Source organism: Acanthochromis polyacanthus, chromosome 9 (assembly GCF_021347895.1).
Source record: "Acanthochromis polyacanthus isolate Apoly-LR-REF ecotype Palm Island chromosome 9, KAUST_Apoly_ChrSc, whole genome shotgun sequence".
Lineage (NCBI taxonomy): Eukaryota > Metazoa > Chordata > Actinopteri > Pomacentridae > Acanthochromis > Acanthochromis polyacanthus.
In genome coordinates, this window is record NC_067121.1 from 29451142 (window position 1) to 29667911 (window position 216770).

At 40.7% G+C, this 216770-nt stretch overlaps 9 protein-coding genes and 1 non-coding gene across 24 annotated transcripts; 7 read left to right on the forward strand and 3 right to left on the reverse strand.

Moving 5' to 3' along the window:
- Positions 1-6940: 6940 nt before the first annotated feature.
- Positions 6941-65611, forward strand: kcnn1a (potassium intermediate/small conductance calcium-activated channel, subfamily N, member 1a). 2 transcript variants are annotated; one of them, XM_022200706.2, is made up of 10 exons: positions 6941-8614; positions 34504-34977; positions 38716-38811; positions 39600-40018; positions 50397-50538; positions 51727-51837; positions 52967-53094; positions 53598-53606; positions 55752-55821; positions 60032-65611. In XM_022200706.2, exons 1-10 carry the CDS (start codon positions 7379-7381, stop codon positions 60335-60337), a joined length of 2991 nt encoding a protein of 996 aa, XP_022056398.1. In that variant the 5' UTR covers positions 6941-7378; the 3' UTR covers positions 60338-65611. The 2 variants fall into 2 exon arrangements, with proteins under 2 accessions (XP_022056398.1, XP_022056400.1); XM_022200708.2 differs by lacking the exon at positions 53598-53606.
- A 6201-nt stretch (positions 65612-71812) lies between these two features.
- Positions 71813-95469, forward strand: LOC110955632 (occludin-like). Of its 2 annotated transcripts, XM_051953271.1 has the most exons (14): positions 71813-73416; positions 75271-76474; positions 79205-79413; positions 79517-79688; positions 79785-79835; positions 80094-80206; positions 83483-84032; positions 86090-86293; positions 86379-86540; positions 91013-91167; positions 92190-92450; positions 93141-93312; positions 93979-94020; positions 94938-95469. In XM_051953271.1, the coding sequence occupies exons 2-14, from the start codon at positions 75344-75346 to the stop codon at positions 95037-95039; spliced, it is 3324 nt and encodes a 1107-aa protein (XP_051809231.1). In that variant the 5' UTR covers positions 71813-73416; positions 75271-75343; the 3' UTR covers positions 95040-95469. The 2 variants fall into 2 exon arrangements, with proteins under 2 accessions (XP_051809231.1, XP_022056393.1); XM_022200701.2 differs by lacking the exons at positions 71813-73416; positions 75271-76474; positions 79205-79413; ... (1 more) ...; positions 79785-79835; positions 80094-80206 and adding an exon at positions 81434-81658 and having other exon boundaries at positions 83462-84032.
- A 4-nt stretch (positions 95470-95473) lies between these two features.
- nr2f6a (nuclear receptor subfamily 2, group F, member 6a) lies at positions 95474-105361 on the reverse strand. 3 transcript variants are annotated; one of them, XM_022200704.2, is made up of 6 exons: positions 104627-105361; positions 103600-104384; positions 101712-101806; positions 99996-100324; positions 99559-99805; positions 95474-97866 (listed from the first exon to the last, which is right to left on the reverse strand). In XM_022200704.2, exons 2-6 carry the CDS (start codon positions 103866-103868, stop codon positions 97592-97594), a joined length of 1215 nt encoding a protein of 404 aa, XP_022056396.1. In that variant the 5' UTR covers positions 103869-104384; positions 104627-105361; the 3' UTR covers positions 95474-97591. The 3 variants fall into 3 exon arrangements, with proteins under 3 accessions (XP_022056396.1, XP_022056395.1, XP_022056394.1); XM_022200703.2 differs by having other exon boundaries at positions 99996-100327; positions 103600-104369; positions 104627-105360; XM_022200702.2 differs by having other exon boundaries at positions 99996-100327; positions 104627-105360.
- Positions 105362-110095: 4734 nt separating this feature from the next.
- plvapa (plasmalemma vesicle associated protein a) lies at positions 110096-130644 on the forward strand. 3 transcript variants are annotated; one of them, XM_051953589.1, is made up of 8 exons: positions 110096-113451; positions 113658-113713; positions 124917-125167; positions 126716-126782; positions 127203-127921; positions 128669-129512; positions 129845-129902; positions 130351-130644. In XM_051953589.1, exons 2-8 carry the CDS (start codon positions 113692-113694, stop codon positions 130382-130384), a joined length of 1995 nt encoding a protein of 664 aa, XP_051809549.1. In that variant the 5' UTR covers positions 110096-113451; positions 113658-113691; the 3' UTR covers positions 130385-130644. The 3 variants fall into 3 exon arrangements, with proteins under 3 accessions (XP_051809549.1, XP_051809550.1, XP_022056390.1); XM_051953590.1 differs by lacking the exon at positions 110096-113451 and having other exon boundaries at positions 124949-125167; XM_022200698.2 differs by lacking the exons at positions 110096-113451; positions 113658-113713 and having other exon boundaries at positions 122153-125167.
- Positions 130645-143447: 12803 nt separating this feature from the next.
- On the forward strand, positions 143448-164235 carry ano8a (anoctamin 8a). Of its 4 annotated transcripts, none has more exons than XM_022200693.2 (18): positions 143449-143831; positions 147741-147851; positions 149843-149975; positions 151151-151289; positions 151451-151547; positions 152629-152745; positions 152956-153083; positions 154006-154167; positions 157127-157279; positions 157654-157780; positions 158045-158100; positions 158201-158275; positions 160481-160978; positions 161237-161416; positions 161528-161719; positions 161821-161952; positions 162253-162363; positions 162869-164235. In XM_022200693.2, the coding sequence occupies exons 1-18, from the start codon at positions 143564-143566 to the stop codon at positions 163517-163519; spliced, it is 3330 nt and encodes a 1109-aa protein (XP_022056385.1). In that variant the 5' UTR covers positions 143449-143563; the 3' UTR covers positions 163520-164235. The 4 variants fall into 4 exon arrangements, with proteins under 4 accessions (XP_022056388.1, XP_022056385.1, XP_022056386.1 ...); XM_022200694.2 differs by having other exon boundaries at positions 161240-161416; XM_022200695.2 differs by having other exon boundaries at positions 161276-161416.
- On the forward strand, positions 156057-156129 carry trnak-cuu (transfer RNA lysine (anticodon CUU)). The gene has a single exon. It is a non-coding gene; the product is annotated as a tRNA-Lys (tRNA).
- A 189-nt stretch (positions 164236-164424) lies between the features above and the next one.
- Positions 164425-167450, reverse strand: LOC110955629 (DET1- and DDB1-associated protein 1-like). Its single transcript, XM_022200697.2, has 5 exons — positions 167106-167450; positions 166845-166925; positions 166659-166710; positions 166452-166513; positions 164425-166329 (listed from the first exon to the last, which is right to left on the reverse strand). The coding sequence occupies exons 1-5, from the start codon at positions 167112-167114 to the stop codon at positions 166225-166227; spliced, it is 309 nt and encodes a 102-aa protein (XP_022056389.1). The 5' UTR covers positions 167115-167450; the 3' UTR covers positions 164425-166224.
- A 1531-nt stretch (positions 167451-168981) lies between these two features.
- On the reverse strand, positions 168982-170699 carry mrpl34 (mitochondrial ribosomal protein L34). 2 transcript variants are annotated; one of them, XM_051953223.1, is made up of 2 exons: positions 170547-170699; positions 168982-169559 (listed from the first exon to the last, which is right to left on the reverse strand). In XM_051953223.1, exons 1-2 carry the CDS (start codon positions 170600-170602, stop codon positions 169283-169285), a joined length of 333 nt encoding a protein of 110 aa, XP_051809183.1. In that variant the 5' UTR covers positions 170603-170699; the 3' UTR covers positions 168982-169282. The 2 variants fall into 2 exon arrangements, with proteins under 2 accessions (XP_051809183.1, XP_022056367.1); XM_022200675.2 differs by having other exon boundaries at positions 168982-169604; positions 170547-170695.
- A 3224-nt stretch (positions 170700-173923) lies between these two features.
- On the forward strand, positions 173924-182567 carry abhd8a (abhydrolase domain containing 8a). The gene is made up of 5 exons (XM_022200692.2): positions 173924-174313; positions 178583-179409; positions 179534-179704; positions 179904-180120; positions 180249-182567. The coding sequence occupies exons 2-5, from the start codon at positions 178592-178594 to the stop codon at positions 180459-180461; spliced, it is 1419 nt and encodes a 472-aa protein (XP_022056384.1). The 5' UTR covers positions 173924-174313; positions 178583-178591; the 3' UTR covers positions 180462-182567.
- Positions 182568-183386: 819 nt separating this feature from the next.
- On the forward strand, positions 183387-203627 carry kdm4ab (lysine (K)-specific demethylase 4A, genome duplicate b). Of its 5 annotated transcripts, none has more exons than XM_051953441.1 (23): positions 183387-183472; positions 185325-185486; positions 185802-185977; positions 186111-186225; positions 186405-186598; positions 187017-187066; positions 187182-187285; positions 187406-187543; positions 187705-187931; positions 189567-189733; positions 189864-190543; positions 191165-191272; positions 191471-191588; positions 191856-192031; positions 192517-192730; positions 193205-193284; positions 195765-195820; positions 198053-198161; positions 199125-199316; positions 200512-200682; positions 200827-200946; positions 201264-201356; positions 202025-203627. In XM_051953441.1, exons 2-23 carry the CDS (start codon positions 185346-185348, stop codon positions 202160-202162), a joined length of 3567 nt encoding a protein of 1188 aa, XP_051809401.1. In that variant the 5' UTR covers positions 183387-183472; positions 185325-185345; the 3' UTR covers positions 202163-203627. The 5 variants fall into 5 exon arrangements, with proteins under 5 accessions (XP_051809401.1, XP_022056380.1, XP_022056381.1 ...); XM_022200688.2 differs by having other exon boundaries at positions 183407-183581; XM_022200689.2 differs by having other exon boundaries at positions 183407-183581; positions 191474-191588.
- The last annotated feature ends 13143 nt before the right edge of the window (positions 203628-216770 follow it).

The following is a 216770-nucleotide window of genomic DNA, read 5'->3' on the forward strand; positions in this document are numbered from 1 at the left end:
CAAACTCTCTCTAAACTAAATTTCCAAAAGTCCTGAAGTTCCAACTTAAAAGTTTTAACTCTAAAATGCACACTGTAGATCATTAGTGATCCCAGACTATATAACTGTTTTGTCAGTTAAGCACTCATCTAACTGGTATTTTTCAAACAATACACTACTGTTCAACAGTGTGGGGTCATTTAGAAATGTCACATTAGAAATGTTTCAATAAAGATGACTTCAAATTAATGAAAAATCCAGTCTAGACATTGTTAATGTGGTAAATGACTACTCTAGCTGAGGAACATTTCCAGCAACATCACTACTGTGTTCTAATGCTACATTGTGTTAGCTAATGCTGTTGAAAGGCTAATTCATAATTGGAAAACACTTGTGTAATTATGTTAGCACATGAATTAAAGTGTGAGTTTCCATGAAAACATGAAATTGTCTGGGTGACCCCAAACTTTTCCATGGTAGTGTATATTTTTTTAACAATGCTATGTTGTAAAAATGTCTGAAATGCAAAAAACCCTCCTAAAAATAGTCTTTTGTTGAACTACCTAAACCCAAACACAGTGATTCAGAAATGTTTCTACCTGTGTCTCAGTAACATGACAGAGCTGCAGCTAATTACAGGTTTAACTTGGAGCTGGATTTTCTTTGATTTTTGGAGGGTTTTGATGACTGCACATCTACAAATGAAGATATACCTGAAACTACTGATGAGTTTGTTTTTAAATCAAGGCTGCAGCATGAAAATGACAAAGCTTTGCGCAATAACACTGAGCATGTGACTAATGTGACTAATGTGGGATTGGTAGAGATCACTCTGACGGTATACAGTGGGCTGTGTGCAGCAGAAGACGGTATGAACATGACTCTAGTCAGACTTCACTGAGAAGTATTGATGTCCATTTTGACCATCTGTCGACAATGGAGTAAATTTTCATTCTCTAATGTTTAAATAATAGCTTATTATCACTTTGGAGCCTTCCTAAAAGCAACAACACAATATCTAGCAAGGAAAAATGATGCAACAAGTGGGATTATACTGGCAAATTTGTAAAAGTGAACTTGGACTCTAAGCTACTGAGCTAACTGGCTAATGCAGTGAAAAATGCCCGATCACTGGAGCATAATTCTTGTACTAGAAGGGCAAACGGCACGTTCAGCCTGCAGAGTAGTGGCAGTTGTCCTACAAACTTTTTGCTAGAACCACAAAGCCTGTATATCTAAATTTGAGATATTTTGAATGAAAACTTAAACATGTTGAAATTAAATCTTTGGTTTGAAGAGATTTTCAGTCCAGTGTAAAATGGCTCTGGGGAAATACCTTCACAATAATCCATATCATCTCTCTTCAACAATCTAGGACTGAACAAATGATCAAAATAAACAAATAAATGATTGTTCTGTGACACATTTTTCTGGTTAAAAAGCGGGAGAATAGATGCCCAGTTTCAACCAGAAATCCATCCATCGTCCATACACCGCTTAATCCTCATTAGGGTCGCGGGGCGGCTGGAGTCTTTCCCAGCAGATTGGGGACGAAGGCAGGGAACACCCTGGACAGGTCACCAGTCTATCACAGGGCTACATGTACAGAAAAACATTCATACTTGCATTCGCACCTACAGACAATTTTAGAATAATCAGTTAACCTCAGCATGTTTTTACTGTGGGAGGAAGCCGGAGTGCCCAGAGAAAACCCACGCATGCACAGGGAGAACATGCAAACTCCATGCAGAAAGATCCCAGGAAATCCGATGATCTTCTAGCTGCAAGGCAAAAATGCTAACCACCAATCCACTGTGCAGCCCTTCAACCACAAATCAACATTGAAATCCTTGTTGGTGCGTAACCCTTTCATACTTAAGGTATTTTTCGTCCTCAGTACAAACTTAAACATACGCCAGCTTTCTAAATGATATCATAATTGTAAAATACATCAATCGGGCATAACATTATGACCACCTGCCTAATGTTGTTTCGGTCCCATTATGTGGTCAAAAATGCTCTGAACCACTGGATCTGCACCAGAGGACCTCTCAGGGTGTCCAATGGGGTCTGGATCGGGACGTTAGCAGTGGATCCTTTGGATTCTCTGGGTTGTGCAGTGGGGAATCTGGGAATCAAACTTGTTCCACTGCATCCTGTTGATGCTTGATCAGAATGCTGTCTAGGAAGTTTGGAGGTCAAATCAACATGTTGGGTGACTGTCATGTTCCCCAAGATGTTCCCGATTGTTTGATGTTTTTGTGATGGGGTGGGCCTGTGACATTTGGGATTGTTATTTGCATGAGGGAGTGTGCTTGTCCTGGGGTGTTTATTTAGGTGTCCAAGTCTCATCAACACTGATGTCAAAATTCAAGGTTTTCCAGCAGAACACCCCATAGTGCAAATATGATCAGTGTCACTCACTTTGTCTGACAATGCTGTGGCTGGTTGGTGTATATACATATATAAATATAAATGTGCCTTTGTCACAATGAATTAATGGCACTTGGGTATCCCTATCTGGATAATTTCAGCAGGGCATGGGCTTAATTATACAGCTGTGAGCGTTCTAATCATATGAAGCTGAGCTCGAGCAAAAATACACTACAGTTCATCAGACGGCAGCAAACTTAAACCTTAACGACATCATGAGGTCTGGTGGTAGAGAGACGGTCTAACTAGGAGATGGACTCCACTTCAAAACCCACATCCAGCCGCCTGTGTGAGTCACAGTGAGTGTAAGTCACACCAGTCAGTTTAAACCTGTAAATGTAAAACTGTTCACATTAATATTCATTTAAACCCAGCGGATACTTTACACAACACACAGCGAAATGTCAAGAACAATAAAACGGCACAGCTATCTGCAGCATCGGAGATTATGAGACATGTATGACTTATCTTTCAGTGTAGATGATTGTGTGTGGAGATAATAGGCTAATCTCTACCTGTGTGTAATTATTTTTTGGTTTACTTCACAGCACAACACATTTTCTGCCTTTCTCTTCTCTTCAATTGAACTCGTTTGATCTATTCTGTGATGGCGCACCTGCTCTTTTTAGATATCTCTCTCTCTACTGTTTCCCTCATACACATCCACACACATTATCAGTTTCTGCCTCTGTCTTTCTCTCTCACACACACACAAATTCTTACACATCTCTCTGCTTCGCCCTGGTCGGTTTTCTCTTTCTCTGTAATTACAGGCTTCTTATCTACTTCCTATGTTACGTGCTGCAGCCATTGGCCTCCTCCGTGTTTCCTCCTCTACCATTTTAGTGTCACAGATCTTCCGCTGCTTCTCCCTGCAGCGTCCAACAGAGATGCACAATATGCTTTTTAACATGGCTGGATTGAAGGGGGGGGGACAGCAAGGCAGAGAGAAAATGTGAGCTTTGACAAACTTGGCCGGTCGGTTGTTGAATGAGTGTTTGTGTGTCTCCAGGAGTTGTAAAGTTTGATTTAATTATTCATGTGGAAGCAGTAACATTGCTTCCCAAACTAGCAAATGAAACTCCATCTTGCCAAGCAACTCGCACAGGTCACAGCGACCAATTACTTAATGAAAATGATCAGGTTTCTAATGCAGCCTTGGCCGCGGCTCTACTCCAAATTCCTGCAGTACTTTACGTAGCTATAAAACAGAATGTACACCACAGCTTTCTTCCAGTGGTTAGGTAAAGTGTGCCACCGCTGCAGTCTTTAGACCCATCAAAAAGTCCAAAGGGCTGAGCCAGCTTTAAGGAGAGGATTATTACTTATTAAGAATAGCTAATGTATGATGTAAAAGTTGGCTCCGGCTCCATCTCTATCCCTTCCTGTCTCTCTAGCTCAAACTCAACTTCTCTCTCTTGCGCTAAAATCCAGCGTTTTCCTTATTTATGCCTTTTATTTTCCACATATCAGCCCATTCTTAGAGAGTAAAACTGATGAAAAACTTATCTTGAATGCAGCATGTCCAAACAGAGTCATTGGTTATTCAATACTGACTGTAAAGGGAACAAACTCCTTAGACCTTGATCAATGGAAAAAATGCAGTTTGAAGATTTATGTCTAAATACATGTACAACAAACATATACAGAGAAATAGAAAATACATCTAACTGCTCAGGTAGTATTTCATATTTACCCCACAGACACTAATGTAAATTAACCAGCCATAAACCCAAGAAAGCAGACTTGAAGGATATTTAAGTTTTCAATACAACAAAATTAGAATATTGTAAAGTATCCTCACCAGACGTCAGACTCCAGGAACAGTCAGGAAAAGGTTACATATTTCTGATTACATCCTTATTCTGCAATCAGACTCCTAAAGTCTGGTAAAGTAATGTCATGAAGAGTTGCACAATCTCCACTCTAAAAAATTATATGTTGGCTCAACAAAGAAAATTAACACAACCTTTTCGAGTTGTGATAACTTCTGATGATTTTGTATTCACCAGCAAACTACATGAGTTCCGGGAATTAGCTTTTCCTCCACACAGGTGGGATTATTTATCATTTATGTGAAACGCACATTTTTAAGTCAATTACTTATAAAAACAAAGTTGTTCCTAGTAGTATTTCCTTATTAGTATTATGTACTTTATTATCATTATCATGAAGCTAGTAAGTGTTTTTATGAATTGTCGAGCATTTTTTTTTAAAAATGAGGTTGCTTCAAATTAGATTTTCTTTTGTCATTTTTCATGTTTTTGTTTCTGTAGTAGCTTGTTAAAAAATAATTTATTCAGTTGTAAAGCAGGCAACTGACTTTTATTTTCAACTTCAGTTGTGGTTATGAATGCATTCTATTTAATTCCTGACTAAAACAAACTAACCTAATTTGAGCTTAAATTAGACACAATATGTAGTTGATGCATAGCCCTGTGATAGACTGGTGAGCTGTCCAGGTTGTCCCCTACTTTCACCCTAAATCATCTGGGAAATACTCCAGCCTCTCTAATGAGAATTAAGCGGTGTTTAGACAATGGATGGATTTAGTTGATGCAATTTCAGCAATTATTATATCATACATGCCGCTGGTCCTTCAACATGGATCTGACTCTGGTAAACTTCAGGCCTGTCTCTCAGCTGGCAGTTGGTTATCAACAAATTTCCTGCTTCTGAAGTCTGCTAAGACAAAAATGATAGTTACTCGACCTGCGAGGCTTAATCCTCTGTTTGACAATTTTGCTCTTTCTTTGGGTGACTGTGTTATTCACTGTCAAGACAGAATCAGGAATCTTGGTGTGCTCTTTGATCAAACTCTTTCACTGGAGTTCCATATTAAAGAGATGACCAGAGTGGCCTTTTTCACCACAGAAACATTGGAAAGATTAGACTGATTCTGTCGTTTCAGGATGCCAAGGTCCTAATTCCTGCTTTTGTTTTGTCACCGTTAGATTACTGTAATGTCCTTTTATCAGGTCTGCCAAAGAAGAGCCTTCGTGGTCTGCAGATGGTCCAGAACGCAGCAGCTCATGTTCTGACCAGAGCCAGTAGATTTGAGCAAATCACTCCAGTGCTGGCCTCTCTGCCCTGGTTACCTGCTCAAGGTAAGAGCAAACTTCAAGGAGCTGCTAACAACATACAACATTGTAAATGGAACAGCCCCATTGTACCTATCAAATCTGGTGAACTCATATGTCCCCACTCGTGTTTTGCGTTCCCAGAAGACTGGGCTTCTAAATGTCACAAAGGTTTCAGAAAGACAGTTGGGAACGGGCTTTTTCTTTCCGTGCACCAGTATTGTGAAACAGTCCACTTGTTGAAATCAGGCGGACATCTTCCATTGATGCGTTTAAAACAAAGCTGAAGACCCACTTGTTTACCGCTACGTATGAATCTTAGTTTGTTTTACTGATGTTCTTTTGATTGTTTCAGTATGTTTGTATATGATGCCTTTAAGTGGTGGGAACATCTCCTGTGAGTTACTCTTTAGAGTTCAGGCTCAAGATGAAGACCAATCAGGCTTCTATTGTTTTAGCTGCATGCAACACTGCAGAACAAATATAGCTACGTCTTTTTTTTTTTAAGCCATGTATGCCTCGGTTGTATTTCATGCTATTCTATTTTATGTGTCCCTGTGAAGCGTGTGACTTTGAAAGATGCTCTAGAAAGAAAGTTGCCTCACTTAGCCTACTTTGAAAGCGATTAGGTCTGTTTTAAAGTTCAGCCAAAGCAACAAGAAGGTAAAACTTAGAAGTTAAAATCCCCCTTTTTGTCACTTTTTTCCATGAGACATCATTGCAGTACAGAGGGATGATTTTATATTTTGTGCACACCTTTTCAGTCTTTATCCACGTTGCAAATATGAGTAATACTTTTTCACTGTGCATTTGTGAGGATTTCTGTGTAGGTTCTGAGTCATCCAGGTCATAGTAATCTTAGAGAAGTTTTTACTGAATCTCCTAGAATGTGTTTAAATGTGACTTTATCGAGGAAACCTCTGAATTTATCATTTTTGATCCAAGTTCTGGTGTGCAGTTGTCCATCCTCTGGCTACTTGACACCACAGTAGATTCTGTTTTAGTGATGTGTATTCTAACTCCTTCAACAGCAGTGCCTTCTGCGACCAGCCTCCCTCTTTCTCTCCCTCTCTGTCTCCATCTAGCCGCTTCCCTGCCTGCTGTGACAGTATAAAGCCTTTACCATGTTGTACCAGGAGCATGCAACAGCGGCGGATCACATGCAGAAGCACTGCGAGCTGACTGCAGCCCTGCATGCAGCACCCATTCTAAATATTACAGCCTGGTAATACAAAACCCGGCAAATCAATTATTAAATACCATACTGCGAGGCTCATGCTGTACTATGAAGTGCTGCTTCCACTCGATTCCTGGTGGTTTTACGTCTCCCCTTGGTTAAAAAGTGGGAATGAAATAGATGTCAGAGAGAATGAATTTGTTGCAGCTGGCACTTTATGGGCACCCAGCATGCAGGGGAGGCATAAATCTGGAGTTGGTGAACTGCAGAGGATGTACTCGGGTAAAGCATCATGTTTGACAGGCCCAGGGATGTGTTTGGGTGACGTAGCAGTAAAAGTGATTTCTGATTATGCAGGGTGGTTATGGCAACATTGACAAACTGGATGTATTAGGTCCGCAGTGGGTTAGGATGATCGACCATGTGAGCGGGGTTTAAACACCCTGCTGCGTCTCCACGGTGCCATTCTGGTAACATCCTAACAGCCTTAAGTGATCGATCCGCTGCAACCTGTGCGCATGGCAGGCAACGCACCGATATCGAGTCGAAGGCGGTGTTTTGGCTGTACGGTGACGTTTTAAGGCAGGTCCTGGTCAAACCTACCAATGATACAAGTCGGTCCTATTCTGCTGGGACTGATCGCAATGAACGGGTGTCGGAGCTCTGCACGGCAAAGGAGCAACCACAGCGAGACGAGGCGATCAAGGGGATGCGGCATCGGTACGCGGGAGCTGTCCATCAGCACCAGATCCCCGACGACAAGCACGGAAACAGCAAGCAGAACCGAGACCAAGTCGCTCCTGTTTTCAGCCTGCCGCCCCCGCCCTCTTCTCACCACCGAGACCGCACTTCGACCACCGCCGCGCACCGCCAGAGCCTCCAGGAGCTGCCGTGTCTGAGCCAGCCCTCTCGGAGACCCGTTCACAGCGGAGACCCTCTACCTCTGGCGAGCTACGACACCAGCCAGCGACCTTCACACCGAGCCGGTGAACCCAGCACCGGGAAGCCGGCGCACCTGCAGCAGGATCCCTGGGCCCCGGCCGGCTCCCAGCAGCAGCCGCCGCCGCAGTCGGAGAAGCAGCCTGTTTTTCCGAGCTGCCACTGCAGTTTTTCAGAGCAGGAGGCGAGCTTTTCTCCAAACCAGCCCCATCCTGTCGCTCCTCTCCCACCGCAGCCCTCCCCACCTTTTCCGCCGCCTATACCGCCACCACCAACGTCGTCCTCCTCCTCTCTGCTCTTTTCCCGGGAATCTAAAAGAGGGGATCGTCTCCGAAGGAGTGCCAATAATTACCAACAGGCAAGCATCGTGGAACGCTGCAGGGGAGGAGGAGGAGCAGGAGGGCACCGAGACCACAGGCAGTTGTTGCAGCAACAGCAGCAGCAGCAACAGCAGCACTGTCATTTAAGACTCCAACAGAGGGACCCCTCCCCTGAAGGAATCCGGGTAAACTCACAGAAAGGGCGCTCTTTAAATGTATGTGAGTCAACCGAGGCTAGGAGAGCATTCGAGTCTCAGACTCAGGAGCTGCAGCAGCAACAGATCCCACAATTACGAGCGCAGCAACAGCTACTGGTGGGGAGCAGCTTGCCTATCAACTACTGCGCCAGCGGCTCAGGAGAGCTATGTAGGACTCACCAGGCTCCACTGCTGCAACAGCAAGAGCAGCAGCAGCAGCAGCAGCGGCAGCAAGGCGCACTGGGGCTCTGTCCCCAGCGTCCGCAGCACTGTGAACAAGACCGCAATAAGTCTGGGAGGATCACCGCGCAAGGCGACCACCGCGACTCCCGCGTAACCCCCCCGGTAACACAACAGGCATACACGGGGAACTCGTCTGCGACTGGCAGCAACAGCAGCAAAGACAGCCCCAACTACGGCTCCAGCTATCACCTGTGGCCAGAGAGCCCGCATAAAGGAGAGGAGAGGATACGCATCGACCTAAATAAGGTACATTTCTCACCTCTTCCTCACGCGACTGCGGCTCTAATTAACCTCTAGTGACAGAAAAACAAAGTGGCTCTAACGTTTTCACTCAATGACCACGCCTGTCATATGATTTTTGATTGAGCACATTCGCCTCTGTGTGCGTGTGTGTGTGTGCGGTGCGTGCGCGCTCAGTGTGTGTGTGTGTGTGTGTGTACGCAAACGGATTTGAAGCGTCATTCAGTTTTCAGGCAGCTGTGCCAGGATGCGCCGATGTAACTACCGTGCATGTAACACAACGTGTGGTGTTTTCTTATCTAACCTGCTTCATTTTGGTCACAAGAGCGCGCAGGCACGATGGGCGAACGCACACACACACACACACACACACACACACACACACACACACACACACACACACACACACACACACACACACACACACACGGTCGCGCGCACACACACCTGTTCCATGTTGCGGTGTTGTTTTAGGTAACCTGCTGGAAATGTGTTCAAATGACGCTCCCCGGCAGCTGAATTAGAAACAAAGCGTTTGTTGTCTCCACAGAGCAGAGGGGGATAGATGTCTGAGCGGGGGAATTTTAATACTGTGCGCTTCCAGACACAAGATGGTTTTGCTTTATTTCATTAGGCCTGTACCTGGCAGTGAGAGCTCCTAACTCACTATACAGCAGTGTGCTGCATGTTCCCTGCACAAGGCACAACAGGCACCACATGCAGGGCAGTAAAAGAGTATTTTGTGGCAATAAAACCCTCGAAGATTCACATGAAAAAAAAGGAAGCAAACACGTTGATTCGATAAGAGAGATTCCGACTGAATGAAAGCATGTTATGGAGCCTATGGGAGGAAGAAACAAGTGCACAAAAAAGAAATTGTAAGTGTGATAACAAGAGGAAAGGTGTGTGCAAGTGTGTCAGCATGTATGTGTCAAAACAGAGGACGGAGAAACAAAGCAGGAAAAGCTGCAGCGGAAGGGAAATTGAATGTTTCAGGACTGACAGTAAGTGATGTAGGGAAGTGTTCTTGAGCATGTCATGTGCATGTGTTCAGCGTTTTGTTGATAAATTAGTGAGCTGGCTGCGGTTTAGGATGGGCAAAGTTGGAGAATGAATAGTTCTGAGGTAATGCAGAAAAGGAGAAGCTGGAAAACTCATATCAAAGTGCTACAATAGATTGTTGTTGTAAAATAAGTACTTTTCCCACCAGTTTTCTCCTGGGTGGCAATGAGGCATAACATTTAAGTGAGAATGTTATCATTAGCTAGTTTAGTTGCCACCTTTATTAGTATCTTCCCTTCCTCGGTTTTTGCTCCTGCTGCAGTCAAGGTGAAGTTCTTTATATTGCAGGACAGGACAAAAAAAATTGGGAGACATCGATAAGGGTGCAGCAGCATCTAAATAAGACCACCTTTTTAAAATGCTGCGGCTGTGTTCAGGGGCTGAGCTGGCATCGGCAGTAAAGAAAAGGTGGCACATCGAACAACCTTGACCCGACTGTTCTGAACTTGGCTCAGTTTTGGAGCATCAGCACAACACCGAAATGACCAAATGGCTTTAGGGAAGCAAAACTTTTTTTGCTTGAAGGTCTTGTTGGTAAAATCACAAGGGGTTGGATGTAGCGAAAGTGTATGCCAAGAACAATGTGGCCGATTCTTTAGGCTACCTGTTGTTCAGATGTCTAATAACAAAAGGCCTAATCATATAAGAAGTAAAATGGAAGATTCTAGTCTTATTTTCTTCTGATCTACTCCCTTTCTGCATCCTATAGAAGTTAAAGGTGAGATTTTGTGCAGATTTTGCAGTTAACTTTCATCAGTTTAAATGTAAATCACAAACAAGTCACTAAGAAAAACATGACATCTGTATAGAATATGAGGATGCTGTGATGCTATTATCTTTGTATACTAATGAATGACGGCTCATGTTGTGCTAATTATCATGTAAAAACTCATTATAAAGAGATAAACAGTCCAAGTGAATTCTCATTACCATTTACAGCAGCTGGGATTTTTACTAACTGTAGGAATGTTATGTCTTTCTGAAATTGATATTGTATATATTTGGGGGGGTTTTCCAATCTCATCTGATGGCTGTAGTGAAATTAAAAGCTGAAAAACAGTCTGAAATGTCAGCACACGGTGAGCTTTATACACACTTCAAAACAACCAAAATGGCTTTATGAGTTTTGCATAATTATCCTCTTTATTTTGCAGCTTTCCAGCATGTAATTGGCAAAGTGGGGGGAAAAAAAGATGTTTTTTTTTTTTAATCACATAACTCTTACATAATCCTGCTTCAGTCATGAAACTGGAAATCTGAAAGCGAAAAAAAGAAAAAATCTTAGAAATGTTCCCGTGACACACCGTCTAAGTATCAAACCTTTTCCACTCGCTCAGATCTGACCGTGCCAGGTATTTTGATACGGCGAGACATGCTTATCTATTCACGGAAATTTGTGGGATCGTGGTTACATCGACCATAATGAGACGGCTCCTACGGGCGCTCCCATTTGAAATCCCTTAAACAAAACACTTGTGGCAGAGCGGGCTGATAAAGTGTATACGATTACAGTATCCCACAGCACACACTGAAACTCAATAGCTAGCCCACTGGACTGATGGAAGGTAGTCTGATATTGTGTCCTGCCTCAATAACATTGTGCTTTGAAAGGCGTATTGCTGCTTCCTTTGTGATAGGCTGTGTAAGTACTCTAATGCCTGCCACTTACTGCTATGGTGATATCCCCTGCAGGGACACTGTAGCACATAAACACTGGTGGATTTGCTCTCGTTTAACAAGGCTGATTTTGGAGGAGACGCAGACGTCGTGTTCGCCTGAAACCTGTGATTAATCACGTTAGAGTTTGTCAGATTTGGTGCCACCCCGGGACAGAAATGAGCAGGGTTTGTTTCAGAACTCTCATACTAAACAGAGTGCATGTAAAGATTAGCATGAAGAGGCCACACATGGAGGCTTCTTTGCGTCGTTTTAACAAGATGTTGATTTGTGGAAAACCAGGCTTGAGGATTCATCCCTTGTGCGTTCATTGAGCATTTCAGCTGCAGCTATAACTGTTTTATTTACTGGTAACTTGTACATTTAGTTAAAAATAGAGTCAGTGATACTAATCCAATGCAGTTTTTTGGTTAAATTCAGTGAATATCTCAGTTTTGCTGTCTGTTCTGTTTCCGCATTGGAAAAAAAAAAAATTGTAGACAGCTCTGCCTCTGTAAACAGGAAACAAAGAAAATATCTTTGAATGATCCACACAACCAATCCTGGGTGTCCTGTGCATGAGCTTAAACGTGCACAGGACACCCAGGAATAGAAAAATCGGCTTTTAAAACTGGCGGTAAATCTAGCAAAGATAACTAGCTAAATATCAGCAACCTGTCCTTAAAACCACAAAGCCCACCCTTGCTTCCTTTTAGCAATTATATTAATTGTAAATTAAACAGTAGAAAATGGTGTGAAATTGGGGTGACCTTAGGTGACACCCTCAGATTGTTCAGTTTGATGTTCAAATATTCAAATTTCAGCGACACGGATTAGTAGTACAAAGTGGTAAATCTAAACTGTAGATTATCAGTTACTTGGTGACTCAAACACTTGTTTAGGTATTCAGTTAAAAAGCTTAGAGGATGTCTCTATTATTATGATTTTGCTTAATATTTTCTCACTTGATTGAATAATTGTTTTAAAATATCCGAAATCGGTTGAAAACCTACCGTTTCCAAGCTTGCTTGGTTCGATCGACAGTGAAACCCAAATATATTAGTCACATAAGGCAAATAAAAGGTCCTCAAAACAGAAATGGCAACATGAAAAATATAAATGACATAATTCTGATTGGAAAATGACCGATGACAAGCTGATTGGGAGAGTAGCTGCTTCTAAATGTTTTGATAATTCACTGATCGTTTCAGCTCTCCTGCGCTCACCTGATGTCGTTTTAGAGGCTTTGCCGCATATTAACCGTTTGCTTGTTATTACATAATGCTAAACCATTCAACAGAAATGTATCCTAAAGAAAGAGCAAGTATATAAAGCAGACTAAGGGCTGGGAGAAGAAGAAATAAGCACATTTATAGCCTTGTGTCATCTTTCTCTCCGACCTGCCACTTCACCAGGTTTGTTTGTGGGGTGCAACAGGCCTGTAAGCTGCTTCTGCTGTAGTGTGTGTTTGTGTGTCAAACGAGTGCCAGCCCACCTTTCAGGAGAACATAAGGTTGTATGTGTCACTGCAGAATGGATGGCTTGAGAGAGGAGGAAAGCTATTACAGTAAAGCTCCTGCCAAACTGCAGTCCAACATGCATATAATCACCCTGTATGATCTGGGAAAGGTCAACACAGCATCTATCAAAGTGGCACTTGCAACCAACTTAGTGTCTCTCCACCGCTGTCTGGAGGATTTAGCGTGGTTGTTTAGTGGCGGCCGGTGTGTAAAAAGCTCAGAATAGTAGGAAGTGAATGATTTTGTGTCCCAGAAACAAAACCGACTCTTAAATATTTGGCAGTGTCGTTTGCTTTTTTTTTCCCATGTAAAACTACCTTTCCCCCCCCTTCTCCTCTCTGTGTTTCTTATAACCGAGATCATTTATTTTAATGGAACCCCACCAAAGCACTTGCGGTTTGTAGTTGTCTAAATTAAAGGGAAAATGCTGAGGTAATTGTGCTGCTGGCTCTCCTTAAAAAAGCAGTTTGTCTTATCAGTTGCGTGTTTGTGTTGGCTCTTGTAATATTGCTGAGGTAACGCTGTAGCTCGGAACAATCGATGTGGACAGATCTGCTTACAGCATTATGATTTACAAGCGCGGCTCATGCCAGGAGAAACATTATGTTGATTTAAACTTTCTCTATCGGTCATCTTTCCGCCGTTGTTGCGGCGCCTCCGTTTGTTTTTCTCTCATTAGGCGTCCATGTTTCCAATGCCTTCTCTGCTCGTGTGTGTGTGAGGGCAGCCAACACCTTCAAAGTAAACACACCCGGCGAAACAATTAAATGTCAGAGAAGGGGCAGATCCCAGCTCACGTCCTCAGAATATGACGAAGGAGTGGCTCTGCTGCTGTAGATCTCTGATAGCAGGTGCATGAAGAGTGGTAGGTGTGAGCTGCCGGAGCCTCTTAGTTTTGGCCGCAGCTGGCAACACACACACAGGCAGTAAGTATGAACATGAAGCTCTTTTAATAATTGATTGCTGTTTTCCCTGTTTGTTTTTTTTGTCTTTTTTTTTTTTGCGTGTGCCGTGTTTAAGTGCTACGCTGCTGCTCCTGCTCTGAAATAGATTTGTGTTACCATGTGTGTTGCTATGGAGAGATCAGCCTGGCATTGTGTAGCCGTCTCTCTCTGAGGTATTGAGTTTGGTCAAGGAATCATGTGCAGAACAAGATGATCTCTTGGATTTACAAGTCATTTTAACACATGCAGTTTGCACACATGTACACGTCGCACACACACACACTGATATTACTGTAAGTGGTGTTCAAATAGAGCTCCACTTGATATAGTTCATTCACTTTGCGTTTCATTTGAGTGAGCCTGCACAAGGAGAGGTGTATTGAATTACTTGCGGTCCAGTTGAATACAAAGAGTGGATAAGAAAGCGTGTTGGGGGGGTTTCCTCAGCCGCCGTGAGCCTCGCTGCTTACCCCGAGTGGAGTCACAGCGTGTTTTCACTCCGTCAGCAGTCCGTGCAGTTTGTAACTTGACTGTTCGACCTCTCATGATGTTTCCCTTCTCTAATGTGTGTAGTAACTTAAAGCTTCATTTAAAAAAAAACAACAACTCTGCAGCATTCCAAGTCCCAACCACGGCTCTCTGCTTAATAAATGACCGCAGTTAATTTATATTGTAATTCCTGTGAGATGCTCGCCAAGTGATGCCAGGCATATAATGTATCGCCACAATGCATATGCTTTATGGCTAATTAGGTTATTGATCCGAGGTTGCTCCTGCGTTAGGGCATGATCACAACACAAAAGAGTATGTGAGTATGAGTAATGCGGCTGTAAGCAGGTATTTGTCATTCATTACAAAGCTGGAGAGGCTCGGACACACAATGACGGCTTCGTACTCAGGTGTGTTTGGGCACGTGCATCCTGCCACATATCTAAGAATACTGTCAGCTCACTGAGTCATTTCAATATTGCCTGCTGGCTGCTTTCAAACACTTGTTAAGCACAGTGTTTGGTCGGAGTGCAGGGTGCAGTAATGAGATGTGAGAGATGTGTGATTTCGTCACACTTTGCTCACACAATCGACTAACGCTTCGCTTGCAGCCTGCCCTTGAAAATTCAAGTTTGGAAAGCTTTCTCTTGCTCTTCCATATGGAGAGCATATGAATATACGTGTGTGTTCATTAGGCGTTCACTGTCCTGCTGCTCACATTAGTGTGTGTGTGTTTTTTGTTTTTTTTTGTTTTTTTTAAAAACATCCTGATCAGGTCTTTCTACCCTCAGGTCAGAGTTTGACTGCTGACTACTTAATTTGCAGCACATGATACACAACTGCGTCCCTGTAAAGCTCAATCGCCAGCCTCCTCTGGCCAATGATAAATATTCAGCGAAGAACAAAAAGCCTCAGCTGATCTGCATGTAAGTCAGATGTACCCTGCCTTTAGCTGTTTGTGTGAGTATTATTTGTTACCTTTAAACAAACAAAATGCTTCTGTGGGAATAAGAAAAAAATCATCCCAGCATCTAATTGGGAGGTCTCTGTGTATGTGTGTGTCTAATATATGCAAATCACTGAGTGCATGCGTGTGTGCTTTGCCATCTTCAGCTACAGTGGCTCTTCTCCAACACGCAAGCTTTACAAATTGAAACGGAAGACGAGTTGAATGAAGCAGCTTTTCTTCATTCTTTTCAGTCCTCCTTTGTTACCTCAAATAACCTAGCTAGAGAATATAAGGTGGGTGGATCGTTGATACTCCAGCAGAAGTGTGAGGGTCCGTTGAGGTGGACGGTGCCACAGCCGTACAGAAACATCTGTTCTACAGGATATATCGCTGGTATTTGTATGCATGCATGTATATATGTTCAGCTGCATGTGTTCTGTGTGTATGTGTGCATTCATTTGTACCTGTGTTTCAAGGGTTAGGCAAAGAGAGTGAGTGAATGAGTGGGAGGACAGCTTTAGTATATCATTATCATGTGGTTGCTGCAGTCATGTCTTCAGATGGTAAAGGTCACATTTATTCTGCTGCAGCTCCTATTCATGTGGAAGATCGTCTTGTTCAGGGCTCCTCCGCTGTTCTAGTCACGGCTCCATGCTTGGTTTTACATCTGCAGTGAGGATATCTCATGTGTTAATGGGATTCTTTTCAGAATTTTGGATGCGAATGGCATTTGTACAGTACATACGGCTAAAGGTGAATGCTGATTTTATTCATCAGGATTCATTTTCCATCTGTCACACGATGTTGACATGGGGAAAACGTAGCGCCTGTTTTCCTCTCCCTGTGCCGCTCCCTGGTTTATGATAGTGGTTTCTATGGTGTTTGGCTCTCCGCAGTTCCTATACAGCTGCCTCCATTATCGGCCTCCCTCTGACTGTTAACCCCTTAATGGTCCAGCGGTCTGAGCGGTTCCCCTTTTGTCACTGCCATTTCCTCTTTAACCCTTTTATTAACAAAGCTGCTTCACCGTCACCAGCTCTCAGGCCTTTCTCTTTCTTTATTTGAGAGTCCATTTTCAATCACTTGTTTCTGCTCCCCAGCCACCTCTTCTTCTCTGTCAGACAAGGGGGAGGGGGGGGGGGGGGGGGGGGAAGTTTTTTTTTAAAAATAGAATCAATTTACACTAAAGGGCCCAGGGGGTATTAGAAACTGCAGCACTTAATTTCATAACCAAAAAAAAGGGGAAAAAAATCACAGAAGGAAACTGCTCTAGCTGGAGGCTGTTAGCACAATTCCCAGAACTTTTATCTTGACTGTAGTACAGTACAGTGTGGGGTCTGGTTATGGTTCACCCACCTGAAACAAGATTATGGACAGTGCAATAAAGTACAGTAGTGTGTGTGTGTTACATTTTCTCTGGAAGTGTCTCTTAGTGAATACAAATGTGCTGCTCTTCCAACTGGCCCCTGTTTCCCTCCACCAGAAAAAAGGGGTAGTTCATTGCCAGATAAGGATATTCAATTAGTCTGAGTCTATGGACGACCACTGCAGCAGTCAGAGCATGCAGGAGCCGGCTGACATATGGTAAGGGCTCTCTGTTAGAGTGGAGGAGCAATGAAACCCGATATCTTCTTATTTCATCTTGTCATTGTTTCTGTAATTTTCCCACTGGAATGTCAGGCATATACTGTCTGCCTCAGTAGGTATAATTTTTCCCCCTGTTCTCAATGGGAAAGTCTCATCTCTGGAAGGAAAACTGAAGATAACTAGAAAACAGAGAGGGGGGAAAAAAACCTGAATGGTTTTCACATTAAGATGGTCAGGTTTAGTTTTTTCCTTGGTGTTTGTTCCCCACAAAAAACACATGCAGTTGGTATTCATTGGTGTTTGGAATTGCTATATGTTCTGCAAAAGACTTTCATTGAGGTTTGCTTTGACCCTAAAATGGTAAAAAATGAGACTTCCTCTGATTCCCCATCACTCTATCTTTCTCTCACTCTCATGTCCTCCAGCCTCTCCCGTTGGCCCGTGTCCTCCTCCCATCATAAATCTCAAGCAGGATGTTTCCAGGCAACTCTCCAGTCAATCTTTACAGAGTTTGTTGCGCTATCGATCTGTCCGGTGCTATAGGTTGTCCAGGCTCCTCTCTCCGCTATTGATGTTTTTTGCCTCAGGGAAAGAAAGAAACTGCCTCAACCTGAATTTACCGAGGGCTCGTTTTAAAATGACTTACAATCACCTACAGTGAAAATAGAAATTGTCAGGTGGTGGCATTTATGCACTCACACCGTTGTTGGATCTCACTGTAGGGAATGTGGTTTTGGTTGGAGGTGAAGACGGGGGAATTTACTGTGGGTTATGGGGCACTTAAAGGAGGCGAGTGTAAGTATTTTAGTTTAACACCAGTTTGTGCCTCAAGAGGTGATAGTGAGTCACAGTAGCTTCCAGTCTGCCCTCTGTCCAACACTTGTTTCTCCTCAGCATCTTGGCTGCATTAAATCCGTACTACCATACTACGTAGTGCACCAGAAAAAGAGAGTATTTCAGAATATATAGTAAGTCAAATGGAGTATTCCTAAATTACCAGCATGTCCTATTACAGAATGCTTTTCTGGTCATTCTGATCCACAATCCTCTCTACACGTATGTTGTATGCGAGTATAAACAAGTAGAATAGAGCTCATTTTACCCTACCGACTGTGATGGTCAAAATTAAAGGTGCATTATTATGACAAAGTACTTGTATGCATACTGCATTAAACAGTATGTACTTTGTAAGGACAGCTGTGAACTTGAAGAAAAAAGAAAAAATATGCAATTTGGAAAGCAGCCCTCGTGTCACTGAGGCTCTAAAAAAGCCTACATATATACTTTTTGTCAATATTATCAGTCAAGATTTTATGAAATGTGAAAAGCTACTATCTGGTCAATCGTCAATGATCCTCTGCAACTTTAGACTCACTTGTCAGTATCGCTTGATTCAATGCTGAAACTCATTGACCAAGACCTGAGTAACAAGAAAACACCCACAGCAAAAGAACATTTTAGGAATGTTTTATCTGATGCCGATTTTTCAACGTGCCTTTTCTACGAGCCTTCTTTATCTGAAGACTTTCCTGAGGAACTTTCCCAAAGTTTATAGTGAAGTTGTGAATATATAAGTGCGATTATCCTGCGACTTTAGAACATGTAAATGGACAGTGCAGGGAAGAGTTTGGTGAACGACTATGGCTACTTGTTTTTGTGGTAATTTATTGATCATTTGTCGAGTTGTGTGTGGTTTCAGCCAAACATCCACATAAGATTCACAGATGTTCATGGCTTTCCTGAGTCTTGGTAATTTGCTAAAGTGTACAAACACTGTAATATCACAAATGTGTGGCGATGAACTGGGCAGGTCTTCAAACTGCAAATTTAACACGATTCCAAATGGAGTCTCTTTTCTAATGGTGATGCGTTCTTTCTAAATTTGTGTTGTTGTGATGCTGTGTCCAGTTCCTCCTTTTCTTACAACTTCAAGCTGTCACAAACTCTCAAGCAATACAGCAGTGATGTTATTTGAGTCTGATGGTTTAATGCTAATGCCTTACAGTTTAGATTGGGATTGAACTGCAGACTTAGTGAAGACATTAACTCTGTGAGTGATGTGATGCAGTTAGCTACCTTCATAAGCTAATGCTACATAGCCAACATGAGCACTAACAGCTTTTCTTAAAAAAACAAGAAAAAAAAAGGATTTTCAGTTTCAGACATAATTTCTTTCCTCGCAGAGAGCTGTCTAAAAAGATAGCAGTGTTAATTTAGCGCTAGCATGAGCTAGCAATTCTCATGCTAGCTCATGCAAACTACATACTAGCTTGAAAAAAATTATTTCTTCATGTTGTTTTTTTCAATTCAATTTTATTTATATAGCACTAATTACAGGTCAAATTGTCTCAAGATGCTTTATAGAACCCATATGCCTAATAAATGGAGTTACATTTTCAATATGTTAAACTAAAACACTTAAATTTAGCTCCTTAAAGCTCGATAATGTCTGAGGAACATACTTTATGGCCTCTGTGGCCCTGCTGGGCTGTCTTAATAGCCACCAGGGGAAACTAATCAGGTTGGTTGGTCCTCTGGGTGCACACAGACTGTGTCACTGCAAGCTTTAGTGATTTGGTGTATTCGTGAAAGTGAATGTTTGTGTGTCTTCCGTCCCTGACCGCATGCATTACTGGTCATTTTGATAAATGGGGAAAAGGACATTGGTTTGAGAGACCATTCAGGTCATAAATCATACAAAACAGTATGTTGCGTAATGTTGCACTCCTACACGCACTACTGTACCCTCTCACATGTCCTGTTACACACTACCTCTAGGACACAGCTAAAGTTAGTGAACACACAGCAATACATAATTGTGCATGTGAATCATGACGGTGCGCTCGTGTGTGACATTAATGCACACTGAAGTGGCTGCAATCACACTCTCCTACACTCTTTGTGAGATTTTGTCCTCAAATGCATATATTTGCACTGTTTTTCATCATTTTCTTTTACAAGCATCACGGTTTCTCACACGTACAATGATATTGTTTTTCATAGCTTCCCATGCTCACACTGTTTTGGTTACTCATCCGTTCACAGCTATCTTTTTACATATGCTGTAAATTATTATTTTGTTTTAGCAGCATATGCTATCGTTTCATTTCGTTCACACAATACAGTGTTTCTGTCGTATAAATAATATTCTCTTTATGCTTCCAAGCCACTCATTTATGAATTACAAATTTGTAAGACTGATTTGCTTTTCCTGGAAGCAGTGACTTTCAAATGTGGTTTCAAGTTTTGGACTTCTCAGTTACCCACCAACTTGCATAAGTTATTTTAACCATAAATAAAGCAAAGCTGGTTTCATCAACCCAATTTGAGTCTACTGCTGCACCCAGCTGAAATAAACCTCTCACTGCAACACACCTTTTTAATCATGGCGGTGTACTTATGCCGTCAGTGTTCTGCTCTGCTCATCTTTTGCCATATGTCTGTGCTCACCACTCATCCGAAAGCCATGCAGCTGTTTGCTGCCGCTGCTGGCAGCATTTCAAAAACAACTCACTGCCATGTAAACCCGATCATCGCATTTTAAAAGCAACTCACTGCCAGGTCGCTTCAGGTGGTTTCAGCTGGGAATTTGCATGTTTGCTTCATGTTCTCCTCTTGTTGTTGCTGCCTGCGTCCTGGTTCTCTGAGACTATGGCTAGTGGACGTTCATCCTTTCAGTGGCAGGAAGAAAACTCACACATCCAGGCTGAGATTGGAGCTTTTAGATCTGCACTATCCTAGTTCAGGATTGGCTCATTGTCTTTTAGCTGAGATGATACAAGCCAGTCAGCTACTTCAAAGACTGCAGGATATTACACTCACACTGGTTGGAGCAATAGGAATGTGTAATTAGATGTATTATTTGTGCGTGATTATGAGTTCTAATACAGTAGTTGGTTTACTAAATTGATACCCCATCTGTTGTCTATGGTCCAAACACATTCATGCACCAGGGTCTTCATTTTGAGCCACACTGACTGATGGTTTTGCTGGTAAATAGAGACAAACCAGCATAACAAAGGTAATTTGTAAAAGACATTTTAGTCTGCAACACTGTTCTTCTATCCCATTAGGTTGTTTCCAGCTAAGTTAGGACTCTTCTGGTTAAGCAGTTTATTGCTTGTTCAAGAAAACTTAGCAGTTCAGCCCTCATTTATACATCTGCAACTTATGCTTCTAAATCTATATGTGATCAAATAAATTTTGATTGTGGCTCATATTAAAGTTCACATTTCATGTAATATGTCGCATGTATTTTCCACTGTATGGTGAATATCAGAAGAAACAAACTAAAATCATTTGGATAAGTGAAGGTCTGTATTTCCAGTTGTAGCTGCAGGAATAAATAAAGTGACTAAAAGAATAAATTCATCTGCACTTAAAAGTAGTTTTGCTGCCAAGAGTAACTTTAGCTTCAGATAAAAGTGGATTTGATAGTGGCTAAAATGCAACTGAACTTCAACCGTAATATTCAAGCCTCAAACTAACTTAAATCCATATTTAAAAGTGAAGCATTTATAAAGCAGTGTGCTTTCCTGTCCTTCCTGAGGTCCCAAGCACATAAAAACATCTCTGGCCTTAAGCATCTGCCCTGGAGGATGCTGTTGCTGCTGTCACGTAGATCTGCTCCTGGGTACTTCTTTTGTTGTCTGGTTTCTTTTGTTGGCCGAGCTTATTCACTGGGGATGTCGGAACTCATGTTCTGAATGCTGCAGTGTTACAGGCTGAAGTATTTTTTCCTTTGGATGAAGCTTAATTTTGGAGAACTGTTCTTTGTATCAATCAGTCTGAACTGTTCAGCTCTTGCTCAGTGGTTCATGCTGCTGCTGCACTCAGGGTTAAGTTTCTGGTGACATTTTATTGGGTCCCATACTGAGTTGGTGTGTTGTGGTTTGTGTTAGGGTTGTGTAGTAGGGTTAGTGGTTATGGTCAGCATTATAGGAAGGGGAATGAACCTGCCCCCCTCTGAGATCAGGAGGTGCAGTGTCCTTCCTGGGTTTGGTTTAGTTGGGTTATTAGGGTTTATGGTTAACCCTCATGCTGCTGTCACACTTATTTCTAATCTAAACTGGAACTGTAGCAAATGACTTCTGTTGATTTTTCTACCCACTTCTTTGCCGATTAGCTGATTAATCAAAACTACTAATTCTCCTCCAAAAATGCAAAATGACCATTTAGTTCCTAAGTCATTTTATTTTGACAAACTGTAAGTCATGCAGCAAACTCTGCAATGTATAAAGTTGACATAATAATAATAAACAAGAGCAAAACTTTACAGTTAAACTACAAAACTCCAACATGATAAAAAAAATTTGAAAAAGGCTTATTATTTAAGTCAGCGCGACTCCAAAAGTAACTAAAATTTCTTTAAAAACTCGAAACAAAGTATAAAAATAAAGGTTTCCTTTTCAACTAGTTTGCAAGTACTCGTCTCCTTTTTGTGTAATTGTTCTCTGACTGTGGTTGCAGCTTCCAATGCTGTGATTATATAACTAACTTTGCCATTTTTTTGCATTGAGTTTGTTAGACAATGTCGATCTATTGAGAGTTTGGCTGTTACAAAGTGCAGAGAATGTGAGCACAGAGAGCAGGAGTGAAGCAAACGCATGTAAAGTGGTTCTGCCATGAGTAACACTGGTGCATTTTCTCTTCGTTTTTTTGCATTGTGCTCATGCCGATGTGGTATTTCATTGATAATCTGCACAGTTTACAAACCACCTTTTTGTTCCGTCATCCTCTGAAATGCTTCCATACTTTTGCAGCCTCGAGTCTACACATTTCCACTGAACTGAGTCACATGCTGCAGCCGCTGCCATTGTCTAAAACTGTAGCACGAACTGCAGCTGACCAATGACTGAAGCCAAAAATGACGGATGTCATGGCTCATCAATTAAACAACCCTTAATTATTAGCTTGATGATAAAAGAAACATGACCTAAAGTTGGAAAAAAAAAATCCATTTGTTTGGGCATTTTCAGCATCGATGTCACTAATTATGCTGATTCAAACTACTGCAGCTGAGAAGAAGGTGTCTTCCTCAAGCTAATAATTAAGGGTTGTTTTCAGGATTTACTGCATAACTTAGTGTGTTAGCCCTTTGTTGTATTTCAGATGGATTGCTGAGTTTAATTTGGTTAGCGTTTACACAACAAATCACTTTCCTTACTTTGTCAAGGTGCTTTTAGGGGAGTGGTAAAGCAGGTGTTCATTAGATATTATATCGCTCGGGGAATCGGCCATGTTTCCGGTGGGCTTGCCGTCCCTCACACTGACGATTCCTGTTGGCGACCCGCTCATGTGCTTCGGCTGTCAGTGTTCTGCTCATTCTTTTCCTTCATGTCTGCGCTCACCGCTCATCTGAAAGCTATACCTCCACCTGTTACCACTGCTGACAGCATTTCAAAATCTCCACCCAAACATCCTCTAGTAGGCCCTGAGTGCTGCTTCCCCTTTGGGGAATTTAATACCATCACTCTCCTCTTCCTACCGAGTCGAGCTTCATGTTTGCTTCAGGGGAGTGACAAGGTCAAAGCCTCAACACTAAACATTAATACTCACTGAACTTTCAGCTGTACAATTTTACTTACAGTTATTGTGGTTTACAAATAGTATGAGTTGCAGAAATACAGCATTTAAAACTTGAATAGATTTACTATGTCAGAAGGGGAAAAGAATATTCATATTTTTCATTTATTTTGCATTTATTTTATGGTGATATGTTGTTGAAAAATATGTAACTCCACCGTAACTACCTAGCAAATAGAAATACAAGAAAATATGTCCACCTTTCATAAACAATTATAGACAGTAAAACAGAATGTGTGAGCTCAGAGAGGGTCAAAGTTTACATTAATTTTCTTCCAATTAACCTACATAAGAAATACAAAGTGTTTAAAAGTAAATTAATGTAGCGAAAGAAAAAAATAGCGAGTCTGGTACGGGAGGTAAAGTATGATTTGTGGCCAAACCTCCTCTCATACACCTCAGTTTGTGTGGGAATGTGTCAAAGACTGGATCTGCCTCTTTATGAGGGGTTATCAGCACAAATCCTGCATCAATCAAGCAGCTGGGCGTAATGAGAGTCTATAGAGGCGAATGAGGCAATACTGGTGATTAGGTGAAATGGAGGATGCTTTAGAGAGCTGATTAGTGCAGGACTGGATGCTCTTATAGTCCCGTTTTCAGGTACAAGCTCAAGGACCATGTTTAATGGAGGGAGTCTCACATAAACATCAACATGAACGACATTAGAAGGGAGATTTTCACCTTCAGCTATATACCGTGCCGTTGCCCGTCTAGCCTGGAACAAGTGCTTTACAATTCCAATGCAGTTCTTTCATTCTATTGACTGATTAGATATTTATTTGCTGGACTTAAAGAATGTTAATTTCCTCACATTCCCCATATTCCTTAAAGCAATTTTTGGTCATGGAAATTAAACTGGAACCAAACATGATATAATAGCACCCAATGCAACCATGCTTATTTGGGCTTAAAAAATACAATTTAATTCATTTTTTGCGATTTCTTTCGAAATATTTAGTCTGCTCACAATCACATATCGCATGCTTCCATCTAAAATGCTCTCTTTACATCTACAGCACTTCACTTCATCCACTGCTGTGTCGTTTTTGAGTGGTTTTGACCAGTCATACCAAGCTTTGCGTGGTCCTAAAGACAGTTTTCGTCTCCAGAACGTTCCTCAGCAGTGAGTGATGCAGATGTCCTCACGTCACTCGTTTAATGACCACATTTTTAATATTACAGTTGCTTCATTAGACAGCACCACCATAATTCAAAAAATCATGTAGAGAGATTGATGCATGTTCATTTTTGTCAAAAGTTTGCTTGCGGTGATGGAGTGACGGATTGGCTTTAATGGATGTGTCGTGCATTAAGGAGTCTTTCCTTCAGATTCCTATAAATCACTCTGACACTGGGGTCGCCTCCCTCAGACAAAACCGATCTGACTGCACCTCCAGCACCCTTCATCCTCTCAGGAGGGTGGGTGCCTGTGGGCTACAACTTCAGCCATGTCTATTTTAAGCCTATGTTTGTTTCCATTTTTGGGAAATTGCCCCGAACAAAAGTGTGCTTTTAGCAAGTCATGCAGTCGGTGTACCAATGGCTGCATGGACGACTGTCACCAGATTACTGTGATGCTGAAGAAAACTTAAAATTGTGACAGATGCTGGAGTTACAAGGAAGGTCATTGTCTGAGTTCTAAGCAGGTTTATAGATCTGTTTTGGCAATGAGCATATTAGTTAATGATATCTTCAGGACCTGTTGGTCACATCACACACGTTTCTGTATATGTTCCAGCAAAGTTTTGAAATGTTGCAAGAATTAGAAAAAGAAAATTTGTATTAGGTCTGTTTCCATGTGAATAAACTAGGCTGTGTTGTGTCATCAAAAAGGTGGCATTCTTGGCTTTGTTACCCAAGGCAGCAATAAATAGAATAGAAGAAGACATTGTGGGCAGTCTGAGGCACACCTGTGCACTAATCATGGTGTCTAATCAGCATCTTGATATGGCACACCTGTGAGGTGGGATGGATTATCTCAGCAAAGGAGAAGTGCTCACTATCACAGATTTAGACAGATTTGTGAACAATATTTGAGAGAAATGGTGATATTGTGTGTGTGGAAAAAGTTTTAGATCTTTGAATTCATCTCATAAAAAATGGGAGCAGAAACAAAAGTGTTGCGTTTATATTATTGTTGTGTATTTAGAGTCATCATTTTAGCATCTGTGGTCACTTGGAAAATGTTGATTGCAGGTTATTCTTTAGAAATTCAACTTGAATTGTCTCTACTTTTAGCCATATTTGTGCTGTTTCCATAGTGGTTCAGGACTTAATGCTACAGTGAGAAAAACTGTGTAAGGAGCAAAAAAACACCCCAAAATGATTTGGTTTTAAGAAGGTGAAACCATTATTTTCATTAAAGCCATCTGAGAAGTTGAGAGGAAATCAGACATTCTGAAATGTGTATTATAATTTCTGTTTTTATTTAAAGTTAGAAGCTGAAAACCAACTAGTGAATGCAGCCGGTAAATAAATTTAATGGAGTAGATGAATAAATAGGCACTAAAATGGCCCAACGGAAATGCTCAAAGTATATTCCTAAAAACTGCACTTCCAGCATTTGATTAGAAGCAGTTAGTTACTTTGCAACACTGCAGCATTTAGGGGTCATTCTAACACTAATAACCAACTTCCAGGTTCAGTTTGTTAATCATTTTATCAGGATCAGTCCATCCTGTATGGCCCCGATCTAGAAATCAGGTTTTAACAACTTCCTCCTTTAATTTGCTGGAAATTAGAATTGTTCCTAATGAGGCAGTGGATGTCCCACAGGGGAAAGTAACCCCCCATCAGTTCTAACCCCAATCTCCCCAGGACCTAGTTTATAAGACACACACTTGTGCAGGCACACATGGAGTAACCTTGTTGGGTCCTAATTATAATAGCGTTGTGTCTCGACTGAACACAGCGCGTTATTAGTCCTAGCAATAACACATTCCCACAGGCACGTACCTGTGTCCTTTTACTCCATGGAGGATTTGTCTTGTTTTTGGCTACTTTTTCCTCTTTTATCTCTAATTGAAGAGTAAGAGAACGCGAGAGACTGAGAAAGGCTGAGGTGTGTAGAAGCCAAAAAATCATCTGTGTTATCAAAACTAGCACATTATAACTGCAGATCGAGACAGAATTCTTTTTGGAATTTCTTCCTTCGATACTGTATATAGTAACTGTTGCCACAAACCTGCATTCATCACATAGTTTTTACTCACATATAATGGTTATTACTTCTTGCAATAATGTTCAAAAAACAACTAATCGTGAGTGCCTTGTCTTAGATGATTCACAGCTTGAGTGAATGTGATCTTTAAATGAGGCCATCCCATTTTCTGCTGTGGGTTCATGCTTTTATTCCATATTTTACGTCTAGTTCTTTGCCTCAGCAAAGGTTATGGCATCCCTGAGGCAACAGCAGTGCTAAAGTTGATGGGGTCACAATTTATTGTACATAGGTTTTACGAAGACCATCGATAATGACTGAATTTTCAACCGTCTTCACTGAATGATGGTGAGCTTTAAAGCTGGTTTTAGCGGGCATGGCGGTTGTGCTTATAGAGCATGTATTTGACATTGCTGCTGTTGGTTTGGTTTTGAAGCATTTAGGGATCAATTCACAACCATCCTTAACCCTGATAACTCAGATTTACACCTAAATGTGTAATACCTACCACAAAATGTGCTAGTTTCACAATAAAAGCTGTAAAATTGTGAAGTAGCTATTTGTTTTGGCTTGTTCTTTTCTACTGAATTGCAAATTTAACATCACATGACTTCTGAGTTTTATTAGCTTTGCACATCAAAAGAGCTAATATGTTAGCATTGGGATGCTACATGGTCACGAAACACAGAACTTTCGCTAGGAAACGGGAGTTAAAAAGGACAGATAATTATCAATACCGACTGAAGTAAAGCATTTTAGGTGGTTTCAGCTGTACTTTTTAGCCCATGCTACAAGGTACTGGTTAAGCTTTGGCACCAGAATTGAACTTGGGTCAGTTTAGGAAAAGATCACACAAACCTCCAGTTGTCTTCTTGGTTGCTAAGGTGACCCGCCATTAGAATGACTCCTACAAAGCATAAGTATCTTACAGTTTAGCAGTCTTTTTTTTGTGCGAAGATATGTTTTCAACTGTGGACCAACATAGTTATTGCTTATTTTGGTGTGAGATAGTGCTGAAATACTGCAACAAAACATTAGCCTGTCTTTGGATTCAAATCTTCAGATTTTAATTATTTGTCATTTGTAGATACTGCGCAGAAAGTGACATGAGGTCAGAAATGTTTTGCAGAAATTGTAAATATGATCCTTTTGAGCTGGGAGTGAACAGTTTGCAGTCATGTTTAATATGAACTTTCCCTCACTATGTTGGTAAAATATCGTAATCAGGCCACCATTACCTTTTGTAAAAATATATTTGCTATTTCATAACATTTGTTTCTGAGCATTATTATTGAGACAACTTTGCTAACTGATGGGGCAACAGAGCAGGCTGATGGAAAGATGTATATATACTGTGAAATTTGAATTCAGTGCGAGTATAAAATATAAAAAATTACATTTTTACCCACATTTAACCAATTGTGTCACAACATCATGACAGCTAATATTCAATCACATGTATTGATATTAAATCAATACACAGCAGCATGTATGAGGTGAGATGTTGGGGACACTGTAGATATAATAGCAGTTTGGGATGTGAATCCTTACTTCAGCCTGGAACAGCTTCAGTGATGCTGCACACTAAAGAACAGGCAAAACCAGACAAGAGAAGATGAGAGACTGGAAATGTTTGAGGTGAAGCTACACCTGGCGATGGGCTTTTCATGTGTTCCTGCACTGACTATCTGGTGTCGTCCCAGACACGTATGAGCTACTCACTCACTCACTGCACATCAAGCGGTCGTCCATACGCTCACTCAGACATGTGAAGTCAGCGTGAGCGTCGACATCCTTTCCAATCCCCGTTGTGTCTTCTTGAGACACTTGCAGGAGCTTATCCCAGACAGGAGCGGCAGCAGCCGTTATTTACCAGCAGACATCCTTACAGAGATGTAACAGCATGAAGCGTAGGGCGATAAGACTCGGCACAAAGAAGAGACTCACCTTTTCTACAACTGCAAGATGACAGTTTTTAAATTATTATTCCTCAGATATATGTGGACCTGTGCTGTTCATTTTGGATGCTCTAACAAGATCCTGCAGTAGATATGTTGTTTATGTCCACCACCTCAGCACACAGACAGCTGTAATGGAGTATATTCCTTGATGCATGTTTGTCTGCAGCCACTGGTTTTCCCCCTGTCTTTACCAGTACTGAGTAATGATCCACATGCTGGTCAGGGATGGACGGAGGAGCCCTGATGCCTGCTGGCCTGTCAGAGAAATGTGACAGCGTCTAGTGTGCAGGGACAAACTGGAGAGTGTAGCCTGCAGCTCTCAATCACTCCAGGGGCTGGCAGAGACACCCACAGGGAGCTGTCTTCCCTCTCTTTCATTTATCTCTTTCTCTTTTCACCCTTTCATGTTTCCTCAATTTCTAGATGTCTACCTTATTTTTGTCGCTTTTTCCCCTCCTCTTTCTCCTTTGTGATCCTCCTTTCATGTCAGCCTTGTCAGCGTCTGTCTGCCGTTCACAGATTTTACACACACACACACACACGCGCGGATCTTCTCATACAATTTCTGCTTGTTTCGTCGCTGTCTACATCCATATCCGACCTAATCCGGGGCCTGGCTCCGGCTCAGCTTGTTCGGTTAGCGCACATATGCACACATCCACCCACCCACCCACATACACGCGTAATTAAACAGACTGGCACCAACTTGCTCAAACTCACATACAAAGAATTGTTGTTATTATGCGCAATTCCATTTTTAGAGTATGTAAGCCTTCAAAACTAGTGCACAGTGGCCCCCATACGGCACTGAAGGATGCGGATTTTCTATTAGATTGCCTGGAGAGTGAGACAGACAGAGAGAGAGAGAGAGAGAAAGAGAGAGAGAAAGCAAGGCCTTCATTTAAACTGTTCTGCACTGAGGCTTTTCAATTTGATTATGAGTCTCCATTTCATAGAGCCTGGATGCTGCGTGCTATTCAGAATGAAATTGAGCCGTCGGTTGGTTGGCTGGACGGGCAGCCTCGTCGCGTCTCCTCTGTGGGGGCATCAGGGGACGACAAGGGCACGCCGGCCCACCGTGCCCTTCCGCCGCACTGTTTGGTCTGGCTGCAGGGGAAATGCTCAGAAGCTTGGGTAGCTGGCTAAGTGGGTGAGAGTATGGAATTGATTGAGTGCTTTGAGGTTTTGAAAACTGCTGCTGTAAAGTCTGTGAAGGACTCTTTAGTTATACGGCAGAAAAAGTCAGGCATGGGCTTTTAGTGTTTTCGGTCTTTTCCGCGTATATTCCTGCTTTTAGCTTCTCTCTGGTAAAAATTTCTCTCTGCTGTGTGGAAATGCAGAGATGTACGGTATGTGATCACGCAACCTGACTGATGCTACCCATATTTGGGTCAGTCCCGACCTGGTTCAGTGACGAATGACCACCAGAAACGGGTAACTAAAGCTGAGCGTGTAACAGCAGCCATGCACTCCCCGCGTCCGTCAGCAATCCTGTTCATTTATGTTACTGGAGCAACACTTCCTGGGATGTTCTCCTTTTACATGCCAGGCTCCTGTTTTGTCCCAGGACTGTCACAACATGGCTATACTACTCTGATCCATCGCCATGTAATCGGTCATTGGAAACCACATTAGGGGGACATTTGTGTATCTTTTTATGCGTTTGCCCCAATATATGAGCCTTTTCTAATAGTATAAGGAATGGTTATATATAAGAAAAGACTTCCTGTTATTTGTAATTGTTGACATTCTTAATTGGAAGACTGCATGAACCCATAGTTTCCACTGGCAGTTTGAGATTTGACGTTGTAGGAATTTACAGCACTTTTATGACATCAGTTTAGGTGCAGGGATTGGTGTGTTTGTCGAAGGCGAAGCAGGAACATCTCTGTCCGGGAGAGAAAAATCCCCTGTTCTGCAGTCACACTTAGTGCACTCTGATCTATAAATCCACGCCTTCAACCAATATGAACATCTTCTCTGTGCTATGCTCTTTAATTTTCTTGCTTCTGTGTGTTATGTTCTTCAACTTGACAATTTTTTTTATTTTTATTAAACAGGTGACGCCACCAAATGAGTCATCAGCTAGAGTTAGTCTGTTGTGGAATACACACACAGTTGTACAGCTGAACTAAAAAAAAAAAAACTGAGGTAAAGGTGCGTCAGAGAAGCCACCATGATCCACAGAAAGGCGAGAAATGATCCTATGCTTTCCAAGGACAGCATTACAGAGCATTTATCAACAAACAGAAATTCATTAATTTGACAATGATCTTCCTAAAGGTCTATATTTATCAGATATCTTAGAAAGACGGCGTGATTTGACAAGAATTCTAAAGGAATTAGTAATTGGTCTCATAGTTAAGCAGAGTATTTCGACAAGGTGGAGCCTTTAAAGAGGGCGGCTCCAGAATTCAGACACAAATACAGTTTGTTTCACTTGATAGTGAGAAAATCAAGTTTGCAGGTGGTGGATGTGGTTGACTTTTACCGTAGTGTTTAGTACTGGGGTACGATAAAGCTGCACAAAACAACTGACTCCTATATGACTTTCTTTCCTCAGCTAAGGGAGTTACCTAAGGATGTTTTGAAGAATCGCTTATTTAAGGAAAACGTGAAGCCATTTTCTTAATTGAAAGAAAAAAAAAAACTGTAAAACTCCAGTTTCCATGGAGACCACTTGTTTGCTTGCAGTCACACTTGTGATACCTTTTATCGCCTCACCTGTTGCTCAGTGTGTGTAGATAGCAAAAAAATAAAAGCAGACTAGCAAAAAACACAAATGTGAGAGGAAACTGCATTTCCTTCATTCATAGTGAGAAGCTCCACCATGCTGTGATAAAAACTGAGTTAGAGGTACATTGTTTTTCCTTACAGTGGTTCCTAAGGTGTTTTGTGCAGTGGTTTAACTAGCTTTAAGGTTTTCCTAAAGAATAAGACCAAGATAAAGAGAAAATCTAGAATACTGAGGTGAACATTTTAAGGAAACTTTGTGGAACCACTAAAAGATGTTTTGTGCAACAGATTTTATTTTACTCAGACTTTAAGGAACATCTTAACTTATCCCTCGTGTTGTCCTGCAGGTCAAAACTGACCCGTTTTAAAGTTTGACAGTGTGGGAGGAAAAAAAAAATCAGTGAAACTACTGATGTCCACATTTTCAACATTTTTGGGAAATCTTTGAACATCTTTTGGTGGAAAAAAGAAATGTTAAATGTTTCTTTAAGAACATTCACATAAAAATCAACCAAAATCCAGCGAAATTCGAGATTTTTACGTGAATGTTGTTAAAGAAAATATTAGAAGTTTTAGTGATGTATAAATACTCACTTTAGATATTTTTGTTTTTTGGGGGAAATTTTTACTCCTTTTTCTTTCCAAATTTGAGGGATTTCTTTTTAAATAAAACTTTTAAGGGAAATTAAAGAGTTATTGAAATTTTCTCCATCAAGGTTTTGCAAATTTTGAGAAATTTGGGGAATATTTTGCTGAATTTTGGATTTTTTTTCAGACAAGGAAACAATATTTTTTTGGTGCCTGTAAATGAAGACAACAGGAGGGTTAAGGTGTTTTGTGCCACAAAAACCAAAGAACCCCAATTGCTCCTGCTGCTCGAATGTATGAGGGAAAAGTGTTTGTTTTTTTAGGATCAAAGCTTTTGCCAAGGTAATATTAAGAATCTGCAGTCAGAAGTAGTTTAATACTCCCATTCTGGACTCTTTTTTTAAAACTATATTAACACAAACATCCACAAGCTTTGTTTTACATGGCAGTGGTTCGTGAGTCTGTTTGTTTCTCTGATTTTTTTTTTTTTTTTTTTTTTTTTAAATAGTCGACGATCCGTATTTACATATCAAGCATCTTCAGAAGTTTGAGTGAGCCTAAAAATAGTCCAGGCTCAGAGCAGGACTTCAGAGTTATTTCACTCCTACACAAAGGAAGGAAATTCTCTTTTGAGAGTGAGTGACATCATGTTGTGACACCAAAAGCAGTGATGATGTTTGCTAGTGGCTCAGTACCGGTTATGGTGAGGATCCTAAACAAAAGACTGACAGGCTGAGAGTTACTGTGGCTGAAGGAAGAGATTTACACACGGGAGAAGACTTTAAAAATATTTAGCAAAACAGCCTCATACGGTTCAGTCGCTGATGCTGGTTAAGATCAATCCTGCAGGTCTTCTGCCAGTCTGTGTACATCTCTGTTGATCTTTTTGATATTGATTCTGAGGTGCTTTATTTACAAGAGATTCCTGAAGCAAAGAAAATCCATATTTTTCATCCATTCTTTTCTAACTTTGTATGGCAGAGCATTAATTAAATATGTTGAGATTCTAATCCTTGTTGCCAATAAGTTGTAAATTGCCAGAATTAATTGGAAAATCAGTAACAAGTGACTTTAATCCAGGCAGCATCTGTGGGGAACTCGCTGTTATTTTAATTTGTTGAACTGAAATCAAATTACTAAAATGTGTCTGTCTAATTTTATCCTATTACAAAGAACTGTATCTCGACCACTACTGCCATATCAGCATCTGTTTTCAGTCTTTTCCTGTCATTCAAACCTAAAGTTCACTCACTGCACAGTCTTCAAAAGTATAGAGGGGTCCTAATGGCACAGATTAAAAAGCAATTTAATACAGAAAAGGGGATTAGAAACACTATGGGCTGCACTAATCCTTAACCTTTAGTCCTGTTCTCATGGAGCCACAATATGCACAAGACGATAGCATCACAGGACCAGAGTTAGTAAATTTCCATTAGGGCTGCCCTTCTGTATTCCCACCAGCACATTTAAAGGCATTAGGCATGCTTTGTCAAGGCTAATAAAAAGGGCCAGCAGTGCTATCACACACCCCCGACTTGTTTCGGAAAAAGCACTGTTCCATGTGAAGTTTTCATAACCCATTATGATAATCTGCCCAAGTCTCTGAAGGGCAGGGGATAGACAGGCAGATAGATGCTTTTGGGGTGACTGCTCTACAGCCTCTGTATGGATGGAATATTTTCTTTCTGTGTTGCCGGGGCAGAAACTTTGCTACCGACCAAGAAACAGCAGAAACGATACACAACTCCATGAAAGAAGCAACACCTCTGTGATGTGTAGGTGACTTGAAAGGAAAAGATGCAAAAGAAGATGATCGTATGTCCTCTGTCTCATTGCAATTTGAAATATAGAGTTGTTGGACATTGTGTTTTTATGCTAGCTTACATTATGCATGTGCACTATCCTTTGAGTCCTTCCCATTAAAATCGTAGGAAGCTCCTAGATATGCTTGATTTGAGAAGGTTTCCTTCTTCTGTCCTCTCTTTTCGGCAGCCCACCGCTCATCTCTGCAGAGGAAGAGTGTTTGTCTGACAGGAAACAGGGTCACGCCGAGCATTAATCATTCATATCTAAATTTGTGCAGCGCAAAGATTCAATTTTCTGCACTTTGTAGGGTCCACTATTGGTTATATGGTTTTATTTATACATCAAGCTCCATCCATTATTCATTTGTTTTTGAGTGATCAGGTTTGATGCCATTTTCCCTGAAGGAAAAGCTGGTACATATGTATTATACTGTTAAAAAAGACGATGCAAAAGTTGGTCTTGACAGTTTTTTAGCGCTTTAATAATGTTTTTCACTTTACAAACAGAAGCTTAAACCATCCTTAATTAAAACCACTACGGTTCTGTTACTCAGGAGCTTCAGTATTTGGGTCTTTCATACAAGAACTATTGCTATTTTGATTCATACTGTATGTTTGGACACATGTCCTGCTGAGCACTAAATCTGTCTGCTTTTATAACCAAAAATTGTTTTGCAAGATCCTTCCCTCTCTTTGCCCTCTCCAGAGCCACAGAGATGTAACTCCCACATCAATGCTCTATTTAAAGTCTGCAACTGTGTGTGTGTGTGTGTGTTTCTTCAACCTACTGTCAGCTTTTACACCCTTTCTGTTGTGATAGTATTGTATTCATCCCTTTGCTTCCTCTTCACAGGCCACTACTGAGCAGAAGAAGCTGAGCCATGCTGGATCCAAGCCCTCCCTCTCCGAGAGCAGCGGCCGACTCCCTCAGATAGCCATGAACACCTGCAAGTTCAATGGCGGAGTGGTGAGACCACTAGTGGGCAGCCTGGCGTCCTCGTCGCGCCGCAACCTCGCGGAGCTCGACTCGGAGACGCAACCCTTGCAGACGCTGCACAGCTCTGGCCTGGAGGTGGTGGTGTCCAAGGGCAACGGCGGTGAAGACCCCAGCAAGGCGTCCAATGAGAGTCTGGTCAGGGAGGGCAGCGGGCGCGGTGGAGGCAGGGCTCCCCAGAAGAAGAACAGGGACATTGGCTACAAGCTCGGCCACCGGAGGGCGCTGTTCGAGAAGCGGAAGCGGCTCAGCGATTACGCACTCATCTTCGGGATGTTTGGGATTGTCGTCATGGTGACAGAGACGGAACTGTCATGGGGGGTTTACACGAAGGTGGGTTGTGCATGTGTGTGATGCATGAGTGGGAGCGCTGTGTGTTGTCATTGCTATTGTTGTTTTTTGAGTTGTGTGGGGTTTGCAGCTGTCACTTTCATGAAGAGTGATTATTAGCACAGACACTGACGTACATTATCTAACAAAGCTATTGGGAATATTCCTCAAATACGAATAAAAAGGAGTGTCATGTGATCTGCACAGTGACTAACGGTCTATTTATTCTATTAAAACTCTGATTAGCCTTTTTAAATGTTCCATTTAGTCCATTAGTTTTATTTAGTCATTTCTTGTTGGCCTACTTTTGTTGCAAGTTTTTCATCAGATTGGCACTTAGCCAAAGGATTGATTCCACTACTGGTGCCACTGTGGCAGATGGAGAGTGGGATAGTGGAGGAAAGGGGATGAAGGAAGATTTAGACAGAACCATAGCAATTATGAGAGCGCAAGTGACGCAGCAGGCTGTAGAAACAAAGGGGACTCTAGAGGAAGGACAGGAGCAAAACACTTTGGTTTCAGGGTCACTGTGACCAAAACGCCCCCACTTCACCTGACATTGTCCTTCTAGATCAACTAAACAGTTCAGTGGTGTCATACTTACGGTTCGAACATCATTCATTCACTGAACTCAGAGCAGCTTACGCCACAGTATTTCCTGGGCTGTTTAGTAGGGAGCTGACACTGCAGTGCATTGCAGTATATGACATGCCACAGGACAGGTAAGTTTCACATGTGGACTGAGTAAAAACTTTGAAGGATTATAGATCTTACAGGTGACTTGTGTGTTTTAGCCCATCGACAACAAGTATCAGTGATTGCTTGGGGTCAAAACCCTCCAATACGAACACAACACTGCACATATGACATAATCAAGTTTATATTTCGCAAACAAGTTAACAGATTATTTATTCAGCATTAACATTAATGTGGAGCTATGCTTCCAGCAACCAGACAAATGTAAGTACAATGTTTAATTGTTTTGGTTTTCACCAAGTTGTGGCAGGTACAACTGTATTTTTTTTAGCTTGCTATATGCCACACTGTGTAAACTATTCAGTAGGTTTTGCTGCTGGCTTTGTCATTGGCTAATTAGTTGGCATTAGTTTCTAATTTTGTGTGTGTGTGTGTGTGTGGGGGGGTAGCTAATGGCAAACTGCATTTTTACTAGCTAGTTTCTAATTTTGTGTTTTTATTGGCTAATTGTGTTTTTACTGGTTATTGGCTAGCTTTGTGTTTTTACTCACTATTATCTAACTTTGTGTTTTTACTGGGTAGTGGCTAACTTTGTTTTTACTGGCTATTGGCTACCTTCGTGCTTTTACTCACTATTACCTCACTTTGGTTTTACTGGCTAGTGGCTAACTTTGTGTTTTTATTCACTGTTGGCTAACTGTGTTTTTACCAGCTATGACTAGCTTTGTTTGTTCACTAACTAGTGACTAACTTTGCCTTTTTTACAACAAACTTTGTCTTATCACCAGGTAGCTTCCAGCTGTGTCTTTTCACAAGTTGACAAGTTTTGTCTTTTCAAGTGGCTAACTTTTTCTGTTCACCAGCTAGTTGCTATCTTTGTCTCTTCCACAACTGGTGACTAACTGTTTTTACGACTAGCTTTATCTTATCACCAGGAAGCGTCTAACTTTTTCTACCTGGCACCTGTTTTTTTCCTACATTATGTAACAACCTTAAACATAAATATTTTGTCACCTTGATTTTGATTTAAATATTACGCTGTCACAGGGTGCTACAGCTATGAGAAATTGAACTAGAATTTTAAACACTGTTGCCAACTCCTCAGTAAGCAAAGTCCCTGTTGGCGCTAGAAGTCGCTAAATGACGTCATCGCCTAATTTGCATATTTCCCAGTTTGCATGTAATTGTAATCAGCGTTGTAGAAGATTGATTTTTTTTTTTTTTTTTTTTTCCCTTGGTCTGTCTGTTAGATTTTTAAAATATGTTTTTGATTGCTATGGCTGGACCCGAATATCCAAATACTCGTTCACTACTGCGGTATCCAGATATTAATTTTGGTATCCGAATATCCCCCACCCCCACCCCACCCCGTAACGGGGCGGAACGAATATTCGGATATTCGTAGTGCCCGAATATCCGGAGACCAGAAACCACTATTCGGGCCAGCCCTATTGATTACATCTGTGTACCTCTGTACGTGTGCGTGTTTGTGTAAGATATAGTAAGTCAGTGGGGAAATCTATAGGATGACTTATGGGGTTTTAAGAAAGCCAATAGATTTGTTTGTGACTGTTACTGAGTGGAGTTCAGTCCATTCATCAAGCTGACCTCAGCTGAAATGGAAATGACCCAGTGCCTCAGAGTAGATCAGCATCCTTCTCTTACACCAGACAGGTAGCATGTGCTGTGGATGGTTCATTTTCCATCTCATGTCGCATCACAGAGCAGACAGCCAAGGTTTTCTGAGCCCTGAAGGAGGCAAATACGTTAAGAGGCAGTGAGCTCTGGGACAGAAAAATCCTTGAACCTCTGGCAGGTGGATTAATTGGTTTACTCAATGTTATTTCAGCAGGGACTTCTCAAAACAATTTCAGACATTAGAATGTCTTGAGAACATGTCGCCGACCTAAGGGGCAAAGCAATCTAGTTGATAGCTAAAAATACATTCTGTAATATGGACCACCGAAGGACAGAGTAATACCGAGTAGCTCTGACTGACTGGCGATTAGCAACGATATTTCCACTTGTTGTTTTTATCATTTGTCGTTGGTGTCGTTATTATAATGACAACTCTATGATCATTACTTTGCTGCACAGCGGCATTTTTACACCATGGCTCTTAAACTGATTTATCTTTTGGCATTTTACCAACATAGAGGGGGGGATTTGAGTAGCACAGGTTCTCATTTCCTGGATCTATGGCACACACACACACACACACACACACACACACACACACACACACACACACACACACACACACACACACACACACACACACACACACACACAGAGCACTGCAGTGCCAGCATCCAGCTGGCATATTTATCACCAGCAATGCTCACTGTGGTGGCCCCCTGCTAATGCTAGCTTTGCCTTTTCTGCACCTACTATTAAGTGGAAAGTCCCCCTGTTAGTGCTGGGCTTTGATTAATTGGTAGTTTAGATGGTGGGGAATAGCGTCCATAGATAATATCAGGCTGCACCTACACCTGCAGCTGCATTGTTTAACAACATCCTGACTGCGCTGTTTGTGTGAAATAGCCCATTATCTGGTCTGGTTAGACTTAAGCTGATAAGTATGTGTGTACATGTTCTGTGTATCTGTGTGTGAATGTGAACATGTATGTAGATTTCTGGTACTCATTTTCTCTGTTTAAACCTTGAAAATATGGAATATAGAGTTATAGTGAGTAGAGTTACAGTTTTCACTTGAATTCTATCTATTTTGTTCAGCTATCTCATTAGATTTAGTTGCTAAGCAGCAACATACGACTCAGAAACCATTGGTGTTATAGTGATAAGTCATAAATACAATACTATCTATTGCGGCTAAATATAGACACTGAAAATACAGAAAGTCAACATGAATTTAAGTAATAGTTGTTCTCTTTATTCCTTTGTATAATACTATAATAGAAGTATAAAATGATAATTCAGAATTACTATGTGACAATAGTCAGTGTTTGTGCAAATGTGTTAACTGTGTTAATTTAACATTGTCTTTTCTCATATCTTCTTTCATGTCTTTTTCTCTCACTGTAGGAATCTTCATACTCATTTGCACTGAAATGCCTTATCAGCCTTTCCACTGTTATATTGCTTGGTCTTATAATAATGTACCATGCCCGGGAAATCCAGGTGAGTTTACAGAAGAAAATCGAACTTTATTTTATTCATTTTACAAGCAGCTTTTGGAATTTTTGGGGATTTTGAATTTGCAGTTTGAGCCCAAATGAAAAAGGTTAAATAGGAGAAGATATTATTTTAAAAAATCTGTATAATTCAAAGTGCATAATCCTCATGCAGCTTAAAATTTAAGAGAATACATGAGACGACATATACAGCAAGCAAGCAAAATAAAGAACCAGCCCCATGTACTGTATAACGTGTGTGTGTGTGTGTATATATATATATATATATATATATATATATATACATGTATATATTTTATACAGTTTGATATACAGAAAAGGAATGTGCGCGTGTAAATACATTTGTTTTGTTGAATGTGGCCATCAGGATGTTCTGTTCAACAGGACAACTACCAGTCTGTTCTTACCTTGGTCTTGGTTATTGTGCTACTGTTTATTAAGTAGTGATTATCAATCATTAGAGTCGGAAAACACTGCAAATAATCTACAAGCCAGATTCTGATCGGTTCCTTTGATTGTGTGTATGCTTTTGTTCTGTTTGAGTTTGGTTGCTCTGTGCTGCATCTCAATTAAATTAAGTGACATGGACTATCTCAGATGAATAACTTGGATGTCTCATGTATCATTTTATTCACACAACATGAATTTACAATGAAGGCCCTACTTAGGAGGGCATGTTGTTGAATTTTAAAGATGTATGGAAGAAAAAAGTGACACTTGGAAGAAAGTAAAATACTACATATGACCCCAATGTCCTTGTTTGTTCCTCTACAGCTGTTTATGGTCGACAATGGTGCGGACGATTGGAGGATAGCCATGACGTATGAGCGAATCTTCTTCATCGTGCTGGAGCTGCTGGTGTGTGCCATCCATCCCATCCCGGGCCAGTATGTCTTCACTTGGACGGCGCGGCTGGCCTTCACCTACACGCCGTCGGTGGCCGACGCTGACGTGGACATCATTCTCTCTATCCCCATGTTCCTGAGACTCTACCTGATTGGCAGGGTCATGTTACTCCACAGCAAGCTGTTCACGGACGCTTCGTCTCGCAGCATCGGCGCCCTCAACAAGATCAACTTCAACACACGCTTTGTCATGAAGACCCTCATGACTATATGTCCAGGAACTGTTCTGCTGGTGTTCAGTATATCCTCCTGGATCATTGCTGCATGGACTGTGCGTGTCTGTGAGAGGTAAACACGGGGTTGTGAATAATGGATGTTGCTGGGCACAAATTGGAAAAACAAAATGGCTGATGCATAATTGTGCATTGTGGATTACTAGACACCTTTTCTTCTATCACTTTCGTCTCTGTTTTGTCCCACGCTTCACAGTGTTACCTTGTTTTCCGTCGCTCACCCTGCAATTGTCCACGGAAATGTGTGGAACCATCAGAATAGGTTATATGTAAATGCTGTACACGTGTGCAGGGAGGCATACGCTGATGCGCCCACATACTATACCGCTGCCTGAGTGTTTAAAAACACCCTGATATACGTTTCATTAGCTCAGCACTCGCTCCACGACTTCCCACTCCTTGTTTTATTGCTATTTTAGATGGCTTGTCCATAATTCATGAGTGTCTAATTGTTTGTTTGCTGAATGGTTTGTTTTGGTAATGCAGAGCAGCCCCCAGGATCCCCTATCCCGTTTTCTCTCCAAAACTGCGCATCGGGCTTCGTCTCAAGGGGGCAGCAATGATTCTCACTGAAACTGAAAGAGGCAGGGAGAAACGAAAAGCTTTCTCTTTCTTTCTCGCTTTGCATTTGCATAGGGAAATGAGACGTTAATGCCAGCTTTGATGTCTTAAAGTCATCTTTGCGTAGTTGGTGTGGAGGGGGAACTTGAACAGGGTGGGTGGAGAGTGGAAGATCTATGGCAACAGCTTTTATTAGAACCAATATGCTCGTCTGCATGTACTGCAGCGTAAAACTTAGGCATCAGACCAGAGGAGGTCTTTTCTTTCAATCTTTCGGCCAGGCCCTGGCTAAAGATGCTTCGTGTCCTCCTGCAGCTCACCTTGCCTGCTTTTACTAAGAACCCGCCTCCCTTCCTCTACCCCTCCTCTTAACTACTCCCATGTTAACCTGTCACTAACCATCCCCTTCTGCACACCTGACCTTGGATCCTCTTAGACCCTCAGCACCTCCAACTGCTGGCTGGTGGATTTAAACCCATAGAGGGGACCAGATCAGCTGACCTTTGTCCGCCGCTTCTCTGGAACACAGAGGCAGGACAGTGCGGTGTAACAGTGATGAGAGTTCACCCTTAACATCAAGACAGTGCGACGGCGAGTTCGAATACCAGTAATGATGTGTCCATAGAGTCGAGCTTAGGGCTATTGCTGCACACTGTTTCACTGTCTGTCTTTTTTTTTTTTTTTTTAATCCTAACCTTCGATTTGACTGTGACAGGGTTTAAATTGGCAATAAGGTGAGATTGTTGCCATCATTTGGTCTCTAGTACCTCATTATGCAAGGCAGGAATATGAAGTTTTTTTTATAGTTAGAAAACAGTGAATATCTGACACTGCACATGCCTAACTATGTGGGGTCAGTTTGGAAGCTTAAATAGATGATTAGGTGAGAAGCACAGGATCTCTAAAAGAGTCTTGGTAGATTGGATTTGGTCACACATACATTCTGTGACACACACTTTCCATGAGCAGTGCATGCCTTCAGTCGTTTGGTTTCAGTTTCAGAATAACATGTCCAGATTGGCAGATTTGTGTACGTATGTCTCCGTGTGTTACTATGGTTGGGTGCAAGCATGCACGTGTAGGTTGTGTGTATGCGTGCATGTGTGTGTGTGTTTGTATAATGTTTTGTTGTACTTTCTATTTCCCCACTATGCTGCTCCATAGGGATACCATGTGAGTCCTCGTTCTCTAGCCGTGGAAAAAAACCAACTTGCCATTTTTTCACCGAGCTGGCGCCACTGCTGCCCTGAGTGGGGTTGGAGGGTGGGGGTGGTAGTGGGGAGAAGGGGCAACCCCTCTGAAACTAAATCAACCGATGATCCTTTTCAAACTCAGTAGGCCGAAGGAGAATTAGGCAGGCCCTTAAGTTGGCATGAAAGTGGCACCATTCTGCTAAGAAAATGGAGTTTAGTGTCTATAGGAGGCCAGCAGAGACCGACGGTGTGAGCAGCACTTTGAAGCAAGCGTCTCTTTGCTAACTGTTGTGTGTTAGGCCGGTAGGAGCTGGAGCAGGAGGAGGTGAAGGGAGGGGAGGAGGAAATTTGTACTAAACTGGAGCAACTCCTTCAAGTCACCTTCACGCGTCTGCCAGAGGGCAATTTGTCTTTTACCATTTTTTTCCTCTCCCTGTCCTTATGCAATTGTTATAGATCCATACTGCACAAGAAGTCTTTTTAGCAGCAACTCCAAAGATTTTTGAGGAGCAAAAGCCTTTCTGTTCTTTGTGTTCACACATTACCATCTCATTATGTGTCTCCCTTCACAAAATTAATTGAACAGTGTTGTACCAGTTTTCCACAGACTTTTGTTGCTTCTACCCTAAAGATTTTTGTCTAGAGAGGAGAACAGTTTGTCTTCTGTCGCCAAAAGAAGGTCTGAGTATCCAAGGAGGGAACAAATGACGAGTCATTTTGTGTACTACTTAAGGTCACTTTGGTGTGGGGTGTGTCTTACTGTTTAGCACGGAATGACTTTGATTGCGAGTTACATATAAGTAGTGGTACACAGTTTACATGCAGGGAGGCATAGGGGCATTGTTTTCCATTGCAGCACAGTTAAATGGAGACACCTTATGAACAGGAGTTTGTTCTTTGCCGACTGCAGTGTCTCCAGTTTCTGTTTGCATACATGAACTGAATGTCATCCCCCTTCCTCCCGTCCTTCAGTAAACATCGAAACAGCATGCACGTTTTCATGTTTACTTATCAATCCCATCATTTCTAGTTAAACAAAAGTGGACAAAAGAGGCGCTTGTTTCCCAAAGTGCTGTGTGTGACTTGTATCCTCTGTTAAATGCGCCGCTACACTGTCACATTGACCACGCTCCTCAGTAAATCGAAGGGCAGTACGGTGTGAGATTGGACGAACACGGAGTCTTACCTGGAAAACGCCTAGATGGGGGGAATGAAAGACACACAACCAGGGGACTGAGACGGATGGAGGGGTGGAGGGAGGGGGGAGATGGGAGAAATGCTAATGTTACAGTATGTGGATTTAACTCTGGTCACTGGCCCCCTTTCCCTTCTTTCCTGATGCAGCCCATCTTCAGAGCTAACCTACCTCAACTAAGCTCCTTAACTAAGCTCTTTTGGCTTCTCCCTCACTACCAAGAAGCTCCCTCCCTCTCTCTCTTACTCCTGACTGATCCTTTGCAGATCTCCTACTGTACCCATCTGACGTGGCATGCTTTGCGGTTTCTCCTCATCTCTCCCCACTACTGATTTCCCGTCCCTTTGCCTTCCCTTATCCATGACAAGCAGGCCTAATCCAGCCCGAACTCAGTTACACACTTGCATGCATGCCTTGCCTTGCCTCCCTGGTTTCTCGCTCCTTTTTCTCCTTAACTGTTATCTAATTCTCTTCCTCTCCTGTTCTAACTCTGTTATCTGAAACAAAATGCTCTATTTCGAGGCGATGTGAGACTGCTGTTTCTCACCTTGCTTTCTCCAGCGAGGACCCGTAGGCTACGTTGAAGACAAGCTCTCAGAAGGTTTAGCTGACTTTCCCTCAGAGCGCAGCACCAGATTATCGGGCTTGAGTTACTAGTCAGATACACCTACACCCAAGGTCTGACATCCAGACTGTGTCATCACTTAGCCACGAGATACAAACCGCCAAGCCAAGAACAGGCTGTCCGAGTGTCTAACCAGAGAAACGCACACCGGTGCAACTTGAACTTTCTCACATCAACCACAGGTTTACATAAAATATTCAGGTAGATTTTACAAGTTTACAGCCTCCAGGTCGTGAGTGTAACCGCACTGAACTGTCATTGAGGAGGCACAAATCTAACAATGCTGATGTTCTTTTTAGGTTGTTGTTGCAGTAGATTTATATTTAAAGTAAAATGCAGCAACATAGGCGGTGACAGAAAATGTTTCTGTTGTTTGAAAGTGCTGAAGATGACTTCATTTCAAGAATTTCAGTCTCTCAAAGCATTTTTGTCCACATATGTTAAGAAATTTGATGGACATTACAGAACAAACTGCAACTCCTAATTAACAACCAACTCAAAGCAAATGTGACACTAAAACTGAACCCAGAGCTCACAAGCAAACTGTTTACTTTCAAGCTAAGACAAGAGTGTGATTCACCAAGCTCAGGTAGATTCTCTGTGGTTTGATGACTTGATCTGGAAATATGTCTTTGTGACAATGCTAACTATATAGGCATCGCATTGTTTGCAGCTGAAGGTCATTTACAGAGCATGTTTGCATAACAAGGAAGATGAAGAGGATCACCATCCCCAGATATGATCTACACTGATGAGCCGATCTGGTGTTGTTCTTTGCTCAAGGGCAGGTAGCAGCCTCTAGTAGAAATCAGTAACTCTTGTTGTTTTCCTTTAGCATAGAAATGCACTTCAGTCGCAGCCACCGTAGGAACATTTTCAGTAGACCGTTAGAAGAAAAAAGTGTTCTGAAGGAGAAATTCAAACACATGTAGCTGCTGTCTTCGGTCAATATTCTATGAAGTCTTAGTCACTGGTTAGATGCTTATGGCCGGCTACTCTTAGAAAGATTATTCTGTTGTGAATTAGTCTGATTTTAGGGGAATTGGTTCGTTGTTTTGATTCCTCTTATTGACGTCTCATACAGATATACATTTAATCCCTGTGCTCTCTGGTTTTGTTGTGAGAAAACCTGGTTTAATAAGCAAAATTAATAACAGATGTAATGCTTTATTGAGGTTTAGTATGAATGTGTCACAGCTATGCAACAAGAAACAACAAACAGCTACAAGTTCAGTAACCACGCGAGGACTTTAAACTTGAAAAACCTTGAAATGTTTTGGGTAGACACTTGCTGGGGCACTTGAAAGTAGGCAGCATCTAGAGAGGCGGTTGATTCTAATGATCAAGTGCTACCTTATAGCCAGACTTGGTGTTGTGGGCAGAAATACAGCACATTTTGTACAGTGCTGAGCGCATTGGGAAGACTGGGAACATGAAAGAAAATGCCTAGGTGTACTGAGTTGGCAGTGGAGGTGGAGAAGTCGTGTTTAAACGCTTCTATATGTGTGTCCTCTGAAGGTCGAATACCCAGAGCGTGAAGCAAATTGAGCGTGTAATTTCTAGGAGAAGAATTAAAGGAGGAATGTTTTTAACTTGTTTTTAAGATTGAGCACGACAACTTTGCTTTGCAGCTCAGGATGGCCAGAGTGCGATGCTGCGGCTGGAAACTTGCTGCCGAGTTTTTTTGGAGGAGTCTCCAGCCTAATTCAATGAAACATCTGTAATAGGATACTCTCTATCTGATAACCCCAGAGACACAAGCACACGCTCCAGCACTGGAACATTAAGATTAAGGGCCTCATGAAAAGAGCTTCCTGTCTGGTGGCCTTGGAGATTAAGAAGGACAGTCGTGGCAGGTCACAGAGAGGCTTGACTTTATGGAAGAAAAAAAACTGACTGAAGTTCTCAGTTTAAATATGAAAGTTTGCAAGGGTAGAGAGCTTGATAAGGGCTTGTGCTAGCTGACATCTTTAGCTTTATTATTTGTAATTGAATGACTTGCAGAAAGTCTCAGTAGTTAAACTACTGCAGCGTGCTGTGGGGAAGTTTTCTTGTAGCTCCTGTCAAAGTGTTGATTAGATTCACAAACACGCACATTTGATTTACAAGTCAGACAATCCAAGCAGGTCTTTACTTTGACATTAATTGTTTGACCGTACATTAAATTTACTTCATTATTAATGTGCAGTCATTTTGGTGCAACGTAATAGTTTTGTTCCTGGCAACAATATACAGGAGACGTAAGAGGCACTCAGTCTAAAGCTAATATCCAGCCGCTGTGAGACCGCAAGCCTCCATGTGGTTTATGTTTTATGTTAATTGGCTACAGCACAATTACAGCACACCTTGTGAGACCGCCACTCCTCCATGTTTGATTTTCTGATGAAGGGTCACTGTGACATTGAGCCCCTTGACTGCTCAAGTGTGTTTAAGAATTCAGTGAACAGAGTTGAACTTGGGCACAAAGCCAAGAGATGAAGACAGCCACGAATTTTACGTTCTGTACTCTGCATGTTTTATTTTCTATGCTTTTCCGTTCTTATAGTATATGTGAGCTTTCTCTATGTGCACTTTACAGGAAAAGAATGAAATGTGTTTTATACATGATGCCTAAAGTCAGTGTTAGCATTCAGACATACGGACATTTTCACTTTTCAAGTAGAAATGTCTTTTGCTAAGCTGGGAGCAGCTGTGTGTAATGTTCTAAATGGTTACTTTTGCTGATACATTTGCATGTTTCCAGCGCAGTGGAACTTTTGACCCAATGATGGCACTAGATTAAAAAAAAAAATGGAGGCATTACCAGAGCTACAAGTCATCCTGAGGGGGGACATGAATATATGTTGCATATTGAATGGAAATCAATTCGTTAGTTATAAAATCATTTCTGTCAAAACCACAAAAAATAATCTAATAGTGGTGATGCAGGAAAAGACAGAGGATCACTAAAGTCAGTAGGATTCATCCTCTGTGGATCACAATTGTCAGGCAGACTGCTGGTATTGTTTGTGTATCCCTTTGTATCCCTTTAGCACAGTCAAAGAATTAACTTAAAGAACTGACTGCCCTATTTTAGATAATTCTATTGGGATGCAGAATAACAGAATTTAATCTAAAGACCCCACAATTAAAACATCTAAAATATTATGATTTAAAAATAACTGTTGAGTATTGTTTTTACTTGGAAACATGTTCTCAGATGTGCAGGATACAAGTGTGTGCTGCTGCTGCTGCTGCTTCCTTGCCTGCCTGCTTTGCATATTGGCTGTGCTGTAGAAACACCGTTAGGTTTGCAGCTTCTCAATTAGGTCATCATTACTTTGACTCTAATCTGCTCATGTTTACTGCAACTAACACACTCCCAGAGGAGCATCGCAACATATTTGTCCCCAAGTTATCTCAGCCCGTGCTCAAATTCCTTTCTATCAATAAGGCTAGTTGACTTTTTTTTTTTTTTAAACTCTGCTTGTTTGCTGTGAAGCAAAAAATGCAGACAGAGGAGGTAGCTGCAGAATGTTAAACAGACGCTTTTCATTGTGAGGGAAGTCCTTTTACTTTGCTGTAGTAGCTGACCGGTGGAAGAAAGTAAAGATAATGCAGGTTTCTCAGAGGAGGTTTGTGAATATTGGTATAGATTTAGGTTGTGCACATATGTTATTTTATGTTTTACCTGACTTGTGTGTGTTGAGGGACACAAAGCACATTTATATGTGTTGTTCAAACAGCTCTTTTCTTCTCATATTGAAGCGGTTTCACGGGCTTCATGTATGTGAAGCAGTTCAATCAGCAGACAGCAACATTTAAAAAGAACGCTTGAACAACGTGAATATAATTGCTGAAAAGGAGGAGCCATTTTTCATTGAAGAGAGACAGAAGCTAGTTATGTTGCATTCACGGGACTTTTATGTGCAAAGGCTTTTTCTGTGTCCTTAAACCTGAAATATTTTACACTGTAGAATTTTTGATCGAATATTTAGAATATTCCTGATAGTTTAAGTGTGTATGTGTGCATGTTGGCAAAGGGAAGTGTGTGGCTCATTCACATTTGATCCATAACACTTCTATTTATCCAGAGGACATGTCGTCATCTCGTCTCCAAAGCTCATCTACAAATAGCAACAGTTAAAAAATTAAATAACAGTGAATTGTTCATTGGTACATGAACAGAACACATCCCTGTGCTGGTGACAGGACTGACTAGACTATTTGAAACTATTTTGGATGATAGTTTGATGAAGCTGTTAATTTTGTCGTTGCTGCTGTCGACATGCTTAGCTAAGATACCGAACCGTAGAGATGTTACCTCGTCTGTGTTGATCATGCTGTACTCTGTCCTCTAGCCCACCATAGAAGAAAAGGTTCAGAGCTCATACAGATGTATTTTAGAGTATTACTTTGGATAAATCTCTGAAATATCTATTAATTGATGGCAGGATAATGTGTCGCCGTGACTGTCTGTCAGGGAGGATTTAACAATGGGGGATAAAACTATCAGCTTGACATTACAGACCTCTTGTCCTGGAATAGGTTGAAAGTGGTGCCAGCTCTTCTCCATGCTATTCCAAAACTTGACACAGTATATTGAGAGCCTTAAAACGCTATCGATTAGCTCCCCATTCAGCCTCTGTCTCTGTTCCCGAATTGCTGTCGTCTGCTTCTTTTTCAGAGTAACACCTGAAATACGTGCGACAAAAACATACATCCACCATTAGAAAAACACGATAAAAGAAGAAGCAAGCATATTTATGGGTTATAATGACAAAAGACAGAGAAGTCCCCCTGCATTACACTGTAATATACTGTTTACTATGCGGAAAGGTGCAGCACATTTCTGCCCTCCTTGAAGACATGACTCACTCTCTGCATGCCTTGATGACAAGATGAATGAAATTAACATACTATTCACTTGTAATTACAATATTTAGCCAGCTGATCAAGTTTAGCCCCCTGGCAGCTATCAAAGGGCAGCTGGTGAAGTGATGGGATGCAGGTAAAAGAGACAGGGGTGTCAAATTCAATGAGCTTCTTCCTTTGTTGCTCATCCAATCCTTCCCCCACTGTTTACAAATGAAAGCCTGTCCGAGAAGACGTGCAATCCCTCTCCACCTGGTGATACTGCAGCATTTGTCAGAGATGGTTTGAATCTCTAAGCGGACCCTCGGTTTTCCCATCGCTCCCCTGCTCTCAATATACTGGCTTTGAAGCATGCAGGATGCAGACATCTTTTTTTATTCCTGCATGGTATTGTACAGACTGCTTATCTGCATGTCATTTGAAAAGCTTGATTCCCACAGACCACACACTTTTTTCGACACTCTGTGGGACAAAAAATGCTCATAGTTATTTTTCCCCCTGACTTTGAGCATGAATAGAAACTCGAGAGTGGGAGTTTTCAGAACTGCAGACGGCATGATTACTTCATTTATGATATTTGATAACAATGAACTGTCTTGGAGGAGAAAGAGGAGCAGGCATTTCTATAAACTAGCTCAGGAGTTTTTCCCGACAGAGAGGAAAACTCGAGATAAAATTCACAGACTGGCCCTCAGAGCTCCAATCTGTACTTGTGCGCTAATTAGAGGTGATTGTTCTGGTCATTTTGAGTCCGCACGCTGGGTCCCTGCTGGATAGTTCAAACTCATTGGAAATTCATGATTGGAACAATCAGAATCCCTTCAGAGAAGCCTTAACAAAATCCCAAGAAATTAGACTCAATTTACGTTGTCTTGTCATAAGGATGTTAGTGAGATGTTGTCTCGAAGTACTTAATGAATATTTGATTTTAACTCCAGAGTTAAATCTTATCTGATCTCCTCCTAGACAGCCCATTGGGAATAATCAGGCGACTTGAATGGCGGTGGGTGGATGAGGCAGATTTGCCTCTGTGATAGACTTTTGTCTTGCTGCAAAAAGGTATGGGAATGTCATCCACAATCCAGCTTTGTACTTTGTGTGGGTTTTTTCCTCTAGAAGTATCTTTGCAATTGCACTGTGGGCCTTTGGACTGACAATTCAAGCATGGCTGTCAGCTATTTTCAGCAGACAACATGTTTGAAGTGATGATTTGCATTGCCAAACCTTTTCTCGGGGCAGCGGAAACTCTATGAAGAAAGATTTGCAGCAAACCACGATCAATAAGCCAACTGTTAGTTCGATTTAAAGCAACTGTCTTTGCATTTTTGGATGCACTGCCACATTTGTTGGGTTGCATTATTCAATCTAAGTTTGACCCGCGGTTCTCTATCCACTTCCAGCAACATGGCCTCTCTTTTTTCATTTGAAACATTTTTTTTAAAATTGTAATTTCTTTGCTATTGTATGACAATGATTTGGCCTCATTTTTTTAAAACCTCCCTTCCCATCATTCATACCAGCAGACTTTTTATTCTGGCTGACGCTGAACATGCAACACATGTTCAGTGGTTTCAGTTTGAAATCACCAAATTTAGTAAAGAAAAAAAAGCTTTTTCTGCCTTCATGTCAGTTTTAAGTTTCCTGCCCATTAGCTCATGTTTTTCCATTAAAACTGCCACAGTTAGAAATGACGTAAAGCCAAAGAACAATCAAAAAGACTTCTAGTTTCTCTTTCAAACGCACTGAGTATACCTTCATTTTTGCTTCTCAGAATAGAATTGGATGCATTTTTTGGACTCTGTGCCAAACTGGCTTTTTTAAACAGGTGTCTCACCTTGCATCATGATTTCTTCCTACTCCTCAGTCCTCACCACCTCCACCTCCTCCACCCACCACCCCTCTTTGGTTCGCACAGTCTTTCTTCAGCATGCTCACATTCAAGAACGAAAGCGTCCAGTTTTCCTGACTGTCTGTCTCCCACTTCTGCTTATGTTCGTTGCTTCAGGTATCATGACAAACAGGAAGTGACCAGTAACTTCCTGGGAGCTATGTGGCTCATCTCGATCACCTTCCTCTCTATTGGCTACGGTGACATGGTACCACACACGTACTGTGGGAAAGGCGTGTGTCTGCTTACAGGGATCATGGTAGGTTCCTGTTGTCTTCTTTCAGATAAAATTCTTACCAGACAACTTTGACAAGAGCAGAACTAAACCTTGACTCCGCTACACTCACTGCCACCTTTATTCAATGACAGAACTTCCTGCAAAAAGAACTTTGAATATGTAGTTTTGTCTGCAATCAACTAGGGCTGGCCCGAATAGTGGTTTCTGGCCTCCGGATATTCGGGCCCTATTAAAGACGAATATCCGAATATTTCTTTCCGCCCCGTAACATCCGACGGGGGGGTGGGGCCTGTGGCGGAGACGCCCGAATATTCGAATCCGTTCGTCTGGTGTCCCGGGTCCAAATTTTGCCGTCGTTTTGTCTTCAGTTAAACTGAAGAATTTCCAAACAGCAGCGGTCTTCAGCATCTTGTCTTGTGTTTCTGCAACGAAGTGAAGCGTGACGTCAGAGTCGGCAGCCACCTGGCCATTCGGGTGGTGTTTACAAACACGAATGGATGAGCCGAGAGGAGCCGATGTGGGCTGAAAGCGGAGGGAAGAGACGCGCTCCGAATGTTTTCGTCTGGGGGGAGGAGGGGGTGATCACATAGACATATGTGTGTATGTCATAGACATATGTGCATATATTTATGGGATCACACGACGGAATGAGCCGATATGAGCCGATGTGGGCCAAAGGCGGAGGGAAGACAGTAATGCCGAATATTCGTTACGCCCGGTAACGTCCGACCAGGGGGATACCACCGTAGCGAACGAATATTCGGGATATTCGGGTCCAGCCCTACAATCAACAAAGGTGTTCAAACTAAAATAATTTACTATAAAATCGTAACAGTTTACAGTGTTTAAGCTCACCTGCATCTCTCTGCCAGATGTTTAAAACTGCTACAGGCTCAAAAGGAATTATCACACAGATTAACATCAAGTACAGTATGTACTTCTACACATTTGTGCCTCTTTTTCTCTGTTGAAATGTTTTGTTCTGCACTGGTACACATATTTAATGGTCGAAAATCTGTTGTTTTTTGCTCTCATGTTAAAACGAAGCCAAAACTTCCTCATAGATTTGTTTTCTTTGCTGCTTTGTTTTCTCTTCTCTGCTTCTCATATGGCATTGTTATCACTGACATAGTAAAGTCAACATATTGCACCTTAAAAGATCACAAACCAGTGTTCTGTGTTTTGTTGGACCATGCTTTCGTTCAACAGGGAGCTGGTTGCACTGCGCTGGTGGTTGCAGTAGTAGCCAGGAAGCTGGAGCTGACCAAGGCTGAGAAGCATGTCCACAACTTTATGATGGACACACAACTCTGCAAACGAGTGAGTCACAGCATAGGACTGCATTTTGAGAAACTATCATAATATATGGTTGTTTTTACAACAAGGGTGGCCAAAATTTTGCTTTGTGACAGTTCGAACTTCTACGTATAGATGTGTGTTGTAAACAGCTCAACCAGCGTAGACTGGAAGTGGGCAGGTCTGCATGTGGTCCAGGCTCAAAAATCTTTGAATATCTCTGAACCCCAAAGCCTGATGATGGCTTTGAAAGGTATGTCATTTAAAAAAAAATAGCCCAAATTATTTCATTTATTACAGTCATAAACTATAAAAACTGAGAGAATGGTCAGATTTTCAACTTTCTAATCATTCTTGAACTATTCATCTGTATAAATTTAACAAATCTAAGCTGATATTCCATCAAAGTCACTTTATTTCACATCTCACTTAAAAATAAACCGTTTGCACAACCAAATTCTATTAAAAATAAACAAACGGCAAACATCTGCTCTCTCACTCTGCACAGTCATGAAGTCATTAGTAGTTTAGCTGTGACAGTTACGTGAAAAAGAAATTAGGGACTTTTCCCATATCTGGATTGAACTGGCAGCTGTATTTACACAAAATAGATAGGAATCAAGTGTGGGAAAAAAAAAGTCGTAAAATGTCATAGCATGTAAAACCGCCTTTTGTTTTCCAGTACTTGACTGTTTCCACAGAGGTGCAGGACTTTATATTGCAGTAAAAAAAAAAAAAAAAACAAGTCCTAAGAAAGTTGAAAATGTGAGATGAGCAAATGGTTTGAGGGTTCGGGGCATTAAAACATTTTAAAAACCTTGCAGGCTGTTCTCATTACACTGTTGGTGTAAATGTCTTGTTTTATCAAAGTTCTTTCTCAGCGTCAGATCTGCTGAGTCTGTGGCACTTTTTAAAAAGCACTGAATACCAATCTGTGTAGACTGTCACTTTCATAACTTCTAACAAGCTTCATATTGTTTCTTTTAATTTGTTTTATCTCTCCTTTCCCTGAAAGCCTTGTTGCATTTCATCACACTCTATTGTTAGCTGCTACAATATCACCACTGTGGACAGCTGCCTTTTAGTTCCTAATGCATCCAACTGATACAGATTAGAGTTCAGCAAATATTTTTTTACTAATATTGTCTCACAGGTAAAGAACACAGCTGCCAATGTACTCAGGGAAACATGGCTCATTTACAAACACACCAAGTTGGTCAAGAAGATAGATCACGCCAAGGTGCGGAAACACCAGCGCAAGTTTCTCCAAGCCATTCACCAGTAAGTCCTGCGCTGCATTTGTTTTCTGTGATCTAATCTACTGTAAATATGACTTATTGTTCACAACCAACCACCAAGGGGAATCCGTCAGCATGCCCAAAAACCAAATCTGGGAAAATAACAACCTCAATCCATGGCACTGCCTTCATGTTATTTATGGAACAGAGTATTTCAGTTGTAATATTCACTTTATTGCTAATAATCTGATGACATGTAGCTGTGTATATTTGCTACTATGTGCTCTCCTAGCCTACAGTTTCCTTTGATTGTTATGCTCACACACATGTAACCTCTCACAATCACACACACATATACAAACACACACATACACACACTGCAATCTAGTGTAATGGCCCTTCCTCTTCCCTCCCCGTCCCTCTCCCTCCGACCCTCTTTTACCCTGTGCTTACAGTGAGAAGTGTAATGGTTTCACTCGTTTCGTGAATGTTGTGGGGTTAAAACTCTGTACTGTGTTCTGTCTTTGTTTTGCTCTATCACTGCAGAGCTCAGAAGTAAGTTGAGTCTTCTATGTATCCTCCTCCTACTGTTTCCTCAACATCCTCCTCCTCCTCCTCCTCTCTCGATGTCTGCGTTTGACATGCATGAAAAAAATGCATTTGTTTCCAAAAAAAAAAAAAAGAAAGAAAAAAGCTAAAAATGGATGCTGGATGCTATATTGTCTTTTGGTTTTTCTTTACTTCAGTGTTCCATCTACTTCCCTCTCCCTCCCATTCTCCCTTGAATGGAATGGAAAAAAAAAAAAGCATCAACATTTTTGCCACCAGTGATAGTGGAGGGTTGTCTGCAGAGAACGTGTGAAAGGAAAAGCATCTTGCACAGAATGAGCTTGGAGCTTTCTTGGCCTGGCCAGCAGTTCATAATCATCTACAATGTACTGTATGATGTTGCCCATGATTAATATAGCTGCTCTTGGGGCTATATTAACCCGCATCAGCTGAACTCATCCTACACTATGATGGTTTTGTGATGGCATAAGTACGCACAATGTGATGCGCTCTAGTTCAAATGAAGTTGAAATGTTTGCTGTTGATTTAATTTTTTTGTTTTTGCCTCTTTTATTTTACTAAGATGAGATCAAACAACAAAAAGCTTATACATGACATTGATGACATGACACAACATGCATGTCGGGTGTTGTGTCGAACAAAATTGAGCTCCTAATGTGTTACACTAATAAGTAGCGCTTTTGGCTTTTAGCCCCCATTCTTCGACGGTCATAAGGGATAACAAAGCCGAGCAAACAGACACATACAGGCTGAGGCAGTTTCCCACAGAGATGGAGCCGTAAGCGAGCAGTCTCACTCCGCTCTGATACACTGATTTGCACATGAATAAATGCCCTTGAATGTCATCCTGTCTCATAATTTGCCGAACAGGGAAATTCTTCCTCTCGCACATTCAGATGATGGCTGTGTGATGCCACCGCTAACAATGACGCATTATTCACATCAGCGTCAACAGTCCTTACAGTGTCATAATGCATTAGATTAGATATAAGGAGGAGCAGTGTTGAAGGCATCACAAAACATGTCCAACGTATCATTACGCCGGTCTTTTAAAATGTCTATGTTGCCGTATGTTCAGCAGTGTCATTAGACGGTTTTATTTCTGGCAAAGCTTCATCTTTTATCTGTGGCATCCACCCACACACACACACACGCATGCACGCACATACACACTTCACCTCATGTACACAAACACACACTCAAACTCCAGCACGGAAAATGCTTAGCTCACGTTTCATTGTGCACAAAGTCAGTCATAGTCACTGCACGCTTACTGAATGACCAGTGTGTCTATATGAAGTCCTACCACTGAGCTGTGTGTAGCACTGACGAGGGGCATGCCATCTTCTTCCTTTTTTTAAATGTCTTACATTGGCTGGAAAGAGATGGGAGTGTTTTGATTTCAAACAGGTTTTTGGGGTTTTCTCGTTTGGAAGCATATTGCATTCTCACTGGAAAAAATACAGTTTTGTCGTAGTAATACTGTTATGTTTGCAATTTATTGAGATCTTTTCACTCTTGGTCTAAAACAGATTCTTTTTTTTGGGTTGTAACAAGATTATTTCTCGCTATCAAGACTATTTCTTATGACAACAAAAACACTTGCTGCTCTCTGCTGCTTAAAGTAAGAAAAAAGATCTTGTTATAACAAAAAAAGACCCCGATAAAATGTAATAAATGCAGTCTCTATTTTTTCGAAATGAGTGTAGTATGCTTCTGTAATTTTGCATGTTTTGGTTGGCATTGTATTGACCAAGACCAGGAATGCTTTTATATATATATATACATATATATGTGTAATTCTATATATATGTGTACATATAGGTATGTAAACTACACATATTTACAATGCATGTCTCTCTCTCTCTCTCTTAAATACCATCAATGAGAAAACACTCCTGATAAAACATGTGTTGTTCCTCCTTTCTTCTCTGTTGGCCTCTTCTGTCCCCTCATGATCCCAAACAATCTGTCTCTCTCTGTGCTCGACTCCTGAAAACCGTCCTCCTTCCCTCTATTTCCTTATTCTCTTTTCCTCCAATCTCTCCTTCTTGCCTCCTTCTTTCTCTCTTACTTGCACCTCCTGCTTCCCTCTTTTTCCTGTTCACATCTCCCTGTGCCCCCACTCAGACTGCGCAGTGTGAAGATGGAGCAGAGAAAACTCAACGATCAGGCCAACACCTTGGTGGACCTGGCAAAGGTGAGTCTTCTAAGTTCAAGTCTAAAAATTCAACTATATCTTTTTACCCTAAACAATCAGTAACTTTCATTAGAGTTCATTTAAAGCTGACCCGGTCAGTGTTTCTGCATCAACAATAAAGCAGACGTGATTAGAAACGTGTCACTCATGGACTCTATGGACCATTTTAACATTTGTTTTGGTGAAGTGCCCAGAAACATGACTCCAAATGAAGACACTGCTTTTTTATTACACATATATGCTATTTGCGAACATATATAATATATATAACATATATAATTGTCCTGTATTGTGCCCATTTTCAGTAAACTAATGAAAGTCTCATGTGTCCCCAGAATGTCTTTCAATTTTCAGCTCAAAACACTGCAAACGTGGTTCATTTTACCATGACTATATAAATCCTGGTTTTAGTCCTGCTCTGAAAGGCCTGTTTCAGGAAGAAAACACTCTCTGCATCTGTGATTGATAGCATCAAGCAAAACACTGGACCACACAGCAGCTGACACAGATGTAAACGTGTGAAACCAGAATTTTCCCCCTGAGCTGTCATTTTTATGCAAATGTTGCAGAATTCTTAATGGGATGTGTTTCAGTCAGTAGTTCATATTTTTTTCATTGTGCGACAACAGAAACAGATGCAATAAGCTTTGCTGGAACTTTAGCTGTATAAAAATGCATTATATGTGAGCACAGAGAGTAGGAGAGAAACAAACAGATGTAAAAGTCTGACACCGGTTGCACTGGAACAATAACGGGCATTAGCTGTGCTTTTGAACTGAGTAATATTAGAGTAGAGCAGAAGCAGCTGCACAAAGTACACAAACCTGGTGGACCAGAGGCAGCTGCTTCACCTGAATGGTTCACCTGGAAGCAAGGAGGAGGCAACATATACAAAGTTTGAGCTGGATGACTGTTGGGTCCTTCGTCAGAACTTAGCAGCTCAGTAAAATTCTCATTACCTTGTAAAGCTGAGAGGCTGTTTAGTTGAAGGGTTTCGAGGAATCCATCCATCCATTCTCCATACACCGCTTTACCCTCATTAGGGTCGCGGGGGGTGCTGGAGCCTATCCCAGCTGACTTGGGCGAAGGCAGGGGACACCCTGGACAGGTCGCCAGTCTGTCGCAGGGCTACATATTCAGACAAACAATCACACTCACATTCACACCTACGGACAATTTAGAGTAATCAATTAACCTCAGCATATTTTTGGACTGTGGGAGGAAGCCGGAGTACCCGGAGAAAACCCACGCATGCACAGGGAGAACATGCAAACTCCATGCAGAAAGATCCCAGGCCCACCCCGGGATTTGAACCGGGGATCATCTTGCTGCAAGGCGAAAGTGCTAACCACTAGCCCACTGTGCAGTCTGGGCTCGAGGAATGGCATGAGTAAAAATTTTCATGTCTTAGGAGCTTTTAGCACAAAACACAATCCATTTTTAATCATTTAAATTTTCATTCTAATGATATGGAACTAATAAATACTATAAGTCACATTCTTTAATGAAACAACGTCAGTGACATGGTACCAATCTTAAAAGGTATATTCTTTCAAGCCATTGATATATTTTCTGGTATGAGCATAAATATCTTAGTCTGTCATTCATGGCTTTTTCCAGTGTTGATTCCAGTGTTCTTCCTTTATTTAAATTGATTAAATGGATGATTTATCATCAAGTGCCCCACAGATGGATGCTGGTGGGCTTTTCTGCTATCAGTATACACATGAGCTTAGGGGGTAAAGCCTTAACGCAACCTTTTCACTGTGTTCTCACTGTTTACGGTAAATTACACTAAAAGAGCTTCTTTCTCGTTCCTTGTCTTAGTGTGTTGATGGTTCAGAACTCTTGGGGTTACATTAAGTTAAAGATGCAGTACATACTTTTTGAAAAGTAGAGAAACAAATGCCTGACACAGGGTTTCACCATTTAAGGAACAAATAGTTTCCTTTAGCTCTCCTCTTATGTTGAAGGTAAAGTAACGTTTATATTCTTTGTTTCTCACCCAAATGAATTGTGTATATCCTGGAGGCCTAGCAAACACATTGAATGGATTTTCTTCTTTCTTCCTCATAAAAGATTTGCAGAGTTGAGTTTCGAACTGTTTGCTAGCAGTCTTCATCTTGTTTTGCCCTTGTGGACCGATAGCTGTATCTCTTGGCGCTAACTTCATCGATCAGCAGAACAGTGTAAAATCATTGACATGTGGATCATGGACTTTTTGTGTGCATGCACAAAATACTAGCTAAGCTTGGGACCACTCCGCACTGCTGCTGGTGAAAACTCTACTGGGTACCTTTAGGATATCATGAATTTGATAAATTAATGATATGAACTTGGTGTTTAACACGTTTTAGGAAAGTTCAGTGACAGGATTAGATATGCACCAGAATGACATCATCTCATCACTCAATGCAGATCATTGTTCTTAGTAGAGTCTTTATGAGCTCTAACACCATCTTAGACAATACTGGGCAGGTTAGTAGCTTCACTTTAATTTTTTTTTAATGAACCACTATTCTAATCTAATACCTTTGATTTAAATCTAGCCAAACTGCATATGGATTGCCTGAAACCCCATTTTTGGTACCATCTAAGTTAACTATACAGAATTACGCCCTACTGCAAGACTACCTGTTCACTTTGGAAAGCCAATTTAAGAACCTGAACCTGAGCACACACGGTAAACAGTACAGGTCTGGAAGAGGGTGAATACAGTCATGCCTCAGTAGCTTCTATCCTGCTGCACAGACGTCAGCTGACCCACCAGAGCAGAGAGGGGCTTCAAAGGGAGGTGCATGACTGCAGCTTCATTTGATGTGGATGGCATTTGCTCTCCAGTGTGTATTTTAAAGGGCCAACCCCTTTAATGTGTGTTTACTAGCCCTTACTGAGCTCAATGGTCAGATCTATCTGCATCCACCCTACAGCAGATCAACAGCTTGTTTCTAAGCCCAAAAGAGAAGTAGCCCTCTGATTTCTGGCTTATACATTACCCCTTGTGTCGTCCTGCGGTTCAAAATTGACCCGTTTTAAAGTTAAAAAATGTGGAAAAAATATATATTTTCACAGTAAAACTTCTGATGTCCACATTTTCAACATTTTTGGGAAATCTTTGAACATTTTTTTGGTGGAAAAAAGAAATGTTAAAAATGTTTCTTTAAGAACATTCACAAAAAAATCAACCAAAATCCAGCAAATTTCGCTGAATTTTGGTTGATTTTTTGTGTGAATGTACTTAAAGAAAAATATTAGAAGTTTAACTAATGTATATGTAATCACTTTAGATATTTTTACAATTTTTTTGGAAGATTTTTAATCATTTTTTGAAAATATTTACAAGAATTTTCTTGCCAAATTTGGGGATTTTTTTTAAATATAAATTTTAAGGAATAATTGGAATTTTCTTCCTGAAGGTTTTGCAAATTTTCAGAAACTTGGGAAATTTTTTGCTGAATTTTTGGATTTTTTTCATACAAGGAAGCAATATTTTTTGGTGCCCATAAATAAGGACAACAGGAGGGTTAAAACATTTGATTTCTGAGCTGAACATGTGTGGAGAAGACCTCAAATGGGTGATTTATGAAACCTGCTGGACAGTGAAATTACATGTCCCATATAACTCATCAAATTAAAGGACAACATCCTATACATTTTCAAATATAGAAAACGGACACTTCTAAATACAAGAATGATTTGCAGATAGCACATATTGTAACACTGGCAGCTACTGCATCCACCATGGGGCAATAAACATAATGGATACTCTTTTCATTATATGAATGACTTGTATCAGGCAAATACATAAAGTATTTAAGACCTTCTCCAGCTATAAATGGACTGGAGAGGCTCATTGTTAAATCTATGGAAAGATAAAATCAATGCTGACTTGCTGAAACTGTACAACTCTGCTTCATCCTGCTTCCTGTCTTTATTTCCTTTATACTGCGTAAGACGTAGGCTGTCTACACATGGAATTTATGATGAACCATTATACTAATACATTTCCCCGGCAATGCATGCATTCTGTATCTGCTGCTGATTTTAGTTGCTGCAGCTCACTTGGTGATATAAAGTTGTGAAACGGCTTTTTTTTTTTTTTTAAAGGTTTTAATCTTGTCTCTTCTTCCTTTGTTCCACCCTCCTCCTCCCTCTCCGTCCTTCTGTTCCTGCTTCTCCCAAAACACATTTACTTTCTCTCCTTCATTAGACCCAGAATGTGATGTATGACCTGGTGTCAGAGCTGCAGGAGCGCAGTGAGGAGCTGGACAAGCGTATCGGCACATTGGAGGACAAGCTGGACTCGGTGACGGGCAGCCTGCAGGCGCTGCCCTGCCTCATCTCCCAAGCCATAACCCAGCAGCAGCAGGACTTCCTGGACGGCTTTGTTCACCGCTTTCGTCCGGCTTCGCTAGCCTCCGAGCGCTCTGAACGCTCTGAGCGATCCTGGACTTCCACCGCCCGTAGGCGGCGCTCTCCCTCCACAGCCCCACACACCTCCTCCGATAGCGGATAACCTTGACAAACCCTCTGCAATCACCTTCGGGCCCCGCCTTTCCCCAAACCAATGCGTCACCTCATTCTGTCCCGTTCACAGCTGTCCCCGTGTCCGCTGGCGAGTCCATGTCTGGACTAGTAATGAACCCATGTCTTGACCCCTGACCTGATCCTTGCCTTTATTCTCTCCTCCCCACTCATCCCCTCTGCCCTTCCTCCCCACCCAACAAAAAATCCAAAAACCAATTCCTCTGTGACTGAGCCTCTCAGCACAGCTTGGATTAGAGCTACTGGGAAAGAACAAAGAAAGGCAAACAAGACTTAAATCAAGAAAAAACACAAATGCATCCAAAAAAGAAAAACTGAAAAAAAAATATTTAAAAAATGACTGAAAAACCGAGATAAAGTAGAGATATGGTTTATGTTTTAGCCATTGTATGGCTGTCCAAGTTAGCTTTTTGTAAAAGCCCTTGTATAGTTAAAAAATGACTGAGTTCAGGGTCGCTGGGGTGAGAGCTGGCTATCACACCGGAGAGTCCTTAACCACGAGGGGGAAGTTGGTCTGTGGAGCTGAGAGCCTCGGCTCACCTGCTGGCCCTCAGAGGCCATGGAGGACATCTGTCCACCCATCCGTCCGTCTATCTGTTGGTCCGGTGAGGAGAGCGAGACAAACCATTGGATTTCCCTTTCAAAAGACTAGTGTCATGGATTCTTTCCCATAGATTAGGGTGAAAGCTTTAGGAGAGGCTATGAAAGCTCTGACTTCCGGTCAGAGTTTGAAAATGCACTTAAAGGGGAGGGGAAACTGTCACACAAAAGAATAGCAAAGGGGATGCATATGGCATTACTACTGGGTAGGAAAAATTTACACAATTGCCAACTTCAAGGTATCGGCTTCCTTGTTCTTACCAAGGGAAAAATGAGAGCGACTATCTTTTTTAGTTACATATTGACATGTGATTTTTCAGTGCCTGAATGTATAAATAGTAGAGGGTTATTTAATTACTAATTTCAGAGCTTTTTTACGATGTTAACAGTCTGAATACAGCATTGCATTCCTTTTTCAGATACATTCCTCTCCAAAAATTTAAAGAAAATGTCTTAATGTAATGCATAACATTGCCTCCATTACACCGCAACTCTAAATGTTTTGAAAAGCCTTTTTTTTTTTTTCCCAATTTCTACTAACACAGTGAGAAATGAAACAGATCAGAGAGTAAGCGACAGTGAGACAGACTGAGAGAATATCTGTGAGTGTGTTTGTCAGAGAATGAGTTCACTTTTAGCTCAATGCTGCACACTCATACACACAACAATGGAATATGTAGTAGTCTACCTTTCTCACCAACACTAATTGGAGCTTCCCATGGTCTTCAGAAAATGGCATGGCTCGAGGTATGCTGTTTTACGGCCAAACAGGCACACATCACTGGTCAAAACTGAGACACTAACCCAGCTCTTTTGCATGGTTCTGTGCAGACAATGACAATGGATCACAAGCTTCCTTGAATGGCTTGATTATTTATCATGATTTTGATTTTACTATGTTTACCTTTGTTCGTTTGTTGCATTTTTCTTTATTTTTTCTTACAATTTTTTCTAATTTCCTTTTTTTTTACTAGGATACCTAGGGTTTTTTAGAGTCGGAGAAGCTAGAGAGTTGCAGTAATGTGATTCTGTAATGCATTCCCTGTTTAAAATACGAGGTGAGGTAAAATCACTACTACTAAAGAATCCTGAGAGGATACAAATAAAAAGTGCTGAAGAAACTTTGACGGTTACAGAACAGTGAATTGACCCCTCAGTAAATATAAAAGAACAGTTTGACATTTTGGAAAAAGCACTTTTTTGCTTTCTTGCTGGTGTTAGATTGTTACCATTATCGTGTCTGTATTGACATTAGCTTTAGATTAGCTTAGCTAGCTGGTTAGATTCAGCAAGTCATTTACTGTCTGCATCTGAGTAGTTTAACAGTTAGCAGTTAGCCAGGCTTAATTTAAATCTATCGAAGCCTGTCTGCTATCACTACTAGTGATTGGTTTGGTTTTATGAGTGACTGCAGTGACTCCTTAACCAACTGGCTAAGCTAACTGGCTTCCCGCCATAGATTCATGTTTACTCTACAGACCTGAAGGTAACTGTCAGCAGGAAAGCAGAATGTTGAGCTTTGAGCGTTGTCGGACCTCTATTTTGTCTTTCTAGATGACTCCATGATACATGAGAGATCGGATAATATAGAAAATATGAAAGGCATGGTGTATGATGCATCCTAGAGTTGTGATGACTTGCAAGGTTTTTGATTTGAAGATGAATATTTAGGATCTTCTTGAAGCACATGTGAAGAGCAGAAGAGAAAGTCAGCGGGTTAGCGGGCTAGCATGCTGTAGTTTGAATGGTAGATAATCCGAGTCCCACAAGGATGTTAGTGCTAAAAAAAATCATCTTTATGGCCCCTTAAGCTAACGGACAAATAGGATCATTATTATTTCCTGGGTCTTAATTATTTCCAAGCTGCTTTAGGCTTAACTGGGTCTAAGTCAAACCCTGTGAGACAGTGAACGAGTCCACTCTCCCACAGGCTCTGGACTGTCCAGAGAGCACTTCATTTAAGAACATACTCAGTTTGCTATGAGTGGAACTTAATCAAGCATGAATATTAGCTTTTTTCCTTTCAACTTGAGTTGATGAAGCATGACTCTTTACTGCCCCCACCTCTAGCCACTTCTTATACAGTGCTACACTCCGCCCTGTTAAGTATAAAGGGATCCATCGCGCCATTACAGTCTCTGTTTCAATCAGTGTCATCCAGTGAGTCACGACGGCTAATGGAAGACTATCTGCTTGATTATGACCTCACCTGCCCGTCCGTATCTAAGGTTTCCACCTGTTCATTACTTCTGAGGTTTAGCGCCACGTTTGTCATCTGTCATCATTAAGAACATCAATCCCCAATACACAAAGAGGCTTCTCAAATGGCCTGCAGCAAAGACCTTTAAGTGGTTCAAAAAAAAAGAAAGAAAAGGAAGTAGCGGAGGGAACCCCTGGTCATGTTCCATTTTGCACTTTGTGTGTAATATTCAGTTACACCAGGAAGGATAGCAGATGCTGCAGTGTTGTCCCCAGAGAGAGGTGACGGTGCTAGTGTTTAGGGCTTCATCCTTCATCAGGCAGCAGGAAAGGGAGAGCTGGCTGAAAAAAGATGAGAGGGACAGCTCATTTACTGAAAGGCATCAGTTTTGGCCCGGAGGGGGGGGTTGTGAACAGCAAGAGTGGGTGTCCTGTAAATATGACCTCATTGTAGATGTCGCCAATTAAGCAGGACAAATGGTGAACCGCAGGAGTAAAGGTAGCTGGGTACAACGCACAGCATGCAATAGGGATGTACTAGAAAAACAACATCCAGAAAGGATATATGCAGGGTTTGCAATTCTGGCAAGCTAAAAGATTTTATTAATTTCACACTTGCAGGTGGGAATATAATCCAGGTTCTGTGGGGTTCAATTTTATTTATTTTTTTTACACTGTTGTAATGGTTTGTTTTCATTGACAAAGACCTGCCAAAATACCATTCCAATATTTAATGACCCAATTTTCTACACTAGAAAATGAAAAAAAAAGAAAACAGACTTCACTAGCAAGGGCCACACCATCAATTTGAAGCTTGATTGTTTATTTCAAGAGATACAAGAGATTATGTTGGCGATGACTGAGTTGAGCTGAATTAGACCCCCTGAAGCCTCCCATAAGAAAGAAATGAAGAGTGGCTGTAATGTAGGTCTTGAGAGATGTAACGGATGAGACGTGAATATACTGCAGCCCCATGGCCTTGATTAGGTGGCCTGAAACTTCTCAGCTGATGGCTGCATCAATACGGAAGGAGCGGCCAGAGAACATGCTAGGACTGTGGGTGCCGTCAGGACTTGCTCAAAGTTGAAGAGGAATCGGGATAAGATTGCGACTTGACCAGTCTCTGTAGCGAACTAAGTGTTGGAATGCAAAGCATTGTGAAATTTTTTTCTGGTTTGTATATGGTGTACAACAGATTTGTAAGGGCTTAGGCATGAATCTAGTTTGAAGTACATGATGAGCATAAACTACCCACTTGATTGGTTTGGCTTTGTTTGAATGAATAGACCAGGTGGTCTTTGGAGATGGAGGAAGGTCGAGATAAGATGCGCAGTTAAAATGACGGTGTGAATTGAACTTGACTTGTCGGTTGAAATTGCAATGGACTCTGCGTTGCAGAATCAATAAAACGATGATGTGTACACAGTTAAGTATGCAAAAAGAGGCACACGGATGATGTTATGAGAGTTTGAACTAATGGCAAAAGGACAGATGGTCTTTGGCTGATTTTGCTGTGTGGAGCTGATGTCCTGGATTTCTGTTGAATTTGAGAGGGAGAGAAATTGCTAGTAATGGTGGATGAAGGAGAGGAACTAGAGGATTGTTGCAGTTTGTCATGTGATCTAGCTCCAGGAGTTGAAAGAAGTTGGAATACATTAACTTTGTTGTCAGCACAGTGGCAGGTACTTTCTGAAGACCCGCAATAGTCCGGTTGGAGATTTAATGTGGAGGAACATCGCCAGAAGATCTGTCGGAAGTGTAGGAGCACCCCAACTGTTTCCAGACATGACAGCTTCTCTGGACGCTTACCTGCTTCAGGAATCGCGCCAAGGAGATCTGTAGCCGGGCTGAATGTTTCTTCATGAAGCAGTCCGTGGTTTACTAGAACTTTCAGACTGGCAGCGTGGCTAAGTGACGAAGTGTGTTGCTCTGTGCACGAGAAGCTAGAATGAACAAGTGGAAAGGGCAGAGTGGTGTGTATAGATGTACGAAAGGAAGGGGAGTGATTGAGGTGTGGTCCTGCTCCTGAACCTCAGCTAAAGATTTTATCTCCATACAGTATTTTGTAGTGAAGTGAGGGACATTCATGATGTTATTCTGATGATGGTAGATGAGTCCGAGTGATAAATGCATCCCAGAGTCTTTTATTATCCTAAGAAGTAGGCTTTCCTCATAGAGCAGGCATCAGAACACACTTCTGCTGAACAATAAGAGTGAAAAACCCCCAAAACTGAAAAAATGTAACCCAATCATTGTTCTGTGTACACTGCCACATGATGCATAATGTACGTAGTAGCACTGGAATAAATCAACTTTTAATGGATGGCAAATGGGTTTAACATGTTCTCTGTATACTGTTCATTGTTCCTTCACTTTGCAGGTGAACTTTTGTCCTAACAAGGAGAGACATCAAGGTCAAACCATTAAAGACTATCTTCAGCTATGACCAGCACTCTTTTTTTTTTTTTTTTTTTCCAGTTAATTTAAACTAATATTTTGCACTGTTCTGCCCTGAGAGGAAGAAAAACGGCAGCGGCTTAGATCCAAATGTGGCACTTGAAAGGTGGGTTGGCAAATGTGTTGACAGATTCAGACATCACACCTTTTGTCCTGTAAAACCGTGAGGCGGGGGTGTCCTGGAGGGTGTCCTAAAACAAGATTGCAGGAGGATGTATTGATACCAACATAAACAGCGCTCCAGAGGACACACAGCTGCTGGGGCGCTGTTCCAAGGAGAACTATGGGCCGTACACAACTCGACACGCGCTCACACACGGAGCCATTAATGCTCAAATAACAAGCTACTATTCATGTCCACATGCACAAACAAGGCTCAGCCTCGTTAATTACAACCAAATCAGGAGGGACTTGGCAGCAGAGTGATATCCCGCAAGAGTGTTGGAGGCAGTCACCCTGCAGTTGTTGCTACACAACCCCACAGACGTACAGCAGTGGAAACACAGGGAGCAGCTCCTCAGCTGTCCAGTGGGTGCAGAGTAATTGAAATATTGCTTTTATTCTATACAGCTATAAAGATCATGATAGCCAGGTCATGTTCGCAAAGGATTCTCAAACATTTTTACTTGGTAAAATAAATATCAACTAAATAAATAATAGATTCAAAACGATGCCTCATAGTGCAGGTCAGAGAATCCAGAGTGTCCAGAGAATCTAAGCCTGCCTTTATTTCCTTCTCTAACAATGTCTCTTAATGAGCACAGCTACTCCTTTTTCTTGTGCTTAAGTGTGAAAGGCAAGAAAAGAGGCATCAAATTACCAGCTGCTTCCCCTAGAGGGTACTGAAGATCAGCCAGCAGACCAGAAAAGGACGCAGGTTGCAGAATTCTGAGGATGAGCCTCGGAGTCCGGAAAGAAAGGAGTGTTGAGGATCATCCGAGAGAGTGAAAAGGTCCTTTAGGGGCAGCATGCGGCAAGCAGGAGGAAGAATTTTATTAATTTATTGAATTTGTTACTTACAGGCCCCACTCTTCTCTCTGTCTGACCAAGGAGATGGTAGCTAGTAGCTGCATTATGCTTAATGCCCCGCTCATCGCTTTCACCTAATGTGGTCTGGCGTGCACTTTGGGAAGTTAGAGAGACCAGCAGTATTGATTTTGGTTTTTGGCCGTTTTAATGTACGGTGTGTAGTGGTGGAGAGTGGGTGTGAAGGGCCTCTTCATTCCACCAAATGTTTTTTTGAGCATCATTTGTTTCAGCATTCATCAAGTCTGTCTTTCTCTCCCTGTCTTTCTATCTCTGTCTGTCTATCTGCATCTTTTTGTTTGCAATGTCTCTTTAATGTCCAGTTGTCTCACAAACCGCTCCTCCGGGTAAATGTGTAGAAAAGTTCAGGGTTGCATATGTGTAATGGCTTGAGAGAGCTTAGGCAGAATGAACAGAGAAGCTTCCTGCTTCATTTAGCTGTGACGGAAGAAAAGAGCTCTTTGAAAGCCCTCGAGCTACGTGTCAGCTCTTCAACCGTGAAAGGGTACATGCATGGACCTACAGTGTGAATGTGCACAGTGGCACTCAGATACACTCATACAGTAGAATGTATACATGTAACATCTCATGAATCTTGACAGAATCATTAAACTCAAAGCTAAAAGCTCCAATCTATGATCACATCTCACGTACAGTGATGGGTTTTTTTTTTCACAAATTTTCCCTATACAGCCGCTAAATGCTTGACCTGAAGACTCAGCGCTCATCTCTGAAAGCTTGATCTTCCATTACAGCACAGTTTAATGGGACACAGTCAGGTTAACCAGTGATGTGAGGAAGTCCTCTGGAAAAAAAAAGGACCCACATTGATGAAATCATTGATAGGATGTTAATGACTCACATTTGATAATATACACACGTGGACAAAATTGTTGGTACCCCTCAGTTAAAGAAGGAAAAACCCACAATTCTCACTGAAATCACTTGAAACTCACAAAAGTAACAATAAATAAAAATTTATTGAAAATTAAATAATCAAAATCAGCCATCACTTTTGAATTGTTGATTAACATAATTATTTTAAAAAACAAACTAATGAAATAGGGCTGGACAAAAATGATGGTACCCATAACTTAATATTTTGTTGCACAACCTTTTGAGGCAATCACTGCAATTAAACGATTTCTGTATTTGTCAATGAGCGTTCTGCAGCTGTCAACAGGTATTTTGGCCCACTCCTCATGAGCAAACAGCTCCAGTTGTCTCAGGTTTGATGGGTGTCTTCTCCAAATGGCATGTTTCAGCTCCTTCCACATATGTTCAATGGGATTCAGATCTGGGCTCATAGAAGGCCACTTTAGAATAGTCCAACGCTTTTCTCTCAGCCATTCTTGGGTGTTTTTGGCTGTGTGTTTTGGATGGTTGTCCTGTTGGAAGACCCATGACCTGCGACTGAGACCAAGCTTTCTGACACTAGGCAGCACATTTCTCTCCAGAATGCCTTGATAGTCTTCAGATTTCATCGTACCTTGCACACTTTCAAGACACCCTGTGCCAGATGCAGCAAAGCAGCCCCGAAACATTACTGAGCCTCCTCCATGTTTCACCGTAGGGACAGTGTTCTTTTCTTCGTATGCTTGGTTTTTGAGTCTATGAACATAGAGTTGATGTGCCTTTCCAAAAAGCTCCAGTTTGGTCTCATCTGTCCAAAGGACATTCTCCCAGAAGCTTTGTGGCTTGTCAACATGCATTTTTGCAAATTCCAGTCTGGCTTTTTTATGAGTTTTTTTCAGCAGTGGTGTCCTCCTTGGTCGTCTCCCATGAAGTCCACTTTGGCTCAAACAACGACGAATGGTGCGATCTGACACTGATGTACCTTGGCCTTGGAGTTCACCTTTAATTTCTTTGGAGGTTGCTCTGGGCTCTTTGGATACAATTGGAACGATCCGTCTCTTCAATTTGTCATCAATTTTCCTCTTGCGGCCACGTCCAGGGAGGTTGGCTACTGTCCCGTGGGTCTTGAACTTCTGAATAATATGAGCCACTGTTGTCACAGGAACTTCAAGCTGTTTAGAGATGGTCTTATAGCCTTTACCTTTAAGATGTTTGTCTATAATTTTTTTCGGATGTCCTGGGACAATTCTCTCCTTCGCTTTCTGTTGTCCATGTTCAGTGTGGTACACACCTTTTCACCAAACAGCAGGGTGACTACTTGTCTCCCTTTAAATAGGCAGACTGACTGATTATGAGTTTGGAAACACCTGTGATGTCAATTAAATGACACACCTGAGTTAATCATGTCACTCTGGTCAAATAGTTTTCAATCTTTTATAGAGGTACCATCATTTTTGTCCAGGCCTGTTTCATTAGTTTGTTTTTTTAAATAATTATGTTAATCAACAATTCAAAAGTAATGGCTGTTTTTGATTATTTAATTTTCAATAAATTTTTATTTATTGTTACTTTTGTGAGTTTCAAGTGATTTCAGTGAGAATTGTGGGTTTTTCCTTCTTTAACTGAGGGGTACCAACATTTTTGTCCACGTGTGTAAATAATCCAGCACAGTAGCTCTCTGGTTGACACTCCAACAGAGAAACAACGTACAACACAGCTGTGGTTACAGAATCTCTCTCCACTTTCATCACTCCAGTATTTTGAATGTAATTAACTTCTCAAAACGACACAAAACATCGAACAAAGATACTAAGAATTTGACTGATTGTATTTTTCTTCTTCCGATTTTCTGTACATATCACAAATAATAATGTGAATAGGCTTGGATATCAAGAATTAACAGACAATTCAAAATTCTTTATGAAGAAAACAGAGATATAAAGCACAGAATGATTTTTTAAAAAATTAATTGCAAATATACACATGCATGCATATTCAACAAAGGAAATGAAAGTGCCTCAGAGAAGGTAGAACCACAGTTAGGATGATCTTAATGGCCTAAAAAGGAAAACAAACATGTTCTTGTCCGTTACCAAAACTTCCCACTTTCCTTGTTACTTGTTTGGCTAAAGATCAATACTTTCTCTTATTTGTCTGGTATGTAATACATTAAAAATGGGAGAAGGCTTAGCTGAGCTTAGCTTGGATTTTTCCTGTCACACTATCATCAGGACAGTTTTTTCTTTTAGCCAGTGCTTTGGTTTATGTAGGCCAGCAACAAACAAAACAAGTGACTTTCCCTTCAGCCTCAGCTGTAGTTTGTGTTTGGTGCTAATTAACAAATGTTAGAAAGCTAGAACACTACATGTGTGAGAATTTAGCTCAAAGCACCATTGTGTCTCAGTGCAGTCACCCAGAAATGACTGTAGACTGCAGTGGTGTGTTCAGGCTACCAGTGAAAAAAATAAATGGCTACAAGTCATTTTCAGAAGCTGGGGTCATTTGTATGTGTTTCGCCATTTCCACCTCCTTTCACTTGAACCACTATCTCCTGTTTTGCTCTTCCTAAAAAATGGGGAAAAAAAGACTATTTTTTGCTGCTAGCTAATCCCGATTGCAGTTTCATCAACAACTTGACTTGAGCAACGCTCAACGGCGACTCGGCAACAATGTAACTGGCTGTGAATGTCCTTCTTGTAACTTTGCCTCTAGTAGTGTAAAAAAAGCATCAGTCCTGTTTCACCTCCAGACAAAGCCCAGCTAGCTGTTTCTCGCTGTCTTTATGCTAAGTTAAGCTAACAGCAATGCTGTAGTTCATATTCACTGTACTGATATGAGAGCAGTATCAGTAACACTGAATGTAATTTCAATTATTTTGACATTTCCCTTATTCATACGGGCAGATTAAAGCTCCCCCATTGTGCCCCTTTCCAGAAAGTGAATGAGCCTCACATGTCCCTAGAATATGTCTTTATTTTGACCATGATATTATAACTCCTGATTTTAGTTCTGTTCTAAACATGCTGTTTCAGCTTTACATACACCTGAGCTGCTACTGGCCACGCCCCCTTCAGGAAGAAGACTCTCCCTGCATTTGGACTTGACAGAGTAAGGCTAAACAGTTGACAGTACTGAAGCTAGAACAGCCATGAGTGAGTGTGTGAGAATAGGATTTTCGATTACTTCTGTCTGAGCAGTCATTTAAGATGGAAACATGTTGAATTCGCAACAGGGTCATTGCTATGTAACTCATGTCTATGGCACATTGGACAGACAATGTTGAGATTATGAAATCAGAAGTTTAGCAGTAGAGAGCCGCAGCTTGGTAATGGCTCTGAAGTGACTACAGCTAAACTTGTTTTCTTACTGTGTCACTATTATTGTTCTGTTGTTAGAAAAATATGTACATAATTAAATAATTTGTTATATGCTAGAAAAGATTTATTGGGAATTCGACTCTATAAAATTTATTGTATGTGAGCACAGAGAGCAGGAGAGAAGCAAAAAATGTAAACATTAGCTCAGTTATTTTGCACTGATGCACAACAGGTGACATGAAAATAATAACACATCTAGTCCTTGTTTATTGGTTTCAAACTGGTCTTACTTTCCACTGATTCTAAATGTCCCTTAGTGTTACAGTTCCCAGACAGCGTTAACCTGTGGACATTAGCTGCACAGCATGTTAACACGAAGGAATTTCCTATTGTTGTAGGGACGTTGCCATCAAAAAAACTTTTAGCTTTAGCTTTCAGGGAGGGCTGGTGATGGTCACAGGCATGCACTAAATATTAAAATATTTGGCTGCAAGACTAAAATATGCATCAGTCTCATAAAATGTTGACTCCTCTTTTGTGGAGTTAAACAATGAGAATAAATGCAGACAAAAAAAACCCCAACTTTTATTTTTCCACTGGGTTTGAAGTTCCTCAGATGCTCGGGGTGCATGAAAACGCTTGGGTTCTCTCAAAGCAAAAATATTGAATGTGCTTTGCTTGTGGTTGAAACATGTTAAAATTATCAGAAGCAATTTAAGAAAGTAAACAATCCTTTCCTTTCCTGGTGGAGCAGAGACAGCTGCTCTTTCTGAACGATTCTTCTGAAAGTGACGGGGCAGGATTTATCAAAGATTGAGCTAGATAACTATGGATACTTCAGTAAAATTCTGGCTAGCTTGAGAAATGGCAGAAGTAAACATCTTCATATGTCAATAGACTTTACCTTAAACCTCCAAATTTAAAACAATAAACAACACAATAATACAGATTTTCCCCATATAGAATCTTGAACATACATCCAGTCTAATGATATATTCAAAATCAGATGTATATACAGTTTGATTTCATTTTTTTAGGGTTGGATTTTTTTCAGAAAGGAACGGGAAGCTTCACATTAATTCAATAAATATGTAATTCATAACTCAACCTACTAATATTCCACAGGGGAGAAAGATGTGCATGCCCTTTAGGCTTTTCCTTTATATACCATCTATACCCTCCCAATACATGATCTCCCATTGTTCTACATTTTATTTGCAGCTGAGCAGGCAGCTGTGCCAGCAGCAGAGGACATGCACGGCAGCAGCAGATGAGGTAGCCCCAGGCCAAGGCTACTGGTGGGACTCAATGGTCACTTGAGAGAGTGGGTTGCATTATGTGTTTATTGTACTGTATCGGCTCTGCATACTGCAGTGTGTGTTTTCCGTTGAGGGGGTGGGCTGGTGGACTACAGATGTCCTTGCCCCGAGCTTTCTCTACATGAAAATCTGCACTGTTTCGGAAGAACCACCGGCCCAGAGCGACGTCACTTTGTACAGCGGGACTAATTCCTGGAGTCAGATGTGTGGAGGGTTAAATCTGAGTGAAGAGAAAACAAGCAGCACAGTGTCACTGCTCGGGGGGAGTGATGTTGTACCGTAAGACTTACTGGATAGAGGTTTTATCACCAGCACAGACTGTAGTTTGCTCTTTGGAAATGTTACATTCAGTGTATGTCCCAGTGAAACAGATGCTTAAACAAAGATTTGGGGAATTTAGCAAAAGTGGAAAAGGAAAAGTGGGGAAAAGAACAACCATAAAAGTTGGTAACCAAAGTGAGAGATGTGTTGTTGACCTGTCAGGGAGAATAACAGGAGCTTGCTGCCCTCTAGTGCTGAACACTTCACTCCCTGTGTAACACAATACACCACAGTTGAGACGAGAATGCATAATTCATAAAGGACGGGGATGATAAAGCAGTATTTCACAGATGTTAGATATGAGATGTAGCTGATAATGCTGGGCTGGTATCAAACACTTGCTTGTCTCTAAAAATAATTTTGTGGACAAGCTGTTGTTGATAGTCTAAAGTGATATCCATAATACTTTAAGCACTGTGAGACATGCTGGGTTTTTATATGAACCCAGGACTCCCTGAAGCTGCGTTCATTAGTGGATTATCCACTTTTTCCTCTTATCAATAAAGCGGCAACAATATGAACTCCAAGCTGCTTAAAAATGGCATCCAGGCCTTTCACCCGTGGGTTACATGCATCATCAGGTTAACTCACCTCCTCCTCGCCTCTGTTTTTATGAGTGTCAACAGAGTCGGCCTCCCTGTCTCTCCCACAGATTAACCTAGTAGTGCCAGGCAGCAGCCGCAGCAGCACAGGGGCGGTTCAGGTTTAATGTTTAAGCTTTTACTCCCCCCGCAGTTCTTCACACACGTTGGCCAATCGCCCTGTGTGTGTGGAGCTGAGCGTCTAACCTCAGCAGTGAGTCACCTGAGAGACTGAACAGGCTGAGCTGAGTGGGCCGCTGGACAGGGCGGCCATTTTACTGCAGGTGTCAGAGCTACTGTTAACTTAAAAAACTGCCACATAAAGTCCTGTGAGGAGCTGAAGCCTGCCTGACCAGAAAGTTGGGGTCAAAAAAGGTAAGCTGTTGGGTCTCTGGATATCCATCATGGTTTGTGTTGTTACTGTGTTGTCGCTTTGACGTGCAGCGACAGCTTCATGGATGTAGATGTGTATAAAAGAACTCGTGCGAAAGCTTGTTATGAGTCACAGCTCGGCTTAAACTCCTCTGTAATTAGTCGAACCTGAGCAGAGCTGTAGTCACGTTCTGCGCTGTTGGACTACAGCAGAGCAGTCTGTGTGTTTGTGATGATGTTCCACAGACTGTAATTAGTGGCTTTAAAGAACATGTCCAGTGGTTTTCTGCTGTTTTGGTCCATGTGTCACAAATCACATACTGACAGATGAGTTTTAGAAATCTTATAAACAAATACTTTTTCTACCATTTGAGGCTTCATTATTACATATTTGAATGTTTTAGCAGACTCTTAAAACTTGTCTGCATTAGTTTTTTAATTCTATATTTTTGTTCTAAAAGTAATTGAGCCTTCACTTAAGCTGCTTCATCGTGTATTGTTAATGTAACACTGACAAAAATATTGCGGCCATTTTGTTTATTGTATTGAGTAGATCACATTTGAAGCGTCTTTCAGCTCATTGTTCTATGGTAAACAACCTTTGTGTTTTGGTTAGGTCTCACAATCTTCATCAGCATGGTTTTTGACCGCAGGCCTACAGTTGTATTCATTGAAAAACTGAAAGAAAGCCTCTGTACACTACCTGCTTGGCACCAGCCAGTAGACAGACACATTTGGCAACTACCATAGCAAACATAGAGGGACAATTAAATACAGATTACTCAGAAACAAAGCTAAGAGTAAAGTGAATATTGGTCTGATATTGATAAAGCAGGCACAAACACAGATCGAAGCAAATGCTAGTGTTGCTTCCTATCTAATAGGTTGTAAATAGAGAACAGTTTACGTACCAGTTTTCCAGAAAGAACACTTAGTGCAGGTTAAAAGTGTGCACAGATTGTTTTTCATGTCATTCAGTTTTGGTGTGGTCCTTTAAGACAGTTAAGAGTTTTCCATTCCACTTTCTTAGAGTGTAAAACAAAGGCTTTAGTATTTTATGTCAGGTCTTTTTGCGTCTCAGCACTGGAGACAGCCATGACTGGAGGCTTTTCGTCTTGTCTTTGGTTTGTCCGTCCATCTCCTGAACGTAATATTTCTCAAACACCTCTCGGGAGTCTCTTCACATTTGGCACATTCACTTGGACTTCAGGACTAATAAGGTTTAGGTGGTCAAAACTAAATGGATAAGGTCACTTTAACCTCACAAAACACACTACCGGTCACAACTCATTAACTCTCAAGAACGCTTTCAAGGATTTGAGATGTTTTTGAAAAAATTTGGCACAAATGTTCACTCAAGACTGAACTGATTAGATTTGGTGGTCAATGGTCGCTGCGACTTCACAAAACATCCTTCTGACCATACTTGAAGAATTCCTATGGTACTTATGACAAACTCCACACTAATGTCTAACAGGCTAAAATGATGACATTTTCTATCTGGTGTCTACTTCATAGTTGCATCAAAATGTTCTTAAAAAATGCTTCGGTGGCCATTTTGCAGCGTCATAACTTAGAAACAGAAAGAGAGATTGTGACCATATTTCACTTTTGGTCAGAGACTGAATTTTTGACAGTAATTTCTGGTGCCTACTTATTGAATTCCTTCAAAGTTTTCAGTACTCATTGACATGGATTTAAACTGCAGCTACACTGGTTTGTGGAAGCCTACAACCTCAAGGCAGTAATTCCACTCAGATGTTTATTGACTGTGATATAAAATTCAAAGCTTAGAAGAGTGACTTGCTTGCATGTTAATTTTCTCACGCCAACATTGTTTTTTTTCTCCCCACACAGTTCTTCCTCACCCGGCATCATAATGATTCTGTGATTGCTTTTTTTCGATGGATTGTCTAAATTACACCACAGCATGAAATCGTGGAGCAGGAAATTTAAGAAACAAGAAGATGGGAGTGACGCCGGGTCCTCCACTAGCAGCAAGACCCCCATTAGGGATCCTCCAGTGCCTGTGTGGGTCACTCACACACCCGTACCGGACAATATCACCGATGCTGGGGATGATGATAATGCTAACTCCACATCCAGCACTCCACCTTATGCCAAAGAGGAGAACAGTGACACAAAAGGGACCATGAAAGACAGACTGAAATCCCTTATCCCTCAGTCATGGGGCAGCTTCATCCACAAAAGGACAAAGGAAAGTGACTCTGAAGCCAGTACGACCGGGATTCAGATCCTCCCCAATGGGACCAGAGTGAGTCCTCCTGTCAGTCCGCTGCTGGAACGCAGGAACTGGGCTGAATCAATCGGAAGCTCCAGCCAGAACTCACAAAAGCCTCTACTAAGACAGAGCCCTACTGACGACCTGTTTTATCACGGCCCACGAGAGGAATCTCTTCTGACCAGCATCCACCCTGCCGAATATTACGCTGAAAAGGTGGAGGTCTATAAACAGAAGTACTCTTATCTGAAATCATGGCCAGGGCTGCTCAGGCTTCTGGCAGGAATTCAGCTCCTGTTTGGGGGAATGGTGATTGCATGTGTCATCGCCTACATCCAGAAAGACAGTGAGTGGTCCAGCTCCTACGGACTCTATAATGGCGCATATAACAATGGGTTTGGTTTATCGGGGTACAGCTACAGAGGCCCTATGACTCCTTTCATTCTGGCTGTAGCTGGAGTCTCCTGGGTCATCACTCTGTGCCTACTAGTGATGGGAATGACGATGTACTATCGCACCATCCTCCTCGACTCCCCCTGGTGGCCCCTGACGGAGGCCTTCATCAACGTGGCGCTGTTCCTCCTCTACATGGCAGCAGGGATCGTATACCTTAATGACTTGAACCGAGGAGGGCTGTGCTACACGACAATAGGCGTTAACCCCATCATGGCCAATCTGTGTCGCGTTGATGGGGGCCAGATGGCAGGAACAGCTTTCATCTTCATCAACATGACTCTGTATCTGGCAAGCTTCCTGGTGTGTCTGAAGATGTGGAGGCATGAAGCTGCACGTATGGAGCGGCAGTACTTTGAGAACCAGGTACAGTTCTTAAATCCTAAGGAGATGTGAGATGAAGGATAAGCTTCTTGTTTCTAAACTTCAAGTGTTGTTAAAGTGTGATGGAACTACATTTAAAAGGTGGATGTAAGATGTTTTCATAGATAGATAGATAGATAGATTAAACCTTTATTGATCCTGCAGTGCGGAAATTTTCGGTGTTGTGGCAGCAAATACAAGAAATAGTAGAAGAATACACTCTAGCAGTATGACTAAATTCACTGTAAAAGTCCTCTAGAAAGGGTGAAAAGTTCACGTTACAAGAACTGTACTTAAATTCCATAAATGTTTACTTCCTTTATCTTATGTGCCTCAGTTAACTTTGGCTTTGCTCCCTACCTTTAAATGTGAAATATGATGCTGTCTATGTAGATGCTGTTTTGGCATCATTCTTTTTGTCACCTTTTAGGTCATCAAATGCATCATATCAACCATGACATGCAGTGAAAGTTACAGTGGCCCTCTTTTTGGCCGCATTGGTAACTCATGCTGATCTGATGGGAACTTGCTGTTTGTGGCTATTGAGCTATCTTATTTTTCTGCCTGCTGGTGCCATGGCAGTCTTCCAAGATTCACCCCAAAGCTATGAACTGTGTTCTTCTAGACTATACTGACCATGTAGTTCTCTTTATATATAGGTGGCGGAGATAGATAAGTTATTTGAAGTGGAGTTTGTTCAGCTTCAGTGCTCGGTGCTCTAGGTTGTAAAATAACACTGACAGTTGGGCCAATTCCACCAACACACAATGCAATAAAAGGCCGTACAGTTACCAGATTATGAGGAGCACAGTTACACCTGTCAGTATTGTTAACACTGTTATCACCTGTATCTTCAACACAGGGACAGCATATGATAGTATACAATAGACACCTCTGTGCAGACAACAATAGCTGCTATTGCACTGCATCTATGGCCATGTCATTTCCACAATAAAGGGTTAACAAGACTGAGAGTATTTCTCTAATCAAAGGAAATCCTTCATCCGTCCATTTTCTTATGCTCATCCAGAGTTGGTTCATGATGGCAGCATGCAAACCAGCTGCTCTATGTGTCCCTCTGCCCAGCAGTGTTGTTCAGCTTCTACTGAAGAATCCAAAAATGTTCCCAGATCAGATGAAATATGCAGTCCTGAGTACAGGGTCAACCCTAGGGGCTCCTCCCAGTTGGGCGTTCTCTGAAAGGCAGTCAGGAGGCATCCTAATGAGACCGAACCGGTCAGCTACCTTTGTCAAGATGGAGCAGCAGCTCTGCTCTGAGGTCACTGTGGAAGTCCTAGTTAGCCTTATCTCTAAAGAAAATCATTTCAGCAGCTTGTATCATTGTTTCGGTCTCTACCCAGAGCTTCTGACCGTAGGTGGGGTTTGGAACATAAAGCCTTGTTAATGTTGACATTACTGCTGACACTGCACCAATCCTGGCTGCCTCACACTCGACTGCAAACTGGTCCAGTGCACGCTGAAGGTCAAAGTCTGATGAAGCCAACAGAAACACATCATCTGCAAAAAGAAGAGTCTCAATTTCAGTGTTCTCAAATTGAACACCCTCCTTTCTCCAGCGACATTTTGAGATCCCATACATGGATATCAGAAACATACCTGGAGATGAGGGGCAACTTTGGTGGTCTCCAACACCTACCAGAGAGAGAAGGAAACATCTGCATAGTTAAAAACAAATGATTCACAAATGTGGATTATATGGCAGTGGGAAGTGGCATCTAATCCAATTTAATAAGCACGAACTGTTTCACAAGCTGTTTCTCTAAAATGTTAGACAGAATCAGTCAAATCAATGCATTAATTGGCTGTGTAACTCCACATGTATATGTCACAGGCCAAATCAGAATCCAGGCAGATTTAGAATCCGCCTAGGCAGAAAATCAAAATCCTCCCATGGTTGTTGTACGGATTTCAATCTAGATATATCAATAGCCTGTATATTAGAAAGAATAACCCTACCCCTAACCCTCTAACAGGATTTTGGTATACAGTATATGAAAAAAACAACCCAGAAACTACTTTGACAACATAATTTTTTCCCAGTTTATATTGCCAAGTGTTGAGGACAAAAGTTGACATTACTTCTAAAGTAATTATTTACCTTGTATCTAAAACTAAATTTCAAGGTACATAATTTTAGGGAAAACAAATAATTACATTAACAGAGCATATCATATTTAAAACCCTTCAAATTTCAATCTGGCCTAGGTGAAATCAAAATTCTAATTCTGCCTAGGCGGATTTAAAATCTGCCTGGATTCTAATTTCGCCTGTAACATATATATGACTGAAATATGCAAACAGCACGTATGTAAATGCACATGTACAGTGCAATCTGGGGGGGAAAAAAAGCTGTCATGACCTGTTATTAAGCATCACAGCCACAACCTGCAAGTGAGAAACAACATGTTCAGCTAATGTATTTGATATCAAATAAGAAAAGGGAGACTCCAAGAGTGAATATAGTAATTCTGCCAGCTGAGTAAGTTCAGCTTCAGAGATTTCGTTCTTCAAAACCAAAGAATTTGTCGCTTTTGTCTCCATCTGGCTTCATTTCTTTCCCTCCGGACGCTTCACTTAATCCAAATTTTGTTTCAGCATCTCTTGAAAAGCTTCATGTAATGATGCTCACATACACAGTGATGCATAGTCGTCAGATATTTTCATCTGTTGGTTTATGTTTTCTGATTTAAGTTTTTTCTCTTAAACTTTCAGACTCAAGAGGAGCTCCACCAGTCCATCCCACTGAACCCCAAAAGGAAAAAACGCATATCATTCAGGGATGAAACGGATAAATCTTTCAACAAAAATCACAACGATCAGCATACACTGCTCCATGAAGTCCAGAAGAACCCAGACAGTCTGAATGCGGCCGCAGCGTCCACATACAGCCCCAAAGTGCACGTCATAGCAGACTACATCATGTAAGTGAACATTTAAACTGTGCATGATGTTCAAAAATCAAAGCCTGGAATTCCAACTTCTGTCAAAGGAGTTTTCTGTCACATATGTCACTTCTCTGTGCAGGAAATATCCAGAGATCAGCTCCGTGGAGGAAAGGGAAAAGTACAGAGCTGTTTTCAATGACCAGTATCAGGAATATAAAGACCTTCACAGAGACATCAGCACAACCCTGGATAAGTTTAGAGAGCTGGATGCCATGATGGAGCAACTCCCCAAGGAAGGAAAGAGCCACAAGGTGAGACAGACCAACCAACCCTGATTTAACCATTTAAGTGATAGCTCAGTCTCTTTTTTGTATGGGCATATTCATTTTTGTCAATTTTTCCAACAGGATCAACAAAGGATTCAAAGCATTTTGAAGAAGTATCGCCAGAAAAAGACTGTAAGTGAAGGAATCCAGACATGTAGTAGAACTTGGTTTGTGTACACACAAAGATAATGTTATTTTTTCTTCAGTAAAGCTGTCAGTTATTGCAAATAATATTGCTTCCATTGGGATTTGTGTGTGACTGAGATGGTTTGTTAAACACACTTAAATTACAGACTAAATCAAACAACATGTGAGTTAGCCGAGGAACAGGAAAACAGGAAATAAAAAACAGATTTAGGTAATATAAGTTTGTGTGTGTGTGTTTCACAGGATCCTGCTTTCCTGGAGAAAAAGGAACGCTACGACTACCTGAAAGCAAAATTAAGCCACATTAAAAACAGAATCCGCACTTTTGACCAGGAAAACCCAAATAATGATCGGATATGAAGAAGAGCAGAGGGAAATATCTGCAGCAGCTGAAGAACAGACAGAAAAAACAAACTTTTACTTCATTCTTCTTTTGCCTCTTTGTGTTTTGTATATGGAATGCCTTGAATACATTGTATTTTGACTAAAAACTTTATTTTTTCATTTGAGACTAAATACATTTTTGAGATCATTGTACATTCAACAACATGAGGGTCACAGAAAACCTGAACATTATAAGAGCAGACCCCTTTTGTATAGCTTTTAATACATATCAATACATTTTGCATTTTCTTATTCTATTTCTGTCAAGCAAGAGAAACAACATGCAAATTAAAGTCCAGTCAGTGATTGCTGCATATGTATTTGTATAATAAAGTTTGTTTTTACTCATTTTCATTGATGCGTCTAGTTACTTAGAATGCCATTTTATTTTATTTTTTTGCAACTCTTCTTACACCTGTGTTGACAGGTGCTTTAACTAATAAATTATATGGATTAGCCAGTTTACACCTTATTGTCAGATGGAAATCGTTTTTTTGACGTTGTCCGTTAGCTCTGCCTTCACTTCTGCAGGCCTCAGAGCAAAAGTACCTGTCATCGAATATGCGGTGGATTTAAATCATGGTGTCAAAATATATTTTTACTACTGAAAGCTGTAAATCTTCAATAAATCTTTGACTTATTAGCCTGGTATAGTGCTTACTGTAAGGAAGCAAACTGCAAGCCAACAACTTAAAAACTAGTTTGATTGTGCTTATTGTAACATGAAATAAGTACATTTGCATTTTTAAAAATGCCTTTTAAAAATGGCATGCAAAAGTTAGAACAACTTCATTTTCTGAGTATCCAACTTAAAAACTTGAAGTAAGTGATAAATAAATAAAAATACTTTTGACTCCGCTAACTCATTGCGGTTTGTTAATTGAACATAATTTCTTTAGAAGTTGTACTAATTAAAAAAAAAGTTATTATTAATATTATTATTATTATTATTTGTTGATCCAACATTTTTGTTTTTACAGTGTAACGGGATATTGTTATAATGTGGAATAAACTACCATTAGGCCATCATCTAAATAAAGTTTTTTATAACGTTTTCAAAACCTTAATGAGCTTACAGAAGTCCGGCGTCATTGCAGGACCTGAAGTGAATCTAATGTACAGGAGCTTAACATGCATATTTTAATATTTAATTGGGCTGTAGCCTGAGTGCTGTTAGCGATCAGAGGACACGTGGGAGCCGTGGGTCGGTTTGTTCAGTCTGTGGCTGAACTATGTCCCTGCTGAGACACGCAGAAGCTCCCACGGTGACTCAAGCTGCTCCGTGGGTTTCACTGACGCTCCGGTTTCCTCGGAGGAAAATGGCGAAGTTTACGACCGTTGTTGAGATATAAAAGCAGAAAAGAGACATGAGTGACTCTCAGCTGGACGAGTGCAAAGTTGAGGAACGTTTTCCATAGCGCCTGGTGAGTACGTGGTGTATATCTGAAGGTTTCTGTTGATAAATACTGAAAGTTTTGCTCAATTTTACACATTTAAAGGAATAATCCCTATAATTAAATGTGTAGTAGGCCTATTTCACATGCTGAATGTGTAAAAATGAAGTTTAAAACACCTACAAAGTACTTGAAATTCATTTTTACCTGTTCAGAATGAAGTGGGAAGAGCTGAGACCTGGAATGTGAAGTTGACAGAAGCTCAATAGTTTAGTCTGAGGTGGAATTATTTTCATGTGTCACAGTGTGTTAAAAAAACAACAACAAAGACTTGAGGACTTAGTTTAGTCGCTGCTCCTCACTTCCTGAGAGCAAGTTTTAAATATTAACTACCCTATTGATCCAAAAAAAAAAAAAAAAAGAAGAAGAAGCCCAAACTGTTCCTCCACGCCTGACCAGACTTAAATTTCAGCTTCCCCTCAGTGACACCCAGCAGGTGCACACAGGTACCTGAGTGTAGATGCAGCCCAGGGAGGGAAGGACTGGTTCTCCCCCCCTGCAGTAAACACCACGCATGGCTGCCCCGGTTCGCCTCTTATCTGCTGTCTGTCTGAATTATTGAAGTCCGCTGGGTTGAGTTCCTCTGGAGCGATGAAGTGTGGGGCGCCCGATACCGGAGAGGACGGTTCAGAGACGGGCTGAGGTGAAGAAAGGGCAGGTGCATGTGGCGCAGCAAGAAAAAGTCCAGAAAACTAAAATCTAGTCCTGTCAGATCAACAAAGGCACTGAAAGGACCAAGGAACAGGGATTTAAAGTGCTTTTTCTGCATACATCTTTTCATTTTAATAGTCATTTTACCTATGAAAGCATCCATCTAGAGTACTGATCCAACAAAAAGATAATATTTTACTATTTACCACCTTCAGGGCTGCCACTGAATGCCCACACTGGAAAAAATGCCCCTGTCAAAACAAGAAAAAAAAAACTTATTTCAAGGAACTGTTACCTTGAAATACGTGAGAAAAATCTGGCAATAGAACAAGTGAAAAATGACTTGTAAGATTTCTTGAAATAAAATGTGATATTTAAAATATTGAGATCTTAAAATTAGCTGGGAAAACTTATTTTAAGCTACATTTTACCAGGATTGTCAATCTCAGGTACTGACCCTCCTGTTGTCTTTATTTATGGGCTCCAAAAAGTATTGTTTCCTTGTCTGAAAACAAATCCAAACAATCAGCAAAAAGATCCCCAAATTTCTGAAAATTTGCAAAACCTTCAGGAAGAAAATTCCAGTAATTCCTTAAAAGTTTTATTTTTTTTAAATCTCCCAAATTTGGCAAGAAAATTCTTGTAAATATTTACAAAAAAATGATTACAAATCTCCCAAAAAATCCTAAAAATATCTAAAGTGATTCCATATATATCAGTAAAACTTCTAATATTTTCTTTTGATTTTGATTGTTTTTTATGTGAATGTTCTTAAAGAAACATTTTTTAACATTTCTTTTTTTCCACCAAAAAATGTTTAAAAAAATTTTTGGCAAAAAAGTTGAAAATGTGGACATCAGAAGTTTCACTGTGAAAATATTTTTTTTTCCACATTTTCAAATTTCTTGTAAAATTCAACTCAAAACAAGATCGTTTCAAGATTGTTTGACTTAACAAGATATTTAAGATGCATTGTCTTAAAACAAGTCCCTCCATCTTGCTACTTAATTCAAGTGAGATGAGACATTTTGACTAAAAATAAGATGAATAGACTTGGTAAGATGTTTAGTTTTTGCAGTGCAATTAACACAACCAGTGGACTGAGTTTACCCTCTCTTCCAGGTGAAATTGCATCCACTCAACCATGTATGAGCCTCGGTACTATGACAGCCCCCCTGTCTACAGTCCACCTTACAGCACCACCTCCCACAACTTCTATCCCCCGAGGAGCGTCCACTCCCCCCGGAGCCAGTATGTCCCCTACTCCTACAACGTCCCTCCAGACTCCTACTACGTCGAGGAGAAGCCCCAACACTTCTACCGCTGGTTCTCACCTCCTGGCTTCGTCAAAACCTTCCAGGGAGCCACGGTGCTCATGTGTTTCCTCATCTTCGCCCTCGTAGCCTCGACCCTGGTGTGGGACATGAATGGATTCGGGTACGGGGGCTACGGTGTTGTGGACGCTGGAGGTGTCAGTGGGATGGGGTCAGGATATTATGGAGGCAGCTACGGCTACGGAGGCTCCTACATGACCCCGCAGTCGGCCAAGGCGGCGATGATTTCCATGGCGGCCATTAACTTCCTGGTTTCACTGGGGTTCCTGGTGGGGAGTTTCTCACGGTCGCGGGTCATGCGGGGATGCAAGTTTTACCTCACTGTGTTCATCTGTGATATCATCTTAGCTGTCCTTCAGGTGAGTCCAGAACTAGTCAGTCATGTTTTTATAATGCTGATTATCTTACAGTAGAGTGTCATCCATCAGGTGAACAGAGTGGACAGTTTAGTTTCTTTGTAGTGGGGTTGCGTGAGCTTCTTGTCCATAGTAAGTGTATTTCTCACAGTAGAGGAGTTTTGGGTACTCCCTCAATTTGGAAAGGCACAGAGGAGTACCAGCATTGTGCTGAGTTCTCACCTCCCTGCAGAATCCAACTAGCCTAGCCGCGCTAGACAACCCACGGCAACGAATTTAATTCTCTGCCAGGGTCGACAACAAAAACGACAACAGTCGTTGAGCTCCATTAGCACCGACTCTGAATAATCTTTCTGTTAACATGTCTGTAATATACTTGAGCTTCACCCATTGACTGTATAAATAAGGCTTCACCGAACTACCGCATCCTCTGATTTCCGGCGCTCTAGGAGCCTATTCGTTGCGCTGATTGGTTGTATACCTACCCAATTGCTGCAGAGTGATTTGATAGACAACCTTTTAGTCCACCTCCCTCTCTGTCGAGCGTGCCTAGACCCTTGCGTCTTCAGAGCATGGGTCTAGCGCGGCTAGGCTAGAATCCAACCCCTTAATACTGACATTTAACCCTGACTCTATCACCTCCCTCAACCCCAGCTTTTACCCTCGAAAATCTGTTATTCACCGCAGGAACCTGTGGACTCTTTAAGGACAGCCTGAACCTAATTGGATGTTCTGAGCACAAGAACTGCAATTATAGAACCTCTTTTAAAGGCCGTTTTCGCAAGAAAATCCGGAGCAGGTACTTCTGAGGGGCCCTGAAAATCACTGCTGTCAAAGTCTTGATGCTGATTGGTTGAATAAGGAAAAAACAAACACTGACTGGTTAAACTCAGAGGGAATGACCTCCATCTTTTCTGTCTCGTTCGCCAATAGTTCGCCAACATGACAAATCCTCCACTGCTCAATTTCCAGTGTCCTCACAGAAATGGAGTTCCGTCCAGAAACTACTATCTAGTGTTGTTTTGACACACTCAGAGTTCATATTGAAGCTATTGGATCCTACACCACAATGGAACAGAACGGCTACAAGAGACGATTAGGAGGCCATTCTTGTACATGTTGGTGCCACCTTACGTCTACTCCAGGTTCCTGTGATGTGAAAAAGGGTCCGAATTCAGCTCCACAGCTAAGCCAGGAACTGCTGTGGAGGGGATCAGCAGTAAACATACATTTAAGCCACCTTTGAAAGGACCAACCTAAAAAATCAATGTCAGTTGAAGTCTATGCTAAATTTAGAATATTTTTTACTCGGCTTCAGAATGCCCTTTCCAGCGGTGAACTGAATCCATTACAGGACTCTCTTCAAAACCAGCGAACCACTGACAAAAATTGCAGTCATTTTATTCTTCCAGAGCATAAACGTTGCCGATCAAACACTGTGTGACTCCAGACCAAATTAATACAATGACACAATCAAACTAACCAATCAAGGCAGCGACAGACCAGCAACGTTTGCATTCTGTTGGGTAAAACTGATATTTAGCTGACTGAATCTGGTGGATCTGATAGGTTCTCCATCAGGAAGAGCTGTTTGATGCAAGGTAAAGTGGAGACAATAAAAATAGCAAAACCTACACGTACACTTAGAGAGACGTTCTTTAAGCGGGCCTTTTTTTGGTTGACTGAAATCCAATTTTGGTATTTTACATATGCATTAACGTATATTTTGGCATTATGAATACTACATTGACGTACATATATTGCAAAAATGTCAGCAAATCTGCTCACTGGTAGCATCTAGTAGGTTTACTGCTTGTTGCTTAACCGGTAGAGCTCGCAGGGATTTAGGCGATAACTGTCTGTGGCTTCATCAATGTAACAGACCACGTCCACATTACACGATCCATTGTTGTTGTAGAAGTATTGATCAGTGCCGCTTTGAGCTGGATCACTGTTGACCCCAACACGATGTTTCTTCAGGAATTACAACGGGGCTTTAAATGCGTAGAATGAATTAAAATCGCTACTGTGATTAAATCTGCCACTGCTTTGGCTTCTAGGGCATCATCGACATCATCTTTGTGATCGGGGTGAACCCCATGTCTCAGAGCTCACAGAGTATGTTGTACAACCCCATGCTGATGATGTGTCAGAACATCCAGGGCAGCCCCAGCTTCAGCGCCAGTGCGGGGGCCGGTTTTCCTGGGGGGTACCCCATGTTCAATCAATACCTGCACCACTACTGCTACATGGACCCCGAGGAGGTTAGAGGGGTAAATCCTGTTTAATTCCATTCACTTCTACTCCGTTTTACTGTATTTCAGTCTAGAATTCACTGTGTTTCCTCAGGCCGTGGCGTTTGTGTTGGGTCTCTTTGTGGTGTTGGTCTTGTCCCTCGCTGCTTACTATGCCTACAAGACCCGCAGCAAGATTTGGCGCCACGGAAAAGCGAACATCTACTGGGACGAGCCGCTGGTCAGGCCGTCAGAGGGGCAGGATGTGCAGGACTGGGTGAGTCATGTGTTAAATATTCATTTGTTGTTGATTTTTCAACAGAAGATGGATGTGGATTGTGTTTTCTTAATCGATTGTATGTAAACGAGTCCATCATTTTTATTCCTCTTTCTTCCAGTCAGATAACAAAGCAAAAGTCAGACTGACATTACTGCTTATAACTGAATGATTGGAGTTGATAAATGAACATAATAAAGGATTTTCATGTCTCTGTATTGACCATTGAGTTTCACAAACTCATATTACCTGCAGATGTTGACTCAGAGAATGTTGGTGTTTATCTTCGGCACACCCAGGTTTCACTCTGAGTGATGATTAACCAGACCAGTGATAACAGCTTCACAGAAACAGTGACCGTCAGGCGGCGTTATATGGAGCTTAGTGACAGGAAACAGCCAGCAGACTCCTATAAAGTGATTCACTTCAAGGTTCAGACCTAAGTTGCAGTTTGTTGAAACACATATAATCACACACACACACACACACACACACATATTTCCACACAGTCACACTGTTTGTTGAAGGACAAACTGAATAATGTGTATGTTGTAAAGCAGTCATTTACAGTATGCATTTAACATTTTTTAACTGTAAGAAATTTCAGTTATTCTTTCACATAATATGCACTATTTAAGAAATCTGGCGTAGAACTGTGGGATGTTTGAAAGTAACAAAGCACTTTCAGCAGCCAAAAATCTCATTTTTCTGCAGATTTGAGGCACTTAGTATTATATATTTCAATAAACAGAGTTATTAACAAACTTCCTATAGAAAATGTGATTGCACTTCAGTGTATGTTTTACTTTTACTGACACTAACTTCTATATAATTTGCCCCAAAGCAAGAGAAAAGCCCGGTATTCATCTACAAGAATCTTTGAAGAGTCTTTTACACACAGGATTTTGAATATAGTACATTTTTGCAGAAGTCTTTATACCTAAAATTGTCTGGTATATCAAAGGGCATTGCACAGTGCTGTTCTGTGACAGCATTTAGGTGGGTGGAATATGTTAAAGTAACATCCACGTAAGGTTTCCCAGCAGAACATTGCATTGTAAGGAGATAATCAATGCTGTGACCGATCGATGTACCTTATCATTCAGGTACTAAATCATTATAAAGCAATAACAAGGCACGAGTTAAAACTGCAGACTTAAAGAAGTCGGTGCCTCAGAATACAAAATAACTGACTTTATGGCTGTGTGTGTACCAGCGGTATAATAATAACACTAGATATCGGATACGTCAGCTCATTCAAGGGGTTTTTGTTGTTTTTACTACTTTCTATATTGTAGAACATAACTGAGGACACCAGAATTGTTGGATTAAAGGCAAAAAAGTTTAGCCAAAGCACAATATATTTTCATTTTAGATCTTCATAGTTGCCACCTTTTGCTTTTATAACAGCTTTGTACACTTTTGGCATTCTCTCATCCAGCTTCTTACAGTTGTCACCTGGAGATTTTCCAACAGTCTTATGAAATTCCCACGTATGTCGAGTTTTGTTGGCTGCTTTTCCTTCACTCCACAGTTCAACTGATCCCAAACCTGCTCAGTTTATGTCCAGTGACTGCGGAGGCCGCATCTTGTGAAGCATCATGGTCAAATAGCCCTTCACATGTAGGACGCATGTAGAAAACAAATGAGGTTCCCGCTCAGTGAAAGCCAGGTGTAGCTGCAGAGTGTTGGGGTGCTCATGCTGGTTAGGTTGTGCCTTGATCTTCACTATTCTTCTCCATGCATATCCTCCTGAGAACTGGCCCGTTCATTCATGTCCTCTGTAGTTGACGTTTGTTTTTGATCCATATCGTTTGACTCATTTGAGCTACCCAACTAAATCCGGATGAGCTCCATAGAGGACATTCCTGCCTTTCCAATGATGTCTCATGTGATTGGGTGGGATGAGGGGAACTTTGTTGGACCCTGTTGACAGTTTAATTTATGTTCAGTTTATTTTAGTATCTTTAAATTTCATTAGAAAATGGACTGATGTTCTTGTTTTCTTGTCAGCCTATTTTGATTTCAAAATATGGCTGTTTTTTTTGTTGGTGTTTGTTATATTTAACAGTAAAATCTTTCTGTCTGCTACAGTGGACACACTATAAAATTTTCAGAAAAATCGAAATTGTGAGTTGTTGTTTTAGCTCGAAAAAGGCGGGAAATCCCAAAAAAGGTAAATGAAAGATACTTCTATTACTCGGTTCTCAGAAGGATGTACCATCACCTCACCTTTTCTGCTTCTCACAAAGACAAGTTGTGTTCGCTTAGACTCAGGTTATGAGATTTGGCTTCTCTGTTTTTTTGGTTTTTGAGCTTCACAAAGAGATGAGCAGAACAGGGGGGGAAAAAACTTTTGAGAACAGTAACAAAAAAAAAACCCAAACATTTCATGCAGCAGATATTCCTGGCGACCTCTCAGAGTGAACATCCTGTGTGAGGCTCAGCGTCCTGCAGCATCAGTCCTGCAGCAGGTATCAGGTACTCATGCTGCCTCAGAGCCCGGTGCTGTTTGTTACTTCTCAGCGGGAGCCTCATGCGGTGTTTAGCAGTGATTAATCTATTAGAGTGGCAGCGTGCTATGAATGTACCATGTCCACCATGACTCATTTTGGAAAGGAGAAACATACTGAATTTTATCCAGCGAGGCCCTGGCCTACATTCTGCCTATTGCTGCAAAACGTGCAGCGGGTGGCTTCATCGAGATGCAGGACCCTATTCTGGGGCGCTCTGGTATCGCAGTGAAGATGCTTGCCTTGCAGGGAGGCATATATAATGTATGTGGCATGTATAATGTATAAAAAGGGTTGAGTTGCCTCTGTGTTGCCGTGTGAATCCCTACAGAGCGTGGTGGCACTAAATGATTCAGTCAGTGAAGGGGCTGCTACACACTGCTGCAGATTAGACTCCTGGCAAAGAAGTCATTTCCCTGTGTTTTGTGCTGCATTGTTGTTTAACACAACTGGAAAGAGGGATAATTGAGACCGGAATGTAGAAAAAGGAGAAAGCTGTATTGATTTTTCAGAACCGTTTGTTGCTTGTGTTGAAAAGGAGACACAATTAATATTAATCAACATCAGCAGGAGCAGAAGAGAAGTCAGATTGTCAGCGTGATGTGATGAAGTGTGCAGCTGAAGATGAGAGAGATATCTACGTTTATGCTGCAGACATTTTTTACTAGTTACAAAAATAACAAAATAATGGGTCAAATTGATGATTAAGAGAAAAATATCATTATGTTAACTGCAAAATATTTGCTCCTTAAAACTGTTTAAACTGTAAATGAAATAAATTAGATTTTTTTTTTAAGTTTTGAGACATCTTTTAACATTTTATTGTTCTGAGATGGAAGTTTTTGATCATTTTTTGACCTTTGGTAAACTACAAAATAGAAATATCTGTGCATTTAGGCAAAAAATGGAAATTATTAGTTGCAGAGCTAAATGCAATTTAGATTTCTGGATTTAATGTTTCACAGAAAGCATCAGTTTCACAAATACTGACTGAATAGCACGGAAAATTAATAACACTTGACCTCTCTGCAGCTTTCCGGGAGATTCTCCACGCAGATGATCGTCCTGCGACTCCACATTAATGAGATCTGTTTCACAGTCTGCCTTTTTCAGACATCAGCTCAGTGGATCCTGATCCTGTGTGACTCCGCTGTGATCCAGAAATAGGTCAAAGACTGGGAGTCATTAATGATGCATGATACCGTATGACAGCAGATTACACCGAGCATGATGCAGATTCACATTCGCATTCTTTTGTTTCATTTGAGGTGCTTTCGTGTTATGGCTGCAATGCTGTATTTCAATTTTTTTTTTTTTTGCACTTTCAGCACCTGCAACTTCACCGGGTTACACTGTAGGTGTTAAAATTTTCTGTTTGATCAGAACATGTAATGATTTCCCTCCTGCCTCAGTGTTTTCAGTGTGCTGGTAGAGATATGACTCACAGTTGAGCTTCATGTCAGATGCAGATGAGAAATTTATTTAGTGTGTTTATTGTAATTAATTGGCTCTGTTAGTTGTTGAAAGAGAGCATTCGAGGTGACGCACAGATTCGTCCCGGAGGAAAGGGCTTCTGCTCTCTGGGGCTAATGGATGTTCGAGCTTTCACACTGTGTCACGCTGAGGCCAAGGCTACTGTGTGTGTGTGTGTTCGTCCTTGTATTTGTCTGGCTACATGCATACATGTCTGGCAGTGACACAGCTTCTCTCAGCCAAGTGTTTTTGAGTGCAGCGCGCTGTTCAATATAGAGAACTCTGCAGCTCTGCACTTCACTGCTTCTCCTCCCAGCATGAAAAATACATTTGATTCCTAGTTATCTCATATATACCGTGATGCTAAATACAAAGTGACATGAAGATCCACAATTTCTGCATCCACGTGCACAGAATTTAGATGGCTAAACGCTAAAAAACAGCACCCAGTCGGTTTATAATTTGAGTCTCCTGATATCGTCTCAGGTGAATCACGTTGGAGAAGCTCGCAGCACCCAGCAGGCGCCAACTGTTGTTGTGTCGGAGAGAGCGGCACCTGACCCGAGGGCAGAGAACAGCGTGGTCTCCTACGGCAACGGAACAGTCAGCATCCACAGTGACGGAAATTATAAAAGCAACAGGTGAGTGACGGTGGCAGCTGATGGCTCGATGATGCAGGAACACCACAGGGACAAAAAACAGGACATGTGAGCAGAACATGTGTCAGTCCTGAGCCTGGTGAGGACACAGACTGATGCCACGTTTGGCAAATAATCACGCATTCTTCTCCGTTTAAACCATGTGAATTACAGTGATCTGTTCTCTGATGATGGACTTTATTAAAGGTCATGTGATGAAGAAATGAACATTTCGCACGCCCACTTTCAATCAGTCGTGCTTTTGAATATGCAGTGAGTTCAATAAAACGATCAATAAACAAGTTTTCAGGTGGAGCTGATTGCACAACTGTAAATATATCAAAAACCTTTTTATTGATATACTTTGGTACAGGCTGAAACATCTCAAAATCCACTTATCACTACTATGATTACAGTGAAAGAAGCATTTGTTATGCTTTGGTTGAGCTGTAATCTAGGAATTTTTAGAACAGGTTTCATTACTTCAGTATCACTGACTCCTTTTTATTAGCTCTTTAATCTGCATTTTTAATCAAATGCCAACGTTTGTTGAATTTTGTCAAACCTCACTTAGCCCTGAAATGTCATAGAGTGACTTATTCACAGAGTCAAAAGTTATTTACATTTTTAGAGCGATTACTGATGAAGTTTGGGAAGTTTTTTTCTTAGTTTTTGATGTTTTTTTTTTTTTTTTTTTAAATAGCCAGGGATTTAAGGGGTTTAATAGATTGCTTTTAAATTTGGTTCACGTCCCCTCAGGATGGTTTGTCATCACTTTACTTGCCCACAGACTAGATCCCTCATCAGATTAAACTTTGCATTTGCCCAATTTGTTGATGCGTCACCAAATACCTAAAGACATCCCCATCAGCCTCATATGTATTTTATACAAATTAGCAACATGCTAACATGCTAAATCAAGATGGTGAACTTGATAAATATTATACCAACTAAACATCAACATGTTAGCATTGTGATAATGTTAGCGTTTGCTTTTCTAACACTTGTGCGTTGCTTTTCCATAGTTTCCCTGCAAACAACAGTAACAGTCGAGGAGGTGAGCCTCTCTACCAGAACACCAGAGCAGCAGTTTGCTCCAGCAGCTCCTCAGATGAGACCAACGGTGTCAGGAAACCTCCTCCTCATTATGTGAAGAAGGAACAGAGGAAGAGCAAAGAACCATTACCTGCTGCTCAGGTGATGGTCGAGTCCCAGTATGAAACTGGTTACACCACAGGAGACACTGGAAATGAGCTGGACCGGGACCACACAGGTCACCTCTACAGGTAATGCTGCAAAATCAGTGAGGTTCACATCTGAGGGTGTGTTTAAGCAAAGGGAAGTGTATTTGTATTCATCTTGTACACAGGGGCAGTTACATAATGAATTAAAAATGGAAAATTCAACATACAGCCAAGTTTTAAACTACAAAGTAAGAGTGAATGCCAATACAGAATTATAAATTAGGAAAATGCATACTGTAGCTTGATTTAAATTGCTGGTGCAGTCAGTTTTTCTTGAGTTTTTTAATGTTAAAAAGACGTGCAGAAGTTCAAGACTTAATTTAATGAGTTTCACTGAAAAGTTGCGGAGTCTGCATGCTTGTTCTGAGACATTTCCTCCCCTTAAAATATGAGAATATCATTTCAGTTATACAAGAAGAAAAGTATGAAATTTTAAGATGTTGAGAATCAGTGTAGATGTTGACTAAGCAAGAAAAATAAGCAGCAGTGTCAGTCTTTAAAATCCACTTGGTTGCGCCTGTTTTAAAGATTTAAGACCAATATTAAAGTCAGAACTTTTTTCATATCAGTTAGTTTTTTTATCAGAGAAAATAAGACAGTGTCAGCATTATTTCAGACAACGCTTCCATCTGTCCTTTAACTGTTATATTGATTTTTATTCAATATTTGCTTAAATACTGATACAGAGATAATTTTATAATAATTACTTAATGTCTTGTTTTTTCCCCCCAGGCTTTACCCAGAGATCATTACAGATGAGCAGCGGCGCAAGTATAAGAAGGAGTTTGACTCAGATCTGTTGAGCTATAAGAGCCTCTGCAGTGAAATGGACAACATCAGTGACCAGATGCACAAGCTGAGCCGAGAGCTGGACACGTTGGACGAAGGCTCCATGAAGTACCAGGTAGAGGAAACCAGGAGGTGGGAGGTGGAAGATAAAGGGCAGACTGCCTGGAGAATATGTAGTCATAGTTAAACGGTTCATCTGTAGTCCACTGAACATTCAGACAGAGTTCAGTCACTTCCATGCATGCTTAATTTATATCAAGACTCACTTTTAACGCGTTTCCTTATCGAACCAGCTCAAATGATTGTTTTTACTGAACTGCGTCCAGTTTTACTCACTCTGCACCTGCAACCTGAAATAACAAGCAGAACAAAATAAAGCTTGACTCATTTTCATCCTTGGAGCAATTTAGGTTTTCAATTTGTTCTCATCTCACTTCCAGCTGTTCTTGTTTTAGTGGATTCAATTTGTGTTAAATCTTAGTTGCTCTATTTATTCCTGATGGCTCTATTCCTTCACTGATTTGCCTCTTTAGTAGTTTTCATCACCAATTTGCACTCATACAGAGTCTGTTTATTTGCATTTTTGCCCAGCCATGCTGCACGTGAGGCCTCCTTCTCAGTGTTTTTAAATGCAGGTTGAATTAAATGTACTTTTTTCCTGTTGTTCTATTATATGCATTTGGTATCGTATATTTTTGTACTACAATTTCACAATTTTCTGATATAATTTAATGCATTAGGTCATCAGAAGCAGTGAGAGCATTTCTGTTTCCGTTTTCAGGGTGTGGCAGATGAGTATAACCGACTGAAGGACCTCAAAAGGGTGAGTGCAGTTAAATCTATCACATCATAATAGGAATTTAGTGGTATAGTTGGATATTTTGTGAATTAGGCAATGAGATTTCAGCTGAAAAAAGAAGAGGAGATTGAGACTACTGTTATACCCATACTAAGCTACAATCACCTGCTTATTAGCTTAGCTTAGATTAGCTTAGCATAAAGACCAATAGCAGGGAAACTTTGGTGCAAAGGTAACATTGTTTGTTTGGGTGCAGTAACTACCTGGAATGGTTTTTATTTAGCAACCTCTCCAAATTTAAATTAACGCTAAACAACAAAATTTGGTGTAGTATTTTTCATATTTTAGTCCTAAATGTGGCAATAGATTTAAAAAAAAAAAAAAAGTGTATATACGGTTGTTTTGTTGTCATTATGCCTCTATTTGAACAGGCCTGTGTATTAGAAAATGGTGGAAGGTCACCAGAGGGGGCGCTGCACGGCGAGTAGAGTGCACATTTAAAGAGCCAATTATTAGTTCAGGTGTGGCATACGAGAGATCCATTGTTTTTGACTGTGGGCTGACGCAATCTGGCGTGTAAAGGCGGTGTGCTTTGAGTTGAAGTTTGGACATTTGATTGTTGTTTTTTGAGCCAAAATAAATGGATAGGCATATCCAACCAAAGGAAGTGACTTGCTGTACTGTTTGTGGATGCAAGGAGCCAAGAAGCGAGTACAAAACCGGGAAACTGCGTCACCAGCAGCGTTTGTACACTTAAACCACGTCCATGAATAATGGGAGCCGTGAGTCTCTGACACCCTTATTTTAGGGGCTGAATATTTTGGGAGTTCCTGCTTTAAATGAAATCAATAAGCACATTCCTTAAAATGTCAAGCTACTACTGCTGCTACTGATTCTGTACATTGTTTAATAGCTGCTTGTGTACATTCCTGTTTTCCTAGACGGCAGACTATCAAGCAAAGAAGAAGCAGTGCAAAGAACTTCGGCAGAAACTTTTCCACATCAAACGTCTGGTGAAAATCTACGACCAAGGTCTGTGTTAGTGTATGCTGAACTGACGAAGGGTGAAAAAAACAAGCATTCAACAACTAAAACCTCCTTTTTCCCTGGAAGCTTCCTGCAGGACGAACCAACATGACCCTCACTGTGACCTTATAGAACCTCAAGTCTGTTTTCAACATTAATATTAACATCAGAACAGAGCTATTAATACTTTACACCCTGTGTGGTTTCAGAACAAACTAAACTCTCAAGCAGTTATATTTCTATCATATCTAGTGTCAGACTTTTCCTTTCAGTTGCGATTTAAATTGAACACATGCTTGATTGTTACACAATATTGTTGTATTGTAGCAATGAATGTCTGTTTTTATATGCAAATAATGTATTTAATGATGGGATACACTGAAAGACAAGCAGATGTAATGTAAATAAAGCAACAGTGTCTATTTCCATTAACACACGTTTACATCAGCAGTACATGTTGCAGTGTTTATTTGGCATTCTTCATACAGATTACACTTTTTCCACGTAGTTTGAAAAAACAAACTAACATAACAAAAGACACATTGTCATCTTTTGATTCTTTTAATAACGTTGTCATACACATGAAGTTGTAAATCTTAAGAACTCAGTAACACAAACATAAGAAAACATTAAGAGTATATTTATCTATCCCCCCCCCCCCCCTCTACGACATGGTTGAGTTGTTGACTAAAAGAAGAAATACCCAAATAACATCCACCAGGCCCGATGGTAGATCAAGAAGCAGAGTTAAGACTTTTGACTGAGTTTCCCCATCTATAAATGCTGAAATATGTGTGATTTTTTTGTTGTGTCATTTAAAATATGTGTGATTTTGCAAACTCGCCTCTCGAACTACCAGCGTGAGGTAAATCCTGGTGGAATATCTTCTTTTAACTCGTCACATAGTGTGATGTTTTGGCATTGAATTTCCTCCCAGTGCGGTCTCTCCACCGATTCTCATCCGTTACAACATCGTCTCACATCATTCACAACAGCAGAGACTCACTCAGGATGCTCTGAGATGAGAGCGTGAACAGCTCTGCGTCGTATTAGCTGTAATGGCGTTAAGCTTCTTTCTTGACATCTGAAGAGATGACGGAGGTATTTTCATGTAGGTAGGAAAAAACCCCTTTAGGAGCTACCAGTGAAAGCAATACTTTAATGTTTAAATCAACCTTGAATTACATAATGTAAAAGAAGGAAACAACTTAGCAGAGATCCAAAACAACATTTGAACATGCAAAAAGATAAAGTTGGCCTCCATATATATGTACATTTTAATACATTTCCAAGAGATCGTTACCCCAGAAACTGTACTAATTAACTGGTGTTTAACTGGTAGTGTTGCTCATAAACTCTGATCACCAGCTGCATCTGTCGAGCTAATTCTTAGTATTCTTTGTTATTATTTCTCGTAGGTGTGCGGCTGCTTTTTCTCAATAAAAAGAAAGCTTGAACCAAATAAAGTTAAATGCGCCTTTTCTCAGTCAGTCAAAACTAATATTTTAAAGACAACTGAAAAAATCACTTTGGGGATCTTCTTTTCAAAAGACACAAGACAAATGCTTGTGATGCACGTAAGACTCGTATTTCATCGGCGTCCCAAATTCATACTGAATAACAAGGCAGTTGTCAAAAAGAAGGCGGTTTCTGGTGAACAAAATTTACAGAGGTTCGTGTTTAGGAAATATCAGACTAAAGCATTCTGATGTCTAGTGAGGTATTAGTCCGTTCTTATGCAAGTGTGGCTTTTTTTCTCTTTTAAATCATCTTCGACTACAGCGACAGCGAGCCCTGTGGATGAATCTAAATGCACTGTTCACTCCATGGTCAGGCAGTCACAAGAGTCCACTCATCTCTAATATTTCTATTTCAAAACCATCTCTGAGGATGACGTGATAGACTTTGGTGATTTCTCCTTGGATTTCTTTCACTTCCTTTCCAGTTCTTTTGCTTCTTCCTCAGCGTCGAGGTGAGAGAGCAGCAGATTCTGGAGTGTCCCTTCGACAACGAGGCCCGCAGCTTTCAGCCTGTTTAATTAGCTCCACTGTAATAATGATTCTGTATCATCATCATCGTGTTATGCGCTTGAAAAGGTCACTGTATCACAAATGGTGAGCCATGGAAAATGAGCCCAGTGTGGGGAAAAACTGCTCCCCTTACTGTCAGTGGCAGGACAGTTTTATCTGTAGCAGGGTGCTGCTGCCCTCTACATGGATCTGTGGTGTGTTTAGTCACTCGAGTATGTGGGTGGTAACATGACTGGCTGTGGCGGCCATATCGGAGCCCAGCGTGAGGAGCTGGTCTCTTGGCCTGAGATCTGGCACCAGAACGAACTGCGCTGGCAACCATTCAGCTCCAGCCTGGCACTCTCTTCTCTGGAGGCCCACGTGGAGACCGAGGGCTCGTTTTCATGGAGGGGAATTGAGCGGTTACAGTACAGTACATATGACGGCCAGCTGGCACTGCAGTTTGATAACCCACACAGATGGATAGTGATGAGTCAGGAGGTTTCCTGTGGGTCCTTGTCGTCACTAATCCCAGACGGAGACCTCGCCCTGTCAGGGAGCTACTGTCCTGGGACATACGGCCAGCTGATTGAGCTTCCGGAGAGCTGCATGTCACGGATCAGCGTCTCGATGGGGGTCTTTCCTACCAGGCGCATGAAGAAGAGCTGGGAGATGAGGTTGGCAGGGACGGCACGCAGGGCGGGCAGGCGCAAGAGCAGGCGGCCAAAGCGCTGAGGCTGACTCGGGTACTGCATCCTCTCGTACTCCGTCAGAGCCACCTGAGCCTTCTCCTGCAGAGACTCCACGTGGACTGGGTCTGTCAGACCGCAGGCGTCTGGGAGAGAGGAGGAGGCAGTTACTTAATAGTGTGGGCAGGTTACATAAAGAGTCGTGATGAGCCGAGAGGAAGGTTGAAATCCCAGCAAATAATGTGATAAAATGCCCCCGAGGGGAACGCGTACAAATATAGCTGCTCATCATACGCATGCTCTGGGACAAACACATCATTTACACCCTTTAAATCTCATTACACGCATTATCGAACAATTCTACGCTTCCAAAGGTGACACTCGCAATAAGGAATTTCTTTAGGGTAGCCAGTGAGCCAAGAATTAAGTCGTGAATGGCTTTGTGCTGCATACTGATCAATGGTGCCACTAATTGCACAGCACATGTAAGATTACTGCATTTTCATGAATAAGCCAGGAGAGGGTGCCATAGTCGGTAAAGTCCTACTTTCACTGCAGCTGCTGTCTGAACTGGAGACTTTCAGCAGTTCCTTTTTCTATTGTTCTCTAGTAATGTGCTTTTGGAGTCTTCATTTTTGTGATCAGTTCCAACAATTTTTTGTCCCACTGAGCCAAAACAGCTGTGAAGTTTTTTTTTTTTTGTAGCTCTGAGGCTTGAAATAGGAAGCAATGTCTTCTTTGTGCAAACCAGCTCAGCAAAACCTGAAGATTTTCTTCATCAGACTCTCTTTTGATCCTTCTTTCACACAAACTAGACCATCCCTGCCTACTTCAGTCAAGAGGAACAGGTTGTTATAATGGAGAGCTGTGAGGAGCATAAAAATATATTACAGTATAAAGCGCTGTTACAGCAAATGAGGCAAGACAGAAAAGCTGATAGAAAACTGATCATCATGTGAGTTAATATATTTATTTTGCCACTCGGTGCACTCTGAGTGCTGCTGCTTATTTCTAAGTGCACACTAGAGCGCTTAAACTTTAAACTTAATTTATTAAAAACATGCAATTATGTCTGACACTGTCCCATAATGAATACATAATTATAATTTATGAAGTTCAATTAATGTTCTTGATTGAATACTCTCTATGATAAATAGACTTATGAATTTTCTAATCTGTATTGTGTTAGTTGCAGTACCAACGGTGTAAAATGGACTCAAGAATAAAAATGTATTTAGGCAATTTTTGCATCATCAGCTGAATGCATGTGGGTTTCCATAGCAACACAGCTTCCTCCAGTAGGATTGTTAATGTACAGCACAACAGGTTTGCAGATTTTATGTATTCTCTCCAATAGAATCCACATCTCGCATTCATAATATAAATATCAGGAAAAGAATTAGTGAAGGGTTGGTGCGTCTTCATTCCACTTAAATCCCAAACGTTTAACATAACCTCCAGAGCAGGTTAGCTGTGCAGCATTAATTACCATGGTGATGTTAAAGAGAACCACCTTCATGAAACAGAAAGCTCTGACTTAATCTCACTATACCCGACTAACTCATTATTCTTGCTTCATCGTACGACTCCCAGGGGGGGAAATAAACCGCATTATGTGAATAGCGACACTTACCAGGAACTATCAAGTACGGAAACAGTAGGATCCAGTAAAAGTGCAGATAGCTCTGCCTCTGCTGCACAGATTTCTAACATTCTTTTCTTTATCTGTTTCCAGTCCGACGCTAAACCTCTCTGAAAAGCGGCAGCCTTGGGTATTTTTGCAGGACGCTATGTTTCAATAACAGCAGATAACACAGAAGAGCAGTAGCAGTAATCACCTGGTGAGAACAGTGCGATGGCCTTGAGACAGCTGTACTCAGCGGAGTCCACCTGCAGCCGGGTCAGCTTGTCCACCTGGTCCTGGAACACCCTCACCTGGTCCATGAAGGACACGACGCGCTCCGCTGACATGGGCGAGGAGTGGAAGCCGGCTGCAGCCAACAGGGGCGCCATGTGGAGTGGCAGCGCCGACTGAGCGGCGTTGAGGATGAAAAGCTCGCTCCAGCTCAGCCTCAGCAGGGCCACCTGTGGATTTGTTAGTGTGTTAATCAGACCCCCAACACTGCCACCGTGCAGTATTAACGCTCACTGCATTCATTCTATATTTATGCTTGATGTACACGTGATTGTTTGACACATCTGGTCTGGTATGATGGCTGGAATATCATCTGCAAAAACACATTTAAATCTTTTAAACAGGATTTAATCCACTAACCTGGTCTGACACAGGGAGCTCGGGGAAATAAGGGATGTTTCTGGCCCACTCCACTGTGCTGAAGAGTAACCGGGCAGCCAGTTCACAGATATTATCGATGCCCATAGCGTTGTCTGGACCGGCCTGCTGGTTGTACTGGTGTCCATATCGACTGCTGGGGTAGGGTTCGGCTCGCAGCAGCTGGGAGATCAGCTCCGACACCGGCTGACCCCCACCGCTCCCTCCGTTATTGTTGTTATAAAACTCGCCACCTCCAAGGCCGCTGGCGCCACCTATGGGCGTGATGGAGGGGCTGAGGCTCGGCTGAGGGGGGATGCGACCGCGTTGAACTGCTGTAGTTCGGATGGGGGACAATGGGGGAGGAGAGGAGAGGAGAGGAGAAAGGAGGAAAGAAAAGTGTGAAGGACGAGGGGAGGTGAGGGAGGGGATTTGGAGAAAAAAACCGAGAGGGAGAAAAGTTAAAACTGACTTCAGCCGGTTTGGTATATGTCAGATTAACATCAGACAGGCTTGACCCAATTAGGAACCTGTTCTTCAAGATTAAAAGGAGGCACGATCGAACACAGACTGATTCCTCAACGAGAGCGTGAAAATATTCTCAAGCCTAATGAAGGTCATCTACAGAAACAGAGACTTTGACGCAAGAATTTCCTTTAAAATCTTTGAAAATATTGATTCTGGAGGAAAACTGCAACATTGCATTGTTGTGCATTCAGTAGACTTGTATATTTAAACACATAAAGGATTGTTTCTGTGCTCTAAAGCCTTCAGTCAGACTTCACTTGGTGTGGAGAAAGTAGCACAGCTGAGACAGACAGCATTACTGCCAAAACAGAGACAGAAGGGCAGATTACTGAAAAGAAACTCATTCATTCGGGGATTTGAATCCATGTAGGAAGCAGCTGTCCTTCAGCAAGACACTGAATCAGACGCAGGAATGTTGCTCAGTAGCAAAGTCTGACCTCTGACCTCCCTTTGGAGCAAAGGGAATCTTTCTTCAGGGAGCCATAATGTGTCTCATTAGCATGTTTTATGATCTGTGAGGGAAAAACAACCCAGACAGGATGTTTACAATCTCCAAACCCCTATCAAAATAAGGTCAAATATATCTGTTCTAGCTTCAGTGCTGAAAGACATCACACATTTGGATTGATCTGGATGCAGGCGTCTGTTTGCTGTTTGTTTCGGTGTATCTGCCAGAGTGACATTCACCGTCTTGAGCTCCACCACTTAAGGAGAAATCCCCATATTGGATTCTTCCTGATCGAGCCAACAAGTCAGAAGGTTTCTGTAGCTTCAACAGGAGGCTTAAGGCTCTGAGACGCAGGTGTCTTAGCACCGTATCCCTCTCAGTCACTCTTACGCAGGCACTAGATTAAGCCACTTAGTACATGGCATTGAGCTGACATGCATGGTTAGCTTAGCCATGATAGGGTCTCGACAGCCATATGTGGCATTTTCTCTGCACTACAGAGTAGAAGAGGCAAGATAACCGCATATGCAAATTACTACTATAGCGTGATTGATATTTCTTTTTTCTGAAAGCGGCTGATGGGAGTAATGAGAAGACTCTCTCAGGCTCAAGTAGATACTTCCTGTTTTCAAATTAATATTTCAGTGTTGCACATTTACAATCGCAACAAGTCCCACAGTGTTTCTCATGCTTCCCCGCATGACTGAATTACCGCAAAAGGATTCATGAAACAGGTTAGATACCTTCTTTACGCATGCCGACACGGAAACACTTCTTCAGGCGACAGTACTGGCATTGGTTCCTGTGGTGCTGGTCAATCTGACACTCTCTGTTTGACCTGAGGACAACAACAAATGCAAACACAAGTCATTATTATCCCTGAAACAGACACAGCGGCGCCAGCTTTCTACTCTAAGTTGCACTAATGTAACAACAGGCACATTTACTCCAGCTGTCAGACAGTGTGAGTTGTTTTCAATACAAGTGGTTTTATGACTTTAATCTGGTTTTTGCACAGATTATAAAAAACAATTTAAACTTAATGACAAATGCAGAAGCAATCCTGCTACCCTGACAGCTGTTCAGTGATTTAAAGTCATCATCATCCATTCAAAAACAGTTTGATACACATTAAAAGCTGTTCACAGATTAGATGAGTGTCTACAGCCCGATGCCGGTGACACTGAGCATTAATATTGCATTATGAAACTAGTTTTTCCATGAGGCTGCAGGCAACAATATCACGCTCATGGAGCAGATGGTTTTGTCGGACAGCGTTTCAATCATATCTCAACTGCTCTTATGTGGACTTTACAACAAACTCATTCATTCTCATTTAACTCAAGCAGAGCTGAAGCGATGAGGCAATGAATCAACAAGTGCATCGACAGAAGAAATGCTTCCGTAGTTGGTTGTTTTAATCATGTTTTCAAGCCAAAATGTGAACAATCATATCGCTCTGACTTCATATATGTAATGTTAGAATTACTACAATATGTACTAGATAAAAAATGATGATATAAAAGTTGTTTAAGCAGACATTATTGCCAGCTTGAACTTTTGTGAAATCAGAAAACAATAATTTTAATAAAATACAAGAATTTAGAGACAAATTGTCATAATTATCGCCTAAAATGAGAAGTTTGACACATTTGCTGATTATTTTCTGTTGATCAACTGACAACAAAATATTGTGATATATATTTAATTTGTTGTCAGAGCTACATGTTGGAAAGACAGCAGGCATATATCTGATGTAAATATTTTCTGTTTACCTGATTTACCTTGTCATTTTAATATGAAAAAGACAAGGATAAATGGAAAATTATCACATTTGAGAATCTGGAATAAGAAAATGATTGACATTTTTAAGTTAAAAAAATTCTCAAACATTTGCTGAACATTTACTGTAGATTAAAAATAAGCAAATGTGCTTAATGTATATATAATTGATATATATTCGTTGAAAAAAATGTTGGAAAACTCCATTGTTTACAGAAGATTTCTTGTCAGAGCTACATGTCAAAGAGACAGCAGCCATATGTCTGATGTAAACATTTATTTATGTGTTTCATACTCCAAAAATGCACTGATATTGTGTAGAAAAATGGTCTCATACAGTTGTTGACTATTTTCTGTTGATCTATTTTGGTCTATGGGTCTAAAAATACACTGATATTTAATTCAATATCCAAACAGACAAAGAAAAGCAGAACATTGTCATATTTAGGATGGTGGAATTAGAAAATGACTGACATTACTAGTTTGAAAAATTGTCTCAAACATTTGCTGAACATGTTTTGTAGATGAAATAAAAGAAATTCGCTTAATATATATTCAATTTATGTGTATTTGTAAAGAAAAAAAAGTCACATTGACTGTAGAAGCCTTGTTGTCAGAGCAGCACGTTGGACAGACAGCAGCCATATGTCTGATGTAAACCAGACTACATTTTATGACTCATATCCTCTATTAGCATCTCGTGGCTACTATCACCCAGCAGCACACAACGTCACGTGACCCGGAGTCTGCGCGAGACGACGCAACAACACATTTAATAGTTTTTAATCCGCGGCCAATCAAACGAGGACAAACAAACAATGCTACCCATGATGCCTCTCGCTCTCTCACCTGCAGGTGTAGCTCAGGTTGCGTCTGACGCTGCGTTTGAAGAAGCTCTTGCAGCCCTCGCAGGTGAACACGCCGTAGTGTTTCCCGCTGGACTTGTCCCCGCACACCACGCAGTCCACCACGCAGGCCTTGTCGTCGTCCCCGGCTTCCATGTCGCTGCCTCCCGCCTGCGGAGAGCCGTCCTCCTCCTCCCCCCTCAGGTAGCCCTTGTCCCCCAGTCCGTTGGTGCCCCCGTTGGGATCTCCCCAGCCCCCACTCACCATGGCCATCGCTTGGTTACCGAACCACCGCAGAAGAAAATGGGACAAGCAGCCAAAAGGTCTCTGGTTGCTGTCAAGGTAACATAAATATTACAAAAAAAGAGAAAATAAAAGTCCAGACTGAGCGTTTCCCCTCCTCCTCCTCCTCACCGGGAGAGAATCAGGATTTCCTGCTTGTTTGCATGTGCTAATTAAGTCTCAAGAGTGTTATTTTTGCACCAAATCTTTAAAAAAAAAAAAAAAAAAAAAACACAAATAATCCTCAGGCTAAGTAGGCAGATGTCTGTGAGTGAAAGGGGGAAAACGGCTTTGAGGAGGAGGCAGAAAAAAAGAACAGTCTCCTCCCCCTCCACTATGACCTGGAAACAGTCTCTGTGAGGCAACTTTTAGTTTTGCTTGCCCGTGGATTTTCTTTTTTTCTTTTCTTGTCCCCTCGTCTGGCTTCTTCTGTGCGTTCTGTAGTCTTTTCTTACTTTCGAGCAGTTTCTGAGGCGGTCGAATGGCTTCAACCTTTCACAGGAAACACTGAGTGAAACAAACAAAAAAAAGCAAAATGACATGAGGTGAAATGAGCTCTCATATGCTGCTGTTCTCTGTTTCCCTCTCGCAGTAATGGCTGAAAAAGGACCTCGGTGTTGCTCGACTTAGCACATGCCTGGAGAGGATTTGACCACCCCTCTTAAAGTACCCCTCACACTGAATCTGTCTGCAGCTCTTCCTAGCATAAGGCGCCCTTGTGGCTGCATATGCAACGATGTGGAGCTTACCTTAACGATAATGTGCAGTGTGTAGAAATCTCTCTGCAGGTCTTCCTTCCATCCAGAGTGCAGCTTCCCTCATACTGCTGTAATCCTCGCAGCAGCAGTGTCGGTGTCATCGGCAGCTCTGTGACCCATGATGAAGATATTCCACATCAACAACATCACTTTCATGTGGTGCTTCTTTGGAGGCGACTGCAGCTGCAGCAGCCGACGAGGCGACGTGGACTTCCAAAATACACAGCACGAGTAGATCCTCCACACAAGGAAGTCCTCCCTCTCTCTCTCTCTCTTGTTTGTTGTAGCACGAGTGCTCGGCTCTGACTGGATCCTCTGTGCTGCTTCCTTCCACACACACACACACACCAAAAAAAAAACAGAAAAATCAAGCAGGCAGGAGAGCGTCCGTCCTGCTCAGCCCTCCGTAGTTCCTGTGATGGCTTCTCCCTCCAGTCTTTTGTCAGTGCTTGCCCACCAAGAACTAATGACTTGCGGCCTAGCCCTGCTTTTCGTCTCTTATGTGCAGCCTTTCCCTATGGCTAAGGCGAACAAGAGGAGGGGGGGAGGTAGAGATGGGAGCTCCTCTTCCCCCTCTCTCACTCTCTTTCTCTCACTCCCTCGCTGGCTTCCACAAAATCAGATTATGATTGAGGGGAAATAGCCGAGCTGGTTTTCTCGCTCTGCTTCCTCGCCCCTCTTCTTTCTCCAGCCTGTTTGTGTGTTTGAGAGAGAGAGGGAGAGATCAAGCAAAGCAAAGCAGAGAGAGGGAGGGAGGGAGGGAGGCAGGAGTGTATGCAGAGGGGGAGGGGGAGGCAGTCTATGTGTGTGTGCTCCCAGGGATTTGACACTGCTATTCAAGCCCTGTGGTTACCATGGCGCCGGCTGCCTTATATGGCCATTGGAGTCAAAGAGCAAAGAGAGTGGGTTGTGTGGGGCAGCGTGCACACAAACACACACACACAGAGGAAGAATGTGGAGGATGTGTCTCCTCGGAGATGCAGAGAGCGTGACCCCGAGGCCTCCGAAAAACCACCCCGACAATACCAGATTACCCTGAAGCCCCGCAACAAATGCGAGCGAGCTGATCTCCTTGCCTGCCCTTTTTGTCTTTTAGTAAGAAATCAAAATGTTGCATCTGAGCGCTTGAGAAGTGCTGAGGTGAACTTCGCCGAGATGCATCCCGAGCAGCTCGCTTTGATCCTGCCCGAGGAGCGCCTCATTGTGCTGCAAAATAAAGGTTTAGCAGGCCGTTGCTCATTTCTGCAGAATGCGTGTCCGTGAGTGATTTGTGTCGGAGGTTGCCCCTGAGAGGTCAAGCTGACTTTCACACCCCTGGCACGCTAAAAGCCCAGGGTCAAATGCAGATAAAGGAGGAGGAGGAGGAGAGCACGCACGACAACTCCTGGATAAGAGCTTTAAGAGATAAGTGATGAATCTGCTTGTAAATGTGCAGCTCCTTGGGCTTGCAGGGGGGTTCGCAGTCGCAGATATGGACAGATGAAAGTGCCCTGAGAGATTCACCCAGTGCAACTTGTTGTCTTATCTACACAGAGATTTTAAAGGCATTTTTTTTTTACCTCCCCCTTACCGACACTTTTATGGCATTCCTCAATCTAAAAAACCCTGCTTTACCCCCCAGAGAAGTGTGTGTGTGTGTGTGTGTGTGTGTGTGTGTGTGTGTGTGTGTGTGTGTGTGTGTGTGTGTGTGTGTGTGTGTGTGTGTGTGTGTGTGTGTGTGTGTGTGTGTGTGTGTGTGTGTGTGTGTGTGTGTGTGTGTGTGTGTGTGTTCTTGTACTTGCTACATTGTGAGAACCATTTTCTGCATTTAACTATCAAAGTGAGGACATTTTTACAAAGTGAGGACATTTTGGCCGGTCCTCACTTTGAAACAGCCATGTTTGAGGGTGAAGACTTGTTTTTAGAGAACAGGTATGAATTGAGGTTTGGTTAGGGTTAGGGTAAGGATTAGGGTTAGGCAATCAGTTGTGATGGTTAAGGTTAGGATAAGGCTCTAGGAAATGCATTACGCCTATGGATGTCCTCACTAAGATAGAAGTACAAACGTGTGTGTGTGTGTGTGTGTGTGTGTGTGTGTGTGTGTGTGTGTTCTTGTACTTGCTACATTGTGAGAACCATTTTCTGCATTTAACTATCAAAGTGAGGACATTTTTACAAAGTGAGGACATTTTGGCCGGTCCTCACTTTGAAACAGCCATGTTTGAGGGTGAAGACTTGTTTTTAGAGAACAGGTATGAATTGAGGTTTGGTTAGGGTTAGGGTAAGGATTAGGGTTAGGCAATCAGTTGTGATGGTTAAGGTTAGGATAAGGCTCTAGGAAATGCATTACGCCTATGGATGTCCTCACTAAGATAGAAGTACAAACGTGTGTGTGTGTGTGTGTGTGTGTGTGTGTGTGTGTGTGTGTGTGTGTGTGTGTGTGTGTGTGTGTGTGTGTGTGTGTGTGTGTGTGTGTGTGTGTGTGTGTGTGTGTGTCAGAGCAGCATTGTCCCGACTATTGTGCAGCTAATGGGTCAGAGGGAGTGTGTGTTAATTTGAATGAAGGTCCCTTTAATTAGGCCTCTGCGCCTGCTTATTGTCACTTCTTGTGTTGGGAAAGATTAGGCTTGTCAAATAAAGGGTGCTTGTAAAGGGAATGTGTGTGTCGGGAGGAAGATGAGAGATCCAATAGGGTGCTTAATCAATACTTTTTATCCGGAAAACAGTAAATTTCAGTAAATTACGTTCATTATTTGTGTTTTAGGAGATGTTTTGAACATTGATTTACAGTTTAAACATTTAGAATTAGTGCTTTTAAGTGTTGTTTTTGTGTTCTTATCGCAGAACTTACTTTGAAGAGCAACATGCATTGTCTTTTCTTACGCTAAAGTCTCTGCAAATTGATTGTGGCAGAACTAGGTTTGCATAATCTTGTTTTCAGAACTCCTGTGGATTTGAACCACTGGGTAGCAGACCTCTTCTGTGTCATCGTACGGGTAGGTTCCCAACAAACTGAAGGAATATTGAGTAATTTGGATGACTAACATAGCATCTGACAGACTGGCAGTACTTGTAATGCGAGGAAGGGAAATACGACACACTTTAGATAATTTTCTCCAAAAAAAAAAAAAGGGAGCTCTGCACGCCTGTCATTTCCACTTCAGAGTGTGTATCTGTTTCTGCGGTACCACTGGGGGCAGGAGTGACGTGGCCTTTGAACTAACAGTCAGGAATGTGGTTGCTCCCAGCGAGGAATCCAGAAATGCAAGACTGCAAAATAAAATGTCTGTCAAGCTGCCAGTCAGACATTAAACAGCATCACACACACACACAAGATATAGAGACAACAGTGGATCACAACAGAGTAATGGCAGGTAACAGGCCAAGACCCACAGAGCAAAACCAAAAGTGATGATCATTAACCTTGTGTGCGGTTTGTGGTTCATCAACAGTTTGAAGATTGTAGCGGTCGGTGATATGTGGGGAGGAACCATGCTGTACTCTGCTTTCTCTGTGTGTATTAGCAGAGAGAATGCAGTGAGCTTTTGGTCACAGTCCTTCCTTAATATTCTCTAAACCATATCCTACAAATACTCTATACTATATTGTAGTCTCTACAGTGCAGTTTATACACACGTGGACAAAATTGTTGGTACCCCTCAGTTAAAGAAGGAAAAACCCACAATTCTCACTGAAATCACTTGAAACTCACAAAAGTAACAATAAATAAAAATTTATTGAAAATTAAATAATCAAAATCAGCCATCACTTTTGAATTGTTGATTAACATAATGATTTAAAAAAAAAAAAACTAATGAAATAGGGCTGGACAAAAATGATGGTACCCATAACTTAATATTTTGTTGCACAACCTTTTGAGGCAATCACTGCAATTAAACGATTTCTGTATTTGTCAATGAGCGTTCTGCAGCTGTCAACAGGTATTTTGGCCCACTCCTCATGAGCAAACAGCTCCAGTTGTCTCAGGTTTGATGGGTGTCTTCTCCAAATGGCATGTTTCAGCTCCTTCCACATATGTTCAATGGGATTCAGATCTGGGCTCATAGAAGGCCACTTTGGAATAGTCCAACGCTTTTCTCTCAGCCATTCTTGGGTGTTTTTGGCTGTGTGTTTTGGATCGTTGTCCTGTTGGAAGACCCATGACCTGCGACTGAGACCAAGCTTTCTGACACTAGGCAGCACATTTCTCTCCAGAATGCCTTGATAGTCTTCAGATTTCATCGTACCTTGCACACTTTCAAGACACCCTGTGCCAGATGCAGCAAAGCAGCCCCAAAACATTACTGAGCCTCCTCCATGTTTCACCGTAGGGACAGTGTTCTTTTCTTCGTATGCTTGGTTTTTGAGTCTATGAACATAGAGTTGATGTGCCTTACCAAAAAGCTCCAGTTTGGTCTCATCTGTCCAAAGGACATTCTCCCAGAAGCTTTGTGGCTTGTCAACATGCATTTTTGCAAATTCCAGTCTGGCTTTTTTATGAGTTTTTTTCAGCAGTGGTGTCCTCCTTGGTCGTCTCCCATGAAGTCCACTTTGGCTCAAACAACGACGAATGGTGCGATCTGACACTGATGTACCTTGGCCTTGGAGTTCACCTTTAATTTCTTTGGAGGTTGCTCTGGGCTCTTTGGATACAATTCCAACGATCCGTCTCTTCAATTTGTCATCAATTTTCCTCTTGCGGCCACGTCCAGGGAGGTTGGCTACTGTCCCGTGGGTCTTGAGCTTCTGAATAATATGAGCCACTGTTGTCACAGGAACTTCAAGCTGTTTAGAGATGGTCTTATAGCCCTTACCTTTAAGATGTTTGTCTATAATTTTTTTTCGGATGTCCTGGGACAATTCTCTCCTTCGCTTTCTGTTGTCCATGTTCAGTGTGGTACACACCTTTTCACCAAACAGCAGGGTGACTACTTGTCTCCCTTTAAATAGGCAGACTGACTGATTATGAGTTTGGAAACACCTGTGATGTCAATTAAATGACACACCTGAGTTAATCATGTCACTCTGGTCAAATAGTTTTCAATCTTTTATAGAGGTACCATCATTTTTGTCCAGGCCTGTTTCATTAGTTTGTTTTTTTAAATAATTATGTTAATCAACAATTCAAAAGTGATGGCTGTTTTTGATTATTTAATTTTCAATAAATTTTTATTTATTGTTACTTTTGTGAGTTTCAAGTGATTTCAGTGAGAATTGTGGGTTTTTCCTTCTTTAACTGAGGGGTACCAACAATTTTGTCCACGTGTGTATTGTAGTGTCCAGTCGCAGCAAGCAGTCATGGAAGAGCAAAGGGATCACAGACATGCTGGTGCTCCAAATTTTCCCGTAATGTTACTTTAAAGGCCATTTCATCTCCAATCTCCACATTTTTAAAACAAATTCTGCTTGTCTATTTCTGATTTGTCTAAACATTTTCTAGGAATAAAATAGGGTATATATATTAAGGTATTTATGAAATAAATCTTCTTCAAACTCTGGTTTATGCCTAGAAAGTGGGGTCTGAAAATGAAGATCATGCCCATATCAGAAAAAGTAGATTTTGTTAGTTATATAGAGAGCTGCACAGTAGCCCAGTGGTGTTGCCTTGCAGCTACAAGATCCTGGTTCTCATTGCGGCCTCAGCCTGGGATCTTTCTGCATGGAGTTTGCATGTTCTCCCTGTGCATGTGTGGGTTTTCTCTGGGTACTCCGGCTTCCTCCCCCCGTCCAAAAACATGCTGAGGTTAACTGGTGATTCTAAATTGTCTGTAGGTGTGAATGTGAGAGTGATTGTTCGTCCGTATATGTAGCCCTGCGACAGACTGGTGACCTGTCCTGCCTTCACTTTTAGTCAGCTGGGATAGGCTCCAGCCCCCTGCGACCCTAGTGAGGATTGAGCGGTGTGTAGATAATGGATGGATATTATGTAGAGCTGTTTTCGTGCTCCAGAACTCTGTTCTACTTGGATTAGGATGTGTAGCAATATTTTAGCCTTGTGGTACAGCTGGTCCTACCAGCTCAAGTCATGAGTCAGATAAATGAATATAACCTTTAAATTTTAGTGAGCAAGTATTCTCTACATGCTTATTTTGTACTTTGTGACATGCAGCTGCATCAATGTGTCCTCAAAGATGAAACAACTTCTTTTTTTCATCAATAATCTCACCAATAACCAGAAAGTACTACTTGTGCAGCTGAAAACACACCTAAGACCAATCTACCTCTATGACACAATACTCTAGGGGCCATGTGACTACAGATACAGTTTTAATACAGGTGTTAGCTGTAACCTGGGAGTGTAGCAGGTAATGTGATGAAGTTAACCTACCCTGACAGCAGCTGTTTAGACCATCCTGTGAAAATTAAACCACAATGTGTTCTGAAAAATATTAAAATCCTTAATGTCTGCATCGAGTAAAGAATAGGCCTACACACAAGCTCTATTAAAGTAAAATGAACACAGGTATGTTTTACTTGTCCTGTAACACCGTCCTTTGGTAGAATTAAATGTGTGTGTTACAGGTTGGACTAGGGGGCACTCCCATTAGGCCAAATCACCCACTGGATGATAGAAAGTAAGGGAAATGTCGTCTGGACCACATTTGTTTCAGTTGCAGTGAACACCAGGAATAAAGGCTTTAGGGCTGAGAGACGCAACATTTCTGGCTTAGTCTGTTTAAGTGATGCATTTCTGTCATTCAGACTTGAGTCACTTTTAACATTCCTCATGGCTTCATTCAGACACACTTGACAGTGACGGAGTCTTTAACTCCATCACAGCTGTCAGGACTTTCTTATTTTGCTGTTTGCAAAAGTCTATTCTGTTCTATTTTCTGAAAGGCTGTTTTGAACCTCAGTGCAGTGACTCTGACTCCTCCTAACTTCTAAACCCTAAAATGAGCAAAGAGTTGGAGCAGAGGCAGCTCATGCTAATGTCTCTGTGCCGTGGTCTGTCCTTTGGAGGAACCCACTTATCACTCAAATCAGCCTTGCTCTAAACTATGCACAACTTTAAGTGTCAATGCAATTTAAAAGTGTGAGTTACATGAAAATGTACCCCATTGTGCAATTGTCATTCATAGGAAAGTTAGCTATAGAGACCAACACTGTTGTTTGTATGAGAATGTAAACTCTTTTCTTAAAGTTGAGGGGGTCTGTGGGGACTGCCTCACAGCTGGAGCTTACCACTGGCCATTTGAGGAGTGACCAAAGGTTACCGCTGTCTGCAGTAGTAGCTGAACTGTGCATGTCTGGAAGGGGATGTATCATTTTTACACCACCACATTCTCACATTTGGATTTCTGTAATTTAAAGAAAGATCTAAATCTGTGTACGGCCTTACTTGCTTTGTGTTTTTTTACAGCAGTGTTTCTTTGTTTTCTAGGGTTATCTGGGGTTACCAACAGCAGTGAGTGTAAATAATTGAACGATTGTACTCTACAGAAGGCGTACACACATTTGTATGCACCACCATGATGCTCTTTGTCTGTAGCAGCAGGTTAGACGTCATGCGCACCTCCGCTTTACCTCTTTTACTTGACGGCACTCTTTATTGTAACCGTGCTCTCTGAAAATGTGATGTATATCTGAAGCACTCAGAATGTTACAGTGTTGCTCATCACTGACCAAATGTTGTGTCTTTGTTCGTCTGGCTGTGTGTTGCTAAAAGATCTCTAAGTTTGTTGTAGTCGGTAGAGCGTAATTAACCAGTCAGGGCTGTAATTTGAAACCTTTCTTTGGGGTTGCGCATGCCTGTTTGGGATGGTAGTTGAAAGTATGAATTGTGTTTTGTTTCAAATCAGAAAACTAGAAACAAGCTGCAGGTTTACAGAATTCAGTAAAGAAAAAGAAGAAGCTGTGTGAAGATAACAATACGGGTCTCATATTGTACTTTTTTTCAGCTAATTAATTAAAGTCTCCAGAATATATCTTTCACTTTTTCCACTCAAAGTACTGCAAATGTGATTCATTTCCCCATGACTGTATTGACCTTGTAAACTTCTAGACATAATTGATGGCTGAAATTTGGCAGACAAGCGCACAGCAGCCATCTGACATCACAGGTAGCCTCACAGCCTCCTAGCTACTCTCTACAGACCACAGGAGCCTTCTAAAAATGCTAAAAATTAAGAAAAACACACTCGCGAGTAGGTTTTAGGGGTCTAAAATTACTAGAAATGTTATAAATGTTGACCCAAAGACCACTCTGTCCTATTCTAAACAAAATTGTATGATAACCTGCAAAGTTGGAGACTTCTGGCGGTATCATATAGATAGATATGAGCTGCTAAAGTATGGACCCCACAAAAAGTGACCAATTTTGGTGAGGCCAAAAGGCAATGTGGCACAGGTGGTAGAGATCTATAAATTTGTATAAAATATCTTCCATCATGCTCCTGCAAGCCTACAAAATCCCAGTGTGGCTTATTTCCTCCTTCATGGTCAACCATACACTTGAAGTGAACCCCTATAACCTGCTTGCGAACCTATGTTTTCCCTTATATGAACTGAATGATGGTGGAATGGTGTGGCACAGGTGGTAGAGATCTGTAACCCTGAATAAATTATCTTCTATCATGCTGCTAGAAGCCTGCAAAATTCCAGTTTGGTTTCTCTCCTGCTTCATGGTTAACCATACAATTAAGTGGACCCATATAAACAGCTTGTGAATCTATGTTTGCATTATATGAATTGAATTTTGTTGATATATCTTTTTTTTCTTTTGCAGAAAACTGAGCTGAAGATAGAGTAAAAGTCCTGTCCATATGATGGTGTTGGTGCCTGACATGTTGTATAACTGTGGTGTAGCGCTACACTACAGTTATACAGTTTAGGGGGTGGGTTTGGGTCCAAATTCCAGAAATTTGAAGAGTTCATAACTTTGGAACTAGTAGAGATGGAGACCTATAATTTTGCATGGAAAGTTCTATTGTAACTATCTTTCAGCACATAAAACCCTGAGAAAATTGTCAATGGTGCAGCAACCATTTTTCTGGAAGTTGTGTGTTTTCACATGAAATGACCCTTCTATGTTTTCTTTCAGGAAGAAGACTATCTCTGCATCTGTGATTGACAGCATGAAGCAAACGGCTCTTGTTGGTAAGTCTCGGCTTTTGAAATAACATAAATACTATATATGTGTAGATATAATAAAATATATAAATAAAAAACAGCAGATGGAAGCTGTTGTGAACCAAAGTGTTTGAGTTGGCCAGTCAGGCTGCTAGCGAATAGGAAAGGGGAAAGACTTTGGGAAGGAAACGGGACAAATCTGTTTTGCCAACGCCTTTATTTTATTGATTAGACTGTTGTTCTGGCATTGAACTCAGGAAATGTATTTCTTCCAGTTTAATATCAGGACTGATCAGTCTCCTGTACAAGTGTAGGTGGGTAGCATTTCTGACAAACTGAGTTACCAGTGAGTGTGAGACCAGACTATCACTTCTAATTTTCTCTCTGAACAAACACTTTACACAGAAATCTTCTTGTTTTAACTCGTATGTGAATATGGTGAATTGTCAGTCAGTGCTGAGACTGACAAAGGCCCAGACCAGTACAGAGCAGCAGCTTGAAAATGGCTCTAAAGTCACTGCTGGCTAACATGTAGTCACTATTTCAGAGTTGTTCTGTTGTCTGACAACAACAGAAAGAGAAAACTATGTAAATGAGAGCAGCTTTATTGGGAATTCAGCTGTATCCTCATTTTAAATTCCTAACCTCATACATCCCACATAAATTTTGCATATTTTTATACTGGCTCAATGATTTGATATTCGAAATAAGATTTGCAAAACTTATCCATGTTTCATGAGCCTGTTTTCCTAAATGTGTAATTTTTTACCCTTAATGTTTAGTTTGACAACACAAATCCATTTTGTTCTGGGTCAGAGGAGGTGCAAATTTCAGTCAATCAGCTGAAACTGATTTCAGTTTTCCTCACATGTAATCATACTTTTCACAACGAGGACCATCTCCACCCTTTTAGACGTGAAAACTAGTCAGAAATCGGTCATTCAGATCAGTTGCCCTATCAGTCAAATTTAAAATGAGCCTTGCTTTTTCGTTCGTTTAAGCTGTCAGTCTGCCTTTTAGGTTAACATTACAGGGTGGATCATTAAACCCCACCTATTGGCATTTCCAGGCCGGCCCAAACACGAATCACACAGCTATTGATTCAGTTAACATTTCAGCTATTTAAGTTAACCTTTAAATGTCTAATGTTAGGCCGGCCCACTCCCACAGGCATCCCAGGCAACCGCTGTAATTCAATCTCGGGGTGTTTGCTGTGCGCTCTCGACTGCATCAGCATATGGAAAGTAGGTCTTTGCTTAAAGTAGTCATGAGGCGCCTGCTGCCTTCTTGCCACGACGGCGTTTTTTATCACGGTCCGATGGCCGTCAAATGTTTAGACTTGCTCTGACAGCTTCACCCTGAGACCAAAGTGACCTGTGACCTCCGAGGAATGGACAAGCCTGGCAACAAAAACAGAGGCCTTTTGTGCAGGTCAAAGGGAAAACATCTGCTGTGCTGAAGACACAGAGAGAAGAGGGGGATTAACTCTCGGGTATTCATCATTCCAGCCACCTCAGATGAGAGTTCCCTGATGGGAACATGGAGAAAGCCACTGTACGTGACATCATTATGAGTGAAATCCTCCATATTCCAGCCAGTAATGCTCCAGCTGCTTCTCAGCTCGGCAGGAAAAAATGATTAAAAAAAACACACTGATAAATACAATATGAAGGGGGAACTTCTTTGATGTGAATGCTGCAGTTTTTCTTATCGTATCACTGCAGGAGGTAGTGGCCACAGCCAGTCTTTCATTTTTAAATTAAATTTGAGCCAGAATAAATGATCTGAGAGGATTGCACATCACAGTGCCTGTTGAGAAAATTCAATTGAGCAACTCGGTGTTTGATATCATTATGCATTGTCAGGATAAATGAGCGTCTGAATTTTTTAACCCCACCGAAGCAGCACTTAAAGCAGCATTTAAATGCGGCCGCTGGGATGTTGCTGCGGCTGGAGCGCAGACGACAAAAGAGAAGCATTTCTGCTCGCTTTCTTCACTCAACACGAGCTCTGGACACGCTGTTATTTAGCACCATGTTGTTTATTTGTCTTTGTTCAGGCTGGTGGTTCACTAAGGTATTTACCGCTTCACCTCTGCCTCCTCGGTATCTCAGTACAGAGACCTCTTTCTGCAGGACAGCCACCCGATACTGCACACAGCTGTGACATGAGTAACCAGATCCTTCAGAGCAAATTACCGATTAGCCAAACATCTCTTGAGGGAAACCTCATGGCGTGATGCTACGTGTTATCCGGGCATTGTCGTTTTTGTACGGGAAGATAAAATAATATGCCTGGTGGGTGGACTGAGAAGTACTGGAGCGAAAAAGAAAACACAGAAATTAGATTCTCTTACAAATATTTGTTAGTAAGGGGAGAGTTGTGGGAGATGTACTTTTTGAGCAGTTACCAGGCAACGAGCGAAGGCTCTAGGAAGTTAGTGCTGCTAACTGATGATATAGTCTCATCACAGACTGTAGAGAAAAGATGGATGTAGAGTCAGGTGTTAAAAGTGCCTGAAACCATTCTTTCTAATAACCAGCAGAGGGCGACTCCTCTGGTTGGTTGTCAGATTGTGTAAAAACCTGCTTCTCACTTGATTTTTTTTTTTACTTCAGTGAACACTTCTCTCATGAGTTTGTTGTTTCAATCATAAGTCCCAAGTCTCCTTCAGTACAGCATGATGTTCATTTTGTAAGTTATGGTAACAATCGGAGGAAAATACATGATAAAGTAGGGTATGTTTAGGGTGAGGCTACTTTGTATTGGACAGCTCACTATCTTATATGCGTGCACTATATTCCCCAGCCTCCTTTCAGCTTTAAAAAAGTAGTCTATTCCTCACTGTATTCTGGTGAAGTATATGTCGCTTCATAAGTCTCACAGCTTGTGCATATAATAACTGGCCCATAATAAGTGGCCGTCTTGTAACTGGAAGGTTGCCGGTTCGATCCTCGGCCCGTCGTGCTCATGTCGAGGTGTCCCCGAGCAAGACACTGAACCTAATTGCTCCTGGTGGGTCGTGGTTATTGCCTTGCATGGCAGCTTCCGCCATCAGTGTGTGAATGGGTGAATGTGATGTATCATGTGAAGCGCTTTGGATAAAAGCGCTATATAAATACAACCATTTACCATTTTACCATTTACCATGCATCGAATACATGAGGGAAAAAACTGTCAAGTTGAATTTTGAGGCGAGACAATGGCTGATAACTCTTTTGACTGGTCACTTTCAGGTGAGCCTGTCTGTACCCTCTTTGTTAAATAGACAATACTAGTGTAGAAGTGGTCATGCATTCAAGTTTTCAATTAGGTAAAAGTAGAAAAATATCAGCAACAATATACTAAAAAGTACCAAAAGTAAAAGTTATCTTCACACAGAGTGGCTCATTTCAGAATAGGAGTAGCTGTATGAAGCCACAGAAAATGGCAGTAGCCCAGATTTGGACTTAAGTAAATGTTTACATCCTTAAACAGGTTTGAGACTAATTAAAGGGAATCGGAATGTTTATACACTTTGGTCTTTTTATAACAAGTTACTTGCGACTGTTACGAGTTGCTGCAGCCACAAGATGTTTATAAAAACTGAAACGGGAAAACAGTCTTATTTAGTCTAAAGCAGGGGTATCAAACATACGGCCTTCGGGCCAAAACTGGACCACCAGAGGGTCCAATCCGGCCCGTGGGATGACTTTACAAAAGGTAAAAAAAATTAGAGATAACATTAACTTCAGTTTTTCAAGAAAGGTAAATGCTATTTTAAAATTGTCCACTGCACTGACACAACTTTTATATGTTTTTTAAGTAGAAATTTTGTACATTTACAATGAAGGGGGGTAAATGAACCTTCTTCCTTAATATAGACCCTCCAAAAAAACGCGGGCAAAAATCCTTGATTATGCGAATAAATATGTGGGGTTTTATGCCATTTTATGCGGGGAAATTGTGGAAAGTTGCAAAGTATGCGAATAGTTGTGAAATATGCAAAAATATGCACGATTCACCTGCCGTCTGGCCGCGGAGGGATGTGTCCTCTAATCATACACTGGGACTGCTGCGGGGTTACTGGACTGACAGCCTGTGCTCTGGGAGGGGGAGGAGCTCACAGCAGCACCTGCTGCTCGTTGAAAACGGTAACTGTAGAATGATCCGAGTTTTCCTGTCAGTCTCCAAAACGGCAGAAAAAGTCGCTAGGTTTGTGGCTAGTCGCTTTTGACAAAAAAAAGTCGCTAGGACGCTTTGGAAAGTCACTAGATTTAGCGAGAAAATCGCTAAGTTGGCAACACTGGCGCCGCGCTCCGCATCAGCTCGTGCTTCTAGTGTTTGAATGCGCGAACTGATGACATCAGGCCGGGTGTCACATAAAAACTCATAACTCCATTTATATTGATTATAGTTTTCTCATTTTATGTGGAAATTGTGAAATCAAGCGGGACCCACACATTTCGCTTTTTTTTTTTCGTGGAAATGTGAGATTCTTGCGGGAATTATGCGCTGTTTTGCGGGGATTACGCGGCCTTTTGGGAAATAATTGACCCCCGCATAATCAGCGACATTTTAGTGATTAATGCGGGAATTCATGCGATCGCATAATCGCGTTTTTCTGGAGGGTCTATTAATAGTTCTCATACTTTGTATGGTGTGTCAGCTCAGGTGGTCAGGATTACTGCGCAGATGTGGAAATGATTGTAAATTTGAAATAATTTCTAGATCTTGACAAGTTGCTTTGCTTTGATCATTAAGTAAAATACTAGATTGTTCACTTCCAGATACCTGTAGCTAAATGTTTTATGTCTTTGTAGATAAACTGTGATCTGTAAGTTATGATTTGTAAATGATAAACTGAAGCTTAATATTGTTGAAATTTCAGTTTGTTCATCACGTTTTTCAAAAAGATAGTTCATTAAATGCAAACATTTTCAGTTCAGAATGCACTTTTTGCACTAAAACAAATGGAAAAATTTGGATTTGTGGCTATTTTAAGGTCTTTTCCTTTGATTTTACTGATCCGACCCCCTCAAGATCAAACTGGGCTGTATGTAGAGCCTGAACCAAAATGAGTTTGACACCCCTGATCTAAAGGAATCAATGAAAAAAACAAGAATCTAGGACAACAGAAAGGTGCTGTCCCTGACCAAATAGCAGTCTGGTTCATAACTCACCGTAAATCTGTGAGTTGTCCTTATTACATTTCATTTTATTCCTCAATGTAACAAAAGCAATATATTTGTGTGAACCAGTGAGCTTTAGAGGTGCTACTAGGCAGCTTTAGTTACTTTTAGCCATGTTAGCTTGTTTCTAGTATTAATACTGAGCTAAATTAAGTGGCTTGTGGTTGTAGCTTCATATCTGATTGATATCAAAGTTTACTGATGTCTAAAATTCCTAAACTAATCCTTTAAGAAGTAGAATTTACCTTGTAGAACAACTTGACAGAAGCTACACTGTATGTTACAGTATGATATAGTAAAAGCACATCTGCGTCCGATTCTAGGTTGGTTTGCATTTTTCATGGTTTCCATTGAGGATAGTCTAAATATTCAGGAGCATTGACTGTATATGCGACTCAGTCCATCAAATATTGACTATAAATAATCTGATCTAAACAACCAAAGCCATTAATACGTAATATACAACTGTTAAACATGCTCTGCTCATTCAAAGCACTGTTTTTCTGTGTTCAGCCGTTTATCTTGTCCTCCATGTGATTCCATATTCACACTGCTTTACTTAAAGCACATCAGATCTTCTTTCTGCTCTTTAACACCTTTTATCACTAGAGCTGCAGTAGTGTAAATTTTCCACTAAGTGGCAGTGTGTTCCATGACAATTACTGCATGTCTTGATTACTGTATTGACACTATCCTCTTGGTGTGAAATGGTGCAAAAAACTCCCTTAAAAGAAGAAAAATCTTTGCTTAAAATATATCAGTCTTATTTCAGATCATAAAGTTGTGAGTCCTGCATGGTAGTGTGCTTCACATTCTATGGGCTTATCTCACAGTTTAAGTTCCATTGTCGAAACTGGTCTTAGAATAGGTTTTTTTTTCATGCATAGCTAAAAAAAATCTTTTATATTCCAATATATATCATTAGAATAATAAAAAAAAGGAAAAAAAACGCCAGAGCTATGATCCTATATGTAGTGTATAGTATTAGATGTTTTAGGATTTCTACTACCTCAGATCTTTAAAAAAAAGTTTTTTCGTTACTCTGCATTTATCAATGACATGTTTTGATTTCTTTTCAAAATTCTACTAAATTACATTCACCTATTATGCCACCAAAGCTTACTATGTCAATGAGTTTCAGAATTCAAATTCAAATCTAATTATTCTGCTCATGCAAAGCATTTTAAGCAGAAATGAGCAGATCACAGCCAGACCTCAGTGGATTTTGTGTGGGTGTATGTTGTATTCAGTTTCAAGAAACAAGCAAAATGGAGGTCTCCAGGTTTCACAGAAAGTAAAGAAACAGGCTTCTTCTTTGTGTCTAACCCCTCAGTCAGGTTGAACGATAACTGACTGATGAATGACATGTTACTGCTTTGCTAACCCTCCTGTTGTCCTCATTTACGGGCACCAAAAAATATTGTTCCCTTGTCTGGAAAAAAATCCAAAAATTCAACAAAAAAATCCCCAAATCTATTAAAAAAAAACCCTGCAAAAGCTTCAGGAAGAAAATTACAAAATTCCTTAAAGGTTTCCCTTAATTTTTTTTATCTTTTAAAAAAATCCCCTAATTTGGCAAGACATCAACATTTTAAAAATAAAAAAGTTTTTAAAAAAGAATTCTGAAAAAAATAGCTGAAGTGATTCCATATATATCAGTAAAAGTTCTAATATTTTCTTTAAGAACTTTCAGAAGACAATCAACCAAAATCCAGTGAATTTCGTTGGATTTTGGTTGATTTTTTTCTGAATGTTCTTAAAGAAACACTTTTTTTTAAACATTTCATTTTTTCCACCAAAAATGTTTAAAAAAAAAACTCTCAAAACTGTTGAAAATGTGGAAGGTTTCACTGTGAAAATATTTTTTCCCCTCATTTTTAAACTTGAAAATGGGTCAATTTGATGGACGACACAAGGGTTAAATGGTTGGTTGAATTTCTGTTTTTATTTTTCTGATGACTTAGAAGAGCATCAATAGGGTAATGTTCCAGCTGCATGACGCCACTAGCTTGAAGTGCAGCAGTGTTGGGACATACAGTTCACTCTCCACAAAGAGCAGTGGAAACCAGGGAAGGAACATCTTAAGACTCCTTCAGCTTACAGGAAACCATCCCTGTAAACACTCTTCAGTTTGCTTTGTTTCACTGTGCTTTGTGCCGTGTTCCCGCATCACCTCTAATCTGTGACATCCAGAGCCTCCTCTGAAAACCGTACATTCTGTAAACTCTCAGCGTGAGAGCGACGCTGCTCATCCTCGTACCTGACGATGTGTGGGAGTGGTGCACATTTGGCTCGTTTTCCACACGAGGAGCTGGCGACCGACTGTTTCACACCCACAGCTGATGACAACAGTTCTGGCTCTGAGAAATAAACAGTGTTTGGGTGGTTTGGAGTCGTATAAACATTTTTTTTTATTTTTTACCATAACAGCTGCATTTTCTTGTAATAAGATCTGGTCGGAAACAGCTTCAATTGCCTCTTAGGATGTTTATTAGCATGATAATGCAATTGCATTTCTTTAATATGCACTATTTCAACCTTTTATCAACACTTGTAACAGGACCCCCTTATAAAAGAAAACATGTTCAAACAAAAGTCACAATAATACAATTACAAATACATGTGTTGGGGGGTTGAAATGTGAAAATATACAGTGTGCAAAAATGTAAAGAAAAATATACAGTCTACAAAATATAGTGTGTAAAAATTAAATATAATAATAGAAGAAAAAGAAAAAAATCTATTTCAAAATGTACAATTATTGAATTTGTCAGTAGGAAACTTCAAAAACGCAACAGAAACTTAATCAGCAAATATTTTAACTATCAATTCCCTGATTTTTTTTTTTTTCCATACAGCACACATATAAATTCAGGATGATTACATGTAATTGGTTTTTTAATCATTTTAAACAATGATTTTACTCACATAATGCAGACTAAAAGTACTACAGATGAAGCCAAGCAGGAAGAACAACTGCAAAAAAAACCTGCAGACTGTGTAAATATTAACAGACTTATCAATATCAAAGTGATCATAGCACAAGTGAACGTGACAATAATTACAAATATATATTCTGTTTAATGAATGTGTTGCTCAGATGTATTCTTCTGGCTGTAAGACAGTTCCACTGCTTCAGCTGTAAACCTGTAGTGTCAAGTGGTCTGTGAGCAAAAAATTAATGTAGAACACAATATCAACATTTGGAGGTCAGAGAGGAGGACAGAGTTGTAAACCAGAGGTTAGACTTTTACAGAGTAGATCAGAGTTTGCGTCTCTTGACAGAAGAAAGACCATCAGTGCCAGACCAGTCAGACTGAAGCTCCAAGCAGCAACCCACTGCACTAAAAATGTAAAGTTTTGCAGAGGATTTGAATCGTGCTGCGAGGCAGCCCTGCTAGTTTTTTTTGCAGTGGATTATCCATTTTAATTACAGTGCTTAACACTCTGAATGCAAACATTCTGTCACAAAAATTCTTCCTGTCACTATTGAGGGAACATCAAAGCTGCAACCAACTAGGATTGGTTAAAGAAACACAAACATGACGGTGTCTTTTTCACCTATAGCAAAATGACAGTGAGGGGCAGCCCAATCATTATGGACTACAGAATGGACTGGATAAACAGGGCTAGTCTCACATTTATAATGTTAAACAATTTTACATGCACTTGTAAAAACCGTGTATATCATTGTCTGCTTTGAGTTTCCAACTCTGCATTTTCTATGACGGAATGATTGAAACAGATGTGTCTGATCACCAGACCCTTTCATCAAAAATTTGAGGATGCTTGAGGCTTCTGGGTTACCATGTCCTGCTCCATCTAATATATACTGTACATCCCATAACTACTAAGTTTCTGGCAGAACTTTTATACAAACTGCTTCTCCATGACTCCATGACTTCTCATACAGATGCTTTTTAACAGCACAACCAAGTAGCTTTGAACAACCAGTAAAATGTTCACACTGTTTTTGTAGCAGGATTTTGTGTTGTCATTAAAAAAGTGTAGACACAGTACAAAAACGTTTTTATATGTGAATGAAGGAGCTGTTGGTGAATGTTTTCATTAGTTAAAGTGTGCATTATGAGGTTTTAATTGTGGATTTAGTTGAAGCTCTTTTACAAACTCTTGAGGGCTGAAAGGAAACCTACTTTGAAAATCAAGAGAGAAAGCAAAGGCTGTATGAACACTGTGGCATAACTAGATGGGAGTCAAGACACTTTGATCGAAGTGTCCTACATGTACTCATCCTATGGAATTTTAAAGTCTAATGTACTTTGTTAATGATTACAAAAAACATAACTTAATGAACCAGATTTTTAATCAGATGATGGCTACATAAAAACATTTGCTGTACAGTGTATGAGCTCACATTTACTTCAATGTAGCAGTTTACCTGCATAAGTTAAAATGAGAAACCAAAAAACACAATCTGACCTGAAATGATTTCCTGAAGACAAAAGAAACAATGAGACATTGTGCCACCTTATTGTGAGTAATACTTTTAGTCTGAGTAACACTACAAAAATTTTCATCTGTCTCTGCGTCTGACCAAACAATGAAAGTTTTGATTCATACGAGAGCATCGGATCTTCTCCCTCTGGACATGGTGCTGTTTGTGATTAGGCCTGTTTTACTGACTACACATTACTGAGGTGCAGAAATTATGCAATGAGCTACTGAGTTAAGAGTGCCATTTCAGCCTGGTTGGAAGCATCATGGCACCAGAAGAAACTCGTCTAGACGTAAAGATTAAACAATGCGCTTCACCTCTTTTGAATTTACGTCGGGTTATTTACGCCTTCTGTTTGTCTTTGATATCCTGTGTTTGTTGACGCCTTTAATCCTGGATCTTTTCCAGAAAGTAGCTACAGGTTTGGCCGTCAGCAGTTCCTCTATGAATCGCCGCTTCCTGGCGAGATGAGGCCAAGCATGTCAACAATGCCTGGCAGGAAAAAGTTGCAACTGTTGCTGTCAGGCTGCTGGATTTCATTTTAAATTAAGTGTCTGTGTGTGCCAGTGTGTGTGTTTGTCCTTATGACACGAAGGGAAGTTAACAGACGTCATCATGCTGGACTGAGACTTGTGCCATCAAAGAGCCACTGAATGAGAATTTGCGAAAGAATAACACGAGCCATTGTCCTCCCGGCCTGTGGAGTGCCGGAAAACACTGTTCATGATCCCATAAAAATGTTTTGGCAGGTTTATGGAGAAGCTGCACACATGGCGTCTGGTGATGTCTTTATGGCCGGCGAATAGACACAATAGAGATGTGTTGTCAGTGTAAATGTTATCTACTTGTTTTGTTCAACCGCAACTTCCTAGTAAATTGGATTTTATGAATGAGATGCACTCCTTAGATCACGAAAATGATCTTTATTTTAATCATTTCCAAAATCAGTGAAAATTCAAGCTCAGCAAACTTACATGTATGTGTTGAAGAGTGTGTTTGAGGACTTGTACGGTACATACATGCATATACGTGTGTGTGTGTGTGTGTGTTGCTAAACTCTTCATGGGATGGGACAGCCAATGGAGGGAGGAGACTGAAACCAGCGCCACTTCCCATCATGGGAAATGTGTGGCCAGAGGAGTTTATAAATCCGTGTCCATGTTTACACCTATTTCACAATCTTATCAATTCTCACATTATCAGTGCCGCCGAGAGGAAACGTCTGGCCCGCGTCTGCAGTGTGTTGGGATTTGTTAGAGGAAGGGGCAAAAGCCTCACAAGAAATGGACTGCGAAATCCGCTGGCTGCTCTGAAATATTGTGTTATCTGCTCATTTGGCTTGCAGAGAGCGGGTGTTTGTCATCTGAATTGGAGGTGAACTTAGTTTGAACTTGGCTCACAGTAATTTTTCGAGCTGACTACGTTGTGCACCATCTGTCTGACCGACCTCCAGCCCTCATGTACAGCAGTGGCTACTCCCAGGTGTCCAAGTACAGCCCAGAGGCCCGAAAGAAGATGCAGTACCGCTCCAAGGGCAAAAGCTGTGGCTACTACATGCGCATCGTCTTCTTCTTCTCTTCGCTCATTCAGTCTCTCATTATAGTCAGCCTGGTGCTCTTTCTGATCTACGGTAAGACGCAGGACTCGGCGTCCACGTCCCGAATCCAGGACCTGGAGGAGAGCTTCAGCCGGCTGTCCATAGAGAACGTAGCTCTCAGGAAGCAGAGGACCAACCTGACCAACTTCCTCAACGCCACCCTGACGGAGAAGGCTCGCAATGACTTCGACCTGGCCAAGCTGCGATACATCTCCAACATGTCGGTCCTGTTCTTCCAAGACTACGAGAGGAAGTTGGTAAGAAACCAAACTCAAGTTGGCAAATTGGTATCTGTAGTAGAGCTGTGTGTAAATTAAGTTCTGTGTCTTACATGTCTAACATTTGAACAGCAGTAGAAATGGTCTTTGTGTCAATAAGGTGCGCTAAGTTGTTAGTGTAAGTAAAGTGCCAGATCAGATGGAAAGAGCTATCAATAAGTCTGCAATGCTTTAATCAAGTTGATAAAGTTAGGAAAGCTGCTACTTCAGTCATCTAATGAGATATAATCAGTGGCGGCTGGTGGTGAAATTTGTTGGGTGGGCTAACAAATGTATAATACAGATTAAATGGTTAACACAACTGCAAAAGCAACATCACCTATGATACACACAGTTACATCAATTACAGGTACATTATACTTTTTTAGTGCTCTACATCAACACCACTACAAAACGTGTTCCAACTACAACGACTGCCCACAGATAGCCTGCTGCAACTGTCTTATTACAACTGTTTGGCGACATGTAGTGCAAAACACGCCTTCAGTACAACAGTTGACCTCAGCAAAAACAAGGTGTCACAGTCCTTTAACAGGTCAACATGGGCCTACCGTATTTGAAAAGAAGCTCACATCGACGGCCGATGTGATCCCAGTCTCTTAACTTCCAGCTTTTCCTCCAAAGACATTGAGCAAAATGGACATGAAAGCAAATAATCCACCTCGTTCATGCTAACGCCCGCCATAGCTTAACCTTTTCTCGCTGCGTCAAAGGCCTGTGGGCTGACTGAAGTTAGCCCAAATGATCAGTAAATCACGGGGGCGGGACATGACACCTGTCAATCACTTACAAGAACGAAATGAATGAAAGCGGACTGTATCTGCTGGGGCTGTAAAAAATTAGCCCATTTAGAGATATTCTATGTTTTTCTTTTGACTGATTGGTGCTGTTGCTACCTTTGTTTTCACCTAAACTTAAAACAATCTATTGTAAGTTATTTGAAAAATAATTTTTTTTCTCATCTTTTTTGTGTTGGCCTGGGAGGGCTTATCCCTGTTAGCCCATTTATACCAGCCGTCCCTGCATATAATACTGTAGTACTGGTCTTAAACAATAAAATATATAGACAATTCATGAAATAACAGCAATAGAATTTTTATTCATCAAAAAATCTGTGCAATACCATTTATATGTGCAGAATGGTATTTTTAGATCTAGTGCTTATGCATATTTTGATTTATTCTTACTTTTATACTACATTCCTTAAATATTTGCACTATCTTTGCTGCTTTCCTCACTGTGGGATTAATACAGGTTATCTTATCCCACTCACAAATTATTCTGCAGTATTATTTTGTAGTTATTCTGCTGATTATTTTTATTTACATTTTTAAATGAGATAATTTTGAGTCTTACACCATCACTTTAGCCCATATATTACAATATTTTTAGGACTGGTTGACCTAAACAATGTTGATAAATGGTTTGCATGAATTGCGATTGATTTATGTTTTGCTGTTTTTCTACTCAACTGCTCTATTCCAAATCATTAAATCGCCTGTGGCTTTTTCCCTCTAATCTGAACAGCAACAGTGCAATGGCGATTTGCTGTCTTGCAGGATCAAATGTCCTTCACTTATTACCCAATCAATGCGTAAGTATGATTTTTTTTTTTTCAGTGCAAACCACAAAGTAATCAAAAAAATATGATAAGATGAAACTTCATTAATCCTGAAAGAAATTCTTGTGCCAGATATTGCTCAGAAAAAAGAAGTGATACAACTTAAGAAATGCAGTGTCTAAAAGTAAAAAAAGCAATAAGATATGATACATTACTGGAATAAAATAAGTACACTAAAACAAGGCGAGAAAAGAGCAGGGAAAAGTAACACTGGCAGTTATTCTGAGGTAATAGTAATATCACACATGATAATGAAATAATGACATGAACCTGAAAAAATTTGATGAAAATTCAATATTGCACGTAACGTTTGGGTAAGTCTCCCACTTGCATTTTCTTTAAAAGCGTCTTATTTTGTTAATCTTTTATCATTCATAATTTTTTTAAAAACAGCGGCAATTCCAGGCGGTTGTAACTGTGGGCTGCTGGTTGAGCGGCTGGAAGCCAAAAGGCAGCTTGTGGAGTCCAATTTTACCCAAACAGTGCAGAGGATGAGGATGGAAATGGACCAGATTTCTAAAGACAGAGACAACCTGAACCTGGAGACCATCCGTCTGAGGAGGGACAAATCCACACAAGAGAAGGAGCTGCAGTTCCACAGGCAGACATCCAAAGAGGAGTTCTCCCTGTCATTGAACTCGGTTCTGAATGTCTCCAGAGCTTTCTTGGTGAAGATCGACTCTCTCTTCCCCGCACACCTCAGCTTCCAGCTCACCTGCCCAAAGCAGCAGGAACACCTTGAGCAGATCCGCTCCAACTGCACCAGTCTGTCCAGGGAGGTGGAGGACAAGCTGCAGCGTTACCTGAACGTGGTGGGAGCCCAGGTGTCGGGCATTCAGGCTGAGAACATTCGCTTGAAGGCAGAAAACTGGCGACTGTCTGAGGACTACCGCTGGTGCAGCCAGAACCGCACGGGCCTGATCGAGCAGAACAGGCAGAACTTGAACAAGCTTCAGCAGAAACATGATGAGGACAAGGAGAGAATCCTGATGGAGAAGTTGAAGATGACCGGAGATATAGTTGTGCTGCAAAAACAACTTCAATATAAGAGCAAAGAGGTTGATCACCTTGCAGAGCAACTCAAGCAGCTCAACATCTCCTGCATGGCTAAGGTAAGAAGAAACGGCATGACTAACTGTGTTCTTCATTCAGCTTTTAATTACTAAAGTTACATTCAGATTACTCAAGTTTGTAAAATTGAGTGGTTCTCTCAAGGTTCACTCAGAGAACCAACTGCAACAAACATAAATGCTTTAGTGTGATGTAATGTGAGTCTGTAAGGTTAGTCCTCATATTACTATCAAATCTTACCATAAATATATATAAAGATCTTGATGCGTTTGTGCAGCAATCAGGTGATTCTGTGCACGGATTCTGCTTTTGTTTTCAACAAAACTCTCTGCACTATCAGAGGTCTTATATGCTTACACTATAATAGGTGTGGAAATACTAAAATAACACAGAGCCCAGATCCCACTGCTGTGAGATAGTGACCTCTTACATAAGATGTATAAGATCACAGGAGCCCGATTTGTTGTTGGAAATGATCCAGGTTCATGTGCAGAGGAGGAGGAGGTGGGGGAGGAAAATGTCTGCCAGTAAAGAACAAGAGGGCAGAAAGGTGAAAGTGGGCAAAAGCTTTTGTCTGTTATGTTAAGTGTCTGCTGCCGTCGTTGAAGGACAAATTTAGAACCTAGATTGTTATAGTCGTGGAATCAGTGGTTTGCGCCTTAAAACAGAGAATGTGATGCTATGTTGTCAACTGTATCATATAATGTCATTAATGTTCAGTTTTAACAAAAATGATGGAAAATCAGTTTCGTCTGTCATAATGTTGCTTTTATTTTATTATATTTCAGGCAGGGTTTGGTGGATATTCAGGAGGTATGGGCTTTCGGCAGAACACGCCGAACCAATTCGGCACTGGTGGATCCAGCTCTTCTTCATCCAGCTCTTCTTCATTCAGCTCTTCGTCATCCAGCTCTTCCAGTTTGGGTCAGATTGGTAGGACAGGGTCAAATGGGTTCAGTTCAAACTATGGCTCATCTGGGTCATCATTGAACAAGCCTGTATCCAGTGGATCATCCTCTTCAGGTTCATCCTACTCTTCTGCTGGGTCCAGTCCAAGCCTGAGCTCATCTGGATCTGGATATAATAAGCCTGGATCGACTGGAGGAGGACTCTCAAGCTTTGGATCAGCGGCATCCAGTCCAAATCTTAGCTCAGGTGGGTTTGGTTTAGATAAACCAGCACAGAATACAAGAAGCTCATCAGCATATGGGTCATCCTCTGGGTCATCCTCTGGGTCATCCTCTGGGTCAACAGGGTCAAGTTCAAGCTTTGGCTCAAATAAGCCAACATCGAATGAAAAAACCTCCTCAAGCTTTGGGTTTGGGTCAACATCTCGGTCAAGTGGCTCAAGTGGGTCAACTGGGTCAACTGGATCAAGTGGGTCATCCTGGTCAAGTGGGTCATCTGGATCAACTAGGTCAACCGGGTCAAGTGGGTCAGCTGGGTCATCTGGGTCAACTGGATCATCAAGCAAAAGTGGGTCGAGCAGCTCTGGATTTAATTGGTTTGGGATGGGGACCTCTAACTCAGGACAAAGTAAAACAGGAAGTGTACCAGGGAGAGGAACATCCAGTGGTGGAAGTGGATCTTCAATTGGAGCAGGAAGGACGACTGGTCTGGCAAGTGGCCCAGGTAAGAATGAATACACATATTACCTGTGACTGTTTGCAAGTTTTATTGCCATTCTGGGACACTTTCATGACAAGGGTTTGGTATTGTCTCAGATACCTCCCATAGATTTGCCCGGGTCTGATGTTGTCTTTCAGATTTAGCAACATGTCTTCTCAGTAACAGTGGTGTTCCTGGTGGAGTAACAGTCCAAAAGCTGCTGTTCAACTGTTGAATTCAGAAACGTGTTAGCTCCACAAACAAAACTCCACTTTAGAACACTGAACAGCAACCAAATTGATTATTTTTATGGCTGAGTAATGACAAATACCGGTTTTCTTATGTTTAACCAACAGTCAGCGTATCTCAGCACCTTCAAGAGCTGCAACGCCTGATCAACCCTGCCGGCCCACAGTGAGTATCCAGTTTGTTTAGCTGCATGTTGTAAATTACTGTTAAGTGCTGCTGGTGCTGCTGCTGTTGTTTGGTAGTATTTGCACAGAGGAAATATTTTAAGTTACTGTCAACAAATCCCAAGAATAAACCAACAATGCTGTAAAGCATCTCTCATTGCTTTGGTTTCTCCATCGCCTGCGGCCCTCAGCCCCTGATGGCCACTGGTTCCTGCTGTAGACATAAATATTTGAAAATGCACATTACAAATGGATAGTTACACATTTTGTTAACAATAGGAGTAGATGGGAATGAGTTGTCTCAATCTTTGCCTACACAAACAATGCCTGTTAGTAAAATGAGGTTTGTCTCTTCATGGGATTTGCTGAAGAAGAACACATAATAATCTTTCTTTCTTTCTTTCTTTCTTTCTTTCTTTCTTTCTTTCTTTCTTTCTTTCTTACCCCAGGGAGAAACAAGATCTCTCCAGAATGCTGGGTTAATCCAACCCTGTTTTATGTTCCATTGCATTTATCACACGTCTCATACTGATTTCACACATTGTCCATTAATAAATGTACTTTATAATATGCACTGGTTATGACAGTTAATGTTTTAATGTGTATGCATTGAAGTGATTTGAATAACTTTGGCACTTTTGAATGTAAAATGTGAATTCTGTGTCTCATGCATGCATGAATAATGGCCTGCGTTTGTTTTTTACATTGTAAATACATAAAATAAAAGCTTTGTTTGAAGTGAAGCGCATCGACTCTGCCATTCTCTTCTTGTTCTTGCTCTTCATAAACAAAGCTATTTAAAATATTACCCTATCCAGACCCGGAAATAACTGTTTGTCCCTGTGTGCGTCACCTATTGTGTGGCTAATTGTCTACAAATGCCTCCTCAGCCCCTTCTGTGACCATTTACTGGCAACTTGATTTAATCCCTCCAACATGTTTATGTTTACCTGCCAACCTGTCAGTGCACCAGCACGGACAGATGGTGAGGAACCCCTTAGAAAAGCTCTTGTATACATGTTGTCAAAAACAGGGAGTGATATCTTCGCTGCCGAGAACACGGATATCCATTGTCTAAATAAAATCTTAAAATATCTCTTATACCGAACACATGAAGGGAGAAAAGTTCATCTTCCTTCATCAGCCTTAAGAGCTGCAGCCGGATTTTATCTTCAGTCTTTGGTAAACAACAACAAAATGATGCCGCCAAAATATAAACAACCAGTGTTCTTGTGTGTTTAAAAAATACTGCAGCATTTGTGAGGTACAACGTGGACGTTTTCCTTATCAAAATACTATTAGAGAGTTTTACATTATATTACTGGCATGTATTAAATATGGAGGACCAAAAATGCCAAGAAAAGAGCTAATAAACTAATTATGCAATATAATCATCCATCCCTGGCAAGGCTACTAAAGAAAACAGACATTATTAAATTTGTTTTACAAATAAATAAAGAAATAGACTAAGTTGCAAATCAGTTTATTGTTGATATTTTCATGGGAAAAGGAAAAGCAGTTTACAAAAAAAAATTAAACAGTCAATAAGCTGCAATTTAAACATTTTGATTATTAAAAACTATCTGAAATAAATAACTATGAATTGAATTTCAAAATGTATTCAAAAATTCAGTTTAAAAAGAAAGATCTCTAACCAAATTCACAAATTGAGTTTAAAACTAAGGCCTTATTCGAGCATTTAAAGGGGCAATTCTTTTTTCATTTGCATTCTTATTTTCTCACTGCTTTTTTTTAGCTTTTCATTTTTCTTAGTAATTTAGTTTCCTTTGTGTTCAGCCTTTTTTCTATGTTTGGGCCTTGCCAAGAAAAAAATATATAAAAAGTGCCATGATATGTGCCAAGTTCTTTGATTTGCCATCACCTGACAAACCACTGATGTATCTTTAAGTGACGTACTTACTGAGCATTTCATGTTGTTTTTGTAAATCCTCCTTTAATTTGAGTCCCTAATTGCTGGTTAATATTTCAATTTCTCTTTTTTGAATCTCTATTGTCTAGTAACAAACTTCTTTGTAGTTTGGTCCTATGACATAAAAATTGAAATGTCCTTTGTAAAATAAATAAATAAGTGCTTAATTACCATTTCCAAGTATCATAGCAATAGTACAGCAGAACGGAAACTTGATTTGGACAAGAACAGCTTCACCGTGGTGCCAGAATGGAGGAGGGGTTGAAAGACAAGCTTCATGAGAACACACAAACATCCTGTTCGTTGCATTGTGAGACGATGGGAGCGTGCTGTTAATTCAAGAACCAATCGTGTTTGTGTTGGTGCCAATTAATAAATAAGGCACTTGAGTGAAGGGGCAGCTCTTTCCCGTTTAAAGGATATCCTTTGTTTAACGTCAAGTGTTTTTCCACGTTTAGGCTGTGCAGTTTCGTGCAGGAGCTGTGGGACTATTAAAGGTCAACCGCTGGGAGGCTTCTGAGAGTCACTGTATCAGACAGACTGAGACACAGGACGTGTTAAAATCACCATCCTGATCATACAGATCTGCGCAAACACGCTTCCTTTCATCTCCCCAGCTTTTCCTGTCAACTCATTTCTTTCTGTATTTCCTGTGCACAAATGCCACATTTCACCACTGGCCATTGTTTCAACTGGCACTGTGGACAGTTTCTGTTGAAGGAGGATTAACGTACTGACATTTTACCTGCTGGTTTAAGGGTTCAACAACACTCTAAAGTTTATTTTATCAGAGATGCAACAGAATGCAAAAATCTGGCAGTCGGGGTTTCATAATATATACATTCCAACACAGTGGAATACTGTAAGGTTCAGAACATGTAAAAAAGACCAAGAAAAAAAGAGACAAAATAAAAACAATCTGCAAACATAAAGTTTTTGCAGATTGAAAATGAGTAAAATGCTTTAATTTTATGATTAAATGTAGATGACTGAAAATACAGATTTTTCATTGGTATTATCTGTAATTTACCAAAGTAAAAATCTGTGAAATAACAGGTAAAAAATATTGTCCTTAGTGTACATAATTATTTTAAACAAGACGACATGGTCATCAATATCCCCCGCCACATGTGATGTCTATGAGTCTATATCCAAAATAGTGATAAAGGGCCATAACTCTGTTAAATATTATCCCACAGGTCTCATTTTCGAACTTGATCAAGGTGTCCATGGTGTGAAGCTACACACTAAATTTCGTAATCCTAGCTGTAATAGTTTCCGAGAAAAGCTGTCCCCTTCATGTCAGACGCACAGACGCACAGACGGACGGACGGAGGCCAAACCTATATCCCCCTTTTCCACTTCGTGGAGGCGGGGGATAATAAAATAGAAAAAAATCTTTAAAAAAAGGATTTAAATACAGTTTTAAAAAATATTGTAAAATGTTATAAAATAATAAATTACCATTTATTAAAAACACAGATTTTTTTCAAATGGACATTATTTACAGTTTATAAAAATTATTATCTGCATTTAAAAAACTGTAAAAGCTATAAAATAATAGTCATTCCTTTTTAAAAATTGTTAAAACACAATTATTTATTTTTGTTTTTTACAGTTCATGTATCTCAACACTGTCAGTTTGTAAGATGCTTAAAATAAGCAACAATTGTAAAACAAAATCCTATTGTATATATATATGTATATAAATGTGATATAAGCAAAGCATGCAGCTTTTTGGATAGGAAAGTCTAAAAACGTAATTCAACCAAACTATCTCATGGAATTTTTAAATGAGGTGTGAACAGTCAATCGTCAGGTTTTCCATACTTTTCTTGTCCTTGTGTTTCAAGTGTGTCATTGTTTAGGCCCCATGTGTCACTGAGAGCTTCCAGTCACGTTGAGACTTCATGACTTCCACCTCTGATGGAGATCTGGAGCCACAGTGTCACCATCTGCATGGCCACCTCCCTCCTCCTCCTCCGGCAGGAAACCGAGAGGGTGGTTATGGTTACGACCTCCTTCCTCACCTGGGCTCTGACCTCTTTTGTCTTCGCCTGCTAATGTCCCTTTTTTACAGTCTTCTAATTGCATTTCCTATCTGCTGGGCCTCCCACACCGTCACATCGCTGCCCAGGCTGGTAAAGACATCACGGGGCAAACCCCTTTCTTGTGCAGAGCTGAGAGGAGGGGACTGCTGGAAACAGATGGCAGGGGAAATATCCCCAACACTTGGCTTCCTTTTGCTTTAAAGTCCCTCAGCACAACCCTCCCTGACTTTCACCTTGACCTTCAGCAGAATTGCGGCAGAAGAGAAAACATGGATCATTTTAATTGCTTTAAGGGGATGACTTTGACTTCGTATAACCCGTGTTTGAGCTGCTCAACCTAATGTAGCCTCAGTCTCACATAGCAAGATACTGCATTTTTCTTGGTTTTACTGCAGTACCTCAAACAGCATGCATTCAAACCACATATTTATTATTTACGTGTGTATACAAGGGACTCCTGTGTTAATATTGTAAAAGGTTTGATTTATGTATGTTCCTAAGCCACAGAGGATTGCTAGTATTTTCTTGTAAGTCATAAATATGACAGTTATGTCCTTGGACATGTGTTTAACACTCTCCAGTGTCTTTGTAAATGCAGAATAGGATGTTTGTAGCTGGCCTTGGTGCAGAGATGCTGTCCAATCCGCTTTCTTTCCAACCTGAGGAATGCGATTGGAAGGTTGCCCAGTCGAGCGTTCCAGTCAACAGCATTCGGTGTTTCTGCTGCTGTATACACTCATGTGAAATGGTGAGCACACAATATAAATCATATAAGGTTTTTTTCACTTCTCCTGCTGCCTTTAAAATTTGAGTTTACTGAACTTAGAATAGTTGCTTCAACAGCATCTCATGGCTGCTAAAACATCACATTATCCAACTTGATTAGTTCAACAACATCAATCAAGATACTGAATCAAATCAGCTGTGTTGTTTCTCAAACAGCTGTTACAGACTGACTTACTTTTCTCATTTTGTATAGACATGAAGAACTGACAGCTACAAGCGTGGAAACAACTTTCTGCCTAAATCTCAGCCTGTGGCATTTCAGACAGAAATTAGGAAATATGTTGCTGCAGTGCCTCAGATTTTGTCCAGTGTTTACTTATTTGTTGCTTAGAAATCCAAAATAAGTTCGTTAAAAATATATATTTTGGCTAAGTTGTGAGATTTGAATCTGTTTTCAAATCTGTGAATTTTCATATTTTTACCCTCTGAAGCATCTTTTAAAGGATTTATTATTACTCCCAAGCCGTTACATTTGTTGAGGATACAGACAACTTTTTTAAAAAGTTCAAATGATCAAATGGCTCCAACAGAGGCCTCATTTAGGATGTTTAATGCCAGAAAATGGAAAAAGGTGCAATACTTTCAAACAAGGATGTAAATGCACAAAGATAGAATTATACAATGGAAGAAACTTTTACCTTTTCATGTATGACAACATTTAGAGCTCTTTGCATACTAGCGACTGTTGTCCTACAAATGAGTTCACATCACCATTTTAATACCTTAAAGCAGTAAAAAATGGAACCATGGCTTTCCATATTTGACACAAATGACACCGATGTATCATTGTCAAATGCCAACCAAAGATTGCATTTTCATCGAAACAAATGGATACATCTATATATACACATTTCGAGAAACTTTCTGGACCCATAATATCAAAGATTTTACACTTTTTTCTATTTTCAGAACCCTTTGATTTAAAATGTGGCCATAGAACCATTCAATCTGTCAGGAACGATGCTGTCTTAGTCCTGACTATATTTCATGGATTATATATCATGGTATATTTTACCTTTAATTAACATAAAACTGAAAAAAAAAACTTTTGTATTTACATTAAGTTAGCAAGAAAAGATTGCTCGATTCCTCTAAATTTCTATTTCTATGAATGTTTTACGAAGTACATTTCATGTAATTTCTTGGCTTTTTTGTCATATTTGAAGACACAAACATTTGATCTTGAATATACTTGAAAAGCACCAGTAGAAAAATTTGCTTTTTCAAACATGTTGTGAACAAAGACATGCATACATTTTCTTTTGATTAAGAAATAAGTACGCCACTGACGTCAGGAGTTTGTATTTCCCCCTTCAGCAGAAATAACTTCTTGTTATTGTTTTGCATAATCGCCGGCAGTCTCTGACATCGGCTCCAACATTTCAGGGAGATTCAAATGTGGGCTTTGACCAGACCAGTCTGTAATCCTCCCTGTCTTCTGTTTAAGCCTTCCCTCTGTGGATTTGCTTGTCTGCTGAGGACCTTTAGGAAAATGCTGAAAGTCCCACCTCTGATTCACCTTCAGCTTTTGAACAAATGCCCTCATGTTTTCTGTAAGCACTTATTTGTATGATGCAGAATTCACAATTGAATCAAAGAAACTGTAGATCTCCTCTAATGTTGTCTTTGGGGACCAGATACTACTTCCTTGGATGTCGGTCGAAGTCCTGCTGTCTCTTCTGACTAGACTTATGCACTCTGACACCAACAGCTGCAGAATGACCTGCAGGTCCTACAATGATGTGATGAGGGGTTTTTTTTTAGGTTCTTGGAGACTTTTTGTTGCATCAATCAGTCTGTTCCTGCCATGCAGATAAGAATAAAAACTCTGGTCTTGCAAGAAGTTTGCATGTCACAATAAACAAAAACAAACAATCAAAAAAAGATCCATGTAGATCCATGTGAAATACTAGGCCATAAAAAGAAAAAGTTACTTTTGTGTGGCTTTCATGACTGATTCAGCCTAAAAGACTTTCAAAAAAGGATTTTTCAAGAATAACTGAGAAAACAGTTTTGGATGCTCTAAGTGTGCTGATGGGGAGTGTAAACAAAAGCATATCTCAGGAACTATTTGATAAATGAAGCTACCATTTCACAAGTATAATTATAAATATTCATATAAATGCAAATCAGACATGGTCAAGCAGATATTGATACAGTGTACTACAAGTGGTTTGTGCAGTATAAGAACAAGAAACAAAGTGTTGGCAGCTAGCAATGATTCGTTTACGTACAAGGGTACTTTGCTAACATTAGCTTGAAAACATGCACAATGCAGCTAATTTGCTAGTTAGCAGTAAACATAGCATAGGCTAATTAGAATGTTGTTCATTTTGGGTCAGATTTGGTCATAAATTACTGCTGTCTAGAAGAACTAAAACAAAACTTCATGTTGTCTGTGTACCTGCAGTATGTAGCAAAGTAAAACTATATCTACAAGAAATAAGAGGCAGGCCCAGCATTATCTGAAGTAGTGTCCTATATATCTATGCCATTGATTAACCATGACATGCTGGGAGCCCCGTATCTGACAGGCAGGATATAAAGCAGATTACTGATCATGTATTGCGTTAGACAGGCCAACAGAGGTAAAGCCACTGCCCTTATATCATTTGATCCGTCACACTCACAGGGAGACATCAGCCAGTTTATTAAGCGTATGTAAATATAGTGGTCTGGAGGTAAGTAAGTTCTGCTCATTTTGAATAAACAGAAAGTAAAACCAGTAGAGTGAACTCTAGGCCAGAACACATCCGCAACTCATCTCAAGTGTCAGTGATCATTTTTATTTATTTATACGGGACTTTCTGCTCATCAGACTATCTGACTCCAGCAGTTTCCGGCAAAACTGAGAGAAATGTTAAGTGTTGACAGAGGTCCTGTGATTTAAACACAATAGAGATAACACAGTGCCAATTCGGCGTACTTTAGATTTGTCAGCATCTCCCTGTTTGCCCTTTCATTACCGAGTTCTAGTGAATTCTGGTTGCTCCACTGAGTCATTTGATTTCTTTGTCTGTTTGTCTTTTTTTGTGCATTTGTTTGTTACAGCAATTTTGAGAATCTATCCCTCCTTCTTTCGCGTTACAAGGACATTTTATCATCTACTTTCTTAAATGAAAGGTCTAAAGACAAAAGGTGAAATATGTCATGTACACTGTAAAAGCATGTGGGATAAATTTGTGATTGTGAGCTTGCTGGAGTAAGTAAAAGTCTGACATAAAACTGCATCTTTGACCGGAACAAACCCCAGTGTGTTACAGCAAGGCATACAGCAGCCTTAATTTCAATCTGAGGGTTGTAAAGGAGTCGTAAACCTTCGTTGATGATGTTGAACAGTCCCCTGCTTCCATCTTGTGTCCATAGAAGTGTATTGCTGCGCTGGACCATGAGGGAAAAGAATGGCTCATGAATAGGTAATTAAGTTTCCTTTTTGATTGTACTCCTGTGAACAGGTCTACAGGGTGCAGCATTTTTCAAAGCTACAAGTTTATACAATTTATAAACATAATTTTTTGGATATTCATGTGACCTGTTGTGGTAAAATATATAAGAATTCAGTGTAAATGTAAGCTTGAACTAAATTTTATGGTAATTTTTAACCAAAAAGCATACAAAGTTGATCTGCAGTCATTATTTTGAAGGCCGTTCCTCCATCCATTTTTTTAAACTCAGCTCACATTCGCAGTCCACAGTCAGTGCTGCCTGTCCGTCTCCCATCACTGCACATTCTGCTCAATGCAATGAAACATGAACACAAAACACCTTCCTTCAAGACACTGAGCTGAGGGACCATTTGTCTGGCCCATGTGGCAGCAGACAGATGTGCCTTTGGGTGGCGACACCAGCAGAGGGGGAATGAATAATTGATCCAAATGAATCTAATTAGTGAATCTGTTGGGCTGAACGCTTCCACATACTTTGTATTGTTGGTGGGAAATGATACAAACACGTTTCAGTACAGCACCATATGGCATTATCGTTGCAGCCTCATTTAACTCTCCGAGCTGTTTAACTGCCAATATATTTTAAGATTCAGAACAAAATATGTTAATTTGGCTTGTTGACAGAGTGATTTATTTGGACACCAGGCAGCATGCTGCCTGATATAAGAATATTTAGATAGATATTTGTTTTCTTTCGCTCTCAGTACAACAGAAAGTGAGCAGTCCATTGAAGCAGTGACTCTCAGGGCTTATAAAAAATTACTAATATGGGTTATTGATGTATTATTCTGTAGTTTATGTCAGATTGTGGGAATTACTTTCAAGGCTGGATTACCCAAAAGTCAAAGCAGGCAGTTGTCCTTGAAGTTCTGGTTTACAACACATTCATTGGTATAATAAGGGTTGCAAATTTGAGAGAATTTGCACACTTGATTTACCTAAATGATAGGATTGATTAACAAAAATCTTATTACTGTCTTACCTGATGATGCTATATTGTACTGCTTCTGTGACCTCATGTAATAAATACAAGGCGACAGTCAGCAGCATGTTAGCTTAGCTTAGCAGAAAAGCTAAAACAAGAAGGGAAACAGCTAGCAAGCTGAACAGTCAGCCAACCTTTGTATCCAAAGCTCACTAGTGTACTGTTACACTTTGATTGTTCAATATTTCTGTGTAGAGTGGCAGTCATCCAGGTCATGATAATCCCAAGTATGGAATCCTTAGATGTCGTGAACTTCTTTGTCCTGAATAGAGAAGAAAGGTTGTTTGGTGTCTGTGTTAAACTGGATCAGTCATCATCCAAACACGGAAGTGGATCTATGACACCATTTAGCAGGTAGGCCTATTTATGATACCGACCATCCTGACATCCCCAAGTAGTTTCACCAACATTGACACCTTGATTTATCTAAATTGTGGGCCAGATATAGTTTGCCTGAAACTCCCTATTAGTCACTGAGAACTGAAGAAACCTCCTGAATTAAAGGTCCATCCATCCATTATCTATACATCGCATGATCCTCACTAGGGTCGCGGGGGGCTGGAGCCTATCCCAGCTAACTTAGGGTGAAGGCAGAGAGGACACCCTGGACAGGTCGCTGGTCTATCGCAGTGCTACATATAGAGACAAACAATCACTCTCACATTCACATTCGTGGGGACGCGAGTTGCGGATCTTCTAGCTGTAAGGTGACAGTGCTAACCGCCGAACCACTGTACAGCCTGAATGAAAGGTGAAATATCTTAAAGAACCAAAAACCAGTCCAGTTGCCTTCTGTTCAAGCTCATAGGATTTTTCAGTATCTATGCCAACTTAAACTCTTAAATCACAGAGTGCACTAACTCCCAGCAGCTTCCTGGTTGCCTGGCAACCTCATCATTACAGCAAGATAAAACTGTTTAAAACCACAACAGATGCCATATGTCCAAAATCACTTAGCCTAATCTCCACCATTAGTAATTAAGCTCTGAGCGTGTTAAATGTATCCACTGTATAGTGCATGCAAAAAATCTACACTGAAATGAAGATTACTACCGTACTCACATCTTTACATTTCACAAATTCCAATGTTAGCTACTCTGTGTGAGTCAGTGATGAGCAGTCGACACGATTAGAGTGTGACACATTTCAGTTCACTGCCACTATTAAGTGAACTATTGAGCGTCCATATAGACTATGGAGTAGTGACTGAGTCAGCACTTGTTTAGTAAGACTTACACACAAGATAGAACTCACACAGTGTTCACACACTTGTAGAGTTGCTGGTTGCTAGCAGCAGGCTAGCTCTTTTTGAGCTGTTGCTGAGCTATACTAACCAGCTGATGGCTGTAGTTTCCCTGCATCTAAAAACTCAGAGGGTCATTTAAAAAGACATACTGCTGTTTCGTTTATTTTCAGGATCCTCACAGATGTTTCTAAGCATCCGGATGAAAAATATGCACACATAACCTGGTAATATTTCACATCTGTCTTGCAGCTTTCGCGCTTTGGCCTGGGTCTGGGATCTTTCTGTGTGGAGTTTGCATGTTTCCCTGTGCATGTGTGGGTTTTCACAAGGTTCTCTGGTTTCCTCCCACAGTTCAAAAACATGCTGATGTTAACTGGTGATTCTAAATAGTTTATGTGAGTGTGCTTGGTTGTCTGTGTCTCCGTGTCGCCCTGTGATAGACTGGTGACCTGTCCAGGGTGTCCCTTGCCTTCCCTTTAAGTCAGCTGGGATAAATTCCTGAGCTCTACAACCCTAATGAGGATCAAGCAGTGTATAGATAATGGATGGATGGATGGATGTCTTGCAGCTGCTGTTTTCAGTGAACCGAGCTGGCCATCCACCATATGTGTTTGGACGTTTGTCAAAAAGGCATTAAAATGTTTATTATTATTCAGCAGACAGAATATTTTTCTTGCTGATACATCTCAATCCACCTGGTACATCTGGACACTGAAATTTTAGCCCGTTTTTCTTTGCAAAACTGCTCAAGTTCTGTCCGGTTGCAGAGGAATCGTGAGTGAACACTAGATTGAAGTTTGGAGGTCTGACTCACTCACTCCAGAACGTTCACCCTGTTCACTTTAAACCATTTCTGTGCAACTTTGGCTCTTGCTTCGAGTCATTGTCCTGCTGGAAAACAAATCTTCTCCCAAATCAAAATGCATACCCCAGAATGTCCTTTTACTTGCTGCATTCTTTTGATGATTTTGCATTTTACACTTGTAGACAATTGGTTCCAGGAAACAGAAATGTGGTTCCTATAAAGAATTCTAAAGATATCATGGGTAGAGAGAGTAACCAATGAAGAAGTGCTTATGAGAGCAAATGCGAAAAGAAAAATGATGGCAACCATCAAATCAAGGAAAATTAAACTCCTAGGACATTTGATGAGGAGGAATAGCATAGAGAATCTTGCAGTAACGGGCAAAATAGAAGGTAAGAAAGCAAAAGGACGCTAGAGAATGACATATATTGACACTATTAAAGATGGGACAAATACATCAAACACCCACACTGTACTACATGCAATCTAAGACAGAGAAAAGTGGAAAGGCATGGTCGTCATCGTGATTATGGAAGACACCTCTGTCGAAGGAGATGAAGAAGTCAGTTGGCATAACTTGGTAGAAATTTACCTTCACTTTGACAAGAAAGAGTCTTTAAAAAATATTTTTTATCAAAAAAGTCAAATGAAACTGACTATGATTCAATGTTGAAAAGCAAGGATTAAACTCCCCATCAAATACATTGAATGCTAATATTGTACTACATGCAAGTATGACAGAGAAAAGTGGAAAGGCATGGTCGGCAGCGCGATGACACAAGACACCTAAGAAGAAGAAGAAGTCAGTTGACATAACTTAGGGTGACCATACGTCCTCTTTTGCCCGGACATGTCCTCTTTTGAGAGGCTGTCCGGCCTGTCCGGCCGGCGTTTATAAAGTCCTTCAAATGTCCGGGTTTTGATCTTGCCTATCTTGAGCGCGTCACAGACCAGTATATTTATCATTCACGTTGAATGGTTCTTTTGGAAACACGCTCTGAGAGGCGGAGTTTGAGCCGAACCCCGGAACGCTCCACACTCACTCACTCACTCCTCGCAGGCTGACAGTCAGATAGGCATAGGCACACTGCGAGAGAACACTCGAACCGAAAGAAAATGCCGAAACGCAAATGTCATTTCACTGATGAAATGCGAAAAAAGTACCCCTGTTTTCGTCCGGGTCGTGTCAAATGGGAGGCAGAATGTACAGTCTGCAAAGCTGGGACTTATGTCTCTGTAGCTAATAAGAGAAGGAAAAAGAAGGAAAAAAGGAGTGTTGACTTGAGGCATTATTTCTATATTTTTTTCATTTGCCATTAGACACATTATTTTGAAGAATGGGCTAACTGAACATTGAAGAATAGGCTACCTCTCTTTTTTCTTTTGTTTAATATTTTGAGGCATTATTTCTATTTTACATAATTGATAATTGGGAGGTTATTTTGAAGAATGGTACTCTACCTCACTTTTCCTAACTAAGGTGTAAGTGTCAGACTTAAGAGAGATGATTATTTCTTATTTTGTTAAACATCTGAATACATGTGTTCCTACACAACTTGAGTCAATAACTATTAAAGACTAGAGCATGCCATATTTGTATGTGACTGATTATATTGTTTAGGAGACTTGCTTTAAATTAATAATTAATTATAAAGCAACTGTTTGTGAGTGTTTTGGGCTATTTTTCTGTCATCTGCATATTACTTGACAATATCCAGGTAAAGTGTTCTTTTCTGGGGAATTCAGAAAATCTGTTTCACTGAGTTTGAAGCACAGAAAGCCCCCTGACCCACGGAAAACCCCTAAAAATGTGTGTGTGTGTGTGTGTGTGTGGGGGGGGGGGGGGGGTGGGACTGAAAATTTTTCACGCGCGAGCTGGAAGTGTGTCCTCTTTTCAGAGAAACAGAATATGGTCACCCTAACATAACTTGGTAGAAACTTGCCTTCACTTTGACATGAAAGAGTCTTTTTTTAAAAAAATCTATAAATTCTTATTTTAAGAAAAGCAAAATTAAACTGACCATTATTCAATGTTGAAAGGCAAGGATAAAACTCCCCATCATTGGTAATATAAATTGGTTGCACCTTGTCCCACATATTTTGAACAACGCGCTGTCGACGTCCACTCAGATATATATTTACACGAATAGAAAAGACAGTGCATTTGAATGAGTGAAAAGTCATCGTGGGGCACTACAAGTCACCCTCAGCTGTGCATGTGAAGCCATAAAACACATGTGTCACTGTCTGTGGACCTGTAGGCTGCGCGGTGTTTCCCCATAAACTCTGTCGTCATCCAGTCACGACTGGTGCGCGTAACGTGTAGATGCCATGATCAGGTTCCTCCTCCTCCTCCTCCTCCTCCTCATCTTCCTCCTCATCTTTCACGTACACTAGAGTTTTCCTCTTCTACATGCTATGGCCATGCAATAAACAGAAAATCTCCCTCCGTGCAGTGCGGTCTTCCCGCTCCCCTTTCCTCCACCTGGAGTATTCGTGCAGCACCATGCAGGCGGCAGCTGACAGCGACGCTCCTGTAAACAGTGGCAGCAGCAGCACCGCAGACGTCGACGACAGAGACGGAGCAGGAGAGAGGATGGAGAGGACGGTGGCCAGCGAGCAGCAGGACAGGACCAACAGCCAGCAGCAGCAGACGTCCTCAACGCCGTCCGGTGTGCTCGGTGAGTATCACAGAGGAGCCGGAGATGAGAGGAAGCTGGGCATTTGTGCTTATTTGCAGCCCAAAAAAAGATAATATGGAGCATAATGGAGATTACGCGACCGTGCATGAGCAATATGGTGCAGACACTAATGCTTAATAGACTTGGGTGAATGAGTCACGGGAGACAGGACGGGTCAGTGGTTTGTGATTGGGTTTCGGTGGGTCCGTCCTTTCCCCCCCGCTTCATAGTGCGCATTGAGGCAGGCCCGGAGGAGAGTGAGGCTTTTGTGGTCCACAGGTGCATGCATGCAGGAGTCTTTTGCAGCCGAGGTGCATGTCCCGGCGGGCTCTGCTGCACTCCGTGTCCGTGTTATCTCAGGTGCTGAAGTGCAGAAACACGGTGGTGAGTAAGCAAATAAAAGGTGATACGGCCGTTTTTGGAATTGCATTGTGAGCTGCACTGAAAATGATATTTTCTCTAACCTCTGTTGGGTTCAGCAGTGAGTTGTGTTACTTCAGTGGAGGGGCCCTGGTTCATCTCTGGGCCCCCCTGAATCTTTTATACAAGGCGAAAATGTCAAGGCAGCAAGTAGTAATTTATTCAATTCTAGATATTTTTTTAACATAATGGAATACGTATTTGTTGTTGGACATCATGAAACAACCAACCACACATTATTTTGGAGATGATAATAGACAGATGGAGAGTGTGGTGATATACCAGAAATCACAAGTCAGTAAATCACACTTGGAGTCAACAAGGTTGTGGGTGTGGCTTGTTGAATGTTGTCCCACTCTTCCTGAAGGTCTTGGTGGAGTTTACTAGACACATCTAGAATAAATGAGATTGTCAGCACTGCTTGTTGGATGTTGTTTCGCTCTTCCTGAAGGGCTTGGTGAGGTTGCAGGACATTACTGGAGGAAAGGATCATGTTGTCAGAAACGTCTGTAGAGAAGCATCATGTGGCAGATTGTCTGTTGTACCATACTGTTTGAAATCTTTTCTTGTCTGACAAATAGTGGCGTTGAGGGCTTTCAGATGTCTGGCTACAGCCCTAACTGGCATGCCAGTGTACAGCATGTCAATATCTTCTTGTCATCTGTAGCATTGTGTCATTTGAAGGTGGGCTTTTATAGTCACTGGTCATGGAGTGTATGTATGCAGGTAATTTTCCTTCAAAGCCACATCTTACTGGGGTGTAGATTGACTCAACGGTCACGAATTTGTCTGCAACTCAACAGCTCAAAACCCTTTTTTACAGAATTGGTTGGAATCATAGCAATAGAAATTAGACTTTTAACTTTCCCTTTAAGTCAGAGAAAAAGACGTTTACATGCTGCATTTGTTTTTTGTTCAGTATAGTTCATAGTGCTGTCCATCTAATACATCTTTGCCATACATCTGCCACACAAAAAGTCCAAATGGTTTCAAGTGTGGCTTGTTGAATGTTGTCCCACTCTTCCTGAAGAGCTTGATGAGGTTGGAGGACATTATAAAGGGACAGGATCATGTTGTCAGACATGTCTATGTGGCGGATTTTCTCCTACCAGGCTGAACTGATTCTTAGACGACAAATGGTGGAGTTGTGGACACTCAAGTGTCTGGTTACGACCTGCCTGACATGCCATGATCCAGCATGGCAACGCCTTCCTCTTGTTATCTGTGGCATTGTGTCATTTTTCTCTAAGTCAGGAAAGAAAATTGTTAGGTGCAGTTTATTGTGTTGTCCATCCAGTACCTCTTATGGGCATTCAGGTGATGGTTGGGCCCTCTGTTCATATCATCATTCCTTTCTTAGCCTTTACAATGTTGCTGCAGTTACTGCTTTGATTCACATATTGACTTTCTGGCTATCTTTAAACATTCCTCTCAGAACACGATAAACTTAAAGTGTGCAATTTCACAGCCTGAAGTAATGTGAAAAGATTAGACCTTCCTTGCCCTGTGTGTTTGAACAGTGGCATAGTGGTGTAGCTGAGCTGTTACAAATGAATGATCACTTTGCTGATATCCACATCAGATTAACTGCAACAGATTACCACAGCTTCCCTCTTTTATTGTATCATCCGAGTTGTCTGCATTTGTTGGAAAACAGGCCGCTCATGGCTGCATCTCAGGCCTGCATTTTATCTATATAATGCTGGAAAATGCACCAGATCGACCACCCCTCTGCTAACTGTCTGACAGACATATCAGATCATAGTAGTAAGGATTACTCCAAAATGAACTCAACCACCAATGGAACAAGTGGACTGAGTGTGGACAAAAACTGCATCAATTTTCAGATGTAATTTGTTAACAGTAATTGTATCTATATTATTTAACTGTTTACGTTTAGTGACACCCTAAGAGGTGCTCAGTTGGATGTCATTGATTTATTTATTCAGCATTTATGAAGAGCTACACTATGGGGAAATGTAGGTCAGCAAAGTCATTATGTTGGTAAGTCAACAAACTCTGAGTGATACTACTTGATAACATAGCATGCTCCAAACATGTATCTACGTTTATTAGCATCTACTGTGTATTGAATCTTAAAATTCATTGACACGCTAGTATGCTTTCCTCCTTGCACTGTATTTTACGTCATTTTGAGATTGTTCTAAATTTTGTATCATCACATTAGAAAGTTAATTCTGGTTAATGATTGAGTTGTATTTTAATTACAGTGGTACTCACTAACATAATGGCTAGTTTATGGTAGCCATCTTAGCCCTTATGACTCATTTTAACAGTTAAAACAAAGGACCAAAGAAAAAAATAATATCTGTGATACTATATCTTTGGTCTGTCCTGCTCTAGTGCATTTTGGCATAAAATTGCACAATCATTATATGACAATGTCGCACTGTAAGTAAATTGCTACTGCTTGACAGAGAGATTTCTCATGTCAGATACATCTCCATGTGGAAGATTCTTCATAGCTTTAAGAGGCAATTATGTCACTTACTGCTGGAGAGATATAAGAGTGCATGCCGGACAAAAGAGAAGCCACCTCTGTCATTGATTTAGCTTAGAATCCATCATTATGTTACACAAAAACCAAACACATCAGTAGAATTTACTAATGATTTATACATCTCATCGTATTTCTGAAAAACACCTTACGATGAACTCCTTGATGAAAACAGACCAACAAGATACTGTTTCCTTTGTGTATTCCAGCCGCTTAGTGGGTGGTTGAAATCAAAGTCCTGTAACACAGAGATGACAGCGGCACTGGCGGCTCTTCGGAGGAGGGATAATGTGTGCTGAAAGTAGGAGATGCGATGTGATAATGCAGTTACGCTGCAGAATGTGAAATCCTGACCACGGACACGCACTGAGAGAGTGTCACAGTATAATTCACTGCACAATGAAGACAGCGGTCAGTCACTGTGGCTATTGTGCCTGCATGAGGCAGAGTGAGCCAGTGCAAACCAAGAAGAACCCAAGAGGAAAATGCAGCAAAAAATTGTACCTTCAGAGTAATAAGGCACAAGCAGAAGAAACCAACAAGGCCTTTTGCTATGCCTGCATTCAGTGGCTGCAGAGACAGGCTTGAAAAAGCGTGACTATTTACACACCAGCCAGGTCGTAGATTATTTGTTTGTTTGCTGCTTGTAACATTTGTTCAGTCATATGACCAGTGCAGCACAGTCAACCTTCATGCTGGCTGAGTAATTATAATGGACATTTCTGTCATTTTGTCACCATCCACCATCACAGTGCACAAAATGATGGAAAATATGGTGAGGAAAAGGCGTGAGTGATGACTGGCAGAGCGATACTAATGACCAACCTGTCATCTGTGTTCATGATCAGTATCACCATCTGTCTGTCCCTCACACATGCTCTCTGCCATACCCTCTTTTTTTTTTATAACTATATTAACCTCAGTCTGACTGAGTCTCACCTCCTCCCCACATTGTCCCTTCCTCCTTCTAGATAAGCTGTTTGGGAAGCGACTTCTCCAGGCCCGACACTACATCATGTCTCGGAAGTCTTGGTTAAAAATGGTTCCCACTGAAAACTGTGATATACTGATGACATTCCCAGGTACGGTAAGCTCGGACCTGTCCTCCCTGTTTGTCCTGTGAAGAAGCTATAGAGGGAACAGTGCTCATTAAATGTCTTTGGTTGTCAGCCAGCTGCTCAGTCACATGACAGTGACTTGAAAATGGCCTCTGGGGACAATTAGATACCATCCATCAGTCTGGATACAGCACCTGTATCTACACACCACTCCCTTCCGCAGTTTATGAAGCTGCAGTCCAGTGTGTAAAATGTGAATTGAAAGCATTTTATTAAACAAATCCACACACATATAGTGCAAATACCACATCCTACATATTATGTTGCACACAAACAAAACAGTCCAGTGTGTTTCATCTACAGGGGGGAGATATTAGGTTGGTTATGTAAGTGCTTATTCCATTTGTCAATCCCTAACCGCAATCCTACAAAGTGTATAAGTTGTCCTTGTGTTCAGCATGTGACTACTGGGGCACGTGTTTGGCGTATAGAGTCATGATTTTCAAAACCACTCTTTCTATTATTGAGATTTTACAATTTTGGGTACTAGTATTGTAATGCCATACAGTTTATTATTAATTGAAAAAAAGGGATTCATTGCAGTAAAACTGGAAGCAGAGCAAATGTCAGGATTTGTCAGGTCTCCAGCCTTCAAAAATTTTTTCCTCCAACATCAATACAAAACAAATCAAAGTACCTTGCATTATGTGAACACAAAGCTGCACTCTTGCTTAGATGACTTTTAAATTACCATTGAAAGGCATTAAAAAATAATCCGAAGTCTATAATGTCTCCTTGAAAACAAATCAGTAGAATTTTGATTAGTGCCTTTTAATTGTCTATTAAAACAGAATTAAAAGCAGCAAAGTCAACAGTGTGTCAACATCTCTACACATTATCTCTTCAACTTAACTCCAACTGGCATTTCAGTTGCTTACTTCTATTCATTTACACTTTGAGCTGACATTGCTTACTGATCTTTCCATTGCCAACTTTTCAGTTGTCCAACTACCTTCACTGCTTACAAACTGACAGTTCGACCGCCTACAGTGTTTCAGCTCATACGCTTTAGCTCCTTGTAGTATCTGTACTTCAAATGGCTCCTCAACTTCAACTGCAGCTCCCACACATTTCAGATGCTGCCAGGTAACACTTAAAAACATGTGCATACCTGCATTTTTTTTTAGCGTAAGAAGGTATGCTTACATTTTTAACAAGAAATATAGCCTTTCTTGTTCTATCCAAGTGATTAACCAAATGACACAATATGTTTTTGTACTTAGTAATCAAATACATTTTATTACAGTAGCAATAACAGAACAGAAACTCAGCATTATGTCAAATACAGTCGGTCCACAGTCATAGCTTGAGTATGATATCGAAAGACAGAGATGCAAAATCTTATATATGTCACATATAATATATCCAAACCATACCATGTCTGATAGTCTATGGTATAATCTGCGTGTATAAACAGAAAACATAAAAAGAATTATAAATGCCAGGTCTGTTACATCAACATTCAGCCTATTATGACACATTTGTGGCGGTGTAAGTTATTTTGCAACATAAATATTTGTCTGGTGGATACTTCAAACAGTCAGTACTCTCTGATGCCATGTTTAGTGTTTTTAAAAGGTGCCGAAAATGGCTTCCTTAAGATGCCATACTCTGCATCTAGTCAGCTGAAGCAGCTGGAGTCTGATTGTAATCAGTTTGGGTTGCTGCCCTTCCTTTCGACGTGCTTTTTGTAATATATGCAGACAGAAATGCAATTGGAGTTTCCTTTCACTGTCCTCTCTAACGTCTTGCTCCACGGCCCTGATGTCAGGACTGTGACCCTTCGCTTTGATTCAGTCTCTTTATGCAGCAACAAACTTAACATTGCTTTTGGCAGGAAATGTGCAAGGTGTTCAGGTGAATGTAGACAAAGAAACTGCTCATATTCACTATTAGTGTAAACAATCAAAAGCATGCCATCAAACTTCAAATTTAACTATTTTTTCTTCTTCCAGAAACAATAGATGACCACACTCTGCTGTGGCTCCTGAATCAGATTCGTGTTGGAATCCCACAAGTCAGTATTCAGGTTCGACAACATAAACACACCCAGGCACACGCCTTCTTCATCACGACAACATTTGAGAAGTAAGACTCTGAAAATCACACTCTGACTTTGTGTGTTTGTGTATATGTGCATGGGCATCTGTGTAGGTGGACCAGATTCTCACCTTTTTGACATTTTACACTGTTTAGTAAAGGCGCATGCATGAGCTAGAATGAAGTCAGACAAACTGTAAACAACGCCCCAGTTTTAATTTAGTTTCAGCCACAAACTAGCAATTCAATATATTTCTCAAACACAGTCTTGTGAATCTACGTTAGAGTTTGCATCTTGCATTTTGCAAATTAATTTTTATTTTAAAGTCAGGGAGGAGTCCATTCATGTCAGTTAAGGTATATACTAGAATAAATTGTATATCCACATGTGAATTCACCACCATTTACTCTTTACTTGCTTAATTGGCAATGAATACTTCTAATTTACAGCATATTTAAAAGTCTGAAAAGTTAAAGGAATAATTTGACATTCTGGATGATAAGCTTATTCATGAGAAACAGATGGATGCACATTTACCATTAAATTAGAGGCCAGAGATGATTATCTTTGCTAGCATAATAGCATAACAGAGCTACCATAAAGTTAGCATACATAGTAAAAGCGGGTCGAAAAGCTGGCCTGGATTTGTCCAAACGTGAGGAATACTCTCCATAACCTCTAAAGGTCACTTATTAACACAATATATTTAGTTTTTGTTTATCAGTTTTTTAAAAAAGCCAGTGGCTCTGATATGCAGAAATGTTTCTTGGTTAGGGCAGACTCCAGGAAGTCAGTGTACATGATGTAAAAACCCTTAAAACAATAGTGGGATGTAATATTTGACCTATTACTGAGACGAAGAGGTGCTGGTAAGCAAATTTCTTTTACCTAGACAGAACCAGGCAAACTGTTTCTTCCTGTTTTTCATTGTGCTAAGATAAGCTAAGCTAATTCACTCCATGTCATAGTAAATGCACACATCAGTTTGATGTTGACCTTTACTTCTACCTCTCAGCAAGAAATCAAGTTAGATTTTTATAAGCGCATGTCAGCATATTCAAAGTGTAGAAACCACACAGGGAAAGGAATCATCTCCCAGTTCCAGCTGTGTGCTACAGTTTGTTGTGTGCACTTAATCTATCAAACATCTGCAGTCCAGACTCAGTGTTTGAGCTCCATCAGGTTTAATCCTGCTGTTCATTTGCCCTTTGCTCCCCCTCAGCTTACTGCGAGGAGCCGAGCAGATGGGCATGCACAAGACCGTGAAACCACAGTTTGGTGGTGGGATGCGGCGCTTTTCCTGTGAGGAGGACAACATCTATGAGAACATCGAGAGCGAGCTTTGCTTTTTCACCTCACAGGTTAGAGGTCAAACCTGTGGACCGAGTTATGTTTGTGTGTCAGTTTTTGAATGTGGTCCGAATCTTACACAGATTAGAATTCTGAATATCGCTGCATTGATTATATTCCATAAATTGAACTGCATTCTGTATTTTCTCTATATACCTATGATTGTGTTTAGGAGCGTCAGAGCATCATTAAGTATTGGCTGGACAACCTGCGAGCCAAACATGGCGATGTGCTTCACAACATTCACTTCCTGGAGGGACAGCCAATCAGTATGCTCATATTTATTATGTTTAATTTTTTCAGACTGTTTCACATAATTTTTTTCTTCCCTGAAGTGCTTCTTAACTAAATATATTACTGATGTACTAGTAGTTGTTAATTAAAGCCATTAGTCACCTAGTCATTGCACACTGATATTCATTTATTTATCTAAATATGCCATAAAAAAGTTTGAGTGTATTAATCAGAAACCACAGCTAATAATGAGCTATTAAAAATTAAATATTAATAGTGCACGCATGAAGCGATTCACAGTAACACCAGCAAAATCAGTAATGACTCTGAATGTGCTGGAAAACCAGCCAGGAGACTGAACATTTTATTAATAAGCCTGTTCCTATAGTGCAGCAAGCACCTCGTCCTTGGATCCAGCCTTAATGCTGCCATCAGTCTGTCACAGCCCCAACACAAAAAGATACTTAACCGCTGCATCAGTGGCTTGGTGTGCCATCACTAAAATCTAAAATGATTCTTTGCCCACCTTCAACTCTGTGTACCTTTTATTTAGACTGCAAATGAGAACTTTCTGTGTGCTTGTTCTTGGACTGGAAAAGGGACGAATGATAAGTTTCTTTGGGGGGTTTGTTCTTTATCCTCCATAATGGTCCCACACTTTGGATATCAGACAAATGTAATCACAGTGTAATAACTGCAGGGACCAGCAGTGTAAAGGATATCATCTGTCTTAGTTAGTGCCATCACTTTATTTTTTCTTTTCCTTTTTTTTTTGTGACAAACCGATAAATCAAACTTGGTCAACTAAGGCTTTTCTCATCCGTGTTTGGTCGACTGTTAAAGGGCAGCCCTACTTAAATGCATTTGAAATTCTATCCATGCTTTGTACAGAGGCTTTAATATGCAGCATTCATTTAAACCAGAGCATCTGTTGTGCTAAAACAAACAGCATGACTCACGGTCATCAGGACACCCTCTGTTTGAGATTTACACTTGACCTCTTGCGCAGCTTCCTCATTAAACTAATAGCATTTTTTGAATGCTAATTTGTAGCGGGAAAATGCATATTTCTTTTGAGATACCATATGTATAAGTGTCCTGATGTGTCCTCTTTAGTTCCAGAGCTGGTCGCTCGGGGGGTGATTCATCAAATGTTTCCTCTTCATGAGCAGAGGATACTCAACCAGCTGATGACATCCTGGGTCCAGGCTGTATGTGAAAGACAGCCGCTTGGTAGGAAATCACAAAGTTATTTTTTAAGAAAAGTTGTCTGGACGGTAACGAGCAGGCATGACATGAGTTGACACTATGAAATACTTCATTCTTTATGGTATAAATAGGGTAATCTACAAGTTACTGTAATTTGTTGTTTTTTTTTAAAAACATGATAGCCCTCGTTGCCAAAGCCTCAAAGTTGTGATTGTAATTTTTTCTGCTTTGTAGATGATATCTGTGACTACTTTGGAGTGAAGATTGGCATGTACTTTGCCTGGCTGGGTTTCTACACCAACTCCATGCTTTACCCTGCCGTCATTGGCTTTCTGCTCTGGATACTTGCAGAGGCTGACCAGGTACTTGGACGCATTTTAGACATTTTTCCCCTCTCCCTTAAAACACAAAAATATGCATACATCAGCTCGCTTTCATTATCAGTTTTGGTGATGGAGAAAGTTGTATTTATGTAATTATTTTAGTGCCATGACCTCTTAGCTTCTTGTGAGTACATTTTTTTTACAATTGACTACAGCTGGTGACTCTTCTGGGTCAATTTAAATAGTCCCAATTTAATACTTTTATCAGACTCAGACTACAGTGACAAAGTCTGAGGAGTTCAGCAAAGATCTGAAAAAAAGTAAATAATTGAGTTGAACGAATCAGGACAGTCACTTGGAGCCATTTCAAAGATCTTTCAGATTCCCAAATCATCTATGCAGACCGTGGTTTGTAATAATAAAGTGCATGGTAGAGTTGTGTCACTGCCATGAGCAGGAAGAAAACACAAACATCACCTGCCGCTGAGAGACAATTGGTCAGAATGATCAAGAGTCAACCAGGAATCACCAAAAACCAGGTCTGCAATGAAGCTGCTGGAACACAGGATTTGGTGTCCAGAGTCAGATACCATGCACACTAAAGCCATTTAATCATTTACTGGAAATCAGCAGTATATTTTTAACGATGCTGATTCATAACCATAGTTTTGCCTTTCAGCTGCATATTTTGCTTTTACAGAATTCTCAGGATTTTGTTTTGCTGTCTTCATGCATTTTTCATTATTTCCTCGGCTTGTTTTGACAGATATCATGTTGCCTTTTATACTTTTTCATAAAATTTTAAAAGGTTTACAGCAAGTCGAAGCAGCACTCTCTGCAAGCAAAATAGTTTATCAGTGACACTAATAGCAGCTTTTTATCAGACAACTGGACAGCGTAATCATACTGCCAGAAGCTGCAGTATATGATTATCTCTTGTTTCTTTTATGCTCCTGCACAGACCAGTCAGGATATCTGCTGTGTGGTTTTCGCCCTCTTCAACGTTGTGTGGGCAACTTTGTTTCTGGAGCGCTGGAAGAGGCGGGAAGCCGAGCTGTCCTACAGGTGGGGAACTCTGGATACCCCTGCCGAGTCCCTGGAGGAGCCCAGGCCTCAGTTCAGGGTGAGGGTCGTTTCTGTGGTTGGATCTTACACAGACGAAAAAATAGAGCTATTATAGTTGTTATCATCATCAGTCGCTTTCTCCGCTTGTTGCAGATTGCGAACGTGAGATATTTGTCTCTGCAAAGCTCGATCACCAGCAGATCAGTTAAGAGAAAAAATGTTTGTTGTTGCCCTGTTGCTAACCTCCGGCTAACCTTCCTCCAAGACATATCTTGCTCACACCATGGGTTGAACTTTTGCTATGACCATATAGTTTAAGTACTCTTCATTTAATATCTGATGTGATTGGCTTCAGTTTGGTACAGTTGAATCGTTGATTGATAGGAATATGGTCGCTGAGATGTTTGTTAGTCATAAGTCTCGTGATGTTCTGAAATACAGATAGTTACAAGATCTATATCGATATATGCTGTTAAATTGTGGTAAGTTTCTTTCAGTAGGTTAATGTAATTCTGGCTGATGGAGATTTTGTTTACGAGATTCCACTAACTGAGTAGTTTCACTCTATCAAAAGCTTTTGTGAAGTCAATGAAAGTGATATGCACAGGGTTGTTGAATTCTGTTGATTTCTCAATTATTTGCTCAATAGCTGGGATTTGCCTCTTCCAAGCTGATATTCGGCTTGTGTGTCAGGAAATGATGCGTAAAAGTCTGACTTCACCCGTGCAGCAATGATGCTCATGAAGAGCTTGTAAACGGGGCTCAATAGGCTGATGGGGTGATTGTTACCACACTTAAGTCTGCTGCCTTTCTTGTGAAGTACAGCTATCACTGCCTTCTTGATCATCTCAGGTGTTTTCCCTGTTGTGATAATACAGTATGCTGAAGTGCTTTGATGATTGGTTCTCCCCCTGATTTGATGTACTCAAAGTAGGTGTTGTCAAGTCCTGGGCTCTTTCCTTTTTCAAATTGTTGATAGCATGAGATTTCTCACTAGTTAAAACTGATGGAATGGCATCTGATGTTGAGTCATCAAAGGTTATTGAGTTTGAGTTGTTGAATTACAGTTCCTCATAGAATTTTGTCCATCGCTCAAGGATTCTGTCTTTTTTAGTGAGAATAGCTCAGTTTGAACCTTTGACACCCGAGCTAAGATTTCTTGGTTTAGTGTTTATTTTCTTCAAAACAGCAAGATATAACCTGTGAGTGGGAGGCTACTGAGTTCCTCAATGTTGTTGTATGTTTGCTTAAGTTTATCTGATTTCACAAGTTTCTTAGATTCAGCTTTTGTGATTCTGTACTGGATTGATGTATGGCAACACTCTCTTTTGATTCTGAGTTTTTCAGAGATTACTCTCTTTGTTTACTGTGATATCCGCTATGGGGTAGATAGTCTTTCCTTGGGGAAAATGTCTTCTGATATCTCGTTTATGCCTTTGCAGACAGTATCATAGATGTCTTCAGGATTTTCGTCAGATTGCAATGCTGATAAACGGTTTTGAAACTTAAGGTGAAGTTGTTTGGCTGTTCTGTTGCATAAGAGTTTTTCTAAGTTTCGTTGTTATGTTCCCTCCCAAATATTTTTCGAGTCCCCTGTTGATAATAGACATCTTAAACCTGTAAAAGTTCAATAAATTCTTAGTCAGAGCTAACGACGTCTTTCATTTCAGTGAACCATTCTCAGGTAAAGAGCAGTATCAGTCTGTTTTATTGCTGTCAGTGATCACTTGCGCAACTCTGCTGTAGGAACTTGGATTTACACACAATACCAGGAAATTCGATCAGCATGTTTACAGGAGTGTCTCTCAGAGCCCATGTGCTCTCAGAGGAGTGGGGGAGGGCAGCGCCTTCCTCACTGCCGCCTGTTGTGAAGAATGAATAGAAAAGTTTAGGGAGGGGATGTGGGTCACACCGTTAAAATGGAGGACAGGAAGTAGAAAAAAATGTGCCTGGCTAGCTCAGTCGGTAGAGCATGAGACTCTTAATCTCAGGGTCGTGGGTTCGAGCCCCACGTTGGGCGTCAACTTTTTCCTGGGAGAAACTTTCAGAGGCAGTTGCAGAGTTCCTGACGTACTATATCATCATACGAGTAGACAGCACAGATAAACCACCATCACAAATGTGCTGCTTGTGGTTTTTGTAACTACATTTTAAATTCATGTAGATGTGCAAATTGAGATGAGCTGTAATAATGCAATTAGGGTACAACAGTATTTGTTTGTTGTATTTTATTAAAATATAACATAGTAGAGAAATGCAAAGTGAATATTTCAGCTGAAAGGGCAAAGCTTATACACCAGGATCACTTTCAGAGGTCTTACTCAAAGAAACAAAGAATCAGGAATCAAAAAGGATGATACAAGTTATTGTAGCATTTGTCCAAACATTATAGTCTCAGCTTTCTCGTTAAGATAACAAACACTCCTCAACCGAGGAATACATATGATGCAGAGTGCAGTCAAAATCAGACTATGACAACAGTTAGACCAAGGTAATGAGAAATTTTGCTACAACAGTAGATATTGTCATAACCCAGGAAATAGACTGTGACACAAATGGGAAAAGAGATGCGTATTGCTTGCAAAAACTTTATTTTTTAAATAGCAATGAGAACATAAAGTGTGTCAGTCAGTGGTATAACGGTGGGTGTGTTGTTGTGGTGTTTTGAACATGTCAGATACAGTAATCTAAACCAAATGAGGACTAATGTGTCGGCCCAGATGCTTCAGGCAGGCAGGACTCCAGCACCGCAATGACCTGAAAACAGAACACCAAATACAAAATACACCCAATATGCCCAAACCAATCTACTGAGCAGGGCAGAGACAGTGCAGATGTAATGTTTGTAAAAAGGATGCCAAAGATTCTTATCATGTACTAAGAATTTATCCATTGGACAAGAAATCGGTTATTATGGAGCACATTTTGTACAAACATTTCCTAAACCATTTCCTGTTCAGATGATTACAATCACCAAAAAGTCTCTTATCTAATAGTGTTCCCTTTCTTCTCTGCAGGGAGTGAAGCGCTGCAGTCCCATAACGGGCTGTGAGGAGTTCTACTATCCTCCCTGGAAGAGAGCTCTGTTCAGATGGCTGGTCAGCCTGCCCATCTGCCTCCTCTGTCTCTGCTTTGTCTTCCTCGCTATGCTCCTCTGCTTGGAACTGCAGGTTTGGACCAGATAACAATTTAATGACAATAGCCTTGGAGCGAATAAATGGGAATGATATTGTGTAAGGTGAAGAGTTAAATCTACCTTAAATAACAGAGTTGAACAGTAAGACAGGAAGAGCAGCATTATTGTTTATTAGGTAAGATAAAATGATAAACCCTTCAATAATTTATAATCCATAACAACTGTATGGTCTGATTGATTTTTAAGTTGCATAATTGTACCCAAAAAACAGGTTAAACAGACGACATTCTAATATGCTGCTTGTCAGTTCAGGTTCATTTAATTACTTTCTATAAATAGCTCTGGGATTTGAGACCTGAATGAATAGGACTTATTAAAAATGTATCATGCTTCTACTTTACCTTGCAGGAAGTAGTGATGGAAATTCAGGAGCTACCTGGTATCACAAGATTCATTCCTAAGATACTTCTGGCTATTACAGTAACCGTGTGTGACGAGGTGTATAAGAAGATTGCCTACTGGCTCAATGACATGGGTAAGAGACACAAAATACATCATCTGGGCAAAAATAGCCAATATTGTCTATGAGATGTATAATAGAAGAGTTGCTTTTTTAAATGAAAAGAGTGTAAATTAAAATGGAACCTCTTTGTGAATTAGTATGTCTGAGGCTACGTGCTTTCCTATTCTTTGGTTTTCTCTGAGGTAGTTAAAGTGAAAAACAAAAGAAAAACAGTTGCCTTATTACTGTCAGCTGCACAATGAGAAAAGAGTTTCTTCTTTTTATTTCTTCTTCCAGAGAACTACAGACTTCAGAGTGCCTACGAGAATAATCTCATCATCAAGATGGTTTTTGTAAGTCATGCTTCCTCTTCTGTTTGGTGTCAAATACGAACAATTTATCTGTATTAAGGGAGTGTTTGAGTTCCTGTCATGTTTTCTGCTTGTTTTACAGTTTGAATTCATCAATTCCTACCTTAGCCTTTTCTACATTGGATTCTACCTCAAGGACATGGAGCGACTGAAGGAGGTAACAGGAACATTTAGTAGCACTGAGTGAAAGGTCATTTGATTCCAAAGTTACAGTATGTCATGTTTGCTGAAAAAAGTGATGTTGACCGTTATCTAAACTTCTTCTGCATTTGTCAAACTTTCTATTTCAGGGCACTGAATGGGACACTTTTTTGATAAATTCTTGCATTTTCAAAAATCATTCTTTGATTTCACAAAAGTTCTAGCTGGCAATATTGTCTGCTGAGATAATATCCATCCATCCATCCATCCATCCATCCATCCATCCATCTATCCATCTATCCATCTAATCATTCATCTATCCAGCTATCATCCATCCATCCATCTGTTTATCCATCCATCCATCCATCTATCTATCATCCATCCATCCATCCATCCATCCATCCATCCATCCATCCATCCATCCATCCATCCATCCGTCCATCTAGCCATCTAATCATTCATCTATCCATCTATCATCCATCCATCCATCTGTTTATCCATCCATCCATCCATCCATCCATCCATCTATCTATCATCCATCCATCCATCCATCCATCCATCCATCCATCCATCCAATCATTCATCTAATAATCCATCCATCCATCCATCCAATCATCCATCCATTCATTCATCCATCATTCATCTAATCATCCATCCATCCATCCATCCAATCATTCATCTAATCATTCATCCATCCATCTATCTATCCTTCCATCTGTCCATCCATCCATCCATCCATCCATCTATCTATCATCCATCATCCATCCATCCAATCATTCATCTAATCATTCGTCCATCCATCTATCTATCCTTCCATCCATCCATCCATCCATCCATCCATCTATCTATCTATCCTTTCATCCATCCATCCATCCATCCATCCATCCATCCATCTATCCTTCCATCTGTCCATCCATCATCCATCCATCCATCTGTCATCCATCCATCTATCTATCCATCCATCCATCCATCCAATCATTCATCTAATCATGCATGCATCCATTCATGCATCCATCCAATCATTCATCTAATCATCTATCTATCTATCTATCTATCTATCTATCTATCTATCTATCTATGACCAACACAGTAAGAAGTTCTAAATTCTTCAGAAATCCTGTGTTTTGCCCATCTACTGTGCTCTACACATCTCGGGAAAAATCACATTGACACAGTTCTACAATAAAAACTGCAACCAGCTGCTATATCTTGCAAAAACTACAAAGTCACTGTCTTTCAGAAACATCCACACATCCGTTGTGTATTTCAGCATTCGAGATGAGGTGGCAGTCCGACCGTCTATGTAACAGAATGATGTGGAACAATTGTAGTATGACTAGAAATTCATGTGTGTTCTCTGTCTGCCATCAAAGTCTGCATCACTTATGTGGAAACCAAGAATACGCCCTAAATCAGACAAGTGTTGTGTTCTAAATCACTATTGTTCACCATGTGACTCCATTTTTCAACTATATTCATTTCAGTTTTATATGTACAGCATCAAATGATAATATATGTCATGTCCCGGCACTTTATAAACAAGAATAACATCAACACTTTACATGTTATAAAAAATAAGCCCAACAGTTCCTCCTTGGTGAAAAACTTGACAACAGTGATGAGGAAAAACTACCTTTTAACATGTTATAACCTCCAGCAGAACCAGCTTCCCAATAATGAGTGTGAAAATATGCCTACTGCACAGCAAAGTGCTTTCAAATTCACACGGTGAAAGAAAACTAATGTCCGTGATACCAACTCTATTTAATGTTGTCAATTCCACAATTAATTTCTCCACATTTTAAGCATGCAAAAATAGGAAGTCGAGCCTCATATTTTTGTTCTCACTACAGCCCCAGCTTAAACATGTTGACAGTCCAAAGCTTGACAGGCTTAATGTCTAAAGCTGTGCCAAGTTACAGTTGCTAAGCTACGATTGTAAAGTCACTGTTGGAATAAAGATTTAACAAATGGTCAGCTGCAACATAACTGAGCGTTGAATTAGCCACCATAAACTGTAAGTCATACAATGCAATGGTTTGTTGCCGTAAACTGAGATGCTGTGGCTGTAACAGGAACATTTCAGGTAGTGAAGTGCATTTGTGCTTTCATTTAGTACAAAGAGGAGTGACATCTTACATGCTTTCTAAACACCTCTAAAATTGTGAGTGCTTAGTTTGCACTTCATTCCTTGCAGTAATAGATGTTGTCCTCCTCACAGATGCTGGCTACTTTGCTGATTTTCCGCCAGTTCCTACAGAACATCAAAGAGGTCCTCCAGCCTTATCTGTATGAGCAAAACAAGCTGGGTGTCTTCACCCCAAAGGTGCTGTGGGAGCTGCTCCAAGCCATCATGCTCAAATACGGTCGGCTGGCTCTGGGAAAGGCCCAGGCCTCCATGACGTCTTACTCCTTTCTGGGTCCCAGAGGGATCCCCGTCAGTCACGCTGCAAACAGCAACCCAGAGCCAAAGAGACGAGGGGACCTGAAAGCTGGATTCAGGCTGACAGAGGAAGAGTGGGACATGAATGACAGTGCCTTGAAGCACCGTAAAGTCAGCTTCACCGAGAAGGTCGACTACCAAGACGTCATGGCAGAAACGCAGGCCGTGGACGACAGCTTCCTGGAGGACAGTCCCACGCTGGTGGAAGAAGGGATGGATCCATCCAGCATTTTTGACAGTTGTGATGAGGACAGTGATTGTGAATCGCTTTCTCAAGTATGTGGCCTGCTTATTTCAACTGTTTATCATCTATCCTTGCTGCTTTAAGGTCTTGGCTTCTGTCTTTACCCTGCAAAAATGGCCGTCTGTGTAAATTTACGATATCATGTTTGCTTTTTTACACAAGTATCAGAAATCTCTCATTCTTGTTTCATGTTGTTTCATGAATTATATTAGATAATGCCTGTTTAATTTCATTTCATTCCTCTACATAACATACCAGCAGACAGTATTGTAGTCTAATGTTTACATTAGCAGGAGACCAAGGAGAATGCCACTGTGTCCTCTCCAAAGGAATCTGACTCTCTCTGTCAGAGAAGAAAGAATGCTGGTGAGGGGAAAGACGACAAGAAGTCGTGGATTGATCCGCCAGAAGAACCCAAAGGCGTCACTCTAACACAGGCTGAGATTGAGAGCTGTATGCAGACATATGAGGTGGGACTGCTGATGTACTCCAAAATGAATTTACAATACCTGAATTCACAATGTTTTTCTCAAGAACATACTGGTACAAGAGTGTTGCTTCAAGATGTTTGACTCCAACAGGACACGCTTCAGGACTACCAGGAGATGTTCATTCAGTTTGGCTACGTGGTGCTCTTCTCTTCTGCGTTTCCTCTGGCAGCCATGTGCGCTCTCATCAACAACATCATCGAGATCCGCAGTGACGCCCTGAAGCTCTGCTCCGGCCTGCAGAGGCCCTTCGGTCAGAGGGTGGAGAGGATCGGACAGTGGCAGGTCAGTGTGCTGCACTTTGTATAATGTCGGAAAAGCCTTCTAGGCTACTGTGTACATAGTGGAGGCTTCTGATAACCTATAAATGTCTCTCTGAACACCAGACTGCAATGGAAGCCATGGGTCTGATAGCCATTATAGTCAACTGTTACCTGATTGGTCAGTGCGGGCAGCTTCAGCGTCTGTTCCCCTGGCTGAGTCCTGAGATGACCATCATCTCCATCGTCTTACTGGAGGTACAATGGAAATGTAGATTCATCTGTGAAGGTTTTTTTTTTGTAGTTTTAAGACAATGTGGTTTCATTCCCAAAATGATGCTTTTTAATATGACTAAAGTACAAACCTGCATGGCTTTTTGTTACTAGGACTGTGTTATATCTCACTCCTAGTAAAGGTTCATTAACAAACACAAAACCTTACTGTATTTTTTGGTATGCGTGTAAGATGTTGTGTACAGAATAGGAAAATAATATGTGACTGTGCCTTGATGTAACTGTGGGTTGAGCCTGTCCCTTTGTGGTCTTGGTGGTTTACAGCACTTTGCAATTCTCCTAAAGTACATCATCCATGTTGCCATCCCTGATATCCCTGGCTGGGTAGCAGAAGAGATGGCCAAGCTAGAGTACCGACGAAGGGAAGCTTTCAAGGTATAGCTGTGTCATAGCTTGAAAGACCTTCGGCCTTGAGGCTTGCTGTTGACTGCACTTTCAGTAGTTTCTATCATTTTCTATATATGTGTTCATTTTTCTCCCTTGTCTCTTGGTGTGCATTATCCCAAAATGTACACTGGCGCAGCATTTTTTGATATTTGTGAAGAAGAAACTGTGTTTGTTAAAATACAGTCTCTTTTCTGTATGGTGTTGTATAACATTACTGACATTTCATGTCTTAATATGGTCTTAGATAAGTCGAGTTACAGAGATAACTCAGCAATTAGCAACTGTCAGAATGTTTAGAGTAACCATCTCAGCTTCTGTTTATTGGCTTAAAGTTTAACTTTTAAATTGATAGCCCTACTAGTACTGTGTGCTCTTTGAACTGCTACCATCCACATATTCAAGCTCTTTCTTAGGTTTCAGTATATCTTTCGATGCTACTTTTTATCTCCATGTACGGTAATGTGTTGTCATGTTAAAATGCCTCCCCTTTTAGAAACATGAGCTACAGGCCCAACAGCACTTCCAGCAGCAGCTCAGGCGCCGGCGTGAAGAAGAGGAGCTCCAGCGTCAGGCTGAGCTGCAGGCCGAGGCCCGTCAGGAGAGCGACTACCACAAGGCAGAGCAGCACCAGCACCACCACGACAAAGCACAAGGGAACAAGCCAGGGGACAAACCCAAGAGACCCAGCTCTCTTCTGGGCAACAACAATGTGATGAAGCTAAAGCAGATTATTCCTCTCCAGGGGAAGTTCTCCTCCGGTACATCACGCTCACCAGCACAGTCCCCAACAGGAGGTGAAGCAAAGCTCCCCGGATTTCTGAAGTTCTTGAAGTCACCTGAGGTTAAAAAAGAGCCGGCAGTGGCAGTTGGAGCAACTCCGGGGTCAACAGTGAGCTCTTCAGGTCCCCCTAGTGGCCAGGAGAGGTCACAATCCCCCAACAGGACGTTCAGTCCTGGGAAACTGTTCAGTTTTAGTAAGTCGGAGGGTACAGTAGTGTGTGCGAATGGGACCCAGCTACCAACCCAGGCTGCTAACGCTCAGCCCAATAGGGCTGATTTAAACACACCAGAGGAATTACCCTCCAATGAGTCAGACAAAGGAGAATCGAGACAATTGACTGATTTAGAAAACTCAAAGACTTAGTAAATGACCAATGTAATATTATAAATGGAGAGCAATGTACAAATGTTCAGAGACACTGATGCACCTGCAGTGTAGGAGAACATGTTAGTGACAAGGACCACATGTAAGGTCAGCAAGCATTAGACCTTCACTCTCGATGCAACTTACTTCTCACCAAGCATTACACTGTATCTATTAACACTTGATTATCTAGCTTCCATGTAAAATATGTACAGTAAGCATAACTCCCTGAATGGAGCTTTACTAACCTTTACACCTTTACTAAAGGTTGAAATCCTGCATGACTGCCTGGTTTTTAACAGCACCAGAACAGATTATGTTGATGTGAAGGATCTTCTCGTTTTCAACATTTCAGGAGCTGATCACCAACGAGCCCTTTTGTCAAAGCACATGAACAACAGCTTCCCATTTTCCAGGTTTGTTTCCCATTTTGATGCCTGTATTGAATGCATGTTGCATCATGTGCATGCATCACATCCGTCATGTCTTTTCAGTTTTGAAGCACTTTTAAAGCCATTGTATTCTTCCGCAATAGGTCAGATATATTCACTGTGACCATGAAAAATATTCTATTTTTCTTAACTTTGATTTTCTATGAATTATTTTACTACATAAATTAGTGAATGTACTTCTAAGATGCAAAAAAAATCTCACTTGAACAAACATCCATCAAGAGATAATGCACTGGCTGAGTTAATAAATATCACTATATGACAGATCATGTTGCTGGGCTGATTTGTTTTCTAGATATAAGGCATGACTGAAATTAAAAATGTTCTCTCTTAAACTCAGAATAAAACGCACAGACACCTGCATTAACACACTGCTATTGAGGGTATCTTTGCCAAGAAACGATTTCCAACTAAAATTATATATTGTTATAATATGGATTGAATTTAGTTCAGTTTCATCCAAAGAAAGGTTTTTACTGTACATCATAGAGGAATCTATACAAGAACAAGATCTGAAACTGACAATACATTTACACGGTGGATTCAAAGCAAAATGAACACATTCCAAACTTAATTAGGTGACAGAATACAAACCATGTGACAAAATTAGAATTATCACACTCTTTTATGAAGAGCCAGGAAAATAAACATTGCATGTCTCTAATTCAAACTAGAAAAACTTAAAGTGTGTATTCTGTGTATACTGACTTGCATAAGCAGACAAAGTGAACATGTATTGAACAAAAACTCTGGAACTGTTTTAACAGGAGTCCATGAAAAATGTGCTTTAAATGATTCAAATTTCAAATGTGCCAAATACACTGCAGCAGGTTACTCTTTGCAAAAAAAATAAAAAAATTATCCCTGAAAGTGCAAAATTCAAGCCTCAGCAAATTAAGGGAAATGTTTATCCTTGTTTTGACCAAACTCTTGACTAGTATCTCTCCAGCGTAAAAGAAAAGTTGGTTAAATAGCAATATGGCTAACTAGGGGAAGACAAAATCAGAGCTCGTCCTTGTCTTGTTACCTGATAAAAAGGTCAAGGCAATCACAATATATGTACAGACTGTACAAATATACAAGATCTGTGGAGCGTTGAGCGTGAGCTTGACACTTTACATGCAGTAATACACTGTGCACTCAGGCCTGTTGTTGAAAGCTTCTTATTCCAGGCATACATTTTCTCAATTTGTGCAAATGTGAATGGCACCTTTATAGTGAGGACAGACAGCTGTCCTTACAAGTAGCCCACACATTAGCATAGCTAAAGTGTAAATGTACACTTTAGTACCTCCTGTCATCACCTAGTCCATAATATACCATGCCTTGCTGTTCCAAAAAAGTCAAACACTGCTTATTAATTGGTGAGCTCAAACATCAAACTGAGAACATGGCTACAAAATTTGCAGGTGACCTGGTAGAAAAAAAATTGCAGCATCTAGTATTGACTTAAATGTATCCCTATGCTAAAATCTACTCAAAACAACAGTGATTCATCTTCCTGAAACAACTATGTAAACCCAGGGGCACTCAGACATTGTGGAAACACACTCACTTCCATTGAAGGCAATAAATTATTATTCATCAGGAGAAAACAACATTTCATCCAGCACTCCATACGGTCCATAATCAAGACCCTGAATTGCTTATTCGGTCTAAATCACAAACACAATGCAGTTTTATTTTCAATGACAGTAATCTCACAGAAGACCAGCTAAAATAAATTTTTAAATTACCACTGTCATTACTTAATTCAAAACTAAAAATTCCTGATGGAGTAGGAGCCACACAAAATGACATGCTACAAAACATGCATATCTCAGAGACTGAATGAATAAGTGCAACTGTAAACTCTTAAGTGGCGGCAGAAGAACAACGACTTTACCCCTGGCATACTGAAAAGAAAACATGTGAGCACAAGCGAGTGAAAACCAGAGGGATTGAGGAAGAAGGAGGTAGCTGTATGGTATTTCAAGACTACAAAGACTATAACTCTGAGGCAGAGGCGGTGCCTTCTTGGAAGTACAGAAAATTCTGTGTGAAAACAGGAAATTAACTGAAGGGAAAAGTTTTTGGTTAAGGAGGAAAAAATCTGAAGTCAGTTGCAAACATTAAGACCAATGTGACAGTTGTGGTCTGACATGTATTGAATCTTGTGGGCTTCAGTGCCAAGGTCTGCAAACACATACTCTGCATCGGTGTGTGCATTTTTTAGTCAGTCTTTACTGGCTGAGCACAGACAGCACAGAAAATTTAGGAATCCTCATTCAGCTCCCGACTGTCTGTCCTGGCAATTTTCCGTGGAGGTGCTGTGTTCTCCCCTTCTGCTTGTTCCTGTTCCCGCTTTTTGGCTGCATTCTGATAAGGAAAGAAAGAAATGCCTTTACCAATCAGTGGGCCATAACACAGAAAATATCGGCTGTCACAGAGAATGCAATTAGCAGCAGCTCTCTCCTCCAGAACACGAATTAAACCTTTACCTTTTTATCCCACTGTTGATGTAGATATCGCAATAGGATGTTTGTCTTCTCTGTGACTATGACTAAGGAGAAACAACAGAGAAGATTATTGGATTACGCCAGATAGAAAGGGAAAAGGCACTCGAAAGCAGTAATTCAGCTGAAACCACATGTACCAATAATGACAAATAACTTTACAGTAAGATGATTTACTGATTGTGTACCTACTCTGCTCTGATGGATATTCCCGGGTTGGAAGATACACAGACGGTCGACGGTTCTAAAACCACATTTACATCCAAATTAGTCTAAAGTAGCTAAACTGCTCCATACATAAATATTCAAATGTAACATTATTGAGCTTAAAACATATGATTTTATGTTAGTATTTTAAGAAGGAAAAGGGTCACTCACTGATGCTTTACAGACAGAGTCTGCATGGAACCTGCTGAAGTTGTTTTTGTTGTAGACGGGCAGTCCCTTCAGGAATTCTCCCTGTCAACACAATAGAGAGGTGAGCACAGAAACACCTTCAACACCTGAAGAGTTAACTTGGCAACGTATTAATAGATGTCAGCCAGCGTTTACAATACGTCCTACTTGTCAGCACGTAAACAACTATTTAGCTTTAACCCATACTTAAACGATTACGGGAAGAAGCAGGTGTGGACCAACCTTCTCCATTTCTGTCCGAGTCACGGTTGTCTTCGTTTGTGAACTCGTAACCACCGTGAGTGAAACCGAGCAGCTGCTCCTGTTTTAGCTAGCAAGCTACTAAGCCTTGTTATCTTTGTCGTAGCCAAGCTACCGGGTTGTTTACCCGGTCGACAGCTTCTTAAGCCTGCTATAAAGCACAAGCTACGTACAGTTTGACCACATCACGTCACTTCAGTCAGTGCGAAGACTACTAATCGTGTAATTACACAAAAACCCGAACTGGACGTCCTTTCGTGGCTAACTTGCTACTTGTTCATAACTCCATTTTTGTTGTCCGTCCAGTCGGGGGCGGGTTCCTCCTCACATCCAGCGCACCTCATTGGTTGACCAGCGATGTCTGTTTGACGGGAGAGAAAAAGCAGCACGCTGGTTGGCTGGAATGTGATTATGTAACAGACCTATCCCCCAATGCGAGGGGGAGGAGGCATGAAGCTCTTATGAAAACAACACCAGTACTTTCTACAGTGAGTCCTCCATGTATAGCTATGTTTGGCCTCCAGGTGTAGAGTTCAGGCAAATTCGTGTCATTTCAGATAGCAGTGTTGCTTCATATCATGTTCAGTGTTTAATTATTTGTTATTTGGAATCCAAAACGAAGTTCTGTACGTATTTTGGCTAAATTTTAAGAATTCCATATGTTTTCAGCACCTCAGATTAAAGCCTACATAAATTCTTCAAATAGTCCAATTAGCACACAAATCTCAACATCAACTGTTCAGAGGAGACTGTGTGAATCAGGCCTCCATGGTGGAATTGCTGCAAAGACACCACTCCTGAGGATGACCAACAAGAACAAAATAATTGTTTCGGCCAAGAAACACAAGGAAATGACATCAGACCTGTGGAAATCTGTGCTTTGGTCTGATGAGTTCAAATCTGGGATGTCTGGTTTCAACTGCCGCATCTTTCTGTAATGCAGAGAAGGTGAGCGGATGGTTTCTGCATGTGTGGTTCCCACTATGAAGCACAGAGGAGGAGGTGTGATGGTATGGGGGTGCTTTGCTGGTGAAACTGTTGATGATATATTCAAAATTCAAAGCACACTGAACCAGCATAGCTACCACAGCATCCTGCAGCGTCTTCCCATTCAATCTGGTTTGTGTTTAGTTGGACCATTTATTTTTCAACAGGACAATGACCCCAAACAGACTGGGTATTAGACCAAGGAGAGCGATGGAGTGCTGCGTCAGATGACCTGGCCTCCACAGTCTGTTTAACACTTTTGAGATAGATAGATAGATAGATAGATAGATAGATTACTGGTATTAAAAGCCAATGTTTCAGATTCAGCTCTGTCCCAGGTCATTTATTCAAAACACATGATTTCTTGGGTGAATATGAATTTTTCAAAATTCAGCTAAAATGCTTTGAAGAACTTAGTTTTTGGTCCCAGTGAAAACATTGAAGACTGAATAAAATTTGAGATGGTGCATATGTTTCCTGAATTATACTCAGTTCATACTGCCTCCAGTTAAATAAACCATAGTAGTCAGCAGATCAAACTTTTTTCTCTTGTAATGCAACAGAGAAATAAATCTTTATCTACAAATCCTCTTGGATACTACAGTGGTATGCAAAAGTTTGGGCACCCCTGATAATTTTCAACATTTTCCTTGATAAATCACTGGTTGTTGGGATCAGCAATTTCAGTTCAATATATCATATAGCAGACGAACACAGTGATATTTGAGAAGTGAAATGAAGTTTATAGGATTTACAGAAAGTGTGCAATAATTACTTACACAAAAGTAGACAGGTAGAAACTTTTGCATGCTACGGTATATTATTATTTAATCTGCATCTAGTGTTTGCATTTCAGAACAACTCGACCAACTGGTTTTCCAAAATCATTTTATTGGACACTTTTTTTCTTTGAAGCAAATGAATTCACAAAAAAGCATTTACTGACATTTAATGGTTTTAACCAAAACTTCAAGTTAGGTGGGTGAAACTACCAGGTCTGCTTTTCCTCAAGGCAAATCCATCCCATCAGACAACAGCAGTATCCATTCTCCTCTCCTCCGGCCACACCCAGCATCACCATGCATAAGTTCTTCCCTGCAAGCCAAGCACCTTCTGCATTTCAGAACTAGCGTCTGTTTCTTGAAAGTCTTACAGGTTTCCAGAAGGAACCTTTAATGTGAGAGGGATTTCCGTCCCTTCAGCATTCGCCGCAAAAGCACTTCGATGCCACCCTGTGAGCTCAGCCTCTTTATCCAGCCGTGGGTTCTTTTGCGTTTAATGTTCTTGGGCTGATACTCTGTGCCTCTTTTCCTGGTCCGGACCTGCTGGTACTGCCACGGAAGCTGCTGGAACACTCCTGAACCCTCAGCTTGAGAAGAAAGCGGCACTACAAATCTGGAAACCTGAGGTGTTGTAGCCGTTCTGGGCACAATCCAGTTGCTGAATGATCTAAGGTGAGAGTTGCCAGTTACTGCAAGGTTCAATGAAGGGATACTGTAGAAAGAGCACAGATGAAAATGTGAATAACAAATGTCAATACTATGCAACCGCAGAGATTACACTCAAACTTTAATCCATTTGTCATCTTGTGGTTAGGATGCATCTTGTGCACTGATTTTCATCATCAACATAATGATGAAATGTTTATGTGCAGACTGAAATTTGTGCCATTCTGTATACGGAAGGATGACACTTGTGGGTTTCTTTTCTTTGCACTATTTTGTATCACTTTACCATTCAAATCAAATGCTTAACGGGAAAGACATGACACTGCGACCTAGTGACAACTTCATTTAGCAAAAATAAAAGGATATTTGACAGAAAAAACTGTTTATGATACCACTTCATGCATCAAAATGAAGGAACTGACTACACTCTTTGACTTGATCGCTTGATCAATATTTAAAATCTAGGAAGTTGACTGTACACAAATGTTTAGCCATTCAGAACCGTAGAAAGAGGACATTACAGGCCAATTTTAAAACATAGCCTGTTCTGAAATGCAAATATTTATAAATTGTGAATAAACTGATATTTAAGTTTAGATGCAATCCCAAGTGTTACACTTCATGAAACGAGAGTAACCAAAAGTAATGTGAATCTGGCTTTATTGTAAACATTATTACTCCCTGATTGATAAGTTTTAAAAGTGGATTATCATCTGATTTGCAGCTTCCAGTTCGGCACTAAATGGAAAAATCATTGGAAATGTAACTTACAGAATTGGACAACCAGTTCTGTTTTGAAAACCGATCATTAAGTTCCAACTGAATTAGCCATTACCCAATAAACATTTCTAATCAGTCGGCAACGAGCCCTTTTACCTTCATGAACTAGTAGCCACGATGCTAAAGCGATGCTAAGCTAGCTTCCAGTATTAGCATCGTAAACAAACCGTGTAAGTTTTACCGTTATGTAAATACGAGACTCACTTACCTGCTCAGGTGAGTTAGTCCCCTCAGTCGGGAGAAAGACGACAGCATTGTATTCATTTTGAGATATTTAACGACATACAGTTGGCACTGACATGCGAACAGTGAATGTCACAGCTCTGCCAGCTTCCCTACATGAAGCAACGTGATTGGTTCAGACGTGAGCCAATTGAAATGCTTCTTGCTGGAACACCGGAAAACCTGCTGCTGCTCAAAAACACTAACAAAAAGGATAAGGCAAAGAGCTGAATCATGATTTCGCTATTTTTTTAATATGGTAGAACATAAATGCATCAAAAGCCAGAACACGTTTAATTACTGAGATTTAAATATTTTATTTCTGCCGTAATTTGTATGCACATCTTTATTTTGATAACAGAGTCAATCGCCTCAGAGAGACAGCAGGTCCGATTTGTGGCACTGGCAGCGAGCAGTGACACTTTTTGTGGCACCGCCGCGGTGCCACGGTTAATGCCACTATGCAGTGACACTTTTTGTGGCACGGCAGCGGTGCCACGGTTAATGCCACTGTGCAGTGACACTTTTTGTAGCACCGCAGCGGTGCCACAAAAAGTGTCACTGCTAGCTGCCAGTGCCACAAATCGGTCTTGCCCTTACTGGAGAATGAAGAATGTACAAATGCTTCTAAAAATGTTCTGTCATTCTTGAGAGTCTACTTGTTCCAGCGGCTGGAGGTATTGTGTTTCTCTGCCTTATTCCTTATTAAAACCACAAAGGTGTTGTATCGGATTAAAGGTCTTATCATAGTTTCCCTTTTTCCTAATTAAGAAACTGTTGTGCAATTTTGAGTGCTTGAGATTGTTTTTATGCTGGAATATTCCTTTTCCGCCAAGTTTTTGAACTTGGCAGTTATCTGGTCAGCCAGTGTTTTGGTATATCCACTGGCTTTCATGGTACCTTTCATTATTATTATGTTGTCCAACACTTTCTGCACTTATGAACCCCCTTGACATGGCACTCCGATCTATGAACTTCAGTGTTGGGACTGTGTGTTCACTGTGGTAGTACTGAAAAGGCTCACATCAAACATACCGGACCCCATCTGAACTAAACAATTTTAACTTGATCTCATCTGATCGATTAATGCATTTTCAATAATCATCAGGTTTCTTTTCATGTTCCTTAGCCAAGTTTAATCTCTCAGTTTTTTTTTGTTTTTTTTTGTTTGTTTTTTTGCTGAAGAGTATGCAAGACTGTTTTCTTGGACACTGCCCGTAGAGGTTGATGTTACACACTGTCTGAGCTATCACACAAACTCCAGTTTCCAACAATGACCCCTGAGCCAAGTCTTAAGTGCTATCTGTTCTTCAGAGCTAGATTGCACAAATACCACACTGTCTGTGGCATCATTTAAGGAGATTAGTGGTACTATGACTTGTTCAATACCGGCCAAATGCCACTGCAACTCTGCCAGTGATTTTTAGTTGGTTGTCAATCTTCCTGTATCCTTTTCCAGATTTGTGAAGTCTCCCATTTAGAATTTTTTTTTTTTTTAGTTCTTTTGGCATCTCTTTTCCACTGATGCAGATATGCAGATAGGCTCCGCCCATAGGTCCAACACTGACAAAGTTCACAGGTTTTGTAACTTGAATGTCAGTGGTCACGAGTGTATTCCCTTTTGTTACACTGAATTTCTACTTTGGGGCCTGTATTTTCAATATAGTCCGTCTGAATTATTGAATTTTTATCATTCATATAATGAAATGCTCTACTGTTCAACGTAGAAAAAATGCAGTTATTTAAAGGTGATCCAATTTTGAATCATTCAACAAATGATTTGGTCGGTGTTTTTGCACATAGGTCTGCTCACTTCTGTTGCATGCTATATAAGCATGCTTGTCATATATGCCACTGTGGAACACCAACTGCTACATATTTGCTTGGAAGTCCTTGCAAATATTTAAAGTTTATGTGTAAATGCTTTATTTGTGATGTAAGGATTTATATATTGGGTACGTGGATAAGAGGGCAATAGTGTGTGCATTTGAATTCTGTATGTCACTAGTGAGACTATATATTACACCATGATGTGTGAAGAGATGTATTGTATGTACATGTTACTGTACAGGTTTTCAGACAGGCAGCAACAAAAAATGTTTGCAAACAACAAGACAGGATAAATCAAAAATCAAAACAAAATAAAATAGTATAAAAAAATCAAAGCAGACAAAAAGGTAGCAACTTGTAAGATTAATTTCTGTAAAAAAAAAAAAAAAGCAAGAAAAAACAAGTCAAAACTCATAAAAACAATTAGTGAAATAAAATAATAGAAAAATCAAAGCAGGCAAAAAGGATAGCAACTTGTAAGATTAATTTCTTAAAAAAAAAAAAAAAACAGGCCAAAACCCACAGAAAATATGCACATTTGAGGTTTTTCTTGAAAATTAAAAACAAGTACAGAGCACAGTACAAGATTTACTGCAGACCTGCGAGTTGAAATTTGAGGGCCGTTTTGTCTTTAATTAGAAAATTTGACCTTTCATGCAATGCTAGTTCTTAAAAATACAAAAAAAAAAGAATAATCTTAAAAAAACTCTTGTAGTAGAAACATTCATATCCATTCATGAGCTTAAGAGTATCATAGAGAATACATTGAAGGAGGAACGTCATTTGTGTTTTCCCTAAGAGATCTCTGAACTGTTGTAAAACCATTTTATTGTTTATTTGTTCAATGTTCAATGGCTGCTACCTTGACCAGGTCTCTCTTGTAAAAAGACATCTCTAATCTCAATGGGACTTCCTGGTTACATAAAAGTAAAATAAAATATAGAATCTACAAACACGAGTATATCATGATGTGCTGGTTGGCCTAATTGATTATGAACCCTTTTCCCAATGCTTTCTAGGCAAAAAGATGAAGCAATCAGTCTTATTTACAGCAGCTCCTAAACAATAACACAGACAGTTGACTCACAGTCTCTCCTCCCCACAAATGCCACAGCTGGTTACCCAGTGACTGGTACTGAACTGCTCCAGTGCACCACTTTGTTGCTGACAGTTCAAAGCAGACAGCACTTGTTAGTCTGTTACATTTAAACTTAAAGGTCATTCCTCCCTGTAGTGATGCTGCACCTACAAAAACATGATCTCACTTCATGTTGATGCTACAGATGAGAAGTCTTCAAATCAGATGGGGATACGTGATCACACATGTGTGCGGGCAGGCAGGCAGGCCTGATCAGCCCATTTGGATAATTAGCTGGGCCATCATTTTATCATTTGTGTCACTGTGTCCCACCGAGCACGAGCACGCACGCATTTTTTTTTCGTTTCTGTCAGCCTTAGCAACAAGAAAACACGCTTCTCCCATTGGCCTCTTCTCACAAGGAGCTGCCTTCCATTCGCCCTCCTCACTGCCACTCAGCAGAGGAAGGGAACACTTGCTGTGGCTGCTGCGGATTCAAGGGCAGCAGGGCTGGGTAGGGTTCGGCCTGGATGCGCACTGGATGCTGGAGGGAGGAAAGGAAGGGGAGGGGGAAAAAAAACACACGTCTGTTATCGTGATGGGTATCTTAATGAAATGCAACTGGCACACTTCTCCGGATGCACGCGTTGTTTTCAATCCAAGCCCCACTGCGTCCTGTTGTGCCAGTCCAATGAGGCTAATAATTAGGAGCCCGCGCTGTTTTGCAGCATCTCTAGCGTAGACAAATTGTTGCGCCAAATGCAACGTTTTCCTCAGCTGTCGGCCCTTGACTGTCATCCTCTGGCGCAGGTTTCTCATCGCCTCAATCATCACTAATCCTGCAGGTAAGCGGGTCGATTCTTATTGCGTTACGTTCTCTGAGATGTTTATTGTGCATCACATTGTCATCAGCATCATTGCGTGGCTGCACGATGGCTGCGTGTGTTTGGGATGTGACAGCGCAAAAAATAACAGAGCAATCCATAATATAAGCAGTGCAATAATGGGAGCCAGACTGTTTAGTAATTATTATGCAATTTGTGAGGCCTGTGATGGACTCTGCTTCTGATTTATTCCTAAATATTTTTATAATTGTGGATACCATGCCCTAGAATATAAACAATCTGCAGCCTATATAATTGCGTTTGTGAACTGCTCTTTGGGAAATCCCTTTTGTGCATTTAGGGTTTTTAACAAAAAAAAAAGTAGGTTACAATGGCCTCATTTTGCAAATCTATGCATTTCACGTGCAGCTTTCACGCCAGACTGCACCGTACTGTAGAGCCTTGTTGTAAAAATGCAGCAACAGCAGCACACTGTTCCGAATGGACTGTAAGCCTTGGCAGACATGTCAGCCTATGTATTCAGCAATGCAGACCAAAATACCTGCATGCCTGAGTAACCTTAGGCACGCTTGACTTAAGGGGGTTTGTGGATTTGAGAAGCTCCCCACAGCCATGTTCTAGTCCTGGTTGGGGTGTTTGACGGATTGTAGGTCAGGAGGAGAGTCCCTGATTTGGATGTTGATCAGTGCGACTGAGGCGGTTGGAGATGTTTATCCAGACTGATGACTCATTGTTGATGGCTACAACTGCAAGATAGATAGATAGGTAGATAGGTAGGTAGGTTTTGCAGGCTGACGGTTGATTTCTGCAGTCTGGAATGACTGTGTCTTGTGTTGATGCTCCAGTTTCATGTTTGTTGAGAGACAGCTCAGTCTGTTAGCCTTTACTCAGCTCCAGGTTGTAACCAGATAGCACTTATTGCACTGACCTTGAGACCATCCTGCTACCAGTAACAACAACATGCACATGCACCTGCACATGCACCCATCTGTGCACTGCAAGTCAGTGTTTGTAATTCACCTTATCAGAGCTCTTGTTAAAACCTTGTTGATTTTGTATTGAGCCAGAAGCAGGTAAAATACAAAGAAACCGTACAAATATGCTGTTTATCAAGTCAACTTTTTATGTCGTACCTTTGAAACAACAGCCATGTGCCAAAGCACTTTTCATTCAGGAAACAAGATGAATAATGAAGAGATGAGATTGGAAATTTATTCAGCAGGTCTAAATATTAATGTTAAGACCCTACAGTATTATTTATGATGGGAATTTACCTGAGTCACTTTGATCTTAAGGTTAAAACTCTACACAATGATATAAAATACAAGTTCACCTGACTAAACTATTGTATACCTATGGTATTATGACTAATGGAGACTTCAAAGTAAAGACCCTACTAATTAACACCTATTAAACCCAGTAAGTCCAGTGATTCCCTATGACCAAGTATATATGCAACAGTAGAGGGACTGAACTCTCATTTAACATGAAAAGACTTCCAGTAGAACCAAGTTTAGGGAAGGTAGCCATCTACCTTGACTGGTTGGGGTTGAGGATAGAGGTAAGAGACAAAAGACAAAGACAAATAGACAGTAAATGTGATAACATAAACTCTGGACAAGACAAGTAAACCACAGATGAGACCCTTGCAGCTCCAGAGTCAGAAATACCTGCAGAGAGGTCACAAACTACCAGAGAGAGAAGACACACGCATGCAATAGTGAATATAAATGAACGAAGAGTTAGTTAAGGTAGATAAAGCATATTGGCTAGATTGAAAAACAGGTGAAACTACAATCGCAAAAGAGGAAAGAGAAGACTGAGTGAAATCAGGCAACTAATCAGTACGAAACAGCAGGGTGATAAAAGAAACCAAGAGAGACACGACTAGAGCAGCTTCACAAAGAACGAAAACCAAGGGGAAAATGGCCAATAGTGGGACAGAATTTAATGTGGCGTGAGAAACTGAAAAAGCCTTGTCACTTTTAGTCCTGAGATATGCATGGAGAAACTGACATTGACCTACATGGCCTCAGACCAGAAAATGGAGTGACAGAGCAGTGATGTGTATTGAGGGCTTCATAAACACAGAGTAGTAAACAGTGGTAAAATTTTGAACTCAAATTCACAAAAAGCTAGTGCAAATGAGCCGGAAATGAAGTGATGCGCTGCGTTTTCATCAGTTAGGAGCATAACAGCTGCATTCTGAACTGCAGTCAGGTCAGGTTAGACTCTTAAACAAAGGGAGCTACAGTATTCTGGCTGGGAGCTAATAGTGCACAGATAACAGTTTCCAGGTCTTCGTGAGCTGCCGGTCACAATGCTGCTGACTCAATAAAGTTAAAAGAAGAGTGCAGGAAGACACCAAGACTTGACAACACTGTGCACATTTTCAGACAGTGGTGCATTGCCAACCCTGTGAACAGAGCTGAGAGAACAAATTCATTTAGCTGCCGGTTACAGTGATGGTGTTAAAACAAAACATGTAGTACTTTCTGCATGTGTTCATTTGCATCTGAAGGGGAGTACAAATAAAGATATATGATATACATATCTATTTCAGTACAGACACTTTATATGGCTTGAGTCTGGAGAAACCTTACCAGCAACAGTATGGAGTCGAATCATCCATAACAAAGAGAATCAATGAAAATCAATCCACTTGCCATCACTATGTATATACAGTATCTACCATATTAAAATACATCCGTAATGGTTTATTCATTTTGTGTTGGATTTTATCAATAACCAAATCTACACATGCTGTTTTGTGAGCAGTAATTACCTCCACCAGGAGGTTATGTAATCACCGAAGTTTGTTTGTCTGTCTGTCCGTCTGTGTGTGTGTCTGTTTGTCTGTTAACAGCATAACTCAAAAAATCATGGACGGATTTTCACCAAATTTTTACAGGATGTCCGGAAGAGTAAAAGTAACAATTGATTAGATTTTGGAGGTGATCCTGGCGGCCATCTCTCAACCTTCAAAAAACCTTCAAAAAATCCTGGATCCAGACGGTGATCCGGATCACCTCCAAAATCTAATCGATTGTTACTTTACTCTTCCGGACATCCTGTAAAAATTTGGTGAAAATCCGTCCATGACTTTTTGAGTTATGCTGTTAACAGACAAACAGACACACACACACACACACACACACACACACACACACACACACACACACACACACACACACACACACACACACACACACACACACACACACACACACACACACACACACACACAGACGGACAGACAGACAAACAAACGGCATGGCAGAGGTATGCGCTCTCCGAGTGCTTTTCTAGTTTAGAGTGTGTCTTGTTAGCAGTGGTGTGCATGCTGTGCTGTTTCAGTGTCTCTTTAAACAGGCAACAATAAAGTTTAGCCGTGTGCGTAGATGAGACTCTTCCTGTTCTGCTTCCTAGAGATAACCAGTTTGTGTTTGTATGAAAAGTGAGGACTAATACTGTTTTGTTTGCACCGCGCTGCTACAATACAGTTTAGTTGTGACTGGACATGAGCAGGAAAACAATGAGTGCGTTTTCATCTTTGTCCAATGAAAACTGCTATGAAACTGTTAGGAAACATACAGTTGACAGACATGTACACATGCCCTATGACTGGTGTTTTCTATTTATGTGTATCCTGATTCTGACCACGTGAAAAGGAACAGATATTAATAGCAAACATGGGGCTTGGATTGTGAATGGTCAGTCTTTGGTGACACTGACACTCTTGTACGGAGCAAGTATTGTTTTTCTGTTTGTTAATCACCGTGAACCTGCTGAATACTGAGGTGCTTTGTCCTCCAGGTGAGTGTGTTTTAGTGGAGCTTTATTGCTGTTGGAGCTGGACTTATTATTTGCATGGTGTTAAACTGAAAGCATCTTTGCTCCTGCTATGTTTCATTTCACTAAACATTGGCTCTGGATTGATGAAAAGATACAGATAACCATTTCATTCTCACTCTGTTGCTAGGAAACAGCTTGGGCCCAACTTTGTAGGAATCAAGCTGTTCCCAATTGCTTCCAGCTGACATCTGCTAACATTGCAAACATTTATATTGTTTGAAATGTTTGAACGTGGGAGAACAAATGATTTCTGAAAAGTAGGCCAACCGACTCCAAGTACCCACCACTGTGTTCATACAATGTGTTTTTACACTTTGTACTTTTTTGTACATCGACATTATCTGCTTCTTGTTTTTTGTTCGCTGTGTTTAAAATGGAGCATTTCAGTGATGATCTGTTATCTGTGTGATGCAGGGAAGCACCATGCTGACCAGCATCACTGAAGGGATACTGTGCTGCCTGACTGGGAAAGCTGCCAGTCTTGTCTTGCCTTTGGAGTCATCAGAGCCCTCTGACGGCTTTGAGTTTGTGGAGGTGAAACCTGGAAGAGTCCTGCGAGTTCGGCATATCGTCCCTGAGCGTCAGAACATAGAAACAGAAAAGGAAGTTACAGGAAAGGAGAAGACAGAAGCAGACTGTGATGACTCTCCTGAAGATGACAATAATGACAGTGACACCAGCAGCAGTGTTCACTGTAAGAGGAAGATCACAGTCTACCGCAACGGCCAGCTAGTGATTGAGAATCTTGGGGATGTTTTGCACTCTGAGATCTTGCAATGTCAGGATGGGGATTTGGAGCCCTGTAGCACCGTAGAGGTGGAGCTTGCTGACTATAAAGAAATAGCTTCTTCCCCAGACCCTAACCCTGTTCCGCCTCCAGTTCCACCACCTCCTGGGGAACAGAAACCTGCTCCGCCTCCTCGCCGCCGCCGTCGCAAACCCAAACGCACAGTGGTCATCGACTCAAAGAGGGTGATCTCAAGCTGCAAAGGGACGCACTCGGATGTAGCGCTGTTCTTCGTGCATGGGGTTGGAGGCTCTCTGGACATTTGGAGCAGCCAGCTGGACTTCTTCTCTCGGCTGGGCTATGAGGTCATTGCCCCAGACCTGGCAGGACATGGAGCCAGCACTGCCCCACAGATTGCAGCAGCTTATACCTTTTATGCCCTGGCAGAGGACTTGCGTGCCATCTTTAAGAGATACGCTCGTAAACGCAACATTCTCATTGGCCATTCTTACGGGTGAGGATTTCTGAGATATTTTTATTGTAAATCATTTGGAAGAGTCTGCGAATTAATTCTACAGAGCAATTTTCTAGCAGTGATTCCCATGTTGCTAACATGCATCTCATTACATTTCTTCCAGAGTGTCGTTTTGCACCTTCCTGGCCCATGAATATCCTGATCTGGTTCATAAGGTGGTGATGATCAATGGAGGGGGTCCCACAGCTCTGGAGCCCAGCCTCTGCTCCATCTTCCAGCTGCCATCTTGCGTCCTTCACTGTCTATCTCCCTGTCTGGCCTGGAGCTTCCTCAAGTAAGATCTGCATTTATACAAAGGCAGAGTTGACTCTAGAAAGAGTGACGTACCACAGTAACTTTTCTCAAAGAAGGAAATATTACAGTCGAAATATTTCAAATATGTCACAAATTGACTTAAAAATGAAACGAGCACTATTTTCTAGCACTCTTACAATATTTTCAAGTAACGTTTCCTCTCTTATTCTAACCTCTAGAGCTGGATTTGCCCGTCAGGGTGCCAAAGAAAAGCAGCTGTTGAAGCAGGGCAATGCCTTCAATGTTTCTCCATTTGTCCTGCGAGCCATGATGAGTGGTCAGTACTGGCCTGAAGGGGATGAGGTCTACCATGCCGAGCTCACTGTGCCAATCCTCCTGGTTCATGGCATGTGTGACAAGTTTGTGCCCATGGATGAGGACCAGCGCATGGCAGAGGTACAATACATCTTCATACTTATATATATATTCATAGTTGATTTGTTATATTTAATATGTTATGCCTTATTTGATCTGTGGTACTAAATATGATAATACTCAGCTGTAATTTTTGGCTCTGTTTCTAGATCCTTCTATTTGCGTTCCTAAAAGTCATCGAGGAAGGAAGTCACATGGTCATGATGGAGTGTCCTGACACCGTCAACACCCTCCTCCACGAGTTCTTTCTATGGGAGCCTGACATGTCCAGAAAAGACAGCAGCAAGACAGACACAGAGAAGACAGTTGCTGTCAGTGACACTCTTCACACACTGAAAATCAATAAGGTTATGGACAAATAACCAACCAGGAGTCTAGTTTTATCACAGAACCAAGCAGAGGGCCTTTTTTGGCAGTTGTTGCGTGTTCTGAAGGCTCCTAGGCTGAGAGCTGTTATTAACAGGGCCACATCTTAAGGATGTGGACGACTACTGGTGCTCCAAGATAAAGCAGGAAAGAACATTTGATGAGAAGAACGGATGCAAATACACAGTCAGTTTCTGCTTTGCTTTTTGATACCAGTTTGTGTTCCATTGCATCGTGTTTTGCAAAACGACACAATACCTGGAGGTCAAAGGGACCGTTTATTCATGATTTGTGTATGAAAGGTTTGTGGTGAAGAACTAACTATTACAAGAAGGCATAAAATCCAGGAAACGGTGTCAAAATTTCCTCGCTTTTATCTTGAATATTCTGTAAAGTACTGCAGAATTTTTGTCCTGCCTTTATGAAATGATGGACTTGTGGTTGGGTCCATTTTAGATTTGCTGTCAATGGGAAATAGACAGAAATAAGATATATTAAACTGAAGAATCGGAGATCTGATTTTCCAGTGATAGAAGTGAAGGACAGCTTATAACAAAATAAAAGCACTGATAACAGTGATTGTCAAATACTGACCAGATACTGGTGGGAAATGGGTTCAAGACCTTAAATATATACCAATGTACATGCAAAATGTAATTAATAATTGCGTCACATGTATACATTAATTATATTATGACAGACAGATAGTTCACTTGCAGTCCAGCCACCTATTAACCACATCCATACAATGTGCAGTGTACACTGTCAAACACCAACACTCACAGTCATAGCTATCTACTAAAATTGGCTGACAGATTTCCAAATCACAGTGATCTATTTTCCATACGCTGAACTCTAATGTAAAGTCCAAATCAAAAAAGCTATGTGTCAGTGTTAAGCACAATGTAACCAATTCATCCTTTCATAGTTGCATGAATATTAAGTAACATTCAGTAAGAGATTTCTAAGAACTGGTTGCAAAAACAGATGTAAACAAAAGGTTCTGTCCCTTGATTTTAGCAGCCATTTCTTCAATGCTATATATTATCCTAAGGATACAAAGTACTGAGGCCCTGCATGAGTTCAGAATATGAAAAGATATGAGGGTTGTTTCAGACAGTTTCAATATGTTGTCATATATGGAAAAATTCCTGTGCACTCCTGTTTAACAAAATGGGTGTTCCTCTTAATGTGTAAGTATTATTTTATTTATTTTGATTCTGAAATAACAGCAACCTCCATGACAAGTTGTGGTTGTATTGACCGCTTTAAGCTGTTGTGTCTCAAGCTGATAAATGCAAAATGAGTGTGTTCTCTACTACTCTGGTTCACTATATTTATCTATTTGTGTCAGACTGAAAGACTGAGCAGGTCATTTTGCTCAGTGAAAGACATTCATTCGTGGATGCTGCTTTGTCTCATAGTGGGACAGTAAGGTGCAATAAAAGCACAGTCTAATACGCGCCCTGACAGTGCTCATCTGTTGACTGGATAGTTCACTGTTTTGAGTATAGAAGAAGGTATAAATCGGTGGATTTGAAACTGGGTGTCCAGTGGTAAAAAATCACACACGAGTCAGCCAAAGGAGAAAGTCCTCTTAAAATGTGGGAAATCTGTGCTCACCGTGCTGGTCTGTTCTATATGCATTTTCAGAGAATGCTGCTGCAACACGACTGGTTTTATGCAACTGGAACAAAATAGAAACAGAGTGGAAATGTAACAGACTTGGTACTGACGGCTCTAAAACACTATATATTCTCTGTGAAATTTCCAAAAACCAACAAGTGCTGCTGATTTGATGTACTGTACATCTTCTTTGGTGTAAAAGGTCAGTAAAACTGTATGGACTACAGGGTGCACATGTACTTCCTCCTATGCTAAAAGTGTGCATATACAAATTGTCAGTGCTCATATGTGCTATATCTTTTTGTGGTTAACAAAAATGTGTTAATGTTATTGTTGCATTTATTCATGAGAATCATAATATATGCACTGCCTGAATGTAGATGCATATAACATTATATAGCCTATCAAAACAGTTGGATTCAGTGTATGACTGTGCCTTTCCTGGCATGAAATAAAACAGATATTCACAGCTGAAACGTGTTGTTGCTTATCTGTTTGTTTGTTTCATGAGTGTTGGATGTAATTATAGGAATTTATTAGAAATTAGGAAACACAGGATGGAAAATGTATTTTACACCAAACAATACAGGTATTTTTTATAGTGGGAAATTAAGCAAGAATAATTGTTCATTGTCATTATTGCACAAGGATAAAAGCAGCAGATTTGAAAAATAATTATTAGATCACTGTGATCATTGTTTTCTATGTCTTCCTTTGCTGTTCTGTGTCTAAATCAATATTCATAACCTCATAAATCTCTTCTTTCAGGCACTGTTGAGTCATAATTTAGTTTAGGTTATCCGTTGACTTTACATATTCAGCTTATCCACAAAATAATGATGACAATAAAAAGACATCTGGTGTGATTTTTTAATTTTATTTTTACAGTTTCAATACGTCTTGTTTTTAAAAGCACTTTATTGCTCCTATAGAATTTTTCAAAGGCTTGATTCATGTATTTTAGAGAATACTGAAATTATTTAACTATTTCGATTAAATCGAACAAAAGATTAATGGTGAATTCCCATATATTTAGTCTGTGAATTGTAAAGACACTAAAATTATATAGCAAATAGATGACTAGTGAGAAAAGATGATTAAACTACTAACATAATAACCTAGAAATGTATCCTCTAATTTTCTTTATATTAGAAAGTCACACTCTCTGTTTGAAAACTTTATCTAAAGTGCAACAATATAAGCAATATCGTGGCTAATAAAGGTGGTATTTACAAAAAAAGGTCTCTCCGTCATAAGACGAGTCTTCAGACTCGCCCTCTGATTGGCTGAGCGTCTCCCATGCGTGTTGTGGTAAACAAAATCCGAGCTGCGTGTGCATGCGTAGATCTGGTAATGGAGGACAGTGATCTACTCACAGGGGGTTAGTTAGCAAGCTATCTTTTCCCTGTTATGTTCCCAGCCGCCGTTTCTATTGATTACTTGGTATTTTCAACACAAGGGACAACCTCTGAATCAACCGAGAGCAGCTCGTAAGTGTTTGCATGTCGAGGTAGCTTCCCCACAGAATGTTAACTTCAGAACTCACGGTGCTAATCTGGCGGCTAAGCTAGCCGGAACTGCTATCCAGTTTATGTAGACGGTCGGGTATCGTCTAATTCCTGATGTAGGCATCATTGACTTGGTACTTTCACTGTTTGTAGTGTTTGCGCAACTCGACTCAAATAGGGGTTCAGACGACAAATTAGAGGTTAGCTAGCTGTATTTTTTATTTTCTAAACGTTAAATTCCTGCCATGATAATGGTAAAGCTAGCTCTCTCTAAGTTTGCTAACAGTACTCGGGATGTAGCTATGATGGAGTCTGCAATTCAGAGATTAGTCTCATCCCCACACGGTGTTAACGCGAATTAATGGCAGGTTACTTAACGCCGTGTTTTGATAATTGCTTTACACCAAGTTTGCATACAGTGGTGTTTGTTACTTTGCACTGTCACGAACGTACTGAAGCTAAATGGGACTTGAACACCAGTGCTATGCTATCAGACCAGCTCGTGCTAATTTTACATTATGTGCCGTTACGTGAATTAGCTCATGTTTCTTTAGCAAGTTAGCATTGCGCTAATGTTAGCTGGCCCGGCTTCAACAGTAGGGCCGTATTAAAGAGACTGTTAAAGAGACGCGGGTTTAGCCAATCGCGGTCGGTAATATCTTTGTCCCAGCACCGTCCAGGTTAGCCTATCCCACTCCATAGTGAGAAAACGTGTAATTCACCATTGCATAACACACAACAGATACATTTACCTAGACATGTTTCAATAAGGTTATGCTTTCTCTACTATTCAGTTCTTGCGATATTAAGAGTACAAATAGGAGTGATTTAATTTGCAGTGGGAAAAATGTGTAGCATCAAGGACACGGCTACTTTTAGAGACACACTGAACAAAACTGTAAATACAGTTTGCAAATGGTCTTCTCTAAAATCTATTTTAATGTGTTCTCAACCATGGAGTTAGTCAAACACTCTTCTTTCACTATGACCGCCTTAAAATGCAGCTTTATTCAGAAGACACGATGCCACAGATAACAAGAGAAAGATGAGAACGAGCTGTTGACACGATACCATGTCAGACAAGGCTTCAGCCAGCCACTTTAACGTCCACAACTCCACCATTTGTTGCCTAAGGTGTTGTACTATGCTGTAATTTCCCACAGATTGATGCAACAATCAGTCTACTTCATGATGGTCTGGATAGAAGTGTGTGAATTTGACATTTTGTGATTCTGTCTCCCATGTGGCAATCCTTATAGACTTATTTCTGGTCTATGACCCCACTCGAGCTGCCCGTTAATATTTCCAACATTGTACAGATTTCGTTGTCTCATTCTTTTGTAGCGATGCCATTTGTTTGAACACAAATGCTTATTCCCTATGTTACAAAATATAGATGGATTTAATAAAATACTGCATTCTATGTTTTTGTCCAGTATATTCAGTAGTCACAAACCAGTTGGACAATATTTCTACTGTCAGCAACCACTTTGTGTGCCAAAGTTATGTTAGCACGGCTACTTGCAACAAATATTGTTTCGATTTTTACCCATATTGTCATTATTATTATTGCTGTTGTTCAATTTAGCTGTGCAGGTCAAAATGCTCAAGCCAGCTAAAGGCGCTTGTCTGTTTGTACAAAGGTGGTGTTGTGCTCCATTTAAAATGACACTGCATCAAAATATCGCATTATAATGTCACAATTTCCCCATTTGTGATCTGCAGGAGCAACCATTAAGTCTTGGGATGGCGTCAGACGTGGTTTCCCAAAACCATGGTACCAAAGGGATCATGACTTTTTACCCCACTGCTGCTGAATTCAAGGATTTCAGTCGCTACATTGCGTACATGGAGTCCCAGGGAGCACACAAAGCAGGCCTGGCCAAAGTAAGTATCAGTACAGTGTCTGATTTCACTTTCACTTTCTCGGTAATGTGTGTGGGATTGTATTTCTTAGCAGCAGAAATTGCTATGGTGTAAAATTAATAATCACCATCTTAGATCTGTTTTTATTCTCTAAAATTATTTAGACAAATATAAGGATATCTGTTCTTGAAATTCCATCACTCCATATGCAAACGTGTGTGCAACAGCTTGTCAGGGGAAAAAAAAGCTAATTTCCAAAGTTTTGCTCTCAGTAGGCTTAATTTCAAACACTGGTAAAATAACAGAATTACTCACTGTCTATTTTCTTCTTTCAAGATTGTCCCACCAAAGGAGTGGAAGCCCAGAAGTTCTTATGATGACATCGATAATTTGGTGATACCTGCACCCATTCAGCAGGTGGTGACAGGCCAGTCAGGTCTTTTCACGCAGTACAACATTCAGAAGAAGTCCATGGCTGTCAGAGAATTTCGCAAGATTGCCAACAGTGACAAGTGAGACCTGCTGAATGAAAAGAGATTTCAGCTTGATAATTTTTTTAAATACCATCTACATGTTTAACTTTTTCGTGCTGTAAAATCATTTATGGTGTCTATGCTAATTGAGTGTCTCTGACACCTTTTCTAGGTTCTGTAGTCCACATTATGATGACTTTGAGGAGCTGGAAAGGAAGTACTGGAAGAATGTGACATTTAACCCTCCCATATATGGGGCAGATGTCAATGGAACCTTGTATGACCCAGTGAGTTGACACTTGTTGGATGTTGTGACTGTAGTAAATGTTTATTAGTCTTGACAGGATTTGTGATGGTTCTCTTGACGGGGTTTATAGGGGAGAATAATCTCGTCACTCATCATGGTGGATTTTGTGACTGCTTCCAGTCTTACCTATTGATCTTACTGTTTTCTGTGCTCTGGCAGGATGTCAAAGAATGGAATATTTGCCACCTGGATACCATCTTGGATACTGTGGAACGGGACAGTGGCATCACTATTGAGGGTGTTAATACACCTTATCTGTATTTTGGCATGTGGAAGACCACCTTTGCATGGCATACGGAGGACATGGACCTCTACAGTATCAATTACTTACACTTTGGAGAACCGAAATCATGGTAAAGACACATGATGCTTAGTTTTCTTGATTAGATACATGCTACTTGAAACTCAGTTATCTCAGACATGTGTTGCTAAATGTGGATATTTATACAATGCTTTCTTTGCCACATAAAAAATAAGTGTAATTTACACAAGGAAGAGTCACCCAACAAAACTCTGATTTATAGAAAAATTGTATATTAAGACTAGAAAAGATGGCTCTTCCCATAGGCGAATATAGCATCACCTGGGAAACGTAGCATTAGCCTGTCAGATTGGAATACCAGATAGAGAAAGTGCAAGCATTTAAAGTGTCTTGCATGTATATTCCTGCACTTATTGTATCTATAATATCTGTAGTATCTACATATGCATTTTAAGTCAGACTGACAATCTCTTAAGCAGATGGATAAATACTCATTTGACTGTCTACAGGTACTGCGTTCCTCCAGAGCATGGGAAAAGACTGGAGCGTCTGGCTAAAGGTAGGAGACTAGTGGATTATTTTCTGTAGATGCATAATCTGTCAACTGTGACGGAAAGTATCACTTCTCAGTTTTATATTTTAAAGCTATTTCTATCTGTTCTCTCTTCTTTTAGGGTTCTTCCCTGGTAGTGCTCAAAATTGTGAAGCCTTTTTGAGGCACAAGATGACTCTCATCTCTCCTTCGATACTGAAGAAATATGGCATTCCATTTGAAAAGGTAACGGTCGACTGTGCTGAGTTTGTATTTCAAACAAAGGACCTCTTCTTTATCCTTGGAGCAAAGGTTAAATACATAAAGTGCTGTTGCTAAATATTTTTATTATTACCTCTTCCTAAGATTACTCAGGAGGCTGGTGAGTTCATGGTAACTTTCCCCTACGCCTACCATGCTGGGTTCAACCACGGCTTCAACTGTGCAGAATCCACCAACTTTGCCACAGAGAGATGGATCGAGTACGGCAAGCAGGCTGTTTTGGTGAGGACCACCAATGACCGTATAGGAAACTCTGCATAATAACCAAATCTGTTTTTGTGTTAGTGTGAAGAACAACAGAATGTCATAAATGAACATGGAATTCTATTCCAGTAATAACGATTATTGAAGCCACAGTCTGTGTCTGCCTTTCTCCCCTGTAGTGCTCATGCCGTAAAGACATGGTGAAGATTTCCATGGATGTATTTGTGAAGAAATTCCAGCCAGATCGCTATGAACATTGGCTGGCAGGGCGAGACGTGGTACCCATCGACCACTCAAGGCCCACTCCGGAAGCGAAGGAGTTCTTGGGCGAGTCCTTTAACGACATCACCAGCGGCAGCCACAGTAGCTCCATCGATGGCTGTGGGGAGGATGGAGAGCGGAAGAGGTGGGTCATTTGCTCTGAATGTCCCTTACCTTTGTCCCTTGTTTTCAATGAGTGTTGTTTGGTTTTGCTCAACCAGCTGAGATTCCCACTGACATGGTGTGATTGGATTATGATGAATGTATCAGTCACTAATAGGATGTTCTCTGTTATTTTCAATTACAATACCTTGCAGGTTTTCCTTCTCAGAACAACTGAGTATTTTTCAATATTCAGAACTATGTTTATTTTTAATGGGATTAAGTTAAGGGACATGTTTGCCACCACTTGCAAAGATGCTGTGAATAGCTGACCAGTAGTACTGCAAACATTTTCAGTTGTGATCCACTTCTTAATTCCACTTTCCAGCACAGATTTGGTTTGTATTTTGGACAAATTTGAGTCAAATGGTGATCTGTTACAGCTTTCTATGTAGAGTAATGTAAATCAGAGCTAGTTATTGTGCAAAGGGGAAGTTGCAAACTGTGGTAAATCCTTGTTAATTACTCTACAAGACATTTTTTAAAGTGACATAAATCATGGCAAAGCCATTTTTTTCTAATTAATCTTAAAAAACAAATTACTGCTCGTATTTGTTAAAAAATCATCCAAGGATAAAATAATGCATTTTTTCAGGAATGTCCCGCTCCACACACTACAACACATTTGCTTCTGAAAGCTGCTCAGTGCCACCAGTTGTCTCTGTTTTCAAATGAAAACTTCAATAGAGCAGTTTATGTGTCTTGCTGAACGCATTAACTATGATCATTTTTAAACTTGTGGTAAACAGAGGTATGCTGGTTCCTTTCTACCTTGATGCCAGTTACATCATCTCAACTCAGGTTCTCTGATACTTACTCTTGATTCAACACCAGAAGCATTTGAGAGTAGGCAGAAATAGCACAACCATCACCAACTTCTGGGTGCTTGTGATTGGATTTCCTTCAATTTTAGGTGTAGGATGCAAGCATTGCAGCTGATGTAGCACCTGCTCTGTCAGCAAGTTCAGATGGTAGAAAACATGCTGCAGTCACATGCAGCTGTTAGGACACATAGGTTAACAGGTGGGCTTGTGGTTGAATAACCAGAGAGGGGCTTTTTATTTAGTGTTATTGATATCAAGTGACTCACTGCGTTTGAATGAATTGCTATGAATTTAGAAAACACAGCCGAGAGACAAAGCTGTTTTGAGGATAGCTTTTTCTGTCAACATCACCATAGTTTCTTAATCTGTTTTTGTTATTTATTTTACTTAATGTTTTGAAAAGGTGCTAATTTCTTTGTTCTGTTGAACATTCTGTCTGTAATAAAGTTTGTTTATATATATATATATATATATATATATATATATATATATATATCTTTACATTGCTGTAGTTTATGATGTGTATGTTGTCCAAAACACCCAGAAATCAAGACAAAACTAAATTGCAGCTAACAAAAAGACAAATCTGTCAATTGGCAATTACAGTGTAGGAGTCTAGTCTCTCTGCTTCAGATACCTGATTTTTATGGTGTTCACATGTTTAACTTATATGTAACTTGTTGGTATACTTGTAAGTGCTGTACAGTTTCCTAATGCTAGATATTAGAAAAGAATGTGAAGGAGTTATTTTGATTTCAGCTCTTTATGATCTTCTGTCTCATATCTTTACTCAGCACTACACAAAGGATAGAGACCAAGAGACACCGTGTGTGTCTGGAGTTACCCAAAGAGGTTGTTCCCAAAGATGAAGATGAAGATGTTGTAGCGCAATATGGAAAGCGTCCTAGACTAAGTCTGATACCTCCACGAACTATTTTACAAGATGGCAAGAGAAATAAAGGTATTATCGTCATGACATCATTGCACTGGCTTCCTGTAGAGCAGCTAAGCCTATACCAACATTTGCTTTTGGTAAAAAGTAATTAAGTTAAAGTAAAGTGTGTATTTTCTCCCTCCAATTTATTTTACAGGTCCACCAAAGTTGGTCGTCACCCCAACCAAGCTCACACTAATGGATCCATTTCACAGGGGCCTGACCCAAGGCAACAGTGACGGAGGCCGTCCTCCTCATTATACCAAGACTCGCGCACCTGCAATCTCATCTCAGTCTCAGCACAGAAACGGACATCTATCGATTTCAGTGGCACCTATGTGGACAGAAGCCGCAGCTCAACCTGCCCGCAAAATGGGGGTGGCAAGCCTGCTCTTCCACAGGACTCTGAGTCCAAAGGACGCTCTACAAGTGCACAGCTACACTCTGGAAAAGCAGCGGCAGCCTCACACACAGCTCCAGGTGCACAGCTATGCCAGAGAGCACCAACCCCGTCATCTCCAGCACAAAGTCTGCACGCCATCGCACACACAGGTTCAGTCTTCATCTCAAGCCCCAAGCTGCGAGAGAACGGAGCCTCAGCTGGAATCTAAAGTTGTTGTTACCAAAGTAGCACAGAAGGAATCAGAAGCACAGAAGCCTGTGGTGCAGGAGCAAGAGGAGACCAAACCCAAAGTGCTGAGGCCCGTTGAAAGTCAAGCAGGAGTAGCGAAGACGGAAGTCAAACCAACTGTCACCTCTGCTCCCCCTCATACCCAAACACAGTCTCAAGACTTCAGCAATGAGAAGATGGAAGCTCCCAAGAACAGCAAGCGAAAGGTTTGTTTTTTATACTGAATTATCTAAATACTCACATATCGGATGTAACAAGTGAAAATGTCACTGTGAGTTTAAATTGTTAGGGTGCATGCTTTGACTTCTCTGTCAAGTTGTCCAACTCACTGGATGATCACAAAAGTAGTAATTAGTAAACTTAGACCTTGGGTAATGAACCAATGTCCAACAGGGGTATTTCTTTGCAAGTGTTTGCAAATAAATGCCCTCCAGCAGCCCTGTAAGGCTCAACAGGAGGAGAGAGACAGTCAGGGTTTCTTTAAAGACAGCTTGGCAGCAAATGGCCTAGGTTTGCTTCAGTAGGTTACCACTTTAATTGACCCCGAGTGAGTCTGATTTCTGTTTATAAACCTAAAGTTTCTCTCTATGCTCGGTTAACAAAGTGTTTACTGGTGTACACCTCTGTTATGCAAGTAGGGACCAAAAAAAGCCGACTTTTTGGTTGCTCTGTACTGGTTTTCTTGCACGATGTTTGCGTACTAACATCTCTGAGCTACTAACAAAACAATTCTGGACGCTCTCTCTGATGGCAGAATACACTTTACCAGACTTTGTTCCAAATTCTGCCATGAATTTTCAATGTTATTCATGCTGTTTAAACTACAGAGTAACCAATGCCCCCTTGCGGATAATGGCATTATCCTCCTGAAAGACACCATTCCTATCAGCAAACCAATCCAAGATGAGGTGAAGGTGATTCCTCAGAATCATCACGTAAGTAGTTACTTCCTGTGACCGAATTGTCAAAGGAATGGCTGGACCTGACGTTTATCTGCAAATGTATGCACACCAGTACAGAGCTCCCAACACAGTATGGGGGGAGTTTATCTCAGTCGATCTTCATTTGTTCATTGCAGCACATACAGCATAGTTCTTGTTTTGAAATGCTTTGTTATACACTTCTTACTCCAGCAGGTGTCAGAAGAGCAGTCATACTGCAAGTCACTGGTGTCAAAACAGCAGCAGCAGGAAGAGCTCTGTAAGCTGCCTCGCCATCACCCTCTAATCAGAGAGCTGCACAGTGATGATGGTAGGTAGTTATTTAGTAAATTCACGTAATGTGGTAGTGTGTAGTGGTACAGTTTACTAAGCACTGTATTTACTGTAATAATTATAGGCCCTGTTTTAAAAACCTTAGCTGTTTGTTTTATGCTTTTTCCAATATATACTTATTATCAGCATATGATTCAAATTCTCATGTCTTTCTCCCTGTTATTTTCTAAACTGTAATGAATTCACCATCGTCTTTCTCCTCCATTCATACCGCCCCTTTGTCTATCCCGTCATCTTTTCACAGATATGTATGTTGATGTGGAGGTGGAACAAGAGGAGAAAGAGGAGTGGGCAAAACCTCTATCCCAGCTGTGGCAGTGTCGACCATATAACCCCGAGGCAGAGAGGAAATACAACAAAAGCATGGGCCAACAGGCTCCTTACTGCTCCATCTGCCTGCTCTTCCACACTTACCATCAGGTAACAGCTAAAGGCATTTTCCACATTTCTAGTGTGTGTTGTGTTATCTATCTGTCTTGTTACCGTTCTTTTATATTAATGTCGTGTGGACAAAACGTGTCCACTGACATTTTTGACAATCAAACATTAAAACACGTTAAAGCATCAATTAAAAATAGTAGGGCTGAGATGTATCGGTGCTCAAGGCTATTAAAAGCAAAAATAAAAAGACAGTGTCTGTTAGTGTGGTATTTTTTTACTTGCTTTATTTTAGACATAGCTGAAGGCAAAACTAATATTTTTTTTAATGCAAGATTGGTATGTTTTTAAGCAAAACAAATGTGCTACATGTTATTTAATAAATTCTAACTTTAATTTACCACGGTATTATTGTAATTCTCTTAACATTAGCTTAGGTAACTTCTTTGATGGCATACCTGCACGTTCTGATTTTCATAGATTGTCTGAAGTAATATCTTAACAAATTTCTTTATTGTCCTCTGAAGTCTGAGTCCACTAGCGTCAGTTCCACTCTGACGTTGGTGAAGCGTCCAGGGGGGCAGCAGTGGTCCAAACCTCTCATCCCTGAAATGTGTTTCAACACCCAATCCAACAAGACGAGTGACAGCGGGGAAGGACAGCTATCTAACCCTCATGTAGCAGAAGACGGGACCAGCCGACTGGTCAGCTGTGCTCAGTGCTGTGTCCGTGTACATACAAGTAAGCCCCTTTTCTCTGAACAGATTTCTATTCAAGTTGGAACACTTGACAGATTGTTAAATGAAATATCTCTAACATGCTATACGAGCAGGTTCTTTGCTGTTCTTTGGGAAACCAAACGATTAACTGTTATTCTTAAATGTACTGTTACAAACTGTCATAACTCCAGGCATGTCTCTGCTGCTGACAGTGGGAAGCTTGGGGGGGATTTTTTTGTTGAAAGAGGAAACTAGCTTCTTTTTGATTTACCCAAAAAATGGATTGGTTCCTCTTCCAATCCATTTTTGCCCCCATGTTTGTAATGAAACTGTTTTCAGTAGGTGTAACGAGAAGTCTTGTTGCTTAACTAATCTACACAATTACACAAGCTAAAAGGTAAATCCCAAAACACTTCTGGCAGCAGTGGGCCAGACGATGCAAATATCCAAGCTTGAGAACTGAATATGTGCCACGTTCTTTTCTGTTCCTGTTTAGGCTGTTATGGTGTGTCTGGGGATGAAGAAGACCTGGATGACTGGCTGTGTGCCCGCTGTGAGGCTGATGCTGTCACTGAGGTTAGTTAATTGGGCTAGGACACGTTTTAACAGTGCATTCGAGGTAAATTATTTCAATTGGACTTCATGAAAATGACCATAGTGCATAATACAGGGTGTCCCTAAAGTCTGGACACACAGGAAATCTCATTAATTATAATTTTTTGGCACTACAGATGAAATATGGCCATTAGATCAAATATATATTTGATTCGTTATGAACTATATATTAAATTTAATCTAATAAAATATGTATGTTGAATAAAATTTTGCAAAATATTTCCTTTATTGAAAATATGTATTTTTGCCTGTGTGTCCAGACTGATTCTGGTAAGTGATGAGGCTTCTGGAGTCAGATTATGATCAACAGTTAAGCACAGTGGAAAAAAATAGGTTTGAAAAGCCTAGAAAAACATTTTCAATGGACATGTGATCTTGTATGTGTAAAAAGAATAATTTTCCTGACATTGGAACTGAATGCACTAACGTTACATCTGTAATATCTGCAGATTTTTTCAAAACAAACATGAAGTAAATCACAACAAGCAATGGTCCAGAAAAAGGCTAGAACAAAAACCATGTGACATTAAGGATTCGATAATGAAAACATACAGCTCACTTTCTCAGGTGACAGACTAGTGGTACCAATTTGCAGCATGGCTACCCTCATGGTTCTCTCATGTAGCCTTTCTGTACTGCATCTCATTGTTGTTTTTCTAGAGGAGAAAATAGTGTTGTTTGTTTAATACAATTACAGTCCCATTTTATAGAATAGAACTGTGCTTGTTGCAATCTGTTACAGTAGCTCCAGTCAATGTCTGGACTTTGTTGTTAGTTCCAGTGTTGTGGTCATGTGTTTTTTCCATTTGTTTAGATGTTTGATCATACAGTTCCATCTTAAACCAATCACTACAGTAATGGAGAAGTTAAGCAGCAGCGATGTAGGGAGGCGAGCACTGTCTTTAAAATAGTAATTATCATCGACCGCAGAAAAAGTAGCAGGACATCCTTTTTCCACGATCTAAATCTTTGGTAAAACTTGAAATGTTCAGTGCTGTAGGTTGGTGAAAGTGGGAGCATGTAGGCAGCGGAAGGAGGGGAGGAAACTGCATGAAATGTGCAGCCAGTAGCAGGCCTATAACTGCAGCCTGCAACCGTTGAGTCATACTCATGTGGAAGATCATGAGATAAACTTTTACTGTCTGCTGGGGGCGCATTGTGAAGTTATTTTTTTAATTGAAGTTAGCTGCAGCTGCTGACACTACAGCCACCGCAGCCCTGTTGTATCATGATGATGAATTAGTCCTACTGCGGCTTCATATTCCCTGTTTTGAAGACATTCGACAAAAATGAATGTGCATGTGATGATGGTGATGAATCAGTGTCTTAACAGCAGTATTCATTTTCCCTAAAAGCACAACATAAACTATAGTGTTCCACATCAATGACACAAAGATAGATGTTGTAGTTCACTGCGTCTGACAAGCCCAGTTTGTGTCGCACTAAAATAAACTCTCTGTTCCTCCACTTCCTTTGTACAGAGACAGTGAGAGTGTTCCCTTCCTTTGTGGGTTTTGGTTGGGGGAATTAGTTTTTCCCATCTTTGTTTGTCAAATTTATCCTCAAATTTCCTTTGCTGTTAGCATTCCTGTATGCTCAGAACAATAGATGTTTGTGAGGCATTCTGGGAATGTTGCTCAGATTTAGCTCTAACATCTTTGACCACCAGTGGGCAGTGCTTCACTTTCTGGTTCATTGAGACACCTGAAAGGACATTGATTTTGTGCTCTTTCACTAACCTCGTTTGTTGTCGGTTTAGATTTTGTGAAATCCAACTTATTTTTCTCATTCAAGTATTTTAATAAGTTTGATAACTAGTTTTGCATATCTTTTAGATGTTTTTCCCGAGGGGTTCTGGCTGTTCATCATGTTATCAGTGTAACCAGTTACTTCAGCAGTGGTCAGGATGTCCATGTCAGGCTGTTATTTCCCCTTTAATTTGATCAGTAGTTTTGTATTTGATGAGTCCAGGCATCGTCTCTGGAGGGCTTCCTTGCCTCCAAACAACATACAGATGTTTAAATGCTGTTACATGTCAACACTTCAGAGGAGAGGTGAACTTGAAAAAGAAGCAGCAGCAAAGCTAGCCAGTGACGGTTTGACTGAACCTGCCTGCTGTTGTCTATTTGTTTGTGCCACTCTGCGCTTCACTGATTCGGTATGTTGCCCGTTAGCGTGCGTGTAGACAGTGCAGTGAGGCGTTGCTGACAGTTGTGCTGGCAGGTGTACAGCGGGTTTATGAGAAGCAAAGAATCAGCAATAGATTAAGCTTCATATGTGATTTATCCAGTAGAGGAGACACATTTATCCCAAATTTGAGCAAAAAATTATATGCAGTAGACTGTTTGTAAAGCCAAACACCCATATTTAAATGTGATAAGATGATTTAGTGCTATACCAGAGTCAATATTTAAGACATTGTTGTGTTTTTTTCTCCTCAGGACTGCTGTCTGTGTTCCCTGAGAGGTGGAGCTCTGCAGAGAGCCAACAATGATAGGTAAGTAGCACCAGCAGACAATAGTACTGTCACTGTAGTGTGGAAAATAAGACTGAACTTCTTAATGTCATCCAGCATCAGGGTGACATGAAGATCAACTGTTTTCGTTGACGTTGATTGTGGGATTTTTGAGAAGTAAAATGTAGAAAACGTTTTCTAAGAAAATGTGATCCCATGCCTCAAAATCAAATTCTCCTTGGTCACAGTTCTAAAATAGTGAAAGGAAAGAAAATTCAATTCAATCTTATTTATATAGCGTCAGTTACAGTCAAATTGTCTCAAGACGCTTTACAGAACCCATATGCCTGACCCCCAGAGCAAGCCCAAAGGCGACAGTGGCAAGGAAAACACCCTTTTAACAGGGAAAAACCTTTGAGCAGAACAGACAGAAAAGACACGTAGTCGAATGGATTCATATTTACAGAACAACTGTGTCGTCGTGAATCTGACCGGCTGAAACACAGCACACTGCTGCTCGTATCCAACACTGACTCTCCTTGACCGCATTATTACTGCCTGTTTCTTCAGTCTGTCACTGCTCAAATCCATCTGGTGGAGTTAAAACTTCCAGCGAAACTCATTTTTCAAATGCGAACATACACACACAGTGTACATGTGTGTGGGTGGCTTTCACACACACTCACTTTGTGGTTAGTTTGTCACGATGTGCAGGGCATGATAACTGCATGTCAGTTTCAATGACAGGAAATCCTCAACAGAAGCAGCATTTCCCTATCAACCAGCCATCTTAACTTGCTTATGGCAGCAGGGGATCTGCTTGGTTGTTTCTTCTTTTTATTGTTCAGAATTTAGCAGTATTTCATATTTTTGCACTTTAGCAAACTACAGTATAGTATTTTCCATTTCTTAATGTGGAATACTTGTAGAAATGTAATGAAAATGTACAGGGATGTGGTTTAAACTCACTGGTGCGTTAAAACCACACTAAAACATAGAGAAGAGTCAAGATGAAGTTGTAACCTTTATTTAAAAAAAACTTATATGGAAATTACTATCTAGGCCATATTCTTTTATACAAACCACTAAATGTATATCTTCAAGACTACTGTGGAAAACTGAGCAGCTGTTAGAAAAGTAGACGATACAGGGTGGGGAAGCAAAAATGTCCTATTGACAAATTTGAATGTCCTGCCTAAACGGTGAGGGCAATCAAAACAATACTTAAAATCAAAGTTCCTTACCTTTAACCAATCTTTTTAGTATTTGTCAGACCTTGGTGCATTGTGAAGTGAGCAAGCAACAAGCAAAACGCAGTAGGGTTTGTGATCTCCTGGATGCCCAAATCCTTCAAAAGGACATTTCCAAGATTGCTGGCATCAGTGAGAGGACCACTGGCCGCATCCAGCATGCCAGACAATCCTGTTTGGGCACCAAGAGATCTCCAGATGGTCCTGGGAGTCTTGGGCTCAGATGGCAATAAGATGCCCCCCTACTTCTTCAAGCCAGATCAGAAAATCGGGGCTGATGTGTATTACAAAGTTCTGAGGTACACCGTTTTGCCCTGGCTGAAGGCCACCTACCCTGACAACAACTATGTGTGGCAGCAAGATGGAGCTCCTGCTCACACATCAATCAAGGTTCAAAAGTTCTGAGTAGAATATGGCAAACTTTTGGCCCAAAGGCATTTGGCCCCCGAGCTCACCTGATCTAAACCCCCTGGATTTTTTCTGATGGGGCGCCATTGAGTTGAGGATTAATGCCACCCCTCATGCCAATATGGATTTACTTAAGGCTGTATTCTCCAGGGAATGGGAGGCCTACCCCAAGGAGGATATCAGGAGGGGCTGTGCCTCTTTCAGAGGCTGCATCGAGGCCTTCATCATGGCTGATGGAGGACATGTTCAATAAACATGTTCTGAAAGCTTTAAATTTGTGTTCTTCAAGAAATCAGTTTAAAATTCCAAAGAATAAAAAAGTTATACCCATTTATAGTTGTTTTTACCTGACAGGACATTTTTGCTTCCCCACCCTGTACATCTAAGTGAACCTTGAGTTTACATAATTGATTCTCAGACAATTGTTTTGTAACGTGTAGAGAATTCCTGATATTAGACGGGACTACACACACAATGTTTAGTTGTTTTATTTGTTGCAATGTTCAGTTGTTTAAACCACATTGCTGAATATGTGCACTGACATTTCTAGAAACATTGGCTCCTGGTACAATGTCCTGTTTGTCAAGTATCCACTTCATGTTTGCCTTTGACACAGGTGGGTTCATGTGCTGTGTGCCATCACTGTGCTGGAAGCTCGCTTTGTCAACATCACCGAGCGGAGCCCCATTGACCTCTCTGCCATCCCACTGCCACGCTTCAGACTGGTAAGACACTGCAGCTACAGCCTTGTGGTGTTATGGATATGGTTGCATTGTTTTGGATGAGAGGAACTGTTTTTGTAGCCTTAGGCATGAAGGTAATTCCTGTCGGTGTGATGTGTCCCAGCCCTGAAAACAAACTGGAGTTTCCCTACCTCTTTGCAGTTTTCTCTTAGATTGAATTAGTGTGGTTGCAAGCAATCATTTTAACTGGTGTTTGTTTGAATATCTCACTGTAACCACGGTACCTTTCTGCTTATTTGTGACATTGAGTCAGTTTTGTTTTTTTGACCTCCATGCACCTTTGACCCACATCAGATTCTTCCTGCACAGAGCTGTACTCTGACGACCTCCTTGTGGTTCTCACTGAGGACGCACGTTTGTCAGTGAAGCTGGTGTGGTGCCTGTTGTGTGTCCTCATGGTTTCACTTCTCATTCTGGTTCCTGGATGTTTTTGAAAAACACATACTGCTTAATTGCATAACGGACATGGCTCTCGCATAAAACAAACGGTGATTTTTAAACTGTGAGTCAGCTCCCTGAAGTTTTTACTTCAAAATAGTGTTTAAGTCTAACATTACGTTGACCTTCTGTGGTTAGTTTGAGTCACAGGCAGTGTACTGGAAATAATCCAGGGCGTTGGTCACAATAGGTGGCCTTGTTTCCATTGTTGGTGTTAATCTCAAAGGAACTTTTCTCAAAAGATTCACTTAAAAAAGGATATATGATGTCAGTATGCCATTAAACTATCAAAGGGAAGTTGTGTAATTTCCCTCTACATAGCTGTGTTCCAGTTCATGTCTGGGTCTGCCTACCTTTGACTTTGATAACTTTTATCTTCCTCCTTCTCTTCCCCCTCATTTGGCTTGTTTCCCTACTCCTCCTTTCCTTCCTCTGGATTTCCTTTGCTTTAACCTGCAACTCGTGTCCCTTGTTCCCCCTCCACACTTGTGCCTTTGTCTCTTGCAGAAGTGTGCATACTGCAGGAAACGGATGAAGAGGGAGGTGAAGGGCTGCTGTGTCCAGTGCTCCCATGGCCGTTGCTCCACAGCGTTTCATCCAACCTGCGCTCAGGCAGCTGGTGTCCTCATGCACCCAGATGACTGGCCGTTCATAGTCTTCATCACCTGCCACAGACACAGAACGCCAGTCATACCTGAGGTAAACTAGCAGAGCTAGGGTGAGACTGACAGTAATGAATTGGATGCAGTGGTCACTTAATTCCTGCAGACATTAGCTTGTGAAGCCTTATTTACATTTGAGGGGGTTAACTGGACCATTTCTTTAGAAAAGAAACAAAACCAAGACACAGCACGCAAACTCAAATGCTGATCTCACTGCGTAGCTTGGTTGTTTAGCTGAAAAGTCAGTAGTGAATAATTTCTGCACAAACACTTTCTCTTTTTTGAGAACTGATATGCATGTTGTGGAGAAGTGCCAGGTTTATCCTAACTTGATTTATGAGAGCGACTTTGTCTGCCAGAAACACTCTTTTGAGAGCACCTCCCTTTTGATTTGCTTTTGGATGCTCATGAGATTATTTATTGTAGGATAAATAAACTATTTCAGTTCTTCATTGGAAAGAAATGTTCCTTCTGTTATCAGAATAAATGAACTCAGTCTAACACCATGTCCACAATCAATCAATCAATCTTTGGTTGATTAATCTCCTCTTCTAGCTGTTTCTGTTAACTAGCAGTCATTTTACTGTCATAACTGGAACTTGTTCACACTTCTGTTTCGATCTGTGTTGCCATTTGTTGTTGTGCTGAATGTAACCTGTTGGTTTCAGTTCTTGTCACACTTGAAATTAAATATGGATTCATTTTATTCTATTTCAGAAGAGGATAAATGCATCTGTCATAGTGCTGTCTCTGTGACATTTTTACTTGTTGAATCTTAATGTGTGGGTTCTTGTAGAAAGTGAAGCCTGCCTGATCAGCCTTGCGTCTCGCCTCCGGCACTCATTTAATCAGCTGCAGCATAGGTTGAGCTGGGAAACTGCCGCAGGGATTCTTACTATTGTACGTGTTCACGCTGCTTTAATTCACCAGGTGGGGAAGACAAATATTTGCCTGGTGCTGTCAGAGATGTGCAACCATCAAAATCTTGTCCTCCAAAGTTTTTATTTTGTACCAGAGAGCTGAGAGAGCAGCACCTTTTTTTTTTTTTTTTTTTTTTTGATGCACATTATTAACAAACAGTGTTTTGTCAGCACTAAAGACTTGTTGTTGCAGAGTTTTCCTCATAGGCTTTAGTTGTTTACTGCACTGGAACCAGTCTTATCTTGAATGTAGCAGTCAGTTCTGTGGAATGAAGGGTTATAGAGAGTAACGCTCAGTTTTTCCTCCTTTAGCGCAACAAGGCTTCCATGCGCGAGTTGGCGGTGGGCCAGAAGGTGATCTGTAAATACAGAAACGGCCGTTATTACCACAGCGACGTGGTGGAGCTGACCACCGCTACGTTCTACGAGGTGGTGTTCGACGACGGATCGTACAGCGACAACCTCTTCCCCGAGGACATCGAGGTTAATAAATTGCTTCAGGCATTAGCAAAATGTGCATTGGGCTGATAAACTTAATGACCGATATAAAACAAGATAGCCAGGGTTTAGATGGGTTTCTTTATCTACTACATGACCTGAGTTGACCGTGCTTTGATGTGTTTGCAGAACCGTGACTGTGTCCGCCTCGGTCCGCCCTCCGAAGGTGACGCCGTTCAAGTGCGATGGACGGACGGTCTGATTTATGGAGCCAAATTCATAGCATCGCACTCCATCCCCATGTACCTGGTAAACCTCCTTTCTCTCTTTATGTCTGGGCATGAACCACATACGCTGTCTAAATTGTGTGTTCAAACCACAATAATAAAAAAAAAAACCCAAAGTGTGTGGTTAAACACATGGCACATTCATCGTGGAAGTGCACTCATCAGCTTGTGATATCTGAAACTAAAGTGCTTTCATCTGGTTGGCGTAAAAAATTTTCCTCCAGTTATTTTGTGGTCTATTAACCAACCGCTAACAACCTTAATTTTACAATGTGCAATTTCCTGTAGCAGATTTAAATCAACATGAAGCTCTTTTCATGCTTGTGTGTGAATATTCAGGTGGAGTTTGAGGATGGGTCCCAAATCACAGTGAAACGAGAAGACATCTACAGTCTAGATGAGGATCTGCCCAAACGAGTCAAGTCACGAATGGTAAACTAAAAACATCAAACAGGGTTTCTGCAGGGCATCAGAAAGCATTAATAGTCATTAAATAGATTTTGTGAAAATGAAGGTCTTAAATAGCATTACATTTGATTCTTGGTGGCATTAAAAATTCTTTCTGCAGGTTTCAAGAAATATATTTGATAATAATGATATAATAATACGTAATTATAGACTGCGATTCATCAGATATGTGAATCTGCATAAACATGCCGAAGCATTGCGATAACTGTTCCAGCCGGTTGGGTACAATTGCCAAAAACTGAATGTTTTTAAAGTGGCCAGCAGGTTGGACCAGGTGGAGGAGAGCTGGGAAATGCAAATTCCAGCAAAAATAGCCAGAAAACGTGGATTTCAGAGAATGACTGTGGGGGATCAGGGGTGGCTTCTGGATTCAGAAATGGTAAAATGTAGGGACAGATTTCATATAAAAGTCATCTACAAACAAGCAAACCTGAGTTATCTGTTGAGTTCACGGTCGTGGCATTAAAATTTTTACAGTATAGCATTAAAATGGCATTAAAAGTGTTAAATTTGACTGACTGATTTCTGCAGAAACCCTGTTACATTCCTTTTATGCTCAGAACATTTGGAGTAGCAAGTGTGACTGTTAGCAAGCAGTTCTTTCTACATCTAATGCTGTGTTTCGTCCTCAGTCGGTGGCATCAGACATGCGCTTCGAGCTCTTCGCACAGAGCGACGTCAAACAGAACTCCAAAAGGCAGCGGGTCATCAACTCTCGATACAGGGAGGACTACATCGAGCCCGTCATCTACCGAGCCATCATGGAGTGATTGCTTTTTCCTGCTTTCCACCCCATCAACCCACCACAGAGAGCCAAAGGTTTTCATTTCTTGGTCTGGCTTCTGTGTTTCTGGCTACTGCTGATAGAAATGACCACCCCTGCTCCTGTTCTTCCACGGCCCGTCGGGCTCCATATTTATAAACTACGGCTGGGACTTTAAATGACTTTTGTGTGCATTGAATAAGATTCTTCGACCTCCATTTCCCACTACACTCTGTAGATTGTTTTTTTTTTTTTCCTCCATTTCATCATTTCTTCTTTTTCTCAGGAAGAAGCCATCAATGAATTATTAAATATTGGAAAAGGTTGGACTGTCTTACTGGGGCAAGACGTTTTCTTTTTCTCTTCCACCACATTTAGCAGCCGCAGAGTAACTAACTACACCATGTGCGATAGACCGTTTTTCTAGTGATCTTTCTTACAGACTCATGTTATTTTCATAACAGTTGATTACAGTAACGTTTTGCTGTGAGGAAAATGGGGAAGGAGGTTTTAAAGGAAGCATTACTGAGTCGTGCAGTTTAACTCCACTCAGAGTCCGCTAGCTGTTGATTTCATGAATTATTCAATTAAACGAGAGTTGTGTTCAGTTGCAACCCCAAAGAATTAAATGTCTCGAGGTCACTTTTTTAACAAATCTTTTTAGATTGTACTTTTCACCTCATGTTTGGATTGAGGAGTGTGTTTCTAGTTCATCTGCACTGAGGTGTGTCATCATGCATCTACTGTGAGGACACAGGAAGTCTGGACGTGTTTTATAGGCCCAAGCCTTACATTTCAAAGGGCCGAGCGTAGTTTGGTTTTTCTCAGTTTATTAAACTATTGTAATTAATATTATTACGCTTTATTTATGCAAGTTCGTGAAGTTTGAGAACAAAGCTATTTTTGTCATGCCCTTTTCCCAATCCGTAGGAAACCTCAGATGTATTTATATTTATTATATGGGTAGGTTTTCAGACATGCCGTCTACATGTTGAGGCTCGCTTTTTCCTTTGCAGGGATTGGAAGTTGAGGATGATTCTGGCTCAAGTTCCTCATCAAACAAAAGCACTTACTGTTCTGTCCTTTCACAGGATAATAGGCATTTTCTAGAGTCATTGCCTCCTCTGCGTTGAGAGTTTCTTTGTGTTTCTACTAAAAGCTAGCTTTAGAGATCGTAGTGTCAGGTCATAGTTTGATTCAGAACTGCAGTTTAAGAGTTTAATTTTCAGATTTGAGGAGATTTTCTTTCGTGTTCGGTCCGTTGTACCTGCTTTGAAGTAGTCTTGTGTAGAGAATTACGAGAAGTCTCTGGGCTCTCAGTAGGACGAGGTGCACAGACCCTTTACCATTGCCCTTTTCATGGCTTCTGTTGTCTGTCTGGTTTCTTTGGGTCTGTCTCCAAGGCAGCATTAAATGTGTACACTCTTTGTAAACATCAACTGTTTGAGTAAAGTTTGAGCTAAGAAAAAGAACCTTGTATAATTTACTTTTTCTACAACTACCTCACAGAATAGCAGATCAAAGCCCTGAGATTGAGGCAACATTGCTACACTTTTGTACCATGTTTTCATCTGCATTTTTTCCCCCTCCTTTATCCTGCTGTTGAGCTACTGGTTTTGGATGTCTCAGCCGGGGGGCCTGCAGCTGTGCCAGAGTGGGATGAGCCCTGTGAGGTGGAAAACCGCTGCTCTGTGAAGCACTAAACACAACAACCTCTGTGAACGTCAGGTTTTTACACGTCAGATTTATCACTCAATAGTTCGTCATTGCTGTAATGGGGTCTTGACAAAAGGAACTGTTGGGAGACAGTAATTTGGTATGAACTAGCACATAGCCTCCATCTGAGCTTTTCATTTGATTACAAATAAAGCGCCGTAGGACAGCTGTAAAGAAAATTGAGTGAAAATCTTTAGTCTATGAAAGCAGTAAAAATCTGAGGTGGAATAATACAGTTAGTCCCCAGTGGGTCAATATAACTCTTGATTTTCCATCAGATCACATGCATGAAGCACTAAGGTCAGGATAAGGGCTTATCAGTGACGTTATTTTGGTTCTTTAGAGGTAGGGATCCTAAACCCTGCATGCCATGATTTATAAATGTCTTGATCTTCATTTGCACTAAAACTTGCAGTGATGTTTATCTAAATGTGCTTTATTGATAGAAGGGAGCAGAGATAAACAGGCTTGGATATGTTGTTGCATGTGAGTTTCCAGGGTATAATCAACAGTGTTGGTGTTTGCTTTGGAAAGTTCACAACCAGCTTTGGGCAAAATCCTAACATCACTGAACTTTTAATATGTGGACAGCTGCTCTACTGTCCACTGCACAGAAAACACCTTCATCTCAACAATCATTTCTCCACTTAATCTCAATAAGGACTCTCTTAACGTAGGCTTCCAGAACACCTCAGCTCCACTTTTTCCACCCTGAATTATTGTGACACAGTGAGGTATGCTGTAGAGTTTTTAGTTTTATTACAGCCTTCTACCTATAATTTGTATAAGAGTCTGCCATGAGACAGAAACCAGCTACTAAAATCCAGAACTATTCACGGGCGGCTTTCAAAAACAGCTGGATTTTCTGTTAAGATACACATCCACGCCGTCCTGTTGCCTGCTGATTGCACAGAGGCAATTTAATTAACCATGACACCCTGTAATAATCTTTATTGTGCCTTCAGCAGGCTCCACAGTAAAAGGTGCTGAACTGTAATAAAGCGCTGGTATGTAACGCACCGTTCTGTGTGACTGACACTCCATATAGTGAACTGCCTGAAGGAATGTGATGTAAATGAATAGCAGAACATGTAGAAAATGAATTATGGACCCACATAACTTCATAGCCTGATGGTGTATGGAAGCCTGGAATGAATGTTTCATTTTGTAGGTGCTGAGCATGTCCCCACAAGAGGAAGGACAGTTTAGGGTCCTATTCACATTTGAAGTATATTAGATTGGGATGCCTCATACTGGATTTTTGTGATACATAAAATATATATTTTGTGATGATATTATAATATGTGCTGATTTTTTCCAAGTAATTTTGTTTGAGTACAAATATATTTTACCAAATTACAGAAAAGATCAACTGTTCCCTGTAGTGTAGGGGTGTCAAACATGCGGCCCGCGGGCCAAAACCGGCCCTCCAGAGGGTCCAATCTAGCCCACAGTACGAGTTAATGTCTTCTGTGTAAAAATTACACAGAAGACATTAACTTGACCAGGGCAAATTATTTTGATCATAAATTAAAATACTAGATTGTTCTTTTGTCATCTTGTGTCTCATTTTGTAATATTTTGTCTTGTTTTTTTTTTGTTTCTCGTTTTTGTCGTTTTGTGCTTCCTTTTTGTCTCACTTGTGTTTTTTGTCTCATTTTTGTCATTTTGTGTTTTGCTTTATTCATTGTTATCCGCATCGTTTTTGTCGTTTGTCCATTTTTTTGTCACTTTGAAACTTTTGTCTAATTTTTTGTCACTCTTTTGTTTTGTTTCAGGTCGTTTGTCTCATTTTTTGTCATTTTGTTTCTCGTTTTTGCTGTTTTGTGCTTCCTTTTTGTCTCACTTGTGTTTTTTGTTTCATTTTTGTCATTTTGTGTTTAGCTTTATTCATTGTTTTCTGCATCGTTTTTGTCGTTTGTCCATTTTTTTTGTCGCTTTGTAACTTTTCTGTCCAATTTTTTGTCACTTTTTTGTTTTGTTTCAGGTCATTTGTCTTATTTTTCTCATTTTGGTTCTCGCTTTTGTTGTTTGTGTCATTTTTGTATTATTTTCTCTTATTTTTGTTATTTTTTGACATCTGTGACTAAATGTTTTGTTTCTTTGTAGACACTGATATTTAAGTTGTAATGTGTAAATGATAAACTGAGGCATAATGTTGCTGACATTGAACTGAAAGAAATTTCAGGTTGGTTATATTTTGTAGAAAGATAGTTCCTTAAATGTGAAAATTTTCAGAATGTACTTTTTTTGCACTAAAACAAAAGTATGATTGTAGATTCTACGGTTAAACCTGTCACTGTGTGCCACAAGAAATCCACAGATCAGTAAATCACTGCAGTGAACATTCAAAGAAATGCTTCTGGGGGATTTTTCCTTTTACGTAATGACCCAGGGGAAATTCTTCACTCCGCTTGACGTAAAGTCCTGTTAATGTTAGTGTCACCTTAGAATTCTGCTGAAAGTTTGAATGAAGTATGTGGATAGGTAGGATGTGGTCAAATAGTTGGCTGGTTGAACGAAACCAATACCAATATCCTGCCAGTTTCCATTTCATGTTGAAGTTTTACTCCAACTGTTACGTCTTTGAAATATCTGACGAAGAGAAAAGACTGTGACGCTTCAGGGTTGTTTCCCCCGCTGTGGTGTCAAGTTTTTGTAGGCTGGCATAATGTGGTTTTCAGACACTGTTCTCGCATTTCTCAGTTTTGGGCCTTAGTCATCATATTGGCTGGTGTCAAAAGATACTTCTCAGCTGAATGCTTTGTTTCGGAATCCTTGGTATGAAGGCAAAATGTCCAAATAAGTTTTAAAACGGTTCTACCCAAGAATATATGGCATTATCTGGTAATGGATGGTCATTTGACAAAGAAGAAAACTTAAGGTCCATCCATCTATAAAGGATGCATCTGACCACTAAGTTGAAAAATTGTGTTCTCATAAAAGTGGTGTTGACAAGGCAAGAAGCTCACAGGACATTTCCTGTAGAATCACTATTAATTAATAAAGTATCCATCCATCCATCCATCCATCCATACATACATACATACATTCATCAAAAATGGCGAAAAAAATTCCCTGTATTCAGTAAATACCTCAGCTTCTATTTAGATACTCATCACACTCCTTTTTTTTGTACAGATATTTATATTTTTAGAGGGTGATTCCTGATTCCTTACATGATCACTTGGTGTTCTAGCATATTTTCGGCTCAGGATTGACATATCTCAGCAACTACTGGATGGGATGTCATCCAAATTTGAAATTTGGTGCAGCCTCACAGAGACACTGGCATGCCTTTTATTTGAAATACTGAACTTACAGAGTCAAGGAATTGATAAAAGCTTGACGTTACAGGTTAAAGTTGTGACTTACTAGAGTAGACTTGATGTGTTATTGTACCATTTTAATTTAGGAAATCCAACTTTTACTTTTATTTATTTTTGTGTTTTTATTTGCATCCTTCATATCCTCAGGAAAAAGTTGCCCTCTGCAGCACATATGATTTAATCTGGTTTAACTTGATTTATAACATGCAGTGTATCCATTCTATGCCAGTAAATGGAGCTGACATGAGGCCGAGTCTGCTTGTGATTAATGACGGCAGAGAAAAGGGCCCACGTCTGTACCGACAGGAGAAAACAAACCTGATTTTGGCAAGAGAGGTGGCTGGATAGCATCCTCGCACACATGCATGCACCCACAATGACTGTAAGTCCTCACCTGCAGCAGATACCTTGTTTTCTGGCTCTGTGCCCTTTTCCACCTTGTGCTTCAGGTTATCATAACATCTGCAGGCAGATGGATGCGGTGCCAGCACGAGATGCTTTGTTTGGCTTTCCTCCCTGAGCATCTGCCAGGTGTGAGGACATCAGCGGTTAGGTACAGGGTAAAATAAAAACAGACATTTCAGCAAAAGTCTTTAAATATGGAACAGATATCACACATTTTCCGTATCTTTCAAGAAATTTAATAATTCATAAAATGCAAGACGTACCTTTTTGGAGGTCAGAAAAAGTCTTCACACAGTGGAAACCTCATTTGTGCCTCAGTTAGCATTACTTATTATTCATGATAAAAGCACATTAGCTCTCTGAACTGATGAAGGCTGTAGAAAACAGTCTCCATTTTCTCACATTAAATCTATCTATCTTTGTTTTACAAAATAGTTGACCTAGTTAGTAAAACATTTTTCATTTGTGATAAGAAAAAAATAGAATTTCATGACTGAACTTTCTTAATTGGCTGCGTTGTGTTATTGTTATTACTTCCTGTTACCAGTGGCAGTTTTCTAAAGATCCATTGGAGCTAAAAGAAAAGAGCTACTGTGCTGTTTGATATGACTCAACAAAATCTGATGTGCCGATGTGGGTCATCCCAAAGAACAATGTGAGTTTTCTGTGGGGTAATGGAGAAGGGCGTATCTTGACTGAACATCAGGGTCATGTGGATTCATTGGAGACTTGTCAGTTTACTTGGAATAGCCTGTTTAGTTTGGCTTTGCATTGACTCAGGTCAGGTAAGTGCATCATGTTTTTATGACGATACAAACCATACTGATAGAGTGTACAATGATTCTTTATTGCACCTCTGTTTTACATTTTCCTTTAATTACTGATCTGTGCTCAAAGACGCTAATCTGAAACTTCCATCTATAAAGTGGCTGCGTTAAATATTTTTATGATGATGGATCAAATAAAACGTGTGCCTCAGGGTGACGAGCACACAGAGGAATCTCACGTCTTCAACCGAGCATTCTGATGTTTGTCTGCTGACTGCTCTACGCCTGCATTCAGCTCTTTTCGCGAAAAGCTTGAATCAACCTTCTGCATTCTACCTGCCTGGCATCAAGCAGCAGATAAAGTCAGCAACAAGCTAATGGGCATAGTGCACTTAGCTGCTAAACAGCCAGAGCCGGAAATTTCCCCCAGGAGTTGATGGAGACAAGAGTAGAGCTACAAGTAGTGTGATTATTATTACTCATCAGGTAGCCAGAAACAAGACTGTAAAAAATGCTAATGGCACTTATGTGTACTAGATAGGGAGCAAGTTTACCACAGCAGCAATCCATCCTCACTGTCTCATCGTTGAGCACAGCTTAACAAAGACAAAACTGAACAATAACACATAGGATACTGTTTCGTCGGAAATACTCGGTTACAGACTTTCACAGCTGATAGAGCTGGTATGACAAAATGTACCTCAAAAACCGAAAAGTTGTTGAACAGCCTAATTCAAGTAAACCAGAGTTCTGGAGTTTCAAAATGGTTCTTTCTTTTTATTTTTTTTTAGTATAGGCACATTTTTCATTTCAGACAACATGGATTCTCAAACAATGAAGTCATAAGAAACAACAGTGGAAATTTCAGGTTTTTATCTTTAGTAGTTTCTGAGATATTGTGTTTCAAACATAGTCTTAAATTTCAAGCTGCAAACGATGTGTGGAAAATGGGTGGGTTGACTTTTTTTTTCCTTTTAATTATCTCGGAAAGTACCAAGAAATGTATGTGCCACTTCGCACAACTACTCAACCGTAAAATGTGTGAGTTTGTCAACTAACCGTGGTTAGTTTTGACATTTCAACTACAAACATGGAAGAAGACCGAGCTGCAAGTCCGTCTTTTTTTCAATTTCGGAGAAAAGAGAAAGTTTGATACGTTCCAGACCTCTGCTGATTGGTCAAATGCCACGATGTTGTGTTCTGTAGTGTAGAGGGTGGCATAGCTCAGTGGGTAGAGTGGCCGTCTCGCAACCGGAGGGTTGTGGTTCGATCCCTGAGCAAGGTGTCCCTGACCCCTAATTGCTCCTGATGGGTCGTGGTTAGTGCCTTGCATGGCAGCTCCCGCCATCAGTGTGTGAATGTGATGTATCATGTAAAGAGCTATATAAATACAACCATTTAGAGATCTTTGTAGATTGGCTGGGTGAAAACCATATGCTTCTCAATCTCACTGAGACCAAATATGATCACTTGCCCCATAAAGGGTACATCAATATTCATTTTCACAGATACCATTTCAGCTATCCATAATTTGTGGAAAAAAGGAGATGGAATAACCCATATCGGCTAAAAACATGGTGTCACGATTGCACCTTGTTTCCGCTCATCTGAAATGACTCCAAATAAGCAGTCATTGATGTTAAAGTAACTTTTGTCCAGTAGACTCGGACACGTAGCAGAAATGTGCGAGCAAATGGCCCAGTCACTGTTTTCACACCTGTGCTCTGTCTCCCAGCGGACCTCCATATCCTCCCTCAGGTTGCTCTCTTTGTCCCGTACAATTGGCTGCAACCGCCTCAGACCAGTCACATGGAGGCCAGGTGATGAAGCTCAGGTTACTTTGTGCTAATGATGTCCGACTTTCTGACTAGCTCCCCAAAGGAAGCAGCAGCAGCACGGCAGCATTTTACTGCCTATACAAATAGACAACTTTGGTGTCTTTGTCTGAACACACAGTAAAAGCTTGTGGGGTCACCGGCATGTCCGTGCAAATGTACACGCCCCATTTGCAAAGACCTTTCAGACGTTAAATTGCTCGTTACGTTCCTGCTTGATGCAGCATCAATCAACACAGATAATGCAATGTGCTGGATAAACATCTGCTTGTAAGTAAAACTCACAATAACTCAAAACAGCCAAAGCTCTGATCACAAGCGTTGATCTTTAGCTACCATATAATGCACAAAGTTAACCAAATTAGTGCATTTTTGTAAATATAAAGATGCAAAGGACATACTACAACTAGAGTGTGGCATCTCAAGACACATCAAAGTAAAACCTTAAAAAAACACACAAATTAAACCTACATGGCAAATAAGCATATCTTTTTACCTTTACAAACAGGTTCAATTTTCAGCATTTCGCCTCTGTACAGAACCACAATGGATTGGAAATAAAACAGTCAAGATGTGCTTTAAGAGCAGACTTTCAACTTTAATTTGAGGGCATTTACAAATAAATCAGGGTGAATGGTGTAAGAATTACACCTTTTTAAAGGACCAAAAAGTTGATTGCGCAGCTGTTTCATGCCCAAGTGAGTGTTATTCCCTCATGATTTCATGTACAAGGAGCAGACTTAAGGTCTAGAGTTCATTTAAAGCGTGGTATTTGCATTTGGAATCTGATGAGGTCAACTCTCAATATGAAGTCCAAAGAGCGGTCACTATCAGTGAGGCAAGCTGTCATTAGGCTGAAGACTCAAAACAAACCCATCAGAGAGAGAACATCAACATTAGATGTGGCCAAATCGATGGTTTGGTACATTCTTCAAAAGAAAGAATGCACTGGTGAGCTCAGCAATGCCAAAACACCCAGACGACCACAGAAAACAAGTGTGATGGATGACAGAAGAATCCTTTCCCTGGTCAAGAAAAATCCTTCACAACAGTTGGCCAGATCAAGAATCAAGCATCTGTGTCAGAGTGAACAAGTAAGAGAAGACTTCACCAGAGTGAATACAGGCAGTTTACCACAGGGTGTGAACCGTTGGTGAGCCTCAAAACAGGAAGGTCAGATCAGAGTTTACCAGGAAACAGCTCTGACATAACATCCTACGGACAAAAATCAACTTCTACCAGAATCATGGAAAGAGAGGAGTATGGAGAAAGGACGGAACTACTCAACATCCAAAGCAAGAACCAGCTCATCAGTGAAGCGTGGTGGTGGTGGTGTAATGGCATGGGCTGCCAATGGAACTGGTCCTCTTATATTTATCGATGATGTGACTGCTGACAGAAGCAGCGGGTTGAATTTTGAAGTGTTTCAGGAAATATTACCTGCTCATATTCAGCCAAATGCATCAGAACTTGGATGGCATTCATGGTGCAGATGGGCAATGACCTGAAGCATACTGTGAAAGCAACCAAAGAGTATTTTAAAGCAAAGAAGTGGAATGTTCTGCCATGGACAAGCCAATCTCCTGACCTGAATCCAACCAAGCTGCCTTTCACTTGCCGATAACAAAATTGGCAGAGCATCTCCAGGGACCAAACCCAGCGTCTGGTGGTGTCTCTGGGCTCCAGACTTCAGGCTGTCTTTGACTGCAAAGGATCCGCAACAAGTTTTTAAAAGTGACAATTTAATTTATGACGATGTTAATTTGTCCAATTACTTTTGGTTCTTTTAAAAGGTGGAGGACACACATAAAATGTGTTGTAATTCCTGCACCATTCACCTGATTTGGATGTAAATACCCTCAAATTAAAGCTGAAAGTCTGCACTTAAAGCACATCTTGATTGTTTCATTTCCAATCCATTGTGGTGGTGTACAGAGCCGAAATGCTGAAAACTGTGTCAATGACCAAATATTTATGGACCTGGCTGTATCTCACACAGAAATTAGATGATTATTACACATTTATTTAGAATTTATGGGTCTACAATAAGTGACAGAGACTCTAACTTTACTATAACTTTATTATCAATGATTAAATTTCTGTCGTATGTCACATCATGAATCAATAGAACTTCAACACATACACAAGTGAATTCAATTACCCCAGTTTACCTTGAAACGAATATTAATCACATGTGATACTTCAGATAAAGTTTGATAGGTTTCCTTTAACTTTGAGTCCTCTGTGTGACTACTGCATTATACTGTGATTAGAAATGCATTATAGCAGAGCTGTTTTATGATGAAACTTGCTCAGTAGCCAGCCAAAAAGACGCATGCTCAATACTCGTGGGACGCCGGTATGCTTGGACACATTCGTCTCAAGGCGCTTGTTGCGGGACCAGACTGCATCTGTTATTGAAATGCAACCAGCCACCGTTTAAAAAAGATTGTTGTCGTACTAAAATAGAAGCAGCACTGTTGTGTTGTTCTGCTCCATCTATTTTGTTGGAGTTGCTGTTAAGAATTTTGAAGTATGTTCAGCTTTCCAAATGTCACTCAGACCTGCTGATAAAGGCGAGTTGTTGTATTTGAAAATCCTCCCAAGTGTCTCCAACCCACAGAGCCCAGAGTTGTTCATTCTGACCTTATCAGTGTTCAGCTGCTTCTGACTGTTTTTTTCAAGTGGAGTGTTCACTACATAGCCTCATTCTTAAAGGGCAAAGAGACACATGTGAGGCTTTATATTTCTCATTTGCACATATTTTTTTTGTTTTTTACTGTTAAACTGATTGCATAACTTACTGATGCATCTAGTTTTGTTCTTGAAAAAATCCCATTGTCTTTTCCAATTGTGTCTCGTGATTTTGTACTTTTTCCTTAGTACTATTTGTTTACGTGCATGTTTTGCTGAAGTATGTGAGATGTGTATGTGAGATGTGTATGGACAGGTAGGTTGTTTTTTTTTTTTTTTTTACATGAGGTATGCGGAGCGTTTGTGGGTATTCCAGAAATTAATATAAAAATGTCATGCTCGTGAGATGAAGCGCTCTTGACAACACAAAGGTACCTTCAGGCATGTTTGCAGGATTAATTTAAACACTGGGGAAACACATTCAGCAGGTGTTATACCTCTGGAAATTTTGAGCATTAAAATGAATCTTTAATCTTTTCTGAGTCATTGTTTCGTCTATTAGTAGAGCTTTAGCAGCTAAAACTAACAGTCTTCAGCTTTTCAATCTTTTTACTGGGCAGACAAACACACATGTTGTGGTGTCTGCGGTGTCAGTAAAAGCTTTCAAATGACCGCACACTGCATAAAAAGATGGTTGAACCTATCTGGAGGTTTACTGAAGAGCAGTTTTGTTTCAGTGTGGCTCTGTTTGTCACCATTTTAGCACTGTCAGACTTCTCTTTATTTTTAGCAAATTCAAAATCAAGCTAAGAGGAACTGGAGCAGGTCATGCAAACATCTCCGGGCCATAAACTGTCCTATGATGGCATCCACCTGTCATTCAAAATATCCAAGCCATTGTTTATGCATAACTTTAAGCATGAATATAATTCAAACTAGTAAGCTATATAAAAACATCACCCCTTTTCCAGTTGTCATGAACAGGGAAATTAGCTATAGATACCAACACTGTTTTTGTACGAGGCTGTAAACATGTTTATTTCTGCTGTAAACTTTGGCATTTTAGCAAGAAGATCTGTAAGATCTGACCTGCTTTTTGAGGCAGCCTCGAGTGGCCATTCGAGGAACTGCAGTTTTTGGCACTTCGACGCTTGCTTCATTTCTCTGGGCCGCTGCTTGGGCGTCACACTTACTAGCAACTGTAACCACAGTCTGCACTTTTTATGTGTTGGTGGGCCTCATCTGATCTTGCTTCAGGGTTTTTGTGCTTATGTTACAACACTATCATGGGATGTTGCTTTCACAAAATGAAACTTGTTGCTCTCTACACTACAGCTTAGTTTAGATCAGAAATGTTGTTTTTTGTACAGCTGTTTATGATAGAATTAAGAGTATGCTCAACTGTATTTTTTTCACTCAAAGTAAGTGTTGAAACACCTGTTAGTGTTGTTCACTGATGAACTCTTACAGTTGCTGAATCAGAACAAATGTTTTACTCACGGTTTCATGTCGTGCCCAGTGTCATATAATTTCCCCTGGTACTAGTTTCTCTTCCTGCTTTCCCTGAATGTTCCTCATTTCCTTTCTCCAGAAGTCCATTGTGGAAACGATTTAATATTTCAGGTTGCCTATCTGTTCCATGTAAAACTGATTTGCACTCACATTAATCATTGCCTTGTCATGGACAGTGGACTTTTCTGCCAAAAGCCCCTTGTGAGGTGAAAGTCAAACATAAGCCGCTTGTCCATTAACAGGAACAGACAGTGTTTCACACCTCACAATTTAACGCTGCTGACAGCTGAGATCGAGTCAGGGCTGTGAGAACCCTGTCATGGTTACACAGCCCCACAGGTGAATTGCAGGTCAGCGCGCACAGAGATTACTGTCAGCCTGAGTGAGTAACATTCAAACTATTCCTTCCTTTCTGGATTGATGATGTTTGCTTATGGTCTGGCCCAAATTTTATTAGACCTGCATTAATGGACTAAGTGAACCAGGGTAGCCAAGCTAATTGGATTCTAATCCTTGCTTGTTGTTTTATTCTTCTAATGTGCAGCACTTTGGAATATATGTGCATATATATGAAGAGTTGATTTGCAAAAACACTCCATTTTATACATTTTCAGAAAACTTTTTCTTATTGTTTGCTTGAGAGAATATCAATCAAACTGAAGTTGAGTAGCTCTGACTCAGTAGAAAATACATGACAAAATAGAGAAAATAATAATAACAATTATTATTATTATCTCAAGCAAACAATAAAAAAAGTTTTTTGAAAATTGATAAAAATGGAGTTATCTGTTTTTGCAAATAAACTCTTCATATGTAGTATATACATCTTCACTTACCTTCATTACCCAAGTGGACAAAAGCAATAAAGCTTCCATGTCGCTTTGGGTGAATCCAAATAGCTAATAATTTGTATATTAAAAACATATAATGTGTACAGGAATTTCAGTGACAATTACATACCAATCAGACTGATGTATGTCATATTAAACTCATACTGAAATGAGAAATCTGGTCTAATGAGTGGATTCAGCTGATGTGTGTGCATCTGGTGTCAGAAGTGTTTACCTGACCTCAGCGGAATAACTTGTCTGTATCTGTGTTGGATGCTAGGTACTTGCCACGACTTGCCTGCTTGTGAAGCCCCTTGCTAGTTCTTGCCTGCCCCACCTCACACTCAAGAAGCTTTGCAGCATTTCTGCAGCTGCTATTCTGACCTCCTGCAGTCCTACAGAGCAGTGGACCGGAAACTTCAAGTACATGCATGTACACACACACACACACACACACACACAAGGATGTGGAAGAGAGCCTGTGTGTGCTTCAGAGACAGAAAGTCTAGATGTGTGAAGATGTGAAAGTGCAAGTTGATAAAAGGATTACCGCTTTGGCAGAACACTGCCTGGCGACCAGTTTTGTGAAAGAGGCAGCCAATACACGAACAGCGTCCCGCATTGACTCACACTGGCTATTTTTGACTTTGCTGTTTATCCTAGCATTAGCTGATTCATAGAAAACAGTAAATGTACTATATATCTCAAGCAAATTATTATGTTGACTTGATTACAGCAGACTATTTTTGTTTGCCTTCCATTTCTGACTGCTAACAGTGCTGATATGAAAGCATCCTGTGATCTCATGCATCCTGACTGCAAACCACACTGAGATCATGTGCTGCTATGAAGGTCGTCTACGGCAGTATTTCTTTCATTCTAACGGGACTTCCTGTTGTTGCCACATCATTAAGCAGCAGACGGCAGCCATCTAAGCCTATAGGTTTCCCCAAGGCTCCACTTTGCTTTATCACATGATGGCTCGAGCCCATAATCGTCTGAGCAATCTTGTGTCTGCAGGCACGCAAACTTTCCCAGCTCCAGAGCCACCAGCTCGGGTCTGGCATGGCTGGAAATATACCGCCAGATACTGTTATTCCCACAAATGAAATGCTGAAATTTTTTACATCATGGTGGTTTGAAACAGATGCTGTAGTATGGAGGTTTTCTTCAGCGGCTCTTAATTTCAGTAGAAAGTAATGTGGTTAAACTGTGGTCTGCATAAGCCAGATAACTGACCTTCTACGTGCTTTGAGGGTTGTAGAGTCATGATTGGGAAGTAAAAAAATTACAGTTTTGCAAATGTCATGTAATAATCAGTATATGGTATTTTTTTTAATTTTTGCTTTGATAAGTGTGTCGCTCTCACAGCTTGCGCTTTATTAAAGAATCAACAGTTTGAGTCGTGAAAATTACTGTTTATTCATATGTTTTTTTTACTTTTCCAGCCAACTTTTTAAAAATTTACATCTGGTCTGAATACATGCTGGTTTCCACAGTGTTTGCGTGTACAAGTCTAGTGCTCTGTGTGGAAGTACTGCATGTTAATACCATAAAGTGTGTACATATATACACTCACCGGCCACT

Excerpts from the sequence above, each read along its gene's own strand:
- kcnn1a (XM_022200706.2), top strand. The coding sequence starts at position 7,379 with ATGCGGCATCGGTACGCGGGAGCTGTCCATCAGCACCAGATCCCCGAC. Across the intron at positions 8,615-34,503 it reads TACGCATCGACCTAAATAAG|GCCACTACTGAGCAGAAGAA; the intron begins GTACATTTCTCA and ends TCCTCTTCACAG. Across the intron at positions 51,838-52,966 it reads ACACACAACTCTGCAAACGA|GTAAAGAACACAGCTGCCAA; the intron begins GTGAGTCACAGC and ends ATTGTCTCACAG.
- LOC110955632 (XM_051953271.1), top strand. The coding sequence starts at position 75,344 with ATGAAATCGTGGAGCAGGAAATTTAAGAAACAAGAAGATGGGAGTGAC. Across the intron at positions 79,414-79,516 it reads GTCATAGCAGACTACATCAT|GAAATATCCAGAGATCAGCT; the intron begins GTAAGTGAACAT and ends TTCTCTGTGCAG. Across the intron at positions 86,294-86,378 it reads GCTACATGGACCCCGAGGAG|GCCGTGGCGTTTGTGTTGGG; the intron begins GTTAGAGGGGTA and ends GTGTTTCCTCAG.
- nr2f6a (XM_022200703.2), bottom strand. The coding sequence starts at position 103,868 with ATGGCCATGGTGAGTGGGGGCTGGGGAGATCCCAACGGGGGCACCAAC. Across the intron at positions 100,328-101,711 it reads TGTCGGCATGCGTAAAGAAG|CAGTTCAACGCGGTCGCATC; the intron begins GTATCTAACCTG and ends TCCGAACTACAG. Across the intron at positions 97,867-99,558 it reads CATCGCACTGTTCTCACCAG|ACGCCTGCGGTCTGACAGAC; the intron begins GTGATTACTGCT and ends CCTCTCTCCCAG.
- plvapa (XM_022200698.2), top strand. The coding sequence starts at position 124,772 with ATGTACAGCAGTGGCTACTCCCAGGTGTCCAAGTACAGCCCAGAGGCC. Across the intron at positions 125,168-126,715 it reads AAGACTACGAGAGGAAGTTG|CAACAGTGCAATGGCGATTT; the intron begins GTAAGAAACCAA and ends TAATCTGAACAG. Across the intron at positions 126,783-127,202 it reads ACTTATTACCCAATCAATGC|CGGCAATTCCAGGCGGTTGT; the intron begins GTAAGTATGATT and ends TTTTAAAAACAG.
- ano8a (XM_022200693.2), top strand. The coding sequence starts at position 143,564 with ATGCTATGGCCATGCAATAAACAGAAAATCTCCCTCCGTGCAGTGCGG. Across the intron at positions 151,290-151,450 it reads TTTGCTTTTTCACCTCACAG|GAGCGTCAGAGCATCATTAA; the intron begins GTTAGAGGTCAA and ends GATTGTGTTTAG. Across the intron at positions 161,720-161,820 it reads AGAGGATCGGACAGTGGCAG|ACTGCAATGGAAGCCATGGG; the intron begins GTCAGTGTGCTG and ends TCTGAACACCAG.
- LOC110955629 (XM_022200697.2), bottom strand. Across the intron at positions 166,711-166,844 it reads ACTCTGTCTGTAAAGCATCA|AACCGTCGACCGTCTGTGTA; the intron begins GTGAGTGACCCT and ends ATGTGGTTTTAG. Across the intron at positions 166,330-166,451 it reads ATCAACAGTGGGATAAAAAG|AATGCAGCCAAAAAGCGGGA; the intron begins GTAAAGGTTTAA and ends TTTCCTTATCAG.
- mrpl34 (XM_022200675.2), bottom strand. The coding sequence starts at position 170,602 with ATGAATACAATGCTGTCGTCTTTCTCCCGACTGAGGGGACTAACTCAC. Across the intron at positions 169,605-170,546 it reads GGACTAACTCACCTGAGCAG|TATCCCTTCATTGAACCTTG; the intron begins GTAAGTGAGTCT and ends CTCTTTCTACAG.
- abhd8a (XM_022200692.2), top strand. The coding sequence starts at position 178,592 with ATGCTGACCAGCATCACTGAAGGGATACTGTGCTGCCTGACTGGGAAA. Across the intron at positions 179,410-179,533 it reads CTCATTGGCCATTCTTACGG|AGTGTCGTTTTGCACCTTCC; the intron begins GTGAGGATTTCT and ends CATTTCTTCCAG. Across the intron at positions 180,121-180,248 it reads AGGACCAGCGCATGGCAGAG|ATCCTTCTATTTGCGTTCCT; the intron begins GTACAATACATC and ends CTCTGTTTCTAG.
- kdm4ab (XM_051953441.1), top strand. The coding sequence starts at position 185,346 with ATGGCGTCAGACGTGGTTTCCCAAAACCATGGTACCAAAGGGATCATG. Across the intron at positions 200,683-200,826 it reads TCTTCCCCGAGGACATCGAG|AACCGTGACTGTGTCCGCCT; the intron begins GTTAATAAATTG and ends ATGTGTTTGCAG. Across the intron at positions 200,947-201,263 it reads ACTCCATCCCCATGTACCTG|GTGGAGTTTGAGGATGGGTC; the intron begins GTAAACCTCCTT and ends GTGAATATTCAG.